Consider the following 288358-nt stretch of genomic DNA (forward strand, 5'->3'; position numbering starts at 1 on the left):
TAAGTCACAGAAGAACATGAAGGCACATGTGGCAAACATGGAATGTATTTATAGGCACTTCACGGGGGAAAAGTGGTTGAAAAGAACCTTTACGTTGTCATCGTCATCATCTAGACTCAAAGTGCTTGTAAGTCTGTGCGTGACACTGTCAAACGTCTGCCATCTCTGCAAAGGAAGAGCTTAGAAGGCTTTTGTCACAGAGTAAAAGCAATTCAGTGACTGTGATGCCCAAATGAGAACATCCCCCCACAGGCTAGAAAGGCAGCCAGGCGTGGAGCAGGATGCTGTGTCCGGTGGCCATGAGAACCCTGCCTAGCAGCACCTCCTGCCCTCACAGTGTCCACACCTGAACTGACTGTGCAGCTCGAGCTTAGTATCCTGATTAGTCTGAATCTCTGTTAACTTTTCTCATCACTTCAACTTGATTCTGGCAGCTGCACCTCGTTCCTCACAGAGAAGACAAAGTCTGTGGCGATGCCTCTGGTGTGCACGGATGCTTCCAGAGCGTCTGTGCCCCCCAGATGGCCACAGACGACCTCCAGCTGCAGCCCAACAAGTGGTCGGAGCAAACAATAAATAAAAAAGCTGTGCTTTAAATAAGACTTTCTAAATAAATCAAGTGTTACAAAAGAATTAAAGTGTCATACCTTAACTGTGAAAACAAAAACAGCTGTTGACAATATTGTGATTAATAAGGAGGATCATAATTTAACATAAAATATATATTCTATTGTCTCATTAGCCAGATAAATACAAAATAAAAATGCTTAAGATCAACAATAAATACACATAGATAAATAAGCAGTGACAGCCAAAGCTCCACTCTGAAGGCTTTGGGAACAAACGGGACAATAATAATGATGAATGTGGTGGAACAGAAGGGGGGGGAGGGGGCTCCAGGAAGCGTACAGGCTGTGGCACAGACAGTCATTACAATAATAATGGCGAAGATGATGATGATGATAATGGCCGTCTGAACATAAACAACACTGCAACACACCGAGTACAGCACACAGACACTGTGTACTGACCCCGCACACACTTATATAATAAGTCCTGTTCTTTCTGCGAATTCACATTGGCTCCATCCTGGCACCAGTGGGGGCCTGTACACCAATCACCAGCTCAGGGTGGGGGGGTGGGGGTCTGGTGTTGTGAAGTGACTATGTGGCTACACAGAGCAACGGTGCACAGAGCAATGTGCTTCTCCTGTAAACAGGGCTGAGGAGGAGAAGGGAGTCAGGGAGGGGGAATGGCCTCCATCTTCCTTCCTTTTCCTCCTTCCTCCAGGGATGCTGAATGCTCAATCATCAGAAATAGAGAGCCTGCTGAAGATGGGAAGGCGGCGAGAGGCATCCAGGAGAGGGGACTCTGAGCCGCTCTGACTGCCCAGGCTGCTCTGGTAGCCCTCCTGGTCATAGAGCGAGTCTGGGGGGCTGGTGGGGCTGTCTGATATGGGCAGGAAGGAGGAGGGGGTGGGCGGGGTTGGACCATGAGGCTCAAACATGGGCGGGGGCCCCAGGCTGGGGAAGAACAGGCTTGCGAGCTCCTGGCTGGAGTAGGTGAAGGGGTTGCTCTGCCACTCTGCGAGGTCTTCGGCTGAAAACGTGGGAGGTGGTGTGACGGAGGTGGGGCTGTCCTCCAGGACACCATCGCCGCTGCAGCTTGGGAAGCCAGCAAAGCTGAAGCTGTGCTGCAGCCGAGGCCGCTCCATCTTGTTGAAGGCAGAGAGGGGAGGGGGCCCGCGGCGCTCCTCTGCGTTGTGGATGAAGTGGCAACGGGGGCCGTACGGACAGAAGCCGATGGTGTGGAACGTGCGGCACAGCTCCGTCTTGTACTTTGGGTGGCGGCTCAGGCTGCGCAGCTCACGCATGCCGTGGGCAAACTGGCACTTGTCGCCATACTTACAGGCGCCGTTCTCCTCAAAGGGTCGGCACAGCTCAGTTTTATAGCGGCTCAAGTTGACTTGGCTGCCTCCACCCACACATGGCTGACTGACTGGCTGCGGACCCAGCTCTGAGTAGGAGCGCTCGCGGAATCTGTTCTCCTTGTTGTTGCTGCTGCCCAGCAACACGGGGGGCTCTGTTTTAAGGCACTGGCTCTGGCTAAACTTTGCAGTGGGGAGGCTGACTGAGTGACGCCGTTGGAATGGGCCTCCTGCAGAGGGGGCCCCCACCACCTTCCTGTCCAGCAGGGACCCAGGGGGGGCACAGGAGGAGAGGTTGGCACTGGAGCACGGGAAAGATGCCAGCTGAGGTCCACCCAGACTGCTGCTGTAGTCCAACATCTTACTGTTCTGGAAGCACAAACACGTGGGATTCAGAAATATCAACATTTCATCTGAGGTGACCAGAAGCTCTGAGCCGTGAATATGTTCACACCCTGAGGACTGGGGGGGCAAGCCCTCAGAAAATTAACAGTTCAGGCAGTTACACACAGCTCACACAAAGACAGTCAGACATGATGGAGCAGGTTCTGCAGCACATGTTTTATTGTGTGGCCATAATGAGTGTCTTTATTTCACCCTTCATGAACACGTGACTGCTCATGACAGGGTTCATCTGCTGACAGCTATGTGGCTTTTGCTTTCTACATATTTTGGTTTCTTTCCTTAAACTGGAGCCATAATTCCATCAGAGCCAGATTAGGTGAGCACAAGTGTAAATAATACCAGTTTATACTACTCTGTTGTTAAAGGAGGAGGAACCAGCTGGGATGGATTTAAATACCATATTTTAACAGATCACTTTCCACATTCAAGTGTCTCATACAGCCTCTACTGTCTCTGACGCGGCCTTGCAGCTGCTGTGGAGCAGGTTTCTTTCTGCTGAAGGGTTGCATAGTGTGACGCCTCTGTGATGCAGCAGTCCACTGGATAATATAAGTGCACTCTCTGGTCCAACAGTGTGGTGTATCCCTGCCATTGCTGGACTTCAGCTCCACCATCAGTGTGAGGCCTCAATGAGCGGATGAAGAGCAGGTGGACACTGCAGCTGACCAGCTCCCAGCCTCCTCAGACTACAGCAGCACCATTAGGTGCACTGCTTTAACATAGCGACCAGCTCACCTCACACACAGTCCACGGAGGCAGGCAGCCTCTCTGGTTATAAGCAGCGGTGTGTCTGCTCCCACTCAGCTCCCACACTCACGTTTAGCTTGTTTATTTCAGTGTAACAGCAGTAAACCTGAAACACGGACTCCTGTCTGCGCGTCACACTCACGTCGCCTGAACTAACACTCAACTTTCAGCTACTTAGCGCCAACATGAACAGGTTAGCGCAAAACGTGTTTTACCTGAATGTTTAGAGGTTTGCAGAGGCTGACTGTGGGTTACCGACAGACATGAACCGTAGCTAGACTGACTGACTGACTGACTGACTGACTGACTGACTGACTGACTGAACACTGTGTCTCCAAAAACTTAGCTTCAAACTTTGAGTGAGGACAGCGGCTATGCTAGTGTTAGCATGTGTTGTCCAGAGGAGGAAGAGTCCGGCGGACAGGCGCCTTTACCTTGTTAGAGGCTCCTCTGCACTCGAAGAAAGGAGACATAAGAGTCGCTGTCATGTTTGTTGGTCCAGAATGAGACTACAGGCTAGTGGTGGTCTGTGGTGGTCCAGGCTTGGCTGTTTCCTGCCCCGTACAGAGCCCCCTCTGCCCCGTTGCGGAGCTGCGCACTTCCCTTACAGCGGCAGCGGCGGCGCGGCTGCGCGGTGGGCGAACCGGAAGTGTGAGCCCCCTCCCAGCAGACAGCGACCCCGCTGGACAGACACGCACCTGCACCAGGATCCCCCCCAGCTGACAGGACGTCATCAGCCTCAGACACACAAGTTGTCACACACACAACGCAGACTGAAGAATAGGTAGGTCTTCCCCCCACTCTCTGTGTCACTTATGACACCTGTCGTGTCACACCTGTCACTCAAAACCGCTGATGTATTTACTGTTAAATAAAGCAGGTAGTCAGCCAGCCCATGCTATAGCCTTCTTTCCAGCTCACTGGTTTGTACCTGGACAGTGTTCAGTAGACTTCACCTGTCAGCCTGTTGTGCTTTTACTGAAAGGTTATTTGAGTATCTATAGTCTTGTCTTCATTTGGCTTCCTCTTGCTTTTAAAGGTTTCCTACAGTTTCCTTTTCATTTCTGATGGAGCATGATTAAGATAATTTTTTTTCTTGAACTCAACTCACTCATGCCTAAACTCAAAAGTATTTTTATCAATTTACCAGAAACATTTATTGGAGAAGATATTTATTTGTGTATTGTATGTGTGATCAAGAGATTTCTAATGGGACATCCTGACTCTAATGCGAATAAATCAGCTCCAATCACTTTCATTGAAGTGAGATGGAGGCAGAAATCTCTGAACAAATAAAACCAATCCACAGTGGTTTCTACAAGCAGCTAAACACTGTGCGCACACTGTGCACAGCACGACTGTGTTGTCCAGTAGGATTTACATGCAAACCACTAAGTCCATGTGTGTTGTAGTACAAGTCTTGTGGGTATTCCCAGTTCAGGTGGACTCTTAAAACAACATGCTGTCACGATGAGCGATTATGTTGTAACAGCAGGAGTTTCACCTCTGAGGCGGTGAGAACAGGAGATTTGAGCTATTACAGGATTTACAACGCTGGGCAAAATGAGGACCCCTGGTTCTTATCAGGGAGAAAATAACAGTGCCTGGACTGAAATAGGCTTGTTAGTTTCAACAAAGGGATAATAAGCTCGGAAGGTTGCTCATCAGTGAAGCTAAATATATACGTCTTGGCTTAACTGTGTTATATTTTTCATTTCCATGGAGCAGTAATCCAATTTTACTGAAGCACATTCCCAGGCACAGCCAGGAGAAGCAGGACCAGGATCCACAGGAATCTGAGAACCACAGCAGGAGAAGCAGGACCAGGATCCACAGGAACCTGAGAACCACAGCAGGAGAACCAGGACCAGGATCCACAGGAACCTGAGAACCACAGCAGGAGAACCAGGACCAGGATCCACAGGAACCTGAGAACCACAGCAGGAGAACCAGGACCAGGATCCACAGGAATCTGAGAACCACAGCAGGAGGACCAGGACCAGGATCCACAGGAACCAGAGAGATGAGAAAAGCACAGAAAGGCTCCGGGGAAGATACCAAGTTAGTAACAGACATTAAAGAGACATGAAGCATCAGGATGGAGAGGAAGAGGAGGAGAGAGGAGCCCAGTGCATCATGGGAGTCCCCCGGCAGTCTGAGCCTATAGCAGCATAACTAGGGGCTGGTCCAAGGCCTGATCCAGCCCTAAACTATAAGCTTTATCAAAAAGGAAGGTTTTTAATCTACTCTTAAATGTAGAGAGGGTGTCTGCCCCCCGAACCCAAACTTGAAGGAGGTTCCACAGGAGAGGAGCCTGATAGCTGAAAGCTCTGGCTCCATCACTACTTTAGAGGACTTTAGGAACCACCAGTAGGCCTGCATTCTGGGAGCACAGTGCTCTAGTGGGGTAGTACGGTACTATGGGTTCTTTAAGATATGATGGAGCCTGAACATTAAGAACCTTGTAGGTGAGGAGAAGGATTTTAAACTCTATTCCGATGTTATATGTAAGGACCACAAAGTGGTATTTTAGAAGTTAGTCTTAGGTGTTACACACAACAGTGTTAAAAAATTGTGCTTTCATGTATCGAACCCCATCCCAGTTAACCAGTAGTACCATTACCAGTGTCTTTTGCTTTTTGACACTGAAGGTAAAGCAAAAGCTGCATTGAAACAGCATAAGAGTGAAAGTATTTAATATTATGGCATAATTGTACTTCATTTGGTTCACCAAATGTGGATAATTATGTGTATATGGCTACATTTGCCAATACATGCTGAACCTCATAATTAAACAGGCTCTGGAAAATCTGGAGCTATCTCGGATAAGACGGTGGGCGATAAATGACAGCTACTAATATGTTAAAACTGACGCAGTGACAAACCAAACAATCACCATGTTGTTGGTCTTGCAAAGCCATTAACGTCGGGTTGATACTACTGTATGATAAACTCCATGGACAACTATGAAAACTAAAACACTGTATTAACAAAAATATCCATTCAAAATGTATAGAATCACTATCACACAAAATCTATGGCTTGTATTATCTTCTCACTTCATCCAAAACAGTCTGTCCACAGAGAAGATTTCATTCATTCATATATCATAAAATGCTTTCAAATGTTAAAAATGATAAGAAAAAACCTTCTCTGATCAAGCAAAACTTAATATGTCAGATCAGAACCAGGTTGTACATGCTGAAGGTTTAAAACTTGTGCCCCTACTTTTTGTCAACACTGTCAATCACTCTAAAGGACTAAAATAATGATATTATATACACTGTTGCCCATAAAGTTGGAATAAAATGTTTTTTACCTCTTCTCATAAAATGATTGTGACAATGTGATTTATTCTTGATAAATAAAGTGGATATCTTCTCAACTTTATTGATCAAACTCTTCCAAACATATCACAGTGAAACTTAAACCACAATGAACCTTTGCAAACTGTGGATTCAGGCTTTAACTAAATTGGGGGTATTGAACAATAATTCCAACTTTATGGGCAACAGTCTAATAAAATTTTGAAAACACAGTATTTTCATTGAATAAGTTTAAACTGCAATTTGACAATCAATACTACATTCAGCATTTAGGATATAAATCATTATAATTGTATTTAAATATTTGCTTTGATTAAAAAACAGTCCTGCCATTAGTATTGTTGTCCTTTACTTACATTTTGTACATTTTTATTTTGCTTAGTTGTCTGTATTCATGGTGGTGGTCTAACTTTCTATGCTATGTAACACCAGAATTTCCCCCCGGGGATCAATAAAGTATTTCTTTCTTTCTTTCTTTCTTTCTATCTATCTATCTATCTATCTATCTATCTATCTATCTATCTATCTATCTATCTATCTATCTATCTATCTATCTATCTATCTATCTATGTTACTTAAGTATTACAATCTCCTCATACGTAGTGTTAACAAATGTGATTATTCGATTTTCTCAAGAAATGTAAATTTTACAGGAGTAAATTTGAACCTCAAGATAACATAATAATTCACCAACATCCAAAGTAGAATTTTACTGTATATAACTTGAACGCATCATAATGTAATTCAAAGAAACATGACAATAACAATAAACTGACAACAGCTCAATGAGACCAAGCCTCAGCAAAGTGTGACCCTGTTCCACCTTGGAGTCACTCCTGATCCTGGTCCCTGGTCCATCCAGACTTGTGGATGGACTTTGCCTCAATTAACATTCAATTCTCTGATATTCTTCTTAATTTTATTGGCACACGGTAACTATCATATACAGTGCATTAATGCCCTATCTCCCAATGTATGAGTGGTTTAAATCTATATTCTTCAACCTCTATCATATTTCTATGAAAAAATCACGAGATAATTGTAATTATTCTTTTATTGCCAACACTAGAAAATGATTGTTCACTACAATCAACAAAATAACTTCACAACACTCAGAAACGTATCTTTGTGTGAAGGACTCATTATTTATTTTTATCATAAACTGAGGCTCATGAACTTGTACAATAGAAGGCTACTAGAAGACTAGAAGGCTATTAAAACAGGGATGCACCTGCAGGACCCAAAGCAAATGTCTCGAGAGCAGGCGGTTTGAACTTTACGCCGGGCAGAAGATATCAAAAATGAAGAAACTGAATTGTTGCAGGGAGAAAACAATTGAAAAGAGTTCCTTATATGTGAGTCAGTTCTCACATTGTATTGAAATATCCACCGGTGTGTTGACAACAAACACCAAATGAACAGATCGGACATTAAACTCATCCTCTTACAGCACTGTGAACGACAGGCGCTGACCCCAAACATGTTCATTGCTGTTGCTATGGAAACACATACACAATAAGGTGACTCATAGTGACCAAAAACGACGATCAGCGTTATCACCGACAAGTCTGCATTACAAAACACACTCACTGGGATCCTGCGGGGCGCAAGAAGAAACTCAATTACTGCTGGTGCGAACAATTCAATTGTGGAAGTGGGGCACACACTTTACCTGCGGTAATGGTCTCAAATCTAGTGTGAACATATTGAATAAACAAGGCTCTACTGTACAGCTTCATTCTTAATTTGAACTTGATCTATGAATAATCATTAAAGAATGCGGGTTCTTACAATACTGCTCAGCCAGCTCTACGCTGCTGCATAACGACAGGCTCCCTTCTCCATCACTGTCGCTCTCACTCTGCTAGGTTACTGTAAACCAGTTCACTTTGTACATGTCCCAGTAACAAATTCAAGCATGTAAAAAAAAGCACCTCAGGCACTGTGTGAAAATATTGCTGAACGCACATTTTGACAACAAATGTTGGAAGGTTGTTATAGCTTAGTATCTTAGCATGTTAGGTCATTATGTTTATTTTCTCAGCTTAACTTTTTATTGTTTATATGTTTTGTCCCACTTCCTATGAATCAAGTAAACACTAATGCAAACCACACCACATTTAAAACTTACAGTGAGGAGCTGGCAAAAAAAACAAAAGAAAACTACAGGAACTTTCTGGGACATGTGACACAATGATCACACAGTCTTAACACCATATTATATATAAAATATGTAACAATAATAATAATAACGTAATAATAACACATTTTGTGTTAGTGTGTGTTAGGACACCAAATAGAGAGCTACACATCTCCATGACTGACTGATATGTGTCTGAAACTGTAACCCTGTGTTCAAGCTACAAAAACACAAAGTTGGATTACTCAAACTAACAATCACCCACAACCAACAGAAATACTGCCACTTCAAACTTGGCCAACACCTTCGCAATGAAAAGTTAGTATCAATCTCAATATAAACTTGAACAAGCCACTTACTTATAATGTCTCACCATAAAACAATCAGTTATTATAACTTCAGTGAACAGTATCCATTCTGTTTCAAACCTCTCATATTTATTAAGAGTACCAGCCTGAAGACATCTACACGCCAATTACCAACCACTGTCACTGTGGCACCTAGTGGCAACAGGAAGTAAACCTTCTGTGGCAATCATCATTTGATCACGTGAAATTTTCATGGTGTAGTCAACAAGGACGTGATTAGTAGCTGTTCTCTAATGCCACGTAGGGGACACAGGAAGTGACATGTAACTCCTTCATGCACTGTCCAAAATGCATGAAAATTCTGAGCCGCATGGAAGGCTTGTTGTCAGGCAACAGAACGCAGCCGCCTCACACCCCAGCGTGTACGAAGGTGTGAGGGCCTGCACCTGCTCTTCATGGAAAGCATTTTGAGATAACACTTGTTATGAATTGGCGCAATATAAATAAGGATTGACTGACTGATTAGTTCTTGGTCCCCTTCATTGGCCTGCCTGACTGATATCTCAAAATAGATGCTGCAATGCCACCATCACCTCAGTCTAAGACTGAACTTGCCATCATCCCATCCAGTCCCTCTGTTCAGCACCACATTAATATTCAGTATAACAGTCTGCAAGAAAGACTATCTAACTGTCACTAAGCATGTCTCAGCTGCCACTCGGCCATATCCCCTCAAATCATATAACATCAGTAAGATCAGGTCTTATAGAGGCACTGGTCACCTTACCGTGACCACTGTAAGATGGACAACTGCGTGTTGTGCAGGTGTGTGCAATCAAACCTACCAGCTCTTCATTTGCTTTTGTCATTTTCAGTGTGTCCTTTCTTCTCTGCAGGGCAGACCTATTACTAAATAATTAGAGGTGAACTCAACAGGTTTGTCTTCATGGACTGAAGCTTCAAAGTGACAGCAGGGTGTGCAGATACTGCCCTTCATGCTGCCATGAAGGCAGTAAAGTGAAGACCCACAGGTCTTCATGGTCCTCGTGACAGCCAGTTTCATCAAGGTGTTTGATGGCTCGTGACTGGACTAGACGATACATTCAAAGGTCTTGAAATATTCCCGACTTCATGTCTTAAAGTAACGATGCACTGTAGTTTCTCTTTACTTAGTTGAGTGGTTCTTGCCATAATATGGATTAGAACAACAATCGAATAGAGCTATCCACTGTACAGAAATGTACCAACCCTTCCTCTGCACAGCTAAATTGATGGTCTCAAACACATTAAGAAGGCAAGAAATTCCTCAAATGAATCGAAAATTTAATCTTTAATTAGTGGAAAACAATTACAGGTGATGACCTCATGAAGCAGATATGAGAGAACACCAAGAGTGTACAAAGCTGTCATCAAAGCAAAAGGTGGCTACTTTGAAAAATCTAAAATATTTAAAACATATTCTGGTTCATTTAACACCTTTTTTGTTTACTACACAATTCCATGTGTGGTCCTTCATAGTTTGGATGTCTTCAATATTTATCTACAACATAGAAAATTTAAGAACCATCCAATGAGAATATGTGTCCAAATTTATGACTGGTACTTTAGGTCTTTGAGCCAATGATGGCTAGCATTAGCGATGCAGTGGTACATACAGCTTTGGTTATACAGCATGCTTGCCAGTACAGGGCTACAGCTCACCTTCAAGTGTCTAATTGCATATGAAGTTCCACAAACAAGAGTGTTTTCATAAATAACTGCTGGTGGTAAGTCATGTATCTATTGGGTTGTAGTCAATTCAATTCAATTCAATTTATTTGTAATATCTAATAATCTAATAAAGAGTCCAGCAGTCGATGAGGCCAATGGATCAGTCCGGTGGATCAGTCCGAGGCATCACCTGCCCTTTATGACCCTCCTTCTTCGGGAAGGAAAAACTCAAAAAGAGAAACCTCCGGGAGCACCACAGTGAAGGAGAGATCCAGCTCCCAAGGACGGACAGGCTGTAGCCTTGGACAGACGCACATCCATTGGCTGATGGAGAACCACATCAGCAGGACCAGGACCAGGATCCATAGGAACCAGGGAACCACATCAGCAGAACCAGGACCAGGATCCACAGGAACCAGAGAACCACATCAGCGGGACCGGGACCAGGACCCACAGGAACCAGAGAACCACATCAGCAGAGCCAGGACCAGGATCCACAGGATCCACAGGAACCTGAGAGATGAGAAAGCACAGAAACGCTCCGGGTAAGATAGCAAGTTAGAGGCAGACATTTGACTGACATGAGACATAACGATGGAGAGGAAGAGGAGGATAGAGAATAGAGGAGCTCAGTGCACCATAGGAGTCCCCCGGCAGTCTAAGCCTATAGCAGCATAACTAGGGGCTGGTCTAAGGCCTGAGCCAGCCCTTAAATATATGCTTTGTCAAAAAGGAAGGTTTTTAGTCTACTCTTAAATGTAGAGAGGGTGTCTGCCCCCCGAACCCAAACTGGAAGGAGGTTCCACAGGAGAGGAGCCTGATAGCTGAAGGCTCTGCCTCCTGCACTACTTTTGGAGACTTTGGGAACCACCAGTAGGCCTGCATTCTGGGAGCACAGTGCTCTAGTGGGGTAGTACAGTACTATAAGCTCTTTAAGATATGATGGGGCCTGACCCTTAAGAGCCTTGTAGGTGAGGAGAAGGATTTTAAACTCTATTCTAGATTTTACTGGAATCCAATGAAGAGAAGCCAGTACAGGAGAAATGTGGTCTCTTCTTTTAGTTCTCGTCAGAACACGAGCAGCAGCGTTCTGGACCAGCTGGAGAGTCTTTAACGACTTATTGGGGCAGCCTGTGTCATGTCTCATGTGTGTCTGTTCACTTGTGTCTAGTCTTGTCTCCCACTTCCTGTTATGTTGAAACCCAGTACTCTCCTCTCATTTCAGGCTGTTGACTTCCTGCCCTTGTGTGTTTCCCACCTTTGTGATTGTCTGCCCCGCCCTGATTGTTTCCACCTGTTCCCCATTACCTTGTGTTTAAGTAGTCTGCATCTCCCTTTGTCTGGTGCCAGATTGTCCAGTGTCCGTACGGTCACTTCAGGTTCTTCGTGTCTAGATTTGCTATCGCTAGTATTCGTTCCTCGTCTCTGTCTCGGTTTTTGTCCTCCTCACCAGTCGGTCTACCCTGGTCTTCGTCTCAGCCCTGCTACCTGCACCTCCAGCCTGCTTCCCCAGGTCTGCACTCCAGCTCCCTCTCCTCCACACTACGCCTGCCTGCTCCCCCGGATCTCCACTCCAGTCCTGGTTCCCTCTACACCAGCCTGCTTCCCCTGGTCCCCTCCCTGTTCCGGCTCCATTTGTTTGTGTTTTCATTAAAATCTATTGTCTTCTACCATTGTGTCCTGTCTGCATTGTGGGTCCAGCCAGTCCGTTCCGCTTAACAGAACAATCTGGCCAGCATGGACCCCGCAGACCAGGTCCCAAGTCTCGCCTCCGTCCATCAGGCCATGACACAGCAGGGTTCTCTCCTGGGCAGCCATGAGAGTAATATCCGGACCCTTTTTGAAGCTAACCAGGCCCTTTCCCAACAGATGGCCACACTAGCTTCGCAGCTCTCAACCCTGCTCTCTCTTCAGACTCCCGCTGCTCCACCAGCTCCCGCAGTTTCTCCCGGACCGGAGACCACTTCACCCCCTCCGGATATTCATGCCTCTCCACCCGAGCCCTTCTCGGGACAAAGCCACCTCTGCCGAGGGTTCCTCTTCCAGTGTGAAATGGCTTTCAAACTCAGACCGACATCCTTTGCCTCAGAGATGGCTAAGATACATTTCATTCTGGGACTATTAAGAGGAAAGGCATTGGTCTGGGCGGAGGCAAGATTCGCTCGACAGTCTCTAGAGGGTCTCTCCCTCAGAGCCTTTTTGGAAGAGTTTAAATTCGTGTTCGACCATCCGGACTACCAGGCAGACTCCTCAATGAGACTCGTCAAACTCTCCCAGGGACGGCGTCCATTCTCGGACTATGCTTTGGAGTTCCGGACTTTAGCTTCGGAGGTAGATTGGACAGAGGACGCTCTCCGGGGTGTTTTCCTCAATGGCCTGAGTGAATTGCTGAAAGGCGAACCAGAATCCCTGGATAATCTCATTGGGTTGGTGTTCCGTCTGGATGGACGATTAAGATCTCGCCGCCATGGACGGAGCTTCCCCTCTGGATCTGATGGCACCCAGTTCCCTCAGCCGGTTCCTTCCCCTGCTCTCAGTTCCACAACTCCCTCTCCACTAGCAGTCGAGGAGCCCATGCAGCTAGGCAGGGCAAAACTGACACCAGAGGAACGTAACAGACGGATCAGCGCTGGTGAGTGCCTCTATTGTGGGAGACCTGGTCACTTTTGCTCCTCTTGCCCAGTACGGCCAAAAGACCGGGTCCACCAGTAAATGTGGGAGTGCTGGTGGACCATACCTCATCCAACAAGGTTGGACCTCCCCGCTTCTTAATTCCTGCCACCATCTGCTCACAAGACCACAGTCTCTCCCTGTCGGCACTAATTGACTCTGGGGCTGAGGAGAATTTTATTGATGCCCAGCTGGTTGAGAAGGCCGGCCTAACCACCGAGGCGTTGGATTGTCCTCAGGAAGCTTTGGCGATTGACGGTAGGAGCCTGGGTCGGGTAACGCACCGCACATTACCAGTTTCTTTGATTTTGTCTGGGAACCACCGGGAAAGTATTCAACTCCTCCTAATCTCCTCACCTAATACTCCCCTCATTCTGGGTTTCCCATGGTTAGTACACCATAATCCACACATAGACTGGGCTCGGGGAAGGATCCAGAATTGGAGTATACAGTGTCATGAATTTTGCTTGCAGTCTGCTCTTCCACCAGCTGATGGAGCACCTGCCTCGTCTCCGTCCTCCCCAGACCTCCCTGACCTATCTGGAGTTCCAGAGGAATATATAGATCTCGCTGAGGTTTTCAATAAGGGTAAGGCCCTCTCCCTTCCTCCTCACCGCCCTTATGACTGTGCAATAGATCTGGTTCCTGGAGCAGCACTACCTTCCAGTCGCCTGTATAATCTGTCCCAACCTGAGCAGGAGGCGATGGAGAAATACATAAAGGAGTCCCTGGAAGCAGGCCTCATTCGTCCTTCCACGTCCCCCGTTGGAGCCGGGTTCTTTTTTGTGGGCAAGAAAGATTTGTCTCTGCGCCCCTGTATTGATTTCCGTGGATTAAACGATATCACTATCAAGAACAAGTACCCTCTCCCCCTCATCGATTCGGCTTTCACCCCACTACAAGGCGCCACAATCTTCACGAAGTTGGATCTGGGTAACGCCTACCACCTGGTGCGGCTACGCAAGGGGGATGAGTGGAAGACTGCATTCAACACGCCTTTGGGCCATTTTGAGTACCGGGTCATGCCTTTCGGGTTGACGAATGCCCCTGCCGTGTTCCAAACTCTGATTAATGATGTTCTGAGAGACTTCCTGAACCGTTTCGTGTTTGTGTATCTAGATGATATTCTGATTTTTTTTTCTCCCAGGCTCACCAGAATCACGTCCGGATGGTTCTCCAGAGACTCCTGGAGAACAAGCTCTACGTGAAGGCGGAGAAATGCCTGTTCCATGCCCCCCAGGTGACCTTCCTGGGATTCATTGTTGAGAGCGGACAGGTGAGGGCGGATCCAGAGAAGGTCAGGGCCGTAGCAGATTGGCCCACTCCGGCTAACCGCAAACAGCTCCAAAGGTTTTTGGGGTTTGCAAACTTCTACCGGAGATTTATTCGGAACTTCAGTTTGGTTGTTGCTCCATTAACCTCTCTCACCTCCCCTTCTCGCCAGTTCTTATGGACCCCTGAAGCAGAAGCTGCCTTCTCTCGACTCAAGTCTCTGTTTGTTTCCGCCCCAATTCTTATCCAGCCAGATCCAGCGCAACAGTTCGTCGTGGAGGTGGATGCTTCAGATGTGGGAGTTGGGGCAGTCCTCTCCCAGCGGAAGGGCCCAGATCTCCGTCTCCACCCCTGCGCCTACTTCTCTCGCCGACTCTCTCCTGCAGAGCAGAATTATGATGTAGGCAACAGGGAGTTGCTAGCGGTTAAGTTGGCCCTGGAGGAATGGAGACATTGGTTGGAGGGATCTTCACTTCCCTTTGTGGTATGGACAGACCACAAAAACCTGGCCTACATCCAGAGTGCCAAACGCCTTAACTCCCGTCAGGCCCGTTGGGCTGTGTTTTTTAGTCGTTTTGATTTCACCCTCTCTTACAGACCAGGTTCCAAAAACATAAAACCAGATGCTCTCTCTCGCCAATTCTGCGCCGAGGAGGCCACTTCAGCTACGGAAAACATCCTCCCAGCTTCTCAGGTGATAGTCGCCCTCACCTGAGACATTGAGACCACTGTCAGGCAAGCGCAGCTCCAACAGCAAGATCCAGGTGGCGGACCCCCAGGCTGCCTATTTGTTCCGGATTCCGTTCGGTCACAGGTTCTGCAATGGGTCCATGCCTCCAAATTTTCTTGCCACCCGGGCATCAAGAGAACACTATCCTTGGCTAAGCAGCATTTCTGGTGGCCCACCATGGACCAAGACACCAGAGACTTTGTGCTGGCCTGCACTATCTGCGCTAGGGGAAAGAGCACTCACACTCCACCCGCTGGTCAGCTCACGCCCCTCCCTGTCCCGGGTCGGCCTTGGTCTCACATTGCACTGGATTTTGTCACAGGTTTGCCATCTTCTTCTAACCAAACAGCTATTCTCACCATTGTTGACCGGTTTTCCAAAGCTGCCCACTTTGTAGCTCTGCCCAAGCTCCCATCTGCCAGGGAGACCGCTGACCTCCTCTCCACTCATGTCGTCCGTCTGCATGGTATCCCCCTGGACATCGTCTCTGACCGGGGACCCCAATTCATCTCCCAGGTTTGGAAGGAATTTTGTAAGGGGTTGGGGGCCACTGTCAGTCTCTCCTCTGGTTTCCATCCACAGACAAACGGCCAGACGGAGAGAACCAACCAGGACCTGGAATCAGCCTTGCGCTGTGTGGTGGCTGCCAACCCCAGCTCCTGGAGCACCTACCTGCCCTGGATTGAATACTCTCATAACTCCCTTGTTAGCTCCGCTATAGGCCTGTCCCCTTTTGAGGCTTCTCTGGGCTATCAGCCTCCCCTGTTTCCAGCCCAGGAGAGAGAATTAGCGGTGCCCTCCATCCAACACCATCTGCAGCGCTGCCAGGCCATTTGGAGGAGGACACAAGCAGCCCTGCAGTCAACCACGGAAAAGAATAAGAGGTCAGCTGATAAGCACCGGTCCCCAGCTCCACAGTACACTGGAGGTCAGTCAGTCTGGTTGTCGTCTCGCAACATACCCCTCAGAACTGAATCCAGAAAACTCTCCCCCCGGTTTTTGGGCCCATTCCCTATCCACAAGATCATCAATCCCTCTGCTGTCTGCCTCAAGCTTCCAGCTTCTTTGCGCATTCACCCCACATTCCACGTCTCCCAAATCAAACCTGTCTCCACAAGCCCCCTTTTTTTGTCCTCCTCACCAGTCGGTCTACCCTGGTCTTCGTCTCAGCCCTGCTACCTGCACCTCCAGCCTGCTTCCCCAGGTCTGCACTCCAGCTCCCTCTCCTCCACACTACGCCTGCCTGCTCTCCCGGATCTCCACTCCAGTCCTGGTTCCCTCTACACCAGCCTGCTTCCCCTGGTCCCCTCCCTGTTCCGGCTCCATTTGTTTGTGTTTTCATTAAAATCTATTGTCTTCTACCATTGTGTCCTGTCTGCATTGTGGGTCCAGCCAGTCCGTTCCGCTTAACAGCCTGATAATAATGAGTTACAATAGTCCAACCTAGAAGTGACAAATGCATGGACCAATTTTTCTGCATCATCAGTGGATATGATGAGCCTGATTTTGGCAATATTACATAGATGGAAAAAGGCAGTTCTAGAAATCTGTTTAATGTGGGAGTTAAAGGACAAATCCTGATCAAATAAGACTCCCAGATTCCTCACAGTGGAGCTGGAGGCCAGATTAATGCCGTCCAGAGCAGTTATGGTAGTGGAAAAGCTGTCTCTGAGGTGTCTGGGGCCAAGCAAAATAACTTCAGTTTTATCTGAATTTAGCAGCAGAAAGTTGCTGCTCATCCAGGACTTTATGTCCTTAAGGCAGATTTGAAGTTTGACCAACTGATTGGGTTCATCTGGCTTTATTGATAAATATAATTGTGTATCATCTGCATAACAGTGGAAATGAATGGAGTGCTTCCTGATAATATTATCAAGAGGAAGCATATATAAGATCACATAAGTCAGAACACATTAAGGAAGTCCAAGTCCTTCCAACCATTTTCCCACCACTGCTGATTGTGTCTCTGTCCATAATTAGTTCCACCTTTTGTCTCATGCCCACTTAAGCCCATTTTCATACACTGTCTTCCAACACAAATGCCTGCTTAACACCAGTAAATTCAAGACGTAGACTTCAAATGGCCAAATTACTTTTATTCAGACCAGGCCAAAATCAATTTTTCCTCAGATTGCCTCTACAGTCTGTGCAACAATGACACCCTCAAGGAAAAAAAATAGATGTCTTCCTTAAGCTCTGATTTTCAGAGAGTCAAAGATTGTTCATTTTAGAGATGAGGCAGGTTGTAGTTGTTCAGGCAGCTGACATGCTCTTTGACAGAAATATGCCCAGAGTTGCACCTCCTGGAGTTCACAAGCACAGCAAGCCCCCCTCCTTTCATCTTACGCGGTGGTGTCTCATCACGTTTGAGTCCAGTATCTGTTTGTGAGGCTACGTTAAACACATGCATCCTGGCGAGCACTTCCAATTCAACCATTTTATTCTCCAAGGACCTGACATTTCCAGTGATAACCAATGAGATACAAGGTTTAAATCTCCTGTTCTTCATCTTCTTTTTAACACCCGCTCTGCAGCCTTGACATCTCCTCCTCAGCTCCTCTGGTATTGTAGGCTTCTCTCCAGCCGCAATTGTCAGTATAACAACAACTTAACAGTAAAAAGGACTTATGCATATATGTTGGTTCTACACTGGGATGTTGTATAGACCCAGCATCTCTGTATTGCACCCGTACAAGGGACTTATATGCACTTGTTGGATTTCATACAGTATAAATTCAGTAGTAATAGATTCAGTATAAATTCCGACATCTCCATATTAGACCCTACTTAGCAATGCAAGGGACTTGTACTGTATAGAAAACATTGAGTTAAGTATGCCTGAGGCCTGTTTGGTCGACTCACTTCAGACCAGTCGACTGGACTGTACTTACATAGTACACATACGCTTAACTAGTCCTGCAACTACTCAAAGCTGCTTTTAGACTACATGTCAGATTCACCCGGGGCGGCTGGGGCTCAGTGGTAGTCCCACAGCACATCTGTACAGCGCATAAAATAAAATAAAATATACACACAACAATTTATTCTGTGCCATTCTGCTATGCAACTGAGTGAGTGACAGGTGACAACAAGCGGTAACTACAGATAAAACACTGACTCACTGTCCAGCCAATGATATGATGCGGTTCACACGTATTTGCTTACGCAGCTAATCAGTGTCATTGACAGCGCTTTATGCGTACGTGCCGCTGGTTAGCAAATTAGCAGGTTAGCTAGCAGCTAGAGAGGGAATTGCTGCTAACCCCCTCACGGGCATATCCACTCACCAAGCCAAGGTACAAAAGACATGCGGTTCTTTTAAGATGGGATGGCTGTCGGAGTATGTGCGAACAGAAGAACGAGGTGAAACTGGGTGAGATTTTTTCTTTTCCGAATGAGACAGGGCTGCTCTGCAAAACATGCTGCGAAGCCAAAGTAGCAAGCGAGTTTTCGGAGGGAAAAGTGTGGACTGAATGGAAATTGGACTATCTTAAGGGTCACATTCAGCAGAAAAGTCATTTGAATGCTGTTGGAATTATACAAAGACGCAAGATGGGAAAGGGGATCGGTACATTATTATATACAAAAGATTGAGAAAAGAGGAACGAGCTGTCACACAAAAAGAAATCCGACCCCGAGCAAGTTAAAGTTCTCATCGACAATATTCTACTCGCCATCAAAATGAATGCATCATGCTGTCGGTTCAACAAATCCACGATCACATGGCAAAGTATTTGAGTGTACCAGAAAGCTGGCGAGGCAAAAATTATGCCTTTGAGTTTGTGAATTCAATCAATGAGATAGCGCAGAATGAGACAATGTGCAATGTTAAAAATGCACCCTGGCATGCCCTGATAGTAGATGAGAGCACAGACATAACAGTGCACAAAATGTTAGTCCTATATATTAAATACAGGGAGGAAAATGACGTCAACTATAAAACTGTGTTTGGCGGCATCATCCAGCTGACAGCATGCACTGCTCACGATGTTGTCCAGGCAATCACTCAGTTTTACGGACTGAACTTGCAGAGAATGGTGATGCTGACCTCCGATGGCGCCTCAGTAATGCTAGGAAAGCGCAACGGAGTTGCAGCTTTATTAAAGCGGCAAATACTACACCTAACAGATCAACACTGCGTGGCCCATAGAGACGATTTGGGCATTGATGATGCCTGGAAAGCTTTGATGCAAGATGTGGAACTGTATATTCCACTTTCTCTCTGTCCACAGTGAAGAGGGGCAAAATGGAGGAGCTAGCAAAGATTCTCGATGAGGATACTCTGTCATTCAGGCCTCTGAGTGAAGTACGATGGCTGTTGCGGCAGCGACAACTTTTTATTTGTAAGCTCTGTGATCACTTGGATGCTCGTTTTCCAGAGGACGAATTAAATTAGTGGTCTGCATTTGACATTGAAGCACCGAGCTCAGACATCAGTTTTGAGCAGGGGTCGACAGACACTGCTACACTGGCAAAGAAATACGAGGCCACTCTCCACCACCCACATTCTATGGAGGCCATGCTAGTCAAAAGGAAAAAAGATTTCAGAGTCTGTATGAACAGTGGAAATGACAAGTGCGTAAGACAAGAGAAAAACAGAGAAAAAAAGTCAGATATAACTGAAATACACATTTTGGAGAAAGCAAAGGATGACATTATGAAACTGTTAGATTCTCCCGGTTCTTTTATTGACAGTCCGAGGATTTCAGCCGGAGAGTTCTGCAGTTCCCAATAGCAGTTTTATTCAAGTCACAGAAGTCACAGGTAAAGTACATACAGCGCTGGGCTCGGAGTGACAGAGGCCTCATGGACCTCTGGCAGTGAGCCCCGACTCTTTCGTGCATATGCTTTTTAAAGGGTTGGCTGGACCGAGTACTATACGTGACTGTCTCTAACTGGCCATTTCAGTGTGTGCGTCACAGATAGTGCATCCCTGGTGTGATCATATAATATTCAAACACTTGTGGATGTTGTTTGCGTAGGCGTGTATCTCTAATCATAACTTTAGAATATGATTAGCACAACAAAATTATTACAATCAAGGTCCGTCTGGTACATTCTGTCTATCTTCTTAACAAAACGATACAGAAGAAGCCACGTCTGTGGAGGTCAGATTGACATATTCTGTTCACTCTCATGAGGAGAGAGTAACTTTATTTGAGAAGGCCTGAAACATTCTATGGTCATATTAAATTCTAATTCAACAAAACTCTACACTGAAATAAGAGATCACACAGCTCCAACAGCTGACTGAAAGGTAGATGCATGTGAAGCAGTAACCAGTGACATTATCAAAACCATATACAAAAGACTGTCAGGTTTTGATGGAGATTTTGATGCAGAACATGAACGATGTCGTCTACGTGAGCTGCTAGATGGCGACTATCCACACTCCATTTATGGCTCTACTGCTGCACAGTCAAGTGTCACCCACCATTCCTCAGCTTCATACCTTGGCATCAAAACGAGTCAAGGCAGCAGCAGAGTTGGCCGCAAAAGAAGCAGAATACAAGATAGCACAAGAGGAAAGGATTAAAGCTCTAGAAGAGCAACACAAGAAAGAACTGGAAATTGAAAGATCTGAGTTGGAGCATCTACAGGCTGGAAAGGATTTGGAAGCAGCTGGAGCCAGATTGGAAGCCTATGACAGAGAAATACAATCGTGTAATATCCAATCAGTAAAGAGTGAGCAGGTCAGCCTAAATTCTGCATATCAGTCCCCTGCACCACATCCATCTAACATAGCGATGTTGTCTGCACCCCCTGGTGTCGCTCAACTAGCACAAGCTGTGCCAGAACCAATGGTGTTCAGTGGTGAGCCAGTTCACTTTATTGAATGGAAAGCTTCCTTCATGTCATTGATAGACTAAAAGGGCATCTCTGCTGCAGATAAACTGTTTTATCTAAAGAAGTATGTCAGTGGCCCAGCTCGTAAATGCCTTGAAGGCACCTTTTTCAGAAATGATGAAGCCGCCTACCAAGACGCTTGGAAAAAACTGAATCAACGATATGGCCAGGCATTTGTTATTCAAAGAGCCTTTAGAGCACATATGTCAAACTCAAGGCCCGCTAGCCACATCCGGCCAGAGATACAATTATATACGGCCTGCGAGATAATTTCATGTGACTATTAAGAATGGCCCGTCGGTAAACGGCACTCCCACCTCTAATACTTATGGCGCGTTTCCACTAGTACCTACTCAGCTCTAGGTACTAGTGGAAACGCGCCATTAAGCTAGCCCCCCCAAAATAAATGGCTAAACGAAAAGTGAAGACGAAAACAGAGACTTTCAAAGCAGGTGGGGGCAGAGTTTTACCTGTTTGTCTGTCGGAGGTGAACCTGTGTGTCTTGTTTGTGGAGCTGATGTGGCCATAATTAAAGAATATAAATATAAGACGACACTATGAGACAAAACAGAAAAAAAATATTTAAAATTCTATTTATTTTATTGAGGAAAAGTTATTGAAGTTTGGCTGTTTAAATTCATATTTCTGGATAAAAAAAAAAATATATATATATATATTATTATTATTATTATATTATATTATATACTATAATAAAAGAGTCACTTTTAGACTCTTCACTAAATGTTGAGCCCGTTTGGCCCACGACTTAGACTGTGTTTTAAATTTTGGCCCTTTCTTTGATTGAGTTTGACACCCCTGCTTTAGAGGAAAGCTATCAAGCTGGCCAAAAATACAGTCTAGAGATGCTGAAGGACTAAGAAACTTTGCAGACTTCACAAATGCTTGCCTGCTAGCGATGCCTCATGTGAGCCTGGAAATATTAAACGATTGTGAAGAAAATCAAAGACTGACACAGAAGTTGCCTGACTGGGCTGCCGCCAGATGGAACCGCCAGGTGACAAAGGCCCTGATGGAAGGTAAAGATTTCCCTAGCTTTAAGGATTTTGCTGCATTTCTATTGCAGGAAACAGAAGTTGCATGTAACCCAATCACCTCCATCCATGCTCTTCGTTCTTCTGAGGTGCACAGCGACAAAGAGAACCTAAAGGATGTTAAAAGGAATAAGGCAAGTGTCTTCAGTACAAAGGCTGTACACAGTGACCAGCACACATCAACCAGAGCACATATGGGATCTCCGTGCATGTTGTACCAAAACACACATCAGCTTCGAGTGCCCAGGCCTCATGAAAAGGTCGCTGGAAAGTAGAAGGACATATGTTAAAGACAATAAATTGTGTTATGGCTGTTTAAAGCAAGGTCACAGTGTAAAGGATTGTCGACACCGCCTCACCTGTGACATTTGCATGAAAAGGCACCCAATGTGTCTTCATGATGAGAACTATATCAAATATGTGAAAGGAGAAAGGCATGTGAGTCTGGAAAGTGCAACATAAAACAACACATTGGAAGCTCCTGCTGTTATGTCACTTAACGTTGCCAGAGAAGGACACTCAGCTAGTACTTCGATGATTCTTCTTGTGGGTGTCATCTGTTGCAAACCCATACAAATTATTAGACACTCAAAGTGACACCACGTTCATTGATCAAGAAGTGAGTTGTGAACTGCTAGTGGACCGCTGTCCAGTGAAATTTAAGCTAACTACTATGATGGGAGAAAATGCAGTTGTAAATAGTGAAAAGGTATCGGGTCTCCGTGTGAGGGGTTACAGCTCAGCAACACACATTCTCCTCCCTCTGCATACCTGCAAATATTGAACATATACCAACCTGCGAAACAGCCAAACGCTGGAGTCACATGTCACCAATCGAAGATGAAGTCCCACCGCTCCTCAGTTGTGAAGTAGGTCTCTTGATTGGTTACAACTGTTCCAGAGCATTAGCACCTAAGCAAGTGATCCTAGGCAAAGAGGGTGAGCCTTATGCTGTTCAAACAGAGTTAGGGTGGAGCATAGTTGGCAGTTCAGCACCTTGCCTCGAAACAAGTATGACGGACAGCCTTTGTCATCGTGTTGCTGTAAAAGAGGTCCCTCCAGTAACCCCCATGGATTAAATTAGGGCATCAGAAAGTGACTTCAAAGAAGTAAGTGGAAACGACAAAACAGTGTCTCAAGAGGATCTCATCTTCCTCGACAGACTTAAAGCAGGCATAAAGAAAAATGAACAGGGACATTATGAGATGCCACTGCCCTTGCAGAAGCCAGACTAAACCACCTGAAAAAGAAACTTTCCAGAGATGAAAGATACAAGGAAGATTATGTCAGATACATGAGTAACATCATCGAAAGAGGTGACGTAGAAGAAGTTCAGGATGAAGGAGTTCCTGGTGAGAAATGGTATATACCACATCACGGCATTTATCATCCAAAGAAACCAGAAAAACTACGTGTCGCTTTTCACTGTTCAGCTAAGCATCAAGGAACCAGTCTCAATGAGCACCTTCTGTTTGGACCAGACATGATAAACAATCTAACTGGTGTCCTTGTACGCTTCCGACAGCATCCAATAGCTCTGATGTGTGATATAAAAAAAATGTTTCATCAGTTTAAAGTCCAAGAGAGTGATCGAGACTACCTCCGCTTTTTATGGTGGAAAAATGGAAATTTAAGTGCACAACTGCAAGAGTACAGGAGTACAATCTTGATTGGTATTTGTGATACTGGTGTTGCTTAAAATCCCTATAAGTACCTACAAATAGTCCACACAGCAGACTATGGTACATATTTCCAACAGTTCCAGAAAGTTACTACTACTCCTCTAATGCTATTTCTTCACATTTAGATGATCATAATGTATTATAGAAAATAATATACATGTACAGCCAGCCAAAAATATTTACATAAAAAAACCAAAGTCACAAATATACAACACTTTAAATTTTCTTAGAATTCTTTGAGAATTAAAAGTCCTTGCCATTCCAGTTTATATTATATTTTATGTTATGCTGTTGAATATGACAAACGTCATTAACTAACCAAGGTGTCTGTGGTTCTCCCATTTCTTCCACTCTTTCTGTGTGTGTGTGTCAGGGTCGTAACTGTGCAACAGATGTGAATGAATGTCAAGTGTATGCTGGAACACTTCAGGGTTGTCAGAATGGAGCAACCTGTGTCAACACCCCTGGTTCATTCACGTACGTCAATCAATCAATCAGTCAATCTATATAGCGCCAATTCACAACAGCGTTATCTCAAGACGCTTTACATAAAGAGCAGGTCTAGACCAAACTCTTTAATTAGAGAGAGACCCAACGATTCAGGAATTCAACATGAAGGATTCAAGAATCCCCACATGAGCAGCATCAGATATTATATTAGGAAACAGTGGAGGAAGAACTCCCCTTTAACGGGAAGAAACCTGGAACAGACCCAGGCTCAATGTGGGCGGCTTCTGTAGGGGTCCATGTTGGGTGGAGGTTGGACAGAGAGAGAGAGAGAGAGAGAGACAACACAAACAGCAACCAACGTACCAACAGTGACTATGGCACTAACAATAGGAATGTAACTAAAAGATTAGCAGTATGATATTATTGAAAAACATGACGAGTGGCCGACAATCTGCAGCAGTGATTCATGAAGCAGAGAACCACATCAGCAGGACCAGGACCAGGATCCACAGGAACCTAAGAGATGAGAAAGCACAGAAAGGCTCCGGGGAAGATAGCAAGTTAGTGGCAGACATTAGGCGGACATCTAAAGCTTCACAAAATTTAAATGTTATTGCTTGATTTTTAACTACCTCCTCTACCACAACCACAAGAGAACCATTGTGAGAATCACTGTGTGTTCGTCTTGTGCACAGTATGTACAGTCCTGTATGGTTTTCTACACACCAAAATGTCCATTATTCCAAATGGTTTATGGTGTTTAAATGTCCTGTTGTCCTGTTTTACATGCATGGTATGTTCCCATACCAAGTCCACCATAAAGTAAACATTCAGCAGTGATAGTGGGCCTCTGCACTCACTCTGAAGTTACTGGAACCACTTTTAACAACAGAAATAGCCCTTGTGAAAGGTGATGGCAGTGATGTCTGTTGCATATTTTGAAGGATGGGGGCAGATGCGTCTGTTAAATTTTGTTAAATGTGATTTTTAATAATGTGAGCTCCTTGATTTCCACATACCTTACTTGTAATGAGGTGGGACAGAAATGTCAGAGAAAGACTTGACTTTGTTTAATGACGTACTGGATTTTATAGCTACCATTGTGGTATCATAATGATATTTCTGTTTGTGTACAGTTGTAACTGTTCTCCTGAGTGGTCCAGGATTCTCTGTACTGTGCGCTATGATGACTGCAGGAATGGAGGACAGGGCCTGTGTGTACATGGCACATGTATTGATACAGACCGCGTTGTACCTGGACAGGTAACTAATCACCTAACTGCTGGCATGAAAAAAGTCAGCCCAGATCCTGTGTGGAAAATTACCAGCAGAGGTTTGATAAAACCTCCACAATCCTGGAACCACGATGTCTGAGCAGTGTTTCGGTCATGTTTTAGGCAGTAAAGAATAAATGAAATGGCAAAACTACAAGTTCTGCTTTATTAATTTTGTTTTTATTCCAAGCTATCTGATTTCAACAATTTACACAGTAAGTGGCTAATTATAATTGCATTGTAGGATATTACAGTGAATTCTGCCAATGTGACACATAGTTTCACCTGCAGATATTAATGAAATCACTAATACTCTCTGACACATTTCCTTAATATGTGATGCCAAGAGGGAGATAATGGAGTCAGCAAAAAGTCATAAACATATGAAGTGGAAATACAAGTAAAAGACTGACCTTTTTCCAATTGAGCATGATGTTGTACCTCCATGGCATATAGCTGCAAACAACTGCTCTTATTTACAGATGAGTGTTATTTCAGTTTGTTGATGCATTTCCATGATCATGGTTATTGAAGATGTGATTTTGGTTGACAGAGTTTTCACATTGAGATTTTTTTTTTTTTTTCCCAATAAACAGCCGAAATTCCAGTGTATTTGTGACAGTGGCTGGGAGGCTCCAGCTGGGAACCCAGCCTGTGTGTCTGATGTGGATGAGTGTAACCTACCTAACAAACCATGCTCCACCAACCCTGCTGTTCCCTGCTACAACACCCAGGGTTCCTTCTACTGTGGAGCCTGTCCGGCTGGTAACACTCAATCACTCAACTCATACTGGGATCTATTTTATATGCATGCACTGGGGTTAGCTACCTGATTTTTGTGACTTTGAAACCAGAAGCTCACAAGAAGTCTTGGCATAGTATTCTGAAATCTTGAAAATATGGTTGGAGCAGGAACAGTTACTTGGAGCCTTACCTGGGCATGACTTGATTCAATAATCCAATACTTCTTTTTATATTATCTGTCCTACTTCACTGCCTATTATTTTGTTCAGTTATAAGTATTTCTTTAGACATTTTCTGTGTGTAGCGTGGAGGGGCTCAGGGGTTTCTAACTTCCAAAAGTGAGCACACACAGCTTTAATCATTCCATGAGAGCCCCTGTTATTAACTAAAACTAACATTTAGTCAATAAAAAGGGTTTTCCATTGCATGCTCAAATAATCTGCTACGGTACGATTCTGTCCTCCCACACGCACAGGTCTATTTCTGCTCAAATCTATCCCAGTATGCTCAGCCTGCAAAGGTTGACTTGCAGACTGAGTACCGCCCATACGTTTTTCACCTTTTTAAAACTGTATTGATCATGCTCCAGCCCTTTTCCTGATGGCACCGTGGGTTGCTACTCTAGCAAGTTTCAAAGAAAAAAAATGGCAAAAAAATCAGTTAGCTACGTTATCTTTGTTGGCTGTTTACGCATGCACACAATTGGAAAAAAATCTAATACTTGTTAATTGCAACTGTGTGTATGTATCTGTATGTGACTGTGGCTGACTGTATATCCTGAATAAGTGAAGATTTGTTCTAATTACTTCTCATATGTCTCAGGTTGGCAAGGCAATGGCTACAGCTGTCAGGATGTAGATGAATGTTTGACTAATAATGGCGGCTGTTCCACCACTCCAGTGGTACAATGCCTCAACACCATGGGCCCCTTCCACAGTGGTCCCTGCCCTCCAGGTACGAGGAGAGGAAACAAGAGTTACAAATGTAGCTACAGTTCTATGAATTCTATATAACAGCCAGAGACTGTATGTAGTACCACTGAATGAGGTGACACAAGTGATCTGATAAAGGACCCTGACACCCAGCATCACCTCTTAGAGTATCTTCTGATCAAGCCTCCAAATAACCCGACTGTCAGAATTCATAGACCTATAGTTACATTTGATATTTGTTACTTGTTTCATCTGTTTCTTCCTCAGAGACAGTATGTAATAACTGGATGACTCATACCAACAACGTCACAAGGAATGTGTGCTCACCATGTCTCAGTTGCAGAGTGAAGATACAGACAGTATAGCCACAGGATGAGGAGTGGCCATATTTTTACCTTACGAATGTCAGTCAGTTGAAGACACTTCAGAGAACGGCTGGTTGTGGTGTGAGAACTGCTAAAACTATAGGCCGATGTAAAACTGAAAGCTGAAAAAAAAAGAAAGTTGAGGGAGAAATGAGGGGTTAGGCTAAAAGGTAATGCCAGATCCATGAGAATTCCAACACAGACACTCCTGGCAACAAATAAGGCATGAAGCTCACCGATTTGCTTTATGAATAATTTGGTGAGAAGAAAAGCAGCCGAGCAGTCAGCAGGTGTCAAGTCCCATGAAGGCTCAAGCACATGCATACTCCTTTTCACTCGATGTAGTTTTAGGGCCTTCTCAGAGCTGGAATTTAATTTTCTTGTTTGGATGTCAATGTAGGCTCGCAAAGCCAAGAACAACACTTGTAAAGAGATTATGTAGTTTTGTTGGTAGTAATCACCATTGTTGTTGTGCTTGACATTGACACAAGTATTCCTGGGAAAGCAGTCTCACATTGACGTAATGACATGGCTCTCAAAGCCCGTGGAAAAATACACTGGCTTTGAGAGGGTTCACAAATTGAACCAACTCTGAACTTGCACCAGCCCAGAACCAGAATTGGATTTGTATTGGTGCAAAGAGGACAGCAGAGGTCTCAATTGCAGAGCCCCCTTCAGAAAACAACCCATCGGAGAATCAAAGCCTGCAGTCTGATTGCCAACTAACACCTCAGTTCACTCCCCTTAGTCATTAGTCATTCCCTGTTCTAGTCTTACATAGGTAGAGTAGATCTCCAAGGTCCATACACCCCACCTACGCACTGCCTAGTGTGGCCAGTTTCATTGATTAGCAGTAATAGCATACTGTTGCAACAGTGGTTCTATGAATTGTCCACAGGAACAGGTATGTTACATGTTCATTGTAGCCTTGAGTTTAACACCCACTTTGGGTTGCTTTCCCAGGTAGAGAAAAGAGATCCATTGATCCAGAAACATTTCCAAAGACTTGCACACAATGCATGCAGAGAGACACTCTGGGTCCACATGTTTTACCTCAACCATCAAAAGAGTTTCCACCTGTTGACATACAGCATTCTACAAGAGGATGCTCTTGAAATTAAGGTGGAATAAATGATCTGAGCTCCAATCTGACTGCAGGTACTGAATAATGAGACAGCGGAAGACGATCTTGTTAGGGATGCAAAATGTGCCCACCCAATTGCATCTGAAAATCCTGCCTCTGTGAAAGAGGTGAAAACACATAATCAAAAAGACCATATCCCCTCACCAGCTTGGAGCCACCAGCAACAGTGTGTGTTTGCATATGTCTATAAAATGTGTACTGGGACCAGAAAGATAGTATTCAGGAGGCAGTTTGGCCAAGTATGAGTCCTGACCCAGTAGACTGACTGGTTCTAACAGGGAGTGCAGCAGTCTCTGCACAGAGTCTCTGAACAGTCTCTGGGTTCAGCCTCCAATCGCCCAAAGGGGTCCGGATGCATTTGCCCTGAGACTCCCAGGGTGAGGAAGGGCCCACCAGAGGAGCCTCTGCCCTTCCTACAAGGACTGGTTGATTTAACTCCAAGAGAACATAGCTCATAGGGATCAGCTATGAGGCTACTGTTGTAAAATGCTAATGCTAGTCAATGCTAACTGTTCACACAACCTGCACGGTTAGTCAAGACAATGAAAAGAAGACGACTGCTTGCGTCAACCAGGTCATATGCAACCTCCTGTGCACGGGTATGATGATATCTAAGTATTAGATACGACTCTGACAGTCAGAAAGAATGAAACCTAGCACCTCTCTGTGTTATGAGAATAAATTTAACCTTCCTGTTACCCAGTTGCCCTATGTTTATTACAGGTTATGTGATGAAGTGGTCACCTACTCATGGAACATCTAAATCTAACAAAGACATCCCTTCCTTAAGATCCATACCCCAAGTTTTCATCTCCTTCTGTCATGATCCTGTATTTTGTCTAGTTCCGTTTTTGTCTCGTCTCATGTTGTCTTGTCATTTCCTGTTTTATTTTGTAGTATCATGTGTTTCCTCGTTTCAGTTACAGTTACTTCCTTTCGTCTGATTGTCTGGCTCCTCCCTGATTGTTTCCACCTGTTCCCCATTACCCTGTGTATTTATTGTCTGCGTCTCCCTCTGTCCTGTGCCAGTTCGTCATGTCCATTGTCTTGCCATTCTGCGCTATCTTGTCTTTGAAATCCCATTGTTGGAGTACCATTCTTGAGGTTTGGTCTTTTTTCAGTTGTATACTTTGTTTCAAGCTCTGCCTTGCTCCTTTTGTTGTTCACTTTAAGATTAGTCTAGCTTTGTTTTTTCAGTTGTTACTTTGTATCGTGTTTCTAGTTTTGAGTGCCTTTTGCCTGAGTATTTCTGTTCTTAGTGTTTTGATTTTGTTTTGTTTGATCGCTCCTGTTTTTTCACGGAGTCGCCTTTTGTTAGTTTTAGGGTTTTTTGTCTTGGTTCCTGTTTTTTGCATTTTGATTAAAGTTTTCTTTGTGACTTTAATTGAGTCGAGCGTGTGGGTTCCTCAGTCTTGTCTGTCCGGTCCTTGTCAGTACGAACTGGCCAAGATATGAACCCAGCCGACTCCACCCAGCTCAATGAACTATTAAGTTCCCACAGTATGCGCATTCAGCAACACGAGGAGCAGGTATCTGCTATTGGACATGGGGTTACTGAACTTGCCACGCGGCAGGAAGACTTTAAACTCTCCATCAGTTCAAAAGTTGATGCACTAACTCAGCAAATGCAGGAGATGCTAACGCACTTCAGAGATTCTTCGCAGGCATCAGCTGTTCCCCCGACTGGCGTTACTGCTCCGCCCGCTATGCTGCCTCCTGCTCCTCTGCACTTGGCTCCACCAGAGAAGTTTGCAGGGGATTCCGATCTATGTCGTCCTTTCTTGGTCCAATGCAAACTACATTTTGAAATGAACCCCGTTGCTTTTCCTTCACCACGCTCCCAGGTTGCCTTCATCACGTCCCATCTCACAGGGAGAGCGGCAGCTTGGGCCACTTCTGAATGGGCCCGGGATTCCCAGATCTGTCAATCCCCTGAGACCTTCATGAAGGAACTTAAGAGCACCTTTGACCACACAACCCCCGGTAGAGAAGCGGCTCGGGCTCTCCAGAGGTTAGTACAGGGGAACAGATCAGTAGCGGATTACGCCATTGAATTTAGGTCTATTGCCGCAGATAGCGGCTGGAACTCTGTAGCCTTGTTCGATGCTTTTTTTTTGAGGGACTTTCAGACCCTGTTAAAGACCAGCTGGTTCCACGGGACTTACCAGAGGACCTGGACTCTCTGATTTCAGTGGCTATCCGAGTGGATAACCGCCTTCAGGACCGGCTACGACAGAAGCAAGCTTCCGTCGGTCGACGACACGTAGACTCTTCTCTCCGCAGGACCCACACTCCAGACCTTCAACTTCAGAGTCGGGTCGCACCACGTTCATCGGATGACGAACCTATGCAGCTAGGTCGGACTAGATTGTCCGCAGAGGAGCGTCAGCGCTGCTTCCAAGAGGGACGCTGCTACTACTGTGGAGAGAGGGGCCATCTCCTGAGCCGGTGTCCTGCTAAAGAGATCAATCATCCAACAAAGAGGTGGGAGAGAACGAAATCTACACTCGAACCGAACACACCACATAGGAATCTGACCAAGGTTAAATGCACCCTCCAAGACACTTCTCTTGTTAAGGAAGCACTGATAGACTCTGGAGCTGATGAAAGTTTTATAAGTTGGCGCTTGGCTAAGAAGCTTGGTCTCCAAGTGGATCCCCTTCCACAGCCTCTAGAAGCTAGTTCCCTGGATGGAAAGGCCTTATTTAGGGTTACGCACACATCCGAACCACTTGCTCTAGACATTGAGGGACACAAAGAGCTCATGAAGTTCTGTTTGTTTGACTCCACTCATCATGCTCTGGTGTTAGGCTACCCATGGCTATGTAAACATGATCCCCACATAGACTGGAACACTGGCACTATCAGAGGATGGGGGGGGGGAGATGCCGGGAGTCGTGTCTCCCAAAGATATCCAATATGACTGTGGGTGGTGTGGTTGGACACGAAGTTAATGGGCCTTCTCTTCCTGATAAATCCCAAGAACTGGACTTGACCAACATACCCACCTGTTACCATGACCTCCAAGAAGTTTTTTGTAAATCCAAGGCCACTTCTCTGCCTCCACATCGCCCTTACGATTGCGCCATTGACCTGCAACCCGGTGCCACCCTACCTAGAGGACGTCTCTACTCAATCTCTGGTCCAGAGAAGACGGCTATGGAGGAGTACATTGAATCCTCCTTAAAAGCAGGTCTCATCCGTCCATCCTCTTCTCCTGTAGGTGTGGGTTTTTTCTTTGTGGGTAAGAAAGATGGGTCCTTGAGACCATGTATAGATTATTCTCCCCTTAACCAAATCACGGTCAAGAACAGATACCCACTTCCCCTCATGTCTTCTGCTTTTGAGCAACTACAGAGCGCCAAGGTGTTTACCAAATTGGACCTCAGAAATGCCTATCACCTGGTGCGAATCAGAGAAGGGGATGAATGGAAGACAGGATTCAACACTCCGTCTGGCCACTATGAGTATCTAGTCATGCCTTTCGGATTAACTAATGCTCCTGCTGTGTTTCAGAATTTGGTCAATGATGTTCTAAGAGAATTTTTGGACAGATTTGTATACGTCTATCTGGACGACATTCTCATTTTTTCACCTGACCTGACCTCGCACCAAGACCATGTCCGCCAGGTACTGTCTCGATTACTTGAACACAAGTTATATGTTAAAGCAGAGAAGTGTGAGTTTCATGCCGAATCCGTATCATTCCTGGGCTTCATCATAGCCCCTGGAAAGATGCAAATGGATCCGGCTAAAGTAAGAGCTGTGGCAGAGTGGCCTACTCCGGATAACCGCAAGAAGGTTCAGCAATTCCTTGGATTTGCTAACTTTTACCGTCGGTTCATCCGCAACTTCAGTGCCATTGCAGCACCTCTGCATACACTAACTTCTCCACAATCTCCCTTCCAGTGGTCTACACAAGCTGATGAGGCATTCCAACGCCTTAAGTCTTTGTTTGTCTCCGCCCCTATCCTCTCTGTACCAGATCCATCCCGTCAGTTTGTGGTGGAGGTGGATGCCTCCAACAGGGGGATAGGGGCAATCCTCTCCCAGCGAGCAGCGTCTGATGGCAAGATTCATCCCTGTGCTTACCTCTCACGTAAGCTGTCCCCAGCCGAACAAAATTATGACGTAGGTAACCGTGAGCTGCTAGCCGTCAAAGTGGCATTGGAGGAATGGCGCCACTGGCTGGAGGGGGCCCAGCAGCCATTTATTGTTTGGACGGATCATAAGAACTTGCAATACATCCGTGGGGCCAAAAGACTTAATTCACGTCAAGCTTGCTGGTCATTGTTTTTTAACCGATTCAACTTCACCCTTTCTTACAGGCCCGGGTCCAAGAATGTCAAACCGGATGCCCTCTCCCGGCTGTTTGATCCCGAGCCTGTTGCCAAGGAACCTGAGTTAATCCTTCCACGTAACTGTGTGGTTGGAGCAGTTTCATGGCAAATAGAATCAGAGGTAAAAGGTGCTAACGGTGAGAACCCACCACCTGCTGGATGTCCAGCTAACCGGCTCTTTGTTCCAGATGAAAAGAGGTCGCAGGTGGCTCATTGGGCTCACACCTCACTGCTTACCTGTCATCCAGGTGTCAAGCGCACCCTGTTTGTCATCAAACAGAGATTCTGGTGGCCCAGCATGGTCAAGGACGTCAAGGAGTACGTGGAGGCGTGTCCGGTCTGTGCTCGCTCCAAGTCTTCTTCCCGTCCGCAGGCAGGTCTTCTCCATCCACTGCCTGTTCCAAGTCGCCCATGGGCAGAGATTTCTATGGACTTTGTCACCGGACTCCCCATCTCAGAAGGTAATACCACGGTACTTACAGTGGTGGATCGATTCTCCAAAATGACTCATTTTGTTGCCCTACCCAAGCTACCTTCAGCCAAAGAAACTGCTGAAATTATGTTATGTCATGTATTTCGTATCCATGGCTTCCCCAGGGACATTGTGTCTGACCGTGGTCCCCAATTCATTTCCAGATTTTGGAAGGAGTTTTGTGAACTCATTGGGGCCACAGTCAGTCTTTCTTCAGGCTATCACCCGGAATCTAACGGTCAGACCGAACGCCTTAACCAGGTGTTGGAAACCTGCCTACGTTGTCTGGACGGCCACGGACCTCTCTCTAATTCAGGATTCGTTCCTGTTACGGTAAGCGTCATTTCCGGCTATCGGAGTTTCCGTGTACTGCGCTATCAACAGCGTCTCTCATTCCTTTTTCTCCACTGGATCTATTTTCACGTTTTACTGTCTTAACCACCAGCTGTACATTTAAATTTACAAACCTGCACACATATTTCTCACTTCTTGTGGTGATAATCTCGTTATTTCTGTAGTTTTTACCTAAATCGCTAGCTTCTTAAAACTAAAACCACTGAAATGGCTTCTCTCTCTCCCTCTCAGTCTCCTGCTGTCTCCTGCTCAGTGTGCCATATGTTCAGTTACCCCCCGGCCTCCTTTAGCGAAACCGGTACCTGTAATAAATGTAGTTTATTTGCTGTACTGGAGGCGAGGCTTAGTGAGTTGGAGACACGGTTCCGCACCATGGAGCATAAGTCAGCTGTAGCTAGCCAGCCCCCAGTAGCCGGTGCGGGCCGACCTAGCTTAGCTCCTACTCCCCCGGCGGTTCCCGCGCAGCCGGGAAACCAGGGCGGCTGGGTGACTGTCCGGAGGAAACATAGTCCCAAGGAGAAGCCCACGGTGCACCACCACCTTCAGGTTTCCAACCGATTTTCCCCACTTAGCGACACACCCGCTGAGAAACAGACTCTGGTCATTGGAAGCTCCATAGTCAGGAACGTGAAGCTAGCGGCACCAGCGAACATAGTGAAGTGCATCCCGGGGGCCAGAGCGGGCGACATAGAATCAAATTTAAAACTGCTGGCGAAGGCTAAACGTAGATTTGGTAAAATTGTAATTCACGTCGGCGTTAATGACACCCGATTACGCCAATCGGAGGTCACTAAAATTAATGTGGAGTCGGTGTGCAACTTTGCCAAAACAATGTCGGACTCCGTAGTTTTCTCTGGTCCCCTGCCCAATCTGACCAGTGATGACATGTACAGCCGCATGTCATCATTTAACCGCTGGCTGTCGAGGTGGTGCCCAGCTAACAATGTGGGCTTCATAGACAATTGGCAGTCTTTCTGGGGAAAACCTGGTCTCATTAGAAGAGACGGCATCCATCCCACTTTGGACGGAGCTGCGCTCTTATCTAGAAATATGGCGAAGTTTATTAGTCCTAAAACCTGACAATCCAGAGTCGAGACCAGGAGGCAGAGCTGCAGTCTTACACGCTTCTCTGCTCCTCCGTTAGTACAGTCACCCACCCAACATCCCATAGAGACTGTGTCTGTCCCTCGACCATTCAGACCATTTAGATCTATTAAGTCCAACAGGAGAGGAGTTCAGCATAAACATTTAATCAGAGTTAATACCACCATTGATACTATGAAACAGGACAGGAGAGTGAAATGTGGACTTTTAAACATCAGATCTCTGCCATCCAAAGCTGTTTTAGTAAATGATCTGATATCTGACCATCATATTGATTTATTGTGTCTGACTGAAACCTGGCTATGTCCTGAGGAGTATGTTAGCCTTAATGAGGCCACTCCTCCCAGTCATACTAATACTCATATTCCCAGAGATTCTGGACGTGGAGGTGGAGTTGCAGCAATCTTTAACTCTAGTTTAATAGTCCAACCTAGACCCAAACTTAATTATAACTCCTTTGAAAGTCTTACTCTTAGTTTTTCACACCCAACCTGGAAAACTCTAAAACCAGTGTTGGTTGTCACAGTGTACCGCCCTCCTGGTCCGTACTCTGAATTCTTAACTGAGTTTTCAGAGTTTTTATCAGACTTAGTCCTTAGTGTGGACAAAGTGATTATAGTAGGTGACTTTAATATTCATGTGGATAATGATAATGATAGTCTTAGCACTGCCTTTGTCTCACTACTGGACTCAATTGGCTTCTCCCAGAGTGTAAATGAACCAACTCACTGTTTTAACCACACTCTTGACCTTGTTTTGGCTTATGGTGTTGAAACTGAACAGTTAACAGTCTTTCCACATAACTCTATTTTATCAGACCATTACCTGATAACATTTGATTTCTTGCTATAGGACTATGCTCTATATGACAGAGAGGTCCTCACTAGATCCTTATCTGATAGTGCTGTTGCCAAATTTAAGGAGGTGATTCCTTCAGTATTTCAGCCAGTGTGTCCCTGTGCTGTGGATGACCCCCATGCTAATCTTAGCCCCTCCCAAATTGATTATCTGGTCGATAGTGCTGCAGGTTCACTGCGAATGGCACTAGACTCTATTGCCCCTCTAAAAAAGAAGAGAATTAAAGAAAAGAGACAAGCTCCCTGGTATAACTCCCAGACACGTGAGCTTAAGCAACACTCACGAAGGCTAGAAAGGACATGGCGGGCCACCAAAGTGGAAGAATCCCGTTTAATCTGGCAAGATAGTCTTAAAACCTATAGAAAGGCCCTCTGTAATGCCAGAGCCGCCTACTACTCCTCATTAATAGAAGAAAATAAAAGCAACCCTAGATTCCTTTTTAGCACAATAGCCAGGCTGACAAGGAGCCAGAACTCTATTGATCCTTGTGTTCCTTTAGAGCTCAGCAGTAATGACTTCATGAGCTTCTTTAATGATAAAATTCTAACTATTAGGGGCAAAATTCAGCACCTCCTGCCCTTAACAGGGTCTGGTCCAACCTCAAACCTAGGAACCATAGAAACAGCTGTTAGACCTGATGTGTACTTGGACTGTTTTTCTCCAATTGATCTTGCTGAATTGACCTCAATAATCTCCTCATCTAGATCGTCAACATGTCTCCTAGACCCCATTCCTACTGGACTCCTTAAAGAGGTCCTGCCCCTAATTAACACGTCCTTACTGGATATGACAAATCAGTCTCTACTAACAGGCTATGTACCGCAGTCCTTTAAAGTAGCAGTAATTAAACCTCTCCTGAAAAAGCCTACTCTTGATTCAGGTGTGTTAGCTAACTATAGACCTATATCCAACCTTCCCTTTCTCTCCAAGATCCTGGAGAAAGTTGTAGCTAATCAGCTGTGTAATTTTCTAAACTCTAATAGTCTATTTGAGGATTTTCAGTCAGGTTTTAGAGCGAACCACAGCACTGGTGAAGGTTACAAACGACCTCCTTATGGCATCAGACAGAGGACTTCTCTCTGTCCTGGTCTTGTTAGACCTGAGTGCTGCTTTCGACACCATCGACCATCACATCCTGTTACAGAGACTGGAACAGTTCATTGGTATAAAAGGAACTGCATTAAGCTGGTTTAAGTCCTATTTATTAGATCGATTTCAGTTTGTACATATTAATAACGAATCCTCTGTCCACACTAAGGTTAGACATGGAGTTCCACAAGGCTCAGTGCTTGGACCAATACTCTTTATCTTATATATGCTTCCTCTTGGTAATATTATCAGGAAGCACTCCATTCATTTCCACTGTTATGCAGATGATACACAATTATATTTATCAATAAAGCCAGATGAACACAATCAGTTGGTTAAACTTCAAATCTGCCTTAAGGACATAAAGTCCTGAATGAGCAGCAACTTTCTGCTGCTAAATTCAGATAAAACTGAAGTTATTTTGCTCGGCCCCAGACACCTCAGAGACAGCTTTCCCACTACCTTAACTGCTCTGGACGGCATTAATCTGGCCTCCAGCTCCACTGTGAGGAATCTGGGAGTCTTATTTGATCAGGATTTGTCCTTTAACTCCCACATTAAACAGATTTCTAGAACTGTCTTTTTCCATCTACGTAATATTGCCAAAATCAGGCCCATCATATCCACTGATGATGCAGAAAAATTGGTCCATGCATTTGTCACTTCTAGGTTGGACTATTGTAACTCCTTACTATCAGGCTGCCCCAATAAGTCGTTAAAGACTCTCCAGTTGGTCCAGAACGCTGCTGCTCGTGTTCTGACGAGAACTAAAAGAAGAGACCACATTTCTCCTGTACTGGCTTCTCTTCATTGGCTTCCAGTAAAATCTAGAATAGAGTTTAAAATCCTTCTCCTCACCTACAAGGCTCTTAAGGGTCAGGCCCCATCATATCTTAAAGATCTTATAGTACCGTACTACCCCACTAGAGCACTGCGCTCCCAGAATGCAGGTCTACTGGTGGTTCCTAAAGTCTCCAAAAGTAGTTCAGGAGCCAGAGCTTTCAGCTATCAGGCTCCTCTCCTGTGGAATCTCCTTCCAGTTTGGGTTCGGGGGGCAGACACCCTCTCTACATTTAAGAGTAGACTAAAAACCTTCCTTTTTGACAAAGCATATATTTAAGGGCTGGATCAGGCCTTAGACCAGCCCCTAGTTATGCTGCTATAGGTTCAGACTGCCGGGGGACTCCTATGGTGCACTGAGCTCCTCTATTCTCTCTCTCCTCCTCTTCCTCTCCATCGTTATGTCTCATGTCAGCCAAATGTCTGCCTCTAACTTGCTATCTTCCCTGGAGCGTTTCTGTGCTTTCTCATCTCTCAGGTTCCTGTGGATCCTGGTCATGGCCCTGCTGATGTGGTTCTCTGGTTCCTGTGGGTCCTGGTCCCGGTCCCGCTGATGTGGTTCTCTGGTTCCTGTGGATCCTGGTCCTGGTTCTGCTGATGTGGTTCCCTGGTTCCTATGGATCCTGGTCCTGGCCCCGCTGATGTGGTTCTCCACCAGCCAATGGATGTGCGTCTGTCCAAGGCTACAGCCTGTCCGTCCTTGGGAGCTGGATCTCTCCTTCACTGTGGTGCTCCCGGAGGTTTCTCTTTTCCCACTGGGTTTTTTGAGTTTTTCCTTCCCGAAGAAGGAGGGTCATAAAGGGCAGGTGATGCCTCGGACTGATCCACTGGCCTCATCGACTGCTGGACTCTTTATTAGATTGTTTGTTCGCTTACACTTGTTTATTTCAGTGAACTTTGTAAAGCACTATGAGACACTCTGTTGTGATATTGGGCTATACAAATAAATTGAATTGAATTGGTAACCCAGAACCCTGCCACCTGGGCTAAGATACTCACATGGGTGGCATTTGCTTATAATTCTCAACCATCTGCCTCTACTGGGATTTCCCCTTTCCACTGTTTTTGGTTACCAACCACCACTGTTCCCAGACAATGAGAAGGAGGTGGTGGTCCCTTCTGCTCATGCCCTTATCCGCAGGTGCCGAAGGGTGTGGGCTGCTACCCGCCAGGTTCTTCAGCGCAGTCAGGCCCGGATGAAGAAGGCTGCAGACCGGCGCAGGAGAGCTGCTCCTGAGTACCGGTCTGGTCAGAGGGTCTGGCTGTCTTCAAAGGACTTACCCCTTCAGGTGCCCTCCAGGAAATTGGGTCTGTGGGCCCTTTTCCCATCTCCAAGGTCGTCAACCCAGCATCGGTCCGTCTCCGCCTGCCCCGCTCCCTAAGGGTCCATCCCACGTTTCACGTCAGCTGTATCAAGCCTGTGAAGGAAAGCTCCCTGGTCCCAGCATCCAAGCCTCCTCCACCACCTCGGATGGTTGAAGGGGGCCCAGTCTACTCAGTTAAGAAACTCTTGGCGGTCTGCAGGAGAGGAAGAGGCCGTCAGTATCTGGTCGACTGGGAGGGATATGGTCCAGAAGAGAGGTCCTGGATTCCCCCCTCTTTCATTGTGGACAAAACCCTCATTTTGGACTTTCATAGGGACCACCCTGAAGCTCCTGGGCCGTCAGGAGCCGTCCCTTGAGGGGGGGGGGGGTACTGTCATGATCCTGTATTTTGTCTAGTTCCATTTTTGTCTCGTCTCATGTTGTCTTGTCATTTCCTGTTTTATTTTGTAGTATCATGTGTTTCCTCGTTTCAGTTACAGTTACTTCCTTTCGTCTGATTGTCTGGCTCCTCCCTGATTGTTTCCACCTGTTCCCCATTACCCTGTGTATTTATTGTCTGCATCTCCCTCTGTCCTGTGCCAGTTCGTCATGTCCATTGTCTTGCCATTCTGCGCTATCTTGTCTTTGAAATCCCATTGTTGGAGTACCATTCTTGAGGTTTGGTCTTTTTCAGTTGTATACTTTGTTTCAAGCTCTGCCTTGCTCCTTTTGTTGTTCACTTTAAGATTAGTCTAGCTTTGTTTTTTCAGTTGTTACTTTGCACTCAACCCTGGCCAGACCTTTGTTTGTTTCCTGGGTGGCTGAGAAGAAAAAGTCTTCCAAAGAGCAAACTTTTGAGAAAGACAAGATGCTATTTGTTATTATAATCAATGATCAATTTACTTATCTAATTCATTTATTTTGAAAATGTTAAAATTGTAACATTACTCTTAACGGAGAACCTTTAAGTGAAGCCCATTCTGAGCTGTGATAAATTTAAAAAAAAAAAAAAAAAAAAATGTTGGTGACTGACACCTCGGAGTGACTGATTTTAAAGGTGACTGTTTGTGCAGGTTATGAGGGGGATGGAAGAACGTGCACCCAGACCAATATCTGCTCCACCAACAATGGAGGCTGTTACCCATTAGCTACTTGTTCCTCCAGCCCTCCAGCCCAGGTAAAGCAAACATGCATGATTCTCTTACTGTGCCTTCCATCGTGGATGAGCATAGGCAAAATCATTTGTGGTTAAGCTGATTAATAATGTGTTTTTTTTTTTTTTTTTTTTTTTTTTTTTTTTTTTTTTTTTTTTGGGCTGTGATTTTTTTTTTTTTTTTTTCTTTTCCTGAATTTAAATTTTGTGTTATTCTTCCCTTGTTCATTGTAAACATGAAAAATATTTGCAGAGGCAGCAATTCTATCACGACATCAGCGCTTTATGTCTAATTTAAAGTAGTAGTGAAATCCATACGTTGTCTTTGTGAGTAGGTGTTGATCGTCATAGTTACTAATGGTTTGGCATAATCAGTCAGTCAATCAGTCTTTATTTATATAGCGCCAACAAGCGTTATCTCAAGAAGCTTTACATAAAGAGCAGGTCTAGATCAAACTCTTTAATTAATTTGTCTTTCAACAGAGATATTTTCAAATAACTCTTGCCTTCACATTGTTCTACATTTTATCATGAAGCACAACTACAGTAAAGTCAAATGTTTACTCTAAATTTAGCACCACATGTGGGAGATGAGAAAAGCACAGAAAGGCTCTGGGGAAGATACCAAGTTAGTAACAGACATTAAGGAGACATGAAGCATCAGGATGGAGGAGAGAGGAGCCCAGTGCATTATGGGAGTCCCCCGGCAGTCTGAGCCTATAGCAGCATAACTAGGGGCTGGTCCAAGGCCTGAGCCAGCCCTGAACTATAGGCTTTATCACTAAGGAAGGTTTTTAGTCTACTCTTAAATGTAGAGAGGGTGTCTGCCCCCCCGAACCCAAACTGGAAGGAGGTTCCACAGGAGCAACAGCGTCCAGTTTTATCTCTACAGAAGATTCAGTACAGTGTGTTGAAAAGGCTTTTTCTTTTGGTGTGTGAGCAATTTAAGAGTGAAATGTGCAGTGCTGGACATGACCATGTATTCTTCTTTCCATTTGACCCTTCCACATTGACCAGACTCAAGCCTCCCTATATGTACCTGCCCGCCAGGCTACATAGGCAATGGTTATGGACCAACTGGCTGCACCCAGACCAGCAACATCTGTCAGACCAACAACCCCTGTGTCAATGGAAATTGTGTGGCAATTGTTTGCGACTGTGTGTTTGTATGCCTGTATGTATGGTGGGACGCTGTATGGCAATTATGACAAAGATAATGTCTCTAACTTTATCTGCAGTCACTTTAATGGATAAATCTGGTAATATTCTGTATTATTGTTTAGACTACAACAAATTGGTCCCACTATCAAGTATTGTGTACCAATCCAAAGCCCACTGTGATGTAAAAATGTTTTAGTAATTAGTCGCAGTTGGCGTAGTCTGACTCTGTCTTTCAGTGCTTGATAAATTCGACCTTGTTTTTGTGTTAATGATATTTTCAAGAACAAAAATTCCACAATCAAATGACTAAGTACACTAATGCCATCACAGGCTACCACCTCTGCTCCTGGTTATATCTGCAACTGCAACTCTGGCTGGCAAGGAGTAAACTGTGACCAGAATATAGATGAATGCTTGAGCAACCCCTGTCAGAATGGAGGAACCTGCAATGATGGCAATAATGGATTCATATGTACATGCACTGCGCAGTGGACTGGACCACTCTGCCAAACCCCACAGCAAGGTATTGAGATCATCAATCAATCAATCAATCTTTATTTATATAGCACCAGTTCATAACAGCGTTATCTCCAGACTCTTTCCATAAAGAGCAGGTCTAGACCAAACTCTTTAATTAGAGAGAGACCCAACGATTCAGGAATTCAACATTAAGGATTCAAGAATCCCCACATGAGCAGCATCAGATATTAGATTAGGACACAGTGGAGGAAGAACTCCCCTTTAACAGGAAGAAACCTGGAACAGAATCAGGCTCAGAGGGGGTGGCTTCTGTCAGGGTCCGTGTTGTTGGGTGGAGGTTAGAGAGGGAGAGAAAGACAGAGAGAGAGAGGGAGACAACACAAACAGCAACCAACATACTAACAATGACTATAGCACTAACAATAGGAGTGTGACTAATAAATTAGCATTGGCAATATGATAGTGTTGAAAGAAACATGACATGGCCGACGATCCCCAGCAGTGATTCGGTGAGATGAAGATGGGGAGGTGAAGAGAAGAAGTGGGAAGAAATTGCAAGGACAAAATGAGAATAGAATGGATGTGCAGAGACACAGAGAGGAGGAAGTTAAGGGACTGGGCTGGTTAACAGACTCTGGGGCCCGTGATAAGGAGCTTACAGGCACTCTATTGTTAAATATTTTATCATCACCCATATAATTATATAGTACAACCAGTAATCTATCATTCTAAATCTATGCTTATACACTGTTGCCCATAAAGTTGGAATAATTGTTCAATACCCCCAATTTTGTTAAAGCCTGAATACACAGTTTGCAAAGGTTAATTGTGGTTTAAGTTTCACTGTGATATGTTTGGAAGAGTTTGATCAATAAAGTTGAGAAGATGTGAACTTTATTTATCAAGAATAAATCACATTGTCACAATCATTTCATGAGAAGAGGTAAAAAAAACCCATTTTATTCCAACTTCATGGGCAACAGTGTATTAATTAGAATGATCTTTATTCATTTTTTTTGCTTTGGGCTTTGAGTTAGAAAAAGAGAGTTAGTAAAGAGTGGGCGTGGGGTGGGTATCTTCTTGATCGACCCGGACACGCCTCCTTTTTATGAGGAATTATTTAATTTGAGTACATATTAGTACATATAGATGAGCATTATAAATGTAATAATGTAATGTACTTATAATGTAATAAATGTAATATTATAAAAATAACTTCATTCAGGACCCAATATTCAACCTTGTGGAACTTCTGCTTGACAGTGGTAAATATACAGAATGATATGAAATACAGATCATGCTCTTTATGTAAAGCATCTTGAGATAATGCTGTTATGAAGTGGCACTATATAAATAAAGATTGATTGATTGATTTCCCAATATTACACACTGTTGTCTATTCAAGATTCAAAGCGTTTATTATCATGTGTACAGAAGAGGATAAAATATAAATATAAACTACTATTGCTATATAAACTGCTATTGCTAACATATAAATGAATTTACAAAAATATATTTACAAAATGTGCAACTTAACATGAAGTAAAGTGAATGTGCAGATAGAGGTAGTTGTTGACTCCTATTGGCTGTTAAGGAGCCTGATGGCAGAGGGAAAGAAGGAGTTTCTGAGTCTGGACGTCCTGCATTTCAGACTCCTGTACCTCCGGCCTGAGGGGAGGAGAGTGAACAGTCTGTGTTGGGGGTGGGTGGGGCCCTTGATGATGGAGGCAGCCCTCCGGTGGACTCTGCGTCTGTAGATGCTCTGCAGAGAGGGCAGGGGACTCGACAACGCAGCTGTAGAAGTTGGTGAGGATTTTTGACGACATGCCAAACCTCCTCAGCCTCCTCAGGAAATACAGCCGCTGCTGGGCCTTCTTCACCAGCTGTGTGGTGTTCAGTGTCCAGGTGAGGTCCTCGTTGATGTGGACCCCCAGATATTTGAAGGTGCTCACCCTCTCCACTTCCTGACCTCGAACGAGCAGTGGCTGATGAGGGCTCCTCTCCTTCCTCATGTCCACTATCATCAGATATCACACGCCAAAATGGCGCCGTGCTAGTGGCTGCCTGTCGCAGCAGCTCTGTTGTTTCCCTTTCTTTGTATGTGTGAACTGTATCCTGTATGTGTGAATCAGAACTGCTGATGACTTGAAATTTCCCCATTGTGGGATAAATAAAGGAATATCTATCTATCTATCTATCTATCTATCTATCTATCTATCTATCTATCTATCTATCTATCTATCTATCTATCTATCTATCTATCTATCTATCTCCTTAGTCTTGTCCGTGTTGAGGGTGAGGTTGTTGTCCTCACACCATGTCACCAGAGTGTCCACCTCCCTCCTGTAGGCTGCTTCGTCCCCACCGGTGATGCGTCCTATCACAGCGGTGTCGCCCGCAAACTTTAGGATGGTGTTGTCCTTGTGGGAGGCTACACAGTCATGGGTGAACAGGGTGTAGAGGATGGGGCTGAGGACACACCCCTGAGGTGTGCCGATGTTCATGATGATGCTGGCTGAAGTCCTGTTTCCTATCCTGACAGACTGAGGCCTGCCAGTCAGAAAGTGGCCAGGAGCCAGTCACAGAGGAGGGGGTGTAGTCCGAGTGAGAACAGTTTGTGGGTGAGCTTGTGGGGGATGACAGATTAGACAGATAGTCATAGACTTATTATCAAAACCAGTATCTCATAGCCTCTGTAGGGGTATAACATCTATCATCTACAACCAAGGTAACAGCAGCAATGTTACTATGCTTAGCTCTGAACCCAGACTAGTGTGGATTTAACAGTTTCTTGATTGAAATGATTTGACTCCAGGACTAATAATAAGGACACTTAGTTAGATCATTTTTATCACCATCGTTATGCAGTGGGGCTACATGTGCCGATTTTCAAACTCGATGAAAGACGCCAGTAGAGATAGAAAGATTAAAAAGGATTTGTTTACACTTTTATTTACTGATCTCCAAAGTTGAGATGGATTTGCAAAAGAGCTAGAGATTAATTATGTGTAATGGATTTTTCTTAAAGAGAATGTGTACTTTGTAACATTGTTGCTAATTCTGTGGAGAACCAGGGGCTTGTTCTGTCTTTAACTCTAAGCTTCTTTAACGGTGCTTTATCAATGATAGTGACAAATGAACATGAACAATATTTCAAAGCCAGGTGTTCATCTGGTATGATGTGTATTACTGAGCAATGTCGCTGAGAAAAGCCTGTTAATCAAACTAGAAAGTGCAATTCCTGGAGAAATTGCTGTGTGAATGCTGTCCGCTGCCGCCATACTGCACTGCTGCTGCCCTGCTGTTCTGCTCCCATCTGGTGGCTCAAATGTCACTAATGCGCTGCTGCTCATCAGCTGTCAGGTTGCCATGGTGACTGCATGCCGAGCCTGTCTGTTCTCAAATGCAGATTTCAGCTGTGTGACACACCTCTAAAAATCCAGGTTTTACTCAAAATGGTACATGTCACAGCCATAAAGTGCAGACCAGTGGAGAGAAGAGGGTCTGCTGAACACATACATGTAATTTGAGGTCTCTATCTTGTGAAATGAGAGCTCTGGAGCAGGTTAGAAAAGCCTTTGTCTCTCCCTCCCTTGTCCGCTTTTCCCTCTCAGTTAACATGGCAGTCAATGGGGCAGTCGGTCGGCAATCCCGTCGCTCCAAGGCTCGTAGCGGGAGTTGCGTACGTTTCTGTGTGTTCTGTCACATCACTACGTCTGCAAGGACTTTACCTACATTTCAGCATTCACACCAATAGTGAATGCTTTTAGCATTCACACCAATAATACACTTTTTTGTCACAGAAGAACATATGTTGTGCTTTCAGCATTCACACCAATGATTTTACATTTCTTTGATAACAATGCTGGGGCTCGATCTTTGTATTCTAGTATTTGTAACGCAGGCCAGAGGCTAACAAATGGAAAAACTCCTATCGAACAGAATCAAATGCATTAATGTTGCCTGAGAGGGACCCTTAAGATTGGGTCTGATAGGCTTATTAATCAGCTGTTACAGACTGAGATTGTCGCACATATCTTTTAGATTATTTGGATAATTGTTCAGCCAATTTAGGTTAAAATCTCCTAAAACCAGCATCTTTGTGTTGCTGTATTCAAGCAAGTCTACCAATTTCTGTAGTGCATTAGGGATAGCTGAGGGTGATCGCTATATACCCACCACATTATTGAATCATTACTAGAAAAAGTTGACTGTCAGTGTGGTATAGTGACAGCATTTAACATTGTAACAGATAATCACGTTTACAGCCAGGTCCTCTTCTAACTTTGTCTACTCTGTACAAGTTGTAGTTATGTAATAAAGCCCCAGAGTTTTCGATACTGTGTTTGTGTCAGGTTTCTTTCAGATATCAGTCTATGATTATTTTAAGTTGATTTAATTAAACTCATTACACAGACTTCTGGTATTTAAATGCATTAACTGTGCCTTCCTAAAGTCCTAACGTGTTTGAATTATTCTCAGAGTTGTCTGTAACTGGTCAGAATCGTGACTCCTTGATCATAAAATCACCTTTACTCACGTTTGACACCAAAACTTCTTTGAACAGAACTGTTCTCACCAATTACTCCAGTGGCCTCTCTCCACAGGGTGTAGGGTCTCTGGTAGCCTAGAAACAAGGGGTGGCTTAACTTCCCCACAGGCTGAAATCACCTCATTCTCCCCTGAGGTTGTTGAGACCAAGTCAATCACATCACACAAATGTTTGTGCTCTAAGTCCACAAGAACAAGCTACAAGAGGAAGAGAGCGATGAGGACTGTAGCATTAGTGGATAGTATTCCATGTAATATAGCAGACTGACAGAGATCTTTTGATCTCCTCTTTTCTGTGTTTTCTATTCTTTAGATTCTACACATCTCCCTCCCTTTCTTTCATCTGGAGAGCAGCACCAATTGCAACTATGACTTCCTTCAGATCCATGACGGGGACAGCGCCTCTGCTTACATGATTGGGAAATACTGCGGTCAAAATAACCCGCCGGACGTCTACAGCTCCCACAATTCCCTGTATTTCTGGTTTCGCTCCGACCACTCTGTGAGCGGTCGCGGCTTTACAGTTGTTTGGCAGTCTCAGGACCCAGGTAGGGGTGTTTCATGGTTTTTGGTTCAGTTGATGCTTAATCCTTAGAATTTATCACCAACACTTAAATTTGATCGAAGAAATGTAAGGTCATTAACTGTCTTGAGTTTTGAAATGATGCGCACGTCAACATACTTTATCAAATGTATTTAAATGACTTTTTGTGCCAAATTAACATTTATGTCCCACTCACATAACCAAATACAGTGTGCCCCACATACACATACATGCATAAATGTGTGTGTGTAAATACATTTATTATAGCAGGAATCGTTCACTCTTGTCTTTAACACTTTTGCTTTTGCTGTCAACATTTCAGATTTTCACCACACAATTATCATGGCCAATAGAAGTCATGATAATCATATTACTACTGTCGTGCTAAATAGTACCTTGCCTCACACGACGGCACAAAAATGTTGGTGTTTGCACCGTGTCTGGGGAAATTTGGCTATCAGAAATAACTGATTATCTAAGATAAATAATAATTATATTGATTAATGGGACTTAGTGTAAAGTCCACCTCGATTGGGACACCACCTCGATAAACAAGGAAAAAGATTTAACTGTTTCAGTCTCATAAAATACTAAACTATCAATTTGGTATTATGATTAATAATTAACTTAATAACTACCAAAATGACCACACTGACAGCTAGTTGAAGGATTTCACAGCATGTGTATTAACACATTTAATAAAACATAAAGAAGTCACACATATAAACAATCTAACTTTACTAGCTAACAAACTAAAGGAAGAGAGAGTGTGTGTGTGTGCGTGTATGTGTGTGTGGGTGAGAGAGAGAGAGAGAGAGAGACGGTGTGTACATGTGAACAGGCAAATGGTTATGACATGGAGGACTACAGAAGGTATTGACTCCCTACAAACTGGCCCCCAGACCCCCTGCTGTGTGGGTCAGAGGCAGACAAAGGAAAGCTAAGTGCTGTAGCTGTTAGCTTAGCTTTGTCTCTCAGTCAAGGCCTATTGTAACACTGTATGTGTGAGTGTGTAGATAAAGGTACCAGGTTAGAGGAGAGGATGGTTAGTCTGTAGACCCTGTGTCTGTGGGAGCAAACTAACATCAAATCTAAACTTTCTGGCTGCACAGTAAACTATAGCACATCACAATACTTAAACTCTGTGAACATTAAAGCAAATCAAAACCAATACAAGAAGAAGAAGGTCCTTCAGTCTGCTGCTTCTCAGCCTGTTGATGAACCAGGCTGGAAGAAGGTTCTGGTTCTTTGTGCTTGCTGTCCTGGTTGCAGGCTGGAGATTCTGGTCGCTCCTTTGTTCCTTGATAGGCAGCAGCTCTGTGCTAACTTGCTGGTGTGCTCCTGTTGTTCTGAAGATCAGCTGGCAGACTTTGGATCATACCTGCTGGTGCTGAGAAACTAGAAATTTAAATGTGTTGTATGTTGCCATTTTAATCTATCATTCATGAACATTTTGCATCAGCTGAGACATGACTCTAGGGTCCATACAGCTGATCAGGAAATATCAACTGTTTGCATTTGCTGCGCCCCTTTGGTGGCAGAATATCTCAAGACTGTAGAACAAAACTCAAGTATTACATTTCCACAATATTACTGATTCTGGTACAACAATAGAGATGTGATACTCATCACTCAGCTGCTCAGAGTTTCTTGTTTAAACAGAAATTATAGGCTAACTCGCAACTAAATTCTTGTGTCTTCCCCCTACAAGTTTTTTTTTCATCACTTGATGTAAAGCTGTTTCACATTTAAAGACTTCCAGCGACTCAAATGGCGGCTGTGGTTCAGTGGTAGAGTGGGTCATCCCTCAATCAGAAGGTCAGGGGTTTGATCCCCACCTCCTATGGGTCAACGTGTTGAAGTGTCCTTGTCACACTGAACCCCAACTTGCTCCTGAAGCAGCTTCAGTGTGTGAATGAGTATGAAAGAATAGTTTCCTCCAACTTAGATTCCTCCTGTATGAATGATGTGTGAATGGGTGAATGAGGATGTCATGTAAAGCGCTTTGAGTAATTGAAAGGAGAAATACAAATACAGACCATTTACCATAATCCTCCTCTTTTCATTGCACAGTTTTACTGTGTGCTATTTGCATGAATTGTTTGCTTTCATTACAGTAGTAGTACAGTAGTAGTACTTTGCTCAATCATTTCATAATGAGTATTAGTTGGCCATTAATTGTAAATAATGAGTGACAGATGTCAGTACAATGTACATATACAATATTATTAGAATTATTAACATTAGTTCTTTGGCTTTAACCACTGTGCAGTGAAAAAAGCAATGCAATGCTTCTACTACAACTACATGTGTAGTACTGCTACTATCAGTGTCCCTCTCCACATTTTTAGCAGGTAAGCTCACAAATGATTTTGAAAGACAAAGTGAAAATAATTGTTCACTCTTCCCTATAATCTCTCTCCCATCTTAGTGTGTGGAAGTGAACTAACCGCCCCCTATGGCAGCATTAACTCACCTGGTTACCCCGGAAACTACCCACCTAGACTGCTACTGGACAGTGAGAGTTCCAAATGCAAAGTTGATGAGCAAACCAGGCTCTACGGTCAGTCTGGAGCATCACCCTGACTGCAACTATGACTTCTTAGAAGTGAGAAACGCTGCTATGCATACCTGTGTTTTTCACCTTTGGAAGAAATAAATCAATAAAGAAATCACAGAGAACTCAAAGGTCAACTTTTACACCCACATTGTGTTTGTCTAGTAAAAACATGATTCATTTGTTGTTTTTAAAGCAAAGCTACATAAGGCATTTCAGTGTAAAGGTATGTTTCTGGAGTGAAATGATTGTTCAGTGCATGCCACTTGTGATACCACTCCACGTAACATGCCAGCAATGGAGTGCAACCTTACAACTTCTTCCTATTGTTTTGTGTGGTCAAATGTTATAGATCCGAGATGGTCTTCTGCCTGAGGACCCCATTCTGGGGAAGTACTGCAGTGCTGCATCACCTCCCCCCTTACAGACTACCGGTCCAGCTGCATGGCTCCACTTCCATTCAGACTTCAGTGTCTCTGATCGAGGCTTCCATATTACATACACGACATCACCAAGTAAGCAAATGTATACCAAGTAAGACAGTGTATGTATGCTTGGGTGTGGTCTACAGGTGGTCGGGGTGAACTGAAATTGAAATCAATAATGACGTTTGCAGAAACCTGAAGCATATGACAAACTGCCAAAACGAGGTGAGACGTGGCATCAAAACGTTCCTCAGTCTATTCAACCAGCACAAAACGGTCATATCTGCCAGTGATGAGACAGAAAACAAATGTGCATGGGGAGAGCACCTGTGGTTGACGCCTCCCTAGAGAAGTGGATTGATAAGCGATCACAAATAACGTAATAAATAGTGAAGCTGTCCACTTCCTTACTTTATATTAATGTAATAAATACACAAATGTAATCTACATGGTGAATAAAGAAAAAGCATAAAATAACTGAAAGCAGTTTCCACTGTATTTAAAGTAATATTACCCAACTTCATCAATTCAATTCAATTTATTTGTATAGCCCAATATCACAACAGAGTGTCTCATAGTGCTTTACAAAGTTCACTGAAATAAACAAGTGTAAGCGAACAAACAATCTAATAAAGAGTCCAGCAGTCGATGAGGCCAATGGATCAGTCCGGTGGAAAAACTCAAAAAACCCAGTGGGAAAAGAGAAACCTCCGGGAGCACCACAGTAAAGGAGAGATCCAGCTCCCAAGGACGGACAGGCTGTAGCCTTGGACAACGCACATCCATTGGCTGATGGAGAACCACATCAGCAGGACCAGGACCAGGACCAGGATCCACAGGAACCCGAGAACCACATCAGCAGAACCAGGACCAGGATCCACAGGAACCAGAGAACCACATCAGCAGGTCCAGGACCAGGATCCACAGGATCCACAGTAACCTGAGAGATGAGAAAGCACAGAAAGGCTCCGGGGAAGATAGCAAGTTAGAGGCAGACATTTGGCTGACATGAGACATAATGATGGAGAGGAAGAGGAGGATAGAGAATAGAGAGGAGCCCAGTGCATCATGGGAGTCCCCCGGCAGTCTGAGCCTATAGCAGCATAACTAAGCATATGAAAGCATATAGTTAAGGGCTGGCTCAGGCCTTAGACCAGCCCTTAACTATATGCTTTCAATCAATCAATCAATCAATCAATCTTTATTTATATAGCGCCAATTCATAACAGCGTTATCTCCAGACTCTTTCCATAAAGAGCAGGTCTAGACCAAACTCTTTAATTAAGAGAGAGACCCAACGATTCAGGAATTCAACATTAAGGATTCAAGAATCCCCACATGAGCAGCATCAGATATTATATTAGGAAACAGTGGAGGAAGAACTCCCCTTTAACAGGAAGAAACCTGGAACAGACCCAGGCTCCGAAGTGGGCGGCTTCTGTCAGGGTCCGTGTTGGGTGGAGGTTAGAGAAAGAGAGAAAACAAACAGCAACCAACATACTAACAGCAGCTACAGCACTAACAATAGGAGTGTGGCTAATAAATTAGCAATATGGCAGCACTCAAAAACATGACGAGTGGCCAATGATCTGCAGCAGTGATTCATGAAGCCAGAAGAACTAGGAGCACAGAAAGGCTCCGGGGAAGATACCAAGTTAGTAACAGGCATTAAAGAGACATGAAGCATCAGGATGGAGAGGAAGAGGAGGAGAGAGGAGCCCAGTGCATCATGGGAGTCCCCCGGCAGTCTGAGCCTATAGCAGCACAACTAGGGGCCGGCCCAAGGCCTGAGCCAGCCCTAAACTATAGGCTTTATCACTAAGGAAGGTTTTTAGTCTACTCTTAAATGTAGAGAGGGTGTCTGCCCCCCGAACCCAAACTGGAAGGAGGTTCCACAGGAGAGGAGCCTGATAGCTGAAAGCTCTGGCTCCATCACTACGTTAGAGGACTTTAGGAACCACCAGTAGGCCTGCATTCTGGGAGCGAAGTGCTCTAGTGGGGTAGTAAGGTACTTAGGAAAACGGTTCTTAAAAAAACATTTTAACAAACTCATTAATGTGATCAGAACATTACTGGCAATTAGTTTATGGAAGTAAGGTTTTCTGATGTCAACCTTACCAAATGTCATGTTATGCTGGAACATTCTTTATATCATTAATATTGATAACAATTAGTTGGCCATGAACATCAATAAAAAAATATATTGTCACTATGTATTGGAAGTGTAAAACCTACTAACTAGTTAAATTGACCTTTTTTTTCTTGCTCTCCGGTATCCGGTAACCCTATCCTCTGCCCCTTGTTTGTGTCAGTGGTCTTGCCATCAGCTCCTGAAAGAAATGCCTTCATGTTCTGGTAAAGTGTGTTGTATCTAAGGTGACCCTGGTTGTGGCGGTACCTTCACCAACAGTGAGGGCTCCTGCCGTTTTGACTTTGTTGAGGTAAATTAAATCATTCATAAAATCAAACTGTAATTGAAATATGAAATAAATTGAATATGACATTGACAGCCTGATAATTACGAGTTGCAATAGTCTAACCTGGAAGTGACAAATGCATGGACTAATTTTTCTGCATCATTCATAGACAAGATGGACTTGATTTTACGTGATGGAAAAAGACAGTCCTGGAAATATATTTCATGTGGAAGTTAAAGGACAAATCCGTATCAAAGGTAACTCCCAGATTCCTCACAGTGGAGCTTGAGGCCAGAGTAATGCCATTCAGAGCAGCTATTTTGTTAGAATATGTGTCTCTAAGGCCAAGCAGAAATGTGCTTGTCATCCAGGATATATATACAGTATATAGCCTCTATATATATATATATATATATATATATATATATATATATATATGGATGGATAAATACCAAAATGAAAAGTCCATCTCCCATGGCTCCTCAGACTCTTGGTGTTTTATTGCATTTATTCCATTACTGGAATAGAAACTTTTTCTGCACTACTTTCTGCCATTGAATCAGACTTACTTACGTACTTATTGGTTACTGAGCCTGTTTGTATGTGGGGTGTAGGCATTTCTGTTTCCCTCTCTTTCCCTGTATCCATCCTCTCCATTGGTCTCATTAGCCCCACAGTTTCCCAGCCTGCTAGTCCTTCCCTCATTGGTTCAGTTTGTATTTAGCTCCTGGTTTTCTCCTTTGTTCAGGTTTTTTCTCTTCAGGTATGTTCTGATTTGCCTGGATAAGGACATATAAAATCTGGGTGGCTAAACTGATAGAGTGAGAGGGGGACAGTGGATCAGTTATAATGATGCATATTTCATTCTTTCACCCAGGTCCGGGATGGCTCCACGTCTAGTTCTCCTCTGCTGGGGCCATTTTGTGGTGTTGAGATTCCCCCGAGGCTTCAGTCCACTCAGAGATCCATGTACATCCACTTCAGGACAGACTCCTCTGTTAGCAACCATGGCTTTGAAGCAGCCTATAGCTCTGCCTTGGAGGGTGAGCGCAGATCATTATTCATTAGCATTATTATCATCATCATTTCAGACATATGCAGTAGGTATGTAGTATGTAGACTAGTGTGCAGTCTTTGTTTATTACTGTAACCTCAAAGCGTGGCTCTCATGTTAGGTGGAAAAATTAAACTTATCTGTTACACAATACGTAAAATATTCAGCAGTTATGTAAAAACATTCATTATTTGTAGTAAATTGGCTGAAACATTAGAATCTACTGGTATAATGAAGTTCACCATGTACTTGTGCTTTTCAACTTAAAACTTTCAGAGACCATACCCGCTGCTTTTAACATGACAATCTCCAGAATGGAATTCAGTATTGTTTTATATGTGTGTCCTCTCAAGCCACTCTACTCTACAGTTGACCAGTTGTTTTTTTCTTCCTGTACCAGGCTGTGGTGATACCCTGACCAGTCCCTCAGGTACCATCACAAGCCCAGGTCACCCCACCAGCTACCCCCATGGTGCCAACTGCACCTGGTACATCAATGTTGCCCCAGGCAACCTGGTTCGGCTGTCATTTGACTCCTTCAACCTGGAGTACCACATTAACTGCGACTTTGATTACCTGGAAGTGTACGACAATGGCACTGTGCAGACTGGAACCAAGATTGGCAGGTGCAGGCTTTATATATGTGTGTCTTATGTATGTATGTATATACAGTATATATGTGTGTGTGTGTGTGTGTGTGTGTATGTGTGTAAATGTGTATCTATTGTCATGAGGAAAGACATTTGGGCTCTTTGTGTGTGCAGATACTGTGGTCGTTCCATGCCTCCGTCCATCACCAGTACTGACAGCGTACTGACCCTTCTGTTTGTGTCTGACTCAAGTTTGGTGTCAGAGGGATTCTCTGCCCGCTATGTTTCCATCAATGCCACCACAGGTACACAGAAAATGTCTGTTCTTCAGTTTTTACTGAATACATTTGAGACTACTGATAAGTTATCTTTGGACAACAACACTACAACTCAGAATCTCAGGTTGCACTACAAGATTTACCTCTGGAAAAAATCCCCTACTCATTCATGACACTGTGTGGGCACAGGGTATGCTGAAATTGAGCCTCTGGCAAAATTATGTCCTGAGTGCTGTGGGGGAACAAAAGTTGAACCTGACGGGTTTGATTTGGTCAATTTTCTATTCTAGTAAAGTTAACTCAAACAAGATGATTGAGTCCTTCACTATATGGAAAAGTGGCAGCGTGACATTATATGTGAGCTCTGCAGCTTTCTGTTACAGTACAGTCTCTGTCAAAGCTGCAGTTTTAGCCACAACATGCACAATAATATTGGAGCAAGCGCACTACAGCGTGTAACAGAACTTTTGATAGCAGCTATATATAGTTTGCCAAAACAATGTCGGACTCCGTAGTTTTCTCTGGTCCCCTGCCCAACCTGACCAGTGATGACATGTACAGCCGCATGTCATCATTTAACCGCTGGCTGTCGAGGTGGTGCCCAGCTAACAATGTGGGCTTCATAGACAATTGGCAGTCTTTCTGGGGAAAACCTGGTCTCATTAGAAGAGACGGCATCCATCCCACTTTGGACGGAGCTGCGCTCTTATCTAGAAATATGGCGAAGTTTATTAGTCCTAAAACCTGACAATCCAGAGTCGAGACCAGGAGGCAGAGCTGCAGTCTTACACACTTCTCTGCTCCTCCATTAGTACAGTCACCCACCCAACATCCTATAGAGACTGTGTCTGTCCCCCGACCACTCAGATCATTTAGATCTATTAAGTCCAACAGGAGAGGAGTTCAGCATAAACATTTAATCAGAGTTAATACCACCATTGATACTATGAAGCAGGACAGGAGAGTGAAATGTGGACTTTTAAACATCAGATCTCTGCCATCCAAAGCTGTTTTAGTAAACGATCTGATATCTGACCATCATATTGATTTATTGTGTCTGACTGAAACCTGGCTACGTCCTGAGGAGTATGTTAGCCTTAATGAGGCCACTCCTCCCAGTCATACTAATACTCATATTCCCAGAGATTCTGGACGTGGAGGTGGAGTTGCAGCAATCTTTAACTCTAGTTTAATAGTCCAACCTAGACCCAAACTTAATTATAACTCCTTTGAAAGTCTTACTCTTAGTTTTTCACACCCAACCTGGAAAACTCTAAAACCAGTGTTGGTTGTCACAGTGTACCGCCCTCCTGGTCCGTACTCTGAATTCTTAACTGAGTTTTCAGAGTTTTTATCAGACTTAGTCCTTAGTGTGGACAAAGTGATTATAGTAGGTGACTTTAATATTCATGTGGACAATGATAATGATAGTCTTAGCACTGCCTTTGTCTCACTACTGGACTCAATTGGCTTCTCCCAGAGTGTAAATGAACCAACTCACTGTTTTAACCACACTCTTGACCTTGTTTTGGCTTATGGTGTTGAAACTGAACAGTTAACAGTCTTTCCACATAACTCTATTTTATCAGACCATTACCTGATAACATTTGATTTCTTGCTACAGGACTATGCTCTATATGACAGAGAGGTCCTCACTAGATCCTTATCTGATAGTGCTGTTGCCAAATTTAAGGAGGTGATTCCTTCAGTATTTCAGCCAGTGTGTCCCTGTGCTGTGGATGACCCCCATGCTAATCTTAGCCCCTCCCAAATTGATTATCTGGTCGATAGTGCTGCAGGTTCACTGCGAATGGCACTAGACTCTATTGCCCCTCTAAAAAAGAAGAGAATTAAAGAAAAGAGACAAGCTCCCTGGTATAACTCCCAGACACGTGAGCTTAAGCAACACTCACGAAGGCTAGAAAGGACATGGCGGGCCACCAAAGTGGAAGAATCCCGTTTAATCTGGCAAGATAGTCTTAAAACCTATAGAAAGGCCCTCTGTAATGCCAGAGCCGCCTACTACTCCTCATTAATAGAAGAAAATAAAAGCAACCCTAGATTCCTTTTTAGCACAATAGCCAGGCTGACAAGGAGCCAGAACTCTATTGATCCTTGTGTTCCTTTAGAGCTCAGCAGTAACGACTTCATGAGCTTCTTTAATGATAAAATCCTAACTATTAGGGACAAAATTCAACACCTCCTGCCCTTAACAGGGTCTGGTCCAACCTCAAACCTAGGAACCATAGAAACAGCTGTTAGACCTGATGTGTACTTGGACTGTTTTTCTCCAATCGATCTTGCTGAATTGACCTCAATAATCTCCTCATCTAGATCGTCAACATGTCTCCTAGACCCCATTCCTACTGGACTCCTTAAAGAGGTCCTGCCCCTAATTAACACGTCCTTACTGGATATGACAAATCAGTCTCTACTAACAGGCTATGTACCGCAGTCCTTTAAAGTAGCAGTAATTAAACCTCTCCTGAAAAAGCCTACTCTTGATTCAGGTGTGTTAGCTAACTATAGACCTATATCCAACCTTCCCTTTCTCTCCAAGATCCTGGAGAAAGTTGTAGCTAATCAGCTGTGTAATTTTCTAAACTCTAATAGTCTATTTGAGGATTTTCAGTCAGGTTTTAGAGCGAACCACAGCACAGAGACAGCACTGGTGAAGGTTACAAACGACCTCCTTATGGCATCAGACAGAGGACTTCTCTCTGTCCTGGTCTTGTTAGACCTGAGTGCTGCTTTCGACACCATCGACCATCACATCCTGTTACAGAGACTGGAACAGTTCGTTGGTATAAAAGGAACTGCATTAAGCTGGTTTAAGTCCTATTTATTAGATCGATTTCAGTTTGTACATATTAATAACGAATCCTCTGTCCACACTAAGGTTAGACATGGAGTTCCACAAGGCTCAGTGCTTGGACCAATACTCTTTATCTTATATATGCTTCCTCTTGGTAATATTATCAGGAAGCACTCCATTCATTTCCACTGTTATGCAGATGATACACAATTATATTTATCAATAAAGCCAGATGAACCCAATCAGTTGGCTAAACTTCAAATCTGCCTTAAGGACATAAAGTCCTGAATGAACAGCAACTTTCTGCTGCTAAATTCAGATAAAACTGAAGTTATTTTGCTTGGCCCCAGACACCTCAGAGACAGCTTTTCCACTACCTTAACTGCTCTGGACGGCATTAATCTGGCCTCCAGCTCCACTGTGAGGAATCTGGGAGTCTTATTTGATCAGGATTTGTCCTTTAACTCCCACATTAAACAGATTTCTAGAACTGCCTTTTTCCATCTACGTAATATTGCCAAAATCAGGCCCATCATATCCACTGATGATGCAGAAAAATTGGTCCATGCATTTGTCACTTCTAGGTTGGACTATTGTAACTCATTATTATCAGGCTGCCCCAATAAGTCGTTAAAGACTCTCCAGTTGGTCCAGAACGCTGCTGCTCGTGTTCTGACGAGAACTAAAAGAAGAGACCACATTTCTCCTGTACTGGCTTCTCTTCATTGGCTTCCAGTAAAATCTAGAATAGAGTTTAAAATCCTTCTCCTCACCTACAAGGCTCTTAAGGGTCAGGCCCCATCATATCTTAAAGATCTTATAGTACCGTACTACCCCACTAGAGCACTGCGCTCCCAGAATGCAGGTCTACTGGTGGTTCCTAAAGTCTCCAAAAGTAGTTCAGGAGGCAGAGCTTTCAGCTATCAGGCTCCTCTCCTGTGGAATCTCCTTCCAGTTTGGGTTCGGGGGGCAGACACCCTCTCTACATTTAAGAGTAGACTAAAAACCTTCCTTTTTGACAAAGCATATATTTAAGGGCTGGATCAGGCCTTAGACCAGCCCCTAGTTATGCTGCTAAAGGTTCAGACTGCCGGGGGACTCCTATGGTGCACTGAGCTCCTCTATTCTCTATCCTCCTCTTCCTCTCCATCATTATGTCTCATGTCAGTCAAATGTCTGCCTCTAACTTGCTATCTTCCCCGGAGCGTTTCTGTGCTTTCTCATCTCTCAGGTTCCTGTGGATCCTGTGGATCCTGGTCCTGGCCCTGCTGATGTGGTTCTCTGGTTCCTGTGGGTCCTGGTCCCGGTCCCGCTGATGTGGTTCTCTGGTTCCTGTGGATCCTGGTCCTGGTTCTGCTGATGTGGTTCCCTGGTTCCTATGGATCCTGGTCCTGGCCCCGCTGATGTGGTTCTCCACCAGCCAATGGATGTGCGTCTGTCCAAGGCTACAGCCTGTCCGTCCTTGGGAGCTGGATCTCTCCTTCACTGTGGTGCTCCCGGAGGTTTCTCTTTTCCCACTGGGTTTTTTGAGTTTTTCCTTCCCGAAGAAGGAGGGTCATAAAGGGCAGGTGATGCCTCGGACTGATCCATCGGACTGATCCACTGGCCTCATCGACTGCTGGACTCTTTATTAGATTGTTTGTTCGCTTACACTTGTTTATTTCAGTGAACTTTGTAAAGCACTATGAGACACTCTGTTGTGATATTGGGCTATACAAATAAAAATTGAATTGAATATATGAAATTCGGATGTGAAAGTGCTCAACCCTGACCAAAATTTCATACCTGCTTGAATGTAAATGAAAAGAAACATTTAATAGAGGTAACCCCCAGTATATACAGTACATTTAATTCAGACAAAATGAAAAGATATTACTCTGATTATACTGTTCTGCTTAAACCTTTGTCTCTCATCAGACTGTGGCGAGACCTTCACCTCCCCTACTGGCTCTTTCACTTCACCCAACTACCCTGAGTACTATCCCAACAACAGAGACTGTATCATCAAGATCATTGTGCAGGTCAACATGCAGATCATGTTGAATTTCACAGACTTTGAACTAGAGGGCTCCCCTCCTTCTTGCAACTTTGACTTTGTGGAGATCAGGTAAGGAAAGGTGGTAGAGTTGGACTATCTTGTGAGAAGGGGAACCTTTAATATGTAATATATAAGAGGATAGAGGAGTTTCCATTGGTTTGAGAGAGAAAAGAAAATGAAAAGAATATGCAAAATCACCATCACAGGTCTCTAACCAGAAGTGGTGACATTGTGGATATATGACGCGTCTTTACTCGGCCGCCAGATCAAGCTGTGTTATCTTTAAGCTACCTGCACACAGCAGACACATCTGTCTGTCTCTAATACGACCATCGATATTTTGAGCTTTCGTCTGCTTTTGCAGGGATGGTGGCTATGAGACATCTCCCTTGATTGGTAAGTTCTGTGCTGATCAAAGGCCTCCAGTCCTGGTGTCCCACAGCAACCGTCTTTGGGTTAGATTCCACTCCGATGCCTCTGTCACACGCCGTGGATTTACTGCCCACTAGGACGGCACACAGACCGGTGAGTGTTTCTTGATGTTAGATTGGCTACTTATTGCCAGGGAAAGCAGAAAAAGTAAAGGACAGAGTGGCAATTCATGACCACCACCTGGAATTAAGCATTTATTACGATTCTGTCATTGGTAGATGGTGACACGGACTTCAGGCCAACCCCCAATGCAAATTAGGTGTATTGGTGACATGTACAAACTTCCAGCTGTGTTCAGTGAATGATTCAAACAAGAACTATTGAAATATCTCAACACAACTAATATTACAGGTGGTTTCTCCAAATTCAACACAATATGCCACTTTTAATGACTGCTGCAGTCTCAACATTATTCAATCCCCTGAACATAATCTCTCATGGAGCGCTCATTTGCAAATCAGGTGTTGTTTCACGCACATCTGATGAAACTTATCAAGGGCCTCATTACTTGCATCAGGTATGATTGAGATAGAACACATGAAATACCTGGATTGGCAGGGGGGTTTGTTCAGAGACATTAAGTTACATGTTAGAAATATGGGTAAGTCAAGAGAATTGTTCAAAAAGTTAAGAGAGGAGATGATTGCTTTGCACAAACATGGAAAAGGATACAAAAAGATAGCAAAGGCACTGAATGTTCCAAGAGATGCTGTTGGAAGCAAAGTTCACAAGTTCAAAGCTAAAGGAACACTGGCTGCATTACCTGGGCGTGGCAGAAAGAAGAAGCTATTAAAAGCTGCCACCAGATTTCTGAGGATGCAGGAGGACAAAAACCCTCGAGTGACTGCGAAAGACCTGCAGTAAGACTTGGTGGCAGCAGGCACTGAGGTTTCAGTTTCTACAGTAAGGAGCATTCTAAACACTGAAGGTCTCCATGCCTGAACTCCAAGACGTTCACCACTGCTGACCTAAAAAAAACTTTTGAAAGAATGAGACAGACCCTGAAAAGAACACAGTTTCCATAATATTCAATATTTACTGTCAAGATTTCCCCATAGGAATGAATGGAGAAAATTCTAGCCCTTCTAGCCCTCACAGCTCCTTCATACTTTTAGCTAGAAACTCCATTGAAGCTTTAAATTTTTCATCATCTTGTCCTCTTTCAGCATATCATTCTACCTCATTTGACCCATTCACCATTTCATCACGGTCGCCTTTTAAAAAAATCTAATTTTACATGAGTGTGTATGTGGCCGAGCTAGAGCGGGTGATGTCATCGCTAGAGCGTGGAGGAGCAGAAAAATCGCCTGAAATTTTTGTCTTTAACTTGCTGGTTTGGCCGAACCGTTTTACCCACAGTCACAATTTAGATCGATGGATGGATGGGTGGATAGATAGATACAAATAACAGAGAGACAAATAAATAAGCAGATAAAAAGATAAAAATGTACAGATTAAAACCAAAGTGCGATTGAAATAAAACTGTAGTGCAAGTTGAAGAACAGAAGTACATATTAGTGTTAAATAGCAGAGGGTGCTGAAAGCTTTCTGCCACCTAGAGGTGAGTTATTGAACAGGGTTATGGCTGTTGGCATAAAAGATTTCCTGTATCGGTCCTTGTGACAGCGGAGCTGAACCAGCCTGTTTGAGAAGCTGCTCCGCTGTCTATCCAGTAGTGGGTGGAGTGGGTGGTCAGGATTGTCCAGAATGGGCAACAGTTTGTTCATGGTCCTCCTTTCCACCACCACTTCAAAAGTGTCTGGTTTGCAGCCAATTTATACTTCAGAACACACAGAAACGCACGCAGTACGTTGTACGAGCCTCGGAGTGCCGACCGACTGCCTCATTGACTGCCATGTTAACTCAGACGGGGAAAAAAGGAGGGAGGGACAGACTTTTCTAACCTGCTCCAGAGCTCTCATTTCATTTCTCATTTTTCAGCTGAAATCTGCGTTTGAGAACAGACTCGCTCGGCAGGCACCATCACCACGGCAACCTGACAGCTGACGAGCATCGCATTAGTGACGTTTGAGCCACCAGATGGCAGCAGAGTAGTGTGAAAGGAGCAGAGCAGCATGACAGGAGCAGGGTAGCAGCAGAGAATTAGGGCAGCATGTCAGCAGCAGTGCAGCATGACGTCAGCAGGACAGCATTCACACCGCAATTTCTCCAGAAATTCCACTTTCTAGTTTACAATATCCTTCTGTTGCCCTGCCCGATCAACTGTCAGTCATTTAAACTGAAGGATCATCTGTGATGCATCTCCACAGGCCCCTTTTCTTCCTTTTTACAAACATGTTGTCAAACCAGTTTGACAAAAGAATGACTTGTGATTGCAGTCCAACTTCACGATACAAAATAAAGTATCCATTATAAAGTTACAACAATCATGTTCTCTACATCACATTTCACTTTCTATGTTAAAATGTAGAAATTAAGCGAGTCACAGTAATTTGCACATTAAAACTGGTGTGAAGATTGAGCCAAAGCTGTTTTAATGCCTACGCAAATACCTAAAGTGCCTCATTCCTACTTTCACATGTACCTGCCCATCTGATTTCTTTCCCTGTCCTTTTTCTAGGCTGTGGAGGGATGTTGACAACAGCATATGGGTCATTTTCCTCTCCTAACTACCCCTTGGCCTACCACCCTAATGCTGAGTGCTACTGGACCATCAGGACCAGTCAGGGCAGCCAGCTCCTTCTCTCTTTCTCTGACTTCCACCTGGAGTCCAGCTCTGCCTGCTCGTTTGATTACCTTGCTGTACGTATTCACAGTATGTTAGAGCATTTGTAGCAGATTTAAGATGAGAATTTTATGGTTTGAACACTTGACTTATCAAACTTAATATTGATGTTCAAAAAACGCTAGCAATGAGAGATTGTTGGGATACCTGTTGATCAGTCTGTTCAGCTCTAAATAGACAAGTATACCTTGGTTTTTCCACATGTGGTGTCATTACCTCACCTTGTGGGAAGTTATAATGGTGTCATGTTTCCCTGGTGGTGCAGTTAGTAAGTCACCTTTTCTGGGGATACAGAGGTCCAGGTTTCAAATCTTATTTACTTATGAGGCAGTTCATGCGTTTTTTTTATCTCTCAAGTCAGCTGCATCTTTGCTCCACTGGTCTTCTTTTCTAAAAATGGAGAAGTTTTTCTCAGAAAGTTGTTTTATACAATTGCTTTTTATCAAAAATAGCTACAAATGTTGGCATTTGAGACAATCTCCACTGAAGGTCATAAGCTACATCGAATGTTTCTGAAAATAGATTTGTATAGTCAGTGCATCAGGGCAGAGTGATGAGCTTTGTATCTTGACAATTAAATAAGAAACAAGCATCCAAATGCTTGCAAGCTTGGTTGTACCCCGATCATTGCCACTTATGGCTATATTCCTTCTTCTTCGTTGTATTATTATTATTATTATTATCATTATTATTAGTAGTAGTATTAGCAGTAGTATTGTTATTATTTCACAAACTAGTTACTATCTCTGACCACTGGGGAGCAGCCATAGAACATAATGTAGACATTTTATCAAATAAACTCGCATAGTATCTTATGGCGCTTTTCCAGTATGTTTCCTGTCCCACCCGGAAAGACAAGATCCTAGACAAGTGTTATGGGTTTATCAAAAAAGCTACAAGGTGGTCAACCTCTGCAGCAAAATATCTGGCACTACCCAAGAAACCCTACAGGACATTTATAACAAACAGATGTACAAGAAAGCAAAATCCATTCTGTCCGACTGTTCCCATCCACTACATCATCAGTTTCAGTTTCTCCCATCCGGTTCACTACTCAGACTTCCACTAGCAAAAACAAACAGATACAAACACTCTTTTGTTCCATCTGCCATCACCATACTTAACTCCAAGAGGAAAAGGTAGCCTGACTGTAGTGTTTTGTTTTTGTTTGTTTGATGTGATTTTCTATTTATTTTATTGTTTCAAGTGTGCATGTATTTTATGTTCTACTGAACAGGATGACTCACTTTGTGGCTCTAACCAGTCATTTATTCTGGTGATAACAGATCAACATTAGGATTCTCACAGCCTCTCATCTCTGAGTCTCACATGACAAGCTCCAGCATTTACTAAAACAAAGAAAAGAAATCATTTAGTTCAGTTGGCTAGAAGTTTCACCGGAAGGTTTTTCCACAAACTTAAGTGAGCTAGCACGCTCACAGACATCATGGTGAGCTAGACAAACACACTTTACTAAACCAATCTCATTAAATGTTGTAAAGTAAATGTAGCCAGTGAAATTTCATTAAATGTCAATCTTGGAAAACTTGAGGGTTTCAGGTGAAAAATGCAAACAAACTATTATGCCAGCTTTCAATGAACATATTTGCTTACATGTTAGTGTGCCACGTAATTACTGTAATTGTGTCTTCTACATTCTTATTAATGTAGATGTCAGAATGGAAGCAATTATTTGACTGTTGTAAAACTGAATGAGAGCTATGGAATTCCATATAACATCCAGTAGACATTGCAAGCTTGTTAACAAACCTTTTTACAATGACATAGCTAAGGTAGCTGGCAGCAAATAAACTTCTTGATTAGAACAAAATACATGTTTTTGCAAATATACACAGTACCTGATTATGATGCAGAAACTGGAAAAATGCAATGCTGAGGTCAATGGCCTCTTGGTCATCACAGTTCAAATACAGATTGCATCTAAGTCCGAAATAAAACTTTGGGGTATGTAGATTATAACAGCATATCATGCATATTTGTTTAATTTACTTCATAAGGTATTGACGATATTGGTTGCTGGTGGTTACAGCTAACTTTAGCTAAACTGCTAGCCTGTGTAAATGTAATCAAACATTTTACAACATAATTTAACATTTTTGTGTCTTTATCCAAACACTTTTTTTTTACTAACATCCTATTAAAGTGTGCCTTTAATTACTGATATAAATGACAATAGAATATCATCAGTTAGTTTAATGGTCTTACAGTAAAGTCTAACTTCCTCCCTTTCTAACTATATATTCTTTTAACCATTTACTTCAGCTTCATCTTGACCAGTCTGCAAAAGGATGCTATCGCTGGTCATTTAACAGCTAAAGCTGTTGAATTAGACTTTAATATGACCATAGAATGTTTCAGGCCTTCTCAAATAAAGTTACTCTCTCCTCATGAGAGTGAACAGAATATGTCAGTCTGACCTCCACAGACGTGGCTTCTCCTGTATTGTTTTGTGAAGCAGATAGACAGAATGCACCAGACAGACCTGGATTGTAGTGCTGTTGTTGTGCAAAACATATTCTGAAGTTTGATTATAGATACACGCCTTGCAACCAACATCCAACTGTTAGATTACCATAACATCACTACAGGAACGTGCTATCTGTGACGCACGAACCTAAACAGTTAACCAGAAATGGTTACGTACTTTATGATATCCAACAAGTATTTAAACATGAGATGTTTGGAAACAGAAACAGGGACAGAGACGGGAACGGAACGGGACAGGACACACCAGAGGGACACACACACGAGAGGGGGCTCCTCTGACCGGCCCCCTCGGGGTCCGTCATGAGCCCAGCGCTGCGAGTACTTTACCTGTGACCTGTGACCAGAATAAACTGCTTGTGAGACCAGACTGAAAACCTCCGTTGAGTTCTTGAGCTGCCAATATAAGAACCGGACGAAAAAAAGTATCTAACAAAGCTGGGGACACATTACACAACTTTCACAGTCTTTACACATTTTGAAAACACGAGGAGTACACACTATCAGACTGGTATCAGCAGTTCATTTGTCGAACCAACTAAAGCCAACTTTAAATTCTTGCAAGGGCGACAGTTTAAAGGATAAACAAACATACCAGTTGGTGGCGGTAATGCATCAATTTGTTGTTTGCCAACCGCAAATAACTGTATTCCATTCTCTTCTTCTTCTTCTTCTTCTTCTGACGCTATTTCCTGTCTCCCACCCTCTCTGTTTGCAGTTGGGTCGGTAATCAGTTCACACGACCCAATTGTGTCCAGATTCGGCTCAAAAAATTCAAACATGTTTGATTGACTGCGACGGAGGTCGTGTCAGGTCTGTTCCCCTCACACTAAAAGATTTTTGTGCTAACTAGCCATGCCGACTGTCCCCAACTATTGCAGACTAGTGCAGACTTTGCCCAACTGGGAGTCGTGGGTAAAATCTGGCAAACAATCTTGTACTGTGTCCCCAGCTTAAGTGTGATCTGTTTTTATGGAGTTGCCTCTTAGCAAAAAGCTCTGAGTGAATTGATGTTTTTGTCAATATTGTGTTAAGACAATACAGTGTTTAGATTTTGAAGGAAAAAGATGGAAGAAGTGTGTGTGAGTTGCTCTGCTGTCTTAGTTGTCAAGGCAACAAAGTGTGAAAGATCGGTTCAGACAAAGTTCAGTTACGTCTTTTTATTTCATTTCCTACAGACGTTTTTACAGAATACAATCGGATTTATCACAGGCTCAACAGGTTGTTTAACTTCATCCTCCTCCTCATCCAAATGAGCATGTGGTAACTGCACCGCTGCAACCTAACAACCCTGTCACATAGGCTATGATGTCACCTAGCGAGATGGCTGGGTAGAATTTTTTTTCTTTTTAAAAAAATTTCAAATCAGATTTTAGTCAAGGTCGTTCCCCTAAAATGACACTACCAATGCCAAGGCATGCACATTTAATTTCCTCTTTAATTATTTGTGGTACATCTATTTACTTGCTTAATTCCGTTTTACTGAGTATCTGCTTACTAATATTTAAAGCCTTAATTTTGAGTACCATTACAATATCAGTGCAACAGCCTACCTGCGGTTAATATCCTTGTCACCAGTCTCTGTTATATATCATCAGAATCAGAATCAGAATTGCTTTAATAATCCCCAGGGGGATTATATTATATTATATATCATGTACCACCTTTAATGCCACAGCACCTATTAAAGCTAAAATACTAGATACTAGAATACTACTAGCAAAAAGGTGTCTCCATGGAGGAAAGCACAGAAAAGGGAATGCTGTAAGGTAGAACGCAGATGGTGTAAAATTAATCTTCTGATTGGTTATGATATTATTAAAACCAAACTTCTCGACTATAAATACTGTATGTAATTAAGGTAGAAGTTTTTTTTCTCAAATGATGTCGATAAGAACTAACAATTCTTGCTTCATGTATCTATAATGGAGAGGTTGGAAAACCCCTCAACTCAAATTATTTCTGAGTTCCTTTGTATTTGTGTTTCAATGACAAAATCCATCAATTGATCAGAACCTATATGTCTTGCAAAATCACTGTCACGCTGTCACGCAGTTGGGTTATTTATTAAGGGACAAAAGCTATCCAAACCAACCTGGCCCTATGTGAAAAAGTAATTGCCCCCTAAACCTAATAACTGGTTGTGCCACCCTTGGTGGCAACAACTACAATCAAGCTTTTGCAGTAACTGGCAATGAGTCTTTCACATGGCTGTGGGGTAATTTTGGCCCACTCTTCTTTGCAGAATTGTCTTAATTCAGCCACATTGGAGGGTTTTCGAGCATGAATGGCCTGTTTAAGGTCATGCCACAGCATCTCAATCGGATTTAAGTCTGGACTTTCACTAGGTCACTCCAAAACCTTCATTTTGTTTTTTTTTAGCTATTCGGAGGTGGACTTGCTGGTGTGCTTCGGATCATTGTCCTGCTGCACAACCCAAGTGCGCTTGTGCTTAAGGTCACGAACTGATGGCCGGACATTCTCCTTCAGGATTTTCTGGTAAAGAGCAGAATTCATGGTTCCATCAATTACAGCAAGTTGTCCAGGTCCTGAAGCAGCAAAGCAGCCCCAGACCATCACACTACCACCACCATGTTTGACTGTCAGTATGATGTTCTTTCTCCGAAATGCTGTGTTAGTTTTACACCAGATGTAACAGGACACACACCTTCCAAAAAGTTCCACTTTTGTCTCGTCAGTCCACAGAATATTTTCCCAAAAGTGTGGGGGATCATCAAGATGTTTTTTGGCAAATGTGAGATGTGCCTTTGTGTTCCTTTTGGTCAGCAGTGGTTTTCGCCTTGGAACTCTCCCATGGAGACCATTTTTGCCCAGTGTCTTTCTTATTGTTGAATCATGAACACTGACCTTAACTGAGGCAAGTGAGGCCTGCAGTGCTTTAGATGTTGTTCGGGGTTCTTTTGTGACCTTCTGGATGAGACGTCGATACGCTCTTGGAGTCATTTTGGTAGGCCGGTAGTCCTGGGAAGGTTCACCGCTGTTCCATGTTATCTCCATTCGTGGATAATGGCTCTCACTGTGGTTCGCTGGAGTCCCAAAGCCTTAGAAATGGCTTTTTAACCCGTTCCAGACTGATAGATGTCAATGGCTATGTTTCTTGTCTGTTCTTGAATTGCTTTAGATTGGGGCATGATGTGTTGCATTTTGAGATCTTTTAGCCTACTTCATGTTGTCTATTTAAGTGATTTCTTGATTCTACAGCTCTGGCAGCAATCAGGCCTGGGTGTGGCTAGTGAAATTGAACTCAGCTTTCAAACATGTGGTTAATCACAGTTAATTCATGATTTAACAAGGGGGGGCAATTACTTTTTCACAAAGGGCCAGGTTGGTTTGGATAGCTTTTTTCCCTTAATAAATGAAATCATCATTTAAAAACTGCTTTTTGTGTTTACTCAGGTTATCTTTGTCTGATATTAAAATTTGTTTGATGATCTGAAATATGTAAGTGTGACAATAAAGCAAAAACAGAAGAAATCTGTAAGGGGGCAAATACTTTTTCACAGCACTGTATGTATGAGACAAATGCAGCAGTACCGAAAAAGACGGCGGGGAGCGAGAGACTACGACGTGCGCACTGCGCTCTACGTAACTTCCTCTCTTTGGTTCGCTGGATAGTCCGTTAGCATTTTCCATTGTATTCGAACCGCACCAGGGTTCACTTGCAAGTGAATGGAAACCCACGTTCTCAAGCGGACGAGAGTTCTCTTGTTTGGTCCACACCAGAGTTCGGATGGGCTTTAACACCTATCCGAGGAAACGGACTCTGGTCTGTTTAAAGCGGACCAAACAGCTCTGGTGTGAAAGCGACCATAGACTCTGACGTAAACCTTAGCAGCCACATTAATTCATTTCAGTGTTCAGATCAGTGTTCTATTATCTTAAGGACACAATAAGAAAATGGACCTGATGTCTATGGCAGACCTGGAAAAACTAAACTTAGCAATTAGTGAGATTACTTTAATGGTCATGATTCCCCCGAAACATCTTTTAAAAACTGTAGAATACTGCTTGGATCCTGACAAAAATAAATCTAAGGTGGGCCCCAACATTTCAAATCTGATGGTTGATTGTTATGATGTTTCTCTCAGTTCGTGTTTTATTTATACACTCTGACAGAAAAACCAGTATAATGTGCAATCCACTTAAATAAATCTTTTCTTAGTGAAGTTGAAAATCCAAAACTCCAAAGATTCTCCAAGATTCTGGTATTGTAGCCGTAAAGCTAGGAGTTCCTGTTATTTTTGTCAACCCATAATTTACAGATTTATTTTTGTGACTGTATAGCTATTATACTCTCCACTCACACTACTTTCTCCAAATACTGTCCTAGCTCTATAATGGGCCTAACGAGCAAGCTCCACTGATTGGTACATTCTGTGGGTACACTCCCCCCCCAGCCAACAGCACCACAAGCTCAGCTCTCACCGTGGTGTTCAGAACAGACTCCTCTATGTCCATGTCTGGCTTCCAGATGATGTGGTACCAATATGGTAAGAAAAGAAATGTCTTTTGTTACTTTGGATCAGGGTTACAGAGATCTGTTTCCTAACATTTTGTACATGAGAATACAATGTGTGCATAAGATGTCATAATTGTACATTTTTAAGAATAAGGGCTCTATTGTGAATCAGTTTGTAGTGACGAGCATTAATGTCCAGCGTTTCCATCCAATCCATTCAATCCATAAATACCCATCTGCAGTTAAATCATTGTAGGGCCCTGAATTTAAGTAAAATGACAATGTTTCTCTTTCCTTAAACTATTTTGAAAATTGTATTCAGTTTGATTTGATGGTATCCTCATGGAGCTAAAACTGGCCATTTTTCAAACATGATCCTTTTAATGAACATTTATTTAGTTTTATTTATGTATTGTTTTGTTGTATTTTTCATCGGGCTGTTTGAAGTGTTCTGAATGTGTCAAACACACCTGTTGATAATGCTAATGCTAATCACAGCTGACAAGTTTTGAGAGCAGAAGAGCATTGTGGTTATTCCAGTTGGAGACTACAGATGAATCTGCTATCTGTTGCCTTAAGATGGCTTTAAGAGTCTCCAGAGTAAATGACTTCTGTAGAGGATACTAGTTGTCTTTGATGGCACATGCTGGTAAAAGTTGCTCAGTGTTTATTCTGTCTCTGTCTCAATGTTATAATCAGAAGAAAAAACTGTATTTCTTCTGTATGATCACATGGTTGAAGAATGTAGAATGAAAGTGAAACAGGCAATCAAACAAATGTGTGCAATGTTAAACACTCTGTGTGTCCCTGTAGGTTGTGGTGGGGAGCTCTCTGGTCCCAGTGGCTTCTTCAACAGCCCTGACTACCCCAACAGGTATCCAGAAAACAGGGAGTGTATCTGGCATATCACCACATCAGCTGGCAGCAGCATTACCCTCACTATCCATGAGTTTGATGTGGAGTTCCACCAAGACTGCAACTATGGTGTGCTGGAAGTAAGATATGGACTCATCTCGCTGAAAGATTTCGGCTAAAAACCTCATCTCTAGTACTAGAGTTGATGCAATCAGAATCAGCTTTATTCTCCAAGTAGGCTATGTCTACACATACAAGGAATATCAAGGAGTCCAGTTTTTCCACTGCTCTTAATCAGCAAGCACTTATTGCAACATTGCTCTAGTTGGTAAAATTTGTTTATCATTTTAAGGCCAGATATGCACATGCAGTACAGAACTCCATCCAGACAACTTTTCTGAGTAGGATACATATCCTCCTTTTCATTGGTTACATTTTAATCGCAGAGAAGTTCATATGACTCATCTGAGACACGTGTAAAATAACACCTAAGCTTCCATCATCACTTCCCCTCAGGTGCATGGAGGCCCAGACCTGTCAGCCCCTCAGCTGGCCAAGCTGTGCACCACCACATCCAGCCCAATGCATGTCTCCAGCACTGGCAACTTGCTCACAGTGCGCTTCAAGTCTGATGCCTACGTCAGCGGTAGAGGTTTCAATGCAAGCTGGGCAGAAGTCCAGGGAGGTGGGTGGACATAAAAGCACAAGGACAGAGCAGTCACAGTCGCAGTTACAACTAGGTCATTAGAGAATGTCACAAGGGCTGTAACTGTGCCGTGTGAGTCTTTTTCAGAGGCAGTTGAATAATTGCATGTTTGAAACAATTTGAGCTGTTAATGATCAATAAAACAAAAATGCTGACTTACAAAAAAACTTAGCTGGGATAAACACAAAGCACAAGAGTAGGATTTTTTTTGAGAAACTGAATTATCAAATGCTGAGATGTTGACGGGGTGTAGATTATGTGGATCATGGAAAATTTGAGATGAGTGCTCTTCATCTTTTCCTTAGATTAAGTTGCAAAGTTCTCCTTCCAATAATTCTATCAGGGCTATGCACTGGACCAGGTAGGACTCAAAAGTATGACACCGGAAACCCTCCGACAGATGAACACTTTAATCAGGACTGGCAGGCAAACAATACTTACAGACTTGGGCAATGACAAAATACTTAGCAAGATACAAAAGATTCCAATGGCTTGACAAGATACAGTTGGCAACTTGAACGCTTGACAGGACAAGACGATATGGCACGGGACACAGGGAGACGCAGACAATTTATACACAAGGTAATGGAGAACAGGTGGAAACAATCAGGGCGGGGCAGACAATCACAAAGGCGGGAAACACACAAGGGCAGGAAGTCAATAGCCTGAAACGAAAGGAGAGTTTAGTTTTCAAAATAAAACAGAGACTAGACTAAACGCAAGTGAACACAGACAACTTAACAGACACGACGAGACATAATAAATTCCCCACTTCCAGATCTGTGGTGGTGGTCCACTGAGAACAGGGCAGAGAGAATAGGATTTTATGATCATGAATTTGGCTGCAAAGTTAGCTGTAAAAATACAAGACCATACGATGGGATGAGTTTTCAAAAACTTAGGGAAGGAGCTTTAAACATTACAGCTTTGTGGTCTGACATAAAGACATCTAGTAATTTAGCATTTTCTGGGCAAAAGCCCTAAGAAAGTACCAGTTCAAGGATAGAACTTTTAGAATACGTTCTTTATATCATTGTAATAGAATGAACAATCCAACACGGTCTTGGAGCTCACTAGACATACAGTGGGAAGGACTACATTTATGAATGTTAAAATTGCTATTCCTTTGGAGTAAAGGCACGGGACCTGTAATAAGAAAGCCTCAAATGAAATGAAATAAGCAAAGGAAATATATGAAACAGCTGAGTCCGCGCCACTCACACAGGGTCGAGGAAGATAGAGATGTTCAAAATTAGGGGATTTAGTCTACACTAAGAAAACAGAATCTACTGGAGTCAGCAAAGTTACCATGAGAAGGTCCAAGCTATTAGAGATTTTGGAAGTGTGTGAATAGTTGGCTGCTTAAGAGGCTTGCATAGAAGAGTTCTTGATTGAGAAACTGAATTCAGTTGTCCATTTAACTCGTGGTTTTCTGTAGTATAATCAAAGAATCAAATGCATAAATCAACCTATCCATAAATGAGGTAGAAATGTAATCAAATATATGCTCACAGGCGTAATTCAGTGAAATTAGGCTTGTAAATTTTCAAAATTAGCAGTTCAGAGAGTTAATTCAAAAAGCATTAACAGGTTTGGGTGCTTGGTCAGTCAAGCAGCAAACTGGGATTTCACAATCAATTTAAAAGAAAGTAATTCAAACCTATTGAAGATATCACATCTAAACTGATTACAAGTAAAATGGTTCTCCAGGCCCAGGGAGGTGTACCAAGGAGAATGGAGGTACTGCAGCAATTACAGGCATGGACTCGGGTAGTCATTGTTGGTAACGGTCCACAGTTTGCAGTATCAATCAATCAATCAATCTTTATTTATAGAGCGTCAAATCATAACAGCATTATCTCAAGACTCTTTCCATAAAGAGCAGGTCCAGACCAAACTCTTTAATTAGAGAGAGACCCAATGATTCAGGAATTCAACATTAAGGATTCAAGAATCCCCACATGAGCAGCATCAGATATTATATTGAGCAACAGTGGCAGGAAGAACTCCCCTTTAACAGGAAGAAACCTCGAACAGACCCAGGCTCAATGTGGGCGGCTTCTGTCAGGGTCCATGTTGGGTGGAGGTTTGGAGAGAGAGAGAGAGAGGGAAAACACAAACAGCAACCAACATACTAACAGTGACTATAGCACTGACAATAAGAGTAATGAGTGTCATGTAATAGATTTAAGAATAGTTGATTACTCAGCTGTGTGATTAACACAGTGTGCATGAGACAGTGATGATTAATGCGATGGAGACCTAATACTGGGCTGATGGAGTGTATTTTGGATTGTCATTATTGTAATAGAGACTCAATGTAATGGTATAATATTGTTGATAGGGGTACATAATTGTACTATTAGGAGTATGTAAAAAGGCATATGATACTGTTTGATTTGATGCTGCTCATGTGGGAATTCTTGAATCCTTAATGTTGAATTCCTGAATCGTTGGGTCTCTCTCTAATTAAAGAGTTTGGTCTAGACCTGCTCTTTATGTAAAGCGTCTTGAGATAACGCTGTTGTGAATTGGCGCTATATAAATAAAGATTGATTGATTGATTGATTGATTGATTGATTGATACTGCTCCTTAGACTAAAAACTCCATGTAGAATACATCAGAGACGGTTTTCACCAGCACTCTTAATAAACTTTGTCTACTGTTCCTGCAGGGTGTGGAGGCCCAATCACAGCTCCATCAGGGGAGATCCATTCTCCTTTGTATCCCAGCAGCTATCCCAACAATGTGGACTGTTCCTGGGTGATAAGTGTGGATCCCCACCACCGTGTCTTCTTCAACTTCTCTGACTTGGACATTGAATATCACAGCAGCTGCTCCTGGGACTATGTGGCTGTGAGTGACTGATTTAATCAGTTCAAGCAATCATTATTTATAGATCACCAATTCATGACAGTGTTATCTCACAATGCTTTCCATAAAGAGCAGATCTAGAACACTTTAAGAGAAAGACCCAACGATTTAAGAATTCAAAATTAAGGATTCAAGAATCCCCGCATGAGCAACATCAGATATTATATTAGGCAACAGTGGCAGGAAAAACTCCTTGTGGGTCCATGTTGGGTAGAGATTGGACAGAGAGAGAGATTGTGTGGGGGGAATGCACAACAAACAACATCTAAAATAATAATAGCAACAATAGGAATATGACTAATAATTAGCAATATGGTAACATTGACAAACATGACAATAGTTAAGATATGAATAATAACTAGAAAATTTGCAATTCATACCTGCTGAATTGCTGACACCACACTGCATTGCTGCCTGTTGTAATTCATGGTTTAAGGTTGCATGATTTGAGTGGTGGGATTTCCTACTTCCTGTGAATGCAACACGTGCGCGTTTCTGCGTGTCAAACGTCACTAATTAACCGATGTCAATAAGCAATATCACAGTTTTAGTTTTATGCCGTGTTCCCTCCTTCTCATATTATATTATCTCATATTATAATGGGTGTGTATTGCGCTGCCTAGAGCGGGTGACGTCATCACTAGAGTGCAGAGGAGCAGAAAAATGGTCTGAAAATCTTGTTTTTAGCTCGCTCTCACACCCACAGTGTGTCACTCAGACTTACCATTTTTGCATCAAAATGTAATGAAAATCGTGCCCGTCGCAGTAATGTGGCCACGGAAACAAAAAAAAACGTACACAGCTGCCTCCATGAGCCTCGAAGCGACAGGAGTGCCAACCAACTGCCTCATTGACTGCCACGTTAACTGAGAGCACAAACTTCAGGAGGGAGGCAGAAACAAACACTTTTCTAACCTGCTCCACTCTCTCAATTTAGAAGTTAGAGACATCAAACTACATGTACGTGTTCAGCAGAGTGTCTTCTCTTCACAGGTCTACGCATTAAAGCTGTGACATTTACTGTTTCTAGCTAAAACCTGGATTTTCAGAGGTGTGTCACAGCTGAAATCTCAATGAAAGAGCTGTGTGCGCCCAGAGTGACTCAGCCGCAATGCTTGTGCTTAACATTCAAAGCTGCACAGTTATACTGAAAGTATATGTCTGTCCTTCTGTAGATCCATGATGGACCTACCATATCTTCTCCTCTGCTCGCCCGTGTATGTGGCACCAGTCTTCCTCACTCCATCACATCCACCCAAAACAGCATCTATGTCCGGTTTAGGTCCGACTCTAGTCGCAGCCACCGTGGCTTCAGTGCTCGCTTCTCTGAGGGTGAGTTTCCTTTAACTGCTCTGTTTGAATCACATGGATGAGATATTAAATCAGTCATTTTAAGGACTCACTTATGCTATTTGAAATGCAGACTACAGGACTTTCACAATCACAGAATTGCTGTCCTGTTTAGACCACAACATATTTTTTTAATCTGAGGCTACTGTCAAGTTAGCGCAAGGGTGCACAAAGTTCACAACTGATCTCAGATTTCTTATTCCACTTTCTATGACTGAAGCAAATGATTGTATAATATATATATCATGTGATGCATTTGGCCTCAGACACTCTAAACTAAAAAACAAAACCAAAGTGTACTAAAAGTGATGTAACCACCACAGATAGAATATAAGCAAGCTTCAAGGAAGGATGAGGTGGAGATAGGAAAGAAGAATTTGACAAATTGCAGTACAGGCATTTGTAAAAGCAAACAAGTAGAATGTAGCGATAAACTTTGATTTAAACTTAACTGCATTTACTTTCAAGTGAGAAATTATCAATCTATCTATTATCTATTATTATTATTATTATCTATTATCTATCTATATTTATGACAAGCTATCCAGGTCATGTATCATTTTACAACACTGGGTTGCACAATGGAATGCAAGTTGTAGCCCCTTAATGCTGGATACACAAAGAACATGTGTACAAAAAAAATAAATGTTGAATAGAATAGAAAAAGATGAAATAAAAATAAAATAAAACAATATATAGTTATGTATGTACACTCCCCTCCAAAAGTATTGGAACAGTGAGGCCAGTTCCTTTATTTTTGCTGTAGACTGAAAACATTTGGGTTTGACATCAAAAGATGAATATGAGACAAGAGATCAACATTTCAGCTTTTATTTCCAGGTATTTACATCTGGATGTGATACACAACTTAGAAGATAGCATTATTTGTAACGTAACACCAAATGTCCAAGTATTGGAACAGATAGACTTAAAATAGATTAACGTGAAAAGACTTAATATTTAGTTGCAAATCCTTTGCTTGCAATAACTGCATCAAGCCTGTGACCCATTGACATCACCAAACTTTTGCATTCTGCTTTTGTGATGCTTTTCCAGGCTTTCACTGCAGCCTCTTTCAGTTGTGGTTTGTTTTGGGGGGGTTCTCCCTTCAGTCTGCTCTTTAGCAGGTAAAATGCATGCTCTATAGGGTTGAAGTCTGGAGATTGACTTGGCTGTACTGGCTATGGACAATGTTTGTGCAATGACTCTGATTGATTTTCCATCTTCTCTCAGCTTCACAATTGCTTGTTTTTCACCCATGGACAGCTCTCTGGTTTTCTTGTTGGTTACGCCTCTAACTATAAATGCAGTCTGGAGGGGAGTGTACATATACACATACACCTCAGAAACATAATGATAATAATAGTCATCACTTTGGAGGAGGATACGAGCGAGGGCGGCTGTGGCTCAGTGGTAGAGTGGGTTGTCCCTCAATCAGAAGGTCGGCTCCTATGGGTCAACATGTCAAAGTGTCCTTGGGCAAGACACTGAACCCAAACTTGCTCCTGAAGCAGCTTCAGTGTGTGAATGAGTGTGAAAGAACAGTCTCCTCCAAATTACATTCCTCCTGTATGAATGATGTGTGAATGAGGATGTCATGTAAAGCGCTTTGAGTAGTTGAAATAACTAGAAAGGAGCTCTACAAATACAGACCATTTACCATCACTCTGTTGGACAAAGCTTGACAATATTCCATTGTTTGATGTAAGATAAGCCTTAAGTCCATTATTTCAATAACAAAGAAGCATTAGTCTCATTAAGATGGTCTACATAAAGAGTTCTATTCTGTGAGTCTTTGTCTGTCGTTTGTTGTCTTCCATGTCCTATTGTAGATTGTAGAACCTTCATGTCCTAGTGGCTGAGGGGTGGAAGACCATGTCATTTTGTTTTTGTTTGTTTTCAACAGCTTGTGGTGCAACCATCTTAACAGACAATGATGGTGGGGCAATTGCATCACCACGGTACCCAGCATCATACCCACCCAATCAGAACTGTAGTTGGATAATCAGAGCACAGGAAACATGTGAGTTGCATTGTTTAATCTAATCGGAATAGAAATTCATATTGTTCCACATGGTTTACATAAAATGTTGTGCATTGTGTGTTTTAACCTTTGATATGTCTTTCTGTGGCTAGTCAACCATGTGACCCTGTCATTCACTGACTTTGAGTTAGAGATGATCAACTCCAACTGCTCCCATGATGCTGTGAATATCCTGGACGGAGACAATTACCAGGCACCTTCCATAGGTAGTTCTACGGGTTAGAGTTATACAGTAATGTCATTACATGTGATATGTGATTACATTACTGAGCTCACTTTGGTTGAATGTAACAAGCCCACAGCTTGTTCAATTAATGAAATCATGTGCAGCCTTAAATTGAATTAAAAATATGAAATATAAATATAATAATAGAAATAAATAAATCTATCTTTTCAGGGAGGTACTGTGGATCTGAATTACCCCACCCAGTGACATCCTTCAGTAACTCTTTGGTGGTGAACTTCATCTCTGACTACTCTGTCTCCGGCAAAGGGTTCAGAGCCACCTATTCAGCATCCACCTCCAGTAAGTCGTACTAGGATGTACTGCTCACAGTCTAGTTGGACACATTGAAAACTGATCACTGCAAAGTCAGAATCATTCTCTTCTTATGCACAAACACACTGATACTGACACGATCACCAGGAAAACTCATTCTTCTCACCTCTTCCTTATCTTCAGGTTGTGGAGGAGATCTGTTGATGGAGAGTGGTGCATTTAACAGTCCCAACTATCCAGATGCTTATCCGCCTAATGTGGAGTGTGTGTGGACCATCAGAAGCTCACCAGGAAACAGCGTCCAGCTCTCATTTATGTACGAGATTCCCTCTTGACCTTTGAAACATATCTGTGATTAAATATTCTAAATTTGAGGTCGACTTAGTAGCTTTTTCTGGAGTTTTCAACAGTATCACATAAGCTTCCTGAAACATGAAAGTACTTCTGGTCATACAGGTGTTGGTGTACCCCTGTCTCTGTTTAAAGATGATCTCTGGTGTCATAGCCTCTTTGCTCTTTCTCCAGCCTGATCAACGACCTTTGACTCTTTGCCAGTGTGAGCAGTTTTAGTTTGATGTTCACAGACAGCTGATGTTGTCTGTTTTCAGTCTTCATCCAGTTTAGTACTGAAGGCACATTTTCACTTTGTAGCGCAACGTGAGATAAGCACCCTTATTTTTGGTTATTGTAACCACTGATATATCACTCATCTTAATGAGCTAATGTGAGCTTTGTCTTGGCCCAGTGACAGAGGCCACTTACTGAAAACAGTGTGTTGAGAAGTAAAATTCACCCCTTTTCACTTTCTAATAGACAGAAGGGATTTGCTTCTTAATGCAAATCAGTCCCATCCCATGTGTTACTGACAGTGTAGGTTGTAACACTTGCAGCACATTCTCATATGCAGCAGAGAGAAGAAAAGTGGTAAAAGAAAGAAAAATGTTAAAACTTGGTACAGATCCAAACATAGAAAATTATTAGGTATGCAACAGATGTTTTTTTTTCTTTTGAGCAATCTGATAATCATTTTGCGATTAATTGTTGATCAGTAAAATGCTACCGGAAAATGCCCTAAGAACAGAGACAGTAAAGACAAACTAAGCCAGATAGTGAAGGTTGCCAGCAAGATGACCATTACACATTCTCTGTGTGAGAACTTTCTAGTTAAATGTCTCATACTTATTGAGAGGATCCTTCATTACTGAATATCAGTGACAGTTTTCTTGTGTTTTGCTCAGTGTCTTTCACCTGCAGGGAGATGCTGGCTGTCATAATGACTATCTGGAAATCAGAGAGGAGAGCTCCACTGGGCCTCTGGTTGGTCGCTTCTGTGGAAACTCGCTCCCTACCAACTACACCTCTGTGATTGGTCACATCCTGTGGGTTAAATTTGTCTCAGACGCACTGACTAGCGGAGCAGGATTCAGAGCCACCTTCTCACACTGTGAGTGACTGTATGTGAAGACAGTCTTGTTTACATTAAATTAAGACTGTTATTTCAGCAGCAAGGTGGCAGAAATGAAACGGGCAGAGCCCCTTTTGAAAATATTACAATTTGTACTTTGGATAGAGCACAAACCATGAAAACCATGATCACTTCATTTGTTTGAGTCTTAAAACAACAATATTCATATCACACACACACACAGAGGAGGATGTTCTTTCTGCTACGCAGTATACCCGATTAACACAGAATCACAGGCACAAAATGTCACACAAACAGTGTGGGCTCACTTTTAAAATGTGCAAATTACTGAATACATGCCCAAAAATGGCATTTGTGAAATATTCCATTATTCCTCAAGCTAAGTAACATAATCTAAATACTTTGGATTACCTTTGGATTATTTAAAAATCGTTGTCAGCTCATTTGTCAGACTCACTTTGAGTGTAGTTAACACGTGTTGAGAATTATCTTTTTTTTTCTTTTGTTTTTGCAAGGACGCAAAACACAAACGTGGTATGTTTTGTCTTGCCATTGATACTATAGAAAGAAAAGAACAAGATCAAGATAGAGTAAAAACACACTAGACAACATTAAAATACAAAAAGTGTAGCAAATACAGCAAAATTAACTCACTAAACGAATACTTTATGTCTCAGGACCACCAACTTCACTGCAACATTACTTACAACTGCTGATTGTATGCAATGTTTTCAAAGTGTTCATCTCTCACACGATTATGATGTGGGGTGAAAACAAGCTGTCCCTAACTAAAAAGTTGCTTGATCCAGAACCTACCTCAAAACTCCAAAACCATAACAGTTTAAAATATTCCTCCAATTTATAATTTACAAACTGTTTTACACTGTGTAGCAGCTCAAACAATACAACTAATATTACAGGTGGTTTCTCCAAATTCAACACATGCCACTTTCAATGACTACTGCAGTCTCAACATTATTCAACCCCCTGAATAGAATCCATCATAAGAGCACTCATTTGCAAATCAGGCGTTGTCTCAAGCACATCTGATCCAACTAATCAAGGGCCTCATTAGCTGCATCAGATGTGCTTGAGATAGAACCCATCAAATACCTGGATTGGCTGTGGGTTTCTTTGCAGTGACATTTGATTGCATGTTAGAAATGCGAGTCAAGTCAGGAGAATAGTCCAAAAAGTTAAGAGAGGAGATGATTGCTTTGCACAAACAAGGAAAAGGATACAAAAAGATAGCAAAGGCTCTGAATGTTCCAAGAGATGCTGTTGGAAGCAAAATTCACAAGTTCAAAGCTAAAAACACTGGCTGCATTACCTGGATGTGGCAGAAAGAAGAAGCAATTAAAAGCTGCCACCAGATTTCTGAGGCAGGAGGACAAAAATCCTCAAGTGACTGCAAAAGACCTGCAGTAAGACTTGGCAGCAGCAGGCACTGAGGTTTCAGTTTCTATAGTAAGGCACATAATAAGCCCATGTTGTCCATGAGGAATGAGCTTAGATTGCTGAGGAACACTGTCAGAACCTGGTGTCTGGTCATGCATCACGTTTGCAGCAGATCATAACAGCAAAAGAGTGCTCTACTAAGACCCAAAGATGCTTAACAAGAGGGGGTTGAATAATTTTGAGTAGTAGTAGTAGTACTCTCCTCCTCGTCCCCCCAAAAAAAATCCCAAACCCATGCTGGCCACTGGTGCCATCTTGAAAAGTTAGGTTTTGAGCCAAAGCACCTAAAATCTTGCATCAAGACGCTTTTTTGTCAACCACGAAGATTCTGATTCAGACATAAGTTTGACGTTAAGACATCATCTTGACCCAGAAATTCAAGATGGCTGCCATCCAGTAGCGCAAAATGTAATTTTTGAATGGGAGGTAAAGATGTGGTTTTTGGGGCTTGCCGTTTTTACGCTATGTGAGGAAGGAAAATAACAATGGTAAGCTATAGCTATCATAATTTAGAATCCATGCCTGCCAAACATGTATGTTTTAGTAATAGACATTTATGGTTTGGCGGTCATCTCACGATTCACTGAAGGTTCAGATGTTGATGTCAAAACCCATTTTACTTTGGTACTGCTGTACTTTAGGGAAACTACCTCCTTAAGGATCTCTGTAGAAAATAATTGATGAATATATGAGAATTTATTATACTTCAAAATAAGCTCATTTTAATAGCTGTAACTGGAATAGTTTAACAATAAAAACCACCTAGCCCCTAATCATAACCCACTAGATTCTGAAGAATCCCTTCACCACCTCTGTACATCATCATCTCCCTTTCTCTCATCTTTCTCCTCAATCTCAGCTTGTTCTCTTCAGCTGGCCCTGGTGCAGTAGATGCATCGCATGGGTCAACTTGATGTATTAAGTTCAAACTGATAAACGTCTTCATACGTGATTCTAGGTGCATTGGTTTGAAACTTCGCATGAGACAATGAGAAATCTAACTCTGACTTCTTCACTGTTTCTCAGTGTACGGCAATGATGTGACGGGGGAGTTTGGTCAGATAGCATCTCCACTGTATCCCAGAACATACCCCAATAATGCCCACTACCGTTGGACCATAACTGTGGAGGGAGACAGCTACATCCAGATCCGCTTCTTGGACATGGACATAGAGGACCTTTACGACTGCTACTACGACCAGCTCAAAGTAAGATTGTGTGCTCAGCATCTTGCTCCAAAGTGGGCAAGATGCTGAACCCCAAAAATGTCATTAGTGTATGAATGGTGTATGATCAAGTGAATGAAGTGTTTCAGCGCTTTGAGCAGTTAAAAGGATGAGAAAGGTGATATACATTTACCATGTGGTACTACCTCATTCATTGTCCATCCTTATTTTTCGCCAGATATTCGATGGCCCCAGCGTTCATTACTACCCCATTGGGACATTCTGTGGTCTAAACTTGCCCCCTCCCTTAAGAAGTTCTGCAAGCACTGTAACCCTGCAGTTCCAGTCGGATTCAGTGGTGGGAGGACGAGGATTCCTCGTGGAATGGACTGCTGTCCAGGAGTCTGGACCACCACCCACTATCACACCAGGTCAGATAGTCCCTTTGAGCCCCTTTGTATAAGCCACACAACATATAAGACCAGCATACTGTCTGATGCTGCACACTCAAACATAAAGGTACAGTGCCAGCCATTCAGAATTGCTGCACCACTGCAAACAGGCTCATTCATTCAATTACACCATGTGAAGGTGCTTTCTTTACAAAAACAACTGACACAGAATCAGTCAGTAATACACAGTTTTTTTTTGTTCTTTTGGAACATATGGACGTTTGGTCCTTTCTTCCTTCTGAAATATTGTATATAATATTGTATATAATATAATATAATATTAAATATTTTTATGATTACACCATTCAATCAAATTTAAAAAATATTTTTTTAATATCTTCTGTTTTCTGTGGACCTAACATTCTAACATCTCCATGTGCCTGCTCACCAAAACTTTGTCCTGCGCTCCATCAGAGTAGTTAACATAATGGATCTGATTCGTATTGTGATATGTAAGATTGGATTGTGAGAGCACATGTTACTGACAAATCTGAACAGGGCCAGTGTGACAATCTAGCTTGTGGGGGCTGGAAATCTATAAGGACAATACATCAATGGCCCTTTAAGGGTAAACAAAGGTCTACCGTGGTGCAAATGGTGTGTTTGGGCTCCAGAAACAAGCAGCACATGTTTCAATTGATTTCACCGTTCAGTGTAATACAGGCTACTCCTTCGTTGCCAGAGGAGAAAGTGGTGTCTATGACAAATTCTTTATAATTTCTGCCTTCTTGTAAATTCAGCATCCAATGTAATGCATTAATGATCACAAATCAAACACAGTGAACTGTAACCAGTACACCTCTTGTTGCCCAAGGAGAAAGTCATACTACCTTTTGTGAGTTCTTGAGTTAGGAGAAACTATATAAACTTTGTGAAATGCTCTTTACAATGTATTCGTAATTATTTGTGCCTTCTTGTAAAACCCACAACTGTTATACATATTAGTTATTTTTTTCTTTGTGTAAAATCACTTTGTCCCAGCGTGTTGGCTACTCTTTGGCATAGTTGAGTGTTAAACAATGGATCTCTTACAGTGATCATGGCACAGAGAAGAAGGTATATCAGTAACTAGAGATGAGTCACTTTCAGCCTTTTAAGTTTGAACATGAACCTATATTTTATTTGAGCCAGTTCCGAAAAACAACAGTCTGTATCTGTTTTACAAAACACCTTAGCATTCATAATATTTTCATGAGCTTATGATATGATAATATCTATCACATATGAAGCCACTGTGTTAAAAGGCCTGACTTCTGGCCGACTTATATGTTGTATGTATGCTTGAAATACTGATACCTGAGGTACATAGATTTAGATAAGTTTGAATATCTTTGAACAGCCAATTTCATTTGTTTCACAAAGAGCAGAAGATTAGTCTCAGTCAGAAAGCTTGGTTGTAAAGGAAATGCCAAAATATTTAAAGCAAAATCTAATCCAAATTGAAAAGGAGAACATTTGGAGAAACACATGCTACTCCTCTTTCCAAATAGCAAGACAAGAGACTTGTCAAAATGTATCTTGTATATAGAAAACATTCGGAAGGTGTCATTGATCTTGATTAGAGTTAGTACAGATTTTGATGGATTATGTGCCAGTGTTCTGGTACTTGTTTGAATGTTACAGAGTCACTTAAGTTTCTCCAACAGGCTCTCTGGCCAAAACAAGTAAAGTAGACAGGGGACGACCTTGTTTGCTACTTTTACTTTGCATTAATCAAACCATTTATCAATAATCAAATAGTCAAAAAATCAATTTGTGGAGATCCATCAATCTGTCAGCTATAATTGCTTCAAGGCTTGTGGGGTACACCCTGGATACTTCACCAGTCAGTTATAAGGATACATAGGACAGACAACTAGTCACGCTTACATTCACACCTACTTTCTGTTTTTTGTATTGGGGCGGCTGTGGCTCATAGGTAGAGTAGGTTGTCTATCAATTGGACGGTTGGTGGTTCGACCCAGGTTCCTCAAATTCAGCATGTTGAAGTGTCCTTGGGCAAGACACTGAATCCCAACTTGCTCCTGAAGCAGCTTCAGTGTGTGAATGATTGTGAAAGAATAGTCTCACACATGATTCATACAGGAGGAATCTAATTTGGAGGAGACTGTTCTTTCACACACATTCACACACTGAAGCTGCTTCAGGAACAAGTTGGGGTTCAGTGTCTTGCCCAAGGACACTTAGATATGTTGACCCATAGGAGCTGGGGATCGAACCTTTCGACTGATGGACGACCCACTCTACCTCTCAGCCAAGAGAGATCTCAATATATCAGGGGCTATGATATAATAGATAGAAAGTCACAGTGTCAACGCTGCAGTGTTATCACACATATCATGACATTCTATGTAGTCTTCACACACAGAAATCTCAAAATACTACAATGGCAGGAGATACCCCCTCCCCAAACAGAGAAAATAGGTTAAAGGTGAAGTTTAGTGAAGTTCATGAGCTATGTTTATTCTAGCCTGTTACATTAGGAAATTATGTATAATTTGTTTATTATGGATACACTGCCCACTTAATTAAGTCAATTAATCACTTGTGTCTGTGTGGTAAAAGTTATTATTGGATGGATGTTCTCACAGTAATGATTACATGGCCATGCTTTTCCTGTGTTGGAGGTGCAACATCTGAATGTACCGGTGTTTTCTATGTATGTATGCTGTCAGGTGCATGCGGTGGAATGCTACTGGCCGGGGAGACTCCCAGCTTTCTCTTTTCTCCTGGCTGGCCTGAGAACTACCCTCCTGACCAGGAGTGTACCTGGCTGATACGTTCTCCAGATGCGACAGTAGAGTTTAACCTCTTGTCTTTGGACATGGAGGACTACCCCACCTGCTACTTTGACAGCCTTGTCATCAGAGATGGTAAGACATGAAACCCTACAGGTTGAGACAGTAATGAAAAAACAGCAAATTTGTAGGTAGCTGTTAATCAGTGATTTTACACATCAAAATCAGCCTGTGAGCACAGTGATGTTACAAACTGAGTTTCGACAGGGGCTCAATACGTGCTGGTAGATCGTGTGACATTAAAAAAAATCGATTTTAGTCCATCATCTGTCATCCCTAATTAGGACTGAGCGGTTTAGAATGAAGGAATGTAAATGAATGGCATTTGCGACTTGATTGACGTACAAGGGCGGCCAGTCTGAGAGGTCTTCTCTGCTATGGGTCCCTGGCAGGGACATGAGCGATCAAACTCTTTAGCTTTAGCCTTCCAGTTTATAATCTACTAAAGAAGGGATACTCTGGGATGGGGAATAGGATAGGAAGGGACATTTGACTCCATTCAGTGCAAGTCATCAGAGGAAGGTAGTGACCATAAATGTATTGAATGTTCCAGTTACTTTAGTCACTTGTGTGCAGTATTATAATATTATATAAATATTCTAATATATTGTATGCATCACTGTTTGTCACCTATGTGCATTACTGCTGTTCATTTTTATGTGTAATACCAAGGGTTACATTAGTTGCAGTTATGCAGTGTACACCAACATATATTGTATATATAAAGTATACTATATCAATAAATATATGTTTAGCATTTTTAATGTAGATAGATCATTTTGACCTGGTCATTTTAAAAGTAGCTCACAAGCCAAAAAAGTGTGGGCTCCCCTGATCTATGAGGACTGTAGGATCCAGTGTTTTTGGAGCTTAACTCATAATAGCAACTAAAGGTCAGGATATTGCAGCCCCTGCACATTTTTTCCACTTGTGAAACAGAAAGTGTATATTTTTAGCACCACACTGCTGTGGTACAGTGGGGCAAAAAAGTATTTAGTCAGCCACCAATTGTGCAAGTTCTCCCACTTAAAAAGATGAGAGAGGCCTGTAATTCTCATCATAGGTACACTTCAACTATGAGAGACAGAATGGGGGGAAAGAATCCAGGAAATCACATTGTAGGATTTTTAATGAATTAATTGGTAAATTCCGCGGTAAAATAAGTATTTGGTCACCTACAAACAAGCAAGATTTCTGGCTCTCACAGGCCTGTAACTTCTTCTTTAAGAGGCTCCTCTGTCCTCCACTCATTACCTGTATTAATGGCACCTGTTTGAACTCGTTATCAGTATAAAAGACACCTGTCCACAACCTCCAACAGTCACACTCCAAACTCCACTATGGCCAAGACCAAAGAGCTGTCAAAGGACACCAGAAACAAAATTGTAGACCTGCACCAGGCTGGGAAGACTGAATCTGCAATAGGTAAGCAGCTTGGTGTGAAGAAATCAACTGTGGGAACAATTATTAGAAAATGGAAGACATACAAGACCACTGATAATCTCCCTCCATCTGGGGCTCCACGCAAGATCTCACCCCGTGGGGTCAAAATGATCACAAGAACGGTGAGCAAAAATCGTAGAACCACACGGGGGGACCTAGTGAATGACCTGCAGAGAGCTGGGACCAAAGTAACAAAGGCTACCATCAGTAACACACTACGCCGCCAGGGACTCAAATCCTGCAGTGCCAGACGTGTCCCCCTGCTTAAGCCAGTACATGTCCAGGCCTGTCTGAAGTTTGCTAGAGAGCATTTGGATGATCCAGAAGAGGATTGGGAGAATGTCAGATGAAACCAAAATAGAACTTTTTGGTAAAAACTCAACTTGTCGTGTTTGGAGGAGAAAGAATGCTGAGTTGCAGCCAAAGAACACCATACCTACTGTGAAGCATGGGGGTGGAAACATCATGCTTTGGGGCTGTTTTTCTGCAAAGTGACCAGGACGACTGATCCGTGTAAAGGAAAGAATGAATGGGGCCATGTATCGTGAGATTTTGAGTGAAAACCTCCTTCCATCAGCAAGGTCATTGAAGATGAAATGCACCGCCTGGGCAACGAAGGAGTGGCTTCGTAAGAAGCATTTCAAGGTCCTGGAGTGGCCTAGCCAGTCTCCAGATCTCAACCCCATAGAAAATCTTTGGAGGGAGTTATAAGTCCGTGTTGCCCAGCAACAGCCCCAAAACATCACTGCTCTAGAGGAGATCTGTATGGAAGAATGGGCCAAAATACCAACAACAGTTTGAACACCTTGTGAAGACTTACAGAGAACGTTTGACCTCTGTCATTGCCAACAAAGGGTATATAACAAAGTATTGAGATGAACTTTTGTTATTGACCAAATACTTATTTTCCACCATAATTTGCAAATAAATTCTTTAAAAATCAGACGGTGTGATTTTCTGGATTTTTTTTTTTTTTTTTTTTTTTCTCATTCTGTCTCTCATAGTTGAGGTATACCTATGATGAAAATTACAGGCCTCTCTCATCTTTTTAAGTGGGAGAACTTGCGTAATTGGTGGCTGACTAAATACTTTTTTGCCCCACTGTAGGTCTTTTTGTTCTTTTGGACATATCATAATTCCCCCCTCTGTGTGTGTGTGTGTGTGTGTTCCCAGGTGCAAGCAGTCTATCCCCCATGCTTGCCAGTGTGTGTGGTCGGGATCCTCCAGGTCCTCTCCACTCAACAGGAGACTCCATGTTCATCCACTTCTCCTCAGACAGCAGCGTTAATGGACGAGGCTTTAATGCCTCCTACTTCAGAGGTCATACATCAGAAGCAAATTGATAACATTATTTATTCATTTTATATAACACCACAAGGCCTGAATGTTTATAACAAAGTGGCTGTATTTTATGAGGAGAAATGAAATGTGTGATGAGGATCATCATCAAATCTGGCTTCAATTCATTACCTTGCCATCTGGATCACCAATTCCCAAAATGTTTGTATATCGGGCTCAAGGTGTCTGTACAAGTGCACATATATCAACTTTTCTGTGAGAAGTGGCATCTTTCAAGCCCTATTTTGGGTATATACAATGGCCATCTTGCTGCAGTATCTTGGACGTCCTGCAGATGAGTATGGAAAGAGGAAATTACAAGTACCAACAACTGTTACAATAGAATAAAAAAAAATTAAAATTTTTTAAACCGCTAATTTGCAGAAACAGAACTGGCTGTAATGTAACGACTAAGGAGTCCCAGCAAGACTTTAATTGAAGCATAATTCATCCAAACTAAACGCAGCTAGCAACAACAAATAGCACTATGTAGTGTCAAGTATGTGCTTCCAAGGTGTTGAATGGTGCAAAAGGAACAGAAGATGATGCAGGGTGGATACCTTCTTTAGGAAAAGAGAGAAATGAAGCATTCAATTTGGTTGCATCAACCAAATTGAAGCCTGGTCTTAAACATGCACATTCATTTGAATGCTCACATCACAGTATCTGTTGCCTAGCAGCATACGTTGTTAGAAAAACATTAACAGTCTCCTGCTAATTTCTCATTTTCTGCAGCAATATGGAGATTCTAAGAAAAAGAATGAAAGAAATTTCATGGACATTTAAATGCAAAAATGAATATCAATCAATCTTTATTTATATAGCACCAATTCATAACAGCGTTATCTCAAGACGCTTTATTGAATAGAGCTGTGCAGCCAGCACAACATGTACAACATTATAACAAATAAGCAAAACATTAGCATGAGGCAATGATTAAAACAAAAATCCACCTGTAAAACAGTAATAATATTCATAGTATTTGTCTTTTTAGGTTGTGGCGGTCTCCTGCATGTAGACAGGGGTGTGCTGAGCAGCCCCCACTACCCCCAGACCTACCTGCCTGGTTTGGACTGTAGCTGGCATGTGATGGTAACACCAGGCTTCAGAGTTTCTGTCACCTTCCAGACTCCCTTCCAGATTCAAGGCTATGGAACTGGATGCAGCTCGGGAGACTACCTGATGGTAAACATTATATGGACTGCAAAATCTACAAATTGCAAATAAAAGTTAAAACCAAGATCCACGCTGCCACAAGACACAGTTTAGTCAGTTTTGCTGACTGAAGGTCAGCATAATATTTCTTTTGATGATCAGTCAAGAGCCTGAGTTAACAATTGGAAGGGATAACTTCAACTTGGATGTATAAAATGGCTGGAATTATAGAAAACTTGGGCAATGACTTCATATTTAAAATATGTTACTATCACAGCTTGCAAAGAATGGCACAACAATGACACTATGCATTCAGTGTGTACACATAGAGTGCAGACAGAAGAATAAATACCAAACCGTAGATGGCAGCGGAAATATGAATGAACCAAATACACGTAGTAAATTAGTGAGCATTACAGGAGGCAACTGGCAAAAGTGCCGCTCTTTCCCAAGACAGTAGTTCTACAGACAGGTGGGAGTACCCTAACCCAGTTGTATGTAACAGCTTACCTAAGTGCATGTGAACACAGTGAGTGGATCACAGGACATCTATGTCAAACCAGAATAACCACCAGAGAAAGGGACCTGCAACACCACCTATTGGCTACTTACGGTAGTATCCTGACATTAGACTTAGACTTAGACTTAGACTTCTTTATTTTATCCCCCATAGGGGGAAATTTTCTTGTTACAGCAGCAACAATATAAACAGGGAGAGTGAAAGAAACAAAGCAATAGAAAAGACAAAAAATAGCAAATATAAAAATAAATATAAATATAAATATATGGATTGTGATGAAATGAAATAAATATTTACACCATAGGATATTTACACTGTAGACAGGAATGGAATGACATGGATGGTAGGCAGTATATTAACATCAGCCAGTGATGCTGGTGTTATAGAGTCTGATGGCTGATGGGAGAAATGACCTGCGGTAGCGTTCCTTCTTGCAGGGTGGGTGCCTCAGCCTGCTGCTGAAAGAGCTGCTGAGGGCCCCCACAGTCTCATGCAGGGGGTGAGAGGGGTTGTCCATGATGGACTTGAGTTTTGTTAGTGTCCTCCTCTCACCCACCTCCTCTATGGAGTCCAGGGAGCAGTCCACGACAGAAGCGGCCCTCCTGACCAGCCTGTTCAGTCTCTTTCTGTCCCTCTCCGTGCTCCCTCCTCCCCAGCAGACCACTGCATAGAGGACTGCAGACGCCACCACAGAGTCATAAAAAGTCCTGAGCAGAGTCCTGCACACTCCAAAGGACCTCAGTCTCCTCAGCAGGTGGAGACGACTTTGGCCCTTCTTGTACAGGACGTCTGTGTTGTGAGACCAGTCCAGTTTGTTGTTGAGGTGAACACCCAGGTATTTGAGGGTCTCCACCCTCTCAATGTCCAGTCCCTGGATGTTCACCGGTGCAGTCTGGGATGTCTTCCTGCGGAAGTCAATCACCATCTCCTTTGTCTTGCTGGTGTTGAGCTGAAGATGGTTTAGCTCACACCAGTCGACGAAGTTGGAGACGACCTCCCGGTACTCCTGTTCGTTCCCCTCTGACACACAACCTACGATGGCTGTGTCATCGGAGAACTTCTGGAGGTGACAGCTCCCAGAGTTGTAACTGAAGTCCGAGGTGTACAGGGTGAAGAGGAAGGGGGAGAGTACTGTCCCCTGTGGGGTCCCTGTGCTGCAGACCACCATGTCAGACACACAGTCCTGGAGCCTCACGTACTGCGGTCTGTTGGTGAGGTAGTCCGTTGTCCATGCAGCCAGGTGACAGTCCACTCCCGCTCTTTCCAGCTTCACCCTGAGCAGTGACGGCTGGATGGTGCAGTGGATCCAGATGTGGGCTCACCAGGGGGCGGAGGTTTTTGAGGATGATCCTCTCCATGGTCTTCATCAGGTGAGAAGTGAGGGCCACAGGTCTGAAGTGGTGGGGCTCCCTGGGGTGCGTTGTCTTTGGAACCGGAACCACGCAGGAAGTCTTCCACAGAGCTGGTACCCTCTCCAGACTCAGGCTCAGGTTGAAGATGTGCAGGAGCACCTGACAGAGCTGGTCTGCACAGTCCTTCAACAGTCTGGAGCTGATGCCATCAGGACCTGCGGCCTTCCTCGCCTTGGTCTTCCTCAGCTCACTTCTCACCTGATCAGCTGTTATGGAGAGGCATGGGGTGGAGGTGGAGGTGGGTGTGGAGGTGTAGGGGGAGGGGGGTGTCAGAGTGCTGAGATGGTCCGTGCTTTGATGAGTGGGGGGAGGGGCGGGGGCAGAGTCAAATCTGTTGAAAAACAGATTCAGTTCGTTTGCCCTCTCCTGGTCTCCTTCCAGCCCCCTCTCATGGCCTCTGCTGTGACCAGAGATGGTCTTTAGTCCTCTCCAGACTGCCCTTACATTGTTAGTCTGCAAGTGGCTCTCCATCTTGGTCCTGTAGCTGGCCTTGCACTCCCAGATCTTCTTCTTCAGCTCCTTCTGCACCCTCCTCAGCTCCTCCTTGTCCCCAGATCTGAAGACCCTCTTCTTCTCCTTCAGCAGGGCCTTCAGTTCTGAGGTCACCCAGGGTTTGTTATTGGAGAAGCACCGTACTCTCCTGGTGGGTACGGTGTTCTCCACACAGAAGTTAATGTAGTCCGTGATGCAGTGGGTCATAGTGTCGATGTCCTCTCCGTGGGGGCTGCACAGCACATCCCAGTCCGTGGTGTGAAAACAGTCCTGCAGCGCCTCAGTGGCCTCCTTCGACCACTTCTTCACATACCTTTTGGTGGGGGGTTGTTTCTTCACCAAAGGTATGTAAATGGACTGCAGTCTCACCAGGTTGTGATCTGAGCGGCCCAGCGGGGGGAGGGGTGATGAACTGTATGCATCCTTGGTGTTTGCATACAGTAAGTCCAGGGTTTTATTGTCTCTTGTGAAGCAGTCCACATACTGGCGGAATTTGGGGAGAGTGGTAGACAGCGATGCATGATTAAAGTCTCCTGATATGAGGATGAGGGACTGGGGGTGGGATGTCTGCAGCTGGGACACAACACTGTGGATGATCTCGCAGGCGGCAGCCGCGTCGGCCGAGGGGGGGATGTACACAGTCAACGCAATGACATGTGAAAACTCCCTCGGCAGGTAGTATGGCCGCAGGCCGACTGCCAGCAGTTCAACATCCTTGGTGCAGCGCTGTTCTTTGACACTGACGTGCCCCGGGTTACACCACCGCTCATTCACGTACATCACCAGTCCCCCTCCTTTCTTCTTACCACTCTCCCTCACGCTCCGGTCCGCTCTGACGAGGTGGAAACCGTCCAAAGTTACGAGCGAATCCGGAGTGAGTTCGTTCAGCCACGTCTCCGTGAAGTGCATGATGCTGCACTCCCGGTACTCCCGCTGCAGTCTGGTCAGCGCCGTTAGTTCCTCTATCTTGTTGGGGAGAGACCTCACGTTGCCCATAATTAAAGACGGTACGGATGGTCCCTTCCCATCCAGTTTATTGCCAGGTGGGAAACTTTCACCAGTCAGTAGAGTGAATGAAGCCTAATGAGCAGAACAGTCTCACTCTGCTTGAGAATCACTTGATGAATTGTTTGTTTCATTACTCCCAGTTATTATTGATTCACTGCTGTCTCCACAGCTTAAGAATGGTCCGGATAATTCATCTCCACTACTGGGGGGACGTCTATGTGGCTCAAGTCCACCATCCCTCCTCCAGACCACTGACAACCACCTCTTTATTCACTTTGTGTCGGATGCCTCTAATGAGGCCAGTGGCTTCAAGCTGACCTTTGAAGCCCACAGTCAGGGTACAACCACCACTCTTTTTTCTGTCACACTACAATTCTTTTTTCTGTCACAGTACAATACATCACAGCATCAACATAGTTGACATTCGTACAGCAGTTTCATATAATGCCATCAAGTAACTGAAGGCAAAGATAATGGGAAAGTAAATACTTTCAAACAGTTAACAGATGATTGAGCATAAGTGACTATGACACACAGTTCATGGAGGTAATTAAAGTACTTTCTGACCCATAGCAACTGATTGCCAGAATTTGCATCAAAAATCAAAAGCCAAATCCAAGCACACAGACATGATTTGACTTGTATTTTCTGAGGGTGTCATCTCCATGTCCTCTGGAAATAAACGTCTATAAATTGGCTTAAAAATCATAAAAAATCACAACTTCCACCATCACATTTTCTTCATTATCAAAGTAATCCAGCCACAGTTGTTACATTACATTATAAATAGGGACTGCTTGTTGCTAACTCTGCATATTTTTAGTGTTAGTGGTGCTAAGGCAGCTTAATAAAATAACATACGGGTTGTAGTTCTGAAACTTGGAGCGTCATATGACATCAGTTTTGTCTGATGCCTTACAAAGTGGTCCAATATCAAATTATTCTTACTCTGTTCCTACAGCATGTGGAGGCTTCATTGAGCTGAATGATAATGATCCTCCGGGGTATATCACTTCACCTAACTACCCTCAGAACTACCCTCAAAACATTGACTGTATCTGGGTCATCACAGTGCCAAATGGAGAAGCTGTCCAAATTGACTTTGAGGATGAATTCTACATTGAGCCCACTGGCAGGTACAGCTGCTGCTCTCTATTCAGGCTGTTGGGTTATTTTTACCTTTCTATTGGCTCACTTGAATTTAGTTTATTAGTATACAGTATTTGGACGCTTAATGTATTCTGCCTTTTTATTTTGATATGACTTCATTAGAGTTTGGTTACCTGAAATGTGGTTATGGGAAAGACATTGATGGAGGAAGCTTGCCCTTACATCTCAACTTTCATTAGGGAAATTGTCTTTTGTATTTAAATTTTTAAGCAATGCTTTGGGGAACATGAATCATTATTTTAGATATTAATACATGTATTTCTCAGCTGTATGTATGACTTCTTGGAGCTGCGTGATGGCTCAACCTCCAATGCTGGCTTAATTTCTCGGCTCTGTGGCAACACCCAACCATCTAACCAACATTCAACAAGTTCCTCGATGCTGCTCAGGTTTCGTACTGACACCAGTGTGACGCACAAAGGCTTTAAGGCAAAGTACTCCATAGGTAAGTAAATCACAGTCATCACACGCAATCTGAAGATGGTTTTCGAAATCCAGTGCTTGGTTTTTAAATATGGATCCAAATTATGACACAGCAAGCAAAAAAAACATCTTTATGTACAAAAACAGACACTGTGGGCCACTCTATGTCAAATGCAGGCTTTGTTATGTTTGAAAACATCACGTCACTTGAAATTCTTATTGCTGCACAAGTGTGAACCGGTACTGTTTCTTATGGTGACACTAATACTGGATGGTGCCAAAAAAAGGAAACTTTTCAAATCATAGGTGAAAGGTTTGTCAACAGGTTTAAGGTTATACTCGTTGTTTTCTCTTCAAAAATAGGAAACCGAGGGTCATGGAGACACAGCAAAATGACCAATAGTATTTGTATCAAGATTGTAAAAGAAATAGAATAGTTAAACAGTAATAACTGTACTGTTATTTTGTATCTCATATTCCTCACAGCAACATGTGGAGGCACCTACATTGGTCAGAGGGGTACAATCCACAGCCCTGGCTTCCCAGGAGCCAACTATCCTGACAGCTCTAGCTGTGAGTGGTATTTGGAGGGGCCCACAGGACACTACCTCACTCTCAGCTATGGGAACTTCAACCTGCAGACCTCTCCAGGATGCTCTGCTGACTTTGTAGAGATTAAAGAGTACAATGCCTCAGGTGAGAAAGCGAGGATCCATTCAGCTACTCTTTTTTTGTGTCTTAAGAGACACCATCAGAGTACAGAATGAATTAACATGACTTTTCAGCATGATTATGTTAGTCAAAATGAAAATTTCCCATCAAAGATGCATTAGCAAGAGTTGAAAATGTTTCAATGTGAGCAACAGAAGAACTGGAGTTCCAGATTTGTTTTGAAATAAGTTATACATGCACATATCGTCTGTGTGCTGCAATTGGTGCTTCTTCTGTTTATTGTGAGACATTTAAGTTCACCTCACATTCAGACTAAACACATATTTGTTGAGAATTTTTTTATTTCTTGTCTGTTTAATCACAAATGTTTTTATTGCGCATTTATTTTCCCAGCACAAGTTTATTTTCCCATATGAGAATTAAATGAAAAAGATATAAATGGAAAGAAAGGACTGCACTGGCAAAAGCCACATCACTTGACACTGACATGACAGGACAGTTAAGATTAAATCTCCTCTGTTGTACTGTGTGTATGAAGGGCGCCTACTGGGCCGTCACTGCGGCAGTAACCTTCCAGCTTCCATGGACACATCTGACAGTTTCGCCTATGTCAGGTTTATTAGTGACACCAACGGAAATGCAGCAGGCTTCAGTCTGTCATTTGAGGCCAGTGTTGACGGTAAGTAGTTGAGACATTCTTTCTAGTAGGGTCCCCATGCTCCCCACTGATAAATTATTCTAATTTACTTGTTTTGTAATCCTCAAGGTATCAAGTGAACAAATGTTGATGTTCCCAACATAAAATATATATTGTTGAACCTCCTGACTTACCTTATCACATGGAGGACATCTGTAAGTCTTGCTGGTGTAGATTTAGAAACAATTGGCTACCAGTGAAGCTGCTACCAGAAACACTTGAAGTGAAGCAGTTAATTCTACTAAAGAGAAAGAAAGTAGAGATTGCCACTCATATTTTATTTTTCCCTTATCACTATCAATTTTAGTTGATTTGGGATTTTGTGTGGATTGTACAGTTTGGTATACAGATATTTTGCAACTTTCTTAGAGTAAATTATACAGACCTTTTTTCCATTTTTCAACTGTTGTCATACCATAACATACAAATTGTTAAAATCAAGACAGTGTTACTGTTATAATTTTAACAAGTTCCCTATGACAAAATTACACAAAAAAGTTCAGAACAACAAAATGAATTTAATAGAAACTTTAACTAACATTGTAAGCAGGTTGGAAAAATATATCAATAGGGTACAACTTGAACACATTGCAAATTGAAGTCAGAATGTATAGGCGTTAGGATCAACCAGAGCACACCTGGAGGTGAAAGCTACAAAGGAGCCCTTCTTCTGCAAAGGAAATTCTCAAACATCATCAATTGTCACGTCAAGTAAATTTTATTTACACAGCTCAACATTACTAAATGAGAAGATCACCATTAGGGGCATTACAATTATTACAAAGCATAACACCCTCTGTCCTGGTAATGTCACTTAGAAAACCAAAACCTCCCCAAAAACTCCTTTAACAGGGAAAAATGGAAGAAACATGAGGAACAACAGAGAAGGTGCAGACATGTAATGGATGTTAGTGTGCATATAAACTAATGTTGTCATCAACATGTAGGATCTTTGTGAGACACTTTTTGTACATTTGAAGTTAATGTCCTTTTTACATACAGTCATCGTGGGTTTGAGTAGGTATCCCTCTGACTGGAATTAATTTTAAAGTGACTGAGCACTCTTTCTGTTAGACTTACCACTAAATTAGGCTTTGTTGTTCACCAGGTGTCTCTTTGCTTGTGTCTCATTCCATATTCATTGTTGGAGAGACAACTTAATCAAAATAAAAATGCTCTGGTGACTTGTGATAGGCATTATGATTACATTTGACATTTTGTGGACTAAAAGAATTTCATTGAATTTTGAATAACTGAGGTGAAATTTGAAGTTGCTTAGTTACAGCACCTTAATATGTTTAATATGTCACAGTAAGTGAGTAAGTTAAATATAAGACTATGGCTGATTTGATGAAATGTAATTTACTTAAGCTCAGATCAATAAGTAGACATTAATTTTCTTTAGAAAACATTATGTTTAGTGTCTGTCTTTGTCATACTTCTCCTCTCTCCCTCCTGCAGCCTGTGGAGGCGAGTTGAATGCTCCCTCTGGAACTATCTCCTCTCCCAATTACCCCAACTTGTACCCGCACAGGTGTCGGTGGGAGCTGGTGGTGTCACCAGGCCGCCGAGTAACACTCACTATCAATGACCTGCGGCTGGAAGATTCTGGTACTTCCTGTGCCTTTGACTATGTTGACGTGAGTTTCTCTCTGTCAGTATTTCCTTTGATCACTCTATCTTTTCCAGTTGAGTTTCTTCCTCAATTTTGTTATCATATTCAACAATTCAATTCAGGAATTTGTTGAAGTTATTTATTACTTATTCATAATTTTTTCATGCTTTTCACACCTCAAATGAATTATCACCGGCTGAGATCTCAAAAAATGGGCAAATTCTCAAAATTAAAAGACTCATGTAAGCTGATCCAATGAAATTAAAGGCAGGGTCTGTAATGTTAGAGAAACTACTATGCTGCCTAACTAATGTCCCTGTGGGGGGACGAATCCACGACAGTGATAAGGTATGTAGGTAGACAGGCAGGTTGGCTGTTGAATAATTTCTAAAATGTGTTATTTGAGTAAAAATGAAAATGCAATAATCCAAATACTTGCACATTATTATCATATCAAAGCAATGACGGGGGACGCAGTTTGGCCTATTGCACTAGAACAGTGCTTCTCAATTAGTTTATGTTAGCAATGTCATTTATTGTTTATTATTAGTTTTTATATACAATAATACAATAATTAGTTTATTATTGTATATTATTAGTTTTTATTTTTGCAGCACTTACATCATCCAGCATGACAGAGACCATGTTTAATGCTGCAGGCAGTATCAGCTCCACTGCGATGGTGTGGGTTTTTTTGCACTAAGCAATTTGGTATGCCACCTTATAAGATGCTATCAGTGCTCGTTGGTCTACTGAAGTAGCATTCACAAAGCGGGATGATTGTTGGCAATATTCGGCACGTTTTCGCTGAAAAAACTCAAGCGGCTTATCAGCGTGATTGGGGTGTAATGTCTTTAAGTGACGCCTTCATGCTGTCCGCTGCCAACATTTTTAGACACAGTAAACACACCGTCTCCCACCGTAGTCACAGTGAAGCCAAGCGCTACATATGCTTCGTCATATTTCCTCGTCTTAGCTTTCGGGAGACTTTCGTTTGTCTCATTACCTCCGCCTTTCTTTTCATCATCGTTAAACATATTTCCATGGGGTCTCTTGAGGGTTTGTTCACTGCACTTCATTTCTCCCGCTCTTCTGTGTGTACACATGCTCAACAACAAAACCCTACACATAGAGCTAATACTCCCTGCGCACACTCTGACAATGGGAGCGCCACTGCCACCTACTGTAGGGGGTGTGCAATTACACTTTATTCTAGTACAGCAAAAAAAAAACATGTTCCCCGGGGTCACACGCGCCCCCCTGGCATCGCGCGCACCCCACTGTTTGAGAAGGACTACACTAGAATAATGTTCACTGTACAGCAGGATAGGTCTTCAAAAATGAAATGTCAGATGTAGTTTTCATTTTCAAATTGTTTGAAAATTGCATATTCACTTACATATTAATCAGTTTGCATTGTTTATATTTCATTTTAATGTTCATTTCAATTAAAATTTTCAAATTGTAATATCGTCCACTGTACAGCAGAGTAACTTTGAAAACTAAATGTCAGACATATTTTACATATGTATGATCATTCACACTCATTTGGATTATTGCGTTTTGATTTTAATTTTTACTCAAATAACACATACCTATGTGAACAATTATACTGCTATTGTGGAATTATATTTTCATTTTCAAGTTATATTATTATTTAAATGTAGTCCCCTTCCATAAGGGTAGGAAAATATAAGTTGGCTGTTGTTGTTTGCGATGACCTGGTGAACTGCTGATGTTTTAAATGAAACAATTAAAACCATTAGACATTTGATAGTATTTTACTTCATTGTGACTGAAATCTTCTATACAAACCTTTTAGTGTAAGCCCACACTTAACGATCAATCATTTTTTTTATTGATATAGTACCAGTTCATGAAAAAATTTTACCTCACGAAAGTGTTCATATAGAACAGATCAAGACCCAGTGATTCAAGAATTCAAAAATAAGGAGTCAAGAATCCCCGCATGAGCAACAACTAGTTAACAGTAACAATGAAAAACTCCCCTTTAATAATAATCTCTGTGCCTTCTAGGTACTGAATGGGCTGGCGGTAGATGCACCTCGCCTGCAGCGATTCTGTGGTACAGTACTAGCAGGCACCCAGGTGCGCTCCTCTGGCAACACCATGACTGTAGTGTTCCACACTGATGCTTCCGTGTCCAGTGGTGGCTTTATGGCCTCATATTCCTCTGAGGAGGCTGCCGGTAAGATGCTCCCTTGTACAAATTTTGAAAACTATGTATAGTATAAGTTATTTAAAATAATCCAAACATTTAACAGGGTAACACCTAACAGTAAAGGGTACAGCATTATACTTTTTTTATATATTTTATATATTTTTTTTTATAATAATCTTTGCTAATATACAGCAAATACTGTTGACTATCCTTTCTATCAATGATTAGGAAGCCTATTGTTAAATTGGAACTTTAGTACCACCATAAAAAGTCTGAGACGGCACAGAAGAGCAAAATCTCTCTTGCCTGTGAGAGTGGATGTGTGTTCTGAGAAGGTCACTCTGACCGCACAGAACAAGTGACTCTGCCTTGTTGTGAGACGCAGATAGATAAAGACGAAATGCACCAGCCACTCTGTTCTGATAAGTAGGAACCAAAAGCGCTTGTGTTGTGCAAAACATATTCTAAAGTTATGACTATAGATACACGCCTATGCAAACAACATCCACAAGTGTTAGAATATCATAGCATCACTTCAGGGTCGTGCTATCTGTGACGCACGAACCCCAACAGCCAATTAGACACAGTTACGTACGGTACTCTGACCAAAAAACACTTTAAAAGCAGATGTCTAACTGAGTTCGGGGCTCACTGACAGAGATCCATGAGGCCTCTGTCACTCTGAGCCCAGCACTGCACGTACTTTACCTGTGACCTGAATAAACTGCTTCTGAGAACGACAGAGCTCTCCGGCTGAAATCCTTTGGCTGTCAATGAAAGAATCGGGTTCTAATACTATAGGATTACATATTAGCATGAACCGTGTGACCGTGTGTGTCTGAGTATAAGTCCGCAGACCACCCAAATATTCTCAGTCACCAGGTATTATGTACACTTAATTAAGTCTGATACAGCAACTTTATAATAAATCCTTAAAGGTTAAACACATTGAGTTTTGAATTGTATTGTGTTATTTGGAGAGGTGATCTCCTCCACCCTCATTGTCATGAATGGGATGGTTGTGTGTTAATTTTGTGTGTGTGCAACTCACTGTGGCCCTACATTATCATGTTTCCTTTTGTTAGAGTGTGGTGGAAATCTGAACAACCCAGCCGGTGGGAGCTTCACTTCCCCTGGATACCAAGTGTCCAACTACAGCAACAACCTCAACTGTGAGTGGTTGATCCAGAATCCACAGCATATCAATTCCTCTATCATGGTGCCGATAGAAGACCTGCACTTGGAGAACCACCAGACCTGTGAGTCAGACTACCTCCAGTTCCGATTAGGTGAGTGCCACACCGACAACATTGGCTCGAGGATGCACTGAAAGAAGTAATTACTCATGCATTTGAGATTTTGGCTGTCAAAGTAGATTTCATCATAGAATTATGAACTACAAAAAGTAATGTAGTATACTGTAGAGCAGGGGTCGGGAACCTATGGCTCTTTTGATGACTGCATGTGGCTCTCAGATAAATCTTAGCTTACACTGCTTAACACGATAAGTAATGAATAATTCCGCTGGAAATCACAGTGTTAAAAATAACGTTCAAAATATAAAAACATTCTCATGCATTTTAATCCATTCATCCGTTTTCTACCGCACCTGGTCAAGGTTGCGGGTGGCTCAGCCAATCCCAGCTGTTCTTCGGGGTACAGGAGGGTCCTCTATTTTTATTGACTAACGCGGTAGCCAACGTGGGTTATTGTGAGGTCAAGAAGAAAAGAAAAAAAGATGAGGACTACCGTACATTTCTGGACGAATGGACAGAGGAACTCTCCCTTTGTAGAGAGAGCAGGTTCTGCGGTGTGTCTAATATGCAATGATAAAATTTCATCGATGAAACAGTCAAATATAAAGTGGCATTCCGACCCACGCCATGCTACATTTGCATTGACGGCGGACAGCAGGAGGAAAGCATGCCAAGAGCTACTGTGCAGAGTAACTCCGTGTACACTGAAAAAACAAACTTGTAAGATTTACTTGATTAAATCCTCGTAACAATTTGCACTAACAGTTTTTAAGTAAATTTTACTTGTGTAATATCAAGTTCAACTTACTCACCACTATCAAGTAAAATGTACTTACTGCAGAACTTAAAGTTAATGAAAATATTAAGTACATTTTATTTTGTTTTATATAATTTAGATGTTGTATTTACTCAAACAAATTAAGTAAATCTAAGATATTTGTAATATTTACTGTTGTGAAAAATACAAGTAGATTTTTATCTTGACACTTAAAATTAAATCAATTCGATCAAGTTGTATTACTCATTATAATTATGTAAATTATGCTTATTTTATTTTGGTAAATATGACCAGATGATGTACTTTTATCACAAATCACAAAACTAAAAATACAGAAGAATAAACATTTATTTACCCAAGTTCACATCTGAACAGGTCCTGTTTTTAAAACATTTTTTGAACAAACAGTGCAACCTACTGTACATACATGTATGTAATGGAAAATGTAGGCTTTTCAATTATAACAGTGCTTTTCTTCAAATATAAAACAGCACTTTCAAATATTATAACAGCTATATCTTCAAATATAAAACAGTGCTTTTCTTCAAATAATATAACAGTGATTTCAAATATTATAACAGCTATATCTTCAAATATCATCTTCTGCAAGATGGAGAAGCATGGGGAACACTGTCAGCCAGGATTATAAACTGTTTCCTTGGCTACAAAATTTAAGACAACAATTTCAATTTTAAAGCTTGCACTTTTGGGGATAACTTAATCCCATCCAGTTCCAAGAAAAGTTTCTGAAATACCTCACAGGTGTAGCGCAGTGGTGAGGGGTATGCAAGGTTGAGAGCATAAATCAGTCCCATTAGCAGTGCACAAGCTTTGGCAGCATTGCCACATCCGGGCAACATCTCCTGGCCTTCAAGAAGGATGGATACGTTCACTGGATCTTCTCCATCCGCCCCATGGACAACTAGAATCTTTAGGGTGTGCTGAGTGGCATCAATGCGGCTGTCCTCCTGCATAAAAATGACAAAAATCACAATTCTACTAAGATGGGTGGTGGGTGTATATAGGCTGAGCATAAAGATAAAAGAACAGGGGGAAAAGTATGTTGGCTATATGTTCAGGACTGACATGGGGTTGCTGATCAGAATAAAGGGATTAAAAATAATCAGTAAAGTTGTCTGCTGGCAAGTACATACAGTGGCATGCAAAAGTTTTGGCACCCCTTGTCAAAATTACTGTTTTTGTGAACAATTAAACAGTACAAGATGCAATGATCTCCAAAAGGATGAAGTTGCGGACAAATATTGAAAAGAGTGTTTCATGTTTAACTTCATGCCTTTTAAAGATCATTTCATCTTTTACTTGTTGAAGTATTCACAAAAACAGAAATTTTGACCAGGGGTGCCCAAACCTTTGCATGCCCTGTATACAGTGAAGGTTACAATTTGAATAAACACTGCAGAAAAAGTTCAACATGAGTTCTCATGTCTCACTTTGCAGCTACTCATTACAGGTAATACATAATTTTTATATTTCAAACAAATTCCATTTTAGACCATTTTTACACTGTAACCAAAATAGTTATGTTGTTAACATTAAGGAATAAAAGTGTCTTCAAAAACACTAGAAATGTCATATGTTAATATAATTTTCCATTTCTTTGTATAATTATTTTAATTATACAAAAAAATAATGCTCCAAAGAACCAGTTTGCATTCAGTATATTGAAAATATTTATGTTTGTTTTAATAAGAATTTGTGATGATGTCACAAACATTGGCATTTAAAAGGGTTAAAATTCTGAAATTATTTGAATATTTAATATGTATGATTAGGGCTAAAGTTGATTAAAATGATTTTGTTTAAAAAAGTGAAAAATATTAACATACATACTATTTCAAAACAAGGTATGAGTGTTAAACTTTTGTGGTGTTTTAAGAAACCATGCTTTACCTGGCAATCTTCAAATAGTTCCTCCTCTTTCTCTCCGAGGTAGATTATGAGGCTGCGGAGCACAGTTTCACGCCTCATCTCAATGCCTTGGTTCTGTCAAACAATTGAAACTGTGTCAATACTGAACTATGAATCATACACAAGGAATTAACAAATGAAAACGCAAAACCATAGGTAGGAACATATTCATGTGTAACAATAGAAGAAAGTCAATCTGTTCTGACAAAAATCTGGGTCATGTACAGGTCTACACACCTGACTTAGTTTGTCAAGTAATGGCCTCAGCTTGGTCCCCAGGACACCTCCCTTAATTTTCATTAGGGCAATCAGTTTAGGTGTGTAGTTGTCCAGTTTAGACATGAAGGTATGTTCCAAGGAAATTGTTGTAATTCTCCTGAATTCTTCCTTGATCTGAAATGACATGAGATTCACATGCACATCCATGGTTAATAGAAAGAATGGAAATCCGATGCATTTTGTGTATGTCCTGTTTCAAGAGTTTCACCTACCTCAGCTTCACAAAACAAAGCCGGCCATCTTTCTTTAAAATCAGCAGCGGCTGGACTACCACTCACAACCTCCAGCCTTCGACAGGAGAACGTTTTGGCCATCTTTTCCTGGATCAACTTGGTGTTGTTCTTCTTCTTAACCTCATGAAGAAGCTCCTGTCTCTCGATCTCGAGACTGTTGCTAGTTTCTCCAGGTGGATGTGGAGGTAGGTAGTTGACCTCTGCCCTCTTCGGTCTCTTGCAATTTTTTGCAGGATTTCTCTCACCAGGGGATTTCCTTTTCAAGGAGTTGATGTCAAGCTCTGGACATGGTATATCACGCCTTCTCATTTTTGAACGGTAATTAGCCATCTTGTATTTAAGACGCTGCTGCCATCCATACATGCCTGAAAACGAGGTTGTAGGTTCCCTGAGACAAGGATGCTTTTGAATTAAAGCCTCTACAACTGCCAATATTTGAAGACCAGTGGGGTAGGCAGTGAAGTTGAATATGGCTTCAGCAAGTCTCTCAAGTATGTCAGAGTTCATGCTTGGATTCTGAAGGAGAGAGCTATCACTCTCATAAGCATTATTTCCTGCTTGAAGGAGGATCTCGACATCATATGAAAAGGTGGGAATCACAAAATTAGTGGGCCAAGGTTCTGATCGATGCTCTGGGTGTCTAGGTAGAATTATGGTGTCGGATGAACCAAGTGAGGAACTGTCATCCTGGGAAGACTGATCCGGAAGTGACAGAGAAGAGGAGGATGTAGTTGCCGCATGGATGGGCGTCATTGTGAGAATAACAGGTTCTGTTTGAACTAGTTTGATTGTGTCTTTGTCCTTAATCAGGTCTGTTGACATTAGAGTGAAGAACTGATTATCAAAGTCTTTGTCCATGTACATGACAGTAAAATTCCCTTCAAGTTTAAAATGATCCTGTGCAGCTGACAAAAGTGCGTCCACAGTGCTCGGGATTCCTTCTGGTAGAGCCAACTTGTGAATTTGAGTCTCTTCAATAATAACACGTAGTACAGTCGGGGCAGACATCATAGCCTTGGGTCAACACAACTGCAAAGAAAAACAAAGAACAGGGATATTGTTTTATAAGACAAGAGCATAGAATATGTCCCTTTATAAAGAGATTTTGAAAACAGGCACATCCTGATTTCAAACAATTTAAGGTAATACTTTACCTAGTTTGGCAAGCAGATGTGGTGTTTAAGAGAGATCATTCGCCCCCCTTCCACTGCATAGGCAGTCAATGGGTATGTGTCAACGAGTTGTGCCTGCTCAACTACTCTGACTATGCTTGTGGACTCCAACTTGAAACACCGTAAATGCTCACAATACCATGAACTTTGTAGTTTCACTACAAATGCTAAGCTGTCACGAACAATGAGGATTTGGAGTATTTCCACAAAGTCCGGCAACCCACCAGTGGAACTATGTGCCAATATCATGCCAATACTGTAACTGGTGCCCTGAAATTCTGCCTTGTTTGTCATATGAACAACTGTCTGATTGGGACATGTCTGTGATAGAAATTGCTGTATCTTCTCATTTACAAGTACTGAAGGAATTTTTGTCATCTTTGATACAGAGACTGCAGGATTTTTCACATCTGAACCATGAAGATGGTATGCAATCATAGCCTGGTGTTTTTTTGCCATAGATTTCAAAATGTTACGGAAGCAGTTAGTTTGCCTCACTATCTTCTTGAAGAAGCTGTGCTTTGCTTCAAACCTCATTGTCCATAAGGACACAAGAGGGCCAAATGATTTAATCAGCTGCGGGTAATGCTCAATAAAATGGTGTTTTGGAATCAATTTCTCGTGTGGAAAAACACTGCTAAATCTATGCCTATGCTCAGCAATCAGGCTTTCTAAGTAACCAATGCTTTGATCTGTGTGGATAGATGACATAACCAACTCAACAACATCTTTGAGTGTCATCAGCAACTGCCATGCCTGTTCCTCTTCCGGTACTTTGGGACCAATCATAAGTGGAAGCAGCCTTAGCAGGCACCAATTTTCATGTGCGTTGCCACCAATGGTTTTACGTGCAGTGAGGTTTGGTGGTATACCTTGGGGGCAATTTGTCCTGTCTTTCCACTTATATGGAAATTGTTTGACAATTCTATTGAGTTCTTCCAAAGAGAAATATTTTTTCTTTATCAAGATATCTAAACACAATGCCAACTCTACCGGTACAATGCCCTCAAGTAAATCATGTAGCACATCAGGCGGGTAACCTGTTGTCACATGAAAATGACTTAATTTTTGAGTAATTGCACAATGCCTTTTAACTCCTCGGCTGTGTGTGTTACTAGACAGTGCTGCTTCAATGTCCAACTGGTATTGCTGTTTTGTTCTAACAGAGAACGCTCCTGTCCTGACTTCCAGCTCCTGAAACTGGGATCGCTCTCCAGTACAAAATCTGCAAACATATGACCCACTGAAAGTTTCAACAAACCCTGCAACTGAGTGGGCACCAAGATTATCGGCAATCAAAGAAAATACAGTGCCTTTAATATTTTTTCCTAAATAGGGCACATAAAGACCATCCTCTTCAAATCTTTTCAAATCATTTAATAATGGGTCTAGCACTTGAGGATAGCCAAATCTCTTAATATCATCTGCCTTGCACAAAACAGCTAAGTAAATTGATGATAATGTAGACCTTAAAACAGATGGAATATCAGCCAATACCCAGTAGACACCTGTTACCTTGTGTTTCTTTCGCGACGTTCCTAAAGGATTACAGATTTCAAAGTCATCACAGTAGAGCAGAAGTGAAAGTCTTAACTCCTCTTCAAAAAGAAAAGCATTTTTCTTGAAGTGAGAACCATCACGAAAACTAGTATACTGACCTGTAGAACCACAATCTCTTGCACTCCTAAACACTTCTTCCTGAATGTCTCTATTTTTCAGAATTTCAGACAACTGCTGCAAAATTGGTACATATTGGAACGTCCTTCCCTCTTTTGCATCAAGTATATACTCTAATGGTTCAACAACAAAGAAATGTTCCTTTAGATACCTATTTCTCTGGTATGCTGTACCAAGAGGACCTTTTTCACTGAAGGCTGAACCAAGAGGATTTAACTGACAAACGCTATTTACCAAATCTTTGATGACCAATCTATCAACAGTGCAGTTATGGTTTTGTAATGTGTTAGTTACAATATTTTTTATAACAGGTGTAGATGCTGAACAAGTAATGAATTGAAGCTCCTCCACAATCTCATCTATACATCTAGTCGGCACATTGAAGATGCAGTTTAATTTAAGTAATAATGAAGCAAGATGATCAACAATTACTTTATCTAAATCTTCACCCTCATTGACAAGTGTTTCATCAGATGAAATATCGTTTTCATCGGCCAACCGACAACTATCTTCTGTTGTCTGAATTGAGTATGTCTGAAATACGGTATGTTTAAAATCTTCAAGGCTGTGAGGATTGTGCTTCCTACTTTTATGTGATGCAAAGGTTCAATATATATTTGTACTGTAATCACAGTCTTTAAATACACAACAAACAGTTTCGTGTTTTTTCAGATGAACTCCAAGGTGTTCAAAATATTGCCTCTCTGTGTCAAAATTAGGTGAATTACAGAGAAGACAACAAAATGAAACACTTTGTGATACTTGTTCAGTTTGTATGTGATCTCTTGATATGTGTGTGCGAAGCGCACCCCAACTTTTGAAAGAACAAGGACAATGTGAGTACAAGCATGGCAGTGCCTGACCAGTGGGTAAATGTTTCAACCTATAATGTGTTAAGAGTTGTAAACGTGTTGATGTTCTAAAGCTGCAATTTTTGCACAACCATATCATTACTTTTTCAGGCCGTTTGATGACACCAGTGTGCTCCTTGCCCTAAAAATGAAGAAATATGATTATTAATAATAGAACAACAATTACAATACTCATTTTTAAGTGTACATTAAAGCAGGGGTCCCCAACCCCCGGTCCGCGGCCCGGGGCCCGGTAACGGTCCGAAAAATTACCGGTCGGATCATTTTATTTTGTCATGTATCCGCCGAGATCATGTTATTCATGGTTCTGCTAGCGTCTAGCGCATGCACGCCCCCCCCCCCCCCCCGCCCCGCTAACGGCCGTTAGCGCAGCTATCGTTTGAACAGGCCCAACAGGTAAACCTCCGCCTGTGGCTTTCTCACGTTCATGGGCAGGTTACCGCTACAGATCTCCACGGATCGCTAAGACATGCTACATTAAGCTAAGGAGGCTACCACTTAAAATAGCACAGCAGCGTGCAGATGTGTATACAACATTAACAAGGTTTGCAGTTATTTACATAAGTTAGTGATGCTTTCGCATTAATAGTCGTTCATGTGATGTTAAACAAGTTAAAATATTACTCGTAAGCATCTATAACAACTTTAAACAAACAGAGAGACTGAAACTTACGGCTCAATTAGCATTTCCACACACCTTGTAACTCCAGGTAATGCGCCTCTCTCCTCTTGTCTCATGTGCGCGGCTTCCCAGCTCCCATGATGCCTTGCTTCACTTCCTGTGTCTCACCCATAGTTCCCGCGCAAACCAGGTGGATTTTTCAGATTAAAATGTACTCGCTATTTTCAGGTTGTTATGTTATGACTATAAAACACTTAAGTGCTATCAGCAAATCCACATTAAAAGTTACTTTTCCCACAAGGTGCATTTATCACTTGAATAAAGTGTGTAAATATGCATAGTTTTACTTAGGAAATTCTAGTACTCCTAGAATCTTGATATTACAATGTAGAAATTACTATACCAATTTAATATATTTTACTAGCCCCAAAAGTTTGTTTTTTCAGTGTATGGGCCCGCCAAGGTGAGGCAATTCGGCTAGCTTTACTGCTTCTTTAGCAATAGTGAGGAACAGAAAGCCATTCATAGATGGCGAGTACGCTAAAACATTCATGCTTGATGTTGCCAATGAACTTATTGACGACTTTTCGGATAAAGACAAGATCATCAAACGAATAAAAGACATGCCTCTGTCAGCAAGAACTGTTCACGATCGTACCATCATGATGGCAAGTCAAGTGGAGGAAACACAAGTAAAGGACATAAATGCAGCGCCATTCTTTTCCCTCGCTTTGGATGAGTCAATAGATGTAAGCCATTTATCCCAGTTCAGTGTGATTGCAAGGTATGTTGCCGGTGACATTCTGCGTGAGGAAAGTCTTGCTGTTTTGCCAATGAAAGGGCCAACAAGAGGGGAGGATTTATTTAAATCTTTCAATGAGTTCGCTAAAGAAAAAAAAGTATTTTATTTATTATTAGTTAGCTTCAGTATAACAAAGTTATTAAAAAGAATAGGAGACTTATTATACTCTAAAATTGTTGGTCTTACTTAAAAATGCACGCAGTTAGTTGTATTCAGTGTTAAAAAATATTATATGGCTCTCACGGAAATAAATTTTAAAATATTTGGCTTTCATGGCTCTCTCAGAGAAAAAGGTTCCCAACCCCTGCTGTAGAGTCTGCATTGTTTTCAGAACAGGTGTTTTGAAGATCGCAGCTGATGTTTATCACACACCACCCTCTTAGAATTCACAAGATTTATAAAGGTTGCACTACAAGTGACAGGCTAAGAGACTTCAAATCAGACCATACTGCTCTTGCGGCTTTAATATCTTAAATTGTACATTGTTAATCCCCAAGCGGACTTTTTGAACAATTAATGGAAGAGTCTCCTCTAAGACACTGAATTCCATAAACATTAGAAGTGATACAAATAACTGATTTATTTATTGCCAAGGGTTTGTATTTTGTTTGGAGATATCCAGACCTAATCATAATGATTGATATTAGAGCTGATCTAAAAAGTTTATTCAAAATCCAGTCCTTTCTTTGATGTACTCCATTTATGAGTGACAAAGTTTTGGTCATATTTCAGTGTCTACAAACCGCTAATTGTTCACCAGGTCATGAAGATTGTTGTCCATTCCGATGGTCTTTATAGTTTTAAGACAAAATAAAATAAAATATTAATATTTTTATATTTATTTATATTTTATAATATTATATTTCTAAAATATTTTGATTGATAATGGCTCAGGCCTCTTTCATCTCAAAGCCCCGTCTACTATGTTATGAAATTGTATAATACTAATAAGGTGCTTCCCACTCTGTGCATATAGATTCCTCATGTGTTAACTATGTTCCACCACCCATTTGTATGCCACAGTACTCCATTAAATACTTAAAAACTACAGTTCCTCTACCAGTAGGGTGCTCTGAGGTGTTTTGTATGCTGCCAGTGACTGGAATGAGATTGGTCATTTCTACCAGCCTGTTCATTGCTATCTCATGTATGTTTTGACGAAGGTTTGACAGAGTGAAAGCTCGGCTATTAGAGTGATTCATTGCACTGATCAAAGTGTGTGGAAACCCTGAAGCAACAGAGGAGACACTGAACATGGAACCCAGCACCCAGAGAGCTACAGCACTGTAGGATGGTGAAAATGACTTGCACTGTTGAGAGTTATCATTCAAGCACTGATTAAGCATCTGTTTGTCAGTCCTGATACATTTTATGGGAAAAATTAAGTCCTGATACAGAGACTGGATTGTTGTTGTCTGCATAAGTAGTGTGGCCAAAAATCTTTTTCCCTTTTTTTTCAATCACTCATAGAATGACTTCAGAAAATATAAATCTGGGATTAGAAAAAGTTCTTCTGTTGCTCTACCTATCTATTTTCAGCAGCACAAAGAGATGTGCTTCAAATCCTGAGGGTACCCATGGCCATTACATGCATGTTCTCCCCCGTGTCCCCCGTGGTTTGGTTTCAATTTAATTGATTCATGCCCACAGGTGTGATCATGACTTTGAACAGCCTTATCTGTAGATGATAGACTAGCAACATGTCCACAGTGCACCCTACACAGGCTCTAGCCCACCACAATTCTGCAGGGAGAAGATGGTCTTGAAAAGATATGTATGGATGTATTATTTATTGTCTTTGTGTTATGTTTCACACCCTTTCTCAGGTGACTCAGATGGGGAGCTGTTGGCCAAATTTTGTGGGCAGACAATCCCCGGAATTCCCATTGTGGTCTTTACCCCACAGCTCTGGGTCCATTTCCAGACTGATGCCTCCCTGGGAGACCTGGGTTTCAAGGCCAAGTACTTGTTTTCCGGTAAGATAGACACTTACAGCTCCACTGAATTCATAAACCGCAGGGTACTTCAAGTATGAAATGAATCACAGTCACAGACAGAGAGATGGTAGTATGTGTCTAATCTAACAGTCCTACTATCACCATCAGAGTTCTTATATGGATAATTCTCTCTTCATTCTCTCAGAGTGTGGAGGCCGGCAGACTGGTGAGGGAGGGGTGTTATCTAGTCCTAACTACCCCAACAGCTACCCCAGCCCCAGTCGCTGTGCTTGGCTGCTTGAGGCTCCAGTTGGTCACACTATCACGGTAAATCTGCTCCTGGTGCATTGAATAAACTCAACGAATGGAAGCAATGCACACTGATATACTGTCTGCAGTGTTTTAACCATCATGTATCATATTTGCTTTCATCCAGCCCATTCTCACAGAAGTTCATGAAATAGTCACAAAGTTTAATCTATTAATTTGTCTCCGCAGACATGAATTTCCCTTTTTTTGTACCTCAGAACCATTTTCATTCATCATTTTATCTTTTCGTACCTACAGTAGGACATCTGCAAGACCTGGGAGCAGCTGTGCTATTATTTCTCATTTTATATTTCATTTTTACCTATAAGTGCTTTATTATTACTGTGATACTATTACTGTTATACTAATTCGGGCTTTAGATATTTTTTTCACAAACTTTCGGGAGACTGGGTTGTTTCACCATGATACTGTTGCTTCAGTATTTCTGTATTCATAGTCTTATTTAGTTGCTCATACGCTGAGGGACTTATCACAGTACATATCAATAGAGGGGTTCAATTAGCTGAAATATAAACATTGTTTGTACAAAATGAAACTTAATGTGAACAAGATCCTTGGCTGAATCCAAATGTCCAGACTTCCCAGTCACTAAGCTTATGGGTTTGTACCCAAGTTGTAAAGCATGGCCAACTGATAAATTACAGACTGACCCAATTTAGATATATAGCACAAATATGCTAACCACCCCTTAACCCTTCAATATGTAAGAACCGGTGTGCTGGTGTTAATTGTAGTTGCTAAGGCAGAGACTACAGTTTACATGTACAGATCCTGCTGTGGTTTGTTTAAGCCCAGTCCTTGGTTATCACTCCCCTGTCTCCAGCTAACCTTTACCTACTTCAACCTGGAACCTCATTCTGAATGTGGCTGGGACTCTGTCACCATCTTTAACGGGGGATCCCCTGGCTCTCCTGTAATTGGCCAGTACTGTGGGACCACCCCCCCTGGAACCATCCAGTCAGGATCCAGCAAGCTTGCTGTGGTCTTCCTGGCTGACCACAGTGTGTCTCGTGGAGGCTTCATTGCCTCCTGGTCTGCTGATTCCTCAGGTGGGTTTGCACTAGATAAATGGACATGCTGTATAGTAATATGCTGTGACAATGTGCGTATGAAGAGCACACACATGCTTCAAAACATTGCTATTGTCTGTGCTATTTTCAGCTGCTGCGTAAGTGTTAAATCTTCCCTTGAGCCCAAAATCATACCTGATTTCATATGTTTTTACGAACTACATCAAGACATAAGATATTTTTTAGTGTAGGGGATCTAGTCTAGTCATGATAGTTAGCATAGTATACAATGCTTCATTATTAGCGTAATATCTTGTAACCACAGGGAGACCCTGCCTATATGAGCAGTGCAAGATTGATATTGACCCAGTCTGTGTCCCAGCACTTTACAGCGTGAATACAAATAACCTCTTTGTCACTGGACTTCTGGGCTGAAAACAGCATCCAGTAGTTTCCATTGTCATTCTCTCTTTTTTTTTTCCTGTATTGGTGAAACTGTACGACAAAAGACCAATGATACAAAAGATAAAAAAAAATACACATACAGAGGATAACACAAAAGAGTCACAATGAGATTAGAGTCAGTGGTGTGCATCCATGCTATGGGCTATTATTATAACAAAAATTTAGCACGGTGGTGAGGTGGTCAGCACTGTTGCCTCTCACAGCAAGAAGGTTCCAGGTTTGAATCACGGTTTGAACCCGGGGAGTTTGCATGTTCATGGGTTCTCTCCGGGGACTCCGGCTTCCTCCCACAGTCCAAAGACATGCAGGTTAGGTTAATTAGGTGTGAGTGTTTGTCTGTCTCTGTGTGCTGGCCCTGTGGTTGGCTGGCTGTACCCTGCCCAAAGTCAGCTGGGATTGGCTCCAGCTCCCCCTGACGGATAAGCGGTATAGATAATGGATGGATTAATGGATATTATTTTTGCAGGAGCTCTTTATGTTGTGCTTCCCTCAACACCCTGTGCCTAGCTTAGTAGTAACAGCCCTGTTCCCCCAAGACAAAAAAAATGCAATGTATATTAGACTATTCACATGTTGATGACTACATTATATTGTTTGTGGAGAGCCATTGAATTACTAATAATCATAGGCTTATACAAGCTGTTCTGAAAATAGTTCACATCCTACTTGTCCCTTACTAAGGATGAGACCAGCAATCCTGTGAAGGATGCTCATTCAGTTTGCTTGTATCAGCCTTCTAAATCTTTCGTTCTTATCACTTATGTAATCAATTTATACAAGCACTGTACAGTCACGTATTTTTGTTTTCGGCCAGGCTGTGGAGGGGTGATCCATGCTGATGCAGGACCAATCAAGTCTCCAAACTATCCCCAGAACTTCCCTGCCAATGTGGAGTGTTCCTGGCAGATTATTTCCCATGAGGGAAACCACTTGGAAATGAGCTTCAGCAGTGATTTCCAGATTCCCGACAGCACTGGGAACTGCCAGAGCAGCTATATAAAGGTACCAGCACTTAGTTACAGCAGAGGCACGTTCAAATGAAGCATTTCTGAGGCCTAGTAAGAGAAGAACTACACCTATGATGCAGCTGGTTAAAGGATAACTCCATCTTTTTTTACATATTCTTGGTTTGAAATGACTGGTTTTAAATTGGTCCAGCATTTGCCTCTAAGTAAGTGGCGTAATGGTAAATGGTCTGTATTTGTATAGCACCTTTCTAGTTATTTCAACTACTCAAAGACATGACATCCTTATTCACCCATTCACACAGGAGGAAATGTAATTTGGAGGAGATAATTCTTTCACACTCAGTGTCTTGCCCAAGGACATTTCGACATGTTGACCCATAGGAGCTGGGGATCGAACCCCCAACCTTCTGACTGAGGGACGACCCACTACCATTGAGCCACAGCAACCCTTGATGGTCTCCCCTCAGAGTGCTTGTTTTACCCACTGACAGGCTCAGATTGCTATTCCAAGTGTGTGACAGCATTATTGAAAGGATCCCTACAGAGAGAGATCTGGAAGATCTTTTTGGTTTAACCACAAATAAAACCCAATGAATTCAGACTATGTTACAGTTCTAATGTTTATAGCATTAGATCACAGACGTTGCACAGATTGGAGCAGGTTTCCTTCAGCAGATGTTTGTATTTCAAAGTTGAAGAATGTCCACCTTCAGCTTGTTCTGTAGAGCGCAGGGAGCCAGCTGAGTTCTGGGAAAGAAAGCCAGGAAAAAGTACAAGCACAAGGAAGAGTAGAGACAACAGGAGAAAAAGTCTTGTTTTTATGGTATCTGTATAATTTCTATCAAATTACAAATGACAAAGTTTTCCCATACATATCTAATTCTCCTATGTTTGGAAGATTGGCCTTCTCAGGCCACCATAGACATCTGCCACACAGGATATAATCCACTGATACAAACCTGCTTACAGTGATCACATCTGTCAGGGTCAAATTGATCACTATAAGTGGATGATTATTATATCCAATTTCTTCTTCTTTTACTTTAACCATCTAGTTGACATTTGTATTTTTACTACTTGGCTGTAAAGTGATAAAACGAATAGCTCTGCAACTTGCCAAATTTTGACTCACAAAGGACCCACTTAGGAGCATAACATGATTAGGCAGTATTAATCCACTTGATGCGGGTGGTGTCATCCACAGGTGCTTCTCCTACGAATATTTGTTTTCTGTCTCCGTTACTTGAAGCTGTTTGTTTTTAGTTATTTGAGTTATTTGACTGCACAAGGTACAGCAACTTGGGGAACATCAAGTTTCGCAGCTGTATCTCATGGCTTGTTTGTGGCAGTTTGTCTTCAACTTTGAGGAGACAACATGTGTCATTGAGAGAAAATGTCTTTTTCCTGATTTTAATGTGCACGTATATGTATATTTTACCATATAGGTGTGTGTGAACGTGTTTCAATCATTTTATATGATGCTTACATGACGTTTGGATATTTTATTTTTCTCCAAACATTTAGACAGTTTCCTCTAATTGTTGTTTGAAACAGCCAATGGCCAAACCCTATCAGATGTGTACAATATATACACTACTCACAAAAAGTTAGGGATATTGGGCTTTCGGGTGAAATTTCAGGATGAACCTAAAATGCATTCTAACCTTTCCAGGTGAACTTAATGTGACCTTCTCTAAACTTTTGAATGCACCATAGCAGAAATAAAAATGCCTCTGTTCAGTGTCTCAGTACTTTTTGCACAAGTTGCTGTTCTCTAACAAGGAGATTAACAGCAAAATTCACAACAGGTTTGATCCATGAATCGACCAATACATTTCCTGCTTCAGTTAGAATTGGTATTTAAACAGTCCTCCTCATCATGCTGTTCACATTCTGACATCATGAGACCAAGACGACACCTAACAGTTGATCAACAGCACCTCGCCATTGCAAGGCTTCAAACAGGAAGTCCTCAGACACTGAGCTTAGAGGGTCACAGAGTGTCATCAGCAGGTTGTAACAGTGATACAGAGAGACTGGAAGAGTCACAGAAAGGAGAGGAGTGGACGTCCTTTGACCACGTCCCAACTTATTGAGACATTGAAATTTTTTGTAGTGGTATACCAACCACTGTTGTTAGATTTTCTTTCAATAAATTGTTTGAGATGAATAAAATTACCATTGCATGCTTCTACTTAAATGCCCTACTTTCATCATATAGTATCACTGTAGCATTCACTTTTTACATTTTCCATACATTTCACCTGAAAGTCGAATATCCCTAACTTTTTGTGAGTACTGTATCTTTAAAGCAATGTTCTATTTGACAAGAATTTTTGAGTCAGTGTGCATTTTCCTGCAGGTGTGGTCAGGTCAGACCCAAAGTACTGAGGCTCTGCTGTCAACAGGCTGTGGCTCGGTGGCCCCAGGCCCCATCATTGCTCCATATAACATCGCAATCCGATTCCAGGGTACTGAAGCCCCTGGCAGAGGTTTCTCAGCCTCCTTCAGCACCAGTAAGAAGCAAGCAGTTGAGGCAGTTTCATGTCACAGTGTTAATAGCACCACAGTACCTTTGAATGTTAGGTACCTGTGTTTGTTCAGAATGAATCTTTTCTCACATGAGAGGGTTTGGTTTATTTGCATTGTCATTACAGTCTTTGATTTCATAAGACACAGTCTTCAATCACAGTCTTTTGAGTGTTTCAGTGTGGATTGAGGTATGCAGTGGCCAGCCCCCCAAAAAATGCAAAGCAAGTCTGATGTCTTCCATTCATTAGGGTGTGGCGCAAACTTCACAGCTCCCAGCGGTCGTGTGGTTTCTACAAATTATCCAGGCAACTACCCCGACTACTCCAACTGCAACTACACCATAGACGCTGGAGAACAGACTGTGGTCATCCTCACCTTTCAGACCTTTCAAGTAGAAGGCAAGTGTTAGCATTAGCAATACATAGAGAAAGAAACTTGATATAATCAAAACATTGGCCTGTCTGCCTTTGGACGTTTTGCAATTAAATGTTTTCTACTCTTTGTTTGATAACCAACCGCTAATTATTCAAGTATGTGGCCTGTCTGTTTGTTGTCTAGCACACTCCACCTGTCTATATGATGGCTTAAAGATCTACAGCCTGGCTACTAGTGGCCCTGCTATTGCTACACTGTGTGGTACCAGCATCCCAGGGCCTTTCTCCACCTTTGGTCCCATGTTACTCCGCTTCTACTCTGACTCTGTGATCACAGACAGTGGCTTCATGGCCGAATACAGAGCCATTCGTAAGTGAAGAAGAGCAGGAATGAGTGCTATATTTGAATGAGCAAAATTAAGCCATCATAGCTGAAGTAAACAAAAATATGGGGAGAATGTAGACTATTTGGTTATACAGTTTTTGCCACTGTAGTCACTGTAACTAAGTTAGGGGCAAGGTTCTATTAATTTCTAGATATCTATATTGGTACTGTGTGTTTGTCTGTCTACAGCATGTGGAGGTTTCTTCAACAGTACTATGGGAACAGTGAGCAGTGCAGCACTGTCTATGACCAACTACCACCACAACATCAACTGTACTTACCATATCATGGTCCGAGCAGATAGTGGTGGATCTCAAGTAAGTCTGCACTGACTGCATTAATTGGACTGCAGGATTACTCAAAGTGCATTTGAGAGGGAGATTTTTACATTCTGTAACGCAATAAATGCTTTAAATCTGATGAAATATTGATGGTTTACCCAAATACACATGGCTACTGGTATGTTTTTTGTAAAAAGGAAAGATATCTTTTCTCAACAGTGTTCACAAACTACAAGCTTCACTTAGCAATGTAAAGAGTGAAGGGAGGGACAGAGAGAGACAGGAAGAGAGTGAATAAAGGAACAAAGAAAGTGTGAAATTATTACTTTTTTATTTTATTTTATTTTTTAAGTATAACCAACCCCAGTTAAATACAATGTTGTTTGTCACTCAAGAAAACCAAACATAAAGCACATAGAAAAATAATGTTAAAAAAAATGTTAAACATTTATTTGAATGTTTGCATATTTTTGTGGAGTTTTCACAAAACAATTAAGAACAGAAATTTTGGATCTGGATTTTGACAAAATCAAAGCCTTCCACAATTGGTCCACAATTGGCTTAGATTGGTTTAGGGTTGTACTTTTGGCCACAGTCCCGTGTGACCACAGTAAAAACATGTGGTTGTGCTTGGGTCCTTCCAGTAATCATGTGACAAAGTTGTGTGACGATGTTGGTAAGAATGATGTTTAAAGACCGAGAGAAACACCTGCTTCTAGCCCCTCATATTCTCCATTTCCCAGGTTTTTTTTTTCTCCCCCCACTTTCCCCACCACTGTAAAAATGGAATTTCCCCCCTTGGGGGATCAATAAAGGTGAATTGATTGAATTGATTGATTGATTGTTTAACACTTTCCACCTGGAGGCTTCTTCTTCCTGTCGTTACGACTATGTAGCAGTGTACGATGGACAGGACTCCTTGGCACCTTTGCTAGGAAAATTCTGTGGTGCAGTGCTCCCACCTGATCTGCGCTCCTCCACCAACCAGCTGTTCATCATCTTTAGGACAGATGCCACAGTGAATGGGATTGGCTGGAGGGCTACTTACAGCGAAACACTCGGTAGGTCAATGTCACTGTTTTTCAGTAAATTGTAAACATAGTGCAAGTGTGCATTATTATATTCTTTATTCACATTCATTCTTTCAGGGGTTAAAAGTCACATAATACCAGCACAGTTCAGAATCAGAATCAGAAAGTTTTATTGTCATTGCACCAAGTGGTGCAACAAAATTTGCTGTGCTAAAAAAAACCTAGAAATACACTATGTAACATACACACACAAACATTCATTCACTCATTCACTTGTGCATCAATAAATAAATAACAATAAAAAGGCATAAAAGAGTAGCAGCAGTGAGTAGGGCAAACATTGCAATGTTCACATTTATTGCACATTATAGTGACCGCAGTGCTTGCACCTATGAGGTCTGTGGGTAGTGGCCAGGCCTGAGGTGTGTGAGTAGGGTTTGAGTTCAGTAATGTGATGGCTTTTGGGAAGAAGCTGTCCTTTAGTCTGGAGGTGTGGGCTCTGATGAGTATGTAGCTCCTGCCAGATGGTAGCAGAGTGAAGAGGTGGTGAGATGGGTGTAGCTACAGTTTAATTTGGAAAGTATGTTTTTTTTGTAAATAATTTTTGTATTTTGTAATTTGATTTATCTCATGGAGCACTGTAAAATAAAAGCACCTGCCGAGTCTGTCTACCTACCACCTTCCTTGACCTGGTTGGCCGGACTACTTTACAGATTGGATGATTGCAGTGTAGAACTAGATCTGTAGCTCCTGAAGCAGGGTGGACTGGCTGAGCTGGCAAAGGAAACAGAGCACACATCCCTGGCCAGTGCTCATTGTCTCACCTGTTTCCTCCTAGGTTGGCTGACACTAAGTTTTCCAAGGATTTCATAACCACAGAGGTCAGGGCAACAGGCTTGTTGTCAGTTAGTCCAGTGATAGAGGGTTTCTTAGGGACTGAGGTAATCGTTGAGTATTTGAAACAGGAAGGAACTTCACACAGCTCCAGTGATCTGTTGAAAATCTGTGTCAACAGTTAGACAGCGTTGTTTCTTGACATTTTGGTACTTTAGGTAAGACATTCCCCTGTGCCCCTGAGGGAAGTCATCAACAACGTCTTTGATTAGGCACCTTTGTATCTATCATTCAGTCTCAATCAATCTTTATTTATATAGCGCCACTTCATAACAGTGTTATCTTAAGACGCTTTCCATAAAGAGCAGGTCTAGACCAAACTCAAACAAAAAGAGAGAGGAATGGAGAGGGAGAGGAGGAGAGAGGAGCCCAGTGCATCACGGGGAGTCCCCTGGTAGTCTAAGCCTGTGGCAGCATAACTGGGGCCAGTCCAAGGCTACACCAGTCTCTGTTGTGTGTCCTGATTATTGAATCTTATTCAGGGTATGGTATTGAACATAACCTTTTTTATATATTCCTGTTTGAGTCAAACATTATCCAGGTCACTGATCATCTTTGTATGAATGTCTTTCAAGCGTCTACATTCCAGACGATGTCCATATTCCCGTATGGTGTTTTTGACATCTCTTAGAGAAAAAACCTGGAATTATAGGAAGTGCCCATTGATCAAGAGATGCCCTTACTTTACTTTCATTTCATCATATAGATAATTGATTTCTTCTGTTAAACTTACTGACTTACTAACTGCTACATAACTGGAGATGAAGGCACATCTGCTCACGTTAGCTCACCTATGCGCTGTCGGCCCTGCTTGACGTCACAATTCGTTTTAGAAGATAATTCCACAATTCTCCGATCATTAATGTAAGCAAGGTTACTGCGGTTTAGGTGGTTTACTCTCAGGTTTGTCATTACTGACATTGTTTTCACATGTAATTGAATGTAACTAAATGCAACGTATTACTAACTTGTCCCTTAATAAACAAGGGACAAATAGTGAAGTAGTGTATATTTCAGTTAGGTTTACTTGTGTTGTATTACATTACTCATTATGTAACATTAATCTGAAAGTAAATGTTTGTTTTTGTTTTTTTGTTAAAACACCTAACAACCTAACTATATCTTCATGTGTGTAAAATCAAATGGTCACACTGAATGGCAGTTCCCTTCACTGTAAATAGTGAAGCAATAATAATCCTACTAGACATTATTTTCCTACTTGGTGAAGTTAGTGTAAAGTTGCCTGTGGTATAATACATTATGAGTTTTAAGAAATGGTTTGTTTGTTTCTGAATTCCCCGCAGGTCCAGAGCAGGGATGTGGTGGCTTCTTGTCTATGCCCATGGGTATGTTTGGTTCTCCAGATCCAAACCTGGATGGGCGCTATGAGCCTGGGATGGACTGCCTGTGGACCATTGAGATGTCAGTCAACAAGGCAATCAACCTGACATTCAACTCCTTTGAGCTTGAGAGCTCCTCATCTTGCTACTACGACTATGTCAAAGTAAAGAACCCACAGCTATTGAAATATGACCATCACACAGTTTATAGCCATCCTCGCAATTTGCAAGTAGTTATGTCCAACTGCAAAATTAAGATCATAGGAACAGCTGTGGACCTTACAGATTTGCAATGGCATAAAAAATCTGTGAGCTATAAGCAGTAGATACTGCATGAAGCTTTGTAGTGTGATAACTATGATAACTAACCAACTAATGATCTCTTCTAATGTCTTCTAATGTGAAAGCAATATGGGACAATACAACATTAGCCTATGACAGCAATGGCTTTGCTATAATCTAATGTATATGTGCCTCTATCAGGTGTATGATGGTGACAACATTCACTTCCCTCTGGTTGGGACATTTTGTGGAAACTCAATTCCCTCCTATTTTGTATCAAGCGGAAACTTCCTGACTATCCACTTTGTTACTGATAGTTCAGTGCAGAGACGAGGCTTCAATGCTACCTACAGAGCTGTGCCAAGTAAGACACTTTCTACTCTCTCTTCTGCACTGCTCTCCATTTGCTACAGAAACTAGGCAAAATTTTCATCTGAAAAGCTTTAAAATGTAAGACCTTATCTATCCCACTTAAAGCGAAAGATATGAAGATAATTCATATATGATTGAACATCAAGGTTGTTATGGCTGTTATGGAATTTCCACTTGGATGTCACAGCTGTTGCTGTTGTCAGTGCTTTGAAACAAGGATGGACAAATTGGCTTCATGATGTGTATTGGTAAGCGTAGTAATCTGAATTTCCTTTTGCTATCTGAGTGGTTTGAGTGAATCCCCTTAACTATGTATAGGGGTTGATTTTCCCAGAAATAATGGAAGAACTGAAAGGCATCTTCCATTATTTTTCCAAATTCTCCAAAGCCACGTTGTCCCAAAGAGGCAGATAAAAATGTACATAATCAAAAGCTTTTCCTGCCCAAGGAAGGACAGCATTAATGAATTCAACTGAACAATCTACATGTATTACTATACTACTAATACTCACTGGGTGTTTGCATTTGTTCTCTCCAGCTTCCTCCCACAGACGAAAGACATTTCATATATCAAAAAAAAAAATTGATATCAAAAGAAAGAAAGTATTTTTATTCAGTACCGCTTTGCACCCCAAATGTAGTGGGAATGGAGAATTATTTATTTAGGTTGCCTTCATTCAACTGCACTCAGCTACATAGACTGCAATCACAGCAGAGAGTGGCACAACAGTTTAACTGTTTAAATTTCCCCCCAGAATATCAGCTGAAGAAGTTGTTAAATATTTTAATTTTAATTATATCAACATGCTCGATGCTGACATTTTATTTCTATACTGTAATAGAAAACCTGAAAAATGCTTGCACTCTAGCCCAAGTAATTAGAAACTTGTGAGTCACATATTTCTTGAACACTTTTACTTTTGTGCATTTTCCATACATGTGTATCTGCCTTCCCTCAGTGGTTTGTGGTGGGACTTTGAATGCCACAACCACCATCCAGACCCTGACCTCACCCTCCTTCCCCAATGCCTATCCCCCTTACACCTCCTGCCGTTGGATCCTGGATGCTCCGGCCCAAGAAACCGTCAAATTGTCAGTCCAGACCTTTGTGCTCTAGCCCAGCCAGAGCTGTTCAGCAAACTACCTGGAGATGAAGGACTGGCCTATGGTGAGTTCAGACAGGGACTGGGCCAAAAAATATTGTAGTAAACACAAAAGATACCAACGGGACAAATAGGCAGCAGTAGTTGGCTTATAAATTCTGAGACAACTACAAATCTCAGTGGGAAGATGTTTCAGAGAATTTATATTATAAAAGTCTGATGGCATCTTGAATACAGTGCATTTATGTAATTGGTCTGTACTTGTATCGTGCCTAACATTTTCAACCAATCAAAGCACGCCTACACTAGATCACTTTCACCTATTCATACACTGAAAACGGGACAACCCACTCTATCACCAAGCCACAGCCAGCCAGTGCTGTGTGGCGGCTGAGGCTCAGAGGTTGTGCCGGTCATTCACGAATCTGAAGATCCATGCGGCATTTCAAATAGGCCTTGGACAAGATACTGAAACTATACAAGGTTCCTATTAGGTTCCTAGGTGCTCTGAGTGCTCTGAGGTCAAAAAGTCTACAAAGGGGCTATACAAACATAATCCACACATAGTCTCAGGAATCAGTATACCACTTTCTCTATCTATCTATCTATGTATCTATCTATCACACCCTTTGTGTTGCAAAACAATTCTTGGTTTTTTTAACATAGTGCATTTTTTGGTCTGAATGCTTAGAGGAAGCAGACAAATGTAGGTGCTAATCCTGTACAGAACCACAGCTCTTGCTTCATTATAGTAGTATTTGTTCTCCTCTACAGTTCATGATCAGCAGATGGATTTAATAGTCATCCAGCTCTTGAATTGATGCTAAAATCACACATCTAATGTCCTGTAGTTACTCTGATTTGCTTCCACACAACAAACAAGACCACCTTAAAAGGTGAGTCAAGGTTTTGTTGTTAAGTCTGCATCAGAGATTGACTGACAGCTTTGACACCGGCCTAAACAAACCAAATTAAATGGGACAAAGCTTGCATACAGTTACAGTATTGTAATATTTAATCTGAATGAGGTGCATCTTGTTTTTCCAGGGAGACTATGGGCAGTCACAGAAGTCCTGTGCATCAGATGGTCATCCATTAGACTTCTACAGCTACAGCAGAACAATGCTCGTGCACATCAAGTCTGACACCTTCATGACAGGAAATGGCCTGAGTTTCACCTATCAGATCGCCAGTAGGTACCTGCAGTAAACTTGACCCAACATGAGAAAAAATATCCCGCTCAAGTACTGTTATATAGTTTTATATATGTAAAATATATTTATATATGTAAATGATTAATTTCATGAAAGAATTTAGGACTTCAAATGTATTTACATCATCCATGTATTCATGTTTGCAAATGTGTTTGAACAAAAGGGGTAACAATTTGGGATCTTACAAAGAACTCATACTGTAGTTATATATGTATGACCCACTGACCAACGATCTGGATGTTTGTTAGGAACACAGAGAATTTATCCTGAATTTCAAACTGACCTCATTACCAATGAACAGTCACACTACATTGGTCTTTTATAATTTAAATTCCCTTTGTTCTCTTTGTTCCTCACAGACATCCAGATTGTTGCTCAGTGGGTCATACATATATAACTACAGCATAAGTTGTAAGATCCCACATTGTTACCCCCTTCTCTTTTGTTATGTAAAATTTGTTTTGAAAATTCTGGAAAAAAGAATCAGTATTCTGTGCCCTGAAACACTCGGGGCTTGTCCACTGAAGCCACCGAAACCAGAAACGACATCCACCACTATCTTTATGAGATACATAACTGCAGTCTCCCTCCATGTTTATATGTTTTCATCTGTTCATTCTCTGATTTCTTAGTCTTTAATGGTTCCACTTTACCAGTGCTCACTTTAAGCTGCTAGTGAGTGTAGAATACTTTAAACCTGATACCTTTAGTTCAAACCGATGTAACTGTTGGGGTAGCTTTGTAGCTTAACCCAGCTTAGTGTTTCCAGTTTAGCCTCTTTTACCACGGACACCAAGATAATAGTGTTAATATGATTTGTGTTGATTGCTCTGCCGGTCTCTTCCAGAGAGAGGTGTCTGTGAGTTACAGCTGCCTACTGTAAGCTGGTTTTCAACCCTTGCTAGCATTGTTGATAGGTTGATTTAGTTACTACAAATAATCTGCCATTGTCGTGTGCCTGTGCCTGCAATGTAGTGACTGGCAGAGTAATTAAATACTCTTCCATGTCAGTGGGTGGCAGCAGGTAGCTGATGACCTTGTTAATTTAAGACAGTAGAATTAGGCTAGAGATGCGTAGAACAGGTAACAATGATAGCGACGGATAAATATTTGAAAAGGAAAAATACAACCACCGAAGTGGACCCCAGTATGAGTGGTGGTCAAAAGAAGGCAAAAACAGTGAGCTCGAGACAATACAGCAAAAGTTATCTTTCATTTGGATTCACTTTCACCGAGGATCCAACTGCAGCGATTCCGTTATGCTTGGTGTGTGGGGAAAAGCTATCTAACAGTGCCATGGTCCCAAGCAAGCTTAAACGCCACCTCTAAATGAAACACCCGTCACTTCAAAACAAGAACACAGAAAATTTTTGTGCACCTGCATGAACACACTGAGAAACAGGCAACGTTAATTTGAAAAAACCACATAGGTGAATGAACTCTCAAAGCTAGCTACCAAGTAGCTGAACTCGTTACCAAATCAAAAAAGCCACACACTGGCAGACATTAATACTAACTACCTGCAAAGCCATTGTAAATGAGATGCTCAGCCCTGACGTGTCTTAAGTAGCTAAAGTCCCCCTCTCAGATAACACAATTGCCAGACATATTGATGACTTGTCTGCAGACATCGAAACTGCTGTTTTGGAAAAGATACGCATCCGTGGGAAATTTGCAGTGCAACTTGATGAGTCTATGGATATTAGTGGACATTCACAACTCTCAGCCAATGTGCGTTTTGTGGATGGAGACAAAAGTTCCTGCGGTGGAAAAGGGCTATTGTTCCATACGGAGGTCCGATGGTTGTCGTGTGGCAGAGTGCTGGCCTGTGTGTATGAGCTGCAGGAGAAACTAAAAGTGTTTTTGACTAATGAGAGGTATGATGACGCAAAGCTGCTTGCAAGTGATGAGGGTGTGCAAGGCTGGAATACCTGGCAGATACATTTCAGCATCTGAATGAACTGAACACAAGTACAAGATAAAATAAATGGATTTCGTTCAAAGGTGCACCTCTGGCAACAACATCTGGAAATTGCCAACCTTGACATGTTCCCACTTACCCAGAAATGGTAAGATGTCAACACTGCTGCACTGTGTGAGATAATAGGTAAATATTTGAAAACTTCAGCCTCCACTGAATCAATCAAGGCTGTCTTGATTGGGTTAGGGATCCATATACACTACTCACAAAAAGTTAGGGATATTCGACTTTCAGGTGAAATGTATGGAAAATGTCAAATGTGAATGCTACAGTGACACTATATGATGAAAGTAGGGCATTTAAGTAGAAGCATGCAATGGTAATTTTATTCATCTCAAACAATTTATTGAAAGAAAAGCTAACAACAGTGGTGGGTATACCACAACAAAAAATTTCAATGTCTCAATAAGTTGGGACGTGGTCAAAGGACGTCCACTCCTCTCCTTTCTGTGACTCTTCCAGTCTCTCTGTATCACTGTTACAACCTGCTGATGACACTCTGTGACCCTCTAAGCTCAGTGAACACCTCCGTCTGAGGACTTCCTGTTTGAATTGTTAGGTGTCGTCTTGGTCTCATGATGTCAGAATGTGAACAGCATGATGAGGAGGACTGTTTAAATACCAATTCTAACTGAAGCAGGAAATGTATTGGTCGATTCATGGATCAAACCTGTTGTAAATTTTGCTGTTAAGCTCCTTGTTAGAGAACAGCAACTTGTGCAAAAACTTGTGACACTGAACAGAGGCATTCTTATTTCTTCTATGGTGTATTCAAACGTTTAGAGAAGGTCACATTAAGTTCACCTGGAAAGGTTAGAATGCATTTTAGGTTCATCCTGAAATTTCACCCGAAAGCCCAATATCCCTAACTTTTTGTGAGTAGTGTATATATTGTACACATCTGATAGGGTTTGGCCATTGGCTGTTTCAAACAACAATTAGAGGAAACTGTCTAAATGTTTGGAGAAAAATAAAATATCCAAACGTCATGTAAGCATCATATAAAATGATTGAAACACGTTCACACACACCTATATGGTAAAATATACATATACGTGCACATTAAAATCAGGAAAAAGACATTTTCTCTCAATGACACATGTTGTCTCCTCAGTAGTGTATATAGGACATGACTTTGCCGGAGCAGGAGGAACTAACTGAACTGAGACAAGATTGTGGTTTAAAGCTAAGCTTTGCTGATCTACCTTTGGACAGTTTTTGGTTGACTGCTGCCAAGAAGTTCCCTATTCTGGCAAACAGCTATTTCGACATTCCTCCCCTTTCACATATCTATGTGAGCTGAGTTTTTCAAGCATGACTGCTAAAAAAACAGAGAGAGACTGAGAGCTGTTGAGGAAGAGCTTTGTGTGTGCCTTTCCTCAAATCCTGCCAGGATATCAGCTGTGTTCATCTGAACAGCCCCAGGTTTCACACTGGATGAGTATAAATACATTGAAAGACTAAATTGTCATTGGTGTGAATGCTGAAAGCATTCACAACATATGCTCTTCTGTTCCAAAAAGTTTAATATTAGTCTTATTCCTGTATTGTTTGCCGCGATTCAGCCCCCAAATCAAGAGCAATGACTTTTCACATCTGTAACATTCACAGTTTCCATAATGTTCAATATTAACTGTCAAAATTCCCCAATAGGAATGAATGGAGTAGCTTCCAAATCTGAAATTTCTTCACCCAACTTCTAGCCCTTCATCATTTCATCACACTCGTCTTTTAAAAAAATAAAGTTTCTCCCTCCTTTTTCTCATTTTACATGAGTGTGTATGTGGCCGCGCTAGAGCGGTGACGTCATTGCTAGAGCTTTTGTCTTTAACTCGCTGGTTTGTCCAAACCGTTTCACCCACAGTCACAGTTTATCACTCAAAATGTAGCTTAAGTCCTTGGACACGCAGTCATGTGGCTCACAATACACAGAGACACACGCAGCGTGTCCCACAAGCCTCGGAGCGTCGGGAGCACCGACCGAACGCCTCATTGACTGCCATGTTAAAATGACAGAGGAGGGAGGGAGAGAGAAACACTACTCTTACCTGCTAGCAAGCGCTCATTTCACAAGATAGAGGCCTTAGCTTACATCTACGTGTTCGGGAGACTCTCTTATGTCCACTGGTCTGCACTTTATGGCTGTGACATGGACCGTTTTAAGTAAAACCTGCATTTTCAGAGGTGTGTCATCTCAATGAAAACAGTACCATTAGTAAGGGAGCATGAGAGGAGGAGCAGCATATCACTGATGTTTAAGCCACCAGGTGGCAGCAGAGCTGCTTGAAAGGAGCACAATATTAGAGCAGGATTTCAGCGTGACAGGAACGAAGCAGCATGGCGGTGGCAGCAGACAGCATTCACACCGCAATTTCTTCAGAAATTGCACTTTCTAGTTATATATACTGTATTAGGCTACAGTGTGTCCATTTGATAACATTTTTGGTTGGTGGTATGCCGCAGGGTTTTTTTAAATGTAAATTCAAATGTGCTGTGGTTCAAAAAAGCTTGAAAAACACTGGTCTAGAGGGAGGCATTCTTATTTCTGCTATGGTGGGATCGCTGCAGGTATTTTACCATCTGTAATCCAGGGTGACCCGGCCTCTCGCCCAAAGTCAGCTGGGTCCAGTCCATTCCATCCAGTCCATTGGCTCCAGCTCCCCCGCGATCCTGATGGATAAGCAGTATAGATTATGGATAGATGGATGGATAGAATCCATCAGATATTAATCAGAATGTTACGTTTTATGACCACATAACATAACATATAACTGCCATCCTTCAATAAGTCATTTCACTGTCAAATTCTGTCATATGTCTGTGCTTGCAATGTGATATATGTTCCGCTGCGCAGAGGATTGCGGGTCAGCACAGACAAAAAAAGTGTGCTGGATTCTACACTGCTAAATGCAACTGGATCGTCTATACCGCTTATCCGTCAGGGTTGTGAGGGAGCTGGAGCCAACTTCATTGCTAGACAGACAGTCACTCACACTCTTAGAGTCACCAATCAATCTAATGTGCATAAGTCTTTGTATTGTGGAGCCACAGCAAGATCAAACCTGGATTCATACCCAGAACCTTTTTGCTGTGAGGCATCAGTGCTAACCACTGCACCACCATGCTACCCATTTGGCAAACTTTTGGGAGATACTAAATCTTTTTTCTGGTGTACTAAATAAAGTGGAAGCATAGGTACTGGTATGCACCATTTGATATGCACCTCCACCCCTTGACAGCGAGTAGAATTTCATTTGTGCTGCTCACAGCATTTGACAAAGTGTAGAATCTCTTTCCTGTTTCTCTGAATAATCCACCGAACATACTCTCACAGTCTTCATTATCTCCCTTTCCCCAAAAAAATGTTCCAATGAAAATTTTACAATGGGTTTTAAAACAGTGTACATGATCCAAACTGAGAGAACTTGGTTCCTGATAAAAGCTCTGACTTTGGTGGTTTGGTGGTGGTTTCCAGGCTGTAGCAGAACCTATGAACAGGAATTCGGCTACTTGAAGAGTCCAGGCTGGCCTGACATCTACCCCCACAACATGGACTGCATCATTGTCCTGAAGGCACCACAGAACAGCTACATCTCCTTTTTCTTTAACAATTTTGATGTGGAGAGCCACAGCAACTGTGAATTTGACTACCTGGAGGTAAAACAACCAGCACACATTCAGAGACTACACTTTTACTGACAACAGTCATCATGGGAATAATCACATTTGAATAATATGTGTGTATTGTGTGTTGTATTGATGTCTGAGTGTTTTCTTTTTTAAAACAGACATTTCTTGATTTTATTTTTTAAATCGATAGATGAATAAAGTATCTATCTTACAATACAGTAAATGTAATGAAAAATACATCACATGTAAAAAAAAGTATGCCATATGAACATTCCAGCCAATCTGCTACTATATCATCAACCAATCATACAGCTCCCATTCAGCCACAGTCAGCATTCCTGTTCATCCCAAAGGTGTTTGATAGTGTTGAGTTTAGAGGGCTAGAGTTTCTAGGGCTATGTGCAGGCCATTTGGTGCTGTGGAAAGTTCTTCAACACCACTGGGAACAGCACAGCACCAACTGTGAAGAAAATGTCTTTATGGACTTGGCTTTGTGCACAGTAACATTTCATGTGGCAACAAGAGGTTGAACAAGGGTGTCCACATACTTTTGGCCATACAGTACATTTTATGTACTACATGTGAATGTGTGTTAATGGTGTGGGTAAAGTCTCCTCCGATCTGTATGTTATCTGTCTGACCCGTCAGGCTGTGACTGTGACGTGTCAGTGTCTCAGTAAGTCACAACTCTCTGTCTCTCAGGTCCGTAATGGCAGTACAGCAGATTCACCACTGCTTGGTCGTTTCTGTGGCAGCACCCTGCCTAGCCCCATCTTCCCCCAATTCAATCTGCTCTACTTACGCTTCAAGAGTGACTTCTCTCACGCCCAAGATGGTTTTGAGGCCACATGGACATCCTCCCTTCATGGTCAGAACTGAACTGTTCATACAAATGATTTTAAATCAGGTTTAATAAAACATCAGGAGCTCACATGTTTTCATTACAAGTGAAGAGTTAAACAGTTGATGTCACCAACTGATACATCTTAAACCTAAGAAGTTGATAACCAATCATTGTGGTCAAGCTCTGACTGATTTTGTTGATGAAACTCATCAACAAATTTGGAAACCAGAACCTCAGATTCAACAGTAACGCAGCTGCACATTTAAGGGGCAGCTGTGGCCCAGAAGTATAGCGGGTTGACAACTATGAGATCAGCGGTTCAATCCCAGGCTGCTCTGCATATCAATGTGTTCTTGGCCCGGACACTGAAGCCCAAATTGCTTCAGTGTGTGAGCGTGAATGAACCATCTCTTCCAGTAATTAGGTTCCTCTTGTATGAATGATGTGTGAATTATTCACACTTCATGTTATGTCTCAGTGGTGTGTTATTTTTGCAGCTGTAAAACTACTTTTGTGAGAACTAGCAGGAAAACACAGCTACACACACACACAATGGATTCTCTTCTTGTGTCTATAATGCAGTATGTGTTTAATACTTTTGGATTGGATTTTTTACTAGTTTTTCAATTTGTATTACTGCTGCGGTTAATACTGATTTGAGGCAGTAAAGATAAGTTAATGTATTTGTTTGCTCAACCTGCTTTTCTTTTATCTTAAGCATCTTTGTTTAATGTTTTGATGATAGGTTGTGGTGGCACTCTATATGGAGACCACGGCTCATTCACAAGTCCCAACTACCCGGGTACCTATCCCAATGGTACCCACTGTGAATGGGGCATCATGGCACCCAGAGGTCGGGTAGTGACCATTACCTTTGCACAGATCAGTATTGATGACCCTGGAGATTGCCAGAACAACTTTTTGAAGTTGTTTGATGGCCCAGACACCTCCTCACAGCCTGTTGGACCTTACTGTGGAGAGGTATGTAACCCAAGAAAGCAATTGCTACTTCAGCTATAATGTAGCAGACTAAGGGGGGCCCATAATAGCACAGTTTTATCAATACATTTGATGAACTTGGAATATTGATTGAAAAGACCAAAGGTTTTGATATATGAGGAGATTATGCTTCAATAGTACGATGTTGTCAGCTCAACAGAAAGATCTGTGATTGAGTCATGTAAAATCAGTGTAGGAGATTGTTGGAAAAATATTTAAAACTGTAAATCTGGTCCAAAAATCCCCCAAATTACTTATTTTGTAAATAGATTTTTGAACAAACTCAAGGCCTGTGGGCCACATCCGGCCCACAATACAATTATATACGACCCTCGAGATAATTTCATGAGACTATTAAGAATGGCCCGTCAGCAAACCGCACTCCCACCTCTAATACTACAAATCCCACAATGCACTGAACAGCTGCCGCAGAGTTTCCTGTTTGTCTGTCGGAGGTAAACCTGTGTGTCTTGTTTGTGGGGCTAATGTAGCCGTAATTAAAGAATATTAAGACGACACTGTGAGACAAAACATGAGGATAGTACAAAAAAGAAAAAGTAAATTTTATTTATTTTATTGAGGAAAAGTTGTTGAAGTTTGGCTGTTTAAAGTCATATTTCTGAATAAAATATTCATCATTATATTATATACTATAATAAAAGAGTCACTTTTAGACTCTTCACTAAATGTTGAGCCTGTTTGGCCCACGATTTAGACTGTGTTTTAAATTTTGGCCCCCTCTTTGATTGAGTTTGACACCCTTGATGTAGGCAATTTTCCTTTCCTTTAAGCTCTTGACTTTCTGTAAATACAGAAAAATATGGCTCTGTTTAGTTAAATATCATTGGCTGCTTCATTTATATTGCGCTGGATTGGAGTTTCTGAAAAAATAAGCAGGAGGTCACTCTGAACAGAACAGAGGTAAAATTGTATGAAAATAATAGGTTGTTGCATTTGTCTTTTGTTGTGGTGCTGAGTGGAGAGTTCCAGTTAAGTTACTTTATAACACGTGTGTCAGTTTGTGCATCTCTTTCACTCACTGTCTCCCTCCTATATATGGTTTCTCATCTTCAGTATGTGTCTGATTAAATACAGCTGCAGATTTTCCACCTGTTTTGTAAAAATTTCAGATACTGTCTCTTTGTCTCACCACTGCGGTCAGTCTGAGGCGAAATCGGGCACAACAGCCATTTCTATGAGTTTCCATTCTGCCCTCACATATTTTATGCCTCTAATCAGAAAAGCCTTGAAATTAGGGCTGTCAATTGATAAAATAAATGTATTATCACACATTTTTTGGCATTTAGTATTTATAATTGGTATTTTCTTAAGACTGACACTTGTAGTAATGGACATTAAATGTAAAACTATGGAATTAATGCAAATACAAATACAGAGGAAGCAAGAGCATCTTTAACTTTGAACCCAGATTCTCTCCTGTGAAGTACAGATTTCCAATGAAACCATAAAGACTTCAAAACTGACTGTTGGTGTAAAAGTTTTCTTATATGTACAAACAACAAAAACATATAGCCTGGTGCCAGCTGAATGGACTTAAAATGCAACACCTCCATAGCATCTAATGTGCAGAAAGACTGCATTGGAGACATAATTAAAAACAATTGATGTTTTCTTCATAACTTCGTGATTGCAAATTACAGGGTAGACACAATACTGTGTCACATAGTCCGCCTATGAGTTATTAGAGATACTATGTTTTTCTGTGTATTTCTCAATGGTATCTGTATACTACATATGTATCTGTTAATTATATCAGCGAGGACAACGATTCATAGTTTGAATGTACAAGCATACTACAAGTTTCTCCTTTCTGTGTTTGTTCAGGAAACCAACATTGCTCCATTCACAGCCTCCTCCCATCAAGTCTGCATTGTTTTCCAAGCCCAGTATGCCACCCTGCCTTCAGGGTTCAGACTCACCTGGAGCAGCTGAAAAAGCACACCCTTCTACACACACTCGCACTCACAGTCACTCACTCTAAGTTGTTAACAAATTCCTTCATCACTTTTTAAATGTAAACATCTGCTGTGTGTTATTTAATCAAACTAATGTAAATAATGCATCTGTAATGTCTTAATAAATGCATGATTCAAGGAGTACAACAAGGTTGTCATATCAGATGTTTGATTTAGTTTTATTATATTCATTTTCAACCAGAGTGCTTCAACAACCCCACTGAGCTGCTGATGAGACAGACATCACAAACTTGTGTTGCCTCCAGAAACTTCTAAATTCTAGTGGAGTTTCCATAGACTCAAGTGCACCTTTTTAGATGACATTATGTAAGAAATATTGTTAATGTTACTATTTGTTTGCAAACACTGGTGTGTGAGGCCATGTGTTACTCAGGAATGCAGACCATGTGAACAAAATAACGAAGGAGTGATGGAGCCCTGTATTGTAGCCTACTCATACTTGATTGTGAGTCTTGACATAAATTGAAAGATGCTGTGTGCTCTGCTGTGCTTATTGTGCATTGGTGCTGAGACACTAATGGACCCCATAAGTGCTGTACCTTGTCTGATGTCCTGATGGCTGCTAGTCAGATGGTAATCTCCACAGAGTCTATAATTCCCAATTATGGACACCAGGCATCATCCTGTTTATACCGAGGTCACCTGCCAAAGAAAAAAAAATCATGCATTCTGTGTAGCTAACTATCAAGCCATGTCATTGTCCCCAAATCAATCTAAAATTTTCACAAACAAATTAGGTGCTGTGTGTACTGTCAGCTGCAGCCTGAAGTAAAAAGTTGAACAACATGTAGGCGGCTGTGGCTCAGAGGTAGAGTGGGTCGTCCATCAATCTGAAAGTCGCTGGTTTGATCCCCGGCTCCTATGAGTCAGTGTGTTGAAGGGCAGGGAGGGGTTTTCTTGGGCAAGACACTGAACCCCAACATGCTCCTGAAGCATAGCTTCAGTGTCTGAATGTGTATGAAAGAACTCCAACTTAGATTCCTCCTGAATAAATCATGTGTGAATGGATCAATGAGGATGTGATGTAAAAGCACTTTGAGTAGTCGAAATGATTAGAAAGGTGCTGTACAAACAGACCATTTACCATTTATTTACCATATGGGATGTAAAATAAACTCTTACGTGATGCATAGTATTATTGAGTTCAGAGGGGCAGTGCACTTATTGCAGGTTGGTGTAGTGCCGTTGCAATCCTGTGGTGTTCAGAGGATGATGCATTAATGATGATGATGCATTCTCAGTGTTGGAAATATGTTGATAATATGTAACTAAATTGCAAAAAGAAGCATAGACTGCATCTCTGTTGCTATGGTTACTCATTTTAAACACAGGCTGAAACTATGTACCCATCATATTAATACAGAGTTTAAATGGAACCACCAAAGTGTCCATTATGTATGGGATAATGTCTCATGTTGTCCAATAAGTCTTGATAATGGACACCTCATCGGGCATTATACCTCACATAATAGCCTATAATTTATTAATTTTTTTTGTCAATTCTGTTTATTGAATTTTACATATAAAAGTAGCAATTACAGTCATACATTCAATAACGTATAGCTATTGTAATTCAGAACAAACAACAAACACCCCCTCACCTGTTGTTTTTCAATCAGTGAAGCCAGACAAAATAACAATGATTTACAGATATGAATGTAAGAGAAAACACAGTCACACAAACATTACATTAGAAGGGTTGATGAACGTGCACGTCACATTAGTATATCACTATTGTATTGTGTACTTTTTTACAAAGCTATTATGTCAACAGACGAAATTGTTGATTGAAATTATGAATGTAGTCCACATGCAGAGTAACTGAACCAATATCAGAATGTTAATAATAGGTTGCCTTTTTTTTTTTGAGAAAGTAAAACTATTACACAAAGAAATACGAAAACAATTAGAGCTGGAGCTGAATCAGGAATCACAATTGATTGGTTTTATCCAATCAGAATACATCGCCTGTGGACTGGACACTGGCCAAGAACAAGGACAGCTAGGCAGTACGTCGTTGGAAAGACGCATTACAAATCCCTGTCTGTTGCGAAGACTGAGCCGCATCAAACCAGGTAAATAAGTCTAATTAGTTGCCATCTACCTCACAATTGCCAAGGTATAATAATAGTCTTGTATGATGTTGTAGCGTGCTGAGCTCGGCATGGTAGGCTGCCAATTCTCTGCCGAGCTACATTGTCTGTTTCTAAAGCTTTTCGAAATATTCCAGTATAGCTGCTGTTGTCCACAATATCACTTCTGCACATCTTCAATGTGGATGTTAGTCTGACTGTATAAAGCTGTTTAACATTCTCTTGTATTGTGAACTACTGGCATGTTGTGGTGCACTGTGTTGCATGACACTAATGTCTTTGGATATGAAGCTCTGGAGATATGTATATTATGTGTCAACCACACATAATATAATATTATACATATCTACAATGTGCTGTGCAGTATCATAGTGTCTTGTGCGATTTATGTGCTTGTTGAGGCCAACTCTGGCTGTCCTCTAGCCTTGGCCCAGTATTCCCTTGCACAATGTTGGTTGTCAAGCGTATCCTGTTGTTTCATATACCAACTAAGTTGCCTTTATTTTTTTCTTTTGAAACAGAAAAAAATTAGTGGTGATTCTTGAGCTGGTGGTGATTACTGGCTGGCAATAGGGCTGATAGGGCTTTTAATGACATTTATGTGCAAATACTTACTAGTCAGAATGGTTGCAAATGATACAGTCTAAATCCATTTTCCCTGGATTAAAATGCACATGCTCCAGATCTTTTAAGTGCCATTCTAAAACCATATAAATGTTGATGTTGAAATATTGTCAGAGTTGCTGTACTTTTCTTTTAGTAAAAGAGCCCTTTTTTGATACTAAGTCAATACTGGTTTAAAATTTTTGCTTTATGTAGGTAGGAGCTTGAGTCTGTAATTGAACAAAAGCTGTTCAAACACAATAACAAGTCTTAATACTAGCAATGTAAACTTACAACACATGTTTTAATGCAAAATGTTTTTGCTGTTAAGTATTAATCTTTAAACCTATTTCATGTCTTATGTGAAGGTTTTTACCAGTTAAAAGGTTAGAATCCATGAATGTTAAGCAGAGGCTTCCAACAACCTTAGGACCTATCAATAACTGCTTGTGGCCTAACCTCTCTACTGATGACTCAGAGGATTCATCTACAAAATGATTAAATATCTTGGATATCATGCCCCTCCCAATACAATCCATCCATGTCTTTACCGTTTATCCATCAGGGTCGTGGGGGAGCTAGGGCCAATCCCAGCTGACTTTGGGCGAGAGGAAGGGTACACCCTGGACTGGTCGCCAGCCAATCACAGGGCCAACGTATAGAGACAGACAAACACTCACTCACACACTCACACCTATGGGCAATTTAGAGTCACCAATGAACCTAGTCTGCATGTCTTTGGATTGTAGTAGTACCAGAGTACCTGGAGAGAACCCACGCTAGCATGGGAGAACATACAAACTCCACACAGAAAGACCCCAGGTTCAAACCGGGATTCGAACCTGGAACCTTCTTGCTGCAGTTGCAACCACCGCACCACCATGCTGCCCCCAATACAATACAACATAGTTGATTTTGCTGTTTTTTAGTGAAGTTTCTTAACTGTAGATATTTGGAGAAGTGATTATGAGATACGTTGAATTTATTGGCCATTTCTACAAAAGACATCAGGGTCTTATTGATTGGTTCAAATAGTTGTCGTATTTTCTGTCCCCTTTCTGCCCATGTTTTAAATCCTCCATCTGACGTTTCTGGGGTAAATGAGTCAGTTCCCCAAATTGGACTATTAATCAATCAAACAATCAACCAATCTGTATTTATATAGCGCCAATTCATAACAGTGTTATCTCAAGATGCTTTCCATAAAGAGCAGGTCTAGACCAAACTCTTTAATTAGAGAGAGATTCAGGAATTCAACATTAAGGATTCAGGAATCCCCACATGAACAGCATCAGATATTATATTAGGAAACAGTGGCAGGAAGAACTCCCCTTTAACGGGAAGAAACTTCGAACAGAGCCAGGCTCAGATGTGGGCAGCTTTCTGTCAGGGTCCGTGTTGGGTGGAGGTTGGACAGAGAGAGAGATACAACAAAAACAGCAGCCAACGTACTAACAGCAGCTATAGCACTGACAATAGGAATAAATTAGCAATATGATAGCACTGAAAAACATGAGTGGCTGACAATCCTCAGCAGTGATTCAGGAAGCCAGAGAACCACAGCAGGAGAACCAGGACCAGGATCCACAGGAACCAGAGATATGAGAAAAGCACAGAAAGGCTCAGGGGTAGATACCAAGTTAGTAGCAGACATTATAGCAGACTATATACTGAAAGTAAGGCAGTCTCCCCCAGATGTTTTTTGATTTGGTGCCATACCCTGATCATGTTTCTAAGGATGGGGTTTTTTGTGTGTTTTTTAAGCTTTTTAACATTAGCTGAGTACAAGTAAGTGGGAAGCGGTAAGCTTAGTAGATGGCCTTCCATCTCCTTCCATAGGGGATATTAGTGTTCTTAGCTGTGCTGCCCAATAGTACCAAAGTGGATTCGGACATCTGAGCCCCCCTGTATCATATGGTAAGTACAATAGTACTTCTCTTTAGATGAGCAAACAAATTACTCTGTGGCAGAAGTGTTAAATTTTGAAACAGATACAGCAGCTTTGGAATCACATTCATTTTGAGGGTATTTATTTTCCCCATTAACTACATTGGTATATGTGACAAAGTGGGTGAGCACATGGGTCTTCTCACCACTTGTCCCTAGACATGTCTGTTTTCCTTATATGTTTTTGCTTTGATTAACCAGGCTAGTGTAGCAGGACACTTACTATCCCGGGTTTGTGTGTGTCAGGTTACACTTTATATCGAGCGCAGGAAGAATTAAAGTAAAACACATTCAGTCATTTAGTTTAGTTACCCTTTATTAATTTGCAGGTTTAAGTATGGGTCAATTGTTTGTTATACTTACCTTTTGTTTGTTCTGGCTCACCATGTGGGAGGAGTGTTTGAGAGGAGGCCGGCCCCACACATCCCCATTTTATGGTTTAGGTGATGTCAGTATGGCATCATTGGGTCAGACCATGTGGAGGGTTTTTTTTTTTTGTTTCCTTTTGACCAATGTTTGTTGTTAAAATACATAAATTGTTGTTTTTTGCTTGTTTAGATTATGGGGAAATAGAACAAGGTCTTGAGGTTTGTAGTGTGTGCAGTGGTATTTTTTTATTTGCAGATTAGTTGCAATTCACTGTACAGACTGTCTCCATGCTACCAAATGGTAGCGCTGAAGTAAGCAAAGGAGGAAATTGGATTCACTATATAAGCAGTGGGTACTTGGATGCTGACTGAATTGAGTCGTGAGGGCTGTGCTGTCACAGTATAGGTTTCTTTTGAGTAGCTACAGTTTAATTTGGAAAGTATGTTGTTGTTTTTAAATACTTTTGTATTTTATAATTGGATTTATCTCATGGAGCACTGTAAAATAAAAGCACCTCGTTTGTACTCAAGAAGTCTGCCGAGTCTGTCTACCTACCACCTTCCTTGACCTGTTTGGCCGGACTACTTTACAAATGGTGGCAGTGGTGGTTCCAGGCCAGTAGGAGACAGCAATGCAGAAATCTCTGAGATTAAAGAAGCATCAATTGACTATGGACAATGCAAAAGACCAGGTTCCAGAGGATTTACAGCCAGCCATTTCATGAGGAGGAAGACATTGAACATTATTTAACAACTTTTGAAAGAATTGCCACAGCATGCCAATGGCCAAAGGAGGAGTGGGCACTTCATCTGGCCCCACTACTCAATGGTAAAGCACGTGCTGCATATGTAGCTATGGACTTTGATGAGACGATGGACTATGTAATGGTGAAGAAGGCTATTCTTGAAAAATTTGAAATAAGCCCAGAGACATACAGATTGAGGTTCTGTTCCACTACAAGAGAGGAAGATGAGGCCCCCAAAGAGTTGCAGACATGCCTGAAAGACCTTTATGACAAGTGGATGGCCCCGCGAGAAAAAACAAAGGAACAAATCGGAGATGCTATTGTGATGGAGCAGTTCCTGAGAGTCCTTAATCCTGATCTTCGCATTTGGATAAAGGAACGTAACACTTCAAAACAAGCAGCAGAGATGGCCGAAGCATTTCATGCTGCCCGTCGCCCACTAAAATGTTTCATCACTCCTCGAACAACTTCAGTCCCTTCATCAGTGAGTAAGACAGTGGGAGGGAATGGGCAGAGATTCAGAAACGTAAACCAGTTCAGTACAACCAACAGTCGAGTTAGGGCCCCCTAGTGTGTCACTCTTGTGGTAAATCTGGTCACTTTAGGGCAGATTGTCCACAACAGCCAGTTAGCAAAACCTACATGTGCTGCTCACCACAGTCTGGGAATCATGAGGAAGATGGTGTGGTGGTTTTAGCATCCCCTAGTGACCATGAGCGCACTACTTGTGTCTTTATTGGAGATAAGCCTTGTGTTGCGCTGTTAGATTCAGGTAGTAGTCGCACCGTTGTCAGGCAGGATTGTCTTCCTAGAGATTTCATGTGCAGTGGTAAAGTTAAAGTTTGGTATGTTCACGGTGATAATGTTGACTATCCCCTTGCTAATGTTAATATCCAAGTTGAGGGCCAGCAGTACTTACTGTCAGTGGGAGTAATGAATAAACTCCCTTACCAAGTGGTATTAGGCTGGGACCTTCCCATCCTTGGTGATTTACTATCAAAGAGGGCGGAAAATGATCCCTGTGTTCCATGTGAGAGTATGATGGCAGTCACCAGGTCTAGACACAGTGAGCACCAATCAGAGCCAGGTTTAGGTGGGAGTGAATTACCATTTGCAAGCTGTGAAGTTCCTGAGGTTGAGGGATCCAGACAGTTTTGTGCAAAGAAGAGCAGAGTACAGAGGAGACAGGATAAAGTGAGAGGGACAAGGATTGTTGAGTCAGTGCCAGAACCAGACAATGTTGACCTAATGATGGTACCAAGCGACATAGTTCAGCTTCAAAGGCAGGATCCATCTCTAGCACCTCTATTAGCAAAGTGTGTTCCTAGCTCAACCAAGGTTACAGAGGAAGTCGGAGATATTTCTCCTAAAGGGTGAGCAACTGTATCGTCGCAGTAAGGTGGGAGACCAGTTGGTGGTGCCAAAAAATTTAAGGCAATTAGTCTTGCAGCTAGCTCATTCTGTACCTTGGGCAGGTCATTTAGGACAACTCAAAACCTTCTCCAGAATGTTAACTCACTTTTATTGGCCGCAGCAATTTGCTGACACAGTTACATTTTGCAAATCATGTCCACAGTGCCAGTTAACAGCACCAGGAAAGAAAAGTGGCAGGGCTCCACTCATTACAATGCCAATAATTGACACCCCCTTTTCCCGCATTGCCATGGACATTGTAGGCCCACTAGAGAGGAGTAGTGCAGGGCACAGGTATATTTTAGTAGTGTGTGATTATGCTACAAGGTATCCTGAAGCATTCCCCTAAGAAAGGTCAAGGCCCGCCAGATTGTTAACTGCCTTCTACAAATGTTCCCGAGGGTTGGGATTCCCAAAGAAATAATCACTGATCAGGGGTCCAATTTTACATCTAACCTCCTGAGGGAAGTGTACAAAATGCTGGGGATCAGAGGGATCAAGACCAGTCCCTACCACCCACAGACAGACGGTCTCATTGAACGCTTCAACAAAACCTTGAAATCCATGCCGAGGAAGTTTGTGGAAGACTCAGGGGCTGACTGGGACCAGCGGCTACCATTTCTACTTTTTGCTTACAGAGAGGTGCCACAAGCCTCAACAGGCTTCTCTCCATTTCAGCTTCTGTATAGTCATGCAGTACGGGGTCCAGTGGATGTGCTGAAAGAGGCCTGGGAAGGACCAAAACCTGGAAAAAGGTGCAGTGTTCTGTCGTATGTATTAAAGATGAAAGACAAGCTTGAGCAGTTCCAGGATCTGGCAAATTGTAATCTGATCAGTGCTCAGGAGCGTCAAAAGCAGAATTATGACAAAGTGACTCTTTAGTACCAAGCCAGGTTGTACAAACCTCATTCAACATGAGATACGTCTCCATTGTCCCAACCAGCAACCCATTAGGGACACCACCTCCAGAGTTCCAGCTAAGTTGATGCCTGCACTGAAGCAAGAAAGAAAGAAAGATGACATTAGACAGATTTTGTGTTAATTTCTCTAAACTGAATGCAGTCTCAGCTTTTGATGCCTACCCTATGCCAAGAGTAGAGGATTCGATTGAGCGCTTAGGAAAAGCCAAATATCTGACAACTCTTGACCTTTGTAAAAGGGTATTGGCAGGTGCCATTGACTGAATCTTCTAAAGATTTGACAACGTTTAGGGTCCCTAGTGGACTTTATCGTTTCAGAACGATGCCATTTGAACTGCATGGAGCTCCAGCTACGTTTCAGCGGTTGGTGGATGAGGTTCTGAGAGGAGTCGATGGCCATGCAGCAGCCTACATTGATGACATTGTTGTGTTCAGTGAAACCTGGGACGATCACATTCAACACCTCTCGGACGTCCTTCAACGGATCCTGAAAGCTGGACTTGTCATCAATGCACGTAAATGTCACATCGCCAAGACTGAGGTGGAGTACCTAGGTTATATCATCGGGGGTGGTGTCATCCGCCCTCAGGTAAGCAAGATTGAAGCCATGGCTGCCTATCCTCCTCCAACCACGAAAAGGAAGGTAAAATCGTTCCTGGGTTTGGCCGGCTGCTACCGTCGGTTCATCCCCAATTTCTCTGCCAGGTCAGCTGTTCTCAGTGACCAGACCCGTAAATCTACTCCAGTTAAGGTCAAATGGACTCCAGAGTGTGATGTGGCTTTTACAGATTTGAAAAACTGTTTGTGTAATGAGCCTGTGTTGCAGTGTCCAGATTTCAACCGTCCATTTACGGTGTAGACAGATGCGTCTGGAGTGGGGCTTGGAGCTGTATTACTGCAGGGCGTGGGAGATGCCCAAAGGCCAGTCCAGTACACAAGTCGCAAGCTCTTCCAAAGGGAAAGGAGGATTGAGTTGAGTTGACAGGATTGAGTCATGAGGGCTGTGCTGTCACAGTATAGGTTTCTTTTGAGTAGCTACAGTTTAATTTGGGAATTATGTTTTTGTTTTTTTTTTGTATTTGGTAATTGGATTTATCTCATGGAGCGCTGTAAAATAAAAGCACCTCGTTTGCACTCAAGAAGTCTGCCGAGTCTATCTACCTACCACCTTCCTTGACCTGTTTGGCCGGACTACTTTACAGTATAGAACTCCAAATGTCTATTGTTAAGTCAAACTGGAGTTTTGAGAAGGAAAGAAGCTGTAAGAAGAGTAAACAGCCATAGACAGGTGCGACAATTAGTGAAGCGGAAATAATCTGCGGCCGCAGGGTTGCTACCTGGTACATATAGAGGGACCCACACGGCATCTGAGGGAACCGCTGAAGTGAGGGAGGCCACGGGCAAACAAAGTTGCCATAAGTTGCCGTTCAAAACGCTGTAGAGATCTAAGGCCAACTGTGCAGAATTCTAATGATTCTAATACAAGATCCAGGTGGCAGCCAGTAAGATGCAAAACTCCAAATAGAATAAGAAACTGTTTAACCTGCCTAAGTCTGCTGCCGGTGATTTGTGTTAGTTGTAGCTTTAGCCACGGAGATCGGCACCATTTATGAGGGGCTCGAAATTTCAACCTTTTCATGTCCATGTGTGAATGGCTGGGTATATTGCACTTAATTGGGGTTTGGAAAAGATTGCATTTCAAAATCACTTCATGCACTTTAATAGATAATTTTTAAAAAAAGTAAAGGTTTGATCAAAATATTAGTTTTAAAAAGTTTGATAAAGTAAATATGTTAAAAGCTCCATGTGGTACATGATTGGGCTAAATGGTTTACATATAAGGATATAATGTCTGGTTATATTTGCTATAGAATGTGAAAATTTTTTCTTTGTTTCTGTCCAAAGGTTTTTCACTTTGATACCATGTCACCTTGTCACTTTGCTGCCACTTGATTGAACTAACTGCTAACTGCAAAATAAAAGAAGGGAATACAGCTGTTTGGTCAATGAATGGAATCGAGCTTGAGCCTGGGTAGAAGGGATCATCCTTTTTCAAGTGGGGAAGCAGCACATATTCACAATTAATGAAGATAGATGATCATTGAAATTGGGAGTACACTTGACAGTCTATTGAGTTTAGTATTTCATTCGTTACGGGTTTATAGTTAGTTTCTACTATATTGTCAAGACGTGGTACAATTTGAATACCTAAGTATGTGAAGTGTCATGTCTCGTCGTATCTTAAGTTTGTCTAGTTCACTCGTGTCTAGTCTTGTCTCCCACTTCCTGTCTTATTGTGGAATCTAACTCTCCTCTTGTTTCAGGCTGTTTGACTTCCTGCCCTTGTGTGTTTCCCGTCTTTGTGATGTGTCTGCCCCGCCCTGATTGTTTCCACCTGTTTCCATTACCTCATGTATAAATAGTCTACGTCTCCCTTTGTCCTGTGCCAGAGCGTCTTGTCCTGTCCAAGCGTTTCATGTTGCCAGTCAGTTCAAGTCTAAGCTATTGTAAGTACTGTTCTCTTTGTGGAATTAAAAGAGTGTTCAACTGTCAAAAAGTGCCTGGTGTCGTGCATGTGAGTCCATCCTGATTCTGGGTCTAAACCGTAATATGAAGTGGTCGGCCACATTAAATTGAGCGGCTTCTGTAGGTGGGTTTTTCCTTTCTGCTTGGTTTAGAAGCATAATTGAGGTTTTAGATTTGTTTATCTTATAGCCTGAGATCTTGATCCAGCAGATTGGATTTTGTTCACGTTTGAGGAAAATAATTCATCTGCATACAGGGCCAGATGGTGTTCCCCCTGTCCCATGATAAATAATAGTGGAGACAGCGGATCCCCTTGTCCACATCCACGTTTTATCTTTATTTTTGAAATATTGCTATTAGTCGTCTTTCTGCGTTCTGTGTAGAGCAGTCTAATCCATTTGCAAAAATTGTCTCCCAGACCAAAGCGCAATAGAGTTTCAAACAGGTAGAGCCATTCTGTTCTGTCAAAGGCCTTTTCGGCATCAAGAGACAGTAATGCAGAGTCTAGTGCCCCCTTTTGGTTGTGAAGAATATTCAAAAGTCTTCTAACGTTATGGAAGCCCTGCTTGCCTAGGAATAAAGCCGCTTTGATCTTTTCCTATTATCTTTATGTGGCATGGAGAAGCTCAGGAAACCTTGTTCTAAAGTCAACAGGAACTTAGCCACACAGGTCAGATACCACTGGGCAGGACGTGTTTTCATAAATCAATTTTAGTAATAAATTTGTTCATAAGAAGAATGGACAAAATCACACACCAGGTCAAACACTCAATAAAATGGGCAGAAAAATATAAAACCACAGGGCTGGGGGCTTACCATGCGGCAGGATAACCAAGAAGGAGGAAGGAGGCCCTCAAATCAATCACACCGTGACAAATGCACACACACACAAAATCAAAAAAAGGAGGGAGGGGACCATGAAGAACGCCCCACCACCAGGGAGTAACTGCCACAGTCAGCCCACAGCACCTGAAAGCAGCAGAAAAAGAACAACTTAATTTGTGAAGGCCTTCATCATAAGGCGTGGACAGCCACGCATTTCCAGATGGTGTGTGACACCATTAGCCTTATCTTACAAAACGGGTCCAGGCGACGGTCAGCCGCCCTGAACCAAAGCAGAATCCTCTCTGCGCTGACCCCACGCCGCAACGGAACCAACACGAAACAAAAAGAAACCAGAAGAATACAAAAATAACCAAAACCAAAACAGCAATGTAGTCCAGGGAGTGACGATAGCAGCGGGCAGGCAGTTGCTCCAAGCTGCTGTAAACACAGATGTAAAGTTTAGTTGATTAACAAAATAAACCAACTTAACCCGGTTTAGAATACAAACAAAAAAAAGAATTATATCTGTACATACCAGTGCAGCAAACCCCCAAGCCACCGGAGGATGTGGGCCTCGATGGTTGACTCAAACGCACAGCCTAAAAGTTTCGCTCTGTGGTAAACGGCAGACAAAAAGGACAGGCAGACAACGTGGAATTTACGTACCGGAGCAAGCAAGTGACCATACACGGTGGTGCGCCAATGAATCACTCTCTCTCCCCTGCCCCGGCCGTCAGCCCTGAAAGGAGCGGAGATCTTGTGATTCCCACACACGCTAACGTGCAAACAAAAGATAGAAAGACGGCAGGGTACTTACATGGGAGGAAACTCAGGGTGCTCGAATGGGAATCAACACACGGTGGACGCACCAAACAAAGGGGCTGCCACGCCAAACAGCGCTGCCACGCCGCACCAGTCACCACGGGAGTCAGCAAGGAGCGGAGACCTGTACTGCCGCCACAGCCCTGAACTTAAAAGTTCCCCTGGCACCGCCCTGCAATCAATACCTGCGCCGCACCTGGCACCACCCCGCCATCAGTACCTGCGCCGCTGGCGCAGTGCCCAGCTGTCACAGTGCCCAGCAGTGGCAAAAAGGGGGAACAACCCCCGGCCACATTTAGTATTCTTTCTGGCAAGAATCTTGAATTTCCTAAAAGACTCATTTATTTTGGTTGGGTCAATGATGGTCTCACCTTGGTCGTTCTGTAGTGAGGTGATCGACCATTCAATCTGCAGCTGTTTGATTCGCCATGCAAGTACCTTTGCAGGAGTTTCACCCTGATCACAGAATGTTTAAGACGCAGGAGGGTGGCCAAAGCTTTGGATGCGGACAGGTCATTATATTCAGCTCTCAGTAGGAGTAGTTTTCGATGAATCTCAGGAGAGCCTGAACGATAATTTTCCTTTTCTAATACCTTTTTAATTTTTGCTTCCAACATTTTTGCCTTCTGTTAAGTCTGCTTTGCTTTAGGGCTGGTGATGTTAATTAACTGTCCCCTAATGAAGGCCCTAAAGGCTTCCCATCTGATACTTGCTGAAGTTTCTGTTGTATTTGTTTCAAAATAGAATTCGATTTGTTCTTCTAGGAAGGTGACAAAGCTGTGATCTGCCAGCCATTTTTGTTTGAAACACCACCTGGGGGGTGGGGTCTTGCTACAGAAGGGAATTTGGTGCATGGTCTGAAATTAGAATGGGATCATAATGGCAATCTTTAATTCTGTGCTTTAAACTCGCTGAAATCAGAAAGAAGTTGATACATGAGGTAAGATTGGTGTGTACTGGAGTAGCATGACAATTTTACATTATTAGGATTAATCTACCTCCAAATGAGTATTATCCCCCTGCTTCGGGAATGTGATCGATTGACTTCAGAACTCTTGTCCCTCACCAGATCCAAGGTGCAGGTGAAATCACCTGCTATCACATATCTTCTTGGAAGTGTGGCTAAATTGAGAAACGGGTCTTGGAAAAATTTGGAGTCACCATTTTATCTTTAATGACCTTGTTCACCTGTAATGGGATAGATTCATGAACTAGTTTGAGGACACCTCTTGCTTGGGAATTAAAGATAGCTGTAACTATGCCTTTCCACCTCCTCCTAACCTTCAGCTCATCTTTATGCATCAACTGGGTTTCTTGGAGAAAAATTATCTTGGATTGCATTGATTTGATTCTATTCATAACTTGTTTGATCTTCTTGGGTTTTTGTAGCCCTATGCAGTTCCATGATTTCTGTGGAGGTGTGGGCTGGTTTTGAGCTCAGCTGCAACAGGGAGGGTTGCAGGACTGGCCCAGGAGATGGCGCGGGAGAGAGGTAAGTACCACCAACGCACCTGGGAACAGGTGCAGTAAATTGCCTCTCTCCCTATTTAAGCAGTAGCACGCCGGGACCTGGGAGGGAGTGAAACACACGGCCAAGAGTGGCGAACTGAACGCTGGGTCAGCAACAACGGCAGGATACTGCCCTGGAGAGTAGCTTGCTTGGTGTTTGCCCTAAAAAAAGGATTTGTGCCTATAACGATGGTCTAGTGATCATTGAGTGCTGGGAGAATCCACAAGAGACCAGGTCTCATGCTACAATGTCATTTTAGGTTTTAGTTCACTTGCCATTTTAGAAAACCTGTGATACATCTTCCCAACCTTTTTAAAGCATTTACCATTCAGCAAGACATGAACAAAATTAGAACCAACACAAACTCTCCAATTAGGTTAGGCTTCCAGCTGGCTAATAACTGTCCATATCCAAATGGGGAACAGCAATACAGTGCTGTTCAGGTGACTATACAACTCTAACCTTAACCTCCTGTGCTACTATATGTGAAAAGAAAACTCTTGAATGCAGCAGACTGGTGCCTTAATTTCAAATGCTGCAACATTATTGAAGAACTAGAGCAATTTCTAAATTATATAGAAAATCCGGGTCTATTCGTCCCCTATAGGGCTCCCAGGGCAAAGACTGTGTAGTCAGTTGTCTAATTTAGTAAATTTCACTTTAACGACAAGACATTTAAAAGGACAGGAATTTCTAAAACTATAAGTTAAATAATATTAATTTGTTCTAGAGACAAATCACAAAAATGTACTAAATCATTATGTCACGCTTAACAGTCCTTCTCCTTAACAGTCTGTGAAATTAGTCCAAAATATCAGTTTGGCCAATGCACGCAGTGCTGTAACCTACTAATCAGTTTTAAGCATATGTGCATTTGAGCCTTCAATCCTAAAGAAAAACAACTTAGTAGAGAAATGTACTCACCCCTTAACCAAAAAACACAGGCCTTTAAATTATGTTACCAACGATTTCAGCGTCCGCTACGGAGTAATTAAGTCCAGTCCGTTTTCTAAGTTGATCTGCTTGATGAATTATTCTGTCTCTTTGGGGCTGCTGAAGATGTGATCGCAGCTGTCTCCTCGCCTCGTCAAACTCCTTGTGCTTCTTGTGAATTCCTACAGCCATGTCCTGGTAGAAACTCACCTGCTGGTTCTTGTAGAGGATTTCTTTTTTCATCTTGGCTGCTCTTACCACAGTTTTTTATCTCTGTAGTTCAGGAATTTTATAATCAGTGTCCTGGAAGAAGCATTGCTGTCTTGTCTTCGGCCGACCCTGTGTACCCTCTCTACGGTCAGTTTGGATCGTAGCGGCACCAGCTCCAGTGCCACCGGTATCCAGCTTTCCAGAAAGGTGCAGGCATCTTTGCCCTCCACTCCCTCAGGTAGGTTGACCAGTCTTAGGTAAGAGCAATTGTACTTTAGCTTGGAGTTCAGTGACGTTGTCTTCAGTTGTAGAGATTCTAGTTTCTGCCTGAGGGACTCGCTCTGCACAGTCAGTAATGTCTTTCCTCACTGTCTCAATAGCAGCCAGTATTCCATCAAAAATTTGGTGGAGAAGTAGTATATCCTCAGATGCTATACTAGCGTTAGCTGCTTTGTCAGCTTTGGTGCAAGCAGTGATCTTGGAATTGGTACTCTGCGATGCAAAGTTAGGCAGTTTAGATTGAAGGACTTCACTCTTGTGGCCTTGGCTTGCTTTTTCCTTGTGTTGAAGGCATTCCCATTACATTTGGTAATGCATCAGTCTTAGTAACGAGTTTTTAGAAAGGAATTAGCTATAAGAGTAGCGGAGCGGGTTAACACGCATCCGCTCAGTACGCCACTTGAAAGTCTTTTTGGTTACTTTTAATGACATTTTGAGCTTGGAGAGTTTGGAGGAAGATTCTCAGTCATCCAGGTCGTAGTTATTATTATATATTAGGAAGATGTTTGTTTCTTTGTCAAAGTTATACTGAGATATTAAATTATACACTTCACGTTATATTTAATAGCGATTAAACCATTCTGTGTTTTGTTCCAACAGACAGATCTGGACACGAATGAGTACATGAACATATCCCTTGAGAGTCCAAATAGGTGGATGGGGGAGAACGGCTGTGTAAGCAACATACAAATCTTTCTACAAAATGCAATAAGTGCATGGATCTATCACACAACTACATCCTCTTCAGTCTTCTGGTCCTCCAGAACCAAAACCAGTGATTTAGAATACACTTTATAGAGTGGTAACCCGAACCTATTTGAAGTACTGAAGGTGAAAAAGGGCCTGAGATTCCCTTGAATTCAAATAATCTCATGGTTTGTCTGTTGAATCTCTGTTCCTCACAGAAAGAAAAGTCAGATAAGCATAGATCCAGTGAAAATGGTGACACAGCCTGTGGTGAAGGAAAGTTCTAATAATTATAATAGTCAGTTTTTTATTCCTATGCACATGAACTACAGTTATATTTCAGGATTAGTTTTCTGCCTCACATGCAAAAATAAATAAATACATACATACATACATACATCTCATGAGAAAGAATAAGAAAATAAGCTGTCCACGCTGTTTTGTCTGAGTTTAGCAGCAGAAAATTTCTACTCTTCCAGGAGTTTATGTCCTTAAGGCAGGCTTGGAGTTTAGTTAATGTTGTGTCCACAGACAGTGTGGATACGTCCTTTAGGTGAAAAAAACGACAGAAGCTAAGCTAACAACAAGTGTTGCTTTATTAGCATGCGGCAGGAACAGAACACGACTCCACGGGCCAGCTCCTGGCTGACACACCCTCGCTCTGGGGCTCACAGTATTCTTTACTGTGTGTTTCTTTTAAACACCACAGCTCCTCTCCTGTAGCTTAGACATAACTTTTTTTTTCTCTTTTTACAATTTTCACCCTGCTGAAAAAAAAACAAAGAACATCTTATGGATAACCACATTCTTACACATTTTGGTGCATGTCCATAATGTGAGACGTTAGGCCTCCTCTAACAGTTTAGGTGGGCGCACATTTCTTTTAGGCCGCTCCATGCCTCCTTGAAAGTGAAGGTTCATTCATAGCTCGATCAGGCTCCACTGAGCTCGGGTGATCCTCAGATGTCTGCTCACAGACATTAGTGTACGGTGCATGAACACTAGGATCAATGTGGTAATCCCAGTCTCCTTCAGTGTTAGTCACAGTCTGTTCAGGCAACACCTTCCTTCTCTTTGCATCCAGCATCTGATTTACATGTCTTTTCACACATGTTCCATTTACAGACACTAAATTCGTTACAGGACCCAAAACCTCAGCTATCACACCATCCAACCACTTCTCTCCTCCCCTGTAGTTTTTTACCAGTACTGCCTGACCTACAGAGAAAGATCTGAGCTTCTTCTTACAGCCTGACGAGGTAGAAAAACTCTCTGTTTGGATAGAATGAGATACTTCCGGTTTAACCAGCGACAGCCTGGTACGGACCTGTCTGTTTAAAAACAGTGCTGCCGGTGTTTGCTTGGTAGCTGTATGTGGCATATTCCTGTAGCTAAACAAGAATTAGCAATACAGTGCTGCAATGACATGCCAGCAACTGCTCTGTTCTTGGCCAAAGACCTTTTGAAGTTTTGGACCAATCTTTCAGCCAATCCGTTTGAAGCAGGATGATAATTTGGAGTTTTAATGCGTTTAACAGCATTCATCTTAAGAAATGTCTCAAATTCACCAGAAGTAAATTGAGGTCCATTGTCTGTCACCACCTATTTAGGCAACCCATATGCTGCAAACAGATTTCTCAGAACTTCAATAGTTTTGCTGGCTGTAGCAGTGTGCATATGTATTATTTCAGGCCAGCGAGCATATGCATCCATAACTACAAGAAACATTTGTTCCTTGTTTTCTGCAAAATCAAGGTGTATTCTCTCCCATGGACCTGAAGCGGATTTCCACGCATGCACAGGTGCTGTGGCAGGCAGGCTACGCTGCTGTTTACAAACGTCACACAGATTTACCTCGCTTTCAATGTCCTCATCAAGTGTAGGCCACCAAAATAAGCTTCTGGCGAGAGATTTCATTTTTACTATCCCCCAATGACTGTCATGTAGCTCTGATAATAACCTGTTTTGTAGCTTTCCTGGAATGACCACCCAGAAACCCCAGTGCACACAACCATCCTTTGATCAATCAATCTGAACGTAGTTTTTCTCAGCTTTGGTAAGCATCCGTGAAGCAAAAGCTACTGGTTTTTCACTTCCATCTGGCATCTTGTGTGAGATCACTGCACCTACTCCTACTGGTGAGGCATCACAATCTAGTATGAGGGGCAGGTCTGGATTGTAATGTACCAGGACTTGATTAGAAAGTAGCTGTCTTTTAGCCTCTTCAAATGCCTTCTGGCATGAGACTGACCACTCCCATTTAGCATCTTTCTGCAGTAACCCGGTCATAGGTGCTATCAGGGTAGAAAGATGTAGTATGAACTTTCCATAATAGCTCAACAGCGAGAGGAAAGACTTAAGTTCAGTTGTATTAGTGGGAATTGCTGCCTTTGCAATAGCATCACACTTATCCTGCATTGGGTGAATTCCATCTGCATCAATGACATGTCCCAAATATATCACACTAATGTTGGAAAAAGGCACATTTTCTCGGTTAACCCTGAGATTGTAGCATTTCAATCTTTCCAACACTTTTTTCAAATGTCTCGTGCGTTTCCCTGTCTCGTCCTGTGATTAGTATGTCATCTAAATAGCAGATGACACCATCCATGCCCTGCAGAACTTGATCCATCAACTTCTGAAATATGGCAGGTGCACAGGCCACACCATAAGGAAGTCTGTTTACTTGGTATAGCCCTTTATGGGTGTTTATGGTCAAGGACTGTTTAGAACTCTCATCTAACTCGACTTGTTGATAAGCTTGTGACAAATCCAGTTTAGTGAATTTCTCACCTCCTGCTAGTTTTGTGAACAAATCCTGTGGTTTTGGTATGGGGTACTGATCTAACTCAAGCCATGGATTTATAGAGACTTTATAGTCCCCACAGATCCTTCCTGTCTGATCCATCTTAGGGATGTTTACAGTTGGCGCAGCCCATTCACTGTAATTAACAGGTGTGATAACGCCATCAGACTCCAATTTCTTTAACTGTGCTTCAACTGCCTCCCTGAGTGCATAAGGCACAGAGCGTGGTTTACAGAACTTTGGAATAGCTCCTTCCACTACATGGAGTTTAGCTTTGATTCCTGTCACCTTCCCTAGACTGGGTTGAAACACCTCTGGGTATCTGTCACATAAAGTCTCCCAACTCTCAGGTGCTACTCTGTGTACAAAAGACCAATCCAGGTTTAGCTTTCGGATCCAGTCTCTTCCCAATAAAGCTGGACCATTACCTTTGACCACTAGTAGGTTAAGCCTGTGAGTGTTTCCATTACACTTTACTTTCACAGTGATGTTCCCTTTCAGCTGAAGTAACTGTGCACTGTAAGTTCTTAACACACAATTGGTAGGCATGAGTTTAACCTTCCTAAACCTGCGTTTGTAAAGTCTTTCTGATATGACAGACACGGCTACTCCTGTGTCTACTTCCATTTTCAACCGTTTTTCATTTACCCTTACATACAAATAATAAGGTTTTTCAATGTCTCAGTGTCTCTGAGTCCTCACCAATGGGCTCCATCTGCTGTGATCGACGTCCTCAGGCAGCCTGTCCGGAAGGCTGGTCTCTCCAGCCGTTGGTTTGCGGACTTTCCCCCGGTTGCTTTTATCCGCCTGATTTGTGGCATCCAGACGCCTGGTCCATTTGGTTTGAGTCTCCTTTCCTCCCTCTGGTCGTGATCTGCAAGCCTTGGCGATGTGTCCCTTCTTCTTACACGCTTGGCACCTCCTTAAAACAACACTGATCTGGCACGTGTCCTCTGCCGTTGCATCTGTAACAGGGCTTCCCTTTATCACATTTTTTTGCCGCTGGCGTCTTGCCAATGGCGTTAGCTTTGAACGACTTCTGTGACCACTGCTGTGCATTTTGTGTGGTCACTTCATGGCCCAGACCCATCTCATAAGCCCCTGCCAACGTCAGATCTTTCACAGGGGCGGCATTTAGCATGCGGTCGCGAAGCTCTGAGCTCCTGACACCACACACAAATCTGTCTCTGAGAGCATCATCCAGAAATGCCTCAAATTTGCAAGTAGCTGCTAACTTTCTTAAATTTACCATATATTCACTAATGGACTCCTCTTCTCGCAGATTCCGGGAATTAAACTTGTATCTTTAGGGTTAGGGTTAGTCTAACCCTTTATTAGATTGTTTGTTTGCTTACACTTCTTATTTATTTCAGTGAACTTTGTAAAGCACTGTGAGACAACTCTGTTGTGATATTGGGCTATACAAAATAAATTTTGTCAAATTAGATTCCTCCTGTATGAATGATGTGTGAATGACGATGTCATGTAAAAGCGCTTTGAGTAGTTGAAATAACTAGAAAGGCGATATAGAAATACAGCCCATTTACCATTTAGTTATTAAGTTAATTATTAATCATAATTCCAAATTGATAGCTTAGTTATTATTGTGAGACCAGTCAATTAAACTGGCTACCTTTTTCCTCGTTTATCGAGGTGGTGCCCCAATCAAGGTGGACTTTGTCGAGGCCATCCACAGCCAGCCAAAGGACCGGGTCGTTGACACCAAAGTCAGAGGACCAGACCAGCCATCCAGAGGACCAAACCTGCAGCAGCCAGTCATACCCGGCCAGATTACCAGGCCGTCCACAGCCAGCCACAGGACCACATCCGCATCTACCAACCACAGCAGGCCATCCACAGCCAGCCAGAGAACCAGACCCGCAGCAGTCAACCACCACAGGCTGTCCACAGCTTGCCAAAGGACTATTCCGTCCACAACCAGACAGATGTCCAGGCAATCAACAGCCACCAGAGGACCAAGCCATCCACATTCAGCCAGAGGACCAGTCTGTCCAAAACCAGCCGGAGGTCCAGGCCGCCCACAGCCAGCTTGAGGTCCAGAATGCCCACAACCACCAGAGGACCAAACCGTCCACATTCAGCCAGAGGACCAGTCTGTCCAAAACCAGCCGGAGGTCCAGGCCGCCTACAGCCAGCTTGAGGTCCGGAATGCCCACAACCACCCAGAGGTCTAGGCCGTCCACAGCCAGCCAGAGGAAAAGACTGTTCACAGCCATCCACAGCAGGCTGTCTACAGCCATCCAGAGGGCAAGACATTTGACAGCCAAACACGTCAGACCCTCTACAACCAACCAGACAACCAGGCCATCCTCAGCCACCCAAAGGACAAGGCTGTCCACTGCCAGCCAGAGGACCAGACCCAAAGCAATCAACCAATAATTTTGTTGGATGTGGACGGCCTACGGTCTTTTTCTTTCATGGGCTTTGGACGGCCTGCTGTGGTTGACTGCTGTGAGTCTGATCCTCAGCCTGGCTGTGGACGGCCTGGTCCACTGGCTGACAATGGACAGCCTGCTGTGGTTGGCTGTCAAGCTTCTTTACCTCTAGCTGGGTGTGGACAGTCTGCTCTGGTTGACTGCTGCGGATGTGGTCCTCCGGCTGGCTGTAGATGGCCTGTTGCATATGAATGCTACAGTTCTGGTTCTGATATGTTCAGCTGTCAAAGGTCTTTTTCTTTTGTGGGTTAGGGTTAGTCTGGTACAACCACAGCAGGCTGGCTACTGCTAGCCTGAAGACCAGACCTTTGACCTTTGACAGCTGATCGAAGCAGAACACGAACTAAACCATCCAAATGTAGCAGGCCATCTACAGCCAGCCGAAGGACCACATCCGCAGCAGTCTGCCAGAGCAGGCTGTCCATACCTAGCGGACCAGGCCGTCCACAGCCAGACTGAGGACCAGACGCAGAGCAGCCAATCACATCCGGCCAGGAGACCAGCCTGTCCACAGCCAGCCAGAGGACAAGACCCACAGCTGCCAACCACAGCAGGCCGTCGACATCCAGCCAAAGGAAAAGACCTTTGATTGCTAATAACAGCAGGCCGTCCACAGCCAGCCAAAGCACCAGCCAAAGGCCTATGACAGCTGATCATAGCAGAACCAGAACTGCAGCATCCAAATGCAGCAGGTCGTCTACAGCCAGCCGGAGGACCACATCCGCAACAGTCGGCCAGAGCAGGCTGTCCACACCCAGCTAGAGGTAAAAACCCTTGACAGCCAACCACAGCAACCTGTCCACAGCCAGCCAGAGGACCAGACCCACCGCTGCCAACCACAGCAGGCCATCCACATCTGACCAAAGGAAAAGACGTTCGATAGCTAATGACAGCAGGCCGTCCACAGCCAGCAGAAGGACCAGGCCGTCCACAGCCAGCCTGTATTGGAATCAGTTCATTTGTAGCATCTGCACTGTGTTGAGCACCACCTGGTGGTGAAAAGTAAGTAGCTGCTTTGAGCAGGAAGTGATGCTTTGAGCAGGAAGTGATGTTTGCAGGAAGTTATTTTCCCTCCATGGACTCAGTGCAAACACGTGTGCTTATCTGATTGCATCCTGGCAGTTAAGTCCATAGAAACGTCTTCATCCGTAAGTTAGCCATTAATGACGGTTATGTTTACATGTTTATGTGATTATTCTTGAGATTTAACACAGCAGGTTAACATGTTGGCTTATTGTTAGCGACATAAATGTATATGCAAGTTAACTAATATTTAATGCTTACCTGCTTGTATTTTTTGTGCTTTTTTCAGTTTTACAAAGAAATTAGTATGAGTATTTTCCTATATTAAATCCTGCCAAATACATCACCTGTCTGATCCTTGGAGGATGCAACATTGGATTATATGCATATGAATGTTAGCTAGCTGTATAGCTAAAATACGTTGCCTGCAACAACCTTTAGTGAGGACAGCATAGTAAAAGGATGACCGCTTGCTGTGGAATTTAAGAAGGATTACGATACGGCTACACTGTACGCTACTATGGAAACTACAGTCGAATCAGAAGAGGCTCCAGTAGAAGACAGGGCATGTTCACAAGATGGCATTGAATCAGGTTCAGTTCTCTCTCACGGTCTCTCCAGACGCTCTCACTCTTCACGCTCATCAACAGGATCTAGAGTCAGCTTAGAAGCAGCAAGAGCCCGCGCCAGAGCAGAGGCAGCCAGAGCCAGGTTGGCCTTTACCAAAAGAGAGAGTGAACTCAAAATCGAAAAAGCAAAGCTGGAAGCCAGAATCGACAGCATCAATCTACAGCGAGAAACTGAAGCTGCACATGCAGAAGCTGTAGCGCTGGAGACAGCAGCAGCAGATATGCAGGGCATAAGACCTTTGAAAGCTAACGACAGCAGGCCGTCCACAGCCAGCAAAAGGAATATGCCGTCCACAGCCAGCCAGTGTACCAGACCCACCACTGCCAACCACAGCAGGCCGTCCACATCCGACCAAAGGAAAATACCTTTGATAGCTAATGTGAATGCTAACCACAGCAGCCTGTCCACAGCCAGCCAGAGGACCAGACGTAACGCTGCCAACCACAGCAGGCCATCCACATACAGCCAAAGGAAAAGACCTTTGATAGGTAATGCTAATGCTAACCACAGCAGCCTGTCCACAGCCAGCCAGAGCACCAGACCCACCGCTGCCAACCACAGCAGGCCGTCCACATCCAGTAAAAGGAATAGACCTTTGATAGCTAATGACTGCAGAACGTCCACAGTCAGCAGAAGGAACAGGCCGTCCATAGCCAGTGTACCAGACTCAAAGCAGTCAACCACAGCAGGCCATCTACAGCCAACCGGAGGACCAGACACACAGCTGCCAACCACAGCAGGCCGTCCACATCCAGTCAAAGGAAAAGACCTGTGATAGCTAATGACTGCAGAACGTCCACAGTCAGCAGAAGGAACAGGCCGTCCATAGCCAGTGTACCAGACTCGAAGCAGTCAACTAGCGCAGGCCGTCTATTGCCAGCCGGAGGACAAGAAGCAGAGCAGCCAATCACATCCGGCCAGGCGATCAGGCTTTCCACAGCCAGCCAGAGGACCAGACCCACAGCTGCCAACCACATCAGGCCATCTACAGCCAGGAGGAGGACCACATCCGTAGCAGTCAACCACAGAAGGCTGTCCACACCCAGCTAGTGGTAAAAACCATTGACAGCCAACCACAACAGGCTGGCTACAGCCAGCCAGAGGACAACATCCACAGCAGCCAAACAGAAAAGGCTGTCCACACCCAGGCCCACAGTTGCCAACGACAGCAGGCCGTCCACATCCAGCCAAAGGAAAAGACCTTTGATAGCATATGACAGCAGGCCGTCCACGGCCAGCAGAAGCACCAGACCGTCCACAGCCAGCCAGTGTACCAGACTCGAAGCAGTCAACCACAGCAGGCCGTTTACAGCCAGCCAGAGGACCAGACCTAACTCTGCCAACCACTGCAGGCCGTCCACATCCAGGCAAAGGAAAAGACCTTTGATAGCAAATGACAGCAGGCCGTCCACAGCCAGCCAGTGTACCAGACTCAAAGCAGTCAACCACAGCAGGAGATCCATATCCAGGCTGAGGACCAGACGCACAGCAGCCAATCACATCCTGCCAGGCGATCAGGCTTTCCACAGCCAGCCAGAGGACCAGACACACAGCTGCCAACCACAGAAGGCCGTCCATATCCAGTCAAAGGAAAAGACCTGTGATAGCTAATGACTGCAGAACGTCCACAGTCAGCAGAAGGAACAGGCCGTCCACAGCCAGTGTACCAGACTCGAAGCAGTCAACCACAGCAGGCCGTCTACAGCCAACCCGAGGACCAGAAGCAGAGCAGCCAATCACATCCGGCCAGGCGATCAGGCTTTCCACAGCCAGTCAGAGGACCAGACCCACAGTTGCCAACGACAGCAGGCCGTCCACAGCCAACAGAAGGACCAGGCCATCCACAGCCAGCCAGTGAAAAAGACTTGAAGCAGTCAACTACAGCATGCTGTCCAAAGCCTGTGAAAGAAAAAGGCCTATGCCAGCTGATCATAGCAGCACCAGAACTGAAGCATCCCAATGTAGCAGGCCGTCTACAGCCAGCCGGATGACCACAGCGAGGAAAAAACCATTGACAGCCAACCACAGTGTTGTGCTTCACTATACAGTGAATAGCACATGGTGAAACCGCATGTTTCTTTGTCTGTAAAACTATTACACTCCTTTCCCCAATGTCCCCCAGTTTCACAGATAGGTGTGAAATCACCCCCGCACCCAGCTCCACATTCGCCATTGGCCGGAGGGGACACATGATTTTATGGCCAACAAAACCAGTTCACCCCCACTGAACTTTCTCTTTTCTGCTCCCTCTTTTCCGGACGTCTCTCCTGAAGAGGAGAGACCAGCTCTCCTGATCTCTCCTGAAGAGGAGAGAAGCTCAATTCAGCTAAGCTCTGCCTCAGTGTGGTTGTACCAGAACAGCCACCTCCTTCATGGTAGCGACACAAGGTCCTGCCTGAAGTAAGCAGATCAGCGCCAGCAGGCACGACCCAGAGTCTGCCAGCTGATAACCAGAACGAACAACAGGAGCACACCAGCAAGTTAGCACAGAGCTGCTAACTAACAGGAACAAAGGAGCGACCGGATTCCTCCAGCCTGCAACCACACAGCAACGGACAAGAACCACACCTTTCCTCCAGCAACAGGCTGAGAAAGCAGCACCCTCAAGGACATTTCTTCTACCCCTTTAAGGACTGGTAACAAACTCTAACTGGGCATAATTAGCATAGCATTACTGCATACACGGTTTACCCCTGTTAATGTATTGACTTGCTTTAATGTTCATTGAGTTTGATTACTGTGATGTGTTGTAGATTACTGTGCAGCCATTAAGTTTAGTTGATGTTAGTTTGGTCACACAGACACAGGGTCTACAAACTAACCATCCTGTCTTAACCTGCACCTTTATCTCTCTCATACACACAGCTTCCAACAGGCCACTGAGGGACAAAGCTAAGCTAACAGCACTTAGCTTCCTTTGTCTCCTTTACCCCACACCCCAGGGGGTCTGGCCATCACCATTTGGTCTCTCTCCCCCACCTTTGTGGGACCCATCTCACATTCCTCAGCCTTATCACACACACACACACACACACACTCTTATTATGTGTTAGTTTAGTCATAGAGACTTAGTTAGATTGTTTGATTGATTTTGTTTCTGTAACAGCAGATGTCTTTAATACCTACTCTGCTTCAGCTGTACTTACAACCAAAGTGCAAGTCCTTCACCTTAATGAATAACAAATGATGTCCCTGAATTTTGCTCTGTTTTAATAAATGTTTTAATACTTGCTGTCTCCTTTAATGTTGTACAAGGGTGAACACTGCCAACCTCTACACTGTCAAGAACTCCAAAATCCTTCAGCTAGCTATCAATGTGGTAATTTTTGTAGTAATTATTAAATTAATTATAAAACATAATTCCAAATTGATAGTTTAGTATTTTTATGAGACTAAATCAATTAAAACGGCTGTCTTTTCCTCGTTTTTTGAGGTGGTGCCCCAATCGAGGTGGACTTTATTCAAAGTTCATTTATTTTAATAATTATTAATTATCTTTGATAATTATTAATTATTTCTGATAGCCAAATTGAACATTACCACTTGTCAAAGCACAACAACAGCAAGCTGTCTACAGTCGGCCAGAGGGCCAGACCTAACGCTGCCAACCACAGCAGGCTGTCCACATCCAGTCAAACGAAAAGACCTTTGATAGGTAATGCTAATGCTAACCACAGCAGCTTGTCCACAACCAGCTTGAGGTAAAGACCGTTGACAGCCAACCACATCAGACCTTCTCCAACCAACCAGAAGACCAGGCCGTCCACAGCCACCCAGAGGACAAGGCCGTCCACAGCCACCCAGAGGACAAGGCTGTCAACAGCCAGCCAGACATTCAGGCAATCCACAGCCAGCAGAGGATAAGGCTGTCCACAACCAGCCAGAGGACCAGGCCGTCCACAGCCAGGCTCAGGACCATACACGCGGCGGCCAGTCACATCCAGCCAGGCTGTCCACAGCCAGCCAGTGGACCAAACCTAAAGCAGTCAACCACAGCAGGCTGTCCACAGCCAGCCAGAGGACCATACCCAATGCAGTCAACCACAGCCGACGAGGTGACCAGACTGGCTGTGGAGGGACTGTTGTGGTTGGTATCTGCTGATGTGGTCCTCTGCCTGGCTGTGGACAGCCAAAGGACCAGATCGTTTACAACCAGTCAGAAGACAGACCCGTAGCAGCCAACCACAGCAGGACATCCGCAACTACCCAGAGCACAGGGCTGTTCACATCCAGCCAGCTGACCACACTCCACTGCCAGCCAGAGGACCAGACTTGCAGCAGGCCATCCACAGCCAGCAAGAGGACAAGGCAGTCCACAGCCAGCCAGAGGATTAGGCCGTCCAATGCCAGGTAGAGGACCAGACCCAAAGCAGTCAACCACAGCAGGCCGTCCACAGCCAGCCAGAGTACCAGACTCGAAGCAGTCAACCAAAGCAGGCTGTCTACAGCCAGCCAAACAACCAGGCCGTCTACAGCCAGCCAGAGAACAAGATCGTTGATAGCCAACCGCAGCAGAAGGTTAACAGCAAGCCAGAGGACCACGTCCGCAGCTGCCAACCACCACTGGCCATCCACTGCCAGCCAGAGGACCAGTCTGTCCACATTCAGCCAGAAGACCAGTCCGTCCAAAGTCAGCCAGAGGTCCAGCCCACCTACAGCCGCCAGAGGTCCAGGCCATCCACAGCCAGCAAGAGGACAAGGCTGTCCACTGCCAGGCAGAGGTTCAGGCAATCCACAGCCAGCCAGACTACCACATCCGCATCAGCCAACCACAACAGGCCACCCAAAGCCAGCCAGAGGGCCAAGCTGTCCATAGCCAGAGGACTAGACCCGCAGCAGCCATCCACAGCAGGCTGTACATAATCAGCCAGAGAACAAGGTTGTTAACAGCTCGCCATAGGTCTAGACCAGTCCGTCCAAAGCTAACCAGTGGTTCAGGCCGCCTACAGCCAGCCAGATGAAAAGACTGTTCACATCCATCCACAGCAGGCTATCTACAACCAACCAAAGGACCAGGCCGTCCTCAGCCACCCAAAGAACAAGGCTGTCCACTGCCAGCCAGAGGTTCAGGCAATTCACAGCCAGCCAGACTACCACATCCACATCAGCCAACCACAACAGCCCACCCACAGCCAGCCAGAGGACAAGGTTGTCCACAGCCACCAATGGATGAGGCCGTCCACAATCAGCCAGAGGACCGGACTCGTAGCAGTCAACCACATCAGGTAAAGATAAAATCTGATTCAAATGTTTAATAAATTACTTGATTAATAAAGGAAACCTAATTCAAAAAATAAAAACATTCAAACACATGATACAAATATTTCTAAAAACTACAAGAACAGAAGCAGTGTCCTCCTATATTTCTGCCAGGCCTGTCCCAATTCAAACATGTAAGGCATCAAATTAAAGCTTAGATTCACCTCTTTCCATCAAGAATAAAAATTAGGTCAAATCCTCCCTCTATCCTCAGTCTAGTGCATCAGGCCATTATGATCTGATCAGATTTTCACCTTTTCAGAGAGTCAAAAATTGTTCATTTTAGACCTTCTACTGGGCTGCAGCGCATAGTTTTAAAATGCTTGTATACAACTGTTTTCACAGGCCTAAAATGACCAGCATTTTGGCCTACACATATCCTCCTGTATTTCTGCCGGGCCTGTCTCAAACCAAACATGTAAGGCTTCAAATGAAAACATGAAGAGCCTGTCCTTTCTGGTAAGAGGAGAATCTAAGCTATTATAATATTTAATCTATTTAATAAAGATTCAGTATCATGGTCATAATCACTTAAGCCATACCCAATTTAAAAGGTCACATTCTAAGCTTTCCATAGAGTCCAAGGTCATACACGTTTGACGTCCAGGAGTTCAATGCACCTCCGGCCATGTGAGCTTGGTAGCCCCATTCAATATAATGGAACTTTTTTTTTTTTTTTTTTTTTTGGTAAAAATACTCAAAACCCACCACCATCGAATTTGTCTCAATAAGACGAGTGGCACTTGTGATGTGCATGAATCCTGGAAATTATAAATATTTGTAAAAAAAAAAAAAAAAAGGAATAGATACCTGTGGATTTACATCTTGGTCGAGCAGTCTCTGGTTCCTGTTCATTTTGAGTCTTTACTGAGCAGTACTTGGGTTATCACAGTTTTCACAGGCAGAGCTATGCCTGATGTGACCAATAGTAGAACAGTGTCGTCCTCCCTCTCATATACATTACCACTAGAGAGAGACTGGAGACCCAATGCAGATTTGTTTTTTTAATCATGTTTGTGAGCTTCTTCTAAAGATGACCTCTTTCAACATTCTTTGGATGATAAGCAGAATGCTGTCTCAGGTGAATACCTACTTTTTTCTGCCACAAACTACACTGTATTGTTAACAAAATGATAGCCATTGTCTGATGACATTTTTTCTTTCACATTGGTATGCTCTCCTGTAAGAAATGTTTAGCAGTTGATTTTGCATCTGCCTATTTACAGGAAAAAACTTATATCCACCTAGAGAACAGATCTATAATCACAAGGCAATACTCAGCCTCCTGCTGGAGTTAGTTCAATAAATCAATAAAGGTGCTGAAATGGACCATGAGGAATTGGAAATGCAGATTGTGTTGTGTTGTGTGACATATCGATGTTGTGTTGGGCACACAACAGACATCTTTTGCAAAAATTATCTGCCACTCTACTGTAGAGTTGTATCACTAGCATGAACAACAAAATCGATCATTCCTGTTTTAGACAAATGGTCATAGCCATATAGGAAAAAAAATCTTGGGCAGACAGGAGTCTTTTGAGGAGGAGCAGAAGCTAAAGATTCCTTCAGCTTCACAAAGGAGTCAGTAGTTTCAGGAGTCCATGTCACTGGGTCATTTGCAGTCAAATGTGCCATGTCATAAAGCAGTTGAACCAAATTAGCTTAATCACAGATCCACTGTCTACAGTATCCTGTGCATCCTAAAAAAGACAACAACTGCCTTTTGGTCACTAGTTTAGGCATTGACAACACCACTTTGATGCTGTCTTTGCCAATGGTCCGTGTGTTATGTGAGATCTCATGTCCTAAGTAGTGCACATGTTGTTTCACTAGTTGGAGTTCTTCTGGGGTTCTATGCTCTTGAGAAGCAAAATATTTTAACAGGGCATTTGTATCTGCGGTACAATTTTCTTCAGATGTGGAACACACAAGTAAATCATCTACATACGAAATCAAAGTACTCCCTTTGGAGAATACGAAACCTGACAAACTTTCCTACAACACAGCTGAATAAACAGCAGGCGATTCTGAAAATCCCTGTGGGTGTTGAGTCCACGCATATTTGTTTTAACTTTTGAAGGTAAAAGCAAACCGGTATTGGGAGGCCAGGCATTAGCCAAATCTATCACAGAAAACCATTTTGCATGGCCAGGCACACAAGATAAAATTGTAGCTGGGTTGCTCAATAACAGGAGTCATGCTGTCTTCTGCATCAGGATACCATCGTTTTTTGGGCCTGTAAACTGATTTTGGGGTGTGGCATCCTTAATCAGACCAACGTCATAATTATTATTAGTCTATAATTTTGTGACATAGTAGTTGCCTGATGAGCATAGTTGGACTCAGGAATGTCTGTGTTAGAAGACAAATTTGAATCTACCGATTGAACTGTTCTGTGGGCACTCAATGTGCAGCGGAAAGGATGGAAAGTGGCTCTCTCCTTGCAATTTCCCTTCTGACCATCTCTATATCATGGCCTGAAAAAGCTGTTGACCGTGCCACAACAACATTAGGGATGCCAGCTTTCCAGAACATTTTTTCTGCATCTCATTTAAATCAATAAACAACATAAATAAATTTCATAGGTGGTGCCATGGACATTGGACTGTGATCTTAAATATTAGGAGCTCTTTAGACTTTAGACTCTTTAGACTTGTAGCATAGAAGGGGGCAGCATTTCTAGAATCACTTGTCTGGGGCTTTTCACTCTTTTCCTGACAAACAATGTCAAGGGTCATGGCTTGCACATCTAGTCATGATCTTTTTGATGTGATGATGATGTTCCCAAAGGGTCACCAAAAGATTGACGTGCTGTTCCTTGTTCGCCTTGGACTATCAGTTGATTTATCTTTTTTTCATCCTGTACAACAGTCTCAGCATGTATGCAGTATTTCTTATCACTTAGTCTGGCACTTTGTCTTGCCACACTGCCTGACAAAGATGGCTCTGATCTCCGGAAGATAGATTTTGAAATCATATTACTTGCTTACAAAGCAATAAATGGTCTTAGACCTTATAAGTAAGTCAGTTATGTATTTGGGTCCGAGGCGTCCAGACCTCTCAGGTCATCTGGTCTACTCAGGTGGAAGCTAGGTGGGGATCTAAAAGCTGCTTCACCTTGCTTGGTTTCGATTCTGGGAACGCTGAGGTACAAGTGTCAGTGCATTTAAATCAGGCCTTAAAACATTACTTTACTGTGGCTTTCCAATAATAGAGCTACATAACTTCTCTGAATTGGTATCTATTTATACACATGCTTTTATCATCTTTTAATTAATATTCTCTAATTCTCTCACTTTGCATTTCAACACATGGGAATTCAAATAGCTGGTGATTTTTGATGCGTGTCAATGTCAAGTAGGGACTTGACATCAAGAGAGTAAGGGTTAGGGGGATGTGCAGTGTTGGAGGGTTTCCTGTGAAATTCGACCACCATCTCCTTTGTCTTGCTGGCATTAACTAGAAGGTGATTCTACTCACACCAGTCGACAAACTCCATGATGAACGCTCTGTATTCATAGTCGTTCCCCTGTGACACACATCCCACATGAATTTGCTAATAAAGTAAAAGATTGATTTGATTGCTGCCCATCTGATCTTCTCGCTCCAAGATCAGATCATTTGCTTCCTGCAGTGACAGAGATATGGGGAAACTCTGCTCTGAATATCTCTTCCATCTGAAGGGTATGTCAGGTAAGTTATAACAATGTCCTCAGCAGACCTTGATAGTACAGGAGCCGATCCAAGTGTATTTTAATGGATTGGTATGGACTGAAATATATAATATAATGATAGTTTACTTGTATAATGAACATAGAGAAATACTGAAGACAGAAAGAATAGTCAAATATTTACAAGGAAAATCATGTCTCTTAATAAATGTGCAAACTGATTTTTTTTACATTGACATTGACTTAAACAGTCACGCCACTGTTAGATTCTCTGCTCCTTCGCTTTCCTGAATTTAACTTTATTACATTCTTTTCTACTCAGGCTGATTATTAAATAGGTCAATAAATAATAAATATGATATTAAAAAATACAGATCATTATTCACAGTTACTGTGCCTGTACTGTATCTGAACTTTCATAGCAACAGCCACCTCATCCGGTTAAAAGAAAAGCTATTCTGGAAAATATGAGTGAAACGAGACAATGCATATCAATCTCATGTTTATTCATTCAGTAGTAGCAGTCTATATCTGAAAGCTTATGTTAAACTAATCAACTGTATGATTTAGTATAAGAATATAAAATAATAATGGATGATAAAGTCTGGATCACGTTTTACTGATGTTTTTTTTCCTTAATAGCAGATGAGCATTATTACCTTCTGTTACTGACGCTGTTTATTTTTGAATTTTAGTTGAGGAAGTGGCTCTTGGAGTCCAAGTTGACCTTATTAAGCTCATTTTTGACAGTGCAGTAACACTGACTTGCCAGCAGGTGTCACCTACAAAGTTATGCAGTTTAGTGTGGGAATGTTATATCATAGTGGTTAATGCATTTCGGTTGAAGTTTTACTGATGAGTTTGAGTCAAACTAAATTCTGCATGGTTTAGAATAAGAATGTAAAATAATAGTGGATGATGAACAGTGGCAGGGAGCACCTCCCTTTAACGGGAAGAAACCTCGAACAGAACCAGGCTCAGAGGTGGGGGGCTTTCTGTCAGGATTCCTGTTGGGTGGAGGTTGGAGAGAGAGACAGAGAGAGAGGGAGAGAAAGAGAGACAACACAAACAGCAACTATACAACAGCAGCTTTCGCACTGACAATAGGAATGTGACTAATGAATTAGCACTATGGTAGCACTGAAAAACATGACGAGTGGCCGACAATCCGCAGCAGTGATTCATGAAGCCAGAGAACCAGCAGCAGGACCAGGATCCACAGGAACCAGAGAACCACAGCCAGGAGAACCAGGACCAGGATCCACAGGAACTTGAGAGATGAGAAAAGCACAGCAAGATACCAAGTTAGTAACAGACATTAAAGAGACATGAAGCATAAGGATGGAGAGGAAGAGGAGGATAGAGAATAGAGAGGAGCCCAGTGCATCATGGGAGTCCCCTGGCAGGCTAAGCCTATAGCAGCATAACTAGGGGCTGGTCCAAGGCCTGAGAGCCAGCCCTAAACTATAGGCTTTATCACTAAGGAAGGTTTTTAGTCTACTCTTAAATGTAGAGAGGGTGTCTGCCTCCTGAATCCAAACTGGATGCCTGATAGCTGAAATCTCTGGCTCCTGCACTACTTTTGAAGACTTTGGGAACCACCAGTAGGCCTGCATTCTGGGAGCGCAAGATTTAGATGGCACTCTGTGTTACAAAAAATTACAAAACACTGCTAATTGTTTCATTCCTCGCATATAGTATGTATGACCTATAAAGAGAGAAATAGAGGTTTAAAAGGCTGATGATGAATTACATTAGTAAGATCAAGTTTCTTAAGATAATTTGTCTGTGTTCATCATACGTTCATTTTCATGTTTTCTCCCCAAACTAAGCTTATTGTGGACACAGTAGGTGAATTGTGTTTCTGGGTCTGACAGGTCTGAAATCCTGTGCAGGAAACGCTGGCAAATCTGAAATCCTGTGCAGGAAACACTGGCACAGCTGAAATGCTGTACAGAAACACTCAGAATAGTTAAAGATGATGAATTACATTAGTAAGATCAAGTTTCTTAAGATAATTTGTATGTGTTCATCATATGTTCATGTTCATGTTTTCTCCCCAAACTAAGCTCATTGGACACAGGAGGTGAATTATGTTTCTGGGTCTGACAGGTCTGAAATCCTTTGCAGGAAACACTGGCACACCTGAAATAATGAGCAGGAAACACTGGCACATCTGAAATCCTGTACAGGAAACACTCAGAAAAGGTTAAGATGATGAATTACATTAGTAAGATCAAGTTTCTTAAGATAATTTGTCAGTGTTCATCATATGTTCATGTTCATGTTTTCTCCCCAAACTAAGCTCATTGGACACAGACCCAGAAACACAATTCACCCCCTGACAGGTCTGAAATCCTTTGCAGGAAACACTGGCACACCTGAAATCCTGTACAGGAAACACTCAGAATAGTTTAAGATGATAAATTGCATTAGTAAAATCAAGTTTCTTAAGATAATTTGTCTGTGTTCATCATACGTTCATTTTCATGTTTTCTCCCCAAACTAAGCTTATTTTAGACACAAGAGGTGAATTGTGTTTCTGGGTCTGACAGTTCTGAAATCCTGTGCAGGAAACACTGGCAAATCTGAAATCCTGTGCAGGAAACACTGGCACACCTGAAATCCTGTACAGGAAACATTCAGAATAGTTAAAGATGATGAATTACATGAGTAAGATCAAGTTTCTTAAGATAATTTGTCTGCATTCTTCATACGTTCATTTTCACGTTTTCTCCCTGAATTAAGCTCATTGGACAAAGGAGGTGAATTATGTTTCTGGGTCTGACAGGTCTGAAATCCTGTGCAAGAAACACTGGCTCACCTGAAATCCTGTGCAGGAAACACTGGCACACCTGAAATTCTGTACAGTAAACATTCAGAATAGTTAAGAAACTTGATCTAACTAATGTAATGCATCATGTTTAAGATAATTTGTCTGTGTTCATCATACGTTCATGTTCATGTTTTATCCCTAAACTAAGCTCATTGGACAAAGGAGGTGAATTGTGTTTCTGGGTTTGACAGGTCTGAAATCCTGTGCAGGAAAGACTGGCACACCTGAAATACGGTGCAGGAAACACTGGCACACCTGAAATCCTGTACAGGAAACACTGGCACACCTGAAATTCTGTACAGTAAACATTCAGAATAGTTAAGAAACTTGATCTAACTAATGTAATGCATCATGTTTAAGATAATTTGTCTGTGTTCATCATACGTTCATGTTCATGTTTTATCCCTAAACTAAGCTCATTGGACAAAGGAGGTGAATTGTGTTTCTGGGTTTGACAGGTCTGAAATCCTGTGCAGGAAAAACTGGCACACCTGAAATCCTGTACAGGAAACATTCAGAATAGTTAAAGATGATGAATTACACGAGTAAGATCAAGTTTCTTAAGATGATTTGGCCGCGTTCATCATACTTTCATTTTCACGTTTTCTCCCTGAATTAAGCTCATTGGACACAGGAGGTGAATGATGTTTCTGGGTCTGACAAGTCTGAAATCCTGTGCAAGAAACACTGGCTCACCTGAAATCCTGTGCATGAATCACTGGCACACCTGAAATTCTGTACAGGAAGCACTGGCACAACTGAAATCTTGTACAGGAAACACTCAGAACAGTTTAATATGAAGAATTTCATTAGAAAGATCAAGTTTCTTAAGATAATTTGTCTGTGTTCATCATCCGTTCATTTTCATGATTTCTCCCCAATCTAAGCTTATTTTAGACACAAGAGGTGAATTCTGTTTCTGGGTCTGACAGGTCTGAAATCTTGTGCAGGAAACACTGGCACACCTGAAATTCTGTACAGTAAACACTCAGAATAGTTAAGAAACTTGATCTAACTAATGTAATGCATCATGTTTAAGATAATTTGTCTGTGTTCATCATACGTTCATGTTCATGTTTTATCCCCAAACTAAGCTCATTGGACAGAGGAGGTGAATTGTGTTTCTGGGTTTGACAGGTCTGAAATCCTGTGCAGGAAAGACTGGCACACCTGAAATACGGTGCAGGAAACACTGGCACACTGACTTACATTTCTGCCCAGAAAACACTTAGAATAGTTAAAGATGATGGATTACATTAGTTGGATGAAGTTTCTTAAGATAATTTGTCTGTATTCAACAGTGTCCATTTTGGCTTTCTCTCACCATTCTAAGCCTAGGAAACACTCAGAATAGTTAAAGATGATGAATTACATTAATTGGATGAAGTTTCTTAAGATAATTTGTCTGTATTCAACAGTGTCCATTTTGGCTTTCTCTCACCATTCTAAGCCTATTTTGGACACAGGAGGTGAAATGTGTTATCATGGACTGATAGACTTACATTTCTGCCCAGAAAACACTTAGAATAGTTAAAGATGATGGATTACATTAGTTGGATTAAGTTTCTTTAAATAAATTGTCTGTATTCAACAGTGTCCATTTTGGCTTTCTCTCACCATTCTAAGCCTAGGAAACACTCAGGATAGTTAAAGATGATGAATTACATTAGTTGGATGAAGTTTCTCCAGCTAATTTGTCTGTATTCAACAGTGTCCATTTTGGCTTTCTCTCACCATTCTAAGCCTATTTTGGACACAGGAGGTGAAATGTGTTATCATGGACTGATAGACTTACATTTCTGCCCAGGAAACACTTAGAATAGTTAAAGATGATGAATTACAGTAGTTGGATGAAGTTTCTCCAGATAATTTGTCTGTATTCAACAGTGTCCATTTTGGCTTTCTCTCACCATTCTAAGCCTATTTTGGACACAGGAAGTGAATTGTCTTTCCAGGGGCTGGCAAACCTGAACTTCTGTACAGGAAATGCTCAGAATAGTTAAAGATGATGAATTACAGTAGTTGGATGAAGTTTCTTAAGATAATTTGTCTGTATTCAACAGTGTCCATTTGGGCTTTCTCTCACCATTCTAAGCCTATTTTAGACACAGGAGGTGAAATGTGTTACCATGGACTGATAGACTTACATTTCCGCCCAGAAAACACTCAGAATAGTTAAAGATGATGAATTACATTAGAAAGATCAAGTTTCTTAAGATAATTTGTCTGTGTTCATCATATGTTCATGTTTTCTCCCCAAACTAAGCTCATTGGACAAAGGAGGTGAATTGTGTTTCTAGATCTGACAGCTCTGAAATCCTGTGCAGGAAGCACTGGCACACCTGAAATCCTGAGGAGGAAGCAGTGGCACACCTGAAGTTCAGTACAGGAAACACTCAGAATAGTTAAGAAACTTGATCTAACTAATGTAATGCATCATGTTTAAGATAATTTGTCTGTGTTCATCATATGTTCATGTTTTCTCCCCAAACTAAGCTCACTGGAATGGTGAGAGAAAGCCAAAATGGACACTGTTGAATACAGACAAATTATCTTAAGAAACTTCATCAAACTACTGTAATTCATCATCTTGAACTATTCTGAGTGTTTCCTGTACAGAAGTTCAGGTTTGCCAGCCCCTGGAAAGACATTTCACCTCCTGTGTCTAAAATAGGCTTAGAATGGTGAGAGAAAGCCAAAATGGACACTGTTGAATACAGACAAATTATCTTAAGAAACTTCATCCAACTACTGTAATTCATCATCTTGAACTATTCTGAGTGTTTTCTGGGCGGAAATGTAAGTCTATCAGTCCATGGTAACACATTTCACCTCCTGTGTCTAAAATAGGCTTAGAATGGTGAGAGAAAGCCAAAATGGACACTGTTGAATACAGACAAATTATCTTAAGAAACTTCATCCAACTAATGTAATTCATCATCTTTAACTATTCTGAGTCTTTTCTGGGCGGAAATGTAAGTTTATCAGTCCATGGTAACACATTTCACCTCCTGTGTCTAAAATAGGCTTAGAATGGTGAGAGAAAGCCAAAATGGACACTGTTGAATACAGACAAATTATCTTAAGAAACTTCATCCAACTACTGTAATTCATCATCTTTAACTATTCTGAGTGTTTCCTGTACAGAAGTTCAGGTTTGCCAGCCCCTGGAAAGACAATTCACCTCCTGTGTCTAAAATAGGCTGGTGAGAATGGTGAATTAGAATGGAGAATTAGAATGGTGAGAGAAAGCCAAAATGGACACTGTTGAATACAGACAAATTATCTTAAGAAACTTGATCTTACTAATGTAATTCATCATCTTTAACTATTCTCAGTGTTTTCTGGGCGGAAATGTAAGTCTATCAGTCCATGGTAACACATTTCACCTCCTGTGTCTAAAACAGGCTTAGAATGGTGAGAGAAAGCCAAAATGGACACTGTTGAATACAGACAAATTATCTTAAGAAACTTCATCCAACTACTGTAATTCATCATCTTTAACTATTCTGAGTGTTTCCTGTACAAAAGTTCAGGTTTGCCAGCCCCTGGAAAGACAATTCACCTCCTGTGTCTAAAATAGGCTGGTGAGAATGATGAATTAGAATGGTGAGGGAAAGCCAAAATGGACACTGTTGAATACAGACAAATTATCTTAAGAAACTTCATCCAACTACTGTAATTCATCATCTTGAACTATTCTGAGTGTTTCCTGTACAGAAGTTCAGGTTTGGCAGCCCCTGGAAAGACAATTCACCTCCTGTGTCTAAAATAGGCTGGTGAGAGTGGTGAATTAGAATGGAGAATTAGAATGGTGAGAGAAAGCCAAAATGGACACTGTTGAATACAGACAAATTATCTTAAGAAACTTGATCTTACTAATGTAATTCATCATCTTTAACTATTCTGAGTGTTTTCTGGGCAGAAATGTAAGTCTATCAGTCCATGGTAACACATTTCACCTCCTGTGTCCAAAATAAGCTTAGAATGGTGAGAGAAAGCCAAAATGGACACTGTTGAATACAGACAAATTATCTTAAGAAACTTCATCCAACTACTGTAATTCATCATCTTGAACTATTCTGAGTGTTTTCTGGGCGGAAATGTAAGTCTATCAGTCCATGGTAACACATTTCACCTCCTGTGTCCAAAATAAGCTTAGAATGGTGAGAGAAAGCCAAAATGGACACTGTTGAATACAGACAAATTATCTTAAGAAACTTGATCTTACTAATGTAATTCATCATCTTTAACTATTCTGAGTGTTTCCTGTACAAAAGTTCAGGTTTGCCAGCCCCTGGAAAGACAATTCACCTCCTGTGTCTAAAATAGGCTGGTGAGAATGATGAATTAGAATGGTGAGGGAAAGCCAAAATGGACACTGTTGAATACAGACAAATTATCTTAAGAAACTTCATCTTACTAATGTAATTCATCATCTTTAACTATTCTGAGTGTTTTCTGGGCGGAAATGTAAGTCTATCAGTCCATGGTAACACAATTCACCTCCTGTGTCTAAAATAGGCTTAGAATGGTGAGAGAAAGCCAAAATGGACACTGTTGAATATAGACAAATTATCTTAAGAAACTTGATCCAACTACTGTAATTCATCATCTTGAACTATTCTGAGTGTTTCCTGTACAGAAGTTCAGGTTTGCCAGCCCCTGGAAAGACAATTCACCTCCTGTGTCTAAAATAGGCTGGTGAGAATGGTGAATTAGAATGGAGAATTAGAATGGTGAGAGAAAGCCAAAATGGACACTGTTGAATACAGACAAATTATCTTAAGAAACTTGATCTTACTAATGTAATTCATCATCTTTAACTATTCTGAGTGTTTTCTGGGCGGAAATGTAAGTCTATCAGTCCATGGTAACACATTTCACCTCCTGTGTCTAAAATAGGCTTAGAATGGTGAGGGAAAGCCAAAATGGACACTGTTGAATACAGACAAATTATCTTAAGAAACTTCATCCAACTACTTTAATTCATCATCTTTAACTATTCTGAGTGTTTTCTGGGCGGAAATGTAAGTCTATCAGTCCATGGTAACACATTTCACCTCCTGTGTCTAAAATAGGATTAGAATGGTGAGAGAAAGCCAAAATGGACACTGTTGAATACAGACAAATTATCTTAAGAAACTTCATCCAACTACTGTAATTCATCATCTTGAACTATTCTGAGTGTTTCCTGTACAGAAGTTCAGCTTTGCCAGCCCCTGGAAAGACAATTCACCTCCTGTGTCTAAAATAGGCTGGTGAGAATGGTGAATTAGAATGGAGAATTAGAATGGTGAGAGAAAGCCAAAATGGACACTGTTGAATACAGACAAATTATCTTAAGAAACTTGATCTTAGTAATGTAATTCATCATCTTTAACTATTCTGAGTGTTTTCTGGGCGGAAATGTAAGTCTATCAGTCCATGGTAACACATTTCACCTCCTGTGTCCAAAATAAGCTTAGAATGGTGAGAGAAAGCCAAAATGGACACTGTTGAATACAGACAAATTATCTTAAGAAACTTGATCTTACTAATGTAATTCATCATCTTTAACTATTCTGAGTGTTTTCTGGGCGGAAATGTAAGTCTATCAGTCCATGGTAACACATTTCACCTCCTGTGTCCAAAATAAGCTTAGAATGGTGAGAGAAAGCCAAAATGGACACTGTTGAATACAGACAAATTATCTTAAGAAACTTGATCTTACTAATGTAATTCATCATCTTTAACTATTCTGAGTGTTTTCTGGGCGGAAATGTAAGTCTATCAGTCCATGGTAACACATTTCACCTCCTGTGTCTAAAATAGGCTGCTTAGAATGGTGAGAGAAAGCCAAAATGGACACTGTTGAATACAGACAAATTATCTTAAGAAACTTGATCTTACTAATGTAATTCATCATCTTTAACTATTCTGAGTGTTTCCTGTACAGAAGTTCAGGTTTGCCAGCCCCTGGAAAGACAATTCACCTCCTGTGTCTAAAATAGGCTGGTGAGAATGGTGAATTAGAATGGAGAATTAGAATGGTGAGAGAAAGCCAAAATGGACACTGTTGAATACAGACAAATTATCTTAAGAAACTTGATCTTACTAATGTAATTCATCATCTTTAACTATTCTGAGTGTTTCCTGTACAGAAGTTCAGGTTTGCCAGCCCCTGGAAAGACAATTCACCTCCTGTGTCTAAAATAGGCTGGTGAGAATGGTGAATTAGAATGGACAATTAGAATGGTGAGAGAAAGCCAAAATGGACACTGTTGAATACAGACAAATTATCTTAAGAAACTTGATCTTACTAATGTAATTCATCATCTTGAACTATTCTGAGTGTTTTCTGGGCGGAAATGTAAGTCTATCAGTCCATGGTAACACATTTCACCTCCTGTGTCTAAAATAGGCTTAGAATGGTGAGAGAAAGCCAAAATGGACACTGTTGAATACAGACAAATTATCTTAAGAAACTTCATCCAACTACTGTAATTCATCATCTTGAACTATTCTGAGTGTTTCCTGTACAGAAGTTCAGGTTTGCCAGCCCCTGGAAAGACAATTCACCTCCTGTGTCTAAAATAGGCTGGTGAGAATGGTGAATTAGAATGGAGAATTAGAATGGTGAGAGAAAGCCAAAATGGACACTGTTGAATACAGACAAATTATCTTAAGAAACTTGATCTTACTAATGTAATTCATCATCTTGAACTATTCTGAGTGTTTTCTGGGCGGAAATGTAAGTCTATCAGTCCATGGTAACACATTTCACCTCCTGTGTCCAAAATAAGCTTAGGATGGTGAGAGAAAGCCAAAATGGACACTGTTGAATACAGACAAATTATCTTAAGAAACTTGATCTTACTAATGTAATTCATCATCTTTAACTATTCTGAGTGTTTTCTGGGCGGAAATGTAAGTCTATCAGTCCATGGTAACACATTTCACCTCCTGTGTCTAAAATAGGCTTAGAATGGTGAGAGAAAGCCAAAATGGACACTGTTTAATACAGACAAATTATCTTAAGAAACTTGATCTTACTAATGTAATTCATCATCTTTAACTATTCTGAGTGTTTTCTGGGCGGAAATGTAAGTCTATCAGTCCATGGTAACACATTTCACCTCCTGTGTCTAAAATAGGCTTAGAATGGTGAGAGAAAGCCAAAATGGACACTGTTGAATACAGACAAATTATCTTAAGAAACTTGATCTTACTAATGTAATTCATCATCTTTAACTATTCTGAGTGTTTTCTGGGCGGAAATGTAAGTCTATCAGTCCATGGTAACACATTTCACCTCCTGTGTCCAAAATAAGCTTAGAATGGTGAGAGAAAGCCAAAATGGACACTGTTGAATACAGACAAATTATCTTAAGAAACTTCATCCAACTACTGTAATTCATCATCTTGAACTATTCTGAGTGTTTTCTGGGCGGAAATGTAAGTCTATCAGTCCATGGAAACACATTTCACCTCCTGTGTCTAAAATAGGCTTAGAATGGTGAGAGAAAGCCAAAATGGACACGGTTGAATACAGACAAATTATCTTAAGAAACTTGATCTTACTAATGTAATTCATCATCTTTAACTATTCTGAGCGTTTTCTGGGCGGAAATGTAAGTCTATCAGTCCATGGTAACACATTTCACCTCCTGTGTCTAAAATAGGCTTAGAATGGTGAGAGAAAGCCAAAATGGACACTGTTGAATACAGACAAATTATCTTAAGAAACTTGATCTTACTAATGTAATTCATCATCTTTAACTATTCTAAGTGTTTTCTGGGTGGAAATGTAAGTCTATCAGTCCATGGTAACAAATTTCACCTCCTGTGTCTAAAATAGGCTTAGAATGGTGAGAGAAAGCCAAAATGGACACTGTTGAATACAGACAAATTATCTTAAGAAACTTCATCCAACTACTGTAATTCATCATCTTGAACTATTCTGAGTGTTTCCTGTACAGAAGTTCAGCTTTGCCAGCCCCTGGAAAGACAATTCACCTCCTGTGTCTAAAATAGGCTGGTGAGAATGGTGAATTAGAATGGAGAATTAGAATGGTGAGAGAAAGCCAAACTGGACACTGTTAAATACAGACAAATTATCTTAAGAAACTTGATCTTACTAATGTAATTCATCATCTTTAACTATTCTGAGTGTTTTCTGGGCGGAAATGTAAGTCTATCAGTCCATGGTAACACATTTCACCTCCTGTGTCCAAAATAAGCTTAGAATGGTGAGAGAAAGCCAAAATGGACACTGTTGAATACAGACAAATTATCTTAAGAAACTTCATCCAACTACTGTAATTCATCATCTTGAACTATTCTGAGTGTTTTCTGGGCGGAAATGTAAGTCTATCAGTCCATGGTAACACATTTCACCTCCTGTGTCCAAAATAAGCTTAGAATGGTGAGAGAAAGCCAAAATGGACACTGTTGAATACAGACAAATTATCTTAAGAAACTTCATCCAACTACTGTAATTCATCATCTTGAACTATTCTGAGTGTTTCCTGTACAGAAGTTCAGCTTTGCCAGCCCCTGGAAAGACAATTCACCTCCTGTGTCTAAAATAGGCTGGTGAGAATGGTGAATTAGAATGGAGAATTAGAATGGTGAGAGAAAGCCAAACTGGACACTGTTGAATACAGACAAATTATCTTAAGAAACTTGATCTTACTAATGTAATTCATCATCTTTAACTATTCTGAGTGTTTTCTGGGCGGAAATGTAAGTCTATCAGTCCATGGTAACACATTTCACCTCCTGTGTCCAAAATAAGCTTAGAATGGTGAGAGAAAGCCAAAATGGACACTGTTGAATACAGACAAATTATCTTAAGAAACTTCATCCAACTACTGTAATTCATCATCTTGAACTATTCTGAGTGTTTTCTGGGCGGAAATGTAAGTCTATCAGTCCATGGTAACACATTTCACCTCCTGTGTCCAAAATAAGCTTAGAATGGTGAGAGAAAGCCAAAATGGACACTGTTGAATACAGACAAATTATCTTAAGAAACTTCATCCAACTACTGTAATTCATCATCTTGAACTATTCTGAGTGTTTTCTGGGCGGAAATGTAAGTCTATCAGTCCATGGAAACACATTTCACCTCCTGTGTCTAAAATAGGCTTAGAATGGTGAGGGAAAGCCAAAATGGACACGGTTGAATACAGACAAATTATCTTAAGAAACTTGATCTTACTAATGTAATTCATCATCTTTAACTATTCTGAGCGTTTTCTGGGCGGAAATGTAAGTCTATCAGTCCATGGTAACACATTTCACCTCCTGTGTCTAAAATAGGCTTAGAATGGTGAGAGAAAGCCAAAATGGACACTGTTGAATACAGACAAATTATCTTAAGAAACTTGATCTTACTAATGTAATTCATCATCTTTAACTATTCTAAGTGTTTTCTGGGTGGAAATGTAAGTCTATCAGTCCATGGTAACACATTTCACCTCCTGTGTCTAAAATAAGCTTAGAATGGTGAGAGAAAGCCAAAATGGACACTGTTGAATACAGACAAATTATCTTAAGAAACTTCATCCAACTACTGTAATTCATCATCTTGAACTATTCTGAGTGTTTCCTGTACAGAAGTTCAGGTTTGCCAGCCCCTGGAAAGACAATTCACCTCCTGTGTCTAAAATAGGCTGGTGAGAATGGTGAATTAGAATGGAGAATTAGAATGGTGAGAGAAAGCCAAAATGGACACTGTTGAATACAGACAAATTATCTTAAGAAACTTGATCTTACTAATGTAATTCATCATCTTTAACTATTCTGAGTGTTTTCTGGGCGGAAATGTAAGTCTATCAGTCCATGGTAACACATTTCACCTCCTGTGTCCAAAATAAGCTTAGAATGGTGAGAGAAAGCCAAAATGGACACTGTTGAATACAGACAAATTATCTTAAGAAACTTCATCCAACTACTGTAATTCATCATCTTGAACTATTCTGAGTGTTTTCTGGGCGGAAATGTAAGTCTATCAGTCCATGGTAACACATTTCACCTCCTGTGTCCAAAATAAGCTTAGAATGGTGAGAGAAAGCCAAAATGGACACTGTTGAATACAGACAAATTATCTTAAGAAACTTCATCCAACTACTGTAATTCATCATCTTTAACTATTCTGAGTGTTTTCTGGGCGGAAATGTAAGTCTATCAGTCCATGGTAACACATTTCACCTCCTGTGTCTAAAATAGGCTTAGAATGGTGAGGGAAAGCCAAAATGGACACGGTTGAATACAGACAAATTATCTTAAGAAACTTCATCCAACTAATGTAATTCATCATCTTGAACTATTCTGAGTGTTTCCTGTACAGAAGTTCAGCTTTGCCAGCCCCTGGAAAGACAATTCACCTCCTGTGTCTAAAATAGGCTGGTGAGAATGGTGAATTAGAATGGAGAATTAGAATGGTGAGAGAAAGCCAAAATGGACACTGTTGAATACAGACAAATTATCTTAAGAAACTTGATCTTAGTGATGTAATTCATCATCTTTAACTATTCTGAGTGTTTTCTGGGCGGAAATGTAAGTCTATCAGTCCATGGTAACACATTTCACCTCCTGTGTCCAAAATAGGCTTACAATGGTGAGAGAAAGCCAAAATGGACACTGTTGAATACAGACAAATTATCTTAAGAAACTTGATCTTACTAATGTAATTCATCATCTTTAACTATTCTGAGTGTTTTCTGGGCGGAAATGTAAGTCTATCAGTCCATGGTAACACATTTCACCTCCTGTGTCCAAAATAAGCTTAGAATGGTGAGAGAAAGCCAAAATGGACACTGTTGAATACAGACAAATTATCTTAAGAAACTTGATCTTACTAATGTAATTCATCATCTTTAGCTATTCTGAGTGTTTTCTGGGCGGAAATGTAAGTCTATCAGTCCATGGTAACACATTTCACCTCCTGTGTCTAAAATAGGCTTAGAATGGTGAGAGAAAGCCAAAATGGACACTGTTGAATACAGACAAATTATCTTAAGAAACTTGATCTTACTAATGTAATTCATCATCTTTAACTATTCTGAGTGTTTTCTGGGCGGAAATGTAAGTCTATCAGTCCATGGTAACACATTTCACCTCCTGTGTCCAAAATAAGCTTAGAATGGTGAGAGAAAGCCAAAATGGACACTGTTGAATACAGACAAATTATCTTAAGAAACTTCATCCAACTACTGTAATTCATCATCTTGAACTATTCTGAGTGTTTTCTGGGCGGAAATGTAAGTCTATCAGTCCATGGAAACACATTTCACCTCCTGTGTCTAAAATAGGCTTAGAATGGTGAGAGAAAGCCAAAATGGACACGGTTGAATACAGACAAATTATCTTAAGAAACTTGATCTTACTAATGTAATTCATCATCTTTAACTATTCTGAGCGTTTTCTGGGCGGAAATGTAAGTCTATCAGTCCATGGTAACACATTTCACCTCCTGTGTCTAAAATAGGCTTAGAATGGTGAGAGAAAGCCAAAATGGACACGGTTGAATACAGACAAATTATCTTAAGAAACTTGATCTTACTAATGTAATTCATCATCTTTAACTATTCTAAGTGTTTTCTGGGTGGAAATGTAAGTCTATCAGTCCATGGTAACAAATTTCACCTCCTGTGTCTAAAATAAGCTTAGAATGGTGAGAGAAAGCCAAAATGGACACTGTTGAATACAGACAAATTATCTTAAGAAACTTCATCCAACTACTGTAATTCATCATCTTGAACTATTCTGAGTGTTTCCTGTACAGAAGTTCAGCTTTGCCAGCCCCTGGAAAGACAATTCACCTCCTGTGTCTAAAATAGGCTGGTGAGAATGGTGAATTAGAATGGAGAATTAGAATGGTGAGAGAAAGCCAAACTGGACACTGTTGAATACAGACAAATTATCTTAAGAAACTTGATCTTACTAATGTAATTCATCATCTTTAACTATTCTGAGTGTTTTCTGGGCGGAAATGTAAGTCTATCAGTCCATGGTAACACATTTCACCTCCTGTGTCCAAAATAAGCTTAGAATGGTGAGAGAAAGCCAAAATGGACACTGTTGAATACAGACAAATTATCTTAAGAAACTTGATCTTACTAATGTAATTCATCATCTTTAACTATTCTGAGTGTTTTCTGGGCGGAAATGTAAGTCTATCAGTCCATGGTAACACATTTCACCTCCTGTGTCCAAAATAAGCTTAGAATGGTGAGAGAAAGCCAAAATGGACACTGTTGAATACAGACAAATTATCTTAAGAAACTTCATCCAACTACTGTAATTCATCATCTTGAACTATTCTGAGTGTTTCCTGTACAGAAGTTCAGCTTTGCCAGCCCCTGGAAAGACAATTCACCTCCTGTGTCTAAAATAGGCTGGTGAGAATGGTGAATTAGAATGGAGAATTAGAATGGTGAGAGAAAGCCAAAATGGACACTGTTGAATACAGACAAATTATCTTAAGAAACTTGATCTTACTAATGTAATTCATCATCTTTAACTATTCTGAGTGTTTTCTGGGCGGAAATGTAAGTCTATCAGTCCATGGTAACACATTTCACCTCCTGTGTCCAAAATAAGCTTAGAATGGTGAGAGAAAGCCAAAATGGACACTGTTGAATACAGACAAATTATCTTAAGAAACTTCATCCAACTACTGTAATTCATCATCTTGAACTATTCTGAGTGTTTTCTGGGCGGAAATGTAAGTCTATCAGTCCATGGTAACACATTTCACCTCCTGTGTCCAAAATAAGCTTAGAATGGTGAGAGAAAGCCAAAATGGACACTGTTGAATACAGACAAATTATCTTAAGAAACTTCATCCAACTACTGTAATTCATCATCTTTAACTATTCTGAGTGTTTTCTGGGCGGAAATGTAAGTCTATCAGTCCATGGTAACACATTTCACCTCCTGTGTCTAAAATAGGCTTAGAATGGTGAGGGAAAGCCAAAATGGACACGGTTGAATACAGACAAATTATCTTAAGAAACTTGATCTTACTAATGTAATTCATCATCTTTAACTATTCTGAGTGTTTCCTGTACAGAAGTTCAGGTTTGCCAGCCCCTGGAAAGACAATTCACCTCCTGTGTCTAAAATAGGCTGGTGAGAATGGTGAATTAGAATGGAGAATTAGAATGGTGAGAGAAAGCCAAAATGGACACTGTTGAATACAGACAAATTATCTTAAGAAACTTGATCTTAGTGATGTAATTCATCATCTTTAACTATTCTGAGTGTTTTCTGGGCGGAAATGTAAGTCTATCAGTCCATGGTAACACATTTCACCTCCTGTGTCCAAAATAAGCTTAGAATGGTGAGAGAAAGCCAAAATGGACACTGTTGAATACAGACAAATTATCTTAAGAAACTTGATCTTACTAATGTAATTCATCATCTTTAACTATTCTGAGTGTTTTCTGGGCGGAAATGTAAGTCTATCAGTCCATGGTAACACATTTCACCTCCTGTGTCCAAAATAAGCTTAGAATGGTGAGAGAAAGCCAAAATGGACACTGTTGAATACAGACAAATTATCTTAAGAAACTTGATCTTACTAATGTAATTCATCATCTTTAACTATTCTGAGTGTTTTCTGGGCGGAAATGTAAGTCTATCAGTCCATGGTAACACATTTCACCTCCTGTGTCTAAAATAGGCTTAGAATGGTGAGAGAAAGCCAAAATGGACACTGTTGAATACAGACAAATTATCTTAAGAAACTTGATCTTACTAATGTAATTCATCATCTTTAACTATTCTGAGTGTTTTCTGGGCGGAAATGTAAGTCTATCAGTCCATGGTAACACATTTCACCTCCTGTGTCCAAAATAAGCTTAGAATGGTGAGAGAAAGCCAAAATGGACACTGTTGAATACAGACAAATTATCTTAAGAAACTTCATCCAACTACTGTAATTCATCATCTTGAACTATTCTGAGTGTTTTCTGGGCGGAAATGTAAGTCTATCAGTCCATGGTAACACATTTCACCTCCTGTGTCCAAAATAAGCTTAGAATGGTGAGAGAAAGCCAAAATGGACACTGTTGAATACAGACAAATTATCTTAAGAAACTTCATCCAACTACTGTAATTCATCATCTTGAACTATTCTGAGTGTTTCCTGTACAGAAGTTCAGCTTTGCCAGCCCCTGGAAAGACAATTCACCTCCTGTGTCTAAAATAGGCTGGTGAGAATGGTGAATTAGAATGGAGAATTAGAATGGTGAGAGAAAGCCAAACTGGACACTGTTGAATACAGACAAATTATCTTAAGAAACTTGATCTTACTAATGTAATTCATCATCTTTAACTATTCTGAGTGTTTTCTGGGCGGAAATGTAAGTCTATCAGTCCATGGTAACACATTTCACCTCCTGTGTCCAAAATAAGCTTAGAATGGTGAGAGAAAGCCAAAATGGACACTGTTGAATACAGACAAATTATCTTAAGAAACTTCATCCAACTACTGTAATTCATCATCTTGAACTATTCTGAGTGTTTTCAGGGCGGAAATGTAAGTCTATCAGTCCATGGTAACACATTTCACCTCCTGTGTCCAAAATAAGCTTAGAATGGTGAGAGAAAGCCAAAATGGACACTGTTGAATACAGACAAATTATCTTAAGAAACTTCATCCAACTACTGTAATTCATCATCTTGAACTATTCTGAGTGTTTTCTGGGCGGAAATGTAAGTCTATCAGTCCATGGAAACACATTTCACCTCCTGTGTCTAAAATAGGCTTAGAATGGTGAGGGAAAGCCAAAATGGACACGGTTGAATACAGACAAATTATCTTAAGAAACTTGATCTTACTAATGTAATTCATCATCTTTAACTATTCTGAGCGTTTTCTGGGCGGAAATGTAAGTCTATCAGTCCATGGTAACACATTTCACCTCCTGTGTCTAAAATAGGCTTAGAATGGTGAGAGAAAGCCAAAATGGACACTGTTGAATACAGACAAATTATCTTAAGAAACTTGATCTTACTAATGTAATTCATCATCTTTAACTATTCTAAGTGTTTTCTGGGTGGAAATGTAAGTCTATCAGTCCATGGTAACACATTTCACCTCCTGTGTCTAAAATAAGCTTAGAATGGTGAGAGAAAGCCAAAATGGACACTGTTGAATACAGACAAATTATCTTAAGAAACTTCATCCAACTACTGTAATTCATCATCTTGAACTATTCTGAGTGTTTCCTGTACAGAAGTTCAGGTTTGCCAGCCCCTGGAAAGACAATTCACCTCCTGTGTCTAAAATAGGCTGGTGAGAATGGTGAATTAGAATGGAGAATTAGAATGGTGAGAGAAAGCCAAAATGGACACTGTTGAATACAGACAAATTATCTTAAGAAACTTGATCTTACTAATGTAATTCATCATCTTTAACTATTCTGAGTGTTTTCTGGGCGGAAATGTAAGTCTATCAGTCCATGGTAACACATTTCACCTCCTGTGTCCAAAATAAGCTTAGAATGGTGAGAGAAAGCCAAAATGGACACTGTTGAATACAGACAAATTATCTTAAGAAACTTCATCCAACTACTGTAATTCATCATCTTGAACTATTCTGAGTGTTTTCTGGGCGGAAATGTAAGTCTATCAGTCCATGGTAACACATTTCACCTCCTGTGTCCAAAATAAGCTTAGAATGGTGAGAGAAAGCCAAAATGGACACTGTTGAATACAGACAAATTATCTTAAGAAACTTCATCCAACTACTGTAATTCATCATCTTTAACTATTCTGAGTGTTTTCTGGGCGGAAATGTAAGTCTATCAGTCCATGGTAACACATTTCACCTCCTGTGTCTAAAATAGGCTTAGAATGGTGAGGGAAAGCCAAAATGGACACGGTTGAATACAGACAAATTATCTTAAGAAACTTCATCCAACTAATGTAATTCATCATCTTGAACTATTCTGAGTGTTTCCTGTACAGAAGTTCAGCTTTGCCAGCCCCTGGAAAGACAATTCACCTCCTGTGTCTAAAATAGGCTGGTGAGAATGGTGAATTAGAATGGAGAATTAGAATGGTGAGAGAAAGCCAAAATGGACACTGTTGAATACAGACAAATTATCTTAAGAAACTTGATCTTAGTGATGTAATTCATCATCTTTAACTATTCTGAGTGTTTTCTGGGCGGAAATGTAAGTCTATCAGTCCATGGTAACACATTTCACCTCCTGTGTCCAAAATAGGCTTACAATGGTGAGAGAAAGCCAAAATGGACACTGTTGAATACAGACAAATTATCTTAAGAAACTTGATCTTACTAATGTAATTCATCATCTTTAACTATTCTGAGTGTTTTCTGGGCGGAAATGTAAGTCTATCAGTCCATGGTAACACATTTCACCTCCTGTGTCCAAAATAAGCTTAGAATGGTGAGAGAAAGCCAAAATGGACACTGTTGAATACAGACAAATTATCTTAAGAAACTTGATCTTACTAATGTAATTCATCATCTTTAACTATTCTGAGTGTTTTCTGGGCGGAAATGTAAGTCTATCAGTCCATGGTAACACATTTCACCTCCTGTGTCTAAAATAGGCTTAGAATGGTGAGAGAAAGCCAAAATGGACACTGTTGAATACAGACAAATTATCTTAAGAAACTTGATCTTACTAATGTAATTCATCATCTTTAACTATTCTGAGTGTTTTCTGGGCGGAAATGTAAGTCTATCAGTCCATGGTAACACATTTCACCTCCTGTGTCCAAAATAAGCTTAGAATGGTGAGAGAAAGCCAAAATGGACACTGTTGAATACAGACAAATTATCTTAAGAAACTTCATCCAACTACTGTAATTCATCATCTTGAACTATTCTGAGTGTTTTCTGGGCGGAAATGTAAGTCTATCAGTCCATGGAAACACATTTCACCTCCTGTGTCTAAAATAGGCTTAGAATGGTGAGAGAAAGCCAAAATGGACACGGTTGAATACAGACAAATTATCTTAAGAAACTTGATCTTACTAATGTAATTCATCATCTTTAACTATTCTGAGCGTTTTCTGGGCGGAAATGTAAGTCTATCAGTCCATGGTAACACATTTCACCTCCTGTGTCTAAAATAGGCTTAGAATGGTGAGAGAAAGCCAAAATGGACACGGTTGAATACAGACAAATTATCTTAAGAAACTTGATCTTACTAATGTAATTCATCATCTTTAACTATTCTAAGTGTTTTCTGGGTGGAAATGTAAGTCTATCAGTCCATGGTAACAAATTTCACCTCCTGTGTCTAAAATAAGCTTAGAATGGTGAGAGAAAGCCAAAATGGACACTGTTGAATACAGACAAATTATCTTAAGAAACTTCATCCAACTACTGTAATTCATCATCTTGAACTATTCTGAGTGTTTCCTGTACAGAAGTTCAGCTTTGCCAGCCCCTGGAAAGACAATTCACCTCCTGTGTCTAAAATAGGCTGGTGAGAATGGTGAATTAGAATGGAGAATTAGAATGGTGAGAGAAAGCCAAACTGGACACTGTTGAATACAGACAAATTATCTTAAGAAACTTGATCTTACTAATGTAATTCATCATCTTTAACTATTCTGAGTGTTTTCTGGGCGGAAATGTAAGTCTATCAGTCCATGGTAACACATTTCACCTCCTGTGTCCAAAATAAGCTTAGAATGGTGAGAGAAAGCCAAAATGGACACTGTTGAATACAGACAAATTATCTTAAGAAACTTGATCTTACTAATGTAATTCATCATCTTTAACTATTCTGAGTGTTTTCTGGGCGGAAATGTAAGTCTATCAGTCCATGGTAACACATTTCACCTCCTGTGTCCAAAATAAGCTTAGAATGGTGAGAGAAAGCCAAAATGGACACTGTTGAATACAGACAAATTATCTTAAGAAACTTCATCCAACTACTGTAATTCATCATCTTGAACTATTCTGAGTGTTTCCTGTACAGAAGTTCAGCTTTGCCAGCCCCTGGAAAGACAATTCACCTCCTGTGTCTAAAATAGGCTGGTGAGAATGGTGAATTAGAATGGAGAATTAGAATGGTGAGAGAAAGCCAAAATGGACACTGTTGAATACAGACAAATTATCTTAAGAAACTTGATCTTACTAATGTAATTCATCATCTTTAACTATTCTGAGTGTTTTCTGGGCGGAAATGTAAGTCTATCAGTCCATGGTAACACATTTCACCTCCTGTGTCCAAAATAAGCTTAGAATGGTGAGAGAAAGCCAAAATGGACACTGTTGAATACAGACAAATTATCTTAAGAAACTTCATCCAACTACTGTAATTCATCATCTTGAACTATTCTGAGTGTTTTCTGGGCGGAAATGTAAGTCTATCAGTCCATGGTAACACATTTCACCTCCTGTGTCCAAAATAAGCTTAGAATGGTGAGAGAAAGCCAAAATGGACACTGTTGAATACAGACAAATTATCTTAAGAAACTTCATCCAACTACTGTAATTCATCATCTTTAACTATTCTGAGTGTTTTCTGGGCGGAAATGTAAGTCTATCAGTCCATGGTAACACATTTCACCTCCTGTGTCTAAAATAGGCTTAGAATGGTGAGGGAAAGCCAAAATGGACACGGTTGAATACAGACAAATTATCTTAAGAAACTTGATCTTACTAATGTAATTCATCATCTTTAACTATTCTGAGTGTTTCCTGTACAGAAGTTCAGGTTTGCCAGCCCCTGGAAAGACAATTCACCTCCTGTGTCTAAAATAGGCTGGTGAGAATGGTGAATTAGAATGGAGAATTAGAATGGTGAGAGAAAGCCAAAATGGACACTGTTGAATACAGACAAATTATCTTAAGAAACTTGATCTTAGTGATGTAATTCATCATCTTTAACTATTCTGAGTGTTTTCTGGGCGGAAATGTAAGTCTATCAGTCCATGGTAACACATTTCACCTCCTGTGTCCAAAATAAGCTTAGAATGGTGAGAGAAAGCCAAAATGGACACTGTTGAATACAGACAAATTATCTTAAGAAACTTGATCTTACTAATGTAATTCATCATCTTTAACTATTCTGAGTGTTTTCTGGGCGGAAATGTAAGTCTATCAGTCCATGGTAACACATTTCACCTCCTGTGTCCAAAATAAGCTTAGAATGGTGAGAGAAAGCCAAAATGGACACTGTTGAATACAGACAAATTATCTTAAGAAACTTGATCTTACTAATGTAATTCATCATCTTTAACTATTCTGAGTGTTTTCTGGGCGGAAATGTAAGTCTATCAGTCCATGGTAACACATTTCACCTCCTGTGTCTAAAATAGGCTTAGAATGGTGAGAGAAAGCCAAAATGGACACTGTTGAATACAGACAAATTATCTTAAGAAACTTGATCTTACTAATGTAATTCATCATCTTTAACTATTCTGAGTGTTTTCTGGGCGGAAATGTAAGTCTATCAGTCCATGGTAACACATTTCACCTCCTGTGTCCAAAATAAGCTTAGAATGGTGAGAGAAAGCCAAAATGGACACTGTTGAATACAGACAAATTATCTTAAGAAACTTCATCCAACTACTGTAATTCATCATCTTGAACTATTCTGAGTGTTTTCTGGGCGGAAATGTAAGTCTATCAGTCCATGGTAACACATTTCACCTCCTGTGTCTAAAATAGGCTTAGAATGGTGAGAGAAAGCCAAAATGGACACGGTTGAATACAGACAAATTATCTTAAGAAACTTGATCTTACTAATGTAATTCATCATCTTTAACTATTCTGAGCGTTTTCTGGGCGGAAATGTAAGTCTATCAGTCCATGGTAACACATTTCACCTCCTGTGTCTAAAATAGGCTTAGAATGGTGAGAGAAAGCCAAAATGGACACGGTTGAATACAGACAAATTATCTTAAGAAACTTGATCTTACTAATGTAATTCATCATCTTTAACTATTCTAAGTGTTTTCTGGGTGGATATGTAAGTCTATCAGTCCATGGTAACAAATTTCACCTCCTGTGTCTAAAATAAGCTTAGAATGGTGAGAGAAAGCCAAAATGGACACTGTTGAATACAGACAAATTATCTTAAGAAACTTCATCCAACTACTGTAATTCATCATCTTGAACTATTCTGAGTGTTTCCTGTACAGAAGTTCAGCTTTGCCAGCCCCTGGAAAGACAATTCACCTCCTGTGTCTAAAATAGGCTGGTGAGAATGGTGAATTAGAATGGAGAATTAGAATGGTGAGAGAAAGCCAAACTGGACACTGTTGAATACAGACAAATTATCTTAAGAAACTTGATCTTACTAATGTAATTCATCATCTTTAACTATTCTGAGTGTTTTCTGGGCGGAAATGTAAGTCTATCAGTCCATGGTAACACATTTCACCTCCTGTGTCCAAAATAAGCTTAGAATGGTGAGAGAAAGCCAAAATGGACACTGTTGAATACAGACAAATTATCTTAAGAAACTTGATCTTACTAATGTAATTCATCATCTTTAACTATTCTGAGTGTTTTCTGGGCGGAAATGTAAGTCTATCAGTCCATGGTAACACATTTCACCTCCTGTGTCCAAAATAAGCTTAGAATGGTGAGAGAAAGCCAAAATGGACACTGTTGAATACAGACAAATTATCTTAAGAAACTTCATCCAACTACTGTAATTCATCATCTTGAACTATTCTGAGTGTTTTCTGGGCGGAAATGTAAGTCTATCAGTCCATGGTAACACATTTCACCTCCTGTGTCCAAAATAAGCTTAGAATGGTGAGAGAAAGCCAAAATGGACACTGTTGAATACAGACAAATTATCTTAAGAAACTTCATCCAACTACTGTAATTCATCATCTTTAACTATTCTGAGTGTTTTCTGGGCGGAAATGTAAGTCTATCAGTCCATGGTAACACATTTCACCTCCTGTGTCTAAAATAGGCTTAGAATGGTGAGGGAAAGCCAAAATGGACACGGTTGAATACAGACAAATTATCTTAAGAAACTTCATCCAACTAATGTAATTCATCATCTTGAACTATTCTGAGTGTTTCCTGTACAGAAGTTCAGCTTTGCCAGCCCCTGGAAAGACAATTCACCTCCTGTGTCTAAAATAGGCTGGTGAGAATGGTGAATTAGAATGGAGAATTAGAATGGTGAGAGAAAGCCAAAATGGACACTGTTGAATACAGACAAATTATCTTAAGAAACTTGATCTTAGTGATGTAATTCATCATCTTTAACTATTCTGAGTGTTTTCTGGGCGGAAATGTAAGTCTATCAGTCCATGGTAACACATTTCACCTCCTGTGTCCAAAATAAGCTTAGAATGGTGAGAGAAAGCCAAAATGGACACTGTTGAATACAGACAAATTATCTTAAGAAACTTGATCTTACTAATGTAATTCATCATCTTTAACTATTCTGAGTGTTTTCTGGGCGGAAATGTAAGTCTATCAGTCCATGGTAACACATTTCACCTCCTGTGTCTAAAATAGGCTTAGAATGGTGAGAGAAAGCCAAAATGGACACTGTTGAATACAGACAAATTATCTTAAGAAACTTGATCTTACTAATGTAATTCATCATCTTTAACTATTCTGAGTGTTTTCTGGGCGGAAATGTAAGTCTATCAGTCCATGGTAACACATTTCACCTCCTGTGTCCAAAATAAGCTTAGAATGGTGAGAGAAAGCCAAAATGGACACTGTTTAATACAGACAAATTATCTTAAGAAACTTGATCTTACTAATGTAATTCATCATCTTTAACTATTCTGAGTGTTTCCTGTACAGAAGTTCAGGTTTGCCAGCCCCTGGAAAGACAATTCACCTCCTGTGTCTAAAATAGGCTGGTGAGAATGGTGAATTAGAATGGACAATTAGAATGGTGAGAGAAAGCCAAAATGGACACTGTTGAATACAGACAAATTATCTTAAGAAACTTGATCTTACTAATGTAATTCATCATCTTTAACTATTCTGAGTGTTTCCTGTACAGAAGTTCAGGTTTGCCAGCCCCTGGAAAGACAATTCACCTCCTGTGTCTAAAATAGGCTGGTGAGAATGGTGAATTAGAATGGACAATTAGAATGGTGAGAGAAAGCCAAAATGGACACTGTTGAATACAGACAAATTATCTTAAGAAACTTGATCTTACTAATGTAATTCATCATCTTTAACTATTCTCAGTGTTTTCTGGGCGGAAATGTAAGTCTATCAGTCCATGGTAACACATTTCACCTCCTGTGTCTAAAATAGGCTTAGAATGGTGAGAGAAAGCCAAAATGGACACTGTTGAATACAGACAAATTATCTTAAGAAACTTCATCCAACTACTGTAATTCATCATCTTGAACTATTCTGAGTGTTTCCTGTACAGAAGTTCAGGTTTGCCAGCCCCTGGAAAGACAATTCACCTCCTGTGTCTAAAATAGGCTGGTGAGAATGGTGAATTAGAATGGAGAATTAGAATGGTGAGAGAAAGCCAAAATGGACACTGTTGAATACAGACAAATTATCTTAAGAAACTTGATCTTACTAATGTAATTCATCATCTTGAACTATTCTGAGTGTTTTCTGGGCGGAAATGTAAGTCTATCAGTCCATGGTAAGACATTTCACCTCCTGTGTCCAAAATAAGCTTAGAATGGTGAGAGAAAGCCAAAATGGACACTGTTGAATACAGACAAATTATCTTAAGAAACTTGATCTTACTAATGTAATTCATCATCTTTAACTATTCTGAGTGTTTTCTGGGCGGAAATGTAAGTCTATCAGTCCATGGTAACACATTTCACCTCCTGTGCCTAAAATAGGCTTAGAATGGTGAGAGAAAGCCAAAATGGACACTGTTTAATACAGACAAATTATCTTAAGAAACTTGATCTTACTAATGTAATTAATCATCTTTAACTATTCTGAGTGTTTTCTGGGCGGAAATGTAAGTCTATCAGTCCATGGTAACACATTTCACCTCCTGTGTCTAAAATAGGCTTAGAATGGTGAGAGAAAGCCAAAATGGACACTGTTGAATACAGACAAATTATCTTAAGAAACTTGATCTTACTAATGTAATTCATCATCTTTAACTATTCTGAGTGTTTTCTGGGCGGAAATGTAAGTCTATCAGTCCATGGTAACACATTTCACCTCCTGTGTCCAAAATAAGCTTAGAATGGTGAGAGAAAGCCAAAATGGACACGGTTGAATACAGACAAATTATCTTAAGAAACTTGATCTTACTAATGTAATTCATCATCTTTAACTATTCTGAGTGTTTTCTGGGCGGAAATGTAAGTCTATCAGTCCATGGTAACACATTTCACCTCCTGTGTCCAAAATAAGCTTAGAATGGTGAGAGAAAGCCAAAATGGACACTGTTTAATACAGACAAATTATCTTAAGAAACTTGATCTTACTAATGTAATTCATCATCTTTAACTATTCTGAGTGTTTCCTGTACAGAAGTTCAGGTTTGCCAGCCCCTGGAAAGACAATTCACCTCCTGTGTCTAAAATAGGCTGGTGAGAATGGTGAATTAGAATGGACAATTAGAATGGTGAGAGAAAGCCAAAATGGACACTGTTGAATACAGACAAATTATCTTAAGAAACTTGATCTTACTAATGTAATTCATCATCTTTAACTATTCTGAGTGTTTCCTGTACAGAAGTTCAGGTTTGCCAGCCCCTGGAAAGACAATTCACCTCCTGTGTCTAAAATAGGCTGGTGAGAATGGTGAATTAGAATGGACAATTAGAATGGTGAGAGAAAGCCAAAATGGACACTGTTGAATACAGACAAATTATCTTAAGAAACTTGATCTTACTAATGTAATTCATCATCTTTAACTATTCTCAGTGTTTTCTGGGCGGAAATGTAAGTCTATCAGTCCATGGTAACACATTTCACCTCCTGTGTCTAAAATAGGCTTAGAATGGTGAGAGAAAGCCAAAATGGACACTGTTGAATACAGACAAATTATCTTAAGAAACTTCATCCAACTACTGTAATTCATCATCTTGAACTATTCTGAGTGTTTCCTGTACAGAAGTTCAGGTTTGCCAGCCCCTGGAAAGACAATTCACCTCCTGTGTCTAAAATAGGCTGGTGAGAATGGTGAATTAGAATGGAGAATTAGAATGGTGAGAGAAAGCCAAAATGGACACTGTTGAATACAGACAAATTATCTTAAGAAACTTGATCTTACTAATGTAATTCATCATCTTGAACTATTCTGAGTGTTTTCTGGGCGGAAATGTAAGTCTATCAGTCCATGGTAAGACATTTCACCTCCTGTGTCCAAAATAAGCTGAGAATGGTGAGAGAAAGCCAAAATGGACACTGTTGAATACAGACAAATTATCTTAAGAAACTTGATCTTACTAATGTAATTCATCATCTTTAACTATTCTGAGTGTTTTCTGGGCGGAAATGTAAGTCTATCAGTCCATGGTAACACATTTCACCTCCTGTGCCTAAAATAGGCTTAGAATGGTGAGAGAAAGCCAAAATGGACACTGTTTAATACAGACAAATTATCTTAAGAAACTTGATCTTACTAATGTAATTCATCATCTTTAACTATTCTGAGTGTTTTCTGGGCGGAAATGTAAGTCTATCAGTCCATGGTAACACATTTCACCTCCTGTGTCTAAAATAGGCTTAGAATGGTGAGAGAAAGCCAAAATGGACACTGTTGAATACAGACAAATTATCTTAAGAAACTTGATCTTACTAATGTAATTCATCATCTTTAACTATTCTGAGTGTTTTCTGGGCGGAAATGTAAGTCTATCAGTCCATGGTAACACATTTCACCTCCTGTGTCCAAAATAAGCTTAGAATGGTGAGAGAAAGCCAAAATGGACACTATTGAATACAGACAAATTATCTTAAGAAACTTGATCTTACTAATGTAATTCATCATCTTTAACTATTCTGAGTGTTTTCTGGGTGGAAATGTAAGTCTATCAGTCCATGGTAACACATTTCACCTCCTGTGTCTAAAATAGGCTGCTTAGAATGGTGAGAGAAAGCCAAAATGGACACTGTTGAATACAGACAAATTATCTTAAGAAACTTGATCTTACTAATGTAATTCATCATCTTTAACTATTCTGAGTGTTTCCTGTACAGAAGTTCAGGTTTGCCAGCCCCTGGAAAGACAATTCACCTCCTGTGTCTAAAATAGGCTGGTGAGAATGGTGAATTAGAATGGAGAATTAGAATGGTGAGAGAAAGCCAAAATGGACACTGTTGAATACAGACAAATTATCTTAAGAAACTTGATCTTACTAATGTAATTCATCATCTTTAACTATTCTGAGTGTTTCCTGTACAGAAGTTCAGGTTTGCCAGCCCCTGGAAAGACAATTCACCTCCTGTGTCTAAAATAGGCTGGTGAGAATGGTGAATTAGAATGGAGAATTAGAATGGTGAGAGAAAGCCAAAATGGACACTGTTGAATACAGACAAATTATCTTAAGAAACTTGATCTTACTAATGTAATTCATCATCTTTAACTATTCTGAGTGTTTTCTGGGCGGAAATGTAAGTCTATCAGTCCATGGTAACACATTTCACCTCCTGTGTCCAAAATAAGCTTAGAATGGTGAGAGAAAGCCAAAATGGACACTGTTGAATACAGACAAATTATCTTAAGAAACTTCATCCAACTACTGTAATTCATCATCTTGAACTATTCTGAGTGTTTCCTGTACAGAAGTTCAGGTTTGCCAGCCCCTGGAAAGACAATTCACCTCCTGTGTCTAAAATAGGCTGGTGAGAATGGTGAATTAGAATGGAGAATTAGAATGGTGAGAGAAAGCCAAAATGGACACTGTTGAATACAGACAAATTATCTTAAGAAACTTGATCTTACTAATGTAATTCATCATCTTTAACTATTCTGAGTGTTTTCTGGGCGGAAATGTAAGTCTATCAGTCCATGGTAACACATTTCACCTCCTGTGTCCAAAATAAGCTTAGAATGGTGAGAGAAGTCTAAAGTCTAAAGTCTAAAGTCTAAAGAAAGCCAAAATGGACACTGTTGAATACAGACAAATTATCTTAAGAAACTTCATCCAACTACTGTAATTCATCATCTTGAACTATTCTGAGTGTTTTCTGGGCGGAAATGTAAGTCTATCAGTCCATGGAAACACATTTCACCTCCTGTGTCTAAAATAGGCTTAGAATGGTGAGGGAAAGCCAAAATGGACACGGTTGAATACAGACAAATTATCTTAAGAAACTTGATCTTACTAATGTAATTCATCATCTTTAACTATTCTGAGCGTTTTCTGGGCGGAAATGTAAGTCTATCAGTCCATGGTAACACATTTCACCTCCTGTGTCTAAAATAGGCTTAGAATGGTGAGAGAAAGCCAAAATGGACACTGTTGAATACAGACAAATTATCTTAAGAAACTTGATCTTACTAATGTAATTCATCATCTTTAACTATTCTGAGTGTTTTCTGGGCGGAAATGTAAGTCTATCAGTCCATGGTAACACATTTCACCTCCTGTGTCTAAAATAGGCTTAGAATGGTGAGAGAAAGCCAAAATGGACACTGTTGAATACAGACAAATTATCTTAAGAAACTTGATCTTACTAATGTAATTCATCATCTTTAACTATTCTGAGTGTTTTCTGGGCGGAAATGTAAGTCTATCAGTCCATGGTAACACATTTCACCTCCTGTGTCCAAAATAAGCTTAGAATGGTGAGAGAAAGCCAAAATGGACACTGTTGAATACAGACAAATTATCTTAAGAAACTTGATCTTACTAATGTAATTCATCATCTTGAACTATTCTGAGTGTTTTCTGGGCGGAAATGTAAGTCTATCAGTCCATGGTAACACATTTCACCTCCTGTGTCCAAAATAAGCTTAGAATGGTGAGAGAAAGCCAAAATGGACACTGTTGAATACAGACAAATTATCTTAAGAAACTTCATCCAACTACTGTAATTCATCATCTTGAACTATTCTGAGTGTTTCCTGTACAGAAGTTCAGGTTTGCCAGCCCCTGGAAAGACAACTCACCTCCTGTGTCTAAAATAGGCTGGTGAGAATGGTGAATTAGAATGGTGAGAGAAAGCCAAAATGGACACTGTTGAATACAGACAAATTATCTTAAGAAACTTGATCCAACTACTTTAATTCATCATCTTTAACTATTCTGAGTGTTTTCTGGGCGGAAATGTAAGTCTATCAGTCCATGGTAACACATTTCACCTCCTGTGTCTAAAATAGGCTTAGAATGGTGAGAGAAAGCCAAAATGGACACTGTTGAATACAGACAAATTATCTTAAGAAACTTGATCTTACTAATGTAATTCATCATCTTTAACTATTCTGAGTGTTTTCTGGGCGGAAATGTAAGTCTATCAGTCCATGGTAACACATTTCACCTCCTGTGTCCAAAATAAGCTTAGAATGGTGAGAGAAAGCCAAAATGGACACTGTTGAATACAGACAAATTATCTTAAGAAACTTGATCTTACTAATGTAATTCATCATCTTTAACTATTCTGAGTGTTTTCTGGGCGGAAATGTAAGTCTATCAGTCCATGGTAACACATTTCACCTCCTGTGTCCAAAATAAGCTTAGAATGGTGAGAGAAAGCCAAAATGGACACTGTTGAATACAGACAAATTATCTTAAGAAACTTCATCCGACTACTGTAATTCATCATCTTGAACTACTCTGAGTGTTTCCTGTTCAGAAGTTCAGGTTTGCCAGCCCCTGGAAAGACAATTCACCTCCTGTGTCTAAAATAGGCTGGTGAGAATGGTGAATTAGAATGGAGAATTAGAATGGTGAGAGAAAGCCAAAATGGACACTGTTGAATACAGACAAATTATCTTAAGAAATTTCATCCAACTACTGTAATTCATCATCTTGAACTATTCTGAGTGTTTCCTGTACAGAAGTTCAGGTTTGCCAGCCCCTGGAAAGACAATTCACCTCCTGTGTCTAAAATAGGCTGGTGAGAATGGTGAATTAGAATGGAGAATTAGAATGGTGAGAGAAAGCCAAAATGGACACTGTTGAATACAGACAAATTATCTTAAGAAACTTCGTCCAACTACTGTAATTCATCATCTTGAACTATTCTGAGTGTTTCCTGTACAGAAGTTCAGGTTTGCCAGCCCCTGGAAAGACAATTCACCTCCTGTGTCTAAAATAGGCTGGTGAGAATGGTGAATTAGAATGGTGAGAGAAAGCCAAAATGGACACTGTTGAATACAGACAAATTATCTTAAGAAACTTCATCCAACTACTGTAATTCATCATCTTGAACTATTCTGAGTGTTTCCTGTACAGAAGTTCAGGTTTGCCAGCCCCTGGAAAGACAATTCACCTCCTGTGTCTAAAATAGGCTGGTGAGAATGGTGAGAGAAAGCCAAAATGGACACTGTTGAATACAGACAAATTATCTTAAGAAACTTCATCCAACTACTGTAATTCATCATCTTGAACTATTCTGAGTGTTTCCTGTACAGAAGTTCAGGTTTGCCAGCCCCTGGAAAGACAATTCACCTCCTGTGTCTAAAATAGGCTGGTGAGAATGGTGAATTAGAATGGAGAATTAGAATGGTGAGAGAAAGCCAAAATGGACACTGTTGAATACAGACAAATTATCTTAAGAAACTTGATCTTACTAATGTAATTCATCATCTTTAACTATTCTGAGTGTTTTCTGGGCGGAAATGTAAGTCTATCAGTCCATGGTAACACATTTCACCTCCTGTGTCCAAAATAATCTTAGAATGGTGAGAGAAAGCCAAAATGGACACTGTTGAATACAGACAAATTATCTTAAGAAACTTCATCCAACTACTGTAATTCATCATCTTGAACTATTCTGAGTGTTTTCTGGGCGGAAATGTAAGTCTATCAGTCCATGGTAACACATTTCACCTCCTGTGTCTAAAATAGGCTTAGAATGGTGAGAGAAAGCCAAAATGGACACTGTTGAATACAGACAAATTATCTTAAGAAACTTGATCTTACTAATGTAATTCATCATCTTTAACTATTCTGAGTGTTTTCTGGGCGGAAATGTAAGTCTATCAGTCCATGGTAACACATTTCACCTCCTGTGTCCAAAATAAGCTTAGAATGGTGAGAGAAAGCCAAAATGGACACTGTTGAATACAGACAAATTATCTTAAGAAACTTGATCTTACTAATGTAATTCATCATCTTTAACTATTCTGAGTGTTTTCTGGGCGGAAATGTAAGTCTATCAGTCCATGGTAACACATTTCACCTCCTGTGTCCAAAATAAGCTTAGAATGGTGAGAGAAAGCCAAAATGGACACTGTTGAATACAGACAAATTATCTTAAGAAACTTCATCCAACTACTGTAATTCATCATCTTGAACTACTCTGAGTGTTTCCTGTTCAGAAGTTCAGGTTTGCCAGCCCCTGGAAAGACAATTCACCTCCTGTGTCTAAAATAGGCTGGTGAGAATGGTGAATTAGAATGGAGAATTAGAATGGTGAGAGAAAGCCAAAATGGACACTGTTGAATACAGACAAATTATCTTAAGAAATTTCATCCAACTACTGTAATTCATCATCTTGAACTATTCTGAGTGTTTCCTGTACAGAAGTTCAGGTTTGCCAGCCCCTGGAAAGACAATTCACCTCCTGTGTCTAAAATAGGCTGGTGAGAATGGTGAATTAGAATGGAGAATTAGAATGGTGAGAGAAAGCCAAAATGGACACTGTTGAATACAGACAAATTATCTTAAGAAACTTCGTCCAACTACTGTAATTCATCATCTTGAACTATTCTGAGTGTTTCCTGTACAGAAGTTCAGGTTTGCCAGCCCCTGGAAAGACAATTCACCTCCTGTGTCTAAAATAGGCTGGTGAGAATGGTGAATTAGAATGGTGAGAGAAAGCCAAAATGGACACTGTTGAATACAGACAAATTATCTTAAGAAACTTCATCCAACTACTGTAATTCATCATCTTGAACTATTCTGAGTGTTTCCTGTACAGAAGTTCAGGTTTGCCAGCCCCTGGAAAGACAATTCACCTCCTGTGTCTAAAATAGGCTGGTGAGAATGGTGAGAGAAAGCCAAAATGGACACTGTTGAATACAGACAAATTATCTTAAGAAACTTCATCCAACTACTGTAATTCATCATCTTGAACTATTCTGAGTGTTTCCTGTACAGAAGTTCAGGTTTGCCAGCCCCTGGAAAGACAATTCACCTCCTGTGTCTAAAATAGGCTGGTGAGAATGGTGAATTAGAATGGAGAATTAGAATGGTGAGAGAAAGCCAAAATGGACACTGTTGAATACAGACAAATTATCTTAAGAAACTTGATCTTACTAATGTAATTCATCATCTTTAACTATTCTGAGTGTTTTCTGGGCGGAAATGTAAGTCTATCAGTCCATGGTAACACATTTCACCTCCTGTGTCCAAAATAATCTTAGAATGGTGAGAGAAAGCCAAAATGGACACTGTTGAATACAGACAAATTATCTTAAGAAACTTCATCCAACTACTGTAATTCATCATCTTGAACTATTCTGAGTGTTTTCTGGGCGGAAATGTAAGTCTATCAGTCCATGGTAACACATTTCACCTCCTGTGTCTAAAATAGGCTTAGAATGGTGAGGGAAAGCCAAAATGGACACTGTTGAATACAGACAAATTATCTTAAGAAACTTGATCTTACTAATGTAATTCATCATCTTTAACTATTCTGAGTGTTTTCTGGGCGGAAATGTAAGTCTATCAGTCCATGGTAACACATTTCACCTCCTGTGTCTAAAATAGGCTTAGAATGGTGAGAGAAAGCCAAAATGGACACTGTTGAATACAGACAAATTATCTTAAGAAACTTCATCCAACTACTGTAATTCATCATCTTGAACTATTCTGAGTGTTTCCTGTACAGAAGTTCAGGTTTGCCAGCCCCTGGAAAGACAATTCACCTCCTGTGTCTAAAACAGGCTTAGAATGGTGAGAGAAAGCCAAAATGGACACTGTTGAATACAGACAAATTATCTTAAGAAACTTCATCCAACTACTGTAATTCATCATCTTGAACTATTCTGAGTGTTTTCTGGGCGGAAATGTAACTCTATCAGTCCATGGTAACACATTTCACCTCCTGTGTCTAAAATAGGCTTAGAATGGTGAGAGAAAGCCAAAATGGACACTGTTGAATACAGACAAATTATCTTAAGAAATTTCATCCAACTACTGTAATTCATCATCTTGAACTATTCTGAGTGTTTCCTGTTCAGAAGTTCAGGTTTGCCAGCCCCTGGAAAGACAATTCACCTCCTGTGTCTAAAATAGGCTGGTGAGAATGGTGAATTAGAATGGAGAATTAGAATGGTGAGAGAAAGCCAAAATGGACACTGTTGAATACAGACAAATTATCTTAAGAAACTTCATCCAACTACTGTAATTCATCATCTTTAACTATTCTGAGTGTTTTCTGGGCGGAAATGTAAGTCTATCAGTCCATGGTAACACATTTCACCTCCTGTGTCTAAAATAGGCTTAGAATGGTGAGAGAAAGCCAAAATGGACACTGTTGAATACAGACAAATTATCTTAAGAAACTTCATCCAACTACTGTAATTCATCATCTTGAACTATTCTGAGTGTTTCCTGTACAGAAGTTCAGCTTTGCCAGCCCCTGGAAAGACAATTCACCTCCTGTGTCTAAAATAGGCTGGTGAGAATGGTGAATTAGAATGGAGAATTAGAATGGTGAGAGAAAGCCAAAATGGACACTGTTGAATACAGACAAATTATCTTAAGAAACTTCATCCAACTACTGTAATTCATCATCTTGAACTATTCTGAGTGTTTCCTGTACAGAAGTTCAGCTTTGCCAGCCCCTGGAAAGACAATTCACCTCCTGTGTCTAAAATAGGCTGGTAAGAATGGTGAATTAGAATGGAGAATTAGAATGGTGAGAGAAAGCCAAAATGGACACTGTTGAATACAGACAAATTATCTTAAGAAACTTCATCCAACTACTGTAATTCATCATCTTGAACTATTCTGAGTGTTTCCTGTACAGAAGTTCAGCTTTGCCAGCCCCTGGAAAGACAATTCACCTCCTGTGTCTAAAATAGGCTGGTGAGAATGGTGAATTAGAATGGAGAATTAGAATGGTGAGAGAAAGCCAAAATGGACACTGTTGAATACAGACAAATTATCTTAAGAAACTTGATCTTACTAATGTAATTCATCATCTTGAACTATTCTGAGTGTTTTCTGGGCGGAAATGTAAGTCTATCAGTCCATGGTAACAAATTTCACCTCCTGTGTCTAAAATGCGCTTAGAATGGTGAGAGAAAGCCAAAATGGACACTGTTGAATACAGACAAATTATCTTAAGAAACTTGATCTTACTAATGTAATTCATCATCTTTAAGTATTCTGAGTGTTTTCTGGGCGGAAATGTAAGTCTATCAGTCCATGGTAACACATTTCACCTCCTGTGTCTAAAATGCGCTTAGAATGGTGAGAGAAAGCCAAAATGGACACTGTTGAATACAGACAAATTATCTTAAGAAACTTCATCCAACTACTGTAATTCATCATCTTGAACTATTCTGAGTGTTTCCTGTACAGAAGTTCATGTTTGCCAGCCCCTGGAAAGACAACGATCCTGTGTCTAAAATAGGCTGGTGAGAATGGTGAATTAGAATGGAGAATTAGAATGGTGAGAGAAAGCCAAAATGGACACTGTTGAATACAGACAAATTATCTTAAGAAACTTGATCTTACTAATGTAATTCATCATCTTTAACTATTCTGAGTGTTTTCTGGGCGGAAATGTAAGTCTATCAGTCCATGGTAACACATTTCACCTCCTGTGTCTAAAATGCGCTTAGAATGGTGAGAGAAAGCCAAAATGGACACTGTTGAATACAGACAAATTATCTTAAGAAACTTCATCCAACTACTGTAATTCATCATCTTGAACTATTCTGAGTGTTTCCTGTACAGAAGTTCATGTTTGCCAGCCCCTGGAAAGACAACGATCCTGTGTCTAAAATAGGCTGGTGAGAATGGTGAATTAGAATGGAGAATTAGAATGGTGAGAGAAAGCCAAAATGGACACTGTTGAATACAGACAAATTATCTTAAGAAACTTGATCTTACTAATGTAATTCATCATCTTGAACTATTCTGAGTGTTTTCTGGGCGGAAATGTAAGTCTATCAGTCCATGGTAACACATTTCACCTCCTGTGTCTAAAATAAGCTTAGAATGGTGAGAGAAAGCCAAAATGGACACTGTTGAATACAGACAAATTATCTTAAGAAACTTCATCCAACTACTGTAATTCATCATCTTGAACTATTCTGAGTGTTTCCTGTACAGAAGTTCATGTTTGCCAGCCCCTGGAAAGACAACGATCCTGTGTCTAAAATAGGCTGGTGAGAATGGTGAATTAGAATGGAGAATTAGAATGGTGAGAGAAAGCCAAAATGGACACTGTTGAATACAGACAAATTATCTTAAGAAACTTGATCTTACTAATGTAATTCATCATCTTGAACTATTCTGAGTGTTTTCTGGGCGGAAATGTAAGTCTATCAGTCCATGGTAACAAATTTCACCTCCTGTGTCTAAAATACGCTTAGAATGGTGAGAGAAAGCCAAAATGGACACTGTTGAATACAAACAAATTATCTTAAGTAACTTGATCTTACTAATGTAATTCATCATCTTGAACTATTCTGAGTGTTTTCTGGGCGGAAATGTAAGTCTATCAGTCCATGGTAACACATTTCACCTCCTGTGTCTAAAATAAGCTTAGAATGGTGAGAGAAAGCAAAAATGGACACTGTTGAATACAGACAAATTATCTTAAGAAACTTCATCCAACTACTGTAATTCATCATCTTGAACTATTCTGAGTGTTTCCTGTACAGAAGTTCAGCTTTGCCAGCCCCTGGAAAGACAATTCACCTCCTGTGTCTAAAATAGGCTGGTGAGAATGGTGAATTAGAATGGAGAATTAGAATGGTGAGAGAAAGCCAAAATGGACACTGTTGAATACAGACAAATTATCTTAAGAAACTTGATCTTACTAATGTAATTCATCATCTTGAACTATTCTGAGTGTTTTCTGGGCGGAAATGTAAGTCTATCAGTCCATGGTAACAAATTTCACCTCCTGTGTCTAAAATACGCTTAGAATGGTGAGAGAAAGCCAAAATGGACACTGTTGAATACAGACAAATTATCTTAAGAAACTTGATCTTACTAATGTAATTCATCATCTTGAACTATTCTGAGTGTTTTCTGGGCGGAAATGTAAGTCTATCAGTCCATGGTAACACATTTCACCTCCTGTGTCTAAAATAAGCTTAGAATGGTGAGAGAAAGCCAAAATGGACACTGTTGAATACAGACAAATTATCTTAAGAAACTTCATCCAACTACTGTAATTCATCATCTTGAACTATTCTGAGTGTTTCCTGTACAGAAGTTCAGCTTTGCCAGCCCCTGGAAAGACAATTCACCTCCTGTGTCTAAAATAGGCTGGTGAGAATGGTGAATTAGAATGGAGAATTAGAATGGTGAGAGAAAGCCAAAATGGACACTGTTGAATACAGACAAATTATCTTAAGAAACTTCATCCAACTACTGTAATTCATCATCTTGAACTATTCTGAGTGTTTCCTGTACAGAAGTTCAGCTTTGCCAGCCCCTGGGAAGACAATTCACCTCCTGTGTCTAAAATAGGCTGGTGAGAATGGTGAATTAGAATGGAGAATTAGAATGGTGAGAGAAAGCCAAAATGGACACTGTTGAATACAGACAAATTATCTTAAGAAACTTCATCCAACTACTGTAATTCATCATCTTGAACTATTCTGAGTGTTTCCTGTACAGAAGTTCAGCTTTGCCAGCCCCTGGAAAGACAATTCACCTCCTGTGTCTAAAATAGGCTGGTGAGAATGGTGAATTAGAATGGAGAATTAGAATGGTGAGAGAAAGCCAAAATGGACACTGTTGAATACAGACAAATTATCTTAAGAAACTTCATCCAACTACTGTAATTCATCATCTTGAACTATTCTGAGTGTTTCCTGTACAGAAGTTCAGCTTTGCCAGCCCCTGGAAAGACAATTCACCTCCTGTGTCTAAAATAGGCTGGTGAGAATGGTGAATTAGAATGGAGAATTAGAATGGTGAGAGAAAGCCAAAATGGACACTGTTGAATACAGACAAATTATCTTAAGAAACTTCATCCAACTACTGTAATTCATCATCTTGAACTATTCTGAGTGTTTCCTGTACAGAAGTTCAGGTTTGCCAGCCCCTGGAAAGACAATTCACCTCCTGTGTCTAAAAGAGGCTGGTGAGAATGGTGAATTAGAATGGAGAATTAGAATGGTGAGAGAAAGCCAAAATGGACACTGTTGAATACAGACAAATTATCTTAAGAAACTTGATCTTACTAATGTAATTCATCATCTTTAACTATTCTGAGTGTTTTCTGGGCGGAAATGTAAGTCTATCAGTCCATGGTAACACATTTCACCTCCTGTGTCCAAAATAAGCTTAGAATGGTGAGAGAAAGCCAAAATGGACACTGTTGAATACAGACAAATTATCTTAAGAAACTTCATCCAACTACTGTAATTCATCATCTTGAACTATTCTGAGTGTTTTCTGGGCGGAAATGTAAGTCTATCAGTCCATGGTAACACATTTCACCTCCTGTGTCTAAAATAGGCTTAGAATGGTGAGGGAAAGCCAAAATGGACACTGTTGAATACAGACAAATTATCTTAAGAAACTTGATCTTACTAATGTAATTCATCATCTTTAACTATTCTGAGTGTTTTCTGGGCGGAAATGTAAGTCTATCAGTCCATGGTAACACATTTCACCTCCTGTGTCTAAAATAGGCTTAGAATGGTGAGAGAAAGCCAAAATGGACACTGTTGAATACAGACAAATTATCTTAAGAAACTTCATCCAACTACTGTAATTCATCATCTTGAACTATTCTGAGTGTTTCCTGTACAGAAGTTCAGGTTTGCCAGCCCCTGGAAAGACAATTCACCTCCTGTGTCTAAAACAGGCTTAGAATGGTGAGAGAAAGCCAAAATGGACACTGTTGAATACAGACAAATTATCTTAAGAAACTTCATCCAACTACTGTAATTCATCATCTTGAACTATTCTGAGTGTTTTCTGGGCGGAAATGTAACTCTATCAGTCCATGGTAACACATTTCACCTCCTGTGTCTAAAATAGGCTTAGAATGGTGAGAGAAAGCCAAAATGGACACTGTTGAATACAGACAAATTATCTTAAGATATTTCATCCAACTACTGTAATTCATCATCTTGAACTATTCTGAGTGTTTCCTGTTCAGAAGTTCAGGTTTGCCAGCCCCTGGAAAGACAATTCACCTCCTGTGTCTAAAATAGGCTGGTGAGAATGGTGAATTAGAATGGAGAATTAGAATGGTGAGAGAAAGCCAAAATGGACACTGTTGAATACAGACAAATTATCTTAAGAAACTTCATCCAACTACTGTAATTCATCATCTTGAACTATTCTGAGTGTTTTCTGGGCGGAAATGTAAGTCTATCAGTCCATGGTAACACATTTCACCTCCTGTGTCTAAAATAGGCTTAGAATGGTGAGAGAAAGCCAAAATGGACACTGTTGAATACAGACAAATTATCTTAAGAAACTTCATCCAACTACTGTAATTCATCATCTTGAACTATTCTGAGTGTTTCCTGTACAGAAGTTCAGCTTTGCCAGCCCCTGGAAAGACAATTCACCTCCTGTGTCTAAAATAGGCTGGTGAGAATGGTGAATTAGAATGGAGAATTAGAATGGTGAGAGAAAGCCAAAATGGACACTGTTGAATACAGACAAATTATCTTAAGAAACTTCATCCAACTACTGTAATTCATCATCTTGAACTATTCTGAGTGTTTCCTGTACAGAAGTTCAGCTTTGCCAGCCCCTGGAAAGACAATTCACCTCCTGTGTCTAAAATAGGCTGGTAAGAATGGTGAATTAGAATGGAGAATTAGAATGGTGAGAGAAAGCCAAAATGGACACTGTTGAATACAGACAAATTATCTTAAGAAACTTCATCCAACTACTGTAATTCATCATCTTGAACTATTCTGAGTGTTTCCTGTACAGAAGTTCAGCTTTGCCAGCCCCTGGAAAGACAATTCACCTCCTGTGTCTAAAATAGGCTGGTGAGAATGGTGAATTAGAATGGAGAATTAGAATGGTGAGAGAAAGCCAAAATGGACACTGTTGAATACAGACAAATTATCTTAAGAAACTTGATCTTACTAATGTAATTCATCATCTTGAACTATTCTGAGTGTTTTCTGGGCGGAAATGTAAGTCTATCAGTCCATGGTAACAAATTTCACCTCCTGTGTCTAAAATGCGCTTAGAATGGTGAGAGAAAGCCAAAATGGACACTGTTGAATACAGACAAATTATCTTAAGAAACTTGATCTTACTAATGTAATTCATCATCTTTAAGTATTCTGAGTGTTTTCTGGGCGGAAATGTAAGTCTATCAGTCCATGGTAACACATTTCACCTCCTGTGTCTAAAATGCGCTTAGAATGGTGAGAGAAAGCCAAAATGGACACTGTTGAATACAGACAAATTATCTTAAGAAACTTCATCCAACTACTGTAATTCATCATCTTGAACTATTCTGAGTGTTTCCTGTACAGAAGTTCAGCTTTGCCAGCCCCTGGAAAGACAATTCACCTCCTGTGTCTAAAATAGGCTGGTGAGAATGGTGAATTAGAATGGAGAATTAGAATGGTGAGAGAAAGCCAAAATGGACACTGTTGAATACAGACAAATTATCTTAAGAAACTTGATCTTACTAATGTAATTCATCATCTTTAACTATTCTGAGTGTTTTCTGGGCGGAAATGTAAGTCTATCAGTCCATGGTAACACATTTCACCTCCTGTGTCTAAAATGCGCTTAGAATGGTGAGAGAAAGCCAAAATGGACACTGTTGAATACAGACAAATTATCTTAAGAAACTTCATCCAACTACTGTAATTCATCATCTTGAACTATTCTGAGTGTTTCCTGTACAGAAGTTCATGTTTGCCAGCCCCTGGAAAGACAACGATCCTGTGTCTAAAATAGGCTGGTGAGAATGGTGAATTAGAATGGAGAATTAGAATGGTGAGAGAAAGCCAAAATGGACACTGTTGAATACAGACAAATTATCTTAAGAAACTTGATCTTACTAATGTAATTCATCATCTTGAACTATTCTGAGTGTTTTCTGGGCGGAAATGTAAGTCTATCAGTCCATGGTAACACATTTCACCTCCTGTGTCTAAAATAAGCTTAGAATGGTGAGAGAAAGCCAAAATGGACACTGTTGAATACAGACAAATTATCTTAAGAAACTTCATCCAACTACTGTAATTCATCATCTTGAACTATTCTGAGTGTTTCCTGTACAGAAGTTCATGTTTGCCAGCCCCTGGAAAGACAACGATCCTGTGTCTAAAATAGGCTGGTGAGAATGGTGAATTAGAATGGAGAATTAGAATGGTGAGAGAAAGCCAAAATGGACACTGTTGAATACAGACAAATTATCTTAAGAAACTTGATCTTACTAATGTAATTCATCATCTTGAACTATTCTGAGTGTTTTCTGGGCGGAAATGTAAGTCTATCAGTCCATGGTAACAAATTTCACCTCCTGTGTCTAAAATACGCTTAGAATGGTGAGAGAAAGCCAAAATGGACACTGTTGAATACAAACAAATTATCTTAAGTAACTTGATCTTACTAATGTAATTCATCATCTTGAACTATTCTGAGTGTTTTCTGGGCGGAAATGTAAGTCTATCAGTCCATGGTAACACATTTCACCTCCTGTGTCTAAAATAAGCTTAGAATGGTGAGAGAAAGCAAAAATGGACACTGTTGAATACAGACAAATTATCTTAAGAAACTTAATCCAACTACTGTAATTCATCATCTTGAACTATTCTGAGTGTTTCCTGTACAGAAGTTCAGCTTTGCCAGCCCCTGGAAAGACAATTCACCTCCTGTGTCTAAAATAGGCTGGTGAGAATGGTGAATTAGAATGGAGAATTAGAATGGTGAGAGAAAGCCAAAATGGACACTGTTGAATACAGACAAATTATCTTAAGAAACTTGATCTTACTAATGTAATTCATCATCTTGAACTATTCTGAGTGTTTTCTGGGCGGAAATGTAAGTCTATCAGTCCATGGTAACAAATTTCACCTCCTGTGTCTAAAATACGCTTAGAATGGTGAGAGAAAGCCAAAATGGACACTGTTGAATACAGACAAATTATCTTAAGAAACTTGATCTTACTAATGTAATTCATCATCTTGAACTATTCTGAGTGTTTTCTGGGCGGAAATGTAAGTCTATCAGTCCATGGTAACACATTTCACCTCCTGTGTCTAAAATAAGCTTAGAATGGTGAGAGAAAGCCAAAATGGACACTGTTGAATACAGACAAATTATCTTAAGAAACTTCATCCAACTACTGTAATTCATCATCTTGAACTATTCTGAGTGTTTCCTGTACAGAAGTTCAGCTTTGCCAGCCCCTGGAAAGACAATTCACCTCCTGTGTCTAAAATAGGCTGGTGAGAATGGTGAATTAGAATGGAGAATTAGAATGGTGAGAGAAAGCCAAAATGGACACTGTTGAATACAGACAAATTATCTTAAGAAACTTCATCCAACTACTGTAATTCATCATCTTGAACTATTCTGAGTGTTTCCTGTACAGAAGTTCAGCTTTGCCAGCCCCTGGGAAGACAATTCACCTCCTGTGTCTAAAATAGGCTGGTGAGAATGGTGAATTAGAATGGAGAATTAGAATGGTGAGAGAAAGCCAAAATGGACACTGTTGAATACAGACAAATTATCTTAAGAAACTTCATCCAACTACTGTAATTCATCATCTTGAACTATTCTGAGTGTTTCCTGTACAGAAGTTCAGCTTTGCCAGCCCCTGGAAAGACAATTCACCTCCTGTGTCTAAAATAGGCTGGTGAGAATGGTGAATTAGAATGGAGAATTAGAATGGTGAGAGAAAGCCAAAATGGACACTGTTGAATACAGACAAATTATCTTAAGAAACTTCATCCAACTACTGTAATTCATCATCTTGAACTATTCTGAGTGTTTCCTGTACAGAAGTTCAGCTTTGCCAGCCCCTGGAAAGACAATTCACCTCCTGTGTCTAAAATAGGCTGGTGAGAATGGTGAATTAGAATGGAGAATTAGAATGGTGAGAGAAAGCCAAAATGGACACTGTTGAATACAGACAAATTATCTTAAGAAACTTCATCCAACTACTGTAATTCATCATCTTGAACTATTCTGAGTGTTTCCTGTACAGAAGTTCAGGTTTGCCAGCCCCTGGAAAGACAATTCACCTCCTGTGTCTAAAAGAGGCTGGTGAGAATGGTGAATTAGAATGGAGAATTAGAATGGTGAGAGAAAGCCAAAATGGACACTGTTGAATACAGACAAATTATCTTAAGAAACTTGATCTTACTAATGTAATTCATCATCTTTAACTATTCTGAGTGTTTTCTGGGCGGAAATGTAAGTCTATCAGTCCATGGTAACACATTTCACCTCCTGTGTCCAAAATAAGCTTAGAATGGTGAGAGAAAGCCAAAATGGACACTGTTGAATACAGACAAATTATCTTAAGAAACTTCATCCAACTACTGTAATTCATCATCTTGAACTATTCTGAGTGTTTTCTGGGCGGAAATGTAAGTCTATCAGTCCATGGTAACACATTTCACCTCCTGTGTCTAAAATAGGCTTAGAATGGTGAGGGAAAGCCAAAATGGACACTGTTGAATACAGACAAATTATCTTAAGAAACTTGATCTTACTAATGTAATTCATCATCTTTAACTATTCTGAGTGTTTTCTGGGCGGAAATGTAAGTCTATCAGTCCATGGTAACACATTTCACCTCCTGTGTCTAAAATAGGCTTAGAATGGTGAGAGAAAGCCAAAATGGACACTGTTGAATACAGACAAATTATCTTAAGAAACTTCATCCAACTACTGTAATTCATCATCTTGAACTATTCTGAGTGTTTCCTGTACAGAAGTTCAGGTTTGCCAGCCCCTGGAAAGACAATTCACCTCCTGTGTCTAAAACAGGCTTAGAATGGTGAGAGAAAGCCAAAATGGACACTGTTGAATACAGACAAATTATCTTAAGAAACTTCATCCAACTACTGTAATTCATCATCTTGAACTATTCTGAGTGTTTTCTGGGCGGAAATGTAACTCTATCAGTCCATGGTAACACATTTCACCTCCTGTGTCTAAAATAGGCTTAGAATGGTGAGAGAAAGCCAAAATGGACACTGTTGAATACAGACAAATTATCTTAAGAAATTTCATCCAACTACTGTAATTCATCATCTTGAACTATTCTGAGTGTTTCCTGTTCAGAAGTTCAGGTTTGCCAGCCCCTGGAAAGACAATTCACCTCCTGTGTCTAAAATAGGCTGGTGAGAATGGTGAATTAGAATGGAGAATTAGAATGGTGAGAGAAAGCCAAAATGGACACTGTTGAATACAGACAAATTATCTTAAGAAACTTCATCCAACTACTGTAATTCATCATCTTGAACTATTCTGAGTGTTTTCTGGGCGGAAATGTAAGTCTATCAGTCCATGGTAACACATTTCACCTCCTGTGTCTAAAATAGGCTTAGAATGGTGAGAGAAAGCCAAAATGGACACTGTTGAATACAGACAAATTATCTTAAGAAACTTCATCCAACTACTGTAATTCATCATCTTGAACTATTCTGAGTGTTTCCTGTACAGAAGTTCAGCTTTGCCAGCCCCTGGAAAGACAATTCACCTCCTGTGTCTAAAATAGGCTGGTGAGAATGGTGAATTAGAATGGAGAATTAGAATGGTGAGAGAAAGCCAAAATGGACACTGTTGAATACAGACAAATTATCTTAAGAAACTTCATCCAACTACTGTAATTCATCATCTTGAACTATTCTGAGTGTTTCCTGTACAGAAGTTCAGCTTTGCCAGCCCCTGGAAAGACAATTCACCTCCTGTGTCTAAAATAGGCTGGTAAGAATGGTGAATTAGAATGGAGAATTAGAATGGTGAGAGAAAGCCAAAATGGACACTGTTGAATACAGACAAATTATCTTAAGAAACTTCATCCAACTACTGTAATTCATCATCTTGAACTATTCTGAGTGTTTCCTGTACAGAAGTTCAGCTTTGCCAGCCCCTGGAAAGACAATTCACCTCCTGTGTCTAAAATAGGCTGGTGAGAATGGTGAATTAGAATGGAGAATTAGAATGGTGAGAGAAAGCCAAAATGGACACTGTTGAATACAGACAAATTATCTTAAGAAACTTCATCCAACTACTGTAATTCATCATCTTGAACTATTCTGAGTGTTTTCTGGGCGGAAATGTAAGTCTATCAGTCCATGGTAACAAATTTCACCTCCTGTGTCTAAAATGCGCTTAGAATGGTGAGAGAAAGCCAAAATGGACACTGTTGAATACAGACAAATTATCTTAAGAAACTTGATCTTACTAATGTAATTCATCATCTTTAAGTATTCTGAGTGTTTTCTGGGCGGAAATGTAAGTCTATCAGTCCATGGTAACACATTTCACCTCCTGTGTCTAAAATGCGCTTAGAATGGTGAGAGAAAGCCAAAATGGACACTGTTGAATACAGACAAATTATCTTAAGAAACTTCATCCAACTACTGTAATTCATCATCTTGAACTATTCTGAGTGTTTCCTGTACAGAAGTTCATGTTTGCCAGCCCCTGGAAAGACAACGATCCTGTGTCTAAAATAGGCTGGTGAGAATGGTGAATTAGAATGGAGAATTAGAATGGTGAGAGAAAGCCAAAATGGACACTGTTGAATACAGACAAATTATCTTAAGAAACTTGATCTTACTAATGTAATTCATCATCTTTAACTATTCTGAGTGTTTTCTGGGCGGAAATGTAAGTCTATCAGTCCATGGTAACACATTTCACCTCCTGTGTCTAAAATGCGCTTAGAATGGTGAGAGAAAGCCAAAATGGACACTGTTGAATACAGACAAATTATCTTAAGAAACTTCATCCAACTACTGTAATTCATCATCTTGAACTATTCTGAGTGTTTCCTGTACAGAAGTTCATGTTTGCCAGCCCCTGGAAAGACAACGATCCTGTGTCTAAAATAGGCTGGTGAGAATGGTGAATTAGAATGGAGAATTAGAATGGTGAGAGAAAGCCAAAATGGACACTGTTGAATACAGACAAATTATCTTAAGAAACTTGATCTTACTAATGTAATTCATCATCTTTAAGTATTCTGAGTGTTTTCTGGGCGGAAATGTAAGTCTATCAGTCCATGGTAACACATTTCACCTCCTGTGTCTAAAATGCGCTTAGAATGGTGAGAGAAAGCCAAAATGGACACTGTTGAATACAGACAAATTATCTTAAGAAACTTCATCCAACTACTGTAATTCATCATCTTGAACTATTCTGAGTGTTTCCTGTACAGAAGTTCATGTTTGCCAGCCCCTGGAAAGACAACGATCCTGTGTCTAAAATAGGCTGGTGAGAATGGTGAATTAGAATGGAGAATTAGAATGGTGAGAGAAAGCCAAAATGGACACTGTTGAATACAGACAAATTATCTTAAGAAACTTGATCTTACTAATGTAATTCATCATCTTTAACTATTCTGAGTGTTTTCTGGGCGGAAATGTAAGTCTATCAGTCCATGGTAACACATTTCACCTCCTGTGTCTAAAATGCGCTTAGAATGGTGAGAGAAAGCCAAAATGGACACTGTTGAATACAGACAAATTATCTTAAGAAACTTCATCCAACTACTGTAATTCATCATCTTGAACTATTCTGAGTGTTTCCTGTACAGAAGTTCATGTTTGCCAGCCCCTGGAAAGACAACGATCCTGTGTCTAAAATAGGCTGGTGAGAATGGTGAATTAGAATGGAGAATTAGAATGGTGAGAGAAAGCCAAAATGGACACTGTTGAATACAGACAAATTATCTTAAGAAACTTGATCTTACTAATGTAATTCATCATCTTGAACTATTCTGAGTGTTTTCTGGGCGGAAATGTAAGTCTATCAGTCCATGGTAACACATTTCACCTCCTGTGTCTAAAATAAGCTTAGAATGGTGAGAGAAAGCCAAAATGGACACTGTTGAATACAGACAAATTATCTTAAGAAACTTCATCCAACTACTGTAATTCATCATCTTGAACTATTCTGAGTGTTTCCTGTACAGAAGTTCATGTTTGCCAGCCCCTGGAAAGACAACGATCCTGTGTCTAAAATAGGCTGGTGAGAATGGTGAATTAGAATGGAGAATTAGAATGGTGAGAGAAAGCCAAAATGGACACTGTTGAATACAGACAAATTATCTTAAGAAACTTGATCTTACTAATGTAATTCATCATCTTGAACTATTCTGAGTGTTTTCTGGGCGGAAATGTAAGTCTATCAGTCCATGGTAACAAATTTCACCTCCTGTGTCTAAAATACGCTTAGAATGGTGAGAGAAAGCCAAAATGGACACTGTTGAATACAAACAAATTATCTTAAGTAACTTGATCTTACTAATGTAATTCATCATCTTGAACTATTCTGAGTGTTTTCTGGGCGGAAATGTAAGTCTATCAGTCCATGGTAACACATTTCACCTCCTGTGTCTAAAATAAGCTTAGAATGGTGAGAGAAAGCAAAAATGGACACTGTTGAATACAGACAAATTATCTTAAGAAACTTCATCCAACTACTGTAATTCATCATCTTGAACTATTCTGAGTGTTTCCTGTACAGAAGTTCAGCTTTGCCAGCCCCTGGAAAGACAATTCACCTCCTGTGTCTAAAATAGGCTGGTGAGAATGGTGAATTAGAATGGAGAATTAGAATGGTGAGAGAAAGCCAAAATGGACACTGTTGAATACAGACAAATTATCTTAAGAAACTTGATCTTACTAATGTAATTCATCATCTTGAACTATTCTGAGTGTTTTCTGGGCGGAAATGTAAGTCTATCAGTCCATGGTAACAAATTTCACCTCCTGTGTCTAAAATACGCTTAGAATGGTGAGAGAAAGCCAAAATGGACACTGTTGAATACAGACAAATTATCTTAAGAAACTTGATCTTACTAATGTAATTCATCATCTTGAACTATTCTGAGTGTTTTCTGGGCGGAAATGTAAGTCTATCAGTCCATGGTAACACATTTCACCTCCTGTGTCTAAAATAAGCTTAGAATGGTGAGAGAAAGCCAAAATGGACACTGTTGAATACAGACAAATTATCTTAAGAAACTTCATCCAACTACTGTAATTCATCATCTTGAACTATTCTGAGTGTTTCCTGTACAGAAGTTCAGCTTTGCCAGCCCCTGGAAAGACAATTCACCTCCTGTGTCTAAAATAGGCTGGTGAGAATGGTGAATTAGAATGGAGAATTAGAATGGTGAGAGAAAGCCAAAATGGACACTGTTGAATACAGACAAATTATCTTAAGAAACTTCATCCAACTACTGTAATTCATCATCTTGAACTATTCTGAGTGTTTCCTGTACAGAAGTTCAGCTTTGCCAGCCCCTGGGAAGACAATTCACCTCCTGTGTCTAAAATAGGCTGGTGAGAATGGTGAATTAGAATGGAGAATTAGAATGGTGAGAGAAAGCCAAAATGGACACTGTTGAATACAGACAAATTATCTTAAGAAACTTCATCCAACTACTGTAATTCATCATCTTGAACTATTCTGAGTGTTTCCTGTACAGAAGTTCAGCTTTGCCAGCCCCTGGAAAGACAATTCACCTCCTGTGTCTAAAATAGGCTGGTGAGAATGGTGAATTAGAATGGAGAATTAGAATGGTGAGAGAAAGCCAAAATGGACACTGTTGAATACAGACAAATTATCTTAAGAAACTTCATCCAACTACTGTAATTCATCATCTTGAACTATTCTGAGTGTTTCCTGTACAGAAGTTCAGCTTTGCCAGCCCCTGGAAAGACAATTCACCTCCTGTGTCTAAAATAGGCTGGTGAGAATGGTGAATTAGAATGGAGAATTAGAATGGTGAGAGAAAGCCAAAATGGACACTGTTGAATACAGACAAATTATCTTAAGAAACTTCATCCAACTACTGTAATTCATCATCTTGAACTATTCTGAGTGTTTCCTGTACAGAAGTTCAGGTTTGCCAGCCCCTGGAAAGACAATTCACCTCCTGTGTCTAAAAGAGGCTGGTGAGAATGGTGAATTAGAATGGAGAATTAGAATGGTGAGAGAAAGCCAAAATGGACACTGTTGAATACAGACAAATTATCTTAAGAAACTTGATCTTACTAATGTAATTCATCATCTTTAACTATTCTGAGTGTTTTCTGGGCGGAAATGTAAGTCTATCAGTCCATGGTAACACATTTCACCTCCTGTGTCCAAAATAAGCTTAGAATGGTGAGAGAAAGCCAAAATGGACACTGTTGAATACAGACAAATTATCTTAAGAAACTTCATCCAACTACTGTAATTCATCATCTTGAACTATTCTGAGTGTTTTCTGGGCGGAAATGTAAGTCTATCAGTCCATGGTAACACATTTCACCTCCTGTGTCTAAAATAGGCTTAGAATGGTGAGGGAAAGCCAAAATGGACACTGTTGAATACAGACAAATTATCTTAAGAAACTTGATCTTACTAATGTAATTCATCATCTTTAACTATTCTGAGTGTTTTCTGGGCGGAAATGTAAGTCTATCAGTCCATGGTAACACATTTCACCTCCTGTGTCTAAAATAGGCTTAGAATGGTGAGAGAAAGCCAAAATGGACACTGTTGAATACAGACAAATTATCTTAAGAAACTTCATCCAACTACTGTAATTCATCATCTTGAACTATTCTGAGTGTTTCCTGTACAGAAGTTCAGGTTTGCCAGCCCCTGGAAAGACAATTCACCTCCTGTGTCTAAAACAGGCTTAGAATGGTGAGAGAAAGCCAAAATGGACACTGTTGAATACAGACAAATTATCTTAAGAAACTTCATCCAACTACTGTAATTCATCATCTTGAACTATTCTGAGTGTTTTCTGGGCGGAAATGTAACTCTATCAGTCCATGGTAACACATTTCACCTCCTGTGTCTAAAATAGGCTTAGAATGGTGAGAGAAAGCCAAAATGGACACTGTTGAATACAGACAAATTATCTTAAGAAATTTCATCCAACTACTGTAATTCATCATCTTGAACTATTCTGAGTGTTTCCTGTTCAGAAGTTCAGGTTTGCCAGCCCCTGGAAAGACAATTCACCTCCTGTGTCTAAAATAGGCTGGTGAGAATGGTGAATTAGAATGGAGAATTAGAATGGTGAGAGAAAGCCAAAATGGACACTGTTGAATACAGACAAATTATCTTAAGAAACTTCATCCAACTACTGTAATTCATCATCTTGAACTATTCTGAGTGTTTTCTGGGCGGAAATGTAAGTCTATCAGTCCATGGTAACACATTTCACCTCCTGTGTCTAAAATAGGCTTAGAATGGTGAGAGAAAGCCAAAATGGACACTGTTGAATACAGACAAATTATCTTAAGAAACTTCATCCAACTACTGTAATTCATCATCTTGAACTATTCTGAGTGTTTCCTGTACAGAAGTTCAGCTTTGCCAGCCCCTGGAAAGACAATTCACCTCCTGTGTCTAAAATAGGCTGGTGAGAATGGTGAATTAGAATGGAGAATTAGAATGGTGAGAGAAAGCCAAAATGGACACTGTTGAATACAGACAAATTATCTTAAGAAACTTCATCCAACTACTGTAATTCATCATCTTGAACTATTCTGAGTGTTTCCTGTACAGAAGTTCAGCTTTGCCAGCCCCTGGAAAGACAATTCACCTCCTGTGTCTAAAATAGGCTGGTAAGAATGGTGAATTAGAATGGAGAATTAGAATGGTGAGAGAAAGCCAAAATGGACACTGTTGAATACAGACAAATTATCTTAAGAAACTTCATCCAACTACTGTAATTCATCATCTTGAACTATTCTGAGTGTTTCCTGTACAGAAGTTCAGCTTTGCCAGCCCCTGGAAAGACAATTCACCTCCTGTGTCTAAAATAGGCTGGTGAGAATGGTGAATTAGAATGGAGAATTAGAATGGTGAGAGAAAGCCAAAATGGACACTGTTGAATACAGACAAATTATCTTAAGAAACTTGATCTTACTAATGTAATTCATCATCTTGAACTATTCTGAGTGTTTTCTGGGCGGAAATGTAAGTCTATCAGTCCATGGTAACAAATTTCACCTCCTGTGTCTAAAATGCGCTTAGAATGGTGAGAGAAAGCCAAAATGGACACTGTTGAATACAGACAAATTATCTTAAGAAACTTGATCTTACTAATGTAATTCATCATCTTTAAGTATTCTGAGTGTTTTCTGGGCGGAAATGTAAGTCTATCAGTCCATGGTAACACATTTCACCTCCTGTGTCTAAAATGCGCTTAGAATGGTGAGAGAAAGCCAAAATGGACACTGTTGAATACAGACAAATTATCTTAAGAAACTTCATCCAACTACTGTAATTCATCATCTTGAACTATTCTGAGTGTTTCCTGTACAGAAGTTCAGCTTTGCCAGCCCCTGGAAAGACAATTCACCTCCTGTGTCTAAAATAGGCTGGTGAGAATGGTGAATTAGAATGGAGAATTAGAATGGTGAGAGAAAGCCAAAATGGACACTGTTGAATACAGACAAATTATCTTAAGAAACTTGATCTTACTAATGTAATTCATCATCTTTAACTATTCTGAGTGTTTTCTGGGCGGAAATGTAAGTCTATCAGTCCATGGTAACACATTTCACCTCCTGTGTCTAAAATGCGCTTAGAATGGTGAGAGAAAGCCAAAATGGACACTGTTGAATACAGACAAATTATCTTAAGAAACTTCATCCAACTACTGTAATTCATCATCTTGAACTATTCTGAGTGTTTCCTGTACAGAAGTTCATGTTTGCCAGCCCCTGGAAAGACAACGATCCTGTGTCTAAAATAGGCTGGTGAGAATGGTGAATTAGAATGGAGAATTAGAATGGTGAGAGAAAGCCAAAATGGACACTGTTGAATACAGACAAATTATCTTAAGAAACTTGATCTTACTAATGTAATTCATCATCTTGAACTATTCTGAGTGTTTTCTGGGCGGAAATGTAAGTCTATCAGTCCATGGTAACACATTTCACCTCCTGTGTCTAAAATAAGCTTAGAATGGTGAGAGAAAGCCAAAATGGACACTGTTGAATACAGACAAATTATCTTAAGAAACTTCATCCAACTACTGTAATTCATCATCTTGAACTATTCTGAGTGTTTCCTGTACAGAAGTTCATGTTTGCCAGCCCCTGGAAAGACAACGATCCTGTGTCTAAAATAGGCTGGTGAGAATGGTGAATTAGAATGGAGAATTAGAATGGTGAGAGAAAGCCAAAATGGACACTGTTGAATACAGACAAATTATCTTAAGAAACTTGATCTTACTAATGTAATTCATCATCTTGAACTATTCTGAGTGTTTTCTGGGCGGAAATGTAAGTCTATCAGTCCATGGTAACAAATTTCACCTCCTGTGTCTAAAATACGCTTAGAATGGTGAGAGAAAGCCAAAATGGACACTGTTGAATACAAACAAATTATCTTAAGTAACTTGATCTTACTAATGTAATTCATCATCTTGAACTATTCTGAGTGTTTTCTGGGCGGAAATGTAAGTCTATCAGTCCATGGTAACACATTTCACCTCCTGTGTCTAAAATAAGCTTAGAATGGTGAGAGAAAGCAAAAATGGACACTGTTGAATACAGACAAATTATCTTAAGAAACTTCATCCAACTACTGTAATTCATCATCTTGAACTATTCTGAGTGTTTCCTGTACAGAAGTTCAGCTTTGCCAGCCCCTGGAAAGACAATTCACCTCCTGTGTCTAAAATAGGCTGGTGAGAATGGTGAATTAGAATGGAGAATTAGAATGGTGAGAGAAAGCCAAAATGGACACTGTTGAATACAGACAAATTATCTTAAGAAACTTGATCTTACTAATGTAATTCATCATCTTGAACTATTCTGAGTGTTTTCTGGGCGGAAATGTAAGTCTATCAGTCCATGGTAACAAATTTCACCTCCTGTGTCTAAAATACGCTTAGAATGGTGAGAGAAAGCCAAAATGGACACTGTTGAATACAGACAAATTATCTTAAGAAACTTCATCCAACTACTGTAATTCATCATCTTGAACTATTCTGAGTGTTTCCTGTACAGAAGTTCAGCTTTGCCAGCCCCTGGAAAGACAATTCACCTCCTGTGTCTAAAATAGGCTGGTGAGAATGGTGAATTAGAATGGAGAATTAGAATGGTGAGAGAAAGCCAAAATGGACACTGTTGAATACAGACAAATTATCTTAAGAAACTTGATCTTACTAATGTAATTCATCATCTTGAACTATTCTGAGTGTTTTCTGGGCGGAAATGTAAGTCTATCAGTCCATGGTAACAAATTTCACCTCCTGTGTCTAAAATACGCTTAGAATGGTGAGAGAAAGCCAAAATGGACACTGTTGAATACAGACAAATTATCTTAAGAAACTTGATCTTACTAATGTAATTCATCATCTTGAACTATTCTGAGTGTTTTCTGGGCGGAAATGTAAGTCTATCAGTCCATGGTAACACATTTCACCTCCTGTGTCTAAAATAAGCTTAGAATGGTGAGAGAAAGCCAAAATGGACACTGTTGAATACAGACAAATTATCTTAAGAAACTTCATCCAACTACTGTAATTCATCATCTTGAACTATTCTGAGTGTTTCCTGTACAGAAGTTCAGCTTTGCCAGCCCCTGGAAAGACAATTCACCTCCTGTGTCTAAAATAGGCTGGTGAGAATGGTGAATTAGAATGGAGAATTAGAATGGTGAGAGAAAGCCAAAATGGACACTGTTGAATACAGACAAATTATCTTAAGAAACTTCATCCAACTACTGTAATTCATCATCTTGAACTATTCTGAGTGTTTCCTGTACAGAAGTTCAGCTTTGCCAGCCCCTGGGAAGACAATTCACCTCCTGTGTCTAAAATAGGCTGGTGAGAATGGTGAATTAGAATGGAGAATTAGAATGGTGAGAGAAAGCCAAAATGGACACTGTTGAATACAGACAAATTATCTTAAGAAACTTCATCCAACTACTGTAATTCATCATCTTGAACTATTCTGAGTGTTTCCTGTACAGAAGTTCAGCTTTGCCAGCCCCTGGAAAGACAATTCACCTCCTGTGTCTAAAATAGGCTGGTGAGAATGGTGAATTAGAATGGAGAATTAGAATGGTGAGAGAAAGCCAAAATGGACACTGTTGAATACAGACAAATTATCTTAAGAAACTTCATCCAACTACTGTAATTCATCATCTTGAACTATTCTGAGTGTTTCCTGTACAGAAGTTCAGCTTTGCCAGCCCCTGGAAAGACAATTCACCTCCTGTGTCTAAAATAGGCTGGTGAGAATGGTGAATTAGAATGGAGAATTAGAATGGTGAGAGAAAGCCAAAATGGACACTGTTGAATACAGACAAATTATCTTAAGAAACTTCATCCAACTACTGTAATTCATCATCTTGAACTATTCTGAGTGTTTCCTGTACAGAAGTTCAGGTTTGCCAGCCCCTGGAAAGACAATTCACCTCCTGTGTCTAAAAGAGGCTGGTGAGAATGGTGAATTAGAATGGAGAATTAGAATGGTGAGAGAAAGCCAAAATGGACACTGTTGAATACAGACAAATTATCTTAAGAAACTTGATCTTACTAATGTAATTCATCATCTTTAACTATTCTGAGTGTTTTCTGGGCGGAAATGTAAGTCTATCAGTCCATGGTAACACATTTCACCTCCTGTGTCCAAAATAAGCTTAGAATGGTGAGAGAAAGCCAAAATGGACACTGTTGAATACAGACAAATTATCTTAAGAAACTTCATCCAACTACTGTAATTCATCATCTTGAACTATTCTGAGTGTTTTCTGGGCGGAAATGTAAGTCTATCAGTCCATGGTAACACATTTCACCTCCTGTGTCTAAAATAGGCTTAGAATGGTGAGGGAAAGCCAAAATGGACACTGTTGAATACAGACAAATTATCTTAAGAAACTTGATCTTACTAATGTAATTCATCATCTTTAACTATTCTGAGTGTTTTCTGGGCGGAAATGTAAGTCTATCAGTCCATGGTAACACATTTCACCTCCTGTGTCTAAAATAGGCTTAGAATGGTGAGAGAAAGCCAAAATGGACACTGTTGAATACAGACAAATTATCTTAAGAAACTTCATCCAACTACTGTAATTCATCATCTTGAACTATTCTGAGTGTTTCCTGTACAGAAGTTCAGGTTTGCCAGCCCCTGGAAAGACAATTCACCTCCTGTGTCTAAAACAGGCTTAGAATGGTGAGAGAAAGCCAAAATGGACACTGTTGAATACAGACAAATTATCTTAAGAAACTTCATCCAACTACTGTAATTCATCATCTTGAACTATTCTGAGTGTTTTCTGGGCGGAAATGTAACTCTATCAGTCCATGGTAACACATTTCACCTCCTGTGTCTAAAATAGGCTTAGAATGGTGAGAGAAAGCCAAAATGGACACTGTTGAATACAGACAAATTATCTTAAGAAATTTCATCCAACTACTGTAATTCATCATCTTGAACTATTCTGAGTGTTTCCTGTTCAGAAGTTCAGGTTTGCCAGCCCCTGGAAAGACAATTCACCTCCTGTGTCTAAAATAGGCTGGTGAGAATGGTGAATTAGAATGGAGAATTAGAATGGTGAGAGAAAGCCAAAATGGACACTGTTGAATACAGACAAATTATCTTAAGAAACTTCATCCAACTACTGTAATTCATCATCTTGAACTATTCTGAGTGTTTTCTGGGCGGAAATGTAAGTCTATCAGTCCATGGTAACACATTTCACCTCCTGTGTCTAAAATAGGCTTAGAATGGTGAGAGAAAGCCAAAATGGACACTGTTGAATACAGACAAATTATCTTAAGAAACTTCATCCAACTACTGTAATTCATCATCTTGAACTATTCTGAGTGTTTCCTGTACAGAAGTTCAGCTTTGCCAGCCCCTGGAAAGACAATTCACCTCCTGTGTCTAAAATAGGCTGGTGAGAATGGTGAATTAGAATGGAGAATTAGAATGGTGAGAGAAAGCCAAAATGGACACTGTTGAATACAGACAAATTATCTTAAGAAACTTCATCCAACTACTGTAATTCATCATCTTGAACTATTCTGAGTGTTTCCTGTACAGAAGTTCAGCTTTGCCAGCCCCTGGAAAGACAATTCACCTCCTGTGTCTAAAATAGGCTGGTAAGAATGGTGAATTAGAATGGAGAATTAGAATGGTGAGAGAAAGCCAAAATGGACACTGTTGAATACAGACAAATTATCTTAAGAAACTTGATCTTACTAATGTAATTCATCATCTTGAACTATTCTGAGTGTTTTCTGGGCGGAAATGTAAGTCTATCAGTCCATGGTAACAAATTTCACCTCCTGTGTCTAAAATGCGCTTAGAATGGTGAGAGAAAGCCAAAATGGACACTGTTGAATACAGACAAATTATCTTAAGAAACTTGATCTTACTAATGTAATTCATCATCTTTAAGTATTCTGAGTGTTTTCTGGGCGGAAATGTAAGTCTATCAGTCCATGGTAACACATTTCACCTCCTGTGTCTAAAATGCGCTTAGAATGGTGAGAGAAAGCCAAAATGGACACTGTTGAATACAGACAAATTATCTTAAGAAACTTCATCCAACTACTGTAATTCATCATCTTGAACTATTCTGAGTGTTTCCTGTACAGAAGTTCAGCTTTGCCAGCCCCTGGAAAGACAATTCACCTCCTGTGTCTAAAATAGGCTGGTGAGAATGGTGAATTAGAATGGAGAATTAGAATGGTGAGAGAAAGCCAAAATGGACACTGTTGAATACAGACAAATTATCTTAAGAAACTTGATCTTACTAATGTAATTCATCATCTTTAACTATTCTGAGTGTTTTCTGGGCGGAAATGTAAGTCTATCAGTCCATGGTAACACATTTCACCTCCTGTGTCTAAAATGCGCTTAGAATGGTGAGAGAAAGCCAAAATGGACACTGTTGAATACAGACAAATTATCTTAAGAAACTTCATCCAACTACTGTAATTCATCATCTTGAACTATTCTGAGTGTTTCCTGTACAGAAGTTCATGTTTGCCAGCCCCTGGAAAGACAACGATCCTGTGTCTAAAATAGGCTGGTGAGAATGGTGAATTAGAATGGAGAATTAGAATGGTGAGAGAAAGCCAAAATGGACACTGTTGAATACAGACAAATTATCTTAAGAAACTTGATCTTACTAATGTAATTCATCATCTTGAACTATTCTGAGTGTTTTCTGGGCGGAAATGTAAGTCTATCAGTCCATGGTAACACATTTCACCTCCTGTGTCTAAAATAAGCTTAGAATGGTGAGAGAAAGCCAAAATGGACACTGTTGAATACAGACAAATTATCTTAAGAAACTTCATCCAACTACTGTAATTCATCATCTTGAACTATTCTGAGTGTTTCCTGTATAGAAGTTCATGTTTGCCAGCCCCTGGAAAGACAACGATCCTGTGTCTAAAATAGGCTGGTGAGAATGGTGAATTAGAATGGAGAATTAGAATGGTGAGAGAAAGCCAAAATGGACACTGTTGAATACAGACAAATTATCTTAAGAAACTTGATCTTACTAATGTAATTCATCATCTTGAACTATTCTGAGTGTTTTCTGGGCGGAAATGTAAGTCTATCAGTCCATGGTAACAAATTTCACCTCCTGTGTCTAAAATACGCTTAGAATGGTGAGAGAAAGCCAAAATGGACACTGTTGAATACAAACAAATTATCTTAAGTAACTTGATCTTACTAATGTAATTCATCATCTTGAACTATTCTGAGTGTTTTCTGGGCGGAAATGTAAGTCTATCAGTCCATGGTAACACATTTCACCTCCTGTGTCTAAAATAAGCTTAGAATGGTGAGAGAAAGCAAAAATGGACACTGTTGAATACAGACAAATTATCTTAAGAAACTTCATCCAACTACTGTAATTCATCATCTTGAACTATTCTGAGTGTTTCCTGTACAGAAGTTCAGCTTTGCCAGCCCCTGGAAAGACAATTCACCTCCTGTGTCTAAAATAGGCTGGTGAGAATGGTGAATTAGAATGGAGAATTAGAATGGTGAGAGAAAGCCAAAATGGACACTGTTGAATACAGACAAATTATCTTAAGAAACTTGATCTTACTAATGTAATTCATCATCTTGAACTATTCTGAGTGTTTTCTGGGCGGAAATGTAAGTCTATCAGTCCATGGTAACAAATTTCACCTCCTGTGTCTAAAATACGCTTAGAATGGTGAGAGAAAGCCAAAATGGACACTGTTGAATACAGACAAATTATCTTAAGAAACTTGATCTTACTAATGTAATTCATCATCTTGAACTATTCTGAGTGTTTTCTGGGCGGAAATGTAAGTCTATCAGTCCATGGTAACACATTTCACCTCCTGTGTCTAAAATAAGCTTAGAATGGTGAGAGAAAGCCAAAATGGACACTGTTGAATACAGACAAATTATCTTAAGAAACTTCATCCAACTACTGTAATTCATCATCTTGAACTATTCTGAGTGTTTCCTGTACAGAAGTTCAGCTTTGCCAGCCCCTGGAAAGACAATTCACCTCCTGTGTCTAAAATAGGCTGGTGAGAATGGTGAATTAGAATGGAGAATTAGAATGGTGAGAGAAAGCCAAAATGGACACTGTTGAATACAGACAAATTATCTTAAGAAACTTCATCCAACTACTGTAATTCATCATCTTGAACTATTCTGAGTGTTTCCTGTACAGAAGTTCAGCTTTGCCAGCCCCTGGGAAGACAATTCACCTCCTGTGTCTAAAATAGGCTGGTGAGAATGGTGAATTAGAATGGAGAATTAGAATGGTGAGAGAAAGCCAAAATGGACACTGTTGAATACAGACAAATTATCTTAAGAAACTTCATCCAACTACTGTAATTCATCATCTTGAACTATTCTGAGTGTTTCCTGTACAGAAGTTCAGCTTTGCCAGCCCCTGGAAAGACAATTCACCTCCTGTGTCTAAAATAGGCTGGTGAGAATGGTGAATTAGAATGGAGAATTAGAATGGTGAGAGAAAGCCAAAATGGACACTGTTGAATACAGACAAATTATCTTAAGAAACTTCATCCAACTACTGTAATTCATCATCTTGAACTATTCTGAGTGTTTCCTGTACAGAAGTTCAGCTTTGCCAGCCCCTGGAAAGACAATTCACCTCCTGTGTCTAAAATAGGCTGGTGAGAATGGTGAATTAGAATGGAGAATTAGAATGGTGAGAGAAAGCCAAAATGGACACTGTTGAATACAGACAAATTATCTTAAGAAACTTCATCCAACTACTGTAATTCATCATCTTGAACTATTCTGAGTGTTTCCTGTACAGAAGTTCAGGTTTGCCAGCCCCTGGAAAGACAATTCACCTCCTGTGTCTAAAAGAGGCTGGTGAGAATGGTGAATTAGAATGGAGAATTAGAATGGTGAGAGAAAGCCAAAATGGACACTGTTGAATACAGACAAATTATCTTAAGAAACTTGATCTTACTAATGTAATTCATCATCTTTAACTATTCTGAGTGTTTTCTGGGCGGAAATGTAAGTCTATCAGTCCATGGTAACACATTTCACCTCCTGTGTCCAAAATAAGCTTAGAATGGTGAGAGAAAGCCAAAATGGACACTGTTGAATACAGACAAATTATCTTAAGAAACTTCATCCAACTACTGTAATTCATCATCTTGAACTATTCTGAGTGTTTTCTGGGCGGAAATGTAAGTCTATCAGTCCATGGTAACACATTTCACCTCCTGTGTCTAAAATAGGCTTAGAATGGTGAGGGAAAGCCAAAATGGACACTGTTGAATACAGACAAATTATCTTAAGAAACTTGATCTTACTAATGTAATTCATCATCTTTAACTATTCTGAGTGTTTTCTGGGCGGAAATGTAAGTCTATCAGTCCATGGTAACACATTTCACCTCCTGTGTCTAAAATAGGCTTAGAATGGTGAGAGAAAGCCAAAATGGACACTGTTGAATACAGACAAATTATCTTAAGAAACTTCATCCAACTACTGTAATTCATCATCTTGAACTATTCTGAGTGTTTCCTGTACAGAAGTTCAGGTTTGCCAGCCCCTGGAAAGACAATTCACCTCCTGTGTCTAAAACAGGCTTAGAATGGTGAGAGAAAGCCAAAATGGACACTGTTGAATACAGACAAATTATCTTAAGAAACTTCATCCAACTACTGTAATTCATCATCTTGAACTATTCTGAGTGTTTTCTGGGCGGAAATGTAACTCTATCAGTCCATGGTAACACATTTCACCTCCTGTGTCTAAAATAGGCTTAGAATGGTGAGAGAAAGCCAAAATGGACACTGTTGAATACAGACAAATTATCTTAAGAAATTTCATCCAACTACTGTAATTCATCATCTTGAACTATTCTGAGTGTTTCCTGTTCAGAAGTTCAGGTTTGCCAGCCCCTGGAAAGACAATTCACCTCCTGTGTCTAAAATAGGCTGGTGAGAATGGTGAATTAGAATGGAGAATTAGAATGGTGAGAGAAAGCCAAAATGGACACTGTTGAATACAGACAAATTATCTTAAGAAACTTCATCCAACTACTGTAATTCATCATCTTGAACTATTCTGAGTGTTTTCTGGGCGGAAATGTAAGTCTATCAGTCCATGGTAACACATTTCACCTCCTGTGTCTAAAATAGGCTTAGAATGGTGAGAGAAAGCCAAAATGGACACTGTTGAATACAGACAAATTATCTTAAGAAACTTCATCCAACTACTGTAATTCATCATCTTGAACTATTCTGAGTGTTTCCTGTACAGAAGTTCAGCTTTGCCAGCCCCTGGAAAGACAATTCACCTCCTGTGTCTAAAATAGGCTGGTGAGAATGGTGAATTAGAATGGAGAATTAGAATGGTGAGAGAAAGCCAAAATGGACACTGTTGAATACAGACAAATTATCTTAAGAAACTTCATCCAACTACTGTAATTCATCATCTTGAACTATTCTGAGTGTTTCCTGTACAGAAGTTCAGCTTTGCCAGCCCCTGGAAAGACAATTCACCTCCTGTGTCTAAAATAGGCTGGTAAGAATGGTGAATTAGAATGGAGAATTAGAATGGTGAGAGAAAGCCAAAATGGACACTGTTGAATACAGACAAATTATCTTAAGAAACTTCATCCAACTACTGTAATTCATCATCTTGAACTATTCTGAGTGTTTCCTGTACAGAAGTTCAGCTTTGCCAGCCCCTGGAAAGACAATTCACCTCCTGTGTCTAAAATAGGCTGGTGAGAATGGTGAATTAGAATGGAGAATTAGAATGGTGAGAGAAAGCCAAAATGGACACTGTTGAATACAGACAAATTATCTTAAGAAACTTGATCTTACTAATGTAATTCATCATCTTGAACTATTCTGAGTGTTTTCTGGGCGGAAATGTAAGTCTATCAGTCCATGGTAACAAATTTCACCTCCTGTGTCTAAAATGCGCTTAGAATGGTGAGAGAAAGCCAAAATGGACACTGTTGAATACAGACAAATTATCTTAAGAAACTTGATCTTACTAATGTAATTCATCATCTTTAAGTATTCTGAGTGTTTTCTGGGCGGAAATGTAAGTCTATCAGTCCATGGTAACACATTTCACCTCCTGTGTCTAAAATGCGCTTAGAATGGTGAGAGAAAGCCAAAATGGACACTGTTGAATACAGACAAATTATCTTAAGAAACTTCATCCAACTACTGTAATTCATCATCTTGAACTATTCTGAGTGTTTCCTGTACAGAAGTTCAGCTTTGCCAGCCCCTGGAAAGACAATTCACCTCCTGTGTCTAAAATAGGCTGGTGAGAATGGTGAATTAGAATGGAGAATTAGAATGGTGAGAGAAAGCCAAAATGGACACTGTTGAATACAGACAAATTATCTGAAGAAACTTGATCTTACTAATGTAATTCATCATCTTTAACTATTCTGAGTGTTTTCTGGGCGGAAATGTAAGTCTATCAGTCCATGGTAACACATTTCACCTCCTGTGTCTAAAATGCGCTTAGAATGGTGAGAGAAAGCCAAAATGGACACTGTTGAATACAGACAAATTATCTTAAGAAACTTCATCCAACTACTGTAATTCATCATCTTGAACTATTCTGAGTGTTTCCTGTACAGAAGTTCATGTTTGCCAGCCCCTGGAAAGACAACGATCCTGTGTCTAAAATAGGCTGGTGAGAATGGTGAATTAGAATGGAGAATTAGAATGGTGAGAGAAAGCCAAAATGGACACTGTTGAATACAGACAAATTATCTTAAGAAACTTGATCTTACTAATGTAATTCATCATCTTGAACTATTCTGAGTGTTTTCTGGGCGGAAATGTAAGTCTATCAGTCCATGGTAACACATTTCACCTCCTGTGTCTAAAATAAGCTTAGAATGGTGAGAGAAAGCCAAAATGGACACTGTTGAATACAGACAAATTATCTTAAGAAACTTCATCCAACTACTGTAATTCATCATCTTGAACTATTCTGAGTGTTTCCTGTACAGAAGTTCATGTTTGCCAGCCCCTGGAAAGACAACGATCCTGTGTCTAAAATAGGCTGGTGAGAATGGTGAATTAGAATGGAGAATTAGAATGGTGAGAGAAAGCCAAAATGGACACTGTTGAATACAGACAAATTATCTTAAGAAACTTGATCTTACTAATGTAATTCATCATCTTGAACTATTCTGAGTGTTTTCTGGGCGGAAATGTAAGTCTATCAGTCCATGGTAACAAATTTCACCTCCTGTGTCTAAAATACGCTTAGAATGGTGAGAGAAAGCCAAAATGGACACTGTTGAATACAAACAAATTATCTTAAGTAACTTGATCTTACTAATGTAATTCATCATCTTGAACTATTCTGAGTGTTTTCTGGGCGGAAATGTAAGTCTATCAGTCCATGGTAACACATTTCACCTCCTGTGTCTAAAATAAGCTTAGAATGGTGAGAGAAAGCAAAAATGGACACTGTTGAATACAGACAAATTATCTTAAGAAACTTCATCCAACTACTGTAATTCATCATCTTGAACTATTCTGAGTGTTTCCTGTACAGAAGTTCAGCTTTGCCAGCCCCTGGAAAGACAATTCACCTCCTGTGTCTAAAATAGGCTGGTGAGAATGGTGAATTAGAATGGAGAATTAGAATGGTGAGAGAAAGCCAAAATGGACACTGTTGAATACAGACAAATTATCTTAAGAAACTTGATCTTACTAATGTAATTCATCATCTTGAACTATTCTGAGTGTTTTCTGGGCGGAAATGTAAGTCTATCAGTCCATGGTAACACATTTCACCTCCTGTGTCTAAAATACGCTTAGAATGGTGAGAGAAAGCCAAAATGGACACTGTTGAATACAGACAAATTATCTTAAGAAACTTGATCTTACTAATGTAATTCATCATCTTGAACTATTCTGAGTGTTTTCTGGGCGGAAATGTAAGTCTATCAGTCCATGGTAACACATTTCACCTCCTGTGTCTAAAATAAGCTTAGAATGGTGAGAGAAAGCCAAAATGGACACTGTTGAATACAGACAAATTATCTTAAGAAACTTCATCCAACTACTGTAATTCATCATCTTGAACTATTCTGAGTGTTTCCTGTACAGAAGTTCAGCTTTGCCAGCCCCTGGGAAGACAATTCACCTCCTGTGTCTAAAATAGGCTGGTGAGAATGGTGAATTAGAATGGAGAATTAGAATGGTGAGAGAAAGCCAAAATGGACACTGTTGAATACAGACAAATTATCTTAAGAAACTTCATCCAACTACTGTAATTCATCATCTTGAACTATTCTGAGTGTTTTCTGGGCGGAAATGTAAGTCTATCAGTCCATGGTAACAAATTTCACCTCCTGTGTCTAAAATACGCTTAGAATGGTGAGAGAAAGCCAAAATGGACACTGTTGAATACAGACAAATTATCTTAAGAAACTTGATCTTACTAATGTAATTCATCATCTTGAACTATTCTGAGTGTTTTCTGGGCGGAAATGTAAGTCTATCAGTCCATGGTAACACATTTCACCTCCTGTGTCTAAAATAAGCTTAGAATGGTGAGAGAAAGCCAAAATGGACACTGTTGAATACAGACAAATTATCTTAAGAAACTTCATCCAACTACTGTAATTCATCATCTTGAACTATTCTGAGTGTTTCCTGTACAGAAGTTCAGCTTTGCCAGCCCCTGGAAAGACAATTCACCTCCTGTGTCTAAAATAGGCTGGTGAGAATGGTGAATTAGAATGGAGAATTAGAATGGTGAGAGAAAGCCAAAATGGACACTGTTGAATACAGACAAATTATCTTAAGAAACTTCATCCAACTACTGTAATTCATCATCTTGAACTATTCTGAGTGTTTCCTGTACAGAAGTTCAGCTTTGCCAGCCCCTGGGAAGACAATTCACCTCCTGTGTCTAAAATAGGCTGGTGAGAATGGTGAATTAGAATGGAGAATTAGAATGGTGAGAGAAAGCCAAAATGGACACTGTTGAATACAGACAAATTATCTTAAGAAACTTCATCCAACTACTGTAATTCATCATCTTGAACTATTCTGAGTGTTTCCTGTACAGAAGTTCAGCTTTGCCAGCCCCTGGAAAGACAATTCACCTCCTGTGTCTAAAATAGGCTGGTGAGAATGGTGAATTAGAATGGAGAATTAGAATGGTGAGAGAAAGCCAAAATGGACACTGTTGAATACAGACAAATTATCTTAAGAAACTTCATCCAACTACTGTAATTCATCATCTTGAACTATTCTGAGTGTTTCCTGTACAGAAGTTCAGCTTTGCCAGCCCCTGGAAAGACAATTCACCTCCTGTGTCTAAAATAGGCTGGTGAGAATGGTGAATTAGAATGGAGAATTAGAATGGTGAGAGAAAGCCAAAATGGACACTGTTGAATACAGACAAATTATCTTAAGAAACTTCATCCAACTACTGTAATTCATCATCTTGAACTATTCTGAGTGTTTCCTGTACAGAAGTTCAGGTTTGCCAGCCCCTGGAAAGACAATTCACCTCCTGTGTCTAAAAGAGGCTGGTGAGAATGGTGAATTAGAATGGAGAATTAGAATGGTGAGAGAAAGCCAAAATGGACACTGTTGAATACAGACAAATTATCTTAAGAAACTTGATCTTACTAATGTAATTCATCATCTTTAACTATTCTGAGTGTTTTCTGGGCGGAAATGTAAGTCTATCAGTCCATGGTAACACATTTCACCTCCTGTGTCCAAAATAAGCTTAGAATGGTGAGAGAAAGCCAAAATGGACACTGTTGAATACAGACAAATTATCTTAAGAAACTTCATCCAACTACTGTAATTCATCATCTTGAACTATTCTGAGTGTTTTCTGGGCGGAAATGTAAGTCTATCAGTCCATGGTAACACATTTCACCTCCTGTGTCTAAAATAGGCTTAGAATGGTGAGGGAAAGCCAAAATGGACACTGTTGAATACAGACAAATTATCTTAAGAAACTTGATCTTACTAATGTAATTCATCATCTTTAACTATTCTGAGTGTTTTCTGGGCGGAAATGTAAGTCTATCAGTCCATGGTAACACATTTCACCTCCTGTGTCTAAAATAGGCTTAGAATGGTGAGAGAAAGCCAAAATGGACACTGTTGAATACAGACAAATTATCTTAAGAAACTTCATCCAACTACTGTAATTCATCATCTTGAACTATTCTGAGTGTTTCCTGTACAGAAGTTCAGGTTTGCCAGCCCCTGGAAAGACAATTCACCTCCTGTGTCTAAAACAGGCTTAGAATGGTGAGAGAAAGCCAAAATGGACACTGTTGAATACAGACAAATTATCTTAAGAAACTTCATCCAACTACTGTAATTCATCATCTTGAACTATTCTGAGTGTTTTCTGGGCGGAAATGTAACTCTATCAGTCCATGGTAACACATTTCACCTCCTGTGTCTAAAATAGGCTTAGAATGGTGAGAGAAAGCCAAAATGGACACTGTTGAATACAGACAAATTATCTTAAGAAATTTCATCCAACTACTGTAATTCATCATCTTGAACTATTCTGAGTGTTTCCTGTTCAGAAGTTCAGGTTTGCCAGCCCCTGGAAAGACAATTCACCTCCTGTGTCTAAAATAGGCTGGTGAGAATGGTGAATTAGAATGGAGAATTAGAATGGTGAGAGAAAGCCAAAATGGACACTGTTGAATACAGACAAATTATCTTAAGAAACTTCATCCAACTACTGTAATTCATCATCTTGAACTATTCTGAGTGTTTTCTGGGCGGAAATGTAAGTCTATCAGTCCATGGTAACACATTTCACCTCCTGTGTCTAAAATAGGCTTAGAATGGTGAGAGAAAGCCAAAATGGACACTGTTGAATACAGACAAATTATCTTAAGAAACTTCATCCAACTACTGTAATTCATCATCTTGAACTATTCTGAGTGTTTCCTGTACAGAAGTTCAGCTTTGCCAGCCCCTGGAAAGACAATTCACCTCCTGTGTCTAAAATAGGCTGGTGAGAATGGTGAATTAGAATGGAGAATTAGAATGGTGAGAGAAAGCCAAAATGGACACTGTTGAATACAGACAAATTATCTTAAGAAACTTCATCCAACTACTGTAATTCATCATCTTGAACTATTCTGAGTGTTTCCTGTACAGAAGTTCAGCTTTGCCAGCCCCTGGAAAGACAATTCACCTCCTGTGTCTAAAATAGGCTGGTAAGAATGGTGAATTAGAATGGAGAATTAGAATGGTGAGAGAAAGCCAAAATGGACACTGTTGAATACAGACAAATTATCTTAAGAAACTTCATCCAACTACTGTAATTCATCATCTTGAACTATTCTGAGTGTTTCCTGTACAGAAGTTCAGCTTTGCCAGCCCCTGGAAAGACAATTCACCTCCTGTGTCTAAAATAGGCTGGTGAGAATGGTGAATTAGAATGGAGAATTAGAATGGTGAGAGAAAGCCAAAATGGACACTGTTGAATACAGACAAATTATCTTAAGAAACTTGATCTTACTAATGTAATTCATCATCTTGAACTATTCTGAGTGTTTTCTGGGCGGAAATGTAAGTCTATCAGTCCATGGTAACAAATTTCACCTCCTGTGTCTAAAATGCGCTTAGAATGGTGAGAGAAAGCCAAAATGGACACTGTTGAATACAGACAAATTATCTTAAGAAACTTGATCTTACTAATGTAATTCATCATCTTTAAGTATTCTGAGTGTTTTCTGGGCGGAAATGTAAGTCTATCAGTCCATGGTAACACATTTCACCTCCTGTGTCTAAAATGCGCTTAGAATGGTGAGAGAAAGCCAAAATGGACACTGTTGAATACAGACAAATTATCTTAAGAAACTTCATCCAACTACTGTAATTCATCATCTTGAACTATTCTGAGTGTTTCCTGTACAGAAGTTCAGCTTTGCCAGCCCCTGGAAAGACAATTCACCTCCTGTGTCTAAAATAGGCTGGTGAGAATGGTGAATTAGAATGGAGAATTAGAATGGTGAGAGAAAGCCAAAATGGACACTGTTGAATACAGACAAATTATCTGAAGAAACTTGATCTTACTAATGTAATTCATCATCTTTAACTATTCTGAGTGTTTTCTGGGCGGAAATGTAAGTCTATCAGTCCATGGTAACACATTTCACCTCCTGTGTCTAAAATGCGCTTAGAATGGTGAGAGAAAGCCAAAATGGACACTGTTGAATACAGACAAATTATCTTAAGAAACTTCATCCAACTACTGTAATTCATCATCTTGAACTATTCTGAGTGTTTCCTGTACAGAAGTTCATGTTTGCCAGCCCCTGGAAAGACAACGATCCTGTGTCTAAAATAGGCTGGTGAGAATGGTGAATTAGAATGGAGAATTAGAATGGTGAGAGAAAGCCAAAATGGACACTGTTGAATACAGACAAATTATCTTAAGAAACTTGATCTTACTAATGTAATTCATCATCTTGAACTATTCTGAGTGTTTTCTGGGCGGAAATGTAAGTCTATCAGTCCATGGTAACACATTTCACCTCCTGTGTCTAAAATAAGCTTAGAATGGTGAGAGAAAGCCAAAATGGACACTGTTGAATACAGACAAATTATCTTAAGAAACTTCATCCAACTACTGTAATTCATCATCTTGAACTATTCTGAGTGTTTCCTGTACAGAAGTTCATGTTTGCCAGCCCCTGGAAAGACAACGATCCTGTGTCTAAAATAGGCTGGTGAGAATGGTGAATTAGAATGGAGAATTAGAATGGTGAGAGAAAGCCAAAATGGACACTGTTGAATACAGACAAATTATCTTAAGAAACTTGATCTTACTAATGTAATTCATCATCTTGAACTATTCTGAGTGTTTTCTGGGCGGAAATGTAAGTCTATCAGTCCATGGTAACAAATTTCACCTCCTGTGTCTAAAATACGCTTAGAATGGTGAGAGAAAGCCAAAATGGACACTGTTGAATACAAACAAATTATCTTAAGTAACTTGATCTTACTAATGTAATTCATCATCTTGAACTATTCTGAGTGTTTTCTGGGCGGAAATGTAAGTCTATCAGTCCATGGTAACACATTTCACCTCCTGTGTCTAAAATAAGCTTAGAATGGTGAGAGAAAGCAAAAATGGACACTGTTGAATACAGACAAATTATCTTAAGAAACTTCATCCAACTACTGTAATTCATCATCTTGAACTATTCTGAGTGTTTCCTGTACAGAAGTTCAGCTTTGCCAGCCCCTGGAAAGACAATTCACCTCCTGTGTCTAAAATAGGCTGGTGAGAATGGTGAATTAGAATGGAGAATTAGAATGGTGAGAGAAAGCCAAAATGGACACTGTTGAATACAGACAAATTATCTTAAGAAACTTGATCTTACTAATGTAATTCATCATCTTGAACTATTCTGAGTGTTTTCTGGGCGGAAATGTAAGTCTATCAGTCCATGGTAACACATTTCACCTCCTGTGTCTAAAATACGCTTAGAATGGTGAGAGAAAGCCAAAATGGACACTGTTGAATACAGACAAATTATCTTAAGAAACTTGATCTTACTAATGTAATTCATCATCTTGAACTATTCTGAGTGTTTTCTGGGCGGAAATGTAAGTCTATCAGTCCATGGTAACACATTTCACCTCCTGTGTCTAAAATAAGCTTAGAATGGTGAGAGAAAGCCAAAATGGACACTGTTGAATACAGACAAATTATCTTAAGAAACTTCATCCAACTACTGTAATTCATCATCTTGAACTATTCTGAGTGTTTCCTGTACAGAAGTTCAGCTTTGCCAGCCCCTGGGAAGACAATTCACCTCCTGTGTCTAAAATAGGCTGGTGAGAATGGTGAATTAGAATGGAGAATTAGAATGGTGAGAGAAAGCCAAAATGGACACTGTTGAATACAGACAAATTATCTTAAGAAACTTCATCCAACTACTGTAATTCATCATCTTGAACTATTCTGAGTGTTTCCTGTACAGAAGTTCAGCTTTGCCAGCCCCTGGAAAGACAATTCACCTCCTGTGTCTAAAATAGGCTGGTGAGAATGGTGAATTAGAATGGAGAATTAGAATGGTGAGAGAAAGCCAAAATGGACACTGTTGAATACAGACAAATTATCTTAAGAAACTTGATCTTACTAATGTAATTCATCATCTTGAACTATTCTGAGTGTTTTCTGGGCGGAAATGTAAGTCTATCAGTCCATGGTAACACATTTCACCTCCTGTGTCTAAAATGCGCTTAGAATGGTGAGACAAAGCCAAAATGGACACTGTTGAATACAGACAAATTATCTTAAGAAACTTGATCTTACTAATGTAATTCATCATCTTTAAGTATTCTGAGTGTTTTCTGGGCGGAAATGTAAGTCTATCAGTCCATGGTAACACATTTCACCTCCTGTGTCTAAAATGCGCTTAGAATGGTGAGAGAAAGCCAAAATGGACACTGTTGAATACAGACAAATTATCTTAAGAAACTTCATCCAACTACTGTAATTCATCATCTTGAACTATTCTGAGTGTTTCCTGTACAGAAGTTCATGTTTGCCAGCCCCTGGAAAGACAACGATCCTGTGTCTAAAATAGGCTGGTGAGAATGGTGAATTAGAATGGAGAATTAGAATGGTGAGAGAAAGCCAAAATGGACACTGTTGAATACAGACAAATTATCTTAAGAAACTTGATCTTACTAATGTAATTCATCATCTTGAACTATTCTGAGTGTTTCCTGTACAGAAGTTCATGTTTGCCAGCCCCTGGAAAGACAACGATCCTGTGTCTAAAATAGGCTGGTGAGAATGGTGAATTAGAATGGAGAATTAGAATGGTGAGAGAAAGCCAAAATGGACACTGTTGAATACAGACAAATTATCTTAAGAAACTTGATCTTACTAATGTAATTCATCATCTTGAACTATTCTGAGTGTTTTCTGGGCGGAAATGTAAGTCTATCAGTCCATGGTAACACATTTCACCTCCTGTGTCTAAAATGCGCTTAGAATGGTGAGAGAAAGCCAAAATGGACACTGTTGAATACAGACAAATTATCTTAAGAAACTTCATCCAACTACTGTAATTCATCATCTTGAACTATTCTGAGTGTTTCCTGTACAGAAGTTCAGCTTTGCCAGCCCCTGGAAAGACAATTCACCTCCTGTGTCTAAAATAGGCTGGTGAGAATGGTGAATTAGAATGGAGAATTAGAATGGTGAGAGAAAGCCAAAATGGACACTGTTGAATACAGACAAATTATCTTAAGAAACTTCATCCAACTACTGTAATTCATCATCTTGAACTATTCTGAGTGTTTCCTGTACAGAAGTACATGTTTGCCAGCCCCTGGAAAGACAACGATCCTGTGTCTAAAATAGGCTGGTGAGAATGGTGAATTAGAATGGAGAATTAGAATGGTGAGAGAAAGCCAAAATGGACACTGTTGAATACAGACAAATTATCTTAAGAAACTTGATCTTACTAATGTAATTCATCATCTTGAACTATTCTGAGTGTTTTCTGGGCGGAAATGTAAGTCTATCAGTCCATGGTAACACATTTCACCTCCTGTGTCTAAAATAAGCTTAGAATGGTGAGAGAAAGCCAAAATGGACACTGTTGAATACAGACAAATTATCTTAAGAAACTTCATCCAACTACTGTAATTCATCATCTTGAACTATTCTGAGTGTTTCCTGTACAGAAGTTCATGTTTGCCAGCCCCTGGAAAGACAACGATCCTGTGTCTAAAATAGGCTGGTGAGAATGGTGAATTAGAATGGAGAATTAGAATGGTGAGAGAAAGCCAAAATGGACACTGTTGAATACAGACAAATTATCTTAAGAAACTTGATCTTACTAATGTAATTCATCATCTTGAACTATTCTGAGTGTTTTCTGGGCGGAAATGTAAGTCTATCAGTCCATGGTAACAAATTTCACCTCCTGTGTCTAAAATACGCTTAGAATGGTGAGAGAAAGCCAAAATGGACACTGTTGAATACAAACAAATTATCTTAAGTAACTTGATCTTACTAATGTAATTCATCATCTTGAACTATTCTGAGTGTTTTCTGGGCGGAAATGTAAGTCTATCAGTCCATGGTAACACATTTCACCTCCTGTGTCTAAAATAAGCTTAGAATGGTGAGAGAAAGCAAAAATGGACACTGTTGAATACAGACAAATTATCTTAAGAAACTTCATCCAACTACTGTAATTCATCATCTTGAACTATTCTGAGTGTTTCCTGTACAGAAGTTCAGCTTTGCCAGCCCCTGGAAAGACAATTCACCTCCTGTGTCTAAAATAGGCTGGTGAGAATGGTGAATTAGAATGGAGAATTAGAATGGTGAGAGAAAGCCAAAATGGACACTGTTGAATACAGACAAATTATCTTAAGAAACTTGATCTTACTAATGTAATTCATCATCTTGAACTATTCTGAGTGTTTTCTGGGCGGAAATGTAAGTCTATCAGTCCATGGTAACACATTTCACCTCCTGTGTCTAAAATAAGCTTAGAATGGTGAGAGAAAGCCAAAATGGACACTGTTGAATACAGACAAATTATCTTAAGAAACTTCATCCAACTACTGTAATTCATCATCTTGAACTATTCTGAGTGTTTCCTGTACAGAAGTTCAGCTTTGCCAGCCCCTGGAAAGACAATTCACCTCCTGTGTCTAAAATAGGCTGGTGAGAATGGTGAATTAGAATGGAGAATTAGAATGGTGAGAGAAAGCCAAAATGGACACTGTTGAATACAGACAAATTATCTTAAGAAACTTCATCCAACTACTGTAATTCATCATCTTGAACTATTCTGAGTGTTTCCTGTACAGAAGTTCAGCTTTGCCAGCCCCTGGGAAGACAATTCACCTCCTGTGTCTAAAATAGGCTGGTGAGAATGGTGAATTAGAATGGAGAATTAGAATGGTGAGAGAAAGCCAAAATGGACACTGTTGAATACAGACAAATTATCTTAAGAAACTTCATCCAACTACTGTAATTCATCATCTTGAACTATTCTGAGTGTTTCCTGTACAGAAGTTCAGCTTTGCCAGCCCCTGGAAAGACAATTCACCTCCTGTGTCTAAAATAGGCTGGTGAGAATGGTGAATTAGAATGGAGAATTAGAATGGTGAGAGAAAGCCAAAATGGACACTGTTGAATAGAGACAAATTATCTTAAGAAACTTCATCCAACTACTGTAATTCATCATCTTGAACTATTCTGAGTGTTTCCTGTACAGAAGTTCAGCTTTGCCAGCCCCTGGAAAGACAATTCACCTCCTGTGTCTAAAATAGGCTGGTGAGAATGGTGAATTAGAATGGAGAATTAGAATGGTGAGAGAAAGCCAAAATGGACACTGTTGAATACAGACAAATTATCTTAAGAAACTTCATCCAACTACTGTAATTCATCATCTTGAACTATTCTGAGTGTTTCCTGTACAGAAGTTCATGTTTGCCAGCCCCTGGAAAGACAACGATCCTGTGTCTAAAATAGGCTGGTGAGAATGGTGAATTAGAATGGAGAATTAGAATGGTGAGAGAAAGCCAAAATGGACACTGTTGAATACAGACAAATTATCTTAAGAAACTTGATCTTACTAATGTAATTCATCATCTTGAACTATTCTGAGTGTTTTCTGGGCGGAAATGTAAGTCTATCAGTCCATGGTAACAAATTTCACCTCCTGTGTCTAAAATACGCTTAGAATGGTGAGAGAAAGCCAAAATGGACACTGTTGAATACAAACAAATTATCTTAAGTAACTTGATCTTACTAATGTAATTCATCATCTTGAACTATTCTGAGTGTTTTCTGGGCGGAAATGTAAGTCTATCAGTCCATGGTAACACATTTCACCTCCTGTGTCTAAAATAAGCTTAGAATGGTGAGAGAAAGCAAAAATGGACACTGTTGAATACAGACAAATTATCTTAAGAAACTTCATCCAACTACTGTAATTCATCATCTTGAACTATTCTGAGTGTTTCCTGTACAGAAGTTCAGCTTTGCCAGCCCCTGGAAAGACAATTCACCTCCTGTGTCTAAAATAGGCTGGTGAGAATGGTGAATTAGAATGGAGAATTAGAATGGTGAGAGAAAGCCAAAATGGACACTGTTGAATACAGACAAATTATCTTAAGAAACTTGATCTTACTAATGTAATTCATCATCTTGAACTATTCTGAGTGTTTTCTGGGCGGAAATGTAAGTCTATCAGTCCATGGTAACACATTTCACCTCCTGTGTCTAAAATAAGCTTAGAATGGTGAGAGAAAGCCAAAATGGACACTGTTGAATACAGACAAATTATCTTAAGAAACTTCATCCAACTACTGTAATTCATCATCTTGAACTATTCTGAGTGTTTCCTGTACAGAAGTTCAGCTTTGCCAGCCCCTGGAAAGACAATTCACCTCCTGTGTCTAAAATAGGCTGGTGAGAATGGTGAATTAGAATGGAGAATTAGAATGGTGAGAGAAAGCCAAAATGGACACTGTTGAATACAGACAAATTATCTTAAGAAACTTCATCCAACTACTGTAATTCATCATCTTGAACTATTCTGAGTGTTTCCTGTACAGAAGTTCAGCTTTGCCAGCCCCTGGGAAGACAATTCACCTCCTGTGTCTAAAATAGGCTGGTGAGAATGGTGAATTAGAATGGAGAATTAGAATGGTGAGAGAAAGCCAAAATGGACACTGTTGAATACAGACAAATTATCTTAAGAAACTTCATCCAACTACTGTAATTCATCATCTTGAACTATTCTGAGTGTTTCCTGTACAGAAGTTCAGCTTTGCCAGCCCCTGGAAAGACAATTCACCTCCTGTGTCTAAAATAGGCTGGTGAGAATGGTGAATTAGAATGGAGAATTAGAATGGTGAGAGAAAGCCAAAATGGACACTGTTGAATAGAGACAAATTATCTTAAGAAACTTCATCCAACTACTGTAATTCATCATCTTGAACTATTCTGAGTGTTTCCTGTACAGAAGTTCAGCTTTGCCAGCCCCTGGAAAGACAATTCACCTCCTGTGTCTAAAATAGGCTGGTGAGAATGGTGAATTAGAATGGAGAATTAGAATGGTGAGAGAAAGCCAAAATGGACACTGTTGAATACAGACAAATTATCTTAAGAAACTTGATCTTACTAATGTAATTCATCATCTTTAACTATTCTGAGTGTTTTCTGGGCGGAAATGTAAGTCTATCAGTCCATGGTAACACATTTCACCTCCTGTGTCTAAAATACGCTTAGAATGGTGAGAGAAAGCCAAAATGGACACTGTTGAATACAGACAAATTATCTTAAGAAACTTGATCTTACTAATGTAATTCATCATCTTGAACTATTCTGAGTGTTTTCTGGGCGGAAATGTAAGTCTATCAGTCCATGGTAACACATTTCACCTCCTGTGTCTAAAATAAGCTTAGAATGGTGAGAGAAAGCCAAAATGGACACTGTTGAATACAGACAAATTATCTTAAGAAACTTCATCCAACTACTGTAATTCATCATCTTGAACTATTCTGAGTGTTTCCTGTACAGAAGTTCAGCTTTGCCAGCCCCTGGGAAGACAATTCACCTCCTGTGTCTAAAATAGGCTGGTGAGAATGGTGAATTAGAATGGAGAATTAGAATGGTGAGAGAAAGCCAAAATGGACACTGTTGAATACAGACAAATTATCTTAAGAAACTTCATCCAACTACTGTAATTCATCATCTTGAACTATTCTGAGTGTTTCCTGTACAGAAGTTCAGCTTTGCCAGCCCCTGGAAAGACAATTCACCTCCTGTGTCTAAAATAGGCTGGTGAGAATGGTGAATTAGAATGGAGAATTAGAATGGTGAGAGAAAGCCAAAATGGACACTGTTGAATACAGACAAATTATCTTAAGAAACTTGATCTTACTAATGTAATTCATCATCTTGAACTATTCTGAGTGTTTTCTGGGCGGAAATGTAAGTCTATCAGTCCATGGTAACAAATTTCACCTCCTGTGTCTAAAATGCGCTTAGAATGGTGAGAGAAAGCCAAAATGGACACTGTTGAATACAGACAAATTATCTTAAGAAACTTGATCTTACTAATGTAATTCATCATCTTGAACTATTCTGAGTGTTTTCTGGGCGGAAATGTAAGTCTATCAGTCCATGGTAACACATTTCACCTCCTGTGTCTAAAATAAGCTTAGAATGGTGAGAGAAAGCCAAAATGGACACTGTTGAATACAGACAAATTATCTTAAGAAACTTCATCCAACTACTGTAATTCATCATCTTGAACTATTCTGAGTGTTTCCTGTACAGAAGTTCAGCTTTGCCAGCCCCTGGAAAGACAATTCACCTCCTGTGTCTAAAATAGGCTGGTGAGAATGGTGAATTAGAATGGAGAATTAGAATGGTGAGAGAAAGCCAAAATGGACACTGTTGAATACAGACAAATTATCTTAAGAAACTTCATCCAACTACTGTAATTCATCATCTTGAACTATTCTGAGTGTTTCCTGTACAGAAGTTCAGCTTTGCCAGCCCCTGGGAAGACAATTCACCTCCTGTGTCTAAAATAGGCTGGTGAGAATGGTGAATTAGAATGGAGAATTAGAATGGTGAGAGAAAGCCAAAATGGACACTGTTGAATACAGACAAATTATCTTAAGAAACTTCATCCAACTACTGTAATTCATCATCTTGAACTATTCTGAGTGTTTCCTGTACAGAAGTTCAGCTTTGCCAGCCCCTGGAAAGACAATTCACCTCCTGTGTCTAAAATAGGCTGGTGAGAATGGTGAATTAGAATGGAGAATTAGAATGGTGAGAGAAAGCCAAAATGGACACTGTTGAATAGAGACAAATTATCTTAAGAAACTTCATCCAACTACTGTAATTCATCATCTTGAACTATTCTGAGTGTTTCCTGTACAGAAGTTCAGCTTTGCCAGCCCCTGGAAAGACAATTCACCTCCTGTGTCTAAAATAGGCTGGTGAGAATGGTGAATTAGAATGGAGAATTAGAATGGTGAGAGAAAGCCAAAATGGACACTGTTGAATACAGACAAATTATCTTAAGAAACTTGATCTTACTAATGTAATTCATCATCTTTAACTATTCTGAGTGTTTTCTGGGCGGAAATGTAAGTCTATCAGTCCATGGTAACACATTTCACCTCCTGTGTCTAAAATACGCTTAGAATGGTGAGAGAAAGCCAAAATGGACACTGTTGAATACAGACAAATTATCTTAAGAAACTTGATCTTACTAATGTAATTCATCATCTTGAACTATTCTGAGTGTTTTCTGGGCGGAAATGTAAGTCTATCAGTCCATGGTAACACATTTCACCTCCTGTGTCTAAAATAAGCTTAGAATGGTGAGAGAAAGCCAAAATGGACACTGTTGAATACAGACAAATTATCTTAAGAAACTTCATCCAACTACTGTAATTCATCATCTTGAACTATTCTGAGTGTTTCCTGTACAGAAGTTCAGCTTTGCCAGCCCCTGGGAAGACAATTCACCTCCTGTGTCTAAAATAGGCTGGTGAGAATGGTGAATTAGAATGGAGAATTAGAATGGTGAGAGAAAGCCAAAATGGACACTGTTGAATACAGACAAATTATCTTAAGAAACTTCATCCAACTACTGTAATTCATCATCTTGAACTATTCTGAGTGTTTCCTGTACAGAAGTTCAGCTTTGCCAGCCCCTGGAAAGACAATTCACCTCCTGTGTCTAAAATAGGCTGGTGAGAATGGTGAATTAGAATGGAGAATTAGAATGGTGAGAGAAAGCCAAAATGGACACTGTTGAATACAGACAAATTATCTTAAGAAACTTGATCTTACTAATGTAATTCATCATCTTGAACTATTCTGAGTGTTTTCTGGGCGGAAATGTAAGTCTATCAGTCCATGGTAACAAATTTCACCTCCTGTGTCTAAAATGCGCTTAGAATGGTGAGAGAAAGCCAAAATGGACACTGTTGAATACAGACAAATTATCTTAAGAAACTTGATCTTACTAATGTAATTCATCATCTTGAACTATTCTGAGTGTTTTCTGGGCGGAAATGTAAGTCTATCAGTCCATGGTAACACATTTCACCTCCTGTGTCTAAAATAAGCTTAGAATGGTGAGAGAAAGCCAAAATGGACACTGTTGAATACAGACAAATTATCTTAAGAAACTTCATCCAACTACTGTAATTCATCATCTTGAACTATTCTGAGTGTTTCCTGTACAGAAGTTCAGCTTTGCCAGCCCCTGGGAAGACAATTCACCTCCTGTGTCTAAAATAGGCTGGTGAGAATGGTGAATTAGAATGGAGAATTAGAATGGTGAGAGAAAGCCAAAATGGACACTGTTGAATACAGACAAATTATCTTAAGAAACTTCATCCAACTACTGTAATTCATCATCTTGAACTATTCTGAGTGTTTCCTGTACAGAAGTTCAGCTTTGCCAGCCCCTGGAAAGACAATTCACCTCCTGTGTCTAAAATAGGCTGGTGAGAATGGTGAATTAGAATGGAGAATTAGAATGGTGAGAGAAAGCCAAAATGGACACTGTTGAATACAGACAAATTATCTTAAGAAACTTGATCTTACTAATGTAATTCATCATCTTGAACTATTCTGAGTGTTTTCTGGGCGGAAATGTAAGTCTATCAGTCCATGGTAACAAATTTCACCTCCTGTGTCTAAAATGCGCTTAGAATGGTGAGAGAAAGCCAAAATGGACACTGTTGAATACAGACAAATTATCTTAAGAAACTTGATCTTACTAATGTAATTCATCATCTTTAAGTATTCTGAGTGTTTTCTGGGCGGAAATGTAAGTCTATCAGTCCATGGTAACACATTTCACCTCCTGTGTCTAAAATGCGCTTAGAATGGTGAGAGAAAGCCAAAATGGACACTGTTGAATACAGACAAATTATCTTAAGAAACTTCATCCAACTACTGTAATTCATCATCTTGAACTATTCTGAGTGTTTCCTGTACAGAAGTTCATGTTTGCCAGCCCCTGGAAAGACAACGATCCTGTGTCTAAAATAGGCTGGTGAGAATGGTGAATTAGAATGGAGAATTAGAATGGTGAGAGAAAGCCAAAATGGACACTGTTGAATACAGACAAATTATCTTAAGAAACTTGATCTTACTAATGTAATTCATCATCTTGAACTATTCTGAGTGTTTCCTGTACAGAAGTTCATGTTTGCCAGCCCCTGGAAAGACAACGATCCTGTGTCTAAAATAGGCTGGTGAGAATGGTGAATTAGAATGGAGAATTAGAATGGTGAGAGAAAGCCAAAATGGACACTGTTGAATACAGACAAATTATCTTAAGAAACTTGATCTTACTAATGTAATTCATCATCTTGAACTATTCTGAGTGTTTTCTGGGCGGAAATGTAAGTCTATCAGTCCATGGTAACACATTTCACCTCCTGTGTCTAAAATGCGCTTAGAATGGTGAGAGAAAGCCAAAATGGACACTGTTGAATACAGACAAATTATCTTAAGAAACTTCATCCAACTACTGTAATTCATCATCTTGAACTATTCTGAGTGTTTCCTGTACAGAAGTTCAGCTTTGCCAGCCCCTGGAAAGACAATTCACCTCCTGTGTCTAAAATAGGCTGGTGAGAATGGTGAATTAGAATGGAGAATTAGAATGGTGAGAGAAAGCCAAAATGGACACTGTTGAATACAGACAAATTATCTTAAGAAACTTCATCCAACTACTGTAATTCATCATCTTGAACTATTCTGAGTGTTTCCTGTACAGAAGTTCAGCTTTGCCAGCCCCTGGAAAGACAATTCACCTCCTGTGTCTAAAATAGGCTGGTGAGAATGGTGAATTAGAATGGAGAATTAGAATGGTGAGAGAAAGCCAAAATGGACACTGTTGAATACAGACAAATTATCTTAAGAAACTTCATCCAACTACTGTAATTCATCATCTTGAACTATTCTGAGTGTTTCCTGTACAGAAGTTCAGCTTTGCCAGCCCCTGGAAAGACAATTCACCTCCTGTGTCTAAAATAGGCTGGTGAGAATGGTGAATTAGAATGGAGAATTAGAATGGTGAGAGAAAGCCAAAATGGACACTGTTGAATACAGACAAATTATCTTAAGAAACTTCATCCAACTACTGTAATTCATCATCTTGAACTATTCTGAGTGTTTCCTGTACAGAAGTTCAGCTTTGCCAGCCCCTGGAAAGACAATTCACCTCCTGTGTCTAAAATAGGCTGGTGAGAATGGTGAATTAGAATGGAGAATTAGAATGGTGAGAGAAAGCCAAAATGGACACTGTTGAATACAGACAAATTATCTTAAGAAACTTGATCTTACTAATGTAATTCATCATCTTGAACTATTCTGAGTGTTTTCTGGGCGGAAATGTAAGTCTATCAGTCCATGGTAACAAATTTCACCTCCTGTGTCTAAAATGCGCTTAGAATGGTGAGAGAAAGCCAAAATGGACACTGTTGAATACAGACAAATTATCTTAAGAAACTTGATCTTACTAATGTAATTCATCATCTTTAAGTATTCTGAGTGTTTTCTGGGCGGAAATGTAAGTCTATCAGTCCATGGTAACACATTTCACCTCCTGTGTCTAAAATGCGCTTAGAATGGTGAGAGAAAGCCAAAATGGACACTGTTGAATACAGACAAATTATCTTAAGAAACTTCATCCAACTACTGTAATTCATCATCTTGAACTATTCTGAGTGTTTCCTGTACAGAAGTTCATGTTTGCCAGCCCCTGGAAAGACAACGATCCTGTGTCTAAAATAGGCTGGTGAGAATGGTGAATTAGAATGGAGAATTAGAATGGTGAGAGAAAGCCAAAATGGACACTGTTGAATACAGACAAATTATCTTAAGAAACTTGATCTTACTAATGTAATTCATCATCTTGAACTATTCTGAGTGTTTTCTGGGCGGAAATGTAAGTCTATCAGTCCATGGTAACAAATTTCACCTCCTGTGTCTAAAATACGCTTAGAATGGTGAGAGAAAGCCAAAATGGACACTGTTGAATACAGACAAATTATCTTAAGAAACTTGATCTTACTAATGTAATTCATCATCTTGAACTATTCTGAGTGTTTTCTGGGCGGAAATGTAAGTCTATCAGTCCATGGTAACACATTTCACCTCCTGTGTCTAAAATAGGCTTAGAATGGTGAGAAAAAGCCAAAATGGACACTGTTGAATACAGACAAATTATCTTAAGAAACTTCATCCAACTACTGTAATTCATCATCTTGAACTATTCTGAGTGTTTCCTGTACAGAAGTTCAGGTTTGCCAGCCCCTGGAAAGACAATTCACCTCCTGTGTCTAAAACAGGCTTAGAATGGTGAGAGAAAGCCAAAATGGACACTGTTGAATACAGACAAATTATCTTAAGAAACTTCATCCAACTACTGTAATTCATCATCTTGAACTATTCTGAGTGTTTTCTGGGCGGAAATGTAAGTCTATCAGTCCATGGTAACACATTTCACCTCCTGTGTCTAAAATAGGCTTAGAATGGTGAGAGAAAGCCAAAATGGACACTGTTGACTACAGACAAATTATCTTAAGAAATTTCATCCAACTACTGTAATTCATCATCTTGAACTATTCTGAGTGTTTCCTGTTCAGAAGTTCAGGTTTGCCAGCCCCTGGAAAGACAATTCACCTCCTGTGTCTAAAATAGGCTGGTGAGAATGGTGAATTAGAATGGTGAGAGAAAGCCAAAATGGACACTGTTGAATACAGACAAATTATCTTAAGAAACTTCATCCAACTACTGTAATTCATCATCTTGAACTATTCTGAGTGTTTCCTGTACAGAAGTTCAGGTTTGCCAGCCCCTGGAAAGACAATTCACCTCCTGTGTCTAAAATAGGCTGGTGAGAATGGTGAATTAGAATGGAGAATTAGAATGGTGAGAGAAAGCCAAAATGGACACTGTTGAATACAGACAAATTATCTTAAGAAACTTCATCCAACTACTGTAATTCATCATCTTGAACTATTCTGAATGTTTCCTGTACAGAAGTTCAGGTTTGCCAGCCCCTGGAAAGACATTTCACCTCCTGTGTCTAAAACAGGCTTAGAATGGTGAGAGAAAGCCAAAATGGACACTGTTGAATACAGACAAATTATCTTAAGAAACTTCATCCAACTACTGTAATTCATCATCTTGAACTATTCTGAGTGTTTTCTGGGCGGAAATGTAAGTCTATCAGTCCATGGTAACACATTTCACCTCCTGTGTCCAAAATAGGCTTAGAATGGTGAGAGAAAGCCAAAATGGACACTGTTGAATACAGACAAATTATCTTAAGAAACTTCATCCAACTACTGTAATTCATCATCTTGAACTATTCTGAGTGTTTCCTGTACAGAAGTTCAGGTTTGCCAGCCCCTGGAAAGACAATTCACCTCCTGTGTCTAAAATAGGCTGGTGAGAATGGTGAATTAGAATGGAGAATTAGAATGGTGAGAGAAAGCCAAAATGGACACTGTTGAATACAGACAAATTATCTTAAGAAACTTCATCCAACTACTGTAATTCATCATCTTGAACTATTCTGAGTGTTTCCTGTACAGAAGTTCAGGTTAGCCAGCCCCTGGAAAGACAATTCACCTCCTGTGTCTAAAATAGGCTGGTGAGAATGGTGAATTAGAATGGTGAGAGAAAGCCAAAATGGACACTGTTGAATACAGACAAATTATCTTAAGAAACTTCATCCAACTACTGTAATTCATCATCTTGAACTATTCTGAGTGTTTCCTGTACAGAAGTTCAGCTTTGCCAGCCCCTGGAAAGACAATTCACCTCCTGTGTCTAAAACAGGCTTAGAATGGTGAGAGAAAGCCAAAATGGACACTGTTGAATACAGACAAATTATCTTAAGAAACTTCATCCAACTACTGTAATTCATCATCTTGAACTATTCTGAGTGTTTCCTGTACAGAAGTTCAGCTTTGCCAGCCCCTGGAAAGACAATTCACCTCCTGTGTCTAAAAGAGGCTGGTGAGAATGGTGAATTAGAATGGAGAATTAGAATGGTGAGAGAAAGCCAAAATGGACACTGTTGAATACAGACAAATTATCTTAAGAAACTTCATCCAACTACTGTAATTCATCATCTTGAACTATTCTGAGTGTTTCCTGTACAGAAGTTCAGGTTTGCCAGCCCCTGGAAAGACAATTCACCTCCTGTGTCTAAAAGAGGCTGGTGAGAATGGTGAATTAGAATGGAGAATTAGAATGGTGAGAGAAAGCCAAAATGGACACTGTTGAATACAGACAAATTATCTTAAGAAACTTCATCCAACTACTGTAATTCATCATCTTGAACTATTCTGAGTGTTTCCTGTACAGAAGTTCAGGTTTGCCAGCCCCTGGAAAGACAATTCACCTCCTGTGTCTAAAATAGGCTGGTGAGAATGGTGAATTAGAATGGAGAATTAGAATGGTGAGAGAAAGCCAAAATGGACACTGTTGAATACAGACAAATTATCTTAAGAAACTTCATCCAACTACTGTAATTCATCATCTTGAACTATTCTGAGTGTTTCCTGTACAGAAGTTCAGGTTTGCCAGCCCCTGGAAAGACAATTCACCTCCTGTGTCTAAAATAGGCTGGTGAGAATGGTGAATTAGAATGGAGAATTAGAATGGTGAGAGAAAGCCAAAATGGACACTGTTGAATACAGACAAATTATCTTAAGAAACTTCATCCAACTACTGTAATTCATCATCTTGAACTATTCTGAGTGTTTCCTGTACAGAAGTTCAGGTTAGCCAGCCCCTGGAAAGACAATTCACCTCCTGTGTCTAAAATAGGCTGGTGAGAATGGTGAATTAGAATGGAGAATTAGAATGGTGAGAGAAAGCCAAAATGGACACTGTTGAATACAGACAAATTATCTTAAGAAACTTCATCCAACTACTGTAATTCATCATCTTGAACTATTCTGAGTGTTTCCTGTACAGAAGTTCAGGTTTGCCAGCCCCTGGAAAGACAATTCACCTCCTGTGTCTAAAATAGGCTGGTGAGAATGGTGAATTAGAATGGAGAATTAGAATGGTGAGAGAAAGCCAAAATGGACACTGTTGAATACAGACAAATTATCTTAAGAAACTTCATCCAACTACTGTAATTCATCATCTTGAACTATTCTGAGTGTTTCCTGTACAGAAGTTCAGGTTAGCCAGCCCCTGGAAAGACAATTCACCTCCTGTGTCTAAAATAGGCTGGTGAGAATGGTGAATTAGAATGGTGAGAGAAAGCCAAAATGGACACTGTTGAATACAGACAAATTATCTTAAGAAACTTCATCCAACTACTGTAATTCATCATCTTGAACTATTCTGAGTGTTTCCTGTACAGAAGTTCAGGTTTGCCAGCCCCTGGAAAGACAATTCACCTCCTGTGTCTAAAACAGGCTTAGAATGGTGAGAGAAAGCCAAAATGGACACTGTTGAATACAGACAAATTATCTTAAGAAACTTCATCCAACTACTGTAATTCATCATCTTGAACTATTCTGAGTGTTTCCTGTACAGAAGTTCAGGTTTGCCAGCCCCTGGAAAGACAATTCACCTCCTGTGTCTAAAATAGGCTGGTGAGAATGGTGAATTAGAATGGAGAATTAGAATGGTGAGAGAAAGCAAAAATGGACACTGTTGAATACAGACAAATTATCTTAAGAAACTTCATCCAACTACTGTAATTCATCATCTTGAAGTATTCTGAGTGTTTCCTGTACAGAAGTTCAGCTTTGCCAGCCCCTGGAAAGACAATTCACCTCCTGTGTCTAAAATAGGCTGGTGAGAATGGTGAATTAGAATGGAGAATTAGAATGGTGAGAGAAAGCCAAAATGGACACTGTTGAATACAGACAAATTATCTTAAGAAACTTCATCCAACTACTGTAATTCATCATCTTGAACTATTCTGAGTGTTTCCTGTACAGAAGTTCAGGTTTGCCAGCCCCTGGAAAGACAATTCACCTCCTGTGTCTAAAAGAGGCTGGTGAGAATGGTGAATTAGAATGGAGAATTAGAATGGTGAGAGAAAGCCAAAATGGACACTGTTGAATACAGACAAATTATCTTAAGAAACTTCATCCAACTACTGTAATTCATCATCTTGAACTATTCTGAGTGTTTCCTGTACAGAAGTTCAGGTTTGCCAGCCCCTGGAAAGACAATTCACCTCCTGTGTCTAAAATAGGCTGGTGAGAATGGTGAATTAGAATGGTGAGAGAAAGCCAAAATGGACACTGTTGAATACAGACAAATTATCTTAAGAAACTTCATCCAACTACTGTAATTCATCATCTTGAACTATTCTGAGTGTTTCCTGTACAGAAGTTCAGGTTTGCCAGCCCCTGGAAAGACAATTCACCTCCTGTGTCTAAAATAGGCTGGTGAGAATGGTGAATTAGAATGGAGAATTAGAATGGTGAGAGAAAGCCAAAATGGACACTGTTGAATACAGACAAATTATCTTAAGAAACTTGATCTTACTAATGTAATTCATCATCTTTAACTATTCTGAGTGTTTTCTGGGCGGAAATGTAAGTCTATCAGTCCATGGTAACACATTTCACCTCCTGTGTCTAAAATAAGCTTAGAATGGTGAGAGAAAGCCAAAATGGACACTGTTGAATACAGACAAATTATCTTAAGAAACTTCATCCAACTACTGTAATTCATCATCTTGAACTATTCTGAGTGTTTCCTGTACAGAAGTTCAGCTTTGCCAGCCCCTGGAAAGACAATTCACCTCCTGTGTCTAAAATAGGCTGGTGAGAATGGTGAATTAGAATGGTGAGAGAAAGCCAAAATGGACACTGTTGAATACAGACAAATTATCTTAAGAAACTTCATCCAACTACTGTAATTCATCATCTTGAACTATTCTGAGTGTTTCCTGTACAGAAGTTCAGGTTTGCCAGCCCCTGGAAAGACAATTCACCTCCTGTGTCTAAAACAAGCTTAGAATGGTGAGAGAAAGCCAAAATGGACACTGTTGAATACAGACAAATTATCTTAAGAAACTTCATCCAACTACTGTAATTCATCATCTTGAACTATTCTGAGTGTTTCCTGTACAGAAGTTCAGGTTTGCCAGCCCCTGGAAAGACAATTCACCTCCTGTGTCTAAAATAGGCTGGTGAGAATGGTGAATTAGAATGGAGAATTAGAATGGTGAGAGAAAGCCAAAATGGACACTGTTGAATACAGACAAATTATCTTAAGAAACTTCATCCAACTACTGTAATTCATCATCTTGAAGTATTCTGAGTGTTTCCTGTACAGAAGTTCAGCTTTGCCAGCCCCTGGAAAGACAATTCACCTCCTGTGTCTAAAATAGGCTGGTGAGAATGGTGAATTAGAATGGAGAATTAGAATGGTGAGAGAAAGCCAAAATGGACACTGTTGAATACAGACAAATTATCTTAAGAAACTTCATCCAACTACTGTAATTCATCATCTTGAACTATTCTGAGTGTTTCCTGTACAGAAGTTCAGGTTTGCCAGCCCCTGGAAAGACAATTCACCTCCTGTGTCTAAAAGAGGCTGGTGAGAATGGTGAATTAGAATGGAGAATTAGAATGGTGAGAGAAAGCCAAAATGGACACTGTTGAATACAGACAAATTATCTTAAGAAACTTCATCCAACTACTGTAATTCATCATCTTGAACTATTCTGAGTGTTTCCTGTACAGAAGTTCAGGTTTGCCAGCCCCTGGAAAGACAATTCACCTCCTGTGTCTAAAATAGGCTGGTGAGAATGGTGAATTAGAATGGTGAGAGAAAGCCAAAATGGACACTGTTGAATACAGACAAATTATCTTAAGAAACTTCATCCAACTACTGTAATTCATCATCTTGAACTATTCTGAGTGTTTCCTGTACAGAAGTTCAGGTTTGCCAGCCCCTGGAAAGACAATTCACCTCCTGTGTCTAAAATAGGCTGGTGAGAATGGTGAATTAGAATGGAGAATTAGAATGGTGAGAGAAAGCCAAAATGGACACTGTTGAATACAGACAAATTATCTTAAGAAACTTCATCCAACTACTGTAATTCATCATCTTGAACTATTCTGAGTGTTTTCTGGGCGGAAATGTAAGTCTATCAGTCCATGGTAACACATTTCACCTCCTGTGTCCAAAATAGGCTTAGAATGGTGAGAAAAAGCCAAAATGGACACTGTTGAATACAGACAAATTATCTTAAGAAACTTCATCCAACTACTGTAATTCATCATCTTGAACTATTCTGAGTGTTTTCTGGGCGGAAATGTAAGTCTATCAGTCCATGGTAACACATTTCACCTCCTGTGTCTAAAATAGGCTTAGAATGGTGAGAGAAAGCCAAAATGGACACTGTTGAATACAGACAAATTATCTTAAGAAACTTCATCCAACTACTGTAATTCATCATCTTGAACTATTCTGAGTGTTTCCTGTTCAGAAGTTCAGGTTAGCCAGCCCCTGGAAAGACAATTCACCTCCTGTGTCTAAAATAGGCTGGTGAGAATGGTGAATTAGAATGGAGAATTAGAATGGTGAGAGAAAGCCAAAATGGACAATGTTGAATACAGACAAATTATCTTAAGAAACTTCATCCAACTACTGTAATTCATCATCTTGAACTATTCTGAGTGTTTCCTGTACAGAAGTTCAGGTTTGCCAGCCCCTGGAAAGACAATTCACCTCCTGTGTCTAAAATAGGCTGGTGAGAATGGTGAATTAGAATGGAGAATTAGAATGGTGAGAGAAAGCCAAAATGGACACTGTTGACTACAGACAAATTATCTTAAGAAACTTCATCCAACTACTGTAATTCATCATCTTGAACTATTCTGAGTGTTTTCTGGGCGGAAATGTAAGTCTATCAGTCCATGGTAACACATTTCACCTCCTGTGTCCAAAATAGGCTTAGAATGGTGAGAGAAAGCCAAAATGGACACTGTTGAATACAGACAAATTATCTTAAGAAACTTCATCCAACTACTGTAATTCATCATCTTGAACTATTCTGAGTGTTTCCTGTACAGAAGTTCAGGTTTGCCAGCCCCTGGAAAGACAATTCACCTCCTGTGTCTAAAATAGGCTGGTGAGAATGGTGAATTAGAATGGAGAATTAGAATGGTGAGAGAAAGCCAAAATGGACACTGTTGAATACAGACAAATTATCTTAAGAAACTTCATCCAACTACTGTAATTCATCATCTTGAACTATTCTGAATGTTTCCTGTACAGAAGTTCAGGTTTGCCAGCCCCTGGAAAGACATTTCACCTCCTGTGTCTAAAACAGGCTTAGAATGGTGAGAGAAAGCCAAAATGGACACTGTTGAATACAGACAAATTATCTTAAGAAACTTCATCCAACTACTGTAATTCATCATCTTGAACTATTCTGAGTGTTTTCTGGGCGGAAATGTAAGTCTATCAGTCCATGGTAACACATTTCACCTCCTGTGTCCAAAATAGGCTTAGAATGGTGAGAAAAAGCCAAAATGGACACTGTTGAATACAGACAAATTATCTTAAGAAACTTCATCCAACTACTGTAATTCATCATCTTGAACTATTCTGAGTGTTTCCTGTACAGAAGTTCAGGTTTGCCAGCCCCTGGAAAGACAATTCACCTCCTGTGTCTAAAATAGGCTGGTGAGAATGGTGAATTAGAATGGAGAATTAGAATGGTGAGAGAAAGCCAAAATGGACACTGTTGAATACAGACAAATTATCTTAAGAAACTTCATCCAACTACTGTAATTCATCATCTTGAACTATTCTGAGTGTTTCCTGTACAGAAGTTCAGGTTTGCCAGCCCCTGGAAAGACAATTCACCTCCTGTGTCTAAAACAGGCTTAGAATGGTGAGAGAAAGCCAAAATGGACACTGTTGAATACAGACAAATTATCTTAAGAAACTTCATCCAACTACTGTAATTCATCATCTTGAACTATTCTGAGTGTTTTCTGGGCGGAAATGTAAGTCTATCAGTCCATGGTAACACATTTCACCTCCTGTGTCTAAAATAGGCTTAGAATGGTGAGAGAAAGCCAAAATGGACACTGTTGAATACAGACAAATTATCTTAAGAAACTTCATCCAACTACTGTAATTCATCATCTTGAACTATTCTGAGTGTTTCCTGTTCAGAAGTTCAGGTTAGCCAGCCCCTGGAAAGACAATTCACCTCCTGTGTCTAAAATAGGCTGGTGAGAATGGTGAATTAGAATGGAGAATTAGAATGGTGAGAGAAAGCCAAAATGGACAATGTTGAATACAGACAAATTATCTTAAGAAACTTCATCCAACTACTGTAATTCATCATCTTGAACTATTCTGAGTGTTTCCTGTACAGAAGTTCAGGTTTGCCAGCCCCTGGAAAGACAATTCACCTCCTGTGTCTAAAATAGGCTGGTGAGAATGGTGAATTAGAATGGAGAATTAGAATGGTGAGAGAAAGCCAAAATGGACACTGTTGACTACAGACAAATTATCTTAAGAAACTTCATCCAACTACTGTAATTCATCATCTTGAACTATTCTGAGTGTTTTCTGGGCGGAAATGTAAGTCTATCAGTCCATGGTAACACATTTCACCTCCTGTGTCCAAAATAGGCTTAGAATGGTGAGAGAAAGCCAAAATGGACACTGTTGAATACAGACAAATTATCTTAAGAAACTTCATCCAACTACTGTAATTCATCATCTTGAACTATTCTGAGTGTTTCCTGTACAGAAGTTCAGGTTTGCCAGCCCCTGGAAAGACAATTCACCTCCTGTGTCTAAAATAGGCTGGTGAGAATGGTGAATTAGAATGGAGAATTAGAATGGTGAGAGAAAGCCAAAATGGACACTGTTGAATACAGACAAATTATCTTAAGAAACTTCATCCAACTACTGTAATTCATCATCTTGAACTATTCTGAATGTTTCCTGTACAGAAGTTCAGGTTTGCCAGCCCCTGGAAAGACATTTCACCTCCTGTGTCTAACACAGGCTTAGAATGGTGAGAGAAAGCCAAAATGGACACTGTTGAATACAGACAAATTATCTTAAGAAACTTCATCCAACTACTGTAAATCATCATCTTGAACTATTCTGAGTGTTTTCTGGGCGGAAATGTAAGTCTATCAGTCCATGGTAACACATTTCACCTCCTGTGTCCAAAATAGGCTTAGAATGGTGAGAGAAAGCCAAAATGGACACTGTTGAATACAGACAAATTATCTTAAGAAACTTCATCCAACTACTGTAATTCATCATCTTGAACTATTCTGAGTGTTTCCTGTACAGAAGTTCAGGTTTGCCAGCCCCTGGAAAGACAATTCACCTCCTGTGTCTAAAATAGGCTGGTGAGAATGGTGAATTAGAATGGAGAATTAGAATGGTGAGAGAAAGCCAAAATGGACACTGTTGAATACAGACAAATTATCTTAAGAAACTTCATCCAACTACTGTAATTCATCATCTTGAACTATTCTGAGTGTTTCCTGTACAGAAGTTCAGGTTTGCCAGCCCCTGGAAAGACAATTCACCTCCTGTGTCTAAAACAAGCTTAGAATGGTGAGAGAAAGCCAAAATGGACACTGTTGAATACAGACAAATTATCTTAAGAAACTTCATCCAACTACTGTAATTCATCATCTTGAACTATTCTGAGTGTTTCCTGTACAGAAGTTCAGGTTTGCCAGCCCCTGGAAAGACAATTCACCTCCTGTGTCTAAAATAGGCTGGTGAGAATGGTGAATTAGAATGGAGAATTAGAATGGTGAGAGAAAGCCAAAATGGACACTGTTGAATACAGACAAATTATCTTAAGAAACTTCATCCAACTACTGTAATTCATCATCTTGAAGTATTCTGAGTGTTTCCTGTACAGAAGTTCAGCTTTGCCAGCCCCTGGAAAGACAATTCACCTCCTGTGTCTAAAATAGGCTGGTGAGAATGGTGAATTAGAATGGAGAATTAGAATGGTGAGAGAAAGCCAAAATGGACACTGTTGAATACAGACAAATTATCTTAAGAAACTTCATCCAACTACTGTAATTCATCATCTTGAACTATTCTGAGTGTTTCCTGTACAGAAGTTCAGGTTTGCCAGCCCCTGGAAAGACAATTCACCTCCTGTGTCTAAAAGAGGCTGGTGAGAATGGTGAATTAGAATGGAGAATTAGAATGGTGAGAGAAAGCCAAAATGGACACTGTTGAATACAGACAAATTATCTTAAGAAACTTCATCCAACTACTGTAATTCATCATCTTGAACTATTCTGAGTGTTTCCTGTACAGAAGTTCAGGTTTGCCAGCCCCTGGAAAGACAATTCACCTCCTGTGTCTAAAATAGGCTGGTGAGAATGGTGAATTAGAATGGTGAGAGAAAGCCAAAATGGACACTGTTGAATACAGACAAATTATCTTAAGAAACTTCATCCAACTACTGTAATTCATCATCTTGAACTATTCTGAGTGTTTCCTGTACAGAAGTTCAGGTTTGCCAGCCCCTGGAAAGACAATTCACCTCCTGTGTCTAAAATAGGCTGGTGAGAATGGTGAATTAGAATGGAGAATTAGAATGGTGAGAGAAAGCCAAAATGGACACTGTTGAATACAGACAAATTATCTTAAGAAACTTCATCCAACTACTGTAATTCATCATCTTGAACTATTCTGAGTGTTTTCTGGGCGGAAATGTAAGTCTATCAGTCCATGGTAACACATTTCACCTCCTGTGTCCAAAATAGGCTTAGAATGGTGAGAAAAAGCCAAAATGGACACTGTTGAATACAGACAAATTATCTTAAGAAACTTCATCCAACTACTGTAATTCATCATCTTGAACTATTCTGAGTGTTTTCTGGGCGGAAATGTAAGTCTATCAGTCCATGGTAACACATTTCACCTCCTGTGTCTAAAATAGGCTTAGAATGGTGAGAGAAAGCCAAAATGGACACTGTTGAATACAGACAAATTATCTTAAGAAACTTCATCCAACTACTGTAATTCATCATCTTGAACTATTCTGAGTGTTTCCTGTTCAGAAGTTCAGGTTAGCCAGCCCCTGGAAAGACAATTCACCTCCTGTGTCTAAAATAGGCTGGTGAGAATGGTGAATTAGAATGGAGAATTAGAATGGTGAGAGAAAGCCAAAATGGACAATGTTGAATACAGACAAATTATCTTAAGAAACTTCATCCAACTACTGTAATTCATCATCTTGAACTATTCTGAGTGTTTCCTGTACAGAAGTTCAGGTTTGCCAGCCCCTGGAAAGACAATTCACCTCCTGTGTCTAAAATAGGCTGGTGAGAATGGTGAATTAGAATGGAGAATTAGAATGGTGAGAGAAAGCCAAAATGGACACTGTTGACTACAGACAAATTATCTTAAGAAACTTCATCCAACTACTGTAATTCATCATCTTGAACTATTCTGAGTGTTTTCTGGGCGGAAATGTAAGTCTATCAGTCCATGGTAACACATTTCACCTCCTGTGTCCAAAATAGGCTTAGAATGGTGAGAGAAAGCCAAAATGGACACTGTTGAATACAGACAAATTATCTTAAGAAACTTCATCCAACTACTGTAATTCATCATCTTGAACTATTCTGAGTGTTTCCTGTACAGAAGTTCAGGTTTGCCAGCCCCTGGAAAGACAATTCACCTCCTGTGTCTAAAATAGGCTGGTGAGAATGGTGAATTAGAATGGAGAATTAGAATGGTGAGAGAAAGCCAAAATGGACACTGTTGAATACAGACAAATTATCTTAAGAAACTTCATCCAACTACTGTAATTCATCATCTTGAACTATTCTGAATGTTTCCTGTACAGAAGTTCAGGTTTGCCAGCCCCTGGAAAGACATTTCACCTCCTGTGTCTAAAACAGGCTTAGAATGGTGAGAGAAAGCCAAAATGGACACTGTTGAATACAGACAAATTATCTTAAGAAACTTCATCCAACTACTGTAATTCATCATCTTGAACTATTCTGAGTGTTTTCTGGGCGGAAATGTAAGTCTATCAGTCCATGGTAACACATTTCACCTCCTGTGTCCAAAATAGGCTTAGAATGGTGAGAAAAAGCCAAAATGGACACTGTTGAATACAGACAAATTATCTTAAGAAACTTCATCCAACTACTGTAATTCATCATCTTGAACTATTCTGAGTGTTTCCTGTACAGAAGTTCAGGTTTGCCAGCCCCTGGAAAGACAATTCACCTCCTGTGTCTAAAATAGGCTGGTGAGAATGGTGAATTAGAATGGAGAATTAGAATGGTGAGAGAAAGCCAAAATGGACACTGTTGAATACAGACAAATTATCTTAAGAAACTTCATCCAACTACTGTAATTCATCATCTTGAACTATTCTGAGTGTTTCCTGTACAGAAGTTCAGGTTTGCCAGCCCCTGGAAAGACAATTCACCTCCTGTGTCTAAAACAGGCTTAGAATGGTGAGAGAAAGCCAAAATGGACACTGTTGAATACAGACAAATTATCTTAAGAAACTTCATCCAACTACTGTAATTCATCATCTTGAACTATTCTGAGTGTTTTCTGGGCGGAAATGTAAGTCTATCAGTCCATGGTAACACATTTCACCTCCTGTGTCTAAAATAGGCTTAGAATGGTGAGAGAAAGCCAAAATGGACACTGTTGAATACAGACAAATTATCTTAAGAAACTTCATCCAACTACTGTAATTCATCATCTTGAACTATTCTGAGTGTTTCCTGTTCAGAAGTTCAGGTTAGCCAGCCCCTGGAAAGACAATTCACCTCCTGTGTCTAAAATAGGCTGGTGAGAATGGTGAATTAGAATGGAGAATTAGAATGGTGAGAGAAAGCCAAAATGGACAATGTTGAATACAGACAAATTATCTTAAGAAACTTCATCCAACTACTGTAATTCATCATCTTGAACTATTCTGAGTGTTTCCTGTACAGAAGTTCAGGTTTGCCAGCCCCTGGAAAGACAATTCACCTCCTGTGTCTAAAATAGGCTGGTGAGAATGGTGAATTAGAATGGAGAATTAGAATGGTGAGAGAAAGCCAAAATGGACACTGTTGACTACAGACAAATTATCTTAAGAAACTTCATCCAACTACTGTAATTCATCATCTTGAACTATTCTGAGTGTTTTCTGGGCGGAAATGTAAGTCTATCAGTCCATGGTAACACATTTCACCTCCTGTGTCCAAAATAGGCTTAGAATGGTGAGAGAAAGCCAAAATGGACACTGTTGAATACAGACAAATTATCTTAAGAAACTTCATCCAACTACTGTAATTCATCATCTTGAACTATTCTGAGTGTTTCCTGTACAGAAGTTCAGGTTTGCCAGCCCCTGGAAAGACAATTCACCTCCTGTGTCTAAAATAGGCTGGTGAGAATGGTGAATTAGAATGGAGAATTAGAATGGTGAGAGAAAGCCAAAATGGACACTGTTGAATACAGACAAATTATCTTAAGAAACTTCATCCAACTACTGTAATTCATCATCTTGAACTATTCTGAATGTTTCCTGTACAGAAGTTCAGGTTTGCCAGCCCCTGGAAAGACATTTCACCTCCTGTGTCTAACACAGGCTTAGAATGGTGAGAGAAAGCCAAAATGGACACTGTTGAATACAGACAAATTATCTTAAGAAACTTCATCCAACTACTGTAAATCATCATCTTGAACTATTCTGAGTGTTTTCTGGGCGGAAATGTAAGTCTATCAGTCCATGGTAACACATTTCACCTCCTGTGTCCAAAATAGGCTTAGAATGGTGAGAGAAAGCCAAAATGGACACTGTTGAATACAGACAAATTATCTTAAGAAACTTCATCCAACTACTGTAATTCATCATCTTGAACTATTCTGAGTGTTTCCTGTACAGAAGTTCAGGTTTGCCAGCCCCTGGAAAGACAATTCACCTCCTGTGTCTAAAATAGGCTGGTGAGAATGGTGAATTAGAATGGTGAGAGAAAGCCAAAATGGACACTGTTGAATACAGACAAATTATCTTAAGAAACTTCATCCAACTACTGTAATTCATCATCTTGAACTATTCTGAGTGTTTCCTGTACAGAAGTTCAGGTTAGCCAGCCCCTGGAAAGACAATTCACCTCCTGTGTCTAAAATAGGCTGGTGAGAATGGTGAATTAGAATGGTGAGAGAAAGCCAAAATGGACACTGTTGAATACAGACAAATTATCTTAAGAAACTTCATCCAACTACTGTAATTCATCATCTTGAACTATTCTGAGTGTTTCCTGTACAGAAGTTCAGGTTTGCCAGCCCCTGGAAAGACAATTCACCTCCTGTGTCTAAAAGAGGCTGGTGAGAATGGTGAATTAGAATGGAGAATTAGAATGGTGAGAGAAAGCCAAAATGGACACTGTTGAATACAGACAAATTATCTTAAGAAACTTCATCCAACTACTGTAATTCATCATCTTGAACTATTCTGAGTGTTTCCTGTACAGAAGTTCAGGTTTGCCAGCCCCTGGAAAGACAATTCACCTCCTGTGTCTAAAATAGGCTGGTTAGAATGGTGAATTAGAATGGTGAGAGAAAGCCAAAATGGACACTGTTGAATACAGACAAATTATCTTAAGAAACTTCATCCAACTACTGTAATTCATCATCTTGAACTATTCTGAGTGTTTCCTGTACAGAAGTTCAGGTTTGCCAGCCCCTGGAAAGACAATTCACCTCCTGTGTCTAAAATAGGCTGGTGAGAATGGTGAATTAGAATGGAGAATTAGAATGGTGAGAGAAAGCCAAAATGGACAATGTTGAATACAGACAAATTATCTTAAGAAACTTCATCCAACTACTGTAATTCATCATCTTGAACTATTCTGAGTGTTTCCTGTACAGAAGTTCAGGTTTGCCAGCCCCTGGAAAGACAATTCACCTCCTGTGTCTAAAATAGGCTGGTGAGAATGGTGAATTAGAATGGAGAATTAGAATGGTGAGAGAAAGCCAAAATGGACACTGTTGACTACAGACAAATTATCTTAAGAAACTTCATCCAACTACTGTAATTCATCATCTTGAACTATTCTGAGTGTTTTCTGGGCGGAAATGTAAGTCTATCAGTCCATGGTAACACATTTCACCTCCTGTGTCCAAAATAGGCTTAGAATGGTGAGAGAAAGCCAAAATGGACACTGTTGAATACAGACAAATTATCTTAAGAAACTTCATCCAACTACTGTAATTCATCATCTTGAACTATTCTGAGTGTTTCCTGTACAGAAGTTCAGGTTTGCCAGCCCCTGGAAAGACAATTCACCTCCTGTGTCTAAAATAGGCTGGTGAGAATGGTGAATTAGAATGGTGAGAGAAAGCCAAAATGGACACTGTTGAATACAGACAAATTATCTTAAGAAACTTCATCCAACTACTGTAATTCATCATCTTGAACTATTCTGAATGTTTCCTGTACAGAAGTTCAGGTTTGCCAGCCCCTGGAAAGACATTTCACCTCCTGTGTCTAAAACAGGCTTAGAATGGTGAGAGAAAGCCAAAATGGACACTGTTGAATACAGACAAATTATCTTAAGAAACTTCATCCAACTACTGTAATTCATCATCTTGAACTATTCTGAGTGTTTTCTGGGCGGAAATGTAAGTCTATCAGTCCATGGTAACACATTTCACCTCCTGTGTCCAAAATAGGCTTAGAATGGTGAGAGAAAGCCAAAATGGACACTGTTGAATACAGACAAATTATCTTAAGAAACTTCATCCAACTACTGTAATTCATCATCTTGAACTATTCTGAGTGTTTCCTGTACAGAAGTTCAGGTTTGCCAGCCCCTGGAAAGACAATTCACCTCCTGTGTCTAAAATAGGCTGGTGAGAATGGTGAATTAGAATGGAGAATTAGAATGGTGAGAGAAAGCCAAAACGGACACTGTTGAATACAGACAAATTATCTTAAGAAACTTCATCCAACTACTGTAATTCATCATCTTGAACTATTCTGAGTGTTTCCTGTACAGAAGTTCAGGTTAGCCAGCCCCTGGAAAGACAATTCACCTCCTGTGTCTAAAATAGGCTGGTGAGAATGGTGAATTAGAATGGTGAGAGAAAGCCAAAATGGACACTGTTGAATACAGACAAATTATCTTAAGAAACTTCATCCAACTACTGTAATTCATCATCTTGAACTATTCTGAGTGTTTCCTGTACAGAAGTTCAGCTTTGCCAGCCCCTGGAAAGACAATTCACCTCCTGTGTCTAAAAGAGGCTGGTGAGAATGGTGAATTAGAATGGAGAATTAGAATGGTGAGAGAAAGCCAAAATGGACACTGTTGAATACAGACAAATTATCTTAAGAAACTTCATCCAACTACTGTAATTCATCATCTTGAACTATTCTGAGTGTTTCCTGTACAGAAGTTCAGGTTTGCCAGCCCCTGGAAAGACAATTCACCTCCTGTGTCTAAAATAGGCTGGTTAGAATGGTGAATTAGAATGGTGAGAGAAAGCCAAAATGGACACTGTTGAATACAGACAAATTATCTTAAGAAACTTCATCCAACTACTGTAATTCATCATCTTGAACTATTCTGAGTGTTTCCTGTACAGAAGTTCAGGTTTGCCAGCCCCTGGAAAGACAATTCACCTCCTGTGTCTAAAATAGGCTGGTGAGAATGGTGAATTAGAATGGAGAATTAGAATGGTGAGAGAAAGCCAAAATGGACACTGTTGAATACAGACAAATTATCTTAAGAAACTTCATCCAACTACTGTAATTCATCATCTTGAACTATTCTGAGTGTTTCCTGTACAGAAGTTCAGCTTTGCCAGCCCCTGGAAAGACAATTCACCTCCTGTGTCTAAAATAGGCTGGTGAGAATGGTGAATTAGAATGGTGAGAGAAAGCCAAAATGGACACTGTTGAATACAGACAAATTATCTTAAGAAACTTCATCCAACTACTGTAATTCATCATCTTGAACTATTCTGAGTGTTTCCTGTACAGAAGTTCAGGTTTGCCAGCCCCTGGAAAGACAATTCACCTCCTGTGTCTAAAATAGGCTGGTGAGAATGGTGAATTAGAATGGAGAATTAGAATGGTGAGAGAAAGCCAAAATGGACACTGTTGAATACAGACAAATTATCTTAAGAAACTTCATCCAACTACTGTAATTCATCATCTTGAACTATTCTGAGTGTTTCCTGTACAGAAGTTCAGGTTTGCCAGCCCCTGGAAAGACAATTCACCTCCTGTGTCTAAAATAGGCTGGTGAGAATGGTGAATTAGAATGGAGAATTAGAATGGTGAGAGAAAGCCAAAATGGACACTGTTGAATACAGACAAATTATCTTAAGAAACTTCATCCAACTACTGTAATTCATCATCTTGAACTATTCTGAATGTTTCCTGTACAGAAGTTCAGGTTTGCCAGCCCCTGGAAAGACATTTCACCTCCTGTGTCTAAAACAGGCTTAGAATGGTGAGAGAAAGCCAAAATGGACACTGTTGAATACAGACAAATTATCTTAAGAAACTTCATCCAACTACTGTAATTCATCATCTTGAACTATTCTGAGTGTTTTCTGGGCGGAAATGTAAGTCTATCAGTCCATGGTAACACATTTCACCTCCTGTGTCCAAAATAGGCTTAGAATGGTGAGAAAAAGCCAAAATGGACACTGTTGAATACAGACAAATTATCTTAAGAAACTTCATCCAACTACTGTAATTCATCATCTTGAACTATTCTGAGTGTTTCCTGTACAGAAGTTCAGGTTTGCCAGCCCCTGGAAAGACAATTCACCTCCTGTGTCTAAAATAGGCTGGTGAGAATGGTGAATTAGAATGGAGAATTAGAATGGTGAGAGAAAGCCAAAATGGACACTGTTGAATACAGACAAATTATCTTAAGAAACTTCATCCAACTACTGTAATTCATCATCTTGAACTATTCTGAGTGTTTCCTGTACAGAAGTTCAGGTTTGCCAGCCCCTGGAAAGACAATTCACCTCCTGTGTCTAAAACAGGCTTAGAATGGTGAGAGAAAGCCAAAATGGACACTGTTGAATACAGACAAATTATCTTAAGAAACTTCATCCAACTACTGTAATTCATCATCTTGAACTATTCTGAGTGTTTTCTGGGCGGAAATGTAAGTCTATCAGTCCATGGTAACACATTTCACCTCCTGTGTCTAAAATAGGCTTAGAATGGTGAGAGAAAGCCAAAATGGACACTGTTGAATACAGACAAATTATCTTAAGAAACTTCATCCAACTACTGTAATTCATCATCTTGAACTATTCTGAGTGTTTCCTGTTCAGAAGTTCAGGTTAGCCAGCCCCTGGAAAGACAATTCACCTCCTGTGTCTAAAATAGGCTGGTGAGAATGGTGAATTAGAATGGAGAATTAGAATGGTGAGAGAAAGCCAAAATGGACAATGTTGAATACAGACAAATTATCTTAAGAAACTTCATCCAACTACTGTAATTCATCATCTTGAACTATTCTGAGTGTTTCCTGTACAGAAGTTCAGGTTTGCCAGCCCCTGGAAAGACAATTCACCTCCTGTGTCTAAAATAGGCTGGTGAGAATGGTGAATTAGAATGGAGAATTAGAATGGTGAGAGAAAGCCAAAATGGACACTGTTGACTACAGACAAATTATCTTAAGAAACTTCATCCAACTACTGTAATTCATCATCTTGAACTATTCTGAGTGTTTTCTGGGCGGAAATGTAAGTCTATCAGTCCATGGTAACACATTTCACCTCCTGTGTCCAAAATAGGCTTAGAATGGTGAGAGAAAGCCAAAATGGACACTGTTGAATACAGACAAATTATCTTAAGAAACTTCATCCAACTACTGTAATTCATCATCTTGAACTATTCTGAGTGTTTCCTGTACAGAAGTTCAGGTTTGCCAGCCCCTGGAAAGACAATTCACCTCCTGTGTCTAAAATAGGCTGGTGAGAATGGTGAATTAGAATGGAGAATTAGAATGGTGAGAGAAAGCCAAAATGGACACTGTTGAATACAGACAAATTATCTTAAGAAACTTCATCCAACTACTGTAATTCATCATCTTGAACTATTCTGAATGTTTCCTGTACAGAAGTTCAGGTTTGCCAGCCCCTGGAAAGACATTTCACCTCCTGTGTCTAACACAGGCTTAGAATGGTGAGAGAAAGCCAAAATGGACACTGTTGAATACAGACAAATTATCTTAAGAAACTTCATCCAACTACTGTAAATCATCATCTTGAACTATTCTGAGTGTTTTCTGGGCGGAAATGTAAGTCTATCAGTCCATGGTAACACATTTCACCTCCTGTGTCCAAAATAGGCTTAGAATGGTGAGAGAAAGCCAAAATGGACACTGTTGAATACAGACAAATTATCTTAAGAAACTTCATCCAACTACTGTAATTCATCATCTTGAACTATTCTGAGTGTTTCCTGTACAGAAGTTCAGGTTTGCCAGCCCCTGGAAAGACAATTCACCTCCTGTGTCTAAAATAGGCTGGTGAGAATGGTGAATTAGAATGGAGAATTAGAATGGTGAGAGAAAGCCAAAATGGACACTGTTGAATACAGACAAATTATCTTAAGAAACTTCATCCAACTACTGTAATTCATCATCTTGAACTATTCTGAGTGTTTCCTGTACAGAAGTTCAGGTTAGCCAGCCCCTGGAAAGACAATTCACCTCCTGTGTCTAAAATAGGCTGGTGAGAATGGTGAATTAGAATGGTGAGAGAAAGCCAAAATGGACACTGTTGAATACAGACAAATTATCTTAAGAAACTTCATCCAACTACTGTAATTCATCATCTTGAACTATTCTGAGTGTTTCCTGTACAGAAGTTCAGGTTTGCCAGCCCCTGGAAAGACAATTCACCTCCTGTGTCTAAAAGAGGCTGGTGAGAATGGTGAATTAGAATGGAGAATTAGAATGGTGAGAGAAAGCCAAAATGGACACTGTTGAATACAGACAAATTATCTTAAGAAACTTCATCCAACTACTGTAATTCATCATCTTGAACTATTCTGAGTGTTTCCTGTACAGAAGTTCAGGTTTGCCAGCCCCTGGAAAGACAATTCACCTCCTGTGTCTAAAATAGGCTGGTTAGAATGGTGAATTAGAATGGTGAGAGAAAGCCAAAATGGACACTGTTGAATACAGACAAATTATCTTAAGAAACTTCATCCAACTACTGTAATTCATCATCTTGAACTATTCTGAGTGTTTCCTGTACAGAAGTTCAGGTTTGCCAGCCCCTGGAAAGACAATTCACCTCCTGTGTCTAAAATAGGCTGGTGAGAATGGTGAATTAGAATGGAGAATTAGAATGGTGAGAGAAAGCCAAAATGGACAATGTTGAATACAGACAAATTATCTTAAGAAACTTCATCCAACTACTGTAATTCATCATCTTGAACTATTCTGAGTGTTTCCTGTACAGAAGTTCAGGTTTGCCAGCCCCTGGAAAGACAATTCACCTCCTGTGTCTAAAATAGGCTGGTGAGAATGGTGAATTAGAATGGAGAATTAGAATGGTGAGAGAAAGCCAAAATGGACACTGTTGACTACAGACAAATTATCTTAAGAAACTTCATCCAACTACTGTAATTCATCATCTTGAACTATTCTGAGTGTTTTCTGGGCGGAAATGTAAGTCTATCAGTCCATGGTAACACATTTCACCTCCTGTGTCCAAAATAGGCTTAGAATGGTGAGAGAAAGCCAAAATGGACACTGTTGAATACAGACAAATTATCTTAAGAAACTTCATCCAACTACTGTAATTCATCATCTTGAACTATTCTGAGTGTTTCCTGTACAGAAGTTCAGGTTTGCCAGCCCCTGGAAAGACAATTCACCTCCTGTGTCTAAAATAGGCTGGTGAGAATGGTGAATTAGAATGGTGAGAGAAAGCCAAAATGGACACTGTTGAATACAGACAAATTATCTTAAGAAACTTCATCCAACTACTGTAATTCATCATCTTGAACTATTCTGAATGTTTCCTGTACAGAAGTTCAGGTTTGCCAGCCCCTGGAAAGACATTTCACCTCCTGTGTCTAAAACAGGCTTAGAATGGTGAGAGAAAGCCAAAATGGACACTGTTGAATACAGACAAATTATCTTAAGAAACTTCATCCAACTACTGTAATTCATCATCTTGAACTATTCTGAGTGTTTTCTGGGCGGAAATGTAAGTCTATCAGTCCATGGTAACACATTTCACCTCCTGTGTCCAAAATAGGCTTAGAATGGTGAGAGAAAGCCAAAATGGACACTGTTGAATACAGACAAATTATCTTAAGAAACTTCATCCAACTACTGTAATTCATCATCTTGAACTATTCTGAGTGTTTCCTGTACAGAAGTTCAGGTTTGCCAGCCCCTGGAAAGACAATTCACCTCCTGTGTCTAAAATAGGCTGGTGAGAATGGTGAATTAGAATGGAGAATTAGAATGGTGAGAGAAAGCCAAAACGGACACTGTTGAATACAGACAAATTATCTTAAGAAACTTCATCCAACTACTGTAATTCATCATCTTGAACTATTCTGAGTGTTTCCTGTACAGAAGTTCAGGTTAGCCAGCCCCTGGAAAGACAATTCACCTCCTGTGTCTAAAATAGGCTGGTGAGAATGGTGAATTAGAATGGTGAGAGAAAGCCAAAATGGACACTGTTGAATACAGACAAATTATCTTAAGAAACTTCATCCAACTACTGTAATTCATCATCTTGAACTATTCTGAGTGTTTCCTGTACAGAAGTTCAGCTTTGCCAGCCCCTGGAAAGACAATTCACCTCCTGTGTCTAAAAGAGGCTGGTGAGAATGGTGAATTAGAATGGAGAATTAGAATGGTGAGAGAAAGCCAAAATGGACACTGTTGAATACAGACAAATTATCTTAAGAAACTTCATCCAACTACTGTAATTCATCATCTTGAACTATTCTGAGTGTTTCCTGTACAGAAGTTCAGGTTTGCCAGCCCCTGGAAAGACAATTCACCTCCTGTGTCTAAAATAGGCTGGTTAGAATGGTGAATTAGAATGGTGAGAGAAAGCCAAAATGGACACTGTTGAATACAGACAAATTATCTTAAGAAACTTCATCCAACTACTGTAATTCATCATCTTGAACTATTCTGAGTGTTTCCTGTACAGAAGTTCAGGTTTGCCAGCCCCTGGAAAGACAATTCACCTCCTGTGTCTAAAATAGGCTGGTGAGAATGGTGAATTAGAATGGAGAATTAGAATGGTGAGAGAAAGCCAAAATGGACACTGTTGAATACAGACAAATTATCTTAAGAAACTTCATCCAACTACTGTAATTCATCATCTTGAACTATTCTGAGTGTTTCCTGTACAGAAGTTCAGCTTTGCCAGCCCCTGGAAAGACAATTCACCTCCTGTGTCTAAAATAGGCTGGTGAGAATGGTGAATTAGAATGGTGAGAGAAAGCCAAAATGGACACTGTTGAATACAGACAAATTATCTTAAGAAACTTCATCCAACTACTGTAATTCATCATCTTGAACTATTCTGAGTGTTTCCTGTACAGAAGTTCAGGTTTGCCAGCCCCTGGAAAGACAATTCACCTCCTGTGTCTAAAATAGGCTGGTGAGAATGGTGAATTAGAATGGAGAATTAGAATGGTGAGAGAAAGCCAAAATGGACACTGTTGAATACAGACAAATTATCTTAAGAAACTTCATCCAACTACTGTAATTCATCATCTTGAACTATTCTGAGTGTTTCCTGTACAGAAGTTCAGGTTTGCCAGCCCCTGGAAAGACAATTCACCTCCTGTGTCTAAAATAGGCTGGTGAGAATGGTGAATTAGAATGGAGAATTAGAATGGTGAGAGAAAGCCAAAATGGACACTGTTGAATACAGACAAATTATCTTAAGAAACTTCATCCAACTACTGTAATTCATCATCTTGAACTATTCTGAATGTTTCCTGTACAGAAGTTCAGGTTTGCCAGCCCCTGGAAAGACATTTCACCTCCTGTGTCTAAAACAGGCTTAGAATGGTGAGAGAAAGCCAAAATGGACACTGTTGAATACAGACAAATTATCTTAAGAAACTTCATCCAACTACTGTAATTCATCATCTTGAACTATTCTGAGTGTTTTCTGGGCGGAAATGTAAGTCTATCAGTCCATGGTAACACATTTCACCTCCTGTGTCCAAAATAGGCTTAGAATGGTGAGAAAAAGCCAAAATGGACACTGTTGAATACAGACAAATTATCTTAAGAAACTTCATCCAACTACTGTAATTCATCATCTTGAACTATTCTGAGTGTTTCCTGTACAGAAGTTCAGGTTTGCCAGCCCCTGGAAAGACAATTCACCTCCTGTGTCTAAAATAGGCTGGTGAGAATGGTGAATTAGAATGGAGAATTAGAATGGTGAGAGAAAGCCAAAATGGACACTGTTGAATACAGACAAATTATCTTAAGAAACTTCATCCAACTACTGTAATTCATCATCTTGAACTATTCTGAGTGTTTCCTGTACAGAAGTTCAGGTTTGCCAGCCCCTGGAAAGACAATTCACCTCCTGTGTCTAAAACAGGCTTAGAATGGTGAGAGAAAGTCAAAATGGACACTGTTGAATACAGACAAATTATCTTAAGAAACTTCATCCAACTACTGTAATTCATCATCTTGAACTATTCTGAGTGTTTTCTGGGCGGAAATGTAAGTCTATCAGTCCATGGTAACACATTTCACCTCCTGTGTCTAAAATAGGCTTAGAATGGTGAGAGAAAGCCAAAATGGACACTGTTGAATACAGACAAATTATCTTAAGAAACTTCATCCAACTACTGTAATTCATCATCTTGAACTATTCTGAGTGTTTCCTGTACAGAAGTTCAGCTTTGCCAGCCCCTGGAAAGACAATTCACCTCCTGTGTCTAAAATAGGCTGGTGAGAATGGTGAATTAGAATGGAGAATTAGAATGGTGAGAGAAAGCCAAAATGGACACTGTTGAATACAGACAAATTATCTTAAGAAACTTCATCCAACTACTGTAATTCATCATCTTGAACTATTCTGAGTGTTTCCTGTACAGAAGTTCAGCTTTGCCAGCCCCTGGAAAGACAATTCACCTCCTGTGTCTAAAATAGGCTGGTGAGAATGGTGAATTAGAATGGTGAGAGAAAGCCAAAATGGACACTGTTGAATACAGACAAATTATCTTAAGAAACTTCATCCAACTACTGTAATTCATCATCTTGAACTATTCTGAGTGTTTCCTGTACAGAAGTTCAGGTTTGCCAGCCCCTGGAAAGACATTTCACCTCCTGTGTCTAAAACAGGCTTAGAATGGTGAGAGAAAGCCAAAATGGACACTGTTGAATACAGACAAATTATCTTAAGAAACTTCATCCAACTACTGTAATTCATCATCTTTAACTATTCTGAGTGTTTTCTGGGCGGAAATGTAAGTCTATCAGTCCATGGTAACACATTTCACCTCCTGTGTCCAAAATAGGCTTAGAATGGTGAGAGAAAGCCAAAATGGACACTGTTGAATACAGACAAATTATCTTAAGAAACTTCATCCAACTACTGTAATTCATCATCTTGAACTATTCTGAGTGTTTTTTGGGCGGAAATGTAAGTCTATCAGTCCATGGTAACACATTTCACCTCCTGTGTCTAAAATAGGCTTAGAATGGTGAGAGAAAGCCAAAATGGACACTGTTGAATACAGACAAATTATCTTAAGAAACTTCATCCAACTACTGTAATTCATCATCTTGAACTATTCTGAATGTTTCCTGTACAGAAGTTCAGGTTTGCCAGCCCCTGGAAAGACAATTCACCTCCTGTGTCTAAAATAGGCTTAGAATGGTGAGAGAAAGCCAAAATGGACACTGTTGAATACAGACAAATTATCTTAAGAAACTTGATCTTACTAATGTAATTCATCATCTTTAACTATTCTGAGTGTTTTCTGGGCGGAAATGTAAGTCTATCAGTCCATGGTAACACATTTCACCTCCTGTGTCCAAAATAAGCTTAGAATGGTGAGAGAAAGCCAAAATGGACACTGTTGAATACAGACAAATTATCTTAAGAAACTTCATCCAACTACTGTAATTCATCATCTTGAACTACTCTGAGTGTTTCCTGTACAGAAGTTCAGGTTTGCCAGCCCCTGGAAAGACAATTCACCTCCTGTGTCTAAAATAGGCTGGTGAGAATGGTGAATTAGAATGGAGAATTAGAATGGTGAGAGAAAGCCAAAATGGACACTGTTGAATACAGACAAATTATCTTAAGAAACTTCATCCAACTACTGTAATTCATCATCTTGAACTATTCTGAGTGTTTCCTGTACAGAAGTTCAGGTTTGCCAGCCCCTGGAAAGACAATTCACCTCCTGTGTCTAAAATAGGCTGGTGAGAATGGTGAATTAGAATGGAGAATTAGAATGGTGAGAGAAAGCCAAAATGGACACTGTTGAATACAGACAAATTATCTTAAGAAACTTGATCTTACTAATGTAATTCATCATCTTTAACTATTCTGAGTGTTTTCTGGGCGGAAATGTAAGTCTATCAGTCCATGGTAACACATTTCACCTCCTGTGTCTAAAATAAGCTTAGAATGGTGAGAGAAAGCCAAAATGGACACTGTTGAATACAGACAAATTATCTTAAGAAACTTCATCCAACTACTGTAATTCATCATCTTGAACTATTCTGAGTGTTTCCTGTACAGAAGTTCAGGTTTGCCAGCCCCTGGAAAGACAATTCACCTCCTGTGTCTAAAATAGGCTGGTGAGAATGGTGAATTAGAATGGAGAATTAGAATGGTGAGAGAAAGCAAAAATGGACACTGTTGAATACAGACAAATTATCTTAAGAAACTTCATCCAACTACTGTAATTCATCATCTTGAAGTATTCTGAGTGTTTCCTGTACAGAAGTTCAGCTTTGCCAGCCCCTGGAAAGACAATTCACCTCCTGTGTCTAAAATAGGCTGGTGAGAATGGTGAATTAGAATGGAGAATTAGAATGGTGAGAGAAAGCCAAAATGGACACTGTTGAATACAGACAAATTATCTTAAGAAACTTCATCCAACTACTGTAATTCATCATCTTGAACTATTCTGAGTGTTTCCTGTACAGAAGTTCAGGTTTGCCAGCCCCTGGAAAGACAATTCACCTCCTGTGTCTAAAAGAGGCTGGTGAGAATGGTGAATTAGAATGGAGAATTAGAATGGTGAGAGAAAGCCAAAATGGACACTGTTGAATACAGACAAATTATCTTAAGAAACTTCATCCAACTACTGTAATTCATCATCTTGAACTATTCTGAGTGTTTCCTGTACAGAAGTTCAGGTTTGCCAGCCCCTGGAAAGACAATTCACCTCCTGTGTCTAAAATAGGCTGGTGAGAATGGTGAATTAGAATGGAGAATTAGAATGGTGAGAGAAAGCCAAAATGGACACTGTTGAATACAGACAAATTATCTTAAGAAACTTCATCCAACTACTGTAATTCATCATCTTGAACTATTCTGAGTGTTTCCTGTACAGAAGTTCAGGTTTGCCAGCCCCTGGAAAGACAATTCACCTCCTGTATCTAAAATAGGCTGGTGAGAATGGTGAATTAGAATGGAGAATTAGAATGGTGAGAGAAAGCCAAAATGGACACTGTTGAATACAGACAAATTATCTTAAGAAACTTCATCCAACTACTGTAATTCATCATCTTGAACTATTCTGAATGTTTCCTGTACAGAAGTTCAGGTTTGCCAGCCCCTGGAAAGACATTTCACCTCCTGTGTCTAAAACAGGCTTAGAATGGTGAGAGAAAGCCAAAATGGACACTGTTGAATACAGACAAATTATCTTAAGAAACTTCATCCAACTACTGTAATTCATCATCTTGAACTATTCTGAGTGTTTTCTGGGCGGAAATGTAAGTCTATCAGTCCATGGTAACACATTTCACCTCCTGTGTCCAAAATAGGCTTAGAATGGTGAGAAAAAGCCAAAATGGACACTGTTGAATACAGACAAATTATCTTAAGAAACTTCATCCAACTACTGTAATTCATCATCTTGAACTATTCTGAGTGTTTCCTGTACAGAAGTTCAGGTTTGCCAGCCCCTGGAAAGACAATTCACCTCCTGTGTCTAAAATAGGCTGGTGAGAATGGTGAATTAGAATGGAGAATTAGAATGGTGAGAGAAAGCCAAAATGGACACTGTTGAATACAGACAAATTATCTTAAGAAACTTCATCCAACTACTGTAATTCATCATCTTGAACTATTCTGAGTGTTTCCTGTACAGAAGTTCAGGTTTGCCAGCCCCTGGAAAGACAATTCACCTCCTGTGTCTAAAACAGGCTTAGAATGGTGAGAGAAAGTCAAAATGGACACTGTTGAATACAGACAAATTATCTTAAGAAACTTCATCCAACTACTGTAATTCATCATCTTGAACTATTCTGAGTGTTTTCTGGGCGGAAATGTAAGTCTATCAGTCCATGGTAACACATTTCACCTCCTGTGTCTAAAATAGGCTTAGAATGGTGAGAGAAAGCCAAAATGGACACTGTTGAATACAGACAAATTATCTTAAGAAACTTCATCCAACTACTGTAATTCATCATCTTGAACTATTGTGAGTGTTTCCTGTACAGAAGTTCAGCTTTGCCAGCCCCTGGAAAGACAATTCACCTCCTGTGTCTAAAATAGGCTGGTGAGAATGGTGAATTAGAATGGAGAATTAGAATGGTGAGAGAAAGCCAAAATGGACACTGTTGAATACAGACAAATTATCTTAAGAAACTTCATCCAACTACTGTAATTCATCATCTTGAACTATTCTGAGTGTTTCCTGTACAGAAGTTCAGGTTTGCCAGCCCCTGGAAAGACAATTCACCTCCTGTGTCTAAAATAGGCTGGTGAGAATGGTGAATTAGAATGGTGAGAGAAAGCCAAAATGGACACTGTTGAATACAGACAAATTATCTTAAGAAACTTCATCCAACTACTGTAATTCATCATCTTGAACTATTCTGAGTGTTTCCTGTACAGAAGTTCAGGTTTGCCAGCCCCTGGAAAGACATTTCACCTCCTGTGTCTAAAACAGGCTTAGAATGGTGAGAGAAAGCCAAAATGGACACTGTTGAATACAGACAAATTATCTTAAGAAACTTCATCCAACTACTGTAATTCATCATCTTTAACTATTCTGAGTGTTTTCTGGGCGGAAATGTAAGTCTATCAGTCCATGGTAACACATTTCACCTCCTGTGTCCAAAATAGGCTTAGAATGGTGAGAGAAAGCCAAAATGGACACTGTTGAATACAGACAAATTATCTTAAGAAACTTCATCCAACTACTGTAATTCATCATCTTGAACTATTCTGAGTGTTTTTTGGGCGGAAATGTAAGTCTATCAGTCCATGGTAACACATTTCACCTCCTGTGTCTAAAATAGGCTTAGAATGGTGAGAGAAAGCCAAAATGGACACTGTTGAATACAGACAAATTATCTTAAGAAACTTCATCCAACTACTGTAATTCATCATCTTGAACTATTCTGAATGTTTCCTGTACAGAAGTTCAGGTTTGCCAGCCCCTGGAAAGACAATTCACCTCCTGTGTCTAAAATAGGCTTAGAATGGTGAGAGAAAGCCAAAATGGACACTGTTGAATACAGACAAATTATCTTAAGAAACTTGATCTCACTAATGTAATTCATCATCTTTAACTATTCTGAGTGTTTTCTGGGCGGAAATGTAAGTCTATCAGTCCATGGTAACACATTTCACCTCCTGTGTCCAAAATAAGCTTAGAATGGTGAGAGAAAGCCAAAATGGACACTGTTGAATACAGACAAATTATCTTAAGAAACTTCATCCAACTACTGTAATTCATCATCTTGAACTATTCTGAGTGTTTCCTGTACAGAAGTTCAGGTTTGCCAGCCCCTGGAAAGACAATTCACCTCCTGTGTCTAAAATAGGCTGGTGAGAATGGTGAATTAGAATGGAGAATTAGAATGGTGAGAGAAAGCCAAAATGGACACTGTTGAATACAGACAAATTATCTTAAGAAACTTCATCCAACTACTGTAATTCATCATCTTGAACTATTCTGAGTGTTTCCTGTACAGAAGTTCAGGTTTGCCAGCCCCTGGAAAGACAATTCACCTCCTGTATCTAAAATAGGCTGGTGAGAATGGTGAATTAGAATGGAGAATTAGAATGGTGAGAGAAAGCCAAAATGGACACTGTTGAATACAGACAAATTATCTTAAGAAACTTCATCCAACTACTGTAATTCATCATCTTGAACTATTCTGAATGTTTCCTGTACAGAAGTTCAGGTTTGCCAGCCCCTGGAAAGACATTTCACCTCCTGTGTCTAAAACAGGCTTAGAATGGTGAGAGAAAGCCAAAATGGACACTGTTGAATACAGACAAATTATCTTAAGAAACTTCATCCAACTACTGTAATTCATCATCTTGAACTATTCTGAGTGTTTTCTGGGCGGAAATGTAAGTCTATCAGTCCATGGTAACACATTTCACCTCCTGTGTCCAAAATAGGCTTAGAATGGTGAGAAAAAGCCAAAATGGACACTGTTGAATACAGACAAATTATCTTAAGAAACTTCATCCAACTACTGTAATTCATCATCTTGAACTATTCTGAGTGTTTCCTGTACAGAAGTTCAGGTTTGCCAGCCCCTGGAAAGACAATTCACCTCCTGTGTCTAAAATAGGCTGGTGAGAATGGTGAATTAGAATGGAGAATTAGAATGGTGAGAGAAAGCCAAAATGGACACTGTTGAATACAGACAAATTATCTTAAGAAACTTCATCCAACTACTGTAATTCATCATCTTGAACTATTCTGAGTGTTTCCTGTACAGAAGTTCAGGTTTGCCAGCCCCTGGAAAGACAATTCACCTCCTGTGTCTAAAACAGGCTTAGAATGGTGAGAGAAAGTCAAAATGGACACTGTTGAATACAGACAAATTATCTTAAGAAACTTCATCCAACTACTGTAATTCATCATCTTGAACTATTCTGAGTGTTTTCTGGGCGGAAATGTAAGTCTATCAGTCCATGGTAACACATTTCACCTCCTGTGTCTAAAATAGGCTTAGAATGGTGAGAGAAAGCCAAAATGGACACTGTTGAATACAGACAAATTATCTTAAGAAACTTCATCCAACTACTGTAATTCATCATCTTGAACTATTGTGAGTGTTTCCTGTACAGAAGTTCAGCTTTGCCAGCCCCTGGAAAGACAATTCACCTCCTGTGTCTAAAATAGGCTGGTGAGAATGGTGAATTAGAATGGAGAATTAGAATGGTGAGAGAAAGCCAAAATGGACACTGTTGAATACAGACAAATTATCTTAAGAAACTTCATCCAACTACTGTAATTCATCATCTTGAACTATTCTGAGTGTTTCCTGTACAGAAGTTCAGGTTTGCCAGCCCCTGGAAAGACAATTCACCTCCTGTGTCTAAAATAGGCTGGTGAGAATGGTGAATTAGAATGGTGAGAGAAAGCCAAAATGGACACTGTTGAATACAGACAAATTATCTTAAGAAACTTCATCCAACTACTGTAATTCATCATCTTGAACTATTCTGAGTGTTTCCTGTACAGAAGTTCAGGTTTGCCAGCCCCTGGAAAGACATTTCACCTCCTGTGTCTAAAACAGGCTTAGAATGGTGAGAGAAAGCCAAAATGGACACTGTTGAATACAGACAAATTATCTTAAGAAACTTCATCCAACTACTGTAATTCATCATCTTTAACTATTCTGAGTGTTTTCTGGGCGGAAATGTAAGTCTATCAGTCCATGGTAACACATTTCACCTCCTGTGTCCAAAATAGGCTTAGAATGGTGAGAGAAAGCCAAAATGGACACTGTTGAATACAGACAAATTATCTTAAGAAACTTCATCCAACTACTGTAATTCATCATCTTGAACTATTCTGAGTGTTTTTTGGGCGGAAATGTAAGTCTATCAGTCCATGGTAACACATTTCACCTCCTGTGTCTAAAATAGGCTTAGAATGGTGAGAGAAAGCCAAAATGGACACTGTTGAATACAGACAAATTATCTTAAGAAACTTCATCCAACTACTGTAATTCATCATCTTGAACTATTCTGAATGTTTCCTGTACAGAAGTTCAGGTTTGCCAGCCCCTGGAAAGACAATTCACCTCCTGTGTCTAAAATAGGCTTAGAATGGTGAGAGAAAGCCAAAATGGACACTGTTGAATACAGACAAATTATCTTAAGAAACTTGATCTCACTAATGTAATTCATCATCTTTAACTATTCTGAGTGTTTTCTGGGCGGAAATGTAAGTCTATCAGTCCATGGTAACACATTTCACCTCCTGTGTCCAAAATAAGCTTAGAATGGTGAGAGAAAGCCAAAATGGACACTGTTGAATACAGACAAATTATCTTAAGAAACTTCATCCAACTACTGTAATTCATCATCTTGAACTACTCTGAGTGTTTCCTGTACAGAAGTTCAGGTTTGCCAGCCCCTGGAAAGACAATTCACCTCCTGTGTCTAAAATAGGCTGGTGAGAATGGTGAATTAGAATGGAGAATTAGAATGGTGAGAGAAAGCCAAAATGGACACTGTTGAATACAGACAAATTATCTTAAGAAACTTCATCCAACTACTGTAATTCATCATCTTGAACTATTCTGAGTGTTTCCTGTACAGAAGTTCAGGTTTGCCAGCCCCTGGAAAGACAATTCACCTCCTGTGTCTAAAATAGGCTGGTGAGAATGGTGAATTAGAATGGAGAATTAGAATGGTGAGAGAAAGCCAAAATGGACACTGTTGAATACAGACAAATTATCTTAAGAAACTTGATCTTACTAATGTAATTCATCATCTTTAACTATTCTGAGTGTTTTCTGGGCGGAAATGTAAGTCTATCAGTCCATGGTAACACATTTCACCTCCTGTGTCTAAAATAAGCTTAGAATGGTGAGAGAAAGCCAAAATGGACACTGTTGAATACAGACAAATTATCTTAAGAAACTTCATCCAACTACTGTAATTCATCATCTTGAACTATTCTGAGTGTTTCCTGTACAGAAGTTCAGCTTTGCCAGCCCCTGGAAAGACAATTCACCTCCTGTGTCTAAAATAGGCTGGTGAGAATGGTGAATTAGAATGGAGAATTAGAATGGTGAGAGAAAGCCAAAATGAACACTGTTGAATACAGACAAATTATCTTAAGAAACTTCATCCAACTACTGTAATTCATCATCTTGAACTATTCTGAGTGTTTCCTGTACAGAAGTTCAGGTTTGCCAGCCCCTGGAAAGACAATTCACCTCCTGTGTCTAAAATAGGCTGGTGAGAATGGTGAATTAGAATGGAGAATTAGAATGGTGAGAGAAAGCCAAAATGGACACTGTTGAATACAGACAAATTATCTTAAGAAACTTCATCCAACTACTGTAATTCATCATCTTGAACTATTCTGAGTGTTTTCTGGGCGGAAATGTAAGTCTATCAGTCCATGGTAACACATTTCACCTCCTGTGTCTAAAATAAGCTTAGAATGGTGAGAGAAAGCCAAAATGGACACTGTTGAATACAGACAAAGTATCTTAAGAAACTTCATCCAACTACTGTAATTCATCATGATCACTCAGAATAGTTAAAGATGATGAATTTCATCAGTTGGAATAAGTTTCTTAAGATAATTTGTCTGTATTCAACAGTGTCCATTTTGGCTTTCTCTTGCCATTCTAAGCTTATTTTGGACACAGGAGGTGAATTGCGTTTCCAGGGACTGATAGACTTACATTTTTGCCCAGAAAACACTCAGAATAGTTAAAGATGATGAGTTACATTAATTGGATGAAGTTTCTCCAGATAATTTGTCTGTGTTATCATACGCTCATTTTCATGTTTTCTACCCAAACTAAGCTCATTGGACACAGGAGGTGAATTGTGTTTCTGGGTCTGACAGGTCTGAAATACTGTGCAGGAAACACTGGCACACCTGAAATCCTGCACAGGAAACACCCAGAATAGTTAAAGATGATGAATTACATTAATAAGATCAAGTTTCTTAACATAATTTGTCAGTGTTCATCATGTGTTCATTTTGGCGTTCTCTCACCATTGTAGCTTATTTTGGACACAGAAGGTGAATTGTGTTTCCAGGGACAGATGGAATTACATTTTTGCCTAGAAAACACTCACAACAGTTAGAGATGATGAATTACATTAGTTGGATCAAGTTGTTTTTAAGATAATTGGTCTGTATTCAACACATGTTCATTTTGGCGTTCTCTCGCTATTCTAAGCTTATTTTGGACACAGGAGGTGAATTGTGTTTGCATGTTTTATGTTTTTTTTGGGTTGGTAGGCTTCCCCAGAGTGGAGCTGCAAACCCAAACCTTGTGATAGTCACAGGTTGTCCTCAACTTGTGGATGAAGCCATCGAACACCTCCTTACCTCGAAGCTATGTGATAACATTTACTTGCCTGACAACTGTTAATTTCACAGTATACATGGCTTTATTTTTACTGTTATTCAGTACTGACAAATGTTGGCATTTTGCCTTCCTTTCTGCCTGTTGTTTTTCTTCAAGCTGGCAACCAAGACATCTCCCTAAGCCATGCTGCGAGAGACGGGCCTGAAATTTCATCAACCCCCTCTTGACCTGGACTCAATGTTGACCCTATAAGTCTTCACTTCTGAGAATGGGATTATTTCACTGAAAGTAGCTCAAAATTAATATTTTCAGAGACTTGTTATCCAGAGAAACTTGATTACGCTCATGTAATTCATCATCTTAAGCTATTCTGATTCTTTACAATATAGAAATTTACATCTGCCAGCCTCTGGAAAGGCAATTCTCCAGTGTCAAAACTGCTCAATATGAAAATTTCAAAACTTAATATGAACGTTTGCTAACAGGAGACTTTTAACTCACAGAAATTTGATTCACCTCATATAATCTATCATGTTTAACTATGCTTGCAGTGAAGAAATTTACATGAAGGATCCCAGCGTCCCTCTGGCAAACATACGCTTCCTGGATATGAAGACGGATTGCATCCGATTGTGGGGCTACACTTTATTCTGTGTCCTTGTGTTTACAGAGTCGTGGATAAATGGTAATACATCTGACTCCAGTGTCAAACTAAGGGAACAAACACTGCACAGAGCAGACAGGGAGGCTGCCTCATCTGGTATGCTCTGCGGTAATGTATACAAACAACTCATGATGCTGCAATATGAAGAGGATTTCTCAGTTCTTTTGTGGAGTTTAAATTTTTTGGGGGATTTTTTTACCTACCACGACAGTTTTTCTCTTTAAAAAAGAAGATAACAAAACTAAATAGACAAGCTCATTGGAGTAATTCCCAGACTTGAGCATAATTTGTGAAAACTTGCAAGGATACTGCGTGCCACCAAATTAGAAGAACCACGCTTAATCTGGACAGCTTTAAAACCTATAGAAAGGCCCTCTATAATGCAATGTCTATTACTCCTCATTAATAGAAGGACATAAAAATGTCAGCATGTCAGCCAGGCTGGCAAAGAGCCAGAACTCTATTGAGCCTTGTATTCTATTCCTTTAGAACTAAGAGAGAATTTTATCATTAAAGAACCTCATGAAGTCTTAAATTCTATTAGAGACAAATTCATGACCCCCTGGCCCTTAACAGGCTCTAATTTAACCTCAAATTTAGGGACCATTGGGATCTGTTGAACTTTATGTGTATTTGGATCTTCCTGAAGCTTCAATGATTTCCTCACCCAAACTTGTCTCCAGTTGGAATGCAGCTGGGCTACTTAAGCAGACATGATCTTCACTTCCTGGTAGGTCAGATGAGCGACAGAAACTTGAACAGGATCACAGCAGAGAGGATCACTGATGTCTGCCTTCCATCTATGGTGGACATGTACAACCAATGCATTAGCAGAGGAGGCAGCATCACAAATGATCCCCACTATCCCTCTCCTGCTATTGGGGAAAAGCAAACTATCGACACAAAGGCATTTGTTACAGCTAGCATACAGAGCAAAAGGCTAGTAATGACCAGATCCAAACAGCATCTGCAGATTTTTTTATAGTTTAGTAGTTAGCGGAATTTAGCAGAATACTTTTTTGCTTGTAAATATAATATCGTTTTCAGATGACAATGTTAACTGAATTGAAATTCCTTCAAAATCTGTGGTCAATCTGCAGAGATGTTGTTGGAATTCTGCAGGCACAGATTCAAGTGGGCCTGATAATGAGCACGTTGTAAAACAGTACTAGCAAGCAAATAAGCACAAGCTATAACCAATAGAATTATAGCAACTGAAATATAGGAACGTTAGCTAGCCGAATGCAGTAAGACAACCCTCACTCCTTACTACAAGCTAACATTACTTGTTAGCTCTAAATCATGACATGTTAAAAGAAAAAAACAATCACTGTGAAAAAATAAATCCACTGCTAATATCTACACTAATAGTGTGAAACATAAACCTGAGAATGTCAAACTCACATTTTTACAAGTACACAAACTAAAAGAAATGTGCAGCTAATGGTTACCTTGTCGGAGGTTATCTGCAGGCTGCACTCACTGCTGCAGGGTGGCACATGGAGGTCACTTATACAGCGCATGCTCACCATCTGGCAGCTGGCTCTCGGTTTGATCTTGCCTCTTTCATGTCTCTTCTGAAGTGACCGTCGCTGACCCCCGCCACCCCCCCTCCCCGCCCTTGCCTTTGATCTTTCTCCGTCCATGTTAACTCCGTGTGACCACAGCGCAGCACAGGGATCAGCGCGACTGAAGATCTTGCCTGACTTGAACCAGGATGACCATCAGATGTGATGATGTGATGATAAAAATGTGAGTCAAATATTCCCATTTATATTACACGGTGTTCATGTATTTTTTTTCATTGTTATTCAGTTGTTGAGACTCTGAATAATTGTTTTCTGTCGTTAACATGATGTGATTCAGAGCTAGTTACTAGCTTATCGTGAGCACTGCAGTCTGCTAGCTAACGCTACAGTTTCTGTGCGTTTCGTCGCCATTTTCTGTTGTTTGATGTACGGAATTCTTGCTAATCGCTATTGCTAGCTTATTACACACTCAGTACAAGTTAGCTCTGTATGCTAAATTATCTGTTTATCTAGACTATTATCTGTGTAGATGCCTACCTCTAGCTTTGCTGTCTGTGCTAGATTTTCCAACAGTAATCACAAGGCATGTGCATTTCAAGCAAAAAAAGTCATCATTGTCTACTGGCATCCAGCCAAGACCAAGCGCTGAAGGGCAGTGTGATCACCCCAAAAGGAGAGAAAGACAGCAGATACTAGTGATGTGTTGGTCGTGAACGATCCGGTTCTTAGAGCCGGCTCTTTGAAGTGACCGACAGGAGCCGGCTTCTGATCGGGAGCCGATCCGATCGGGGGCGATATGTTGGTTTTTCGGGGGGGGGGGGGGGGGGGTATAGACAAAGCGCAGTGAGCACATGAACTGGAGTGAGGGAGAGACAAGAGAGCAAGAGAGAGCACTGCTACAAGTCAGGCTGCAGGCAGGACAGGTGAGAAACATGAGGACAGAAAACGTAGAAAAATGTGGACACATTTTAATATATTTATTTATTTATTTTTAATATTGATAGTTCAAAGGCAGAGTGCAGACTTTGCTAAATTAAAATTTCATATCAGGCAGGCTCCACAAATAACCTGCACAGGCATGCGTGTACTGTTCACCCATCAATTCAGTTAGAGGAGGAAAGACAAGCAAGGGAACCTGCTGTTAATGAAGGTGCCAGTGTGTCTACTGCTCCTACAATGTCTACAGCATTATCCAGGACAACACCACAGCCACCAAGACCTACAGCCCAGAGCTCTATGACCCCAGTAAAATTAAATAATTTCAAATCAATAAGGCAATATAAACAATAAATATTCTATATAATGTGTATTTTACATTAATAATTCATTTTACACATAATTTGGTAATACATTTACATTACATGAAGCAACAAAAAAAATCTGAGGAGCTACTTGGGAGCTGAAAGAGCTGGCTCTTTTTAGGGAGCCGACCCAAAAGAGCCGTCTCTCTAAAAAGAGCCGAAATTCCCATCACTAGCAGATACGAGTTAAGCTAACCCAGCTTGTACTGAGGGCTCCTTCCAGCTAATGGTCACAGTTGTCTAGTGGATGAAATGGGATTCCCTACTCCCTAAACTCCCTCCCTAAGCATAAAGAAATCAGAGACTGTTTGTACCCACATCTTTACAGAGACCTGACATCGCCTTTACAGCCAGGATCTATTTATTACTCTGGCAAAAACTAATTTTATAATTTTATGACTAATAATATTCGAAAAGTATGACCCATCCCTACTAGTCATCCTATTGTGTTCTATTGTTCAATAATTACGCACTGTGATGAACCTTTGCATTTTTATACCTTTATTTTCTCATTAGGCTCATTTCACACACCTTTACCTGTACTTGCTTTTGATATAGATTAGCATCCTAAACTCTAGACGTAGACTCTGCATCTTCTTTTCACACCAAAATAGTCTTGTAAACATTTTCTTACACAATTTTGCTGGTCTTTCAGCTGGACCTAAAGCAACTATTTTGTAAGGACCCGCATTCTTTTAATGGACAGCCCGAGATTATTCACATCATCACCCGGAGGGTTCAGTCGGTCTCAGAAGCGCCTTTAATTCAGATTCACAGGTGAAATACAATGCAATACAATGCTGGGGTTCAGGCAGCGCCGGGCTCATGACAGACCTTGGAGGGAGGTTCTGGCCAGAGGAGCTAAGAATTGGGTTTTCCAACAGATTTTAAAGGGTAGAGTATCACAATATCACACGTAACCATTGTTTGATTGGATGCTAAGGTCCGCACTAATGATGGGAATTTCGGCTCCCAAGTGGCTCCTCAGATTTTTTTTGTTGCTTCAATAAATTTATTACCAAATTATGTGTAAAATGAATTACTAATGTAAAAAAACACATATAGAATATTTATTGTTTATCTAGCTGTATTCATTTTAAATTATTAATTTTTTTATTATTATTAAATTATTTACTGGGGTCATAGTGCTCTGGGCTGTAGGTCTTGGTGGCTGTAGTGTTGTCCTGGATGATGCTGTAGACATTGTAGGAGCAGCAACTATTGCGGTAGACACACTGGTACCTTCATTAATAGCAGGTTCCCTTGCTTGTCTTTTCTCCTCTAACTGAATTGATGGGTGAACAGTACACACGATGCCTGATGCCTGCCTGATATGAAATTTTAATTTTGCAAAGTCTGCACTCTGTCCTTGAACTATCAATTATATTAAAATGTGTCCAAATTTTACTACATTATCTGTTGCTCACGTTTCTTACCTGTTCTGCCTGCAGTCTCTGACTCTGATGTGTCTTTCAGGATAGTGTCTGTTTTCTGGAGACAACGGGAGGTGAAGATGAGGCCTTTTTGTCTGCTGTAGAGCTGCACCAACCACACCAGACCAGGATACCGTAGGTCAGTACACTTAGGACTGCTGCAACATCTGCTGCTGTCCTTCTACCAATCCTCTGATTGGTAGAAGGACAGCAGCAGATGTTGTGACAGGTTGCACTTCCTGATGAGGGAGACCCAGAAGGAGATGTGGATCACCTACACAGATGCAGTTACCCCAGTACTTCTCTGGACTATGATGTAAGGTAGCCTATTAGGCACCTCAGTCCTGCCACACAATTTACTTCCGCTGATGTTCTCAGATGTATTTGTGGTATTAAGGGGAACATGACCACCTATGCAATGTTTTACAGTCATGACCTCTAGCTCCCCTGTAGCTTATCGTATCATGTCATGCATGTAATGGTACACACAATAAGATCAAGATGTCCTCAACACCTGTTTCTACTTGTAAGCAGACACAGACACACGTTTCTACATTATACACATTGAGTATTGATGGCCATGAAGGATGAAGTGATTTTTGAACCAAGTTTCTTGTGATTGTTTGTATGCACATAGTAGGGATGGGTTGGGATTTTTGAATACACATGTGACACAGCAAAAATAGAGAGTGAAAATGAGCTGTGGTAGATAGATAGATAGATAGATAGATAGATAGATAGATAGATAGATAGATAGATAGATAGATAGATTCCTTTTACTGTCATTGTAAATAAATACAACGAAATTCAAAGCACAAAAAAGTGAAACAAAACCATAAAAGTACAAAGATACAAAAACAACAAATGCCAAAGAATAAATTATATTCCACTCAAATTATTACACAGGCCCTATGTTTTAACTGCATTATTTAGTTTGGTGATGGCTTGAGGATAAAAACTATGTAACAGTCTGGTGGTGCATGTTTTAACTGTCTGGTAGCGTCTCCCTGAGGGGAGAAGGTCAAACAGGTGGTGGGTAGGGTGAGATGTGTCTTTCAGGATAGTGTCTGCTTTCTGGAGACAACGGGAGGTGAAGATGAGGCCTTTTTGTCTGCTGTAGAGCTGCACCAACCACACCAGACCAGGATACCGTAGGTCAGTACACTTAGGACAGAGGATTGGTAGAAGGACAGCAGCAGATGTTGTGACAGGTTGCACTTCCTGATGAGGGAGACCCAGAAGGAGATGTGGATCACCTACACAGATGCAGTTACCCCAGTACTTCTCTGGACTATGAGGTAAGGTAGCCTATTAGGCACCCCAGTCCTGCCACACAATTTACTTCCGCTGATGTTCTCAGATGTATTTGTGGTATTAAGGGGAACATGACCACCTATGCAACGTTTTACAGTCATGACCTCTAGCTCCCCTGTAGCTTATCGTATCATGTCATGCATGTAATGGTACACACAATAAGATCAAGATGTCCTCAACACCTGTTTCTACTTGTAAGCAGACACACATTTCTACATTATACACATTGAGTATTGATGGCCATGAAGGATGAAGTGATTTTTGAATCAAGTTTCTTGTGATTGTTTGTATGCACATAGTAGGGATCTGTTGGGATTTTTGAATACACATGTGAAACAGCAAAAATAGAGAGTGAAAATGAGCTGTGATAGATACATAGATAGATAGATAGATAGATAGATAGATAGATAGATAGATAGATAGATTCCTTTTACTGTCATTGTAAATAAATACAACGAAATTCAAAGCACAAAAAAGTGAAACAAAACCATAAAAGTACAAAGATACAAAAACAACAAATGCCAAAGAATAAATTATATTCCACTCAAATTATTACACAGGCCCTATGTTTTAACTGCATTATTTAGTTTGGTGATGGCTTGAGGATAAAAACTATGTAACAGTCTGGTGGTGCATGTTTTAACTGTCTGGTAGCGTCTCCCTGAGGGGAGAAGGTCAAACAGGTGGTGGGTAGGGTGAGATGTGTCTTTCAGGATAGTGTCTGTTTTCTGGAGACAACGGGAGGTGAAGATGAGGCCTTTTTGTCTGCTGTAGAGCTGCACCAACCACACCAGACCAGGATGCCATAGGTCAGTACACTTAGGACAGAGGATTGGTAGAAGGACAGCAGCAGATGTTGTGACAGGTTGCACTTCCTGATGAGGGAGACCCAGAAGGAGATGTGGATCACCTACACAGATGCAGTTACCCCAGTACTTCTCTGGACTATGAGGTAAGGTAGCCTATTAGGCACCCCAGTCCTGCCACACAATTTACTTCCGCTGATGTTCTCAGATGTATTTGTGGTATTAAGGGGAACATGACCATCTATGCAACGTTTTACAGTCATGACCTCTAGCTCCCCTGTAGCTTATCGTGTCATGTCATGCATGTAATGGTACACACAATAAGATCAAGATGTCCTCAACACCTGTTTCTACTTGTAAGCAGACACAGACACACATTTCTACATTATACACATTGAGTATTGATGGCCATGAAGGATGAAGTGATTTTTGAATCATGTTTCTTGTGATTGTTTGTATGCACATAGTAGGGATGAGTTGTGATTTTTGAATACACATGTGAAACAGCAAAAATAGAGAGTGAAAATGAGCTGTGATAGATGAATTGAATTTAACAGTGTCCATTTTGGCTTTCTCTCACCATTCTAAGCCTAGGAAACACTCAGAATAGTTAAAGATGATGAATTACATTAGTTGGATGGAGTTTCTTAAGATAATTTGTCTGTATTCAATAGTGTCCATTTTGGCTTTCTCTCACCATTCTAAGCCTAGTTTGGACACAGGAGGTGAAATGTGTTATCATGGACTGATAGACTTACGTTTCTGCCTAGAAAACACTTAGAATAGTTAAAGATGATGAATTACATTATTTGGATGGAGTTTCTTAAGATAATTTGTCTGTATTCAACAGTGTCCATTTTGGCTTTCTCTCACCATTCTAAGCCCAGAAAACACTTAGAATAGTTAAAGATGATGAATTTTATTAGTTGGATGGAGTTTGTTAAGATAATTTGTCTGTATTCAACAGTGTCCATTTTGGCTTTCTCTCACCATTCTAAGCTTATTTTGGACACAGGAGGTGAATTGTCTTTCCAGAAGCTGGCAAAGCTGAACTTCTGCCCAGAAAACACTTAGAGTTGTTAAAGATGATGAATTACATTAGTTGGATGAAGTTTCTTAAGATAATTTGTCTGTATTCAACAGTGTCCATTTTGGCTTTCTCTCACCATTCTAAGCCTATTTTGGACACAGGAGGTGAAATGTTTACCATGGACTGATAGACTTACATTTCTGCCCAGAAAACACTTAGAATAGTTAAAGATGATGAATTATAGTAGTTGGATGAAGTTTCTTAAGATAATTTGTCTGTATTCAACAGTGTCCATTTTGGCTTTCTCTCACCATTCTAAGCCTATTTTGGACACAGGAGGTGAATTGTCTTTCCAGAAGCTAGCAAAGCTGAACGTCTGCACAGGAAACACTTAGAATAGTTAAAGATGATGAATTATAGTAGTTGGATGAAGTTTCTTAAGATAATTTGTCTGTATTCAACAGTGTCCATTTTGGCTTTCTCTCACCATTCCAAGCCTATTTTGGACACAGGAGGTGAATTGTCTTACCATGGACTGATAGACTTACATTTCTGCCCAGAAAACACTTAGAGTAGTTCAAGATGATGAATTACATTAGTTGGATGAAGTTTCTTAAGATAATTTGTCTGTATTCAACAGTGTCCATTTTGGCTTTCTCTCACCATTCTAAGCCTATTTTGGACACAGGAGGTGAAATGTGTTACCATGGACTGATAGACTTACATTTCTGCCCAGAAAACACTTAGAGTAGTTAAAGATGATGAATTACATTAGTTGGATGAAGTTTCTTAAGATAATTTGTCTGTATTCAACAGTGTCCATTTTGGCTTTCTCTCACCATTCTAAGCCTATTTTGGACACAGGAGGTGAATTGTCTTTCCAGAAGCTGGCAAAGCTGAACTTCTGCACAGGAAACACTTAGAATAGTTAAAGATGATGAATTATAGTAGTTGGATGAAGTTTCTTAAGATAATTTGTCTGTATTCAACAGTGTCCATTTTGGCTTTCTCTCACCATTCTAAGCCTATTTTGGACACAGGAGGTGAAATGTGTTACCATGGACTGATAGACTGACATTTCTGCCCAGAAAACACTTAGAATAGTTAAAGATGATGAATTATAGTAGTTGGATGAAGTTTCTTAAGATAATTTGTCTGTATTCAACAGTGTCCATTTTGGCTTTCTCTCACCATTCTAAGCCTATTTTGGACACAGGAGGTGAATTGTCTTTCCAGAAGCTGGCAAAGCTGAACTTCTGCACAGGAAACACTTAGAATAGTTAAAGATGATGAATTACATTAGTTGGATGAAGTTTCTTAAGATAATTTGTCTGTATTCAACAGTGTCCATTTTGGCTTTCTCTCACCATTCTAAGCCTATTTTGGACACAGGAGGTGAATTGTCTTTCCAGAAGCTGGTAATGCTGAACTACTGCACAGGAAACACTTAGAATAGTTAAAGATGATGAATTATAGTAGTTGGATGAAGTTTCTTAAGATAATTTGTCTGTATTCAACAGTGTCCATTTTGGCTTTCTCTCACCATTCTAAGCCTATTTTGGACA

General features: G+C 40.4%; 2 protein-coding genes across 3 annotated transcripts in view; one reads left to right on the plus strand and one right to left on the minus strand.

Moving 5' to 3' along the window:
* The window catches only part of zfp36l1b (zinc finger protein 36, C3H type-like 1b), a 3851-nt gene extending 167 nt beyond the window's left edge, over positions 1-3684 (minus strand). Inside the window, exons 1-3 of one of the 2 annotated variants that reach the window (XM_070849177.1) lie at positions 3514-3684; positions 926-2296; positions 1-817 (exon numbers count right to left, since the gene is read on the minus strand). The exon at positions 1-817 is cut by the window's left edge and continues 167 nt beyond it. In XM_070849177.1, the coding sequence (XP_070705278.1) occupies positions 1304-2296; positions 3514-3567 (1047 nt within the window). In that variant the 5' untranslated portion in view covers positions 3568-3684 and the 3' untranslated portion in view covers positions 1-817; positions 926-1303. The remainder of the gene's footprint in view (positions 818-925; positions 2297-3513) is intronic. The other variant, XM_070849178.1, reaches the window with a different exon arrangement.
* An 8616-nt stretch (positions 3685-12300) lies between these two features.
* On the plus strand, positions 12301-132944 carry LOC139218355 (cubilin-like). The gene is given in 70 exon segments (XM_070849916.1): positions 12301-13195; positions 13723-14285; positions 14381-14530; positions 14756-14905; positions 15320-15491; positions 15585-16163; positions 19468-19541; positions 24190-24293; positions 25403-25529; positions 26137-26305; positions 27107-27238; positions 40160-40263; positions 40575-40599; positions 41257-41381; positions 41731-41923; positions 45495-45562; positions 46745-46979; positions 49407-49476; positions 49478-49583; positions 49885-50047; positions 52334-52398; positions 53123-53137; positions 53252-53417; positions 53829-54054; positions 54193-54323; positions 59029-59218; positions 59514-59674; positions 62163-62344; positions 69184-69343; positions 70126-70307; positions 70684-70852; positions 73549-73730; positions 74924-75080; positions 77005-77121; positions 77235-77348; positions 77540-77668; positions 77825-77957; positions 78880-79085; positions 81552-81733; positions 81930-82122; positions 84819-85016; positions 87558-87704; positions 88717-88907; positions 91294-91452; positions 91977-92225; positions 92479-92647; positions 93271-93445; positions 93746-93924; positions 94389-94598; positions 95113-95253; positions 96733-96911; positions 98924-99095; positions 100154-100357; positions 110515-110664; positions 110831-110952; positions 111779-112004; positions 113245-113432; positions 115761-115914; positions 116179-116328; positions 116489-116674; positions 116879-117006; positions 117821-118031; positions 120200-120399; positions 120719-120881; positions 121849-121997; positions 123040-123184; positions 128663-128844; positions 129520-129685; positions 130407-130642; positions 132506-132944. Coding segments are annotated over 70 exon segments (12501 nt in total). The 3' UTR covers positions 132614-132944.
* The last annotated feature ends 155414 nt before the right edge of the window (positions 132945-288358 follow it).

Source organism: Pempheris klunzingeri, chromosome 18 (genome assembly GCF_042242105.1).
Source record: "Pempheris klunzingeri isolate RE-2024b chromosome 18, fPemKlu1.hap1, whole genome shotgun sequence".
NCBI lineage: Eukaryota > Metazoa > Chordata > Actinopteri > Acropomatiformes > Pempheridae > Pempheris > Pempheris klunzingeri.